The sequence below is a fragment of the Brassica napus genome, chromosome C7 (genome assembly GCF_020379485.1).
Source record: "Brassica napus cultivar Da-Ae chromosome C7, Da-Ae, whole genome shotgun sequence".
Taxonomy (NCBI): Eukaryota; Viridiplantae; Streptophyta; class Magnoliopsida; order Brassicales; family Brassicaceae; genus Brassica; species Brassica napus.
The window spans coordinates 17,203,387-17,491,744 of NC_063450.1; the positions used below are offsets into that span (position 1 = coordinate 17,203,387).

A 288,358-nucleotide genomic window follows, 5' to 3' on the forward strand; every position below is an offset into this window, starting at 1 on the left:
TTCATAAAAAATTGTTGTTCTTGTGATATATATAAACTGTACTTCATTTCAACAAAATAAACTAAACTGCATGTACGTTTGGATTAAAAAATTCCTAAAACTGAACCATAATACAAACAAATTAAACCTAAGGTATCCGCCATGTATAAAGGTGAAGTTAGAGACAAAAACTGGAAAACGATTCACAAATAAAGAAAAGCTATTAATCTTCGTGAAAGCGATTTGAGAAATTTTGTTTTTACTCATATAAATTTTATTTAAGATTAAATATAAATATAATATTTATTTTATTTATTATTATCTTTTAAAATAATTAATTTTAACATTTTTGGATTAACAAAGAAGTTTGGTCAATCACAAGGGATTGCTCTAGTGGTAGGCAGATTTTAGAAAACTAAGAACATGTGGTAGGCAGACATCTCAAACTCTATTCTAAAACCCACTCCAAACTCTATTTTGTAGTAAAATCATCTCAAACTCCATTCCAAAACTCATTCCAAAATGGAGTAGTAGATATGAATACTCCAAATATGGAGTAAACTAACTCATTACTCTAAAATGGAGTTGAAATTTTTTATTTATAAAATGGTCTTCCATATTTAAATATTTTCGTTTTAATCAAATATTATTATAAATAAATATATAAATATTATTTTACTATATATATTATAAAAATTACTGTTAATATTTTTTAATTATATAAATATCCATCTAATGAACTATTTTATGCTACAAAATATATATAATATAAAACATAAAAGACCATACATATAAAAAATAAAAGATAAGTACCATACAAAAGATATATGATATAAAACATAAAAGATCATACATATGAAAATGGACTATTTTGCAAATAGTATAAATAAAAGATGATATTACTAATTTTTTATTAACATAAAACATAATATTTTAAAAATATTCTATTTTGGAGTAGAAAATTGAGTAATACATTGGAGCAAAACTCAACTCTATTTTGGAGTTACTCTATTTTGGAGTAGAAAATGGAGTATTAGAGCATCTCAAACCCAACTGCATAATTTACCGCAAAAATGGAGTAAATTATGCAGTAAATTATGCAGTTGGGTTGAAGATGCTCTTACTTTGGAGATGCTCTTACCACAGTCTCTTAACTGAGTTTTTTAGCTTCGCATAAGAGACGGTTCTTAGCTTTTTTTAGACTTTAACTAAGAAAAGATAATAATCATCTTTTAAATAAGAGATATAAGAGTTGTCTCTTAGCCGAAAAGTGTAAAAAAAGTGTCAAATCATGAGTTAAGAACCCCGACTAAGAGACCGGGGTTAATCATGCCCTAGGTGAACCAGATTCAACATAATCTTACGACATTAAACCCATATGGCTTCGAAGATGCTCCATATATAATGTTTTGATTCGTTGCACAAAGATTAAAAAATCTATTTTTTTGAAAAATAACTTTACAAATATAATTTAAAAATCATTCAACTAATTAAAAAAATAACTGCAAAATCTAATTGGTTACACAGTTTTCAGTAAAATCAAAAATAATATAAATATATCAAAACTTCATCTATTTTGAAAAAACAAACATCTTCTATAACTTCAACTATTATGAAACGGAGGGAGTATAATATTATATTTTGAGCCTCATTTGAATGTTCAGAAAAAATTCATCTGTGGAATACACCCTATTGGAAAATTAGCCTGAATCCATCCATCAGCATAAGATACCTCTGGATTAATAATAAAAAAAACTCTGGATTAATAACAAAAAAAGTCTGATCCAATACTAATGTATCCCTTGGATATTTGATTTATTTTCGTTTTTTAGATATTTAGATTTTAAAAATGGATGTATTATTTTGGTATCTATGAACTCCGTTTTAATTTTTTTTGGTTTTTGGTTCAATTTGATAATAAAGACCAGATACTATAAAAATGGATTCAATTTAGTTTTGGTTTAGTTTTGTTGGAAATTTCAAATAATTTGGATTAAATATCAAATAATTCAGATAAAAGTATAAAATAATTTCTATATTTTAGTTTTTTTTTTGTTAAAAATATGTAATTATTTGGAAATATTCAATTTTTAAATATTGTTAAATATTTTCCAAAACGTATTTTATTTTAGATATTTTACTATTCAAAAAAATATAGCTAATATCTTCTTTTTGACAAAAATATATAGCTAATATCCTTACAAAATCTATAATATATTAATCCTATAAGACAAGCATATGGGTAACAGTAGATGTGGTCACTAGACCACTTAACTAAAGAAATATCCACGATACAAATTATTATATCATCCCTTATAACCGTATTATTTTATAACCTTATATGTGTGTTTCTTTCAATTTCCTGAACTTCATTTATTATATATCCTAAGTGACTTTGAACTTCATTTCTTGAACTCCATTTATTTATTATATAATTTGATATTGACCTTTCAGTTTTATAATTTCTAAATTTAAATTTATACTATGGAAAAATATACAATATACATATAGAACTACGTACATTATAGTTATATTTATGCGTGTTTAATCAAATTTTGTACTATAATGTAAGCTATTAAACGATATTTTCATCCGTTATTTAACTAGTAGCTTACATTCAGTTGAAAATTTGACACAAACCATATTCTCAACATATTAAGCTTGCATTCATTATAATTTTCTTCTAAAACTTGTTTGTATTAAAAAGAAAATCTTAAAATACGCTCATACAATTGTTTAACTATGGTTTAGAGAATTTTGTAAGTATCACATTTATATTTAGTATATTAAAATTAATCACTAAAATTATCACAAACGCTAGATTTATAATGCCTTGTAGCTGGGTATAGATTCATGACAGGAAATGTCAACTATGGGGTTCACTCATCAGATGATGCATCCCTACAAGATGTAGCTCATTTGTTTGCTTCTACTCAGAGGATCCTAAGAGATCGTCGGTAAATGAATCATCTTCTCTATTACCCCAAAATGCATTAGCGAGTTTATTTTTATCCGCTTGCACCAATTTTTAAAGTCATAACCTCAGTAGAGTTTTTTTTTTTGACATCAAACGACCATATTATTTTACTCAAATTTGAAGTGGTTTTGACAACCAGACCGGAATAGAATAACCAACAAAAAAATTATTATCTTGCAGTTCTACCTAGAGAATCTGAAATTTTAATTTGCCCTAGAAAAATGTAGAATACCTTAAATGTTTGGAAAAGTCTTTTAAGAGTTTTTATATTTTCGATTTCGTTGAAAAGTTTAGCTATACATTAGGTTCTTTAATCATGGCGATCATGTTCATGCAGACCATCCCAAAATTATGGCAAGTTGAATGACGTGATATACTCTCTATCGCCTAGGTCAAAGCTTCTATTATGAACGCAAAATTGACTCCCGTCGTCTTATGTTCCGTGTTCCAATTAATTGGATTTGTCCAGATATGTCTTTCCAAACTCATCTGCATCCACTGAATTGAAAGGTGGAAAACCATGATCCATCCACCAAAAATATGTTCTCCGAACATATTGCTAGTGAATTACTGTTACTTAATGGCTGTGATGATATAAAAACAGTCACATTCAATAAGAACCATGCTTGGCACTCATCTTTCGTGTGTCTGATCAGTTCTAAGGGAAATCTGTCTATTCCTCTGAATAATTTATCATTCCAAGTTTTCCAGAAATACCAAATTATCCAATGATATGGGTCCCTATCTAGATCTGGATCCTCAATATTGTTTTTTTTTTCCAACCAATAGTCCATATTGACATAAACATTCGATGTTAGGAATATGTCTAGACTCAACGGTATCCCTGATAAAGACCATGCATATAAGGCCGGTGGACACTCAAAAGTGGCATGAGTTACTGACTCATCATGGTCCCTATATCTAAGAAAATTATTATCACATTGCATGTCAGGTTCCATGTTACTACTATATGACCGGTTATCAGCTGCTAAATAAGGTGACAAATCTTCTTAGGAGCCTTTATTCTCCAAGCAAAGGCTTGAAGATTGGTGATACTGGTTCTGAGTAGACCTTCTCTTCTACATTTTTTAAGATATTCTGTACTACCCAATATCCAGATTTAACAGTATATTGACCACTTTTTGTGAAGCTCCAACAAAACGTATCTCGATAGGTACTTCGGTTTATGGCTAAACTATGAATCAACCGTATATCTTTTAGACAGCAAAATTTTCAAGTATCTCCATGTCCCATTCCTTTAAATCTCCTTTGATAAAATCAGTGACTTTCATTCTCGAAAATACCACTGGGACATTAAGACGTACTTGTAGAAACCATTTTAAAAAAAAATGGTCGAGTATCTTTTTGGTGGTCGAGTCGCGAGAGATCAGATCGATCGAGAGGTTTCGAAGTACGAGGTGGTCGAAGAATTCATCGTGAGTGAACTATGAGTCGAATAAGCTGCTCGACCATAGTTAAAAGATGTCTTAGATTGATCAGACATACGTTTTGGAAGCATAACATTTTTGGAAGCACGACGTTTTAGAAGCTCGACGTTTTAGAAGCACAACGTTTCTTAACCACGAAGTAATCCACGAAACTTCGTATCAGCGGAATATTAATTCAGAGGCGTCATAAGTCGGAAGCATGATGAAATCCAAGCAGGACGGGAAGTAAGAAGGACGGGATCGAAGCACGACGGGAAAACCCGAAGTTGGGCGAAAATCCTAATTTCGGTATTATGAATTTTTCGGAGAAGCCGGAGGAACGGAAAATATATTTTCCGTCAGGTCAGGATTAATTTGGAGTTTATTAAAAATAATCAGATCATCAGAACGGGCGTCGATATTGGGATTGGTCGCAAGACGAAAAATTCACCGGAAAGGCCGAAATCAGACGAATGGATCGAGAAGCTCGAGGTGGCTCGATCTATGAGATGAGGACGTGGTGGCAACTGCCTGGAATGGTATGTGGCAAGGGAAACATGAGGTGTTGCAGTAAAAATGATCACCACATGCGGAGTGACACATAGAAGCACGAGGTGGATGGGCCAAGCACGAGGTGTCGTGATGCATGCAACAAGGCCATGCGGCCAGACATGTAGAGGACGTGGTATCTCCTTGCATGGAGCCAGGCCATGAATCCAGGCAGGTAGAGGGCATGGTGTCATCCTGCATGAGACTGAGACATGCAGCCTGCCATGTGGAGCACGAGGTGTCGCCGCGCATGCGTCCGGAGCCATGGGAAGCGACACACGGGCTGACACACGGCTTGAATCTGATTGGCTGCTTATGTCTATAAATAGCCCACGACCCCCTCTCATTTCAACACATCCAGAACACTTCAAAGTCAGTTTAAAACGCGAGAGAGAAATCAAAGAAAAAAAGATCGAGTTTCGATAGTTTTCGAGCGATTTAGGCAGTTTTCGAGAAAATTACTCTACCGATTTTGAGTCAGCACCTAGAAAAGGTTCTGTTCAAGTGAAGAGAGATCAGATCTAGTGAAGACCAGTTCAAAACCAGTCTGGACGTGGGTCTGCTTGAGAAGGTCGAGAAAGGGTTCAGATCGCAGAAGTCGGGTTTGGGGTCAAGGCCACGGTCAACCAAAATCTATGAGTTATGATCAATTGATTGCTGAGTTATTTTCATGCAGGTTCCCGTTACTTGGAAGTTGGATCATGGCGGGAGGCCGGGTCTAACTGAGTAACGGTTTGATTAGTTAGTAGTTGAGGTTATGTTGATTGAGTTGATAGCATGCTTGTTATTGCTTGAGAACCGTAGTAGCATATAATGGTTAGGTTGATTGGTTAGTTAGTGAATGCTGAATGCTTAGATGATATCGCTAAGTTGTGGATAGTCAGGTATTCTGGAATTAGTCTTTATTCTAGATTCTGGAGTGTGGTTGATTGTGTTGTGATTATTACTTGAAACCTTGGTTATATTACCGGGTTTAGTATTGGTTATATTTTGGCCGACAGCATTTGTATAACCCACAATGCTAGGCATATTAGGGGTGAGTTAGTGTTCCTTCAGACCTCGTACCCAACGGGTTCAAGGAAACCCCTTATTCGCTCGATCGGGAAGACTCAGATGAACGGGGTCATGTCCTATGGCTGAGTATTACACGACGGTGTAATGTGGCAGTGACCCGAAGGACTGTGGGCTGTCGTGCGGTGACCCGAAAGACTTTGGCCCGTGGTCGGTTGAAAGTTCCTTCTTCCGGCCTTTGTGGTAGGGGGATAGGATATTGCCGATAGTGAAGGAGGAACCCAACGTCACCGGGGCCCGAGTTAATAATATATATTATATTGTGTTTTGGGTTGTTAAACCCTAATTTATTTCGAAGTTGAGTTTGGTGGTGAGCTAGCATAATGCTAGTTATCTTACTATCTTTTTTCCTGCTGCATATTTCTGATATTGCTTATTATTATTCGTTGAATTAGGTTGAATTGTTGTTAGGTGAACCTCTCGCTTTTGATTGTTTTGGGTGGGATAGCGAGGGGTTGTATTTGTTAGTTGGGGATTGTAACTCGCTGAGTAATGCTAGATTACTCACTCCTCACTCGTTGTTGTTTCAGGTGACCAGTAGCGAGCTTGTAGAGGTCGCGGGAGGCTAGGCTGGCCGGTGTAGATTTGCATCTTTTTGGTTAAAGCGTTTCAGACTATAAGTATGTACTTTCGCTTTCTTGGCATGCCACCGCTTGTATATTATGTTGTGTGTTTCGAACCACAAAATATATAAAATAAATAAAGTGAATGTTTTGTGCAAATGCCTTGTTGTTCTGATATTAGCTTGTCCGGGCTTACACAACGTCAGATTGGGGTACGGGTTGAGAAGCCTTAGGCTTTGGTCTGACGGGACGTGTTAGTGGGCAGACTGGCCTAGTTACAAATTGCACTTTTTGTGACTTTGACTGGATTGCCCGTTAACCCGTCTTGTAGCGCTCTCGAACCTTGGTAGACGGTCGGCCCGTCGGTCATGTTCTTGTTTGATTGTTGGCCGGTGGTTCGACCTATGTCTAGAACGGTTTGGGGGTGTTACAGTACTGGTCTAGCTTCTATCGTAGATGTCCAAAGATCCTCTCACACTTTAATCTTGTATCCAAAATAAATATTTTGCCTAATTCCTAACAATAGTAATTGTTTGGCCGCTGAAATAGCCTCTGTTGGTTTTTTTTTTTGATAATGAATGGCTATTCTATTACTCAAACTTGAGGTGGTCTGGGTAACCCAACCGGAATAAAACAACCAACAAAATGAAGCTCTCTATTGAACGATCTTGCCGTCCTAGCTAAAACATAATTAGTCCAATTTTGCTCTCGTGGGATATGAGTAATCTTCAAGTCCGGGAAGCATATATGCAGAGTCTTTATCCTCTCCAATTCTATCGCAAAACATGGCCAAGCTCGTGGCTCCTTAATCATGGCAATCAAATCCTTGCAGTCCGTTCCAAAGCTCTGGCATGTCGAGTATTGCAGCATGCTTTCCATCGCCCATCTTAGTGCTTCTAGTTCTGAATGCAGCGAAGATTCCCGTCAAATGTAGTTTTGTGTTCTCATAAGTTGAACCTCCTCCAAGCTGTCCATTCAAGCCCATCCACACCCGCTGAATTGTGATGTAGGAAGCAAATTGTCTCTTTTAACTTTTATATGAATAGTTTATAATCTTTTATTTTAATTAATTAATAAATTTTTATTATATTTATTAAATTTATATAAATATTTATCACTAAATAATTTTAGAAAATTTAATATTTTTTTAATATAAATATCAAACTATTAAATTTTTAAAAATAAGAAAAATAATGATTTTTTTTTTGTTAATTGACAGAAAATTGTATATTGCGATATTTGTAAAATTTTAACTTCTTCTCAAAATAATTCACAATGTATATTTTTCGAAATAACATATATAATTTTTCACTGCTAGTATGCATTAACTATTATGTAATACTATTATGTAATAAAAATTTATTTAAGTTTGTAATTTAGAATTTATACTCTTAATTAAAATGTGTCCATCAACTTTGTTTTAGCTGAACTTCATGTACAAAAACTTATAAGAATATCAATATGAGTTAGTTGCCTATATATATATATATATTTATATTTATGACTAATATCTTAATGAACAGTATCACCGACGTTTTCTTACTGTGCATCACATTTTCTTTTGCTTTAAAATGGCTGTGAAATTGTTCTAAAGAAAATGGATGTAGACAAAAGTATGTTGCCATTTTATTTTGTTTAATGTGAACTTTTCTGTGGCCTTTAATCTTGTTTTTCTTCGTTACCAAAAATATTTTGGATAATCAATGGATGAATAGTTACAAAAAATCAATGGGTGAATCAGTAATGACTATTACAAAAAATTCACGAAATAACATGTTTTAAATTGAGTCTTTAAATGTGACATTAACACACTTAAACGACAATTTTCTCCTTTAATGCGAATGAACATTTGATACTTTTTTTTACGACGACATTTGATACGCGCATGAATGAACTTTTTTCTTTTCTGTTTACTGAACTATATTATATAAAAAGTGTACAATAGTATATATCTAAAAACCAAAATCGAATTACACTTTTGGAAAAATTCTAAAATAATTTAGGAGATTTACTAAATATGACTCAAAACTTGATTTTGATTCTAAATTATACCCAAACTTGAATCAAATGCAAAAGTAACCTAAAAATCATGTGAAATTATAGCTAGCTCTTTGTGAACAAAAAAAAAAAACAGAACTTATTTTTACGAATATATCCCCGCTAAGTCTTTTGAGTCTTCTGAGATTCTGTTAAGTCTTCTGGACGACGTCGAAAGCTTAAATATTTTTTTGAAAAATTAAATTTTTATCTACGTGTGATTATTTATGTGTATAGTAAACACTTTTTAAGTTTAATTTGATTTTATGAAGTGTTTAATTAGTTAATTTAGTTTAGTGGTTATGTTTAGGGTCTAGACGACTAACATGTAAGTCGTCTGGGAAGTCTTCTAACTCCCGCTAAAAATATTTTAGTTTCCAACTAAAAATATTGAAGTCTTCTGGGCGACTTACAAGTAAGTCGTCTAGTTAGTCTTCTGATCGAAAATATTTACCCTTATTGGAATTTTTGTCTCCATATATAAAGAAAAATTTACACATTCTCTCTAAATGATATGTTCCTCATTCTAAAACTATTCAACCTCTCTCTAATCTATTTGAACTTATAAACACCAAACTTTATATCAATTTATTGTTTTTATCTCATGTCTTTCTCGCTAGTTTATCTTATTTTGCAGTTTTTTCATCACATGGTTCTCATCTTCCACTCATTTAAAGGTAGATTTATTAATTTTAGATATGTATTTTTGTGTGTTCTATAAAGGTAGATATATCTAATATTCCACACATTTTCTCTGTTTTTAAGCCATTTGAACATTTTTGGAGATGCAAGTTTTTCAGATCTGGATTTGGATATGTAGGTTTTTTCAGATCTGGAAGACTTCTGGGCTAGAAGACTTCCAGACGACTTCCAGGAAGTCTTCCAGGCGACTTCCATGAAGTCTTCTGACGGAGTCTTCTCCCATGTCTCCTTTTCATAATAGATCTGAGCGTTTTGGTAAGTCCTTATGTCTGATTTTTCTTCATTTGGTAACCTCCTGTTGCATAATATTCATACATTTTTCCCAAACTAAAACTCTCCAAACCCATTTTAATCTCTTTGACTTGAAAACACTAATCTTTATATGAATTTTTCATTTTTGTCTCATGTCTTTCTCACTAATCTATCTTTTTGTTGCAGGTTTTAATCAGATGATTCTCATCTTCCACTTGGATATGTACTTTGTGTGTTCTTTAAAAGTATATCTATCTAATTTTCCACTCATTTTCTCTGTTTTTAAGCCATTTGAACGTTTTTTAATATGATATGCAGGTTTTTCAGATTTGGGTTTGATATACATGTTTTTCAGATCTGGATCAGACTTTGGAAGAACTATGAGAAGTCTTCTCGGAAGTCTTCTAAAATATAATGCGCTAGAAGACTTCCAGGAAGTCTTCCAAACGACTTCAAAGAAGTCTTCTGACGGGTTTTTCTTCCATATCAAGTGGAGTCTAAGCTTGTCTTTGTAGAGGAATGATCTATAATAATTTTGTTTGTGGTCTGTTTTGTGATTTGCATGTGTACTCCTTTAGTTGTGACGGTTTTTGTAAATTTGAAGAGATATTAATGAAAATTTTTGGTAAATATGTTCATTTTCCACAACATTATCTTGCCGAAATTACTTGACATAATTGAAGTTATTGATACAACTTCAATAGCAAAACACAATAACAAAGAAAATTAATCAAATTTATTACAACTAAGGGAGAAGAATTCTCAAGAAAACTTAGTTAAATTCATAAAAGATAAAACATTGCATAAGTTCAAAGTTAGAACACTTTCATTAGATACATAAGTAAAAAGTATATCTTATGATCTGAGAAGACATATTAAACCATGATACTTGATATTCTTGAAGTAACTTAACACTTTTGAAAATTAAATAATCATATCTTAAAGCTACTTAACAAATTTACAAAAACTAACGTAGAGACATCCACGGAAGTCTTCTCAATTAGCTAGAAAATTCACTAAGCATGAATGTTGGTAACCTCGTAAATATCACCAATTAAGCTATAAATTTCATTCAGTAGCCCCAATATTGACTAATATACATGAATTAACAAAACAAAATTAAAAAGTCTTTATTGTTTTAGAGAAAATGAAAGTTTATTACACATTGACGCATACGACTTCCACGGAGGTCGTCTAGTAGACTGCTAGGAAGTCATCCATTTAGGTTAGTTTTGCAATTGATTTTTAAACTAGACGACTTACATGGAAGTCGTCCATCTTTGTTTGTTAAAAAAAAAAAAATTCTAGACGACTTCCATGTAAGTCGTCTAGGGAAAACGGGTTAGTTTTGCATTTGACCGGATTGTGTCAGAAATTTGACTTTTGCTGGACGACTTACATGTCCAGTAGAAAATTAAAAATCAATATTTTGTTATACCTAGTCGACTTCCATGTTAGTAGTCTCAGGTTAGTTTTGCAATTGAAAAATAAAATAAAAATTATTTTTTCTAGACGACTTACACGGAAGTCGTCCGTCCGACGACTTCCAAGATAAGCAAGGCTTGACCGGAATCTCGGAATAAAATCATGGACGACTTCCGTGTAAGTCGTCTAGACAAATTTTTTTTTTTTTTTTTTTAATTGCAAAACTAACCTAAAACGACTTACATGGAAGTCGTCTAGGTATAACAAAATATTGATTTTTTTAATTTTCTACTGGGCGATTTACATGTAAGTCGTCCAGGAAAAGTTAAATTTCTGACACAATCCGGTCAAATGTAAAACTAACCCGTTTTCCCTAGACGACTTACATGGAAGTCGTCTCGAAATTTTTTTTTTAACAAACAAAGATGGACGACTTCCATGTAAGTCGTCTAGAAAAACACATTTAAAAGTTAATTGCAAAATTAACCTCTGCATTGACGAGAAGACTTCCATGTAAGTCGTCTACGGCCAGACGACTTCCATGTAAGTCGTCTACGGCCGGAAGTCGTCTGAACGAACAGATCTGGAAAAAAAAACGAATTTCATAGTTTCAACCAGTAAGATAACTTGTTTAGCAGACAAAGTCTTCTCCAAGCACCCAGAATCTCAAACAAAAGTGACCCACCAAGAATAGTAAGCTTCAATGGCTCTATGAACCATAAAATTTTTAGAATCAAAATCTTGGGTTTTTTTTGGATGAATATGGAGAGAAAGTAAAGAGTTGTTGTTTTTTTGTTCATAAGAATTGAGAAAGAAAGAGTGTAAATCGATTTTTAGGTGCATTAAGAGCTTCAAATTGATTGTTCACGGTGGTTGGTGTATTGATGGCAATGACAATATTGTGAATGCTTTTGGAAGATGAGGATGATAGAGTAAAATATGCATTTTCAAAAAAAAAAGTGATGGTATTTTCGTGAATAATCTGAACTTTAGGGGTAAAAGAGACAAGTCAAAGTTCCAAAAAAGACAAGGGCTAGCTTTGTGTTTGATTTATATTTGCAAAATCCCAATAATTTACCCAAATTTAGACAAACGCATAACTACAACTCAATTACATAAAATTTGGATAAACATCTTTGTCAAAAAAATATGTGAAAACATTTAATTCCACTGGATAGAGATAAAGATTGTAAAGTTTCATTTATATTATATGTTCTCTAAATATAATAGAACACAGCAGAATAGTATTTCATTTAAAGATGAAAATATATTATATGAAACTGTAATATGGTATTTTTTTTGTCAGCAATTGTAATATGGTATTTAAAACCAACTTATGTAATATTATTACAGAATTTAAAAATATATTATTCAAAATTTTTTTAAAACATGTTATATGTAGATAAATATATTTTTTAATATTTAAATAACAAAACTGGAATTTGTTTTAAGAAAAACTAAAACCAATTAAAATTAGAGGAAGAAAACATTATAATAAAGAAAATAAGAAATAAGAAAACAAAAAGGGATACTGCACATACGTGTATATATAAGGTAGGATGACAATAGCTATATTGTATATATTATATTCTTACCATGAACTTTTTCTATACATTTGTTTAATCTTTTTTCTGGTCAAATATATTTGTTTAATTTTTTTTTTGTATTATAGGATCAAATTTCCCTTAATCTATCGCTATGTACTGCTTGTTTTTTTGTAATGATAAATAAGAATACACGAATCTATAGTTAATACATATGGTAATACCGACCTACGACTAATCGACGTCTGCTCGCTCAGCTTATAGACTTCATTTCTGCGACGGTTATTATGTTACTTTTGTAAGACCTAAATGTTTTATTTACTAACCTTGTATCATTGTTGATTTTAAACTCATCTTTAAAAAAAAAAAGGTATGGAGCACCGAGCACGTAATTTTAAGGATTCTTGGAGTCTAATTTTTCATTATCATTAATTTGTACTGTCCAAAATATAAGAAAAGTGTAAAAATGATAAGATCTATTAATAAAACTGAACACGGTTAAAATTTAAATGTCAATTTTCATTTAAATATGAAAATGAATAAAAATAACAGTTATTAATCAAATAATTATTACTTTGTAAGTTGAGTTATGCTTATTTTTCTAAAATTAATAGATTTTGTTAGTTTTTATATAATAGAAGTTGTATTGAAATTTCAAAAATTTAGCAATGTTTTAATATATAAATAAGGGCTTTAATTTTAAATTTTCTATGAAATCTTAAATATTACAGTACTGGCACTGCTTAGAATCACTGCATGATTTTTCATGTTCTTTACACTCATTCCCACGGTATTGAAACCCCTTTTTCGATCGATCACTAATATGTTTAGCTATAACAGTTCAAACACGTTTCAACATAAATTTTGTTTGACAAGTGACCAAAAATACCTGAAATTTAATGACATAACTAAACCAATTCTTTTAGTTTTTCTTTAAAACCATAAACATAAGTTAGGATGTTACAATAATCTCCACTCACACAGCACATTATCTTCATTGCACACCAGGTAGTTATTGAAATCGAACTCTTAGAACCAATATCAAAAACACACTTTTATCTCTTTAGGAACTAACTCAAAACTAAAACTCTATCAAAACTCATAAGTTATACCACATCATGGTATCTCCATATATAACAATCATAATCTCCTAAACTCATTAGAAAACACACAACTAAATAACTCTAAAACAAATCTTCCTAATCCTAAACTCATTAGGATAGCTTATGTTAACTTCAAGTTAAGTCAACATTCTCCTCCTTAAGCTTGACACCACCATTCTTCACATCTTGAACTCCAATAAAGTCTCTCATTTCTTTAAACTTGATTCTCCCAAGCGCCTTTCTTAAAATGTCAGCCTTCTGCTCCTTTCTAGCTACATGTTCCACGTCTACAAGGCCATCTTTAACGCACTCTCCTATGAAGTGAAACCGTTTATGCATGTGCTTGCTTCTTCCATGAAATATTGAGTTCTTGATTAAAGAAATCGCAGATTTGTTATCAATACTACCACCGCCTTCTTAGTATCATCCACGATCTCTCAAGAAGCTCTTGAAGCCATATTGCTTGTTTTGCTGTCTTTGTTGCTGCCATAAATTCAGCCTAGCATGAAGACAGAGCGAAGATCTCTTGCTTTGTTGGACAAACGTTAAGGTAAAAGGTATGCCATGTTGTGTTCCTACCATTAACAGGATCCACATTGTATCTACTATCACTATATCCTATGAGTCCTCTCTTATTTTCTCGTTTAAAAAATAAACTGAGTGAGAAGCTACCTCGTAGATACCTTTAAAAAATAAACTGAGTGAGAAGCTACCTCGTAGATACCTAAGTGCATGCTTCAAGGCTGCTGCATGAAACACCTTAGGCTCATGCATATATCGACTAAGTACCCAAACACAGTAAGAAAAATCAGACCGAGTATGAATCAGGTATCGTAGACACCCAATGTTTCTCCTAAACTCCTTCTCGTTGACTTTTTTTTCCTCCGATGCTTTTTATAGCTTTAGACCGGTTCCATTGGTATATGGACTGCATTGCAATCACTCATCCTTGCTTCTTCAAGTATATTAGAAGCATAGCTTTCTTGCTTTAATATTATACCATCTTCAAATTGAATTACTTCAATCCCAAGATAGTAAGTAAGTCTTCCAAGGTCACTCATCTCAAACTTAGTTACATCTCTGCTTTAAATTCTCGTATGATAGCCAAATTTGATCCCGTGACTAGTAGATCATCCATGTAAACTGCAACTAGAAGAAGATGCCCTTTCGTATTTTTTCCTGAACAATGACGGTTCTTTAGAGAATTTGGTAAAGTTCAGCTCCTTGAGAATCGTCTTTAGCTTGATGTTCCAAGCGCTTGGTGGTTGTCTTGATATCACTCAAATTACCCCAAGGAGTGACTTTACTCTCTTAAAAAAGAGGTTCAGTCGTAGTACTTAGGGATCGAATCCACAAAGAGCTAAGGCACACAATAGATCCTAACAAGTTTATGATTAAGCTAGGCAAATAATTAAACAGTAAATAACAGAGGTGAACAAAGCAGTTGTTTGATTGATTGATTGATTGAGGTTGTAAACAATTATGAGAAATAGCTAGATTTATGATTTCAGGTAATTGGGATTATAATGATATAGATGCTAAGGTTTCAATCCTAGAACATGAATTCTAATTGCAAAATATTCCAGTTTCCGGTTGCGAATAAATCCATTGATCTAAGTCTATATCTCAACCGTCGCTTGTTGATATAGTTCGAACGTCGATCGACGCTATGTGACTAGCGCCGCTCGATGTTTACCTACTCAAGCTTTACCGAACTGTTTGATAGGTTCACTAGTTTGACCAAATCAGCTGTTGCTTGTTTCTATTAATTTAGCTCAAGTGAATTAATCCATGTAAGAGATCTTGCTTTTGCTTGCGCCTAATTATCCTAAGTTCAAGGTTTTAGTTAGTTACTCTAGAACACAAGCATTAATAACCATTCCTATGAAGGAAATCTATCACCTTAGCGTATCTATATTTTAGGCTAATCCCTCATAACCTTACTTCTAACCCTAAATCTAACAAAGGTAACTACTCAGACATAGCAAATATCTGAAGAAATTGCATAGATAGAATAAGGTAGAAAAACTGGAGGTCCAATACAAGTCTGTGAAGTAATCTTGGATCTTCTCTCCAAACTACTAAAAATCCTAAATATGATTTGCTATGTAAAGTAGAAAGTATGAAAGCGTGTGTTGCCCAAATTAATGGCAGAACACATAAATATTAGGTTAAAGTCGACTATGGGTATTCTTGTAAATAATGTGGAACTTGGGCCATAAGTCGGTTGGGAACCAAGTCGGGTTTTGCGCGCTTCACTGTCAATCGACGACAAGAGTTGTCCGTCGATCGACGGTTGACTCTGAATGTCGACTCTAGATTGGTTTGATGGGCATATACGAGTTTCTACTAACTTTTGCTTCAAAATGCCCCCAAAATCACCATATATCTCCAAAACATTCATGAACCTGTAAATACTCTAAAAAATCCTCAAAATGTTACAAATAACTCCTAAAACACTTATATACCATGGTTAAAAACATGTAAAATTCATGGCATATCAACTCCCACAGACTTACTCTTTTGCTTGTTCTCAAGGAAAAACAAGAGCAGTCCTAATGAAAGAGATTTTTGAAAATAGCAGGGACTCACATAATTTAAAGTCACTATTCTCTCTTCTGCAGATATGAAAGGTGGAAGTTAATCATTACTAACCTTGGATCATTCAATGTACTACACTCTAGCTTAGTCACCATTACCATACATCACACAACTCTACTGATAGCGCTTGACATACCTCTGCTGACCTCATTGCTGCATAAAGTAAATGTCTAGGTTACATCTTGGGAGTATCGATCAAGGGACACATGGAATCAACTTAAGAAAGTATCAAGACCTACATGTAACATTTTCTGGTTTTCCCTCTCTTTTCTCTCTTCTCTGAATCCGATTTTTTTTACAGTATATATATAATATTACTGGGCAAAGTTATAGGCGAATAGTGGGGTCATCGATAATATATCTACCCCTCGCTTCCAAAAAATGTGTGATCATTCTATTAAAGAAGAATAATGGGGTCACAGGAAACATTCATACCTCTCTAAACCGAAAAAAAATATTTCAATCTTTTGTAAATATGGATGCCAAAGAGAGGTGGAAGGAGAACCAGGGACACTAAGTCTAATACCTTCCTGACTTGCAGGAAGACTCCGATCCAATGTATACCAAACCCCAAAACAAGCAAGTAGTAGATTAAGGTTGGAAGTTAGCTTTGGTTTCTCCAGACATTTTCAGTAAGTGTGGATGTGAGTAGCATGTGATACACTGCGGTGCTTCCATCTAATACATCTTGCAGTTAATAAATCTAAATGGTGCTAGAGAGTGGTTAGAGTAGTAACTAATTTGTAATAAGATCATAGTCCTTTTCTTGACTAGATAAAACATAAGAATTTTTTTTTAATAAGACTCAAAAATAAACTTATATCAGGAAACCTCTCCCCAGACTTAAACAACACTGTCCCAAGTGTTTAGTCGAAGTTTGGTGAGAACATAAATCAATATTACTTAATGTAACAAGGAAAATGATATACCTGCCGACTGATGTTAGTGTCGATCGACACATTTAAGTGACGCTCGATCGGCGGCGGTGGTGTACTGTCGATCGATATCGACTGTGTCTTATTGGTCGATACTTAGAGCAATCGTCTCCTTAGATCTCTTTTTTTTTTCTTTTTCTTAAATAAAGTAAACATGAAAATAAGTAAAGCTAATTAAAGAAAACTTAAATAAAACTTACTAATGGGTTGCCTCCAATTAAGCGCTTTGTCATAGTCATTTAGCTTGACTTTTTGGAGGTGGTTTGGCTAGTAAGGAGGTAGGTGACTACTTGTTGGGAAACAAGTGCCAACATCTTCTTTGGACATCTCGAACCAGGTACCAACAAAACTTTTGATTGCTTCTTCACCCTTGGTTATGTGGTCTTGCTGGCTCTGAATAATCCAATTTCTGCTGCAGCTCCTCCATTGTCTTGCTTATCCAAGAAATGCTGTTGTGGAGAGGGTAGAAGAGTCTGTCCATTGTTTGTTGCATCTTATCCTGGTCAGACATGGATTTCTACATGATTTCCATGATTTCATCTCTAGTGTATCTGTCATCTTCTAGTGTAGGTATGGTGTAGATTTCAGGCATCTGAAAACGTCCCTCATATTGTGGTAGACTCAGATACTTCCCTCTTGATTTATCAGCCATCCCCAATAATGCTTATATATCTTCCTTACAAACATTGATGATCTTTCCATCCAGTGTATGTGCGTTGCCATCTTCATCTCTGTATACTCCATACTCATCTGGCTGTATGACACGGATCTTCCTTTTTGAAGGGGTAGCAGTGTGAATCGCGAAGCTCGGTTGGTAGTAGTCATTCTCCCAACTTTTTGATAGATCCTTCTGGGAAGTCTTCTATCTCATTCGCAAGGTCACTGTCGATCGGTGCTTCCAAAGCTCTGTCGATCGTTGCTTCAAACCTACCATCGAACGATGGTTCAGGCTGAGTGTCAATCGATGCTCCATTGTCCGATTCAATTTCAGCTCCAGGATCGGAGTAACAGACTGCAATGAATCATGGATCATCTCCAATCTCCATGTAGGACGTCTGTGGCTTGACAACTCTCACTGGATCATAATAAACATTAGGGTCGATATAATTCGTTGATTTGCATATATATATATATATTGTAAAGCTTTTGTTATCCAATTACTTTACAATTTAAAACATTTGGTATAAAATTAAAAAAAAAAGTTTACACTCTTTAATGTTTCTAAGATTTTTCATTTTTGTTTTGGTAGAAGTTTTTTCATTGTGGTACTTGTAAAGAATGAAATATGATTTTGTAAATCTTTAGGCCTTGATTGGTAGAGCATTAGCATTAGCATTATGCTCTACATTATCCAATCAACAATTGTTAGAAAAGCATTTAGAGAAGCATTTACTAAATGCAAATGCTCTCCAAATGCTCTTTGACCAATGCTCTCACATGAAGCTTTTAGAAGAGCATTTGCATACATAATTTATAAAATTAAGGAAAATATATAATTAATTCTTTTATTTTATTTTATGATATCATAAAATTATTTTTATATCCCAAAAATAAAATTTTGATTTCTAAAATTAATTTATAATAAAAATATTTTTTAAATGGTTTTTCACATTTAAAATATATAATTTAATTTATATATTTAATTTATTTTAAAAGTAAAAATATTATTTTAAAATATAGATATTTTAATTAAAAATTTTATTTTTAAATATTATTTTCGATATAAACATAAATTTTAAATTTTTAAATAAAATAAATTAATTTTATATCTTTTTAATTTTATATGTTAATATATTTATATATATATATTCATTAAAAATAATATATTAATATATTAATATATTAATTAAAAATAAAATATATTATATATTAATTTTTATAATAATTTTAAATAGCATATTCATACTGCTCTACCAATCATCCTATTAAACAGTTTAGCAAAAGCATACAGCTCCTGCAGCATACTGCTTCTATAGCATACTGCTACTGCTAATGCTAATGCTAATGCTCTGCCAATCAGGGCCTTAGTGAGGAGACCTTCGGAACTTCTTGATTTGTATGATTCATTAACCAAAACGCAAACAAAATAAAGACTAATGAAATCAAACATAAAAAATAACATTTTTAGCAATCTTCTGGAGTAAGTGACTTTCGCTCTGCCCCACGGTTCCCGAGAGAGTCTTTCCAATCTAGCATTTTCTACCGCTGATTTTTTATCTACCTGGTTTTAATTCTAATTTTGGTAATTTACCAAAACACGACCCCTCTGATTAACCTCAAGCACATGTTTTACAGCTACTTTGGGTAAATATTAGAAACTTAAAATCGCCTGATATTCTATTATTGGCGGTTCACCCCTACAGGTGTTAGAGGTCCTCTCCACCATGCAGATCGTGCATCTCAAGCTGAGTTTTCTGATAGACTATGGATTTGACCCATTTTCAGTCATGGTTTATAGGTGTTTTTACTAATATTTATTATATTATAGAATCTATTTATTATATTTATAAGATCATGAGTGATTTGGAGATAAGTGATGATTTTGGAGCATTCTGGAGATATTTGAAGCAAACACCCGAGATGACCATCGAGCTCGACCATCGAGCTCGACCATCGGTCGATATTGGAGAGGAATAATCGATCGATGTTCATAACTTGACATCGATCGACAACGAAGCGCGCAGAAAGCCCGTTTGGTCACAGCCAACTTGAAGCCCAAGTCTTCACCAATTTACAAAATTACCCCTAACGAGTTTTAACCTAATTATATAAGCTTTGCTACCATGCTAGAGGCGGAGTGTGCTTTTCTTGTTTTATTATTTTCACATAAAGGTTTTCTAGGATTTTGATAGATTGGAGAGAAGATCCAAAGTTATCATTTGTAATTGGAACTCCAATAATATCTATTTACTATTCTAATGAAGTTTTTTTACCTAACTGTTGTTATGAATTGCTTAGCCATGTCTGAGTAGTTCCATTGTTAGATACTAGGGTTGAAATTGGTTAGGAGGGATTAGCCCCAACTATAGATTGCTGAGTTGTGGTAATTGTCATTAGGATTGTTCATTAATGCCTGTCTCTAGATTAGCTACCTAGAACTTGCCCTAGGATTGATAGATAAAAGCGAGAGCTTCATTCTCATCTTGAAAACATTCTAACTGAGCTAAGTTTCTTGCTATGAGTAAGGCGAGAGCTGATCTAGTGAACTTAGTAAACTATCATTCAACCCGCGCATAAAGCTTAACTAGAAGCGCGTCGATCGATATCATTATTGAATAATCGATCAACAGAGCAAAAGGTGTATGATCGATATCCCTATAGGATCATCTATCGACACTTTCTAATTGGTCAACATACGATAGTTGAGATCATTAGATCTAGTTAATAGATAAGTCTAAACATGCGAAAGCTGATAGACTTGTTGACTAAGTAGTTGAGCTTTACATTATCATGCATGCAACTCATTAGGCATCTGGTGGATTAAAATCCCAAGTTTCCTGAATAAAAACCCTAAGTCTAACTATTTCCTTTTTAAGCACCAAAACCTCAACCAATCAATTGAACAAACACTTGTTCAATATAAAACTGCAATTTACATTTAAATCTCTAAAACCATCTAGCTTAAGAAATCATATTAGATTTCTTAGGTTCCCTAGCTCCCTGTGAATTCGATCACTAAGTACTACAACTCGACCTCTTATTTGAGAGAGTATAAATCACTCCTTAGGGTAATTTGAGTGGTATCAAATTTGGCGCCGTTGCCGGGGAGCTTTGATCGCCTATTCAATCTAATTTTTGTTAAGCTTCTGACACATTTTTTTTTTTGATTTTCAGGTACATGTCCAACAGTACTAGAAGCAACAAGGAAACCCAACTACTATCCTCACCAGATCCTGCAAGTTTGGAGCGTTCAATCCGCAAAGAAGCGCGCTCCTCATCGATTGACAACAACACATGTTCGTCGCTCGATTTAGTTCAACCACCGTCAACCCAGACACTAGTCCCGTCGACCGATACTTGCTCACCACCGTCGACCGAAGACACTCATCTTCCATCGACCGACATTGTCCATCCGACATCGATCGATACTCCATCCTAGATATCAATCGATACTGAGCCGCGAGACATGGTTACGACTTTGGTACTTGTACGAGATAATAATGGTGACCTGCATGACCAGGAGGGTCATCTGCGTAATGCAGCAGGTCAGAGGATAGATGCTCAAGGGGCTGCAATCCCTGAGTCTGATGCTAATGCTACAAGTACTACTTTACCTTTAGATGAAGCTGCGCGACCTAACACGTTGGCTGACTACAACCGTCCATATCAGTTCTACACAAACAGATCAGCCATTCGTCCTCCCACCATTCAGAGGGATTTTTAGTTGAACGTGCAGTACTACACACTCGTGGGAGAGATACCCTACCATGGATTGTCTCACGAGCATCCTATGGACCATCTGGAGAGGTTCGAGGATCTGATATATGCTATTAAAGTCAAAGGAGTCCCTGAGGATTATCTCCTATGAAAGCTACTCAAGTTCTCTCTTGCTGGAGAAGCTTCGCATTGGCTTAAACAGCTACCACCAGGATCTCTCACATCCTGGAGCGACATCAGGAATGCATTCTTATGCAATTTCTTTGATGAAGCACGTGCTGAAGACTTGAGGAGCAAGATCACCACCTTCTCTCAGGGGCCTATAAAATCATTCAGAGGCTCTTGGATAAGATTCAAGTCCTATCAGAGAGACCGTCCACACCATGGGTTCAATGAAGTACAACTGCTTAGTACTTTTTACAGAGGCATCGGGGTGCAGTACCAGATGGCTCTTGATGCTTTCAGCAATGGGATCTTCAACACCAGGATTCCAGAAGAGGCAGTGAAGGTGATTGAAAACCTAGCATGTAGCAACAGCACCAAGAACACTTATTTTGAGAGGAAAAAGTCTACCACCATCCTTGGGAATGATCTGATGGATGAGGTGAAGGCAAAGCTGGATAGTGTTCACAAGCTTCTTAGGAAGCAGGTCTGTTTGGTTGAAGATGCAGAAGCTGTAGACACAGAGGGTAGAGCAAAGGAAGAAGAAGAAGTGAACTTCATTGGTGGGACTGGATTCCAAGGTTCTGGAAACAAGGGTGGAAACATAAATTCCTATGGAAATAGGTGTAATTTCAACCAAAGTTCGCAGTACCAGAAACCCCTACAACAGCAACTACATCAACAACATGAATTATGGAAGTTCCTACTACCAGAAGTGATATTCCGTGTTTTTAACGGTTTTAAACTCGTTTAGGAGCAATTAAATGGTCGGTTTTAATTAATGTTTTGGTCTGTTTGATGCGTTTTGGTGTTCTTAAGTGTAATATGCAGGTTACTAGATAGCTTGCAAGAAAAGAACGCATTCGGGATTTATTCAGAAGCAAAATGGACCGAACAATGGACCGAATGAGAAGTATTGATCGCACAGGACATAGATCGACCGATCCATTGTCTGTGGATCGACCGATCCAGAGCTAAGAAGAAAAGCCGTGAATTGTAGCGACATGCGTAGCGACCAGAACTTATCGCTACGGTTTCATGCACTAGATCGACTGATCCGACCACTGAGGATCGACCGATCCCACGCTCTACGGGCTCCACACGCACCAATGAGCTTTTCACTCCTTTTTACCCACTCCCCTCAAGAATGGACAAAGAGAACTCGACTTTTGGGACTCAGAAAAGATTAGAGACGACCAAGAAGGAGATTTACAAGTTCTTGAGAGAGATTTGAGAGTTTTGTAACTTGTTTTGTGTGATTTGTGAAGATTTGTAAAGGAGTTCATCTCAAAACCATTTGGAGAAGATCTTCTGAACCTTTACTCTGTTTTAATACAATCTTATCATGTTTTCTTCATCAAAATCGTGTTGTTCTTGCTTAGTTATGTGTGAGTAGTCATCTAGTTGGGTTTAGGGGTTCTCATAGGGGATTTCTTGATGTTTTGATTCATAAAACGTGTGTAGACTAAGGGATTACGTTTTGGTTCTTCATCTAATGGATTTCTTACTGCTTGAACTGAATTGATCACTTAGTTCATGATATTAGATTGTTTGATGCACCGAAAGTGATTGTTTGAACTTCCGAAAATACTTTAGATGAGCAAAGTGTCCTTAACCCTCGGAAGTTGATGTTATTGCGCTTTGTGAACATATTGAACCTGTTCTTAATGCTTGTTTAGAAATTGAAACTCAGCGGAAGTTAGTGTGGAGATTTCTATAACATAGAGAATTAGCGCTACGGAAGTAGGTTAATTCTAATATCGTGTTTGAGTTCTAGACGGTTCTTAATATATCCCTGTGTCTGCCATTAATTGTATCTTGATTAAAAAGAAATCCCTGAGAATTCCCAATGCCCAACGTTTGTTTTAAAATAGTTTTCAAATCGTTTAAATCATTTTTTTACAGCTTGTTTATGTTTTGTGACACTAAAGAAAATTAAATAAAAACCATCAAAAATATATCTTCGTTCGCTGTAGCTATTAACTTGTCTGCAACTCTACGTGTGATCATCGGTCCCTGTGGATTCGATCCCGCATTACTACTGCGTACTTTACTGTGCACTTGCAGTTAGATAATCGGGTTAAAACTCGACACATCAAGTTTTTGGCGCCGTTGCCGGGGACCATTTGGTCACCCTAGAGTTAATGATCAGTTTAAGACTATAGCATTTTTATTTTGTCTAATGTTTCTGTCTTTCTCTTTCTGTTTGTGTTTTCAGGTGAATGAGCGGATTTCATACTAGAAGCAAAGGATCATCGAATTTAATACCTTTGGAGTTAGAGCTCGGCCGCCTAGAGAGACAAGTGAAAAAGAAAAGACTTGAGTCCGCTGAAGAGGTTGAAATGGCTGAACACCAAGAAGACCAGTTTCAGGACAACCCGCAAAATCCAATTCCTGTAGATGAACGAGAAGGCAACAATGCTGGTGATAATCAGCAGGCTGGTGTAGCTGCAAGACAACAGGCTGGAGACTATGGCATGCCTAGGATGACGCTTGCACATTATGATACACCAGATGCATTCTATGCCGATCGTTCTGGGATTCGCCCACCTCCCATTGAGAGAAGAGACTTTGAGATCAAGACTGGTCTCATTAATTTGGTGGAGAAAAATCCGTTTCATGGAAACCCGTCTGAGGACCCGATGTATCACTTGGAGCATTTTGAGCGAGTCTGTGACACCAGCAGACATAATGGAGTTCCTCAAGGCGCTTTGAAATGCAGGTTGTTCCCGTTTTCCTTAGCTGATAAAGCTATCAGATGGTTAAAGTCCATCCCTCCAGGATCTCTTACTACATGGGAAGAGACAAGAGCTGCTTTTCTACAGCATTTCTTCACCAAGTCAAGGTCCACATATCTGAGAAGCAGAATTGGAAGCTTTCAGCAGCTTGATTCAGAAAGCTTTCATGAGGCTTGGGAGCGTTTCAAGGAGTACACACAGGACTGCCCTCACCATGGTTACACTGATGTGAGTTTGCTGAACATTTTCTATAATGGAGTTCATGAAGAGAGTCAAGATGCCATGGACACAGCAAGTAATGGTGATTTCATGACCAAGACTGTTGAAGAAGCTTACACCTTGCTGAACAACCTGTCATCCAGCAAAGCAAACCGCAAGTCAAGGTTTGACACCAGCCAGAAGGGTGTTGGTTATGAATCCAAGAAGATAGATGAGCTGAATGCCAAGATTGAGATGCTTCTCAAGAGAGATCAGAAATCTGTGAAATTTGTGGAGGAGCAAGGCTATCGTTCCTCACAAGAAACTGTTGGTGATGATTCAGATGATATGCAAGCTGATGTGAACTACATTGGTGGTCAAGGAAACTACAACAGAGGCTACAATCAGAACCTTGGATGGAGTCAAAATCAGCAAAATAATCTGTCTTACCGGAGCAACAATGTGGAGAATCCACAACATCAGTCCTACCCTCAGGCAGGAAACAGGCAGAACCAGAATCAGAACCAGAGTGTGTTCAACCAAGGATATCAGAACAGAAATCAATATCAGGGGAACAACTCGGGCAACTCAGGATTTCAGCAAAGGCAGCAGTACAACAACTACCAGAATCAAGGGAATGCCTCTTCGTCACAGTCTTCTCAGGATAACGAAATTAAGAAGATGCTGCAAATGGTGCTAGAAGGTCAGAAGAATAGCACTGCAGAGATAAACACCAAGGTGGATAACATGTATGGAGAGCTTAATGGGAAGTTTGAAGCTTTGAACACCCATTTGAAAGTTTTGGAAAAGCAAGTTGCTCAAACCGCCTCCAGCAGCAGAACAGCACCTGGATTTCTACCAGGGAAGTCAGAGACGAATCCCAAGGAGTTTGTGAATGCTGTAACACTTAGGAGTGGAAAAACGATTGAGGGATCGAATAAGAAAGAGATCGACCGATCTCAGGAACAGATCGACCGATCCAAGGGGACGGAGATCGACCGATCCGGTCCATGTGGATCGACCGATCCCGTGTCAACGAAGCCAAATTCCTCTGAACCTGAAGAGGTGTATGTGGCGCCTCCTGCTTATGTTCCTAAGGCTCCATACCCATCCAGACCAAGGCAGAAGATCAAAGAACGTGAGTACGAGAAGCTAAAGAACCTTGTTGGGGAGTTACATGTGAGATTGCCATTCGTTGAAGCGGTGAAGATGGTACCTTCTCTTAAAAGGTACATGAAGGAGATTCTTACCGATAAGATGAGCCTAGAGCGTGGTGTGTTGATGCTCAATGAGGAATGTAGCGCAGTTCTACAAAATGTCATGCCTAAAAAGCGTGAAGATCCCGGAGCATTTGTTCTACCATGCCGCATTGGATCACTTACCTTTGAGAAGAGTCTCTGCGATCTGGGTTCAGGAGTGAGCCTAATGCCTTTCTCTGTCTCTGAGAGGCTAGGCATGACGAACTACAAACCTACAAGGATCTCCTTGGTCCTTGCTGACCGATCAGTGCGAAGACCAGTCGGTGTACTAGAAAACATCCCTGTTGGTGTTGGAAAGGGATATGTGCTTACCGATTTTGTAGTTCTGGAGCTGGAAGAGGAACCTAAAGATCCTCTCATTTTGGGCAGACCGTTTTTAGCTACTGCTGGAGCCATGATTGATGTACAGAATGGGCATATAGACTTACGTCTAGGAGACATGGCGATGAGATACAATGTGGAGAAGGTGCTGAAAAATCCGACTATTGATGGACAGACTTTCTGGGTTGATACATTGACTGAACTGGTGGAGGAAATGGATGAAGAGTTGCACACTGATGATCCTCTACAAGTCGCATTGACCCAAAGGGAGAGTGAGTTCGGGTTCATGAACCAAGAAGTGGTTGGATTTTCTGAGATTTTGGATTCAGCCTCACCGATTGAGAAGCATGTCGCCTATGTCAGCCTTGAAGACTCAGGCACCGATAAAACCGTCAAACCGTCATCCTCCCAACCAGATTGGAGTGAGGAGAATGCTCCAAAGGTGGAACTTAAAGCCCTCCCAGCTGGGCTGAGGTATGCATTCTTGGGACCGAATTCCACATATCCTGTTATTATTTGTGCTAACCTGAATAATGTGGAGACCGCTTTGCTTCTTTCAAAATTGCGAAAGTATAGAAAAGCATTGGGGTACTCTTTGGATGATATTACAGGTATTTCTCCAGATCTTTGCATGCACAAGATTCACTTGGAGGATGAGTCAAAGACGTCCATAGAGCACCAGCGAAGACTGAATCCCAAACTGATGGAAGTTGTGAAAAAGGAGATTCTAAAGTTGTTGAGTGCAGGGGTGATCTACCCAATTTCAGACAGCACTTGGGTGAGCCCGGTTCATGTGGTTCCTAAGAAGGGTGGCATCACTGTCATCACAAATGACCAAGAGAAGACAACATTCACCTGTCCATACGGTACTTTTGCCTACAGGAGAATGCCCTTCGGATTGTGCAATGCTCCTGCCACTTTCCAGAGATGCATGATGTCGATCTTTACTGATCTTATTGAGGACATTATGGAGGTTTTTATGGACGATTTCTCAGTCTACGGTTCTTCATTTACCGACTGCCTTGCTAATCTGTGCAAGGTGCTGGAAAGATGTGAGGAGAAGAACTTGGTGCTAAATTGGGAGAAGTGCCATTTCATGGTGAAAGATGGCATTGTTTTGGGTCACAGGATATCAGAGCAGGGTATCGAGGTTGACAAAGCAAAGATTGAAGTTATGACCAGCCTACAGCCTCCTAGGACAGTGAGGGATATTCGGAGTTTTCTGGGACATGCCGGTTTCTACAGGAGGTTTATCAAAGACTTCTCTATGATAGCGAGGCCACTCACCCGTCTGCTGTGCAAAGAAGCGAAGTTTGTTTTTGATGCTGACTGCCTCGCTGCGTTTCAGATTCTCAAGAAGTCTCTAGTCAGTGCTCCCATTGTGCAGCCACCAGATTGGGACTTGCCATTTGAAATAATGTGTGACGCAAGTGATTACGCGATTGGAGCTGTTTTGGGGCAGAGAAAAGACAAGAAACTCCATGTGATCTATTATGCCAGCCGAACGCTTGATGATGCTCAAATCAAGTATGCTACCACTGAGAAGGAGTTGCTGGCAGTAGTTTATGCTTTCGAGAAGTTCAGGTCCTATTTGGTGGGCTCGAAAGTAATTGTGCACACAGATCATGCAGCCTTGAAGTACCTGATGACGAAAAAAGATGCTAAACCGAGACTCTTAAGGTGGATCTTACTGCTACAGGAGTTTGATATTGAGATCAGAGACAAGAGAGGAGCAGAAAATGGAGTGGCAGATCATCTTTCCCGAATGAGAGTGGAAGCTGAAACACCACTGGATGATACATTACCCGAGGAGAATGTCTATGTGATCACCTTGCTGGAGGATGAGTATTTGGATCAGGCTGATTGCTGTGTCATGAGACAAATTCAGGATGATCTCCCATGGTTTGCAGACTTTGCAAACTACCTATGTGCTGGAATTGAACCACCGAACCTGAAGGGGTATGAGAGGAAGAAGTTCATGAGAGATGTGAACCACTACTACTGGGATGATCCCTTCCTCTACAAGAGATGCTCAGATGGTTTATTCAGGAGATGTGTTCTGGAGAATGAGATGCAAGGGATTCTTTTCCACTGCCACAGTTCAGAATACGCAGGCCATTTTGCAACATTCAAGACGGTTTCTAAGGTCCTGCAGGCTGGTTACTGGTGGCCTACACTTTTCAGAGACGCCCATGAGTTTGTCTCAAAGTGTGATGCATGTCAGCGGAAGGGCAACATCAGTAAGAGAAATGAGATGCCCCAAAATTTCATCCTTGAAGTTGAAGTTTTTGATGTATGGGGAATTGATTTTATGGGCCCTTTCCCATCTTCTTATGGAAATGAGTACATCCTGGTTGCGGTTGATTATGTCTCCAAGTGGGTGGAAGCAGTAGCCAGCAAGACAAATGACTCTAGTGTTGTCAAGAAAATGTTCAAGACAGTCATTTTTCCAAGATTCGGGATCCCGAGAGTGGTTATTAGTGATGGAGGCTCTCACTTCATCAACAAGACGTTCGATAAACTGCTGAAGAAACATGGAGTAAAGCATAAGGTAGCTACACCTTATCATCCTCAGACAAGTGGGCAGGTTGAAATATCGAACCGAGAAATCAAGGGGATTTTGGAGAAGGCTGTAGGCAAAACAAGGAAAGACTGGGCTGTGAAGCTTGATGACGCCTTATGGGCGTATAGAACCGCCTACAAGACTCCCTTGGGCACCACTCCTTTTAATCTGGTCTATGGAAAGTCTTGTCACCTACCTGTGGAATTGGAGTACAGTGGTTTTTGGGCAACGAAGTTGATGAACTTCGACATTAAAACCGCTGCAGAAAGGAGGATGGTTCAGTTGAACGAGCTGGACGAGATTCGGTTGAACGCCTATGAGAACACCAAAATCTACAAGGAAAGAACTAAGGCGTGGCATGACAGAAAGATAATCCCGAGAGACTTCGCTGCTGGAGACAAAGTCCTTCTGTTCAACTCTAGACTCAAGCTATTTCCTGGAAAGCTTAAGTCTCGTTGGTCCGGACCTTTCACAATCACAGAGGTTAGACCTTATGGAGCTGTTGTCTTGGAAGAGAATGGGAGGAAGTTCACAGTCAATGGGCAGAGGCTAAAACCTTACTTCACAGATGCAAAACCCGAAGAAGGAACCAACATTCCTTTATCGGAACCTGATCTCGCCTAAGGACAACAAAATAGTCAGGCTCGCGACTTTAAACAAGCGCTGAGTGGGAGGCAACCCACATGGTTTGATTTTCTTTCTCTTTTGTGATTATGTTTTCTTGTGTGAATTGATTTTTGGTTGTGTTTTTAGATGATTTTCAGGCATGTATCACGATCAGGCAGAGATCGATCGATCCTAAAGAAACAGAACGGGCGATCCATGTAAGAGATCGGTCGATCCGGGTGAGGTAGAGCGGTCGATCTATATAAGAGATCGGTCGATCCGACGCTTATGGATCGGTCGATCTAAGGTAAGTATTGCACGGTTTGATTTCACTTAATTTAAACCGGGAAACACCCATAAAACACCCAACTCGCGAAAATATCGATCAAAACACATTTCATTTCATCTTCCTCTCCTCTCAAACTCTCTCAAACCTCTCAAGAACACCAAATTCGATTTCCATCATCTCTCATCCGATTTTTGTAATTCTTGGTGCTAAACTCATTAGTTTTTCAAGCTCTATCCGTTTCTACCATCAGTTTTCATCAAGACACAGGTATGACTCTCTAATTTTGGAATCTAAAATCGCCCTAGGGTTTGATGTTGGGGAATCTCCGAATTCTAAATGGAATGGCATCTAGGATGGTTTATTTGTGATGATTATACTCATGGGTTACCTTGATTGCCAATTTCGTGGGTTGAATTGAGATTTTAGAGAAATAATTTCCAATGGTCATAATGTTGATAAAAGTTCAAATTAAAACTGAAATTCTAATTGTTTGAATGAAATGCTTGAATATTCATGATGATTAACACTTTGCAGCATGATTTCTTTAAGCAATTATGAATTTGGAACTGAAAAATAAAAATTTTAATTTTGGAGTTTAATTGAAAAACGAAAATTGGAATGGAGTGTGATGTGTTATCTTGAGTTTTGAGAAGAGATGTGTGCTAAATTTTTACATGTTTAGGGGATTGATCAGAATTGATTTTATAAGAGTGTTTTTCTATTTGTCTCTTACTTGGGTTTTGATGAATTAATTTTGCAGATAATGCCTAAGAGACAGAAGAAGGGTGAGCGTGGGAGTTCCTCGGTACAGACTGCTAGGCTCAGCACAAAGGGCAATTTCCGAAAGACGGATAGGTCTCATCCTGCGAATCGAGAGATAACCCAGCAGTGGGATATACATGATGATGATTTCTACGAGCAGATGAGGGGAGTGGAAATATGTCCGTCGCGCTTCGCTCACAGAGACACTACAGATGCATTGGGGATAACCGAGGATATTGAAGCCTTGTTCGAGAAGATTGGCCTGGGGTACATCTTCGATCTCCACTGTGATTGCTATGCTGATTTGACCAGGCAGTTCCTCGCATCAGCCCGCCTCTACCATCCTGACGAGGACAACCCGGTAGCTGATAAGGCGATGTTCTCCTTCATTGTGAACAGGCAGTTCCACTCCATGACCATCTTTCAGCTGTGCGACGTCTTTGGGTTCGGGAAAGGACGTCAATCTTGTGTTCCTGACTTCCCGGAACACAATGATTTCTGGAAATTCATCGCTTCAGGAAACTTCATCTCTCGAGAGGCCAAGCAAGCTAGAATTCGTAGCCCTGTTCTGCGATATGCAGTGAGAGTGATCAGCAGTGTTATCTATGGGAAGACAGAACCCGCTGCAGTGACAAAAGATGAGCTAGCTCTTCTGTTCATCGGGGCTGGACACCTATGGCCTCAGGGCGCAGACATTACCTATGTTAGCGGGAAGGACATAAACATAGGAGCTGTGATCGCGGAGAAGCTTGCGTACTTCAAAGTTTCAGACACGAAGAGATGTGGGTTTGGAGCGGTTATCACACGGATCTTAAGGCAATGTGGAGTGTTTCTTCCACCTTTGACAGAGTGGTGGATAAGAAGGGGATGCATCAGAACTTTTTCGACATGAGAGCACTCATTAGCAGCCACTACCTCACCGGCCCTTGGCGAGGTAGCATCGACAAGTCAGCCCCTCATATCTACCAGTTCCATGACCCACAAGGGAGAGAGCAATTTGTCAAACTACCCTATACCGCCATCACCGAGCTGACTGATCCAGGTGCTCTCATATTTCTACCACCGCCTGCATTTCTCTGCGCCAGACCCGCGACACTGAAGAAGAAAGGAGTCGCATCATCATCGACACACCAGCAGGCACCACATGATGATATAGAGGAGGAGCCTGAAGATGAGGAAAGTCTTTTCCCCACGGATTTCACTCCGTATATGCTGCCACCAGCACCTCCCGCTACTGCATCCGCTGCTGAGATCAACGCTTGGTCCATCAAGAGCCATCAAACCAACAACTCCATACTGCTGAAGATGTGGAAGGGAATCTGCAACATTAAGAAGGGATGCGCATCACAGCCAGCTGTTTCTGGAGATAGCGATGACGACTCAGGCGCTCACGACACCGCTGCTGGACCTGAGGCAGCGGAGGACTCTGATGATGATGGAGCATTGGAGAGGCGCTCGAAGAGGCGCACTGACCGCAACGCCTGATCGGTAATCTCTCTTGGAATTATTTTCACACCGAGACGGTGTGAAGTAAGTCTGGGGGAGGATGCTACTTATGTACCATATTGCTATTATTTCTTTTATTTTCTTAGTTTATCGGATTTGCTTGTGTTTTAAAAACTCTCTACGTATTTTTATCAGACCCTGTGATGATTATTAGACTATTTCCTTGTGTGTTGTGCATTACATTTCATATTGGCCATTTTTCAGGACTGTTAGCGCAGACAAACCGAGGAACCACTTGACCAAACAACCTCTCCTTAAATCTTTTATCAAGTCTCGGTGAATTGTAATCGACTCAACTATTTTTGACCATTAATGAATTTAATTTCTTTTGACCAGGAATCAACATCAGGAAACGGTACACCATATACACATTCAGGATTTTCTTTACCACATTTTACCACTCTTTAATAATCCTGAATGGCCAGACTCATCAATAGTTTGGTACCACACCTACACCTTACCCTTTTATTTCATCTCCATGCATTCTTACACACTGATCATATGTGCATACATGTGCAAAAACAATGGAGAGATTAGGGTAGACATGGTTCATCCGACTGCTTAGGTAGGATCGGAACATTTAGGTGGTTAGACACGGACCTGTGTGTCTAGAGGTGTAAATAGAAAAATTGGGTGTTGTAAGTGTGTGATTGCATCGCAGTGTATATATTCGATTTCGGTTTGTATAAGTTTTCGTTCTGAAAAAAAAAAAAAAAAAAAAAAAAAAAAATGATATGAATCGATTGATTACCACAAAACATTTGCAAGTAATCGGTCGATTCTAAAAAAAAAAAAAAAAAAAAAAAAAAAAAAAAAAAAAGAGTTCATGTTTATATCTCATTCAGTAGATTTGATTTAGACATTTTATTTTTATTTTGTGTACCAGAGATGATGCGTTGTTTAAATTTGGGGTTAGAGTTTGAGATTTGTTGGGTTTTGATCATTTGAGACTTGAGCAGTTCGAAAACGTGGTTATCAATATACTCGGTTTCTCCAGCGATTTTGCATAATGTTTTGCATTTTTTTGTTATCGCTGATACCCACAAACACTTGAGCCTCACCTAATTAAACACTAAAACAGCCTCCCAAACACCGAGCCCGTTATACCTGATGGAGATATCTTTGGTGGAAAGGTCACGCCCTTTTTAATGAATGTAAAGAGTTGATTACTTGAAACTGAGACTTGCAGGTCTGAAATATGGAAAGGTTTGCGCGGTCTTGGTGGGGATTTGGAATGAATGCCTTGACAGTCTCTGATTTAAGTGGTTAGCGAAATCACAAGGTAAGGTCTACTGAGGGTTAGTGAGCTCCCAAATTTTAATCCTCTTTACTTGAGGACAAGCAAAGATTCAAGTCTGGGGGAGTTGATATTCCGTGTTTTTAACGGTTTTAAACTCGTTTTGGAGCAATTAAATGGTCGGTTTTAATTAATGTTTTGGTCTATTTGATGCGTTTTGGTGTTCTTAAGTGTAATATGCAGGTTACTAGATAGCTTGCAAGAAAAGAACGCATTCGGGATTTATTCAGAAGCAAGATGGACCGAACAATGGACCGAATGAGAAGTATTGATCGCACAGGACATAGATCGACCGATCCATTGTCTGTGGATCGACCGATCCAGAGCTAAGAAGAAAGCCGTGAATTGTAGCGACATGCGTAGCGACCACAACTTGTCGCTACGGTTTCATGCACTAGATCGACCGATCCGACCACTGTGGATCGACCGATCCCACGCTCTACGGGCTCCACACGCACCAATGAGCTTTTCACTCCTTTTTACCCACTCCCCTCAATAATGGACAAAGAAACTCGACTTTTGGGACTCAGAAAAGACCAGAGACGACCAAGAAGGAGATTTACAAGTTCTTGAGAGAGATTTGAGAGTTTTGTAACTTGTTTTGTGTGATTTGTGAAGATTTGTAAAGGAGTTCATCTCAAAACCATTTGGAGAAGATCTTCTGAACCTTTACTCTGTTTTAATACAATCTTATCATGTTTTCTTCATCAAAATCGTGTTGTTCTTGCTTAGTTATGTGTGAGTAGTCATCTAGTTGGGTTTAGGGGTTCTCATAGGGGATTTCTTGATGTTTTGATTCATAAAACGTGTGTAGACTAAGGGATTACGTTTTGGTTCTTCATCTAATGGATTTCTTACTGCTTGAACTGAATTGATCACTTAGTTCATGATATCAGATTGTTTGATGCACCGAAAGTGATTGTTTGAACTTCCGAAAATACTTTAGATGAGCAAAGTGTCCTTAACCCTCGGAAGTTGATGTTATTGCGCTTTGTGAACATATTGAACCTGTTCTTAATGCTTGTTTAGAAATTGAAACTCAGCGGAAGTTAGTGTGGAGATTTCTATAACATAGAGAATTAGCGCTACGGAAGTAGGTTAATTCTAATATCGTGTTTGAGTTCTAGACGGTTCTTAATATATCCATGTGTCTGCCATTAATTGTATCTTGATTAAAAAGAAATCCCTGAGAATTCCCAATGCCCAACGTTTGTTTTAAAATAGTTTTCAAATCGTTTAAATCATTTTTTTTACAGCTTGTTTATGTTTTGTGACACTAAAGAAAATTAAATAAAAACCATCAAAAATATATCTTCGTTCGCTGTAGCTATTAACTTGTCTGCAACTCTACGTGTGATCATCGATCCCTGTGGATTCGATCCCGCATTACTACTGCGTACTTTACTGTGCACTTGCAGTTAGATAATCGGGTTAAAACTCGACAAATCAAGAAGCCACTGCCGCCTACTCAAGAGAGCAAGATTGAAGAGATGCTTGATAGGGTTCTTGAGACACATCAGCGAATGACAGTTGACTTCAATGGAAAAATTGATTCTGTCTACACCAACCTGAACACAAAGTTTGAGACTTTGAGCACTCATGTGAAGAAGTTGGATATGTAGGTTATGTAGACATGAGAAACTGTTAAGAGGCAGGAAGCCTTGACAAGAGGGGTAGGAGATGATGTGATGAAACACCACGTGAATGCCATCATTGAGGATGATTTTTGGCAAGTGGTGAAGGAAGGGAAGCTGCAAGAAGGAGATTTCGAAGTAGAAAGTTTGATAAGTTTTGGCGGATCGCATTGGTGTCGATCGACGCCAGACTTCGAACATCGATCGACACACACCAGTCCAAATCGATCGACAGGATCTCCAGAGCATCGACCGATAACATCAGCGGATTCGATCGCATCTTGCAATGCCGTGAGGATTCTGACTCACGAGGAGTTCACAGCAAAACACCCACATCCGCCTAACCCTGATAACGTCAGAATCGCTCGACGCGATGACACCCCCGTCGATCGACAAACAGAGGCCGCCATCGCTCGACAACCTCCAGTGCCTGTCGATCGACGAGCACCTATTACCTACTGAGTGCAGATGCCAAAGATAGATGTTGCACGTCTTAATGCACTCAGGCCCAAACCCAAACCTTTAGAAAACCCACCAGAGACCGTCATGACACCTTCAGATGATGGAAAAGATCCTACGGAAGAGGATAGGGTTCCTACTGGAAGAACCCTAAGGAGAAGAAAGGAAAAAGTGGCGAAACATCTGAAGAGGAGGGCCAATGAAAAGGAAAAAGGAAAATTTCCGAAAGAGAGTCTTCAGGATTCCTCTAGATAAGCCATTCGAAGAGGCTTATTATACTCACAGAATGTGGATGTTCTTCAGAGAGACAAGGGAAAAAAGAAGAAGACATCAAGAGAATGTTCTGTGAAGTTAGAGAAAAGATGAGGATGAGGATTACATTGAAGAAGAAGAGTGATCTTGGGCAATTTGCAATACCATGCACGGTGAAGGGTATTGAATTTCCACATGACTTGTGCGACACAGGAGCATCAGTCAACATCCTACCTCGGGTTATGGCAGACCATCTGGGTCTGCAGGTAGAGCCTTCGCAGGAATTGTTCACTTTTGTGGATTGTTTCCAGAGGAACTCAGAAGGAATTGTGAGAGACCTAGAGGTGCAGATAGGTAATGCCTTAGTTCCAGTTGATTTCCATGTCCTGGACATCAAGCTAAACTGGAACTCTTCTCTACTACTTGGGAGAGCCTTCTTGTCAATAGTGGGAGCAGTGTGTAACTTGCAAACCAACCAGTTGTGTCTAACACTCATCGATCATAATGCCCACTACGCCCCTATTCCAGTCAAGAAGCCAAAGATGTCCTCCAGAAGAATCAATGATCCATGAATCATTGCAGCTTGCCACTTTGGAGCCAAGTACGAGACGGACCACTCAGCGTCGATCGAGACTCACACAACAACATCGATCGACAGTGGCAATCATAAATAGACCGATAATCCCAAAGACGAATCGGTCGATAGTTGTCCAGATGATTGGGAGAACGACTACTACAATCCCACTATTGCCGCATACAGCAGACAACACATGCATACAGAAGAGTATGATAAAGACTATGAGGTTGAACGAGCTACTGAGTACAAAGCCATCCTTGATGAGGAGGATACACTTCTACATCATTCCTCTTGGAAAAGGAATGTACCATCGATCGACATACCTGGCTCACCATCGATCAATACTCAACATCCTCAGAGAAACTGGAAATGAGCATCGACTGACATCGCCAACTACTCATCGATCGATGCGAAAGTGAACCGAGTGAGAGAGGGAGACTACTCGATTGGCAGTTGGGCAGATGATCACCATCACAAAAGCTATGCAGTAGAAACAGCAATATATGAGCCATGAGCAGATGAACTACTTGAAGGTTTCACATATGAGGAACTTCTCAACATGCAAAGAAGAGATGAAACAGATAAACATCGATCAGAAACTGCTTGGGGAAGAACACGATTCACGCATCCGATCGACAGAGCACACAGTCCATCGATCGAAATAAATCCTTCGACATCGATAGACAACCGCTCTAAACCAAAAACCACTGTAAGGGAAAGAGATAAATTTAATGACGAGTATCTAACTCCAGACGAATTTGGTATTTTCAGGGACCCAGATGGCCACGCAAGGGCAATAGACGGACGTATACTGAATGTATCTCGAAAAGATATCGCAAACATCCTTCAGACAGCCAATGGAGCAGAAAATTTGTTCGTACATCAACAAAAAATTCCAGAATACCAACAGAAGGATACAAAAGAGTTCTATGACGCAGCTAGTGGCATAAACAAAAACTTCAAACTAAGGTCTTGCCATCCCACTCGACCATCGATCGACATTGACGTCCCTACATCGGTCGACAGACAGCTAGAATTCTGCAGAAGAGCTTTTGATTCCCACGGTACCCGAAAATTTTACTGGGAAGAGAAAGATCAGTATGGAGTCTACAGAGATGAACATGGATACGCCAGAGATCGAAATGGAAACACCATTTGTCTTCACAACATGGATATCAGAAGAGTTCTGGAGAGAGCTTCGAGAGATGAGCCAAGCTACATATGTCTTCCTGAACATGCTAACTTATTCACACAGACCAAGCTGGTACCAGAAATCTACACCAAGGATGAGATCAATGAGATGTTCTATGGAGTCTGTGGAGAACAAGGGAAGAACAAAGAAGCTTTCCAGATGAAACTTGATGGTGTCTACTATCCATTGAATGACAGTATCAGTTGGCTAACTACTTGCATGGAGGAGATGAAGCAAGGCATATCCAGAATTCAACATGCTACTGACGTTGCTCGATCGTCATCGCTCGACAGATATCAACAGACATCAATCGACGATCGTCAATGCAAATCCATCGACAATCAGAAGCCAACATCGGTCGACGACAATCCACCACGCCCACATATGATGAAGTCTCAAGAAAATTTTCACACCAGGGAAGAAATAGACCAGTTAGTAGAAGGGATCTATAGAGCTCTGGAAACTACATAAGAGAGGCTTGATGGGAGATGTGATGACATATATTTCCCTATCGATCTAAACATTAGTGCTTTGACTTCCAAGATTGAAGCTATACAAGGGGAATTGGTGGAGATTCAGAGATACATTGCCTGTCGACCAGAAGCATCGTCATCGATCGACAGACACAACCACAAATCGATCGACATTCATCATAGAACATCGGTCAATGACGCTACAAACCGAGCCCGGCTAGTACCAAAGATGACATCAGACATGTCCGACACACAATTTTTATTGATACACTATTTATGTTGGTTTTTAATTATTGCAGGTCATAAAAATAAAAAACTCAAAAAGAGATCCGAGTAGACGATTGTCGTAAGTATCGACCGACGAGAAGATGTCGACATCGATCGACATTGCCTAACCTGCCGCGACCAATATCAACATCCCTACATCGGTCGACATCCATTCCGGTCTAGTATATCGTTCTAACTTGTTACATTGAGTCCTTATGATTTAGTTATCACCATAACTCCGACTGAATTTACACTGGGGACAGTGTAGTTTAAGTCTGGGGGGAAGTTTACTGATAGTAATTTATTTATGAGTCTTATTAAAACGTTTTTCAAAAATTCTTATTGAGTGAAGAAGGGGATAATGAACTTATAGATTTTTGCTTGTTATCTAACCACTCTTTAGCACCATTTTAGACTTACTGATTGCAGATAGTACTAAAGATACTAAAGTGGATCAATCTGTCAACTATTCACACTTGGTGAGATTGTTCGAAGGAACCAAAGCTGACCTCTAACACTAAACTTGACACAACTGTTTGTCTTGGGGATTGGTATGCATGGGATCGGATTCTTCAAACAAGTATGGAAGGTAAAGCCTTGTGTAGATAGATTAATCACCCTTTCTCTCTCTATTTTCGAAATATAGATAATAAAAAAATATATTATTTTTACTATTATATATATCTATTAGAGATTTATTAAGAAGAATTCAAACAGGACTTGGTACCTACAACCATTAAAGCTTGCTTCATAAGAATTCTATAGGTAAGGGATTAGAACATGACTTGGTTGCTACAACCACTAAGGCTTGCTTCACAAATAATAATAGGATATAGGTTAAAAAAAAGTGAACAGGACTTGGTGGCAACCACCATTACGGATTGATTCATGGAAGCCTGTCCAATCTTGGTCAATGATCTTGCTAAATAAGCAGATTTTGACTAAGAGAGAAAATTAGTAGAGAGAGAGAGGATATGAACTAATGTTTACCTGCAGGTCTAGATACTTCTTTGAAAGTCCTTGCATCCTGTGATAGATACCCCCAAGGTAAAGCCTACACTTTTATTTATGCTAAGAAATGAGGTTGGTAGTGGGGAATGTCAGACAAGATTTGCTAAGTTGTTGGCTAGATGAATTTGGTTGCTAAGCTAGAATATGGTATAATGTGCTTTTGTGATTAGGACTTCTTAGATGTGGATTGCAATAGTGCAGAGGTTATGATTCTAAGTTTTAAATCATGTGAGTCTCTGCTGTTTTAAAACCTCTTTCAGAGAGACTGCCTATTTGTTTTGCTTGAGGACAAGCAAAAGGGTAAGTCTGGGGGAGTTGATAGACCATGGATTTGACTCATTTTCATCCATGGTTTATAGGTGTTTTTACTAATAATTATTATATTATAGAGTCTATTTATTATAATTATAAGATCAGGAGTGATTTGGAGATAAGTGATGATTTTGGAGCATTCTGAAGATATTTGGAGCAAACACCCGAGATGACCATCGAGCTCGACCATCGGTCGATATTGGAGAGGAATTATCGATCGATGCTCATAACTTGACATCGATCGACAGCGAAACGCGCAGCAAGCCGTTTGGTCACAGCCGACTTGAAGCCCAAGTCTTCACCAATTTACAAGATTACACCTAATGAGTTTTAACCTAATTATATAAGCTTTGTCACCATGTTAGAGGCGGAGTGTGCTTTTTTTTGTTTTATTATTTTTCACAGCAATGTTTTCTAGGATTTTGATAGATTGGAGAGAAGATCCAAAGTTATAATTTGTGACTGGAACTCCATTAATATCTATTTTATTCTAATGAAGTTTTCTTACCTAACTGCTGTTATGAATTGCTTAGCCATGTCTGAGTAGTTCCATTGTTAGTTATTAGGGTTTAAATAGGTTAGGAGGGATTAGCCCCAACTATAGATTGCTGAGTTGTGGTAATTGTCATTAGGATTGTTCATTAATGCCTGTCTCTAGATTAGCTACCTAGAAATTGCCCTAGGATTGATAGATAAAAGCGAGAACTTCATTCTCATCCTGAAAACATTCTAACTGAGCTAAGTTTCTTGCTATGAGTAAGGCGAGAGCTGATCTAGTGAGCTTAGTAAGCTATCATTTAACCCGCGCATAAAGCTTAACTAGAAGCGCGTCGATCGATATCATTATTGAATAATCAATCGACGGAGCGAAAGGTGTATCGATCGATATCCCTATAGGATCATTGATCGACACTTTCTAATTGGTCGACATACGATAGTTGAGATCATTAGATCTAGTTAATAGACAAGTCTTAACATGCGAAAGCCGGTAGGCTTGTTGACTAAGTAGTTGAGCTTTACATTATCATGCATGCAACTAATTAGGCATCTGTAGGATTATAATCTCAAGTTTCCTGAATAAAAATCCTAAGTCTAACTATTTCCTTTTTAAGCACCAAAATCTCAACCAATCAATTGAACAAACACTTGTTCAACATAAAACTGAAATTTACATTTAAATCTCTAAAACCATCTAGCTTAACAAATCATATTAGATTTCTAAGGTTCCCTAGCTCCCTGTGAATTCGATCCCTAAGTACTACAACTCGACCTCTTATTTAAGAGAATATAAATCACTCCTTAGGGTAATTTGAGTGGTATCATTTTCCAAACCTCTTGTCGCACATCAGCTCTGTAGTGTAAGGAAATCCCTCTGCTCCATTCGGTAATCGAAGCTGTAACCTCTCCCGCCCAGATGAGCAAGTCTCATCTTTACCACCGAAAGTTTCAAAGTCGATGGGTTAATCCTTCGGCTTTTTATCTCTCCTCGACGTTACATGTTCTGAGAAGAAGGTTGAATGGATTCTAGTCAAAATCTTTGTCTTTTTAGTTATGTCATGTTTTTATAAAAAGGTTCCAAATCCTTGGTATCTATATCATCTGAAATTCCTTCAGTTTCTGTTCCTATCCACGTTGGCTAACATATCTGCTCCGGTTTGGTCGCTTCTTTCAACTATTAGTCTTGCCTTTTTACTAGAACACTCTCCCTATGTTTCTTCAGAAGACTCTTCCATTCACCACACTTCAGTTTTCAACTCCTCACTCCCAATGGCTCAATGTCTCAAAGCGGAGGAGAAAGGAAAATGATCCAATTCACGACCTACGAGTGTCGTCTGCAAGAAATCAGATCACCTAAGCTCGACACATCTGAGTTAATAAAATAAAATGCTCTCACTCTTATTGGTCAATTGACCAACCTAGAAGAACATAAACTTTGATCTCTTATCTCCACACTCCAAAACATCGGATTGTTGCATGAAGGGAGACGATATCTGATTTGGCTTTGATTGCTTCCAGTTTAGGTTTGAAAAGGAGGAATACATGCTTAAGGTCCTCTCTAACAAACCCTACCACTTGCATTGGATGATCATCCAAAAGCGTCGTGAACTAATCATTTCAAACACCTTACCATCTCAAATTCTTTTTTGGATCAGACTCAATTACTGCTTCACAACTGGTAAGGGAAGATGATAAAATATCTAGAATGAGCTTGTGACTATGGATGATTACTAAATATCTTTTACCCCAGCTCGTATCAGAGTATTCATTGATGGTCTGAAGTCTTTCATCATAGAGATTATAATTGAGTTCTCTTCTGGTGAGGAACGTCTTGCTACCCTGGAGTACGAAAAATTAGAAACCATTGTCTTCTTCTTTTAAGATCACCCACTTGGCATATGCGTGCCCTGAAATAGGTGTGAAAAGGGACTTGACAAGACTCATCATCCCTCGCATGGGCCTTTCTGATATCCGTGGACTGAAATCTCTATCCATCGCTACTCCAATGGTCTCCTCACAAATCCAACGTGGTCCACATCCTTAGATCAAAGAAAATGCTCTATTACATCAACCTTTTGGCGTTAGGATTTTATCCTCAGTGAACAAGACTCGACCCTAAGAAATAAAATCTCACCAGCACCTATTATTCTTGGAGTCCACAGCCAGTTTGAAAATCAAGAGACTACGCTACCCACTCATAGGTATCCACCTTACTACACATCTCGATATAGACGACTCTCTCGTTTATGAAAGGGGAGACGCCAAATTTTCCGCCTCTCTCCTTTCAATATATGAGATGGAGATAAGCACCATACCACCTCCAAATTCATGGTATTGGTGGGCTATTCAGAGGAGCCAACCATTTCATCATTCTCCTTCCCTCATATAGAACCTATGTATCCTAATCATGGGAAAGACTTAGCATTTGCTATTTCGTCAATGAAGGAGATTATGAAATAACTCTGTGAAGTTATTTTCCAATACAATAATTGTCCGCATCCGACATAAAGTGCATATAGGAAACATAGAGTTCTTCAGGGTGAAACACATGGTTTAAGGGATGAGACGACGACATGTATCATTGCAGCAGCAACTCTAGGTCAGCAAAGACCTTCTATGAGTTTTCCGGTAGTGTTTTCTCTCTGATTTTTGACAAATGTCACATCCAATTTGAATGTGTTTCAAGATTCTCAATCGGTGACTGGCTCCCTCCATACTATGGCACCATATACTTCTACAATCCCTCTGCCTAAGAAGATGGGTTGTCCAGCTAAACAGAAGAAACATGGTTCAAGCCCCGTAACCTCACAAGAGAAAATTCTGACAAATAGATCCTCTCTAGAACTCAATCTTCTCCGGGAACGAACACACCTCATCCACTACCGTATGTACCAAGTATTGATTAATAACGCATGGCATGATGTTTTGCCATGGGGTGGGCCACTACCTTTGCTTCAAAGGGTCTGATCATAGACCACTGCTTGGCTCCCCCCCCCCCCCACCTACCAGTTGACCAACGTTTCTTTCTTTATAAATAGTAATAACAATTTGTATCAAACTTCACCATCAAAATAGTCACAAGTTGATTCACTCCTTGAAAATAGAGATTGACGAAGCCATGTATGTGAAAGTAGTGGACGGATTACACATCTTGGCCCTCAACCCATCAGTCCTGACGGCTTATCGAGATGAGGAGGATTCTGGAAGAAAAGAAGTAGACTCCTTTGCTTGACCTTGAAGATAAAACTATTCCTTCTTGCACACTGTGTCTAAGGGAAAATGATCCCAAAATCGCATCTCGGTCACTAAAACGGATCAGGGGAATGTAATCTTTGAAGAAGAACATATTTCTAGGAAATATCCTGCTATTTTCAGAATTTTTTCATGTCTGAGAACCCTGAATTTAATCTTTGAAGAGGAACATATTTCTTGGAAATATCATGATAATGTCCCCTGCTACTCCTGATTAGATAAAAAAATCTATGTTTTCTATTCATCCCATCAAGGCCCCAGACGCTGATGGCTTCTCAGCTAGTTTCCTCCAATAAAATTGGAACGCCTTTGGACTCTTCATTGTAACCGAGATCCAATTCTTCTTCTTGTATGGCCTCACGTTGCACAACAAAAATGTTGCACATATTTGCCTCATCCCGAAGGTGCAAGGACCTAAGGTTGTCGGTAACTTCAGGCCAATTTCTCTCTGAAACATATGCGACAAGTTTATCTCGAAATTTATATCTTTGATTGCGTCCTTTTCTACATAATATCATCTAAGAATATCAATCAATGTTCATCCTAGGCAGAGTTATTTCTGATAATGTTCTGACTATTCATGGGGCCCTTCATTACCTTAAAGTATCAATAGCTAGGAAACATAGCTTTATGTCCATCATGACCGACATTAAGGAATATTACATCCTCAAATGGAACTTCATCAAACATGTCCTGGAACATCTTGGCTTAGATTGGACAACTGGATTATGAAGTGCATCTCCTCGGTCTCCTACTCTTTCTTAGTTAACGACTTAGCTTATGGCGAGGTGATCCCACAATGGGGAATCTATCAGAGAGACCCTCTCTCACCTTATATCTTTATCCTTTACTGTAAATCCCTCTCAAAAATATGTCACCGAACTCAATCTAACGGGACAATGACATGGATTAAATTACAAGATACTGCCCACGAGTGAATCATCTTTTCTTTGCTGACGATATGATGTTCTTCATCAAATAAAATAAACAAAGCCTATAATTTCTTAAGAAACTCCTCCAGAAATACGAAGCCATATCAATTCAGCTTATCAGTGCTTCGAAATCCTCCCCCTCTGACACTTTGAAAACTCCACAGGAGACAAGATCATGTGTCTAGCAACTCCAATAATTGAAAGGAGGGTGGTGTGGGAAATATCTTAGGCTTACTGGCCATTCTGGAAGACAAAGCCCAATTCTCCTCCATTGTTGACGCTATTTCTCTTTGGCTGGAAAGCTGACAATGTTAAAGCGTGTTCTCTACACCATCCAGACTTAAGCATTGTCTTGCTTCTAGTTGTCGGTGAGTCTTTGTAAGTGTCCAATCCGTTCTTACATGATTTTGGTAGGATTCTAACCTGACCAATAAACATATGTGTTGGCTTGCATGGGAAAAGCTCACGAAGGCGAAATCTGACGGTGGTCTAGGCATTCGAGACATACAAGCTTTCAATGTTGCTTTACTAGCAAAGTTAGCATGGAGGATCTTTATACACCTTGATTGTCTCTTATCATGCATCTTGTCGGGTAAGTATGGACAAAAGAAACACTTCATTTGGTTTCTTGCTCGCCTACGGTATGTTATGGTCGGAGAGGTATACTTCATTGGAGAGATATCCTAGTGCCAAAATTAGGCAAAATGATTGGTGATGGTGCCTCTACGAGAGTTTGTAAAGACACTTGAGTATCCAAGTCGTCTTTTCTCTTACCTCACGATCCACAAAGAGAGTGTGACCAGGATGTAGTCATTGCTCACATCCTTCTCCGCCGCTTAACCACCTGGAATCGACAAAAGTTGGACAATTTTCTAGATTTCGCTCAAAATATCTCATGTATCATTCCGAGCTCACTTGGAACAGCAGACGCCTACTGTTGGCTTGACACTAAACTTGGAACCTACATGGTCAAATTGGGTTATCCCTCTCTCTTGGAATTGTATAGCAAACCTTTACCATCTGTTACAAATTCAAATCCTCTTTTTTACTGAAACAAGTTGGTTTTGTCTATCTGTCTCACCAGCTCTTTTCCAGGAAGCTGTATCGAGGTGCTCCGCCCACCGGTACGAATATCTAGCTGTAAGGTCTTACGACAAATGTGTCATTCCCTCATTGTAGTGTGCTTGCAGATGATAATATATCTCCTTCACTGTCCATTTGCTCTGCAGCATTGGAGAATGGCTCCACTTCATGCTCCACTTCAGGTTCCCCTAGATGTGTCTGTAATCTTATCAATTGAAGGGTGCCTTACTTCATCGCGATCCTTGGGATGTCTACCTCTGATGGGTTTAACATGTGACTTCTTTTTAAGGGATCGCTAGGTCGCTTTTATCAACCCAAAATTATTTAGTCTTTGAAAATCGACAGATCTCTTCATCTTCTACTCTTCTCAAAGCCATCATTAATCCCATGAATGGCAATATATACAGCTCATGTTTTGGATCGTCTCAGATCTGCCCCCGATTTTCCCTCTAGGCTCTATACTTGTAGATCTAATGCAGATTGGTCTCGGGAGCGTAATATGACGGGTCTAGGTTGGGTTTCCAAACCTGCTTGTTCATAACCACTCAGTGTATGCTTACAAGAAGTGACTCAGGTTTTGTCGCCTCTCATGGCTTAAGCTCTTGCTCTTCGGGCAGCCCTATCAGCACAACAGTTTCACCTCTCTTAAGTATGGATGTGTTCCGACCTCTGTTCGAAACTACGCTAGACGCTAGTCGGGCGGGAACCCCGGGCCTAGCGAGTTACCAAGAAATCGGGGATTAAGCGGGGATTAATCGGGGCCTAGTTTTTATATTTTTATTATATTTATATGTGTATATATATTAATATATGTGTGAATGGACAAACAAGTTGACGTCTCCTGGTGGCTTGGACCTTGTGCTGACGCCAATCAACCTGTCTTCGAACCGCAGGAGTGTGTGTTTTATTTATTTTCGATTATTAATCAAGTTGTTTAACAAAAGTCCCACATCGGTGAGTGAGGGAAAAAGAAGGGAAATTGTAATCTATATATAGTCTTCTTCCTAGTAGAGACTTAGTCAAGTGTTTGGGCTTCTTAGTAGGCCTAAAAATACATTAGTTTGCAATTTTTTAGTCGGACCGACTAACCAAATAATGGGCCGACTAATCGCTAAATAGGCCGATTAATCGGTTTGTTGGGCCGATTTTTCAGTTGGCGATTTTTTTGTCCGAATTGAGCAAAGTCGCGGCGGCTTAAGTCCGATCAGCGATTAAACGGGCGCCTAGGCGGCTAGGCGCCCGAGTTTTTGAACAGAGGTTCCGACTCTTAAAAGCTTATCCGAGCCATAGTCTCGAAGTCATATCCGTTGGAGCTCTATAGAGTTTCTCTCAGATATCGAGATCCTATCTTCTTCTTTTACTTTTATTTTTAAAAAAAATCATCTTACGAAAACAGAACATGATCACGAATTTTGTGGCAAAGTTTACATTTTGTAATGCCTCTCCCATGTTGCACTGAACTTTGAATTTAAAATAGATTTCTGTTTAAAAAAAATATGTTCTTATGGAGTTACAAGATATATATACTCTTTTCACAAGTGTTCAATACTATTTTTTTATTTTTACAAGAAATAACTGATTAGAACTGGTATAAAACGTTTTACATTAACCAACATTTACAAATTATTTGATGGATATACGGTGAACCCTCAAAATGGTGATTGGAATATAAAATGCATGGTGAGATAGATCAATATCGTCTTCTAAAGACGTTACTTCAAAATAAATATAGTCTCTTTTCATATTAATTGTCACTTTGACATTTTTTATGGAGATTAAGAAAATTATGCGATAAACTAATATATCATTATTTAATGCATGATTAATTAAATGAAAATGATTCAAAATAAAAAAATTATTAGTTATTAAAAAGGGTAAAAAATAAATTTAATATACAAAATTACATTGGAATTATAAAATAACATTTATTTTGAAACAAAAAATAAATTTAAAGTGACACTAATGATACATGTAATTAGTTTTTGCGTAGATCGGTGAATAGGTACGACAACCGGAGACCATCTGGACTCGGCCAACCCTAAACAACCATTAAGTCCTCATGTATATTAGTATATATACTATTATGACGTGACCCAATTAACACATGTACATAACAAGACATTGAACCTGTGGATGAAAACAGTGTAGCACTGGGAAACGTCTAACTATTTGGTTCTTGAGTAAAAAAAAAACTGAAGAACCATTAGAAATGGTCTAAGTGGGCGACGGTAACAGTATGACATTCACGTCGCTACGACAATGTTTTCAAATGAGGCCAAAAGTTTGTTAGTACATAGAAAAACGTGATTAATGTTACCAACCAAACCAAATGGAATGTGAATAACTTAATGTCTGTCGTTGCTTAGTAGAAAATTCATCCCAAAAGGCGCCCATTTGGAAACGATCTACTATCAATATTATTTTGCGTCTACTTTTTTTGTTTGTTTTGGAACTGGATCAATGAAAAGTTTTTATTATATGATTTAAAGATCAATTATGCTTCGTCAATCTATGGTGATGATAAACTCATAACTGGATAAGTAGTTCTTGAATCTAGCGGATGGACCGATTAGTAAGAATTTTTGCCTTTACCTTCAGTTTTCTGGCTATACAGATTTTGACTGTACAAATATTTTTTTTTACGAACTTTGTTTGTTAATTTAAGTATTTATTAAAAATTTATTGATACTTTATTTCACATTGATTTGTGTTTTTTTGTATATAGTTCATTTACAAAATATAATTAAATGTTTAATTAAATTCTGTATAAAATTCATACATGAAGCTTTAAGTTTAGTTTTTGTTAACTTTCTTATTTTGTGAAATGTTTGATTATCTTTGGAGATGATAGTATTTTAATATTTTCCAAATTTTATTTCTATTTACTAATCCAACAAACAAAAAAAAATAAGAAATAAACACATGTGAAAATTTGAAACAATTTATTTGATGGAGAACGAGTATACTCTAATATTATTATGTTTGAACAACTTTAATATACTCGATAATATAAATCTATGAAGATAAAAGTTTAATTTTTTAATAAATTGTGAAAGTTTGAAACAACCAATCCAATAAAAAAATATACGGTAAAATTTTGTTTTAAAAAGTGATAGACACACTTCATATATATTATAACATATATCAATTTAGAATTGAAAACAAAATGCTTATATAAAAATAAATGAAAACAAACATCCGCGCAATTGCGCGGATCCAGATCTAGTACTATATTATTATGGGTGATACAAGAAAACCAAGATGAATCTGAGGAAAGGAACACAACTAGCAGTCTAAATATCAAGGATCCGTATGAGGTATTACACTCTTGCACTTGATACACCTATTGTCCTTGGAACAATGGGTTTTCTCTTTAATAAAAAAAATATTTCACAAAAATGTTTATTTCAACCTTTGTACCATGTAAGTTGGTTAATCACAAACTGTTATTTTTACACGTGATAGGTGAAAACAACATATCAACGAAACATGACGAGAGGAGAGGTATGAGGAGATTATGTCAAGCTCTTCAGCAAAAAAATAAGTTCCATGTTGGATCAAAATCGGTCACGACGGAATTAATGTCGGAAGTTTCTCAAGAAAAATGTCTTCTTTGAAAAAGAGAGATAAAATTCAAAAGAGAGATAAAATTCAAAAGAAAAGAGAAGTAGGAAAAACTAAATCGAGTTTCGTAACAACTCCGAAAAAGATTCACACGATAAGTCTTCGAGAAAGGTTACTCCAGGCCTCGGACAAACAGATCCCGAACAGCGAAACAACCATCGTCCAACTCGCCGAAGGGGCGAGTTGGACCGATCCCACCGTCCAACTCTCCGAACGGGCGAGTTGGATCGAGCAAGCCGTCCAACTCGCCCGTTCGGCGAGTTGGATCGAGCATGTCGTCCAACTCGCCCGTTCGGCGAGTTGGATCAACTAGCCTGCCTTCGTCCTGTCCTCGTAGCTCCCTCCTTCGTCCTTGGATTGAACCCGCTCTTGTTTCATCTCGATCAGAGTCACCATTGGAACTTTACGATTTAAAAGCCGCAAGAACTCTTGTCTCGTACGAAATTCGAATTGATCGTATAAAACGGCAGCAATTAACTAAACACCTCGAACTGCCTCCACTATACGAGAAATTTGAACTTTCTTCGGAATCGATGTCATTTCGAAAGCGCTCTTTCGATAAATCGTAAAAACGCTTAAGTCGGAAAACGGCCCGAAAGGGTCCAGATTGCGGCTAAAAGCCCACTCACGATTTCATACGAAATCGAGCTCAATCGTTATGACAGTTTATCTTTTATTCCGCAGGAAAAGATAAATGTCAAGTTCGGAAGATAATTGTGAAGTTTCCAAAGATAAACACGAAGATCGAAGGAAAATAGAATATTTCCGCGAAGCGATAAACTCGACCGAGGGCATAAAGGAAAAGAGCAAACCGCCTCTAAGAGGAGTATATAAGGACGTCGAGGTTGAAGAGGCAAAGAGACAATTCTTTTTACTCTTAGAAGTCTCTACACTTAGAAACCTTTAGTCATTATTCTCGACATGTTATGTTTCTATGACTGGCACTCGATTACTAGACGAACTCGCCCAGGAAATTTGATCTCTTGTTCTACTCTTTTAATCGAACTACGTTCGGCTTGATCCTCGAACGGGGTATGTAGGCAGCATTTCATAAGGTTCAGTCCGAAATCCAATCAAAACCTTTTTCGTGTCTTTTTTCGTCTTTTGTTATTGAGCTGCGACTCAACTAGGTTTATGGTTTTAGGTTGCTAGAACTATTTTACTCACTGACAGCTGTTGCGGCCAAAGCTTTTTAATCATCTTTTGTAATAATCGCAACGCTCTTACGCGGATTCGAAATAAAATCAACTTTTTCTAAACTCGTTTATTGTCTACATATTTTCCGCATTTATTTGGTCACTTGCCGTTGGCTCTCGAAGAGAATCCGTGACCTCTGGGAAAGTTAGGGTTTCTTGACTTTTCTTATTTTGACGGAAATCGACGGTGCGAATTTCGGTTCCCACAGTTTGGCGCTAGAAGGAGGGAGGTAAGGATTACTATAACTCATAGCCGCAAAACGCTTGATCAAAACAATGTCTGGAAATACGAAAGACAAAATCGTAGTTCGCAACAATGATGGTAAAATAACTCCAGCAACCACTGCGCCTATAGCCAACGCTTACGCAAACGCCACAGTTCTTAAGAACATCGAAAACCTAGTTGCGACTTTTCGCCACAGGAAGAGCAACGAAACGAGCTCGGGATTTCTCTGTCTAAACATAAAGTGGAACAATAAATTTTATCAAACCCCGTAAGATTTGGCTCATTACCGAACTAAAGAAGTCTCAACGCGTAAGGATTTTACCAAAAGACGTTTTCCGAAAAAAATTCGTAAAAATAAAACTTGCTCTCCCAAAAACCGCGGAAAAACCCAAGGTTAATCGCGGAAAGAGAAAGCACAGAAAATCGGGTACATAACTCACCGATGTACTTCTTCCGAATATCTTTCGGAAAAACCCTAGGTTAATCGCGGAAAAAGAAAGCACAGCGAATCGGGTACATAACTCACCATTGTACTTCTTACGAATATCTTTCGGAAAAACCCTAGATTACTCGTGGAAATAGAAGAATGGCAAATCGAGTTGCCAATTCCCCACTGTTGTATTTCTTTCGAATATTTTTTGAAGAAACGAAGTTGAACCTTACTGAAACACTCGAAACCTAAAACGGCTGACGAAGACTAAACTAAGCAAAACAGGAGATCTTATTCCTCATTGCTAAACGTCTTCTGAAACCTAAAGTTTTGTAAAAACTCAAGCTTTGATTCTATAGTAACATATTCAGCGAATTTTCGATACTTGCCTACCAAGCTTATTTCGGAAAAACTACTCAATACTCCCTCGGATTGATCCTAGGGAAATGAGGAAATTTCCAATGAAGTTTGACCGCAATAATAACTCATCACAGCCAAAGTTTATGATACTTGAAACTAAAGTTTCGGAAGAGCCGCAAAACATGACTTTTCCAAAAAGGACGCTTCTACAGCCGAACTCGAAAACATGTTTACGAAACAGCTTTCGTAATATTAAACTCATAACAGTTTGCGGACTAACTTTCGTTAAATTAAGCTTAACAACATTTTATGAAACAACTTTCGTAAAACTAAAACTCATGACATTTTGCATAATAACTTTCATAAAATTAAAGCTCGAAAACATTTTCCGAAACAGCTTTCGTAAAATTAAACTCGACAATGTTTTTTGGAACATCGTTCGCAAAGTGAAACAAGTCAATATTGTTACGATACGACTTTCATAGAATAAAATTGACAGCATTTACGAAACGACCGCATCAACGTACTATTATAACTCAAGTTGAACCGAATGAACCATCCAACTCACCCGTTCGGCGAGTTGGACAGAACGAGTCGTATAACTCGCATGTTGGGCGAGTTGGACAGTTGGACCAGCCCCCAAGGTGATAGACTATGGACTTGACCCATTTTTATCCATAGTTTATAAGTATTTTTACTAATATTTATATTATTATAGAGCCTATTTATTATATTTATAAGATCAGGAACGTTTTGGAGATAAGTGATGATCTTGGCGCATTTTGGAGATATTTAGAGCAAGCACCCGAGATGACCATCGAGATCGACAATCGGTCTATATTGGAGAGCTAGAATCGATCGATACACAAGTCATTGTGTAGATCGATAGCGAAGCGCGCAGAAAGCCCTTTTGGTCACAGCCGACTTGAAGCCCAAGATTTCACTATTTTACAAGATTTCCCCTGGCGAGTTTTACCCTAATTCTATAAGCTTTGCCGCCATGTTAGAGGCAGAGAGTGCTTGTGTTTTAGTTTTGTGTTTTATTATTTAATGATAGATAGGAGAGAAGATCCAAAGTTATAATTTGTGATTGGAACTCCATTGACATTTATCTTATTTATTCTATGCATTTTTTATATCTAACCATTGTTATGAATTGCTTAGTCATGTCTGAGTAGTTCTCTTGTTAGATTTTTGGGTTTAAATAGGTTAGGACGGATTAGCCCCAACTATGGATTGCTGAGTTGTAATAATCATCATTAGAATTGTTCATTAATGCTTGTCTCTAGATTAGCTAACTAGAATTTGTCCTAGGATTGATTGATAAAAGCCATAGCTAATTCTCATCCTGAAAACATTCTAATTGAACTTTGTTTCTTACTATGAGCAAGGCGAGAGCTGATCTAGTAAGCTTAGTAAGCATTCATTCAACCTGTGCATAAAGCTTAACTAGAGCGCGTCGATCGATATCATACTTGAATAATCGATCGACGGTGCAAAAGGTGTATCGATCGATACGCCCATTGGAATATCGATCGACACTTTCAATAGATCAATAACCGAGAGTTGAGATCATAGATCTAGTTAATAGTCAACAAGTCATGTGAAGATAAGAAGAAAGAAGAAGAGAGTGGAGAGTTTAGAGACTTGACTGAGGTATTATCTTGTACTTGTTATGTGATGTGTTTACTGCTCAATTATTGTGTGATTTTGTACTTTTGGATAAGATATTGAAATGTTCTAGCTATTGATCTGAAGATACATCATTTAGTTCAGTCTTGCAAGTAACTCGTTTGAGTTTGTATGGTGATGAATCTCGTTTCTAGATAAGCCTTTGTGATATGCTTTTGTCTTAAGCCTTTATGATATGCTCGTTTCTGGATAAGCCTTTATAAATCTCGTTAGAGATATTCAGGTTTCATGAGCTTCTTTTTTAACTTTTATTTACATACAAGTTATGAGGCTTGAGTTGAAGACTTGTAGGGGTCTAGTATGTTAATATCAGAGCTGTCTTCTTCTGTGGGAATCATTGAATAACTCTAAGTGTCGTATGCTTTCTTGTGTCTTCTTTTGTGGATTTATAAGAATGATGTGTTAAACATGTGTTGCTTTAGCAGCTTGAACCGTAAGTGTTCGAGTATGTCGTTGTGATATGACCGTACATTACTCATATTGTTTTGTTCACTGCAGTGCGTTGCTATCTTTTTTCCTTCTTACAGGCTGAAGACAAGTAAAGAAGCTGGAAGCTGGAGCAAAGTGAATCATGATATCAGAGAGTTATAATTTTGTTTTACATAAAACAGAGAGTTATGAAAAACTGAAGTCTATTGAATTTATTTTACATCACATTTGTATTCAGAAATTTTCAGTGACATTAAAATTGAGTTTAGATTGAGTTTATACAGATTTGCTTATAAATTGGCGGACTTGGGTTGTCCAGCTGGATGTTGGGTGAAGTTGGGTTTGGGTGTTATTGGGTGTGGGCTAAATATGTGTATGAGTGTTTTGAAATTTATGCCCAATTGGGTACACCCATTTGGGTGCAGTCCAACCCAACTGACAGACCTAGTTATACTTCGTACTGAGTTTTACTAGTTATACTACGTCATATTGAGTATTATTGAGGTAGCTATACTGAATTATATTGGTTGTAGTATGTTATATTGAATACTACTGAAATAGTTATACCAAGTTCAACTGATTTAGTCACAACGAGTTCGGCTAAATTAGTTATACCAGGTAGTACTCATTTCAGATCTGATGATGAATTAAATAAAAAAATCACGAAAACATACAAAAATTCTTCAAAGGAAGAACAAGAAGAACCCTAAAGCCAAAAAACCCATAATTCTATTGAACATTCCTAAATCGAGAAAGAAGCAGAACAAGAAAAACCTAAATCGAAGAAAAACTCTAAAATTGTAGATCCATAACCATAGATCGAGTCGCAGATAGAACAGTGGGAGAGCTTCTATTTCGTTTTTGTTATATTTTTCGTCATTGTTTCATCCACGTAGATCTAGGACATAGATTCATTGATATCGTACATGTTTATGTCATTTTCTCTATTTATCAAAGATTCATCTATACTGTTTTTGTTTTGATATGGAATAAGATAGAAAAGAAGAGAAAAATAGTTGTCGCGGAGAAAAGAGAAAAGAAAAACTGTCGCAGAGAAGAAAGAAAGAGAAGAGAAAAAATAAGAATTAAAAGAAATCTAGTCGATTAAAATGTATATATTAATGTTAAAGATATTAATGTAATTAACTTAATGTTTGCATAAAAATTAAGCAAAACTATAATAATTTTAACATGGGTCTTTTTAAGATTAGCTCTTGACATATGGGGGCAAGAAGAAAAAAAAGGTGACTCGTGCCAAGTTGAGCCGAATGACCGAAATCCACTACAGATAACATCTTTATGATCCAAGATTCTACTCCACTAGTGGTGAAAGTCTACAAATAGGATTTTTTATCCGCCAAGATAGAGATCCATTTTTTCTCACGCTCTTGAACATTTTACTTATACAATAGCTTTTAAAAGTTATCGATTTTCTTATGTGACACTCTGACCCACTATTCCGACAATTTTCTGGTCATTTCACCACCAAACTCTTGTTTTATTCATTTTCACCTATGGTTCCATCCCAAAAAGCCAAGCCTCAATGGATTCATCTTTCTTTTTTGGATTCATCTTTCTTTCGGACCGTTTAACCGTGCCCCTGTCCCTAATTAAGTTTCTTTTATTTTTATTTTCGGTATCCAATGCCGCTTTTGTTTTCTTCCCTCGTAAGAACCATATTTCTAATATTTCAGGCTTCTATGAGTCTTTTCTTTCCAGATGAGAGTTTCCACCCCAGAAAGTTAAAACTACTTTAAATATATATATATATATATATATATATATATATATATATATATATATGAAATAAAAGTATTTTAAATTATCAGCAAAATATTTTATAAGTACATGTTCCAAATCCTTACAATAACATTTTAATTAATTATTTATAAACTTTTATTATAATATTTTCCATCACTTAGAGCTATTATATTTAATGACTTAATTATTTACTTCAATATAATTTTAATTTATTAAATACTTTGGGTTTAAATAAAATTTTAAACTATGTATTTTTATAAATTATGTGTTACCAATTATAATTTTTTTTTTATTTTTTTTTTGTTAAATCCAATTATAAATGTTTCACAAACATACTTGTTTTAACCTATTTTATTAAAAAAATATACATCATATAAAAATAACTATATCCCTATATGTGATTTATAATTTTATCATTCAAATTTTAACAGAAATGTTTTTAAGAAACGAATTTAATCATTACTTACATATTATACTATTTTAATAGCATACATCATCATAAGATTATTTTACCATTATTGTTGTTAAAAAAAGATTATTTTACCATTACATCGATTTTTTTTAGTTTTGAATATTTTTCTTTTACTACAATAAATCTTTAAAAAAAATCTTTAATTTTTTATTATTTAAATAACTAATAAATTTATAATTACTATTAAAAATATACCTAAATATTAAATCATTTTTAACTTAAATAAAAAAAACTAAATAACTTGAATATTTTATTTTCATAAAATTAGTTTATATAAAAAATAGAATCTATTCATTGTAATTTAAACGGCATACACGTTTATTTATAACATCAGACGTTCACATATACATCATGTACAACCATAATGTACATATTTTATCGTGTTGTAGACATCTAAAATACTTTAAACACAATTAAGGATATACCCATGCAAATTATAACACCAATACCTACAGAGTTATATGATTTGACAATACAGTGACAAAATGCCTTCGAGATTCTCACGACAAAAATTGAGAAGACAGTGGCAAATATATTCCAAAATTTTCACTATTCTCAACAGAAATGACACAGAAAACTCCAAGATTCACAAGCTTCTCAATTATCATCTCTATAAATACCATAGAATTCTGTTACAAGAAAAAAAAATACCATAGAATTCCATGTTTTTGGTATTCCTACTAATGTTTTCTTTCTTTTTTTTGCTTTAATAATGTTTTCTTTTTTATATCATTAATTTTTGCTTTTGACAAAATCGTAATTCTAATAAACTGTTACTAAATTTTATCTCCTCCTATCTTTTGATGTTTCTTTTGATTTTCAGGTACATTTGGGCTGGCCTTCTATGATCTTGATTGTGAAAACTCTTGGATCTCTTAATGTATTTCATGATTTTATGTTTAGTCCATCTCTTCTTAGATGATTTCCACGAAGTACGTTTAAATCTTTGTTACAGATGAGATTTAGATATTCAAGGTGTTGGATACTCCTAGTTATATGGCTTTCTGCATGGTAAGCTATCTAGTCTCTAACAAAAGTTAGGACTTGGGGTAATTTGGTAGGATGAAGAATTTGTTTAAGAACTTTGGGCTTATGGTTACTGTATTCTTTCTCTTGATTGAATTTACTTATGGTTCTTGATAAGGTTTGTGAATTCTCTTGGTATGGGTTGGTGATTTGGGCACAATGCTGGGTCGAGAGTAATTAATGCATGCATGGTAATGAATAATTCTAAGAACATTATTCAACATTTCTTCGGACCTAAGTTAAGCATGGGTCTCCACATTTTTGTAACCTTGTTAAAACTTAGGGACCGTATTTCTAGAAAATATCCATCGGCTCTGTTGGTAGAAGCCTTCGAAACAGTTTATCAGGTTGTGACTCGACAGCTCCTTGCATATATTATGGAAATGGAACATCGTGCTGTTTGCCAATTAATTATTACTATGTTATATAAAACCCACGCTACAAATAATTATGTCCTTTATAGTAAATTTTGAGATAATTTCATTTTAACAAAGCAACTGTTATATAATTGTATAATCTAAATTTAATCATTTCATACTATTTTAATATTTATATTATAAGGAATAACATATATTCATCAATTAAATATTCTAATTAAGTTTGTTTGCCAAAAAGAATTTAGATATTGTTTCAAAAAAAATATTAAAGCTTTTAATATTTGAAAAGGCAATTTATAATTAATTTATATGTAACTACATTAACAAGAATTTAAATTGTTAACCAGTTTATTGATCCATTTGACAACATTTTAGTTTATTATAATAATTAATAGTCCAAAATGGCTAGACCGATCCTTTTAACCGATTTTTTAGCTGTCAGTATTCTTTTTTTTCTCTAACGACAAAAGGTCATTCTATTATTCATGATTGAAGTGGTCATTGTAACCATACCGAAATAGAACATCCAACAAAATAAAGAGCCATATGAAAAGATCAAGCACTTCTAACTAAGTGATATGCAATTCCATTTTATTCTCGACGAGTATCATATTCTGAAAATATATCTTCCATTCTTCTATCACCTTTAACTCTGTTGAAAACTTTAGCTATATATGCGGTTTCCCAAACATCTCTATCACGTCTTTGAACTCCATCCCAGAGTATTGACATGTCGAATAATGCAACATGCTTTCGTATACCATTGCTCATCTCTTCGTCTTTGATTCCGTATACCCATAAGATGTGTCCTCTCATTTCTATCTTTCCACATCTTTTCACATCCCCCAAAAATCGATGTAGGATCTAAGCATCTGCCAATATTCATTGTTAATATTTTCATGATTAAAAAATAGAATTATTTATCCACTTAACCCGGGAAATTTATGTACATTCAACGGAATAAAACCCGCAAACCATAAAACATCAACTTTATAATGTCACACCTTATACTCAAATAATATAAATAAGGTAATTCTCTCAAATAGCCATTTTTAAGTTTTATTTTCCCGAAAGAGCCTCTATAGAGAAAAATGACCAAAAAAAGTTTCACTAAAAAGATAAAAATCCTTCTTCCCTTGCTTTATAGATGTGTAAATATAAATAATTGTTTAAATAAATAATATACTTTTTGTATTTTTCGAATTATATGTTTTCAAATTTGAAATTTTCTAAAACAAATTCAAATATTTTTTTGAAACTCTTTCTTCTTTTTGAATATTTATTTATTTAATTTTAAAAAGTCTACACTCCACCCCAAAACCCCATTCTTCTAATTCCTAAGTCTATGTTAGTTAACCTTATGTATGTAAATGTCTATTTACACTTTAATGAAACCTCTTTGGGTCACTTTTCTTCTTAGAGTCTCTTTTGGTGAAAAAACCAAAAACTAATCATCCTAAAGAATTTCTCATATAAATATTCATAATATTATAACTTACATCATGTTAAATTATTTATTTAAATATTATATTGGTCTAGTTACTAGATTTTTCTAAAGAACCTTTCATTAGTTAAGTCATCCTTTGTATTCTTATGGATTTTCAGAATTTATATTCATTTTTAAATAAGTGGAAAAAATATAGACTTTTATTGTATATAATGTGATTATCTTTTTTTATAAAAGTAAGATTAGAAGATGATGAGAAAAAAATATAATATTTATAATAATATAAATGTATTTTAATTATTAATGTTTGAAACCATTTCCAAACGTTCCCTCATTTGTTTCTTCATTGTGTTTTACACCAATGATTCTTTTTATTTTTTTCTCTGTTATTATATATTTTTAATTTTAAAATTCTTGTATATTTAAATATCGTCCTTTATTTGATAAGATTTAAAATTATACTCATTTATTTAAAATTTTACCCAAACTTTAACTTTTTATTAAAATAAAACATTTATTTACAGTTAATAAATTTATATAACCACATTCAAAATAATAGTAGAAAATTTATTTAAACAGTATTATTAATATATTTCACACATATGATCAATCAACGCATTTGAAAGGATAAACATGTTTTTTTACCTTTGAATCGTCTAAACTGACTCAGAAAGTTTTGGAAATATGTAGTTTCTTCTTAAGCTATTCCAACGTCGAGAGGTGTAACTTCTCTTCCAACAATAACTAGTGCTTCGACATTATGCTCATCTTCAATTATTACGTTGTGTAGAAGAATACATGTAAACCTTATATCATGAATCATACATTTTTCCAAAAACAAATGAGACCTTTCACAATATCAAAACGTGATTGCGAAATTTCAGAAGCATATTCCATATTTTTTCTACATGCTTCTTGTTAAATAGCAAATTATGTTAAGTTTATTTTATGCCAAGAATTTTTCTATGTTGTATTAATTTTTTTTTGTGTTTCTTTTTAATTATTATGTATTTGTTAAGTATTTTAATGTTACTGTTTGTTTTTATTATATATGTATATCACTATTGAATTATAATTTTTATATTTAAGTATTTAATTAACTTGTACGTAATTTATAAATATGTTTTCAATTTAATCATTATATATGTACAAAATAAAAAAGTTTAAAATAATGTTTTGTATAAATTTTTTGTTATGAATGAAACAAAGTTTTGTCAAAACTTTAGGTATTATTGTGCAATAAAAAAAAGTTAAATCTCAAAATGAGTTTGTGGAGATGCCCTAAGTAGGCATATTGGATGAAATGTATAAATTCGGTGTCATCCACACTTTACAGTTGTATAGTCTAAATTATTAACTTTCGAGTAACAGTCTTAAATTAATAGAATAGAAATGTGTTATCATTTAGTTATTAATTAAGTGAAGTCAACTTAAAAAGTTAAAAGATTAATACACTGATCTATCTTTTTAACATTTTTCAAGTTCACAAATACACATAGCTTAAAGTTTACTTTGATATCCCATGAAACGCTTCAAGATAACTAACATTGAAATTGACTTGGTTTGTCCTTTTTAATTTAAATATTATTTAGACACTCATACGAAGTCAATAAGCAAATAATTTATTAATTTTATTTCTAAAAGTTAGTTGAGTATTGGAATTATGTTAATTTTGCATTCTTTCATTTTAACTATAGAGCAGATATTTTTTAAAATACGTTGAGTTTTCGAAAATGATATTGGTCTTGAAACAACAAAAAAAAAATCCTATTACGACACATGTTTTGGAATAATATTAATTATTTTTTATATTTGATCACATTATCTTTGAATTTTTTTTTTATTTTCCAGAACATTGCAACAACAACAAAACTAGGCTTCGCATTCTACTTGTTTGTTAAATAGTTTTGCATGTGTCCGCAAAAAAACCGGCAACATATTTAATGAATTCATAGTTCAGTCGATACTTTAAATAAATATAGAGCTTATATAAAAAAAGTTTATGATAAAAACATATCAGTATCAATATGTAAAACTCAACATTTTTTCTAGATCAATGTTTTTTTTTTGTATTAGCAGGAATAAGAAGGTGATTGGTTGTGGTGGTAGATGCTTTAGAAAGCTGAAATTTAGTTCAGAGTCATATATGTCAATCAATCAAGTTTTTTTTTTAAAAAAAACCTAAAGCAAAAAAAATCTTTAAAAATCAAAACTGGTTGCAGAAAGTTTTATTTCCAGAGAAAAAAAATTAGTGTTTTAAAAAGTTACGGTAATGAAAACTATATCAAATAAATCTACGGATTAAATTCTGTAGCAAAAAAATATAAAACTAGTGCACTTATCAATTATCCCCTGAGTCTCTAGTATAAAAGGTAACAATGTTAGAGCTCAAAAACATGACCAGCATGTACCTTTCAATAGGTCTTCGACGCCTAAATTGAAAGTTCAGGTTGATAGAAAGACCATAAAGCTAGTTCGACAATCGAAAAAACCCTACAAAATGTTAGTAATTTTGTTATAAGTGATTCATGTTTAATTCTACGAAATGATACAAAGAAGGAATAATTTGTTGTACTATTTTCCTTGGTTTGGTTGTTGATATGGGCTCAGAGATGAATCGTCGTGACATATGGCTGCCCATCTACTGTGACGACCGCATGACTTTTACTACTCTAGTAGATAATTCCTACCACCAAGGGCGTCAGGAGCCTTATCACCGTGTAAGGTGTTTAGATTTATGATTGCATTCTAGGCATAGCAAGGGTTTTAAGTACCAGAAACTATATATACGACAGCGTTTTGAAACAGGTTAATTTCTTCCCTTTTAACAGTTTGTAGTCTGTAGTTGATGTCAACAAAAAAAACAGTTTTAATTTCTTTTTTTTTTGCAACAATTTCTTTTTATTACGTGGAGTATTATATTAAATGAAGTGTCAAATAAAAACCTAATGATCCTTTATTCATTCTAACAATTTGATTTTTCATTCTTCTTAGTCGTTTAAAACAAAGTTATGTCCTTCACTTTTTATTGATTGTTGCATTTTTTAATTTTTTTATTGTAAGTTTTCTTATCCTTCTTCTCTATTTTTTGTAATTTTTATAATCTGTTTTTTAAAAATTGAAATATAAACAAACATAAAATTAATATAATTAAATTAATTTTATATAAAATTTTGAAAATTTAATAGTATTTTGCAAATTAAACTCAATGTTAACATGATTTAGATGAGTTTTCATCCTTTAAAAATTGCGAATGGATGGTAGGAAAAAAAAAGAATTTCATAAATAATATGTCGAAGTTTTTATTATTTTTGGAAAGAGATTAAGTTTTAGTATTAATTTATATTTTGATTAAATAAATAAAAATAAAAAATAAAATATTAATAACATGTATAAAAAATTTGTGCATTTTTGGCGCCAGTTACGTCCAAACCGGCACTGACTCTACCTGGGGATTGTCTATTTACTAGTGATTTTTTTTAATTAGATTTGACTTTTAGATCATATGGTGTAGATTTTACGGTGTCTATGTTGGGAAAAGCACATGGCGCAGTGGAATGTAATGGTTGTGTTCTTCTGGCCTTGTATGAACCCGTGAGAAAAATACTTCGACGATAGCAGGATATAATATACGCAGAAACTAAATGAAACAATCAGTTTTTACGTTGGAAAACTTCTTCGATGTAAGAAAGAAAAAACCAACAATACCCCAATCCACTCAAAAATCCACTATATAAATGAGCATGAATACAACCACATCCTCCCTGTTTAACACTCTGAACAGATAATAGATTCTAACTACAAAGAGCCATCTCAAACATAAAAACAACAATAACAAAAGAGCAACACCAAATCATCAAAACAGGAAGCCACAAGACGACCTCAGCTCACTAGGATTCCAGTAACCAGAGACTAATCCCACTGTACAAATTCAAGATGGACAAATCAAGAACACTTCTAACAAATTTCAACTTAATCAGAGAAGATCCAACCGTCGGATTTACCAAACAGTCAAAACATCACTGTTGAAGAACTGTGACGACCAGCTTCCCTAAAACCCAGACAATATAAGATACAACCGTTGAAATACAAATCTCTTCAGTAAACCTTTAACCCACTGACTGAAGAAGCTTCCCACAAAATATCAGCCTGATCAGGATCCGTTTGATCCTTCAGACCTACCTTTAAAAGCCCAAACGAAATATGTCTTCTTTTCTCCTTTTCTCTCTTTTGTCTAATGAATCTTCTTAAACAATCATCTTTTTTTTGTATCAACTCTTTTCTCTGCTAACCACAAAAATTAGGTTAAGAAACTTTATATAGAGTCTCACTAACCCTCAAGGCTCAATACTAATCTCATGGACTAATACCAATGGCCCAACTTTCAAGTTTGGTTATCACCAACCAAACCCAATGCATTTCCTCTATCTAGAAGGAACCAACAAACTCCCCCTCCGACTTGGTGGAGGAAACAACCATTCCGGCTATCCCTCGACATACTTCAAGCTTCTCCATTGGCAAATACTTTGTCATCATATAAGCTCGATTATCATCCGTATGAACTTTCTAAAGTTCCACTTCCTTCATAGCAACAACATCTCGTATCCAATGATACCTCCTTTGAATGTGTTTCGACTTCGAATGAAATGTAAAATTCTTCCCGAGACAAATGGCGCTTTGACTATCACAAAGCAACACATACTTTTCTTGCTTGAAACCGATCTCTTCACATAAGTTCTTCATCCACAACAACTCTTTACAAGCTTTAGTTGCAACAATGAACTCTGCCTCATTGGTAGATAGTGAAACACACTTTTGCAGCCTTGATTGCCATGCCACAGCTCCACCCGCAAACGTTACCAACTAACCTGAAGTAGACTTGCTAGAATCAACATTTCCAGACATGCCAGAATCAGTGTAACTGACAGGCAAACACTTTTTACCCCAAATGTAATCTTCAGATAAGAAGTCCTTCGAAGATATCTCAAAATCCACTTCACAGCATTTCAATGTTCTCTTCCCGGATTAGAGAGAAACTTGCTGATAACTCCAGAGGGCGTATGCTAAATCCAGTCTTGTACATACCATGACATTACATCAAACTACCCACTGCAGAAGCATATGGAACCTTTGCCATATCTTCATTCTCCACATATGTCTTCGGACTATGTTGACTGCTCAACCTTAAGTGTGAAGTAAGAGGAGTACTCAACACTTTCGACTTCTCCTTGTGAAACCATTTAAGTACTTTTCAACGTACTTCTCCTGAGAAGTGAATCAGCTTCTCACTTCTATCTCAAACAATTCTCATACCGAGAATCTGTTTCGCTGGACCCATATCTTTCATGGCAAAGGACTCACTTAGCTGACCTTTCAGCTCTTTAATTATGCTCATGTTCTTGCCCACAATCAACATATCATCGACATACAGAAACAAGATGATAAAAATCATCCTAACCAAACACCTTCATAAATACACAATGGTCTGAATCAGTGTCTGCATAACCATGCTCCCCCATAACAGACTTGAACTTCATGTACCACTGCCTCAGTGCTTGCTTCAATCTATTTAAAGGCTTTTCTTCAAGTGGCAAACCAAATTTTGTTTGCCTTTTTTCACATAGCCTTCTGGTTGTTTCATGTAGATCTCTTCTTCCAAATCAACATGAATGAAAGTAGTCTTCATATCCATTTGCTCAACCTCTAGATCAAGGCTTGCTGCCAATCCAAGCAAACCCAAATAGATGACATATTTACAACAGGAGAAAATATTTCATCATAATCAATCCCCTTCTTTTGGTTGTAGCCTTTCACAACCAATCTGGCCTTGAATTGACGTGGAAAACTGGCATCCTCATGCTTAATTCTGTACACCCACTTATTAAGCTGAGCCTTCTTGTCTTTAGGCAATTCCACCAACGCAGTATGATTTTTCTAAAAAAAATTCATCTCCTCATCCATGGCTCCTGATAAGTCATGGATTTGACCCACTTTCACCCATGGTTTATAGATGTTTTTATAACTAATTATTATATTATAGAGTATATATTATATTTATAAGATCAGGAGTGATTTGGTTATAAGTGATGATTTTGGAGCAAGCATCCGAGATGACCATCGAGTTGGGAGAAATATCGATTGATGTACACATAAGAACATCGATCGACAGTGAAGCGCGCAGAAAGCCTGTTTGGTCACAACCGACTTGAAGCCCAAGTCTTCACCAATTTACAAGATTACCCCTGACAAGTTTTAACCTAATTATATAAGTTTTGCCACCATGTTAGAGACAAAATGTGCTTTTCTTGTGTTTTCTTGTTTTACTATTTTCAGTAAAGGTTTTCAAGGATTTTGATAGATTGTAGAGAAGATCAAGTTATATTTGTGATTGGAACTCCATTGATATCTATTTACTATTCTAATGAAGTTTTCTTACCTTATTGCTGTTATGAATTGCTTGGCTATGTCTGAGTAGTTCCATTGTTAGATTTTAGGGTTTAAATAGGTTATGAGGGATTAGCCCCAACTATAGATTGCTGAGTTGTGATAATAATCATTAGGATTATCATTAATGCCTGATTCTAGATTGGCTACCTAGAATTTGTCCTAGGATTGTTAGATATAAGCGATAGCTTCAATCTCATCCTGAAACCATTCTAATTGAGCTAAAATTCTTGCTAGAGTAAGGCGAGAGCTGATCTAGTGAGATTAGTGAGCACATTCAACCCGCGCATTAACGCTTGACCAATAGCATCGATCAATATTCAAATAGAATAATCGATCGACGTTTCGAATAGTGTATCGATCGATACTCATATAGAATCATCGATCGACACTGGTCAATAGACGAACCTAGGAAGCGAGAGCCTAGTGGTTCGTTTATAAGTGTTGAGCTCTACATTATCATGCATGCAACTCATTAGGCGCCTGTAGGATTATAATTCCAAGTTTCCTGAATAAAAACCCTAATTCTAGTTATTTTCTTTTTAAACACCAAAACCTCAACCAATCAATCGAGCAATTACTTGCTCAACAAACTGCAATTTTACATTTAAATCATTAAACCACCTTATTTAACAAATCCAATTAGATTTATTAGGTTCTCTAGTTCCTTGTGGATTCGATTCCTAAGTACTACAATTGAACCTCTTATTTTAGAGAGTAAATTCACTCCTTAGGGTAATTTGAGTGATATAAAATTTGGCGCCGTTGCCGGGGAGCTTTGATCGTTTTGTTAAGTGTAAAACAGATTTCTGACATAAATGTTTTTCTTGGATTTTCAGGTACATGCCCAGCAGTACCAGAAGCAACAAGGAAAGTCAACTGTTATTCTCACCAGATCCTGCAAGCTTGGAGCATTCAATCCTCAAAGAAGCGCGCTCCTCATCGCTCGACAACAACACTTGTTCGTCGCTCGATTTTCGTCAAGCATCGTCAACCCAGGAACTAGTCCCGTCGACCGACACTCACTCACCACCGTCGACCGAAGACACTCATCTTCCATCGACCGACGTCTTCCATCCGACATCGATCGATACTTCAGTTCGAACATCTATCGATACTGAGCCGCGAGACATGTTTGCGACTTTGATTCTTGTACGTGATGAGAGAGGAGACCTGCATGACCAGGAGGGTCATCTGCGTAATCCAGCAGGTCAGAGGATAGATGCTCAACGGAATGCAATCCCTGAGTCCGATACTGATGCTACAGGCACTACTCTACCTGTAGATGAGGCTGCTCGACCCAAAACATTGGCTGACTACAACCGTTCAGATCAGTTCTACACCAACAGATCAGCCATTCGCCCTCCAACTATTCAGAGGGATTTCGAGTTGAAGCCACAATCCTACACACTCGTGGAACAGACACCTTTCTACGGGTTATCTCACGAGCATCCTATGGACCATCTGGAGAGGTTCGAGGATCTGATATCTGCTATTAAAGTCAAGGGAGTCCCTGAGGATTATCTCCAATGCAAGCTCTTCAAGTTCTCTCTTGCTGGAGAAGCTTCGCATTGGCTTAAGCAGCTACCACCAGGATCTCTCACATCCTGGAGCGACATCAAGAATGCATTCTTATGCAATTTATTTGATGAAGCACGCGCTGAAGACTTGAGGATCAAGATCGCTACCTTCTCTCAGGGGCCTGCAGAATCATTCAGAGGCTCTTGGATCAGATTCAAGTCTTATCAGAGAGACTGTCCACACCATGGGTTCAATGAAGTACAAGTGTTCAGTACTTTTTACAGAGGCATCGCGGTGTAGTACCAGATGGCTCTTGATGCTTCCAGCAATGGGAACTTCTGCACCAGGAATCCAGAGGAGACAGTGAAGGTCATTGAAAACCTAGCATCTAGCAGAAGCACCAAGAACACTGACTTTGAGAGGAAGCAATCTGCCACCATCCTTGGGAATGATCAGATGGATGAAGTGAAGGCAAAGCTGGACAGTGTTCACAAGCTTCCCAGGAAACAGGTCTGTTTGGTTGAAGATGCAGAGGTTGTAGACACAGACGGTAGAGCAGAGGAAGAAGATGTGAACTTCATCAGTTAAACTGGATTCCAAGGTTCTGGAAACCAAGGTGGAAACATAAACTCTTATGAAAATAGGGGCAATTTCAATCAGAGTTCGCAGCACCAGAAACCCTACAGCAACAACTACACCAACATGAACACAAAGTTTGAGACTTTGAGCACTCATGTGAAGAAGCTGGAGATGCAGGTTGTTCAGACAGACTCCAGCACCCATCAATCGATGAGCACTTCTTACATATCGAGTGCAAATGCCAAAAATAGATGTTGAACGCCTTAATGCACTAAGGCCCAAACCCAAACCTTCAGAAAACCCACCAGAGACCGTCAGGACACCTTCAGATGATGGAGCAGATCCTATGGAAGTTGATAGCATTCCTAAGGGAAGAACCCTAAGGAAAAGAAAGGAAAAGAAAGGAAAAAGTGGCAAAACATCTGAAGAGGGGGGGCTAACGAGAAGGAAAAGGAAAGTTTCCGAAAAAGAGTCTTCAGGATTCCTCTAGATAAGCCACTCGAGGAGGCTTATTTTACCCACTGACTGTGGTTGTTCTTCAGAGAAACTAGAGAGACAGAAGAAGACATTAGGAGAATGTTCTGTGAAGGTAGACAACAGATGAGGAAGAAGATTACATTGAAGAAGAAGAGTGATCCTGGGCAATTTGCAATACCATGCACAGTGAAGGGTATTGAGTTCCCACATGCCTTGTACGACATAGGAGCATCAGTCAGCATCCTACCTAGGGTTATGGCAGATCATCTGAGTCTGCAGGTGGAGCCTTCCAAGGAATTATTCACTTTTGTGGATTGTTCTCAGAGGAACTCAGGAGGGATTGTGAGAGACCTAGAGGTGCAGATTGGTAATGCCCTAGTTCCTGTTGATTTCCATGTCTTGGATATCAAGCTAAACTGGAACTCTTCTCTATTATTTGGGAGAGCCTTCTTGTCAACAGTGGGAGCAGTGTGCAACTTGCAAACTAACCAGTTGTGTGTAACACTCATAGATCCTCGTGTCCACTACAACCCTATTCCAGTCAAGAAGCCACAGACGTCCTCCAGAAGAATCAATGATCCAGGAATCATTGCAGCATGCCACTGTGGAGCCGAGTACGAGACTGAATACTCGGCATCGATCGAAACTCACACTGCAACATCGATTGACAATGCCCAGCAAAAATCGACCAATACAGCAAGGGAATAATCAATAGTAGTCAAGGAGAATGGGAAAATGATTACTCTAATCCCACTATGGCAGCACACACCATGCATACGTAGGAGTATGATGAAGATTATGAGGAAGAACGAGCTATATAGCAAAGAGCGATTCTTGACGAGGAAGATAGACTTCTCCATCATTCCTCTTGGAAAAAGAAGTCACCATCGATCGACAGAAACGTTTCAACATCGATCGACATTCAGCTTCATCAGCCAAGCCGCCTTCGAGCATCGACTTGCATCGCCTACTATCCATTGATCGACATTAATGTCGACTATGCCCGAGACGGAGATTACTCAATTGGTAGTTAGGCAGATGATCACTATCACGAGAGCTACGCAGTAGACACAGCATACCGTGATCAACGAGCTGATGAACTTCATGAGGGTTTCACATATGAGGAACTTCTCAACATGCAAAGAAGCGATGAAACAGATCAGAAACGAGCAGAAGCTGCTTGGGAAAGAACATGTTTAAGCCATCTGATCAACAGAGCGAGCCGTCCATCGATCGACATCTATCCTTCAACGTCGATCGACATCGACCATACAACATCAATCGACATCCGTCCAATACCAAAATTCACTGTAAGCGAAAAAGCTAAATTTGATAAACAATACCTAACACCAGACGAATTTGGTATTTTCAGGGACCTAAATGGCTACACAAGAGCAATCGATGGACGTACACTGCACATATCTCGAGAGGATATTGCAGACATCCTTCAGACAGCCAATGGAGAAGACAACCTCTTCATGCAACAACAAAACATTCCAGAGCACCATGAGAAGGTTACAAAGGAGTTCTATGACACAGCTGGTAGCATAGAGAATCGCTTCAAACAGAAGTCTCGACATCCTAACCGACCGTCGATCGACGTGGACGTCCCAACATCGGTCGACAGACGTCCAGAATTTGGCAGAAGAGCTTTTGATTTCTTTGGGACTAGGAGATTCTACTGGGAGGAGAAGGATGAGTATGGAATCTACAGAGATGATTAGGGATACGCCAGAGATATAGATGGACACACCATTCGTGTTCACAACAATGATATCAGAAGACTTCTGGAAAGAGCTTCAACAGATGAGACAAATTACATCTGTCTTCCTGAACATGCTAGCTCATTCACACAAACCAAGCTAGTACCGGAGATCTACACCAAGGACGAGATCAATGAGATGTTCTATGGAGTCTGCGGAGAACAAGAGAAGAATAAAGGAGATTTCTAGATGAAGCTTGATGGAGTCTACTATCCTTTGAACGATAGTATCAGCTGGCTAACTACTTGCATGGAAGAGATGAGGCAAGACATAGCCAAAATAAAGCATGTGGCCGACGTTTCTCGCCCTACATCGATCGATAAACATAGACAAGAATCGATCGACAGTCGCTTACCAGAATCGATCGACAACCGCTTACCAGCATCGGTCGACGGCAATCCACAACACTCCCACACGATGAAGTCTTAACCAGATTTTCATACCAGGGCAGAGATAGATCAGTTAGTATAAGAGATCTACAGAGCTCTGAAAACTACAGAAGAGAGACTTGATAGGAGATGTGATGACATCTATTTCCCAATGGAACTTTGCATTAGTGCTTTGACTCCAAAGATAGAAGCTATTCAAGGGAATTAGTGGAGATTCAGAGTTACATTTCCCGTCGACTAGAAGCATCAGCATCGATCGACAGACACAACAACAAATCGACCGACATTCATAGACGGACATTGGTCGACGACGCTACAATCCGAGGGAGGCTAGTACAAAAGGCGACATCAGTTATGTCTGATACACACAACCATGGAGCGGAGATCTCAGCTGACACATACGCCACACTTATGAGACATCAGTTCAATCTTGAGAGTCTTGGAGATAGACTGCAGAAGATGGAAGATACAACTACAATAATGAAGGACAAATGACGCATAGGAGATGAAGCAATGCGAGACTTCACTGGTACATGGTTCAACAAGCGCAAAGAAGAGATGGAGACTTGTTTCCCAACAAGTGCCAGCTTTCAACATCACTAGCCCAATCACCTCCAAAGTCAAACTAAATGACTATAACAAAGCGCTGAGTGGGAGGCAACCCAATATTAGGTCATTAAAAAAAAAGATCCGAGTAGACGGTTGTCGTGAGCATCGACTGACGAGACACTGCCGACATCGAATGAGAGAGCATCACCTGCCGCGACCGATATCAACATCCTCACATCGGTTGACATCCATTCCGGTCTGGTATATCATTCTAACTTGTTACATTGAGTCCTTATGATTTAATTATCACCATAACTTTGACTGAATTTACACTGAGGACAGTGTAGTTTAAGTCTGGGGGAAGGTTTAGTGATATTAGTTTATTTATGAGTCTTATATATTTTCAAAAATAAGTTTCTATTGAGTCAAGAAGGGGATGATGAACTTTTTCAATTTTTACTTACTATCTAACCACTCTCTAGCACCATTCTTTGAGGTTATTGACTGCAGGGTGTACAGAATGGAAACACCAAAGTGGATCACCTGCCAATAACATCCATGCTAGCTGAGAAAGTTTGAAAGAACCGAAGCTGACTTCCAACCTTAATCAATTCAACTTGCTTGTTTTGGGGCTTGGTATACATTGGATCGGATTCCTCTTTCAGGTCTGAAAGTTACAAGTCTGGAAATTTTTTGGTTTCCTTCTCTCCTCTCTTTGGCATCTCAAAGATAAAAAAATAAAAATAAAAATAAAAGATTGAAATGATTTCCTGGAAGAAGCAGAGGGGTAAGAGTGTCTCATGTGACCCCATTATTCTAAATCTGAAAGGAATGATCACACATTGTGGAAATAAGTGGTAGGAGTGTCTCCTGTAACCCCATTATTCGCTACACTTTGTCAAAAAAGAGCTACAAAAGTAGAAAAGTCAAAGAGATGAACAAGATGGCTATATCAGCATCAACATTCATTGAAATTGAAACTAATGAGATTCAGAGAAGAGAGATATAGGGAGAAAGAAAACTAGAATAAGACTACATGTTTACTCAGATACCTGCTAGAGTAAGAGTCCATGTGTCCCTTGATCGATACTCCCAAGATTTAGCCTACACATTTATATGCATAAATGAAGTCAGTGGAGGGTATGTCAGGCAGAATCAGCTAAGCTGTGGGCTGAAAGGTTTGGTTGCTAAGCTAAGGTCTAGTACTTGAAGTGTCTCTAAAGTTGGCACTGATCTGATGTGGCTTGCAACATTGCAGAGGTAAAAGTAGTAAGTTTAAAATTGTGTGAGTCCCTGCTGTTTTCAAACTTCTTTCAGAGAGACTGCCTGTTTGTTTTGCTTGAGGACAAGCAAAAGGGTAAGTTTGGGGGAGTTGATAAGCCATGGATTTGACCCACTATCACCCATGGTTTATAGGTGTTTTTATAACTAATTATTATATTATAGAGTCTATTTATTATATTTATAAGATCAGTAGTTATTTGGAGATAAGTGATGATTTTGGAGCATTTTGGAGATATTTAGAACAAGCACCCGAGATGACCATCGAGCTCGACCATCGGTCGGTACTGAGGGAGAAATATCAATCGATGTTCACATCAGAAATCGATCGACAGTGAAGCGCACAGAAAGCATGTTTGGTCATAACCGACTTGAAGCCCAAGTCGTCACCAATTTACAAGATTACCCCTGACGAGTTTTAACCTAATTATATATGCTTTGCAACCATGTTAGAGGCAAAGCGTGCTTTTCTTGTGTTTTCTTGTTTTACTATTTTCAGCAAAGGTTTTCTAGGATTTTGATAGATTGGAGAGAAGATCCAAGTTATATTTGTGATTGGAACTCCATTGATATCTATTTACTATTCTAATGAAGTTTTCTTACCTTATTGCTGTTATGAATTGCTTGGCCATGTCTGAGTAGTTTCATTGTTAGATTTTAGGGTTTAAATAGATTATGAGGGATTAGCTCCAACTATAGATTGCTGAGTTGTGATAATAATCATTAGGATTGTCATTAATGGCTAACCTAGAACTTGCCCTAGGATCGTTAGATATAAGCGATAGCTTCAATCTCATCCTGAAACCATTTTAATTGAGCTAAGATTCTTGCTAGAGTAAGACGAGATCTGATCTAGTGAGCTTAGTGAGAATATTCAACCCATGCATTAACGTTTAACCAATAGCATCGATCGATATTCAAATAGAATACTCGATCGACGTTTCGAATAGTGTATCGATCGATACTCATATAGAATCATCGATCGACACTAGTCAATAGATGATCCTAGAAAGCGACAGCCTAGTGGTTCGTTTATAAGTGTTGAGCTCTACATTATCATGCATGCAACTCATTAGGCATCTGTAGGATTATAATTCCAAATTTCCTAAATAAAAATCCTAAGTCTAGCTATTTCCTTTTTGAGCACCAAACCCTCAACCAATCAATCGAGCAATTACTTGCTCAACAAACTGCAAATTTACATTTAAATCATTAAACCACCTTACTTAACAAATCCAATTAGATTTATTAGGTTCCCTAGCTCCTTGTAGATTCGATCCCTAAGTAATACAATTGAACCTCTTATTTGAGAGAGCAAATTCTTAGGGTAATTTGAGTGATATCAGCTCCAACCCACATATCCTTGTGTTCATCCTCCAAAGCTTCATCATAGCTTTTAGTTTCTCCTCAATCAGTAAGTAATACGTACTCACTAGGATCATACCTTGTTGATGGTTTAAGACCCCTCTCTGATCTTCTAACAACTGTAGGTTGGTTCTCAGCAGCTGGTGTCTCACCATGATCGTCACCATGACCACCACCACCGTCTTCATGTGCAGGAGCATCTGCACTAGGTGTATCATCCTGAACCTCAACCTCGACCTCACCGTGGACCGATGTAGAAGGAGTAGTCTCTGAATCGATCAAACCCTCAAAAACCTGAGTTGGAATTCCGGACTTGTCAATGTCCTTTATCGTTTGATCTTCCATGAACACAACATCTCTGCTCCTTACAAGCTTCTTCTCAACGGGATCCTAAAATTTGTACCTGAACTTATCTTGACCATAATCGATGAACACACACTGTTGCGACTTCATCTCAAGCTTCGATCTTTCATCCTTGAGAATATGAACAAATGCCTTACACCCAAAGACCCTTAAGTGATTGTAAGAAACATCTTTACCAGTCCAAGCCTTCTCTGGAATATAACCATCCAATGGAGCACTCAGTGACAAATTCAGTACATGAACCACCGTGTTCAAAGCGTCTCTCCAGAAAGTCATCGATAAGCCTTACTGTGAGATCAAACATCTTACCCTCTCGACAATCGTCATCTTCATCCTTTCAGCCAACCATTCAACTGTGGAGTATTAGGTGGTGTGAACTGATGCCTTATTCCATGCTCTTTTCAATAAGCATCAAATTGTCTAAAATACTCTCCACCATTTTCATTGCGGATACACTTCAACTTCTTCCCCGTTTGTCTCTCAACCAATGCCACAAAATGCTTGAAATATCCCAACACCTGATCCTTCGTCCTCAAAGGAAATATACCCACAACTTCCTTGAATGATCATCAATGAAAGTCACAACATATGATGCGCCGCCAAGAGATCTTGTCTTCATTGGACCACACACATCTGAATGTACAAAATCCAGTACCTCGGGTTTCCTAGAAGGCGCAGAAGACTTGAAAGATATTATGTGTTGTTTCCCTCAAAGCAATGCGAACACTTCTGCAGGTGCAAACTAGATATTCCTGGAATCACCTCATTCTTAGACAGCACAAACATTCCCTTCTCACTCATGTGACCGAGTCTCTTATCTCATAACTCCATGGCACTATCATTCTCCACCGCATTAATAGCATCTTTGGAGACCTTAGCCTGCATCCAATAGAAAGATGAAGACTTTTCACCTTGAGCCCCAATAAAAAAACTGCGAGAGAGCTTCCATTTACCACCACCGTGTAACTGAAATAACCCTCATCAGCAAGTTTTTTCGTCGATATCAGATTCATCATAATATCAGGAACATGCTTAACATCCTTAAGCACCAACTTAGTCCCAATACTAGTCTCCAAGCATATATCGCTAATGCCAGTAACCTGAACCATCGCATCATTTCCCATCTTCACAGAACCATATTACCCGTAGTATAGGTGGAAAGCAAATCCCGATGTGATGTTGCATGAGTAGTAGCTCCACAATAAAGTAATGTATTCGAACAAGCCATCATATATTTGGTGTGGTGAAGACGTTTTGGGTTATCTCATGCAAGTAAATCAATGATAAATTGCGGGACGGACGCTCGGTCGCTATGTAGTGACCGAGCTTAACTCGAGCTCGGTCGCTACGTAGCGACCGAGCGGAACACGCGTTCAGTCGTTGCGTAGCGACCTTTTTCAAGCTCTTGTCCGATGTCATGTGAATGTGTTTTCAAGATTCTTCGTAAAAATAAATCTTTTTCGAAGATTTATTTTTCGTAAAAACGTTCATGCCGATTTTTTACGGAATTTCAGACATTGATTCCATCGTGACCGATTTTGACCCCAACAGTTAGCCCCCCAGCTCGTTAGAACCATGAGCTTATATCGTGAGGTTCTAGGGAGTGGCTTGGTAAGTTAGGCAAGTTAAGTGAGTTTGGCGGAATTAATGGTCGAAAAAGTTAGTGGTAAGTGGTCTTCTCGCTCTTCTAAAAGTAGAACGTGATAAGATTAGGGCTGCGCCTTACGACGGCTGCCTACGTACCCTTGTTGAAGGGATCAAGCCTTTCTTAGTTCGTCTTGGAGTTAAGGTTCTTATGACTTGTTTTCCAGTGAGACCTTTACGGTCTAGTTTTTATGTAGAGGTTATCAGGCGTGTTGCTGCCGATGGCATTTTATATGGGTGTAGAAGGAAGACTACGAGTTGTCATCTCGTATTCTAACTCTGTGTGAACTGCTATATCCGTGATCTGTTTCGAGAGTTTTCTGCAGTGTGTAAATCTTGCGGGATTTCTGAAGACGCTCGAATATTGGCAAATAGACAAATTTTGGGATCTCGTATCAAGGTTTTTGATACTATGCCTAGAGATGTTAGAGACCAGTGCGCTGGGTTTAGGGCAAGACCTAGGTTTACTCCTGGTTTTAGAGGGTGCAATGATTAATTCGACTTACGTATCCCGTTTCAGTTTCATCCTGATTCCATACCGATTTAAAGTCCGCGATAGGTTCTCGGCTTATACGACTTGTATGTTTGGAACCGAGCATCTCTCCAAGGACAATTTTTAAGCCTCCTGGAAGTGCTGACCAAAAATTTTGGGTTTCTTGTATAGGGCTATTATCCTTATGTCGGATGTACGAGAGTCATCTCCACGAGATGGCTAAGTCTGTTTAGGACGTTAAGAATTCGTTGTGATCAGCAACAAACTTAATGGTAAAAAATACCGTTCGAGTCTTCACGAAGGATATGTTTTGAGAAGATGTTAGTGCGTATGACTGTCTGGTCTTCCAAGAAAGTGTTTTTATCGAGGAAGGAAATTTCGTCGAAAAACAAATCTTCAGGCGTCTGCGACGTCTCGAGAGGCTGAAGATATGTTATTCTTTCGTATGCCGCATTTCGTGCTTGAAATGTTCGCGGGCTTGAAGATGTTTTGCGATGTTGCAAGGTTTTAGTCTTAGCCCTGCGTTTGAGAAATGTTCTTGTTTGACTACGGATGTTTGCAGCCAAAATTGTTGTTCCTGTTTGATGCTAATAATTTGATTTGCGATCGAGGAATTAGGACTGAGGTGTCGCGTAAATTTTTCCATGGGAAGAAGCGTTTTCCTTCATAGTGCTTTGTGAAGTGTTGGCTTTCCGAGATCTATTTTGTGCATTTTTGAGGATGTTTCGTATAGCTCTAGAAGTTTTGTTACGAATTTTTCCTTACATGCCGCGTATTATGGGTAAAACGTTGCGGGATTAAAGTGTTTTGTGGAGCGTATTGAACTCGGTCAATTTTCGAAAAGTTTAGATCTTCCTTTAACCATTGGTTGTTAGGACTGGGTTTCGTTACGAAGAATTTATCATATGACTTCCGACTGTCGGCTATACGATAATTATTCTCTTAATAGTGGCACGACGTTTTTAGACAAATCGTAGATTGTCGTTTAGCCGTTAAGTGATGGAGCTATGGTTTCTCAAATAGTTTGGCTTGGCGTGAGGGATGTGTTCACTCTGATAGCCAAGGATGTTGTAGGTCAAGGATTAGACCATGGTACTTTAACATTTAAGGTCATGTTAGTTTACGATAGTCCTTAAAGTTGATGGCAAATATTGGTTTGGACCTTTAGTGGAAGGCGTAATTGACCGAGGGCCAAAGAGCGCTTGTCGAGATTGATAGGCCAAATTTGCCGGGGTTATCCATGCTAATATGGCCGATAGTCTTAGAAAACGATTCTTCGCTCTAGGTTTCAATTATACGACGAATATTTCGTATAATGTGACCTATAGTCTTATGAAAATCGAATCTTTTTTGCCTGAGGAAGACGAAGCCCAAGAGGTTTGCTACATAACCAGTGTGGAGTCAGTGGCGGAACGACTGCCTTCTCGGATGTGACCGAGGGAAAAGAAAAGCAGAAGTCAGCGAGCCGCATGGTTCTTCATAAAGCCTGTTATGTTAACTTTAGAAAGTTTCTTCATAAGACTTGGTCTGATTGTACGAAGGTTTTTTCGCGTAAGTAAAGGAGACCGGTTTTACGAAGGTTGTAGATCGGTGATATATAAACATATGTTAAAGTAGCGTTGTTTCTGTGGGTTTCACGAGAAACGTTTATGCTGTGATTTTGATCCTAGGTGAAAGTTGCTTGGAGTTACTCATGGAGTGTTACCGAAGTTTATTTCATTACGATCTAGTCGCAGAACGTTTTTCATAGGTTTTATGAAAGGATTCTCATTACACATTCGTTTCTGGAACGAATTGGTCAACCAGAGGTGGATCTAGCCACCATCGGGAGGAAAGCGTCTCTTTGTGCAAGATGCTACATCTATTCTCGAGTTTTCTTCGTCACAAATGTTTTCGATGCTTTTCCGTGACTCACGGAAACTGAAAGAATTGCTTTGGTGATTGAAGATTTCTCGTAGAAATTTTTAAACCAAACTGGCTTTCTAAAACTGGAAAGGGCTTCAATACTTTGGCTAATCGTCGAGTTTCAGTTTGATATTGGTATATGTTTTCTGTACGCATGATTGCGACTAGAAATTATGTATAGTCTTTGAGATTATGTTCATGATCGTCTGGATATGTTGCTAGCCTTTAGACGAATTTTAGATTGTCATTTGCCTATTTGAGACGATTTGCTTTGACAAAATCGTTTTCTTAACGATTTGCAAAAAATTTTGAAGTTTGGGAGTATACATACCTACTCACCCTTTTTTTTTACGAAAGAAAACAGTTGAACCGATACTTTGAAGGGTTGTGTACGTTTCTTCTTCTAAGGTTTGGAATGATCAATAATCCTGGACGATTTAAAGACGACGCTTGGATTGTGATTTGGTTTGTTTCCATTTTGACGACTTGGAATATGTCGGTTCCGAGAAAATTGCTAGAAAATTGCTAGAAACGAATCTGGCTGAACAGCTATGGAACGATATATCGAGACAAGAAAAATCGCGTAAGATTTAGTTCGCTAGACTATCCACCTAGGTTTTACGTTCCCTAAAGTTCTATGGCAGTCTCAAAGGCGTTTTATTTCTTAGAAAATTCCAAGTCTGATTTCAAAAATTTCAAGTCAGAAATACCTTAGTTCTCTCGAAGACGCAGTTTTGTCTCTTCTCAGTTTTGCTTGCTTATTTCTCCTTCCTCTTCTCGTGTATGTTCACCATTTTCGATATTGGTCTTTATCCTTTAAACTTGACATTTATCTTCCGAACTTGGCTGTTATCTTCTCCTTAGATACGACGTCAATTTTTATAAAAAGATTCAACGTAATCGTATAGTTGAGGCGGCTAAGGTGTTAAGTTAACCGTTGCCGTCTTATACGATTAATCTGAATCCATGCGAGAAAACAAGTCTTTGCGGTTTTTTTTTTTTATCGTAAAGTTTCAATGGTAACTCCAATCAAGACGAAACAAGAGACGTTTCGATCGAGATTTGGAGGAGAACACAAAGATGGAGGTAAGGGCGAGTAGGAGCGTCTTACTTGTTTTCGTCGTAAAATCTCAACGAAAACTCTGATTGAGATGAAACGAAAAGCGTTTTGATGATGATTTAAAAGAGAACCCAAAGAAGGACATTTATGAGGCCTGACAGGTCGCTATGTAGCGAGTGAAGGTCTGACAGGTCGCTACGTAGCAAGTGGAAGAAAGCCAAGAAGAGTCCTACTTGTTTTCATCGTAAAATCTCAACGGAAACTCCGATTGAGACGAAACGAAAAGCGTTACGATGAGGATTCAAAAGAGAACGCAAAGGAGGACCCTTTTTACGCCTGAAATGTCGCTATGTGTGCGTGCTCGGTTGCTACGTAGCGACCGAGCTGTGTGTGTGCTCGGTCGCTACGTAGCGACCGAGCTGTGTGCGTGCTCGGTCGCTACGTAGCGATCGAGTTGTGTGCGTGCTCGTTCGCTACGTCACGACCAAGTTGTGTGCGTGCTCGGTCGCTACGTAGCGAACGAGCTGTGCTTGAGCTTGGTCGCTACGTAGCAACCAAGCCGTGTGCTTGCTCGGTCGCTACATAGCGACCGAGATGTGTAATCGAATTGTTACGCTTCCTTTTTCGCGATTAACCTAGGGGTTTTCTGCGGTTTTTGGGAGAACAAGTTTTACCCATCCGAAATGTTTTCGGAAAACGTGTTTTGGTAAAACCCTTACGCATTGAGATTTCTTTTGTTCGGTAATGAGCCAAACATACGGGGTTTGATAAGATTGATCGTTTCCCTTTATGTTTAAAAAAGAGAAATCGCGAGCAACGTTTTCTTTTGTTCGGTATTGAGCCAAACTTTCGGGGTTTGATAAGATTGATCATTTCCCTTTATGTTTAAAAAGATTGATCGTTTCCCTTTGCACTTCCTGTGGCGAAAAGTCGCAGCAAGGTTTTCGATTTTCTCAAGAACTGTGGCGTTTGCATAGGTGTTGGCCATAGGCGCAGTGGCGGCTGGAGTTTTCTTTCCAGCGTTGTTACGAACTACAATTTTCTCTTTCGTATTTCCGGACATTGTTTTGATCAATCGTTTTGCGGCTATGAGTTAGAGTAATCTGTACCTCCCCTCCTTCTAGCGCCAAACTGTGGGAACCGAAATTCGCACTGTCGATTTACGTTTAAATTAGGAAACTAGGAAAACCCTAATTTCCCAGAGGTCCCGGATCTCTTCGAGAGCCAACGGCAAGTGACCAAATATATGCGGAAATCATGAAAAGATAACAAACGAGTTTAGAGAATACAGTAGATCTTATTTTGTGTCTGCGTGAGAGCGTTGCGATCATTACAAGAGATCATAAAAGCTTTGGCCGCAAAGGCTGTCTAGCGACCTAAAAGCTCAAACCTAGTTGACTCGCAGCTCGATAACTAAAGACGAAGAAAATACCGAAAAGGTTTTTGATTGATTTCGGACTGAACCTTATGAAAGGCTGCCTACGTACCCCTTTCGAGGATCAAGTCGAACATAGTTCAAGAGTGAACCAAGAGATCGAACTGCTTGTGCACGTTCGTCTGGTAATCGGGTGCCAGTCATGGAAACAGAGCATGTCGAGAATAATGTCTCAGAGTTTCTAAGTGCCGAGAGTTCTGAGTCTAAAAAGTTGTCCCCCCATGCCTCTCGCCTAGGACTCCTTATATATTGGCTCCTAGGTCGGTTTACGCTTTTCCTCTTCTGCCCTTAAGCCGTCATTGCATAAAAATGGAGATATTCCATTTTTTCCGATCTTCGTAATTATCTTCAAAATTTCGTATTTATCCGCTGAAACTTGATATTTATCTTTCCTTGCGAACCAAGCGTAAACCGTCATGCGGCTTACGGGCTGTTGGTTAAGAAATCATAAGTTGGGCCTCGAGTCATGTCTTAGGTCCATTTTGGCCGTCTTCTGACTCGAAGCGTTTATTTCGGGTTCTTTCGATAAAGAACGAACTTTCTGCGGTTTTTACCGTAAAGTTTGACCGATGACTTAGAATGGCGGGAAACATGAAATGGGTTCGCTACGGTCTTCGGTAGATAGCATCGAAGGGTGGAAGAGAGTGCATGGACTAATGTCGTATCGACGTTTCGGAAGAGCTCGGTCGCCACGTAGCGACCAAGCGGAACGGACGCTTGGTCACTACGTAGCGACCGAGCGGGACGGACGCTCGGTCGCTACGTAGTGACCGAGCTTGGTTCGAGATTGGTCGCTACGTAGCGACCGAGCGGAACGGACGCTCGGTCACTACGTAGCGACCGAGCGGAATGGACGCTCGGTCGTTACGTAGGGACCGAGCTTGGCTCGAGCTCGGTCGCTACGTAGCGACCGAGCGGAACACGCGTTCAATCGTTGCGTAGCGGCCTTTTTCGAGCTCTTGTCCGATGTCTCGTGAATGTGTTTTCTCCGCAAGATTTTTCGTAAAATAAAATCTTTTTCGAAGATTTATTTTTCGTAAAAATGTTCATGCCGATTTTTATGGACTTTCAGACATTGATTCCGTCGTGACCGATTTTGACCCCAACATAAATGTAGAAGTGTTTTACATGTGGAGATCAGCAGCGACATGGATGATACATATGGTGGTATGTCACTTTCAGGAGATGATGATGAAACTGATGATAGCTATGTTGGTCTTTCTGATGGAGATGATGATGAAACTGATGATAGTTATGTTAGTCTTTCTGATGGGACAGAGGAAGATGGAATTGATCAGGATCATGAGATGGATGGCGTGGTCGCGCTTTACACAGCCGAACAACGTGAAGACATTGAGATGCATGAGAATTTAGAGCATGGGTATGAAGGAACAGAAGTAAGAGTGGAAGTTGAAGCTACAAGAGCGGAAGTTGAAGCTGCAAGAGTAGGAGTTGAAGCTACAAGAGCAGTAGTTGAAGCCACGACAGCAGTAGAAGAAGAATGGGTTGATGGTCTCGATTTGGTTAAGGGTCAAGAATTATGAATTAAGGTAGCAATTCAAGTTCTAGTTCAGAGGGGTGCACATAAGAATGGTTTTTAGTATGAAACAACTAAGTCTGATAGTGTGAGATTTGTGGCAAAATGTCGAGGAGCCAAAGAAGGTTGCAAGTGGTATTTGCGTGTAGCAAAGCTTAAGAATTCAGATCTTTAGACGGTTAGAACTTACAACAAGTCTCATACATGCTCAGTAGTAACTACAAGTACCTTTATAAATGGAAGGAGAGGCACACCATAGGTTGTCGCATCTGTCGAGTGAAGAATATCCCGGTAGATATGACACACCAACACCAAATGATCTGATCAATATGGTTACACAAGGTTGGTGTTGATGTGTCATTTGCAACAGTAGAGAGAGGGAAAAGGATGGCTGCTAATGAAGTCTGAGGTACTCCGGAAGAGAGTTTTTCTATGATACACTCCTATATGTACATGCTTAAGTTGAAGAATCATGACTCAGTAAGTTATGTTGAAGTGGATGCGGCGAAAAGATTTAAGTATCTATTTTTCGCATTTGGGGCTTCCATATAAGGGTTCACAGCGATGATGAAAGTTATCATTGTGGATGGAACACATCTTAAGCAGGTTTATGGTGGAGTTCTGCTTGTTGTGACGGCTCAAGATCCTGATCGTCACCACTACCCTATCGCATTTGGTGTTTATGAATAAGTTGAGGTCAGTGATATCAGATGAAGGCGAATTGGTGTTTCTTTCCGATAGAAATGGAAGCTTGATCAAGTCAATACGTGAGGTGTTCCCAACGGCCGCACATGGGTATTGTATCTGGCATTTGTCTCAAAATGTCAAAGGACATGTTTTCAACAACAGAGACGCTTATGCAAGCAAGTTTACATAGTGTGCACATGCTTATACAGTGGTTGAGTTCGATGATATCTATGATGCCTTTTCCAGAAGGTATCCTTCTGCTGCGGCGTATCTGGAGAAAAGGGTTGAAGTGAGAAAATGGGCAAGATGTTACTTTGAAGGAGACAAATACAATGTTAACACAACCAATGGAGCAGAATCCATTAATGGTGTTCTTAGGGAAGCGAGGAAATTCTTCTTGCTACTGATGATTGATGTTATCATCAAGAAAATGACTGAATGGTTTAACAAACATAGGAAGAAGGCAGCTGAATCACCAGTCACAAAGAAGCTTGTGCCAAAAGTGGAAAAGGAGTTGCCAAAAAGATGTTTGGAAGCGAGGTGTTTAGATGCTGTTGAGATAAACAACTTCCACTTTGAGTACAATGTCAATGGTAGTGACGGAAAGATTTATACGGTTGATTTGGCAAGAAAAATGTGCACCTGCAGGTGTTTTGATATAGACAAAATCCCATGTGTTCATGCTGCAGCTGCTGCCAAGTTCTTGAGCGTAGGAAGAGATCTTCATCTATAAGAGTTTTGTTCGAAATACTATTTGGTGGAGTTGTGGGTATTGGCATACTGTAGGACGATTTATCATGTTCCTCATATGTCTGAATGGGTCATACCATATGAGATTCAAGCACTTAAAGTTCTTCCCCCGGTATATGAAAAAACGAAAGGACCCACTCAAAAGCAAAGGTTTCCATCAGCCGGAGAATCTCATGGACGAAGAAGAGGACGAGGAAGGGGAAGAGGCAGGGGCAGGGGAAGGAGAGGCGGATGTTTGTATGAGTATTTTGAATGTGGAAGTACTCCTGCCACCACCGAGTAACATGGGACTCTTGTGCTTTGAATTAGTAGGTAACGCTGAACTACTACGTATTTCTATGAACTACTATGTATAATATGTACTACTAGGTACTACTACGGACTACTATGTGTAATATAGACTACTATGTACTAGTGTGGATTATTATGTGTAATATGGACTACTAGGTATTACTTTGTACTACCTCGGAACTATCTTAAATACCTTGAATTACTATGTATTATGCATGTTTGTAAGAACCTTAATTTTCGTCTTATTATTTATTTTTAGAAAACGTATCTCATATATTACGTGATTATATATCCATATATGTGTTTATTTGTCAAATTAGGCATAAAATACGCTCAAATTCTCAAGTTGGTAGAAAACTTCTCATTTCCATAGAAAACATCCTTATACTTCCATACTAATGTCTTGATGGGAATGCCATAATGAGAAGAACTTTAGAAAATACATACTTTCTGATTATTTTTTCTGGCAATGTGTTATATACATTCTAAACCTATCTAAATAGATTGGTAGAAAACTTCTCATTTCCATAGAAAACATCTTTATACTTCCATACTAATGTTTGGATGGGAATGTCATAATGAGAAGAACTTTAGAAAATACATACTTTCTGATTATTTTTAGTAACACTTTATCAAAAAACAAATTTATTAGTAACACTTTATCAAAAAACAAATTTATTAGTAATACAAATTTATCAAGTTGGTAGAAAACTCCTCATTTCCATAGAAACCATCCTTATACTTCCATACTAATATCTTGATGGGAATGCCATAATGAGAAGAACTTTAGAAAATACATACTTTCTGATTATTTTTTCTGGCAATGTGTTATATACATTCTAAAACTATCTAAATAGATTGGTATTACTAATAAATTTGTTTTTTGATAAAGTGTTACTAAAAATTATTGTAATTTGCAAAAGTATTACTAAGAAGAAGAAAATATTACTACTACCTTGAATACTACTAAGTGTAAGTATTCAAACATGTGTTCTCTTCTTTTTCAACAAATTTTAGTCATGTTTTTTTTTTGTATAAAATTTTAAACACGTTTTAGACAAGTTTTAGAGAAGTTTTTTTTTAACTTCTCAGTAATACCTATCAACCCTAGTAGTTCTAATTTTGGGTTTTAGCACACAGTAATACCCTATATTCTAGTAGTCCAAACCTGCAATAACACAAGAAATTGTCTTACATATCATCCATCATACATAGGTTCAACAGAATCAAGTTTTACATATCATCCTAAATAAGTCCAAAAGAAAAGCCGAGATACATAATAAACATCCAGAAAATGTTAACGCACAAGTCAAATGTTAACGCACAAGCCTTTGTTTTAGGTTTCTTCTTTGGCTCCTCGATCTCATCGGTCTTTCCTTCAGTGAAAGGAGTTTGCACCCACTGCGATCATGCACGTGTGTGTCCTCTTTGCTGGCGGCGTTGTGAACTTCTTTGGATCAGCAGACTTTCTCAGTCTACCCTCTTCTTAGGACCATGTTTATTCACCGCCATTACCTTAGGCATATGCTTCACCGAACTGTGAGCATGAGATCTCTCAGTTCCATCCATCTTATCCACATCAGGAATTCCATCATTGCTCTTGTAAATGCTAAGAATCCACCCTTGTTTCTCTTCCTCTGTGTATTTCTTATGTTCTTCCTTCTCTGGAACATCTTCTTCACCCTCTTTTCCAACATCTTCTCCAGCCTCAGCTGAGCTTCGATTTCCAGCTCTGCCTCAACCTGAGCCTCAGTTCCAACCTCTTCTTCAGCATCTTCAGCTTGAGTCTCGGCCTCAGTTCCAACCTTTTCTTCAGCATCTTCAGCTTCGACTCCTTGTTCTTTTTCTTCCTCAGGTTCTTTGTCTTCTTCAGCTTTAGCCTCAGGTTCATGTTTTTTCTCTTCCTCAGAACCTTCATCTTCCTTCTGAGCCTCTTCTTCACTCTCTTTCTCGTTCTCAGCCTCCTTGTTTTCTTCCTCTTTATTAGTTTCCTCGGCTCTCTGACCTTCTGGTTCTTCTACCACCTCTGTGTCCTCAACCATTTTTGTATCTACAGGTTTTTTTCGTTCTGTTCCATACGTCATATCCCAGTCAAAATCCATGCCTTGGTAGTCGAAACCCTCATTGTTCTCCTTCTCAGTCTCTTTCAGTTTCTTCATTTCTTTTTCAATGCCATCAATCCTCTCGTCCATCGTCTCCACCTTCTTGGCCTTCTTTTTTAAATAATATTGACAATCTTCAATCTTCTCAAGCTTCTTCTCAAGACCCTTTATCCTCTTACACCTTCTTTTTAAAACTTCTTGGCTCTTTTCAATGACACCAAGCCTCTTGTCCATTGTCTCCACCTTCACATTCACTTCACTCAAACATGTCATCAACCGGTCTTCTAACCCTTTCAAAACGTCCTCCAAACCATGATTAGAGGAGGATGCTTCTTCTCTCACTTTCTCTTTGTCTTTCTTCTTAGTGAACTCCCTCAAAATATAATATAATTATATATTTTTAAATTATACAATTTTATTACTAAAATTTTCAAAAATGTATACAATTTTTTTAGAAAATTATAAAAATTTAATCGTAAAATTATTATTTTCTTATATATCTACAAATTTTATAAATATTGTTTAATTTTAATTTTTGGTAATTATGCAAATTTTACAAATTTATTTAATATATTTAATTAAAATAAATAGATAGAAAAATCTATCTAAGATTATAATTTCAAATATATACATGCATATTCTTAAATATAATTTTTATGCTTAATTAAATCAAATTTATATTAAAATATTGATAAGAAAAAGAAAATTTACAATATTGATAAAATTTTATTTTAAAATATAATTTATATTTATCTGTTAAAAAATATTTTAAATTTTTTTACCGCACATGGTGCAGGAAGACACCTAGTATAACATTAAACCACTAAACAACATATCTTAGATTTAACCATCATTCCCTATACATTTTTAAATATTAAACCGTATACAAAAATTTTATAAAATAAAATATCAATATATGAAAAAATGATACACTGTTAAAAAAAAAAATATATATATATATACTTTTTTTAAAAAATTGTACACCATAAACTATATTTGTTTAAACGAGTAAAAGCCAACAGTTCATATTTATTTTCCTCTCTATCTCACTTCCTTTTACGTTACTCTTTTCTTTTTCAGTAGCTATCATCGTGATTATTTTCTATTGGTTAATACAAAAAAGTGAGGATAGCCTCTTTTCTAATCTTAACCGTTGATGAATATAATCTAAGGGACATAAACATTTTGCTTTCTTTTAATGGTTTTCTCGCTCGATCTCTACTCCTCTCCTATTCTACCGCCGTAAACCTGGAAAAAAAAACAAAGCTCCATCTTCTCTTCTCCTTTCGATTGTGGAATAAACCCTATGCAACCCAGAAAAATTCTCCATCTTCTATGAACCGTGTCGACTCCACTTCTCACCTTCGTTCACGTCTCGAGCCCAAGAGAATCTCCAATTGTAACCGAATCTGACATCGACTAAGCCATCGAGTAAGTTCCTCACCGGGGCTCCAATTAGGGTTTAGATTCGGAATGAATATTCATTCCTTTTGATCCATTAATGGTTAATACGGATCTTATACAAATGTAGATGTTACGGATCTTTGATTCGTAATCTCTAGTCTCTTTATGTCATCTACTCTATTAAAAGTGAAGTACAAATTAGAATTAACCCTTATTTTATCTTAAATATTACAAGATTATGCCACTGCCTTATTTTCTTTTAACAACATTGAATAACTAGCCTAAATCAATTGAATTTTTGAAACAAAAATCTCGAGTCTCCTTAACTAACCATATCTTGATTATATCTCCTACTGCCGATAGAAACTCCCATCTATCAATTATTCTTTTTTTGGCAGCTATCAATTATTCATATTACATCTATAATAATAATAATCCAATTTTGTAAAACCGAGAAAATAAAAGTGACGTAAATTGTCCATGTTTGAAAGTTAAGACTTAAGAGCATCACTAAATATTGTTTTCATGTCTAACCGTAAATCAAACCCAAACCATGGAATATGTGTTTAAATTTAGTACATCCAATTGTGAACGTGCGTTTCCGATTTATTGTATAGTATTTCTAAAGCAAACTGCCCAATCCCATGGTTTGTTATACTGAACATACATTTTTGAAGCACACACTAAATTATCTCCACAAAATAATATTAAAATCATTGTCATTCCATAACGGCTTCTATTTTTAAGTTATCACATTGACCAAAACGATATCAAATTTTCAAACACAATCTGTATTTAAAATAAACATGAAATATTCATTTCCTATATATTAACACATAATTTGGAAATATGTCAATTTTTTTCATTAATTTACATTACCTTTGTTTCCACATGCCAATTTATACGGAACTAATCAATTACATAATTCTAACTATAAAAAAATTCCAAGAAATAAATTTATATCGCTAATCTTAACAAACTAAATATGATAAACTATTAAAATAAAAAGGAACAGCTTTTAATTGCTTGAAGATTCTTATATTCCTTTTCAAAACGTGTAAATGTCTGACTGGTGTAAACGCATCAGTTGTGGTTACTATTGCAGGAGTTTGTGGATATGGATAGTTGCGGTTTTAAGTGTTATTAAATGCTTTGTACGATTAGTACATCGATTAGAAATTGGGGACGTTCCTGATAATTATATATGAATGGTTGACAGTCAAATAAAGCATCAATTTAATAATAAATGAAGAATTTTAGTAACACTTTATATAATTATATATATATCAAAAATCATATTATTATAACTAATATAAAAATTATAGTATTAAAGTTTTATAAATAACTTTTGGGTCTAAAATATTATGGCATATATTTTTGTTTTGAAGTTTTATAATATAAAAAATATAATATAAATACTTTCATACTATAAATTTTATATTATCTCTATTTAAATTTAAATTATATATATATATTTATGCCATTTTCAAAAAAAATATTTTTATTGTCTTTCCAGTATTGTTAAAACAAGTTTTTGATTTTAAGAAATTTGGAGCGATGCAAAGCGGTTCATAGTATTTTCTGTGATTATTGTAAAACGCCAAAAACCACTAATAACCACAAATACATCATTTGAGGGTGGTAGCAACAATATATTTAGTTAATTTCTTCTTAACCTAATAGACATATATATATAGCTTCTTATAGCTTCAAAGCATATTAGATTTACTGAACAACCTAAACATGTCTATGAAAACAACTATTACTCTTCTTAAAATGTTAAACTTTTTAAAACTGAATAACAAATTCAAGTAAAAATGCTTCATTCGTGGAAATGGTTACTCTATCCTTTCAATGTTAAACCAACAAGATAAATTAATAAAATATATATATATATATATATCACTAAAACAATTAATATTCTTAAAACAGTTAATAAAATGCTGCATATAACTATAAACTATAAAATCATATTAAACATCAAAAAATATTGGTAAGAGTAAAAAATATATACCAAAATTATGTATGAATTTTTTGAACAATATAAATTTAAAAGGAAATATCCGTGCGGACGCACGGGTCAGTATCTAGTTCTAATATTATTTATGTATATGCTAATAATTTTATTCCTACCACAGGAAGGTGGAATCTTGAGGAAGGTGGAAGAGACAGATGAAACTTGATGAAGGTGGAGAAGTCACGGAGCATGAGGAAGGCGGAGAAGGTTCGGAATGCGCGACCAGAGCTTGAGAAAGGCGGCGGGTGCGAAGGTTCAGAATGCTACCGAAGAGACACACGGAGGTTGAGGAAGTTTAGGTTTAGGCAGAGCTAGGGATATTAAAGTGGGTAAACCCACCCCATTTAGAATCCAAACCCTTTTAGACTAGGGATGTTAAAATGGGTAAACCCACCCCTATTTAGACCCACCCCATTTAGAACCATCCCATTTAGAATTCAAACCCGTTTAGACCCATTTAGTTTTAAAGTCTATTAAGGCTCTCCATTTTAACCCACAAATTTTACTTTGACCCATTTAACTCTTTTTTTTAATTTGTCTTATACCTTTCTTGTTTTAATTATACTGTAAAACGATTTTTATAGTACAAAATTTTATATTCTTAAATAATACTGTAATTTTTAATGGTCACTACTTAATTTAATTTAAATAAAATAAAATGATAAAAACAATTTGAAAACCTGTATAAAAATAAGAAAATCTTCAATTCCAAATGCTTAAGAAATTATTTTAACTGTCACTTTTATTTCAATATCTACGTTAGCAACATTCAACGATTCCAAAGTTTAACAGTTGCATAATCTCAAAGTGGCATTACAATAACAAACTTAATAACTTAAACAAGTTCAATAACTGCCAAAACAAAGGCACCAAAATTTGTTCTCGTTATGTTTCCAAACATAATAAAAGAAAGTCTCAAACATGTTTATGGTGGTACACTTGAGCCTTCTGATCTTGAACTTCCAACTCTAGAAGCACTTGTAGTTTTCCCAGCATCATCTTCCTTGCACATATCATCAACATCTTCTATAGTACCTACAAGTCAACACATGAATTAGCATAAAACACATTATACAATAGTTTTAATAAATTGTGAAATTTATCTTCATATTTTGCAAATCCATGCAGCCAGTTACGGGTACAAAGCAAAGGTTGAACATTCTTCGGAAGCAAACGGTTTCTATAGGGAGTCAACACTCGACCACCATGTTGAGAAGAGGTGATAAAGAGTGGATACATTGATAGAAGAAGAGTAATGGGGCAGTCAGTAACTTTGGGGATTTACCACAGTAACTTTAGTTTTACTGTGGTAACTAAATTAAAACTTTGGGAAGTTACCTTTCACCCATTTGGAGAGTGGAGCACGCCTAAGGAGAATCTGGATAAGGAAGGAGCAATCTGGATAAGGTCTGGTCATAGCTGGAAAGGTAAAACACCTTTACAGCCTGTCCAAGCATGTGAGAACACCCATTGGCTGTTTTTGGATGGCTCTCCTTGACTCCACACGTTCTGGATCTCCTCTGACCTTATGATTTCGAATTGTATCATGTATCACTCATATAAAGCCTTGTAAACCTCATTGCTAATAATTAATGGAGTTTTGAGCCTCTCTTTCTATTCCCTAAAATCTCTTAATCTCTTTGGTATGTTGATCTGATTATCTCTGATTGTTCGAATCATACTCTTAAAACACAAAAGTCTATATGGTATCAGAGCCAGGTTGCTCAAAAGGGGAGAGTGTGATTTCTTTTTCATAAAAATCTAGGTGTTCTTGAGTGTTCTTGGTGTTCTTGAGTTCTGGTCTTTATTATCTGAGTGGTGTGAGATATTCTGATGGATTCAAACTATCTCAACATGGAAATGAAGCACAGATCTAGTACAGCCATGGAGGTTGAAGAAGAGAGGGATGGCGATTGGTCAAAATGGGCTAAGAGAGCTTTGTAAAGCTGTGGGCTATGGTGTGGTCATGTAAAGGGGAAGCCTTTAGTGGAAATGGCTACTGAAGAAGGTCAGATAAGGAATCTGAAAGGTGAAGATGAAGCTGATCAAGAAACCACTTTAGAGAGTGGGATTGAAGAAGCTTATGAAGAAAGTTACAAACTTGTGAAGGTCAGTGGAGACAAGAGAGTGATCCGTGGCTTGAGACAAGGAAACGATGAGTTGTATCAGCTTGTGGGAAGGCTGAAAGAAGGATGGATGGAGCTGGATGTGTTGAGACCAAGCAAATCTGATCCGAGAGTTATTAAAGAAAGGAGGAAACAAGATGTGTTCTTTAGCTTTCTTGTGAAGGAGATATATGTTCTTATTCTTCATGTGTGTGATGTGTGGGAAGAGAACAAGAGATCAAACCAGTGGAAAGATGGTACAAGCTGTAAGAAGGGAAGGCTGAGAAAGCTTTCTAGAGTGTGGCTTAAGATGGGAAAGGCTTGGAAGAAGGACAGGGAGCCTGGGTATCTAAGTGATAAGATGAGCTTGAAGATGATCAAGGAGGCGGCTCAACAAGTGGTAAGAGGAGAGTACTCTTACTCTGCCTATATGAGTAACTCAGTGGAGGGTAGTATGGTTATGAAGGAGCAAGAGATCAAAGGAGCAGATGAGAGTGTCACAAAGAAGGAATGGGATGAGTTTGTCAAGCATGTGTATGCTTTGGCTACGACTCGGAGACTAGGTGCTCCTGCCAAAGCATCCACATCCAAACCCATCATCATTGATTCTGGAGCAACTCATCATATGATCAGTGATAAGAGTCTGATAAGTGAAGTCAAGGCTGCAACAGGGAGTGTCATGATAGCCAATGGTACTATGATTCCAATAGAAGGTGTGGGAAACCTCAAGCTGTTTGAAAAGAACTCAACTGCCTTCTACCTGCCTCAGTTCACTTCAAATCTTATATCAGTGAAGAAAGCTACAATTGATCTGGATTGTCAAGTAGTATTCAGGCCAAATGAAGTTGAGTTTCAAGATTTGAAGACTGGAAGAATTATTGGCAGAGGGGACAGCAAGCAGCAATTATATCATCTACAAACAGTCACGACATCTAATCCCATTGAGCATGAGTGTTTGAGCAGTACAGCTGAGAAGTGTGATAGTCTCACATGGCATGCAAGGTTGGGACATCCACATGCTAGGGCAATTGAATTGATCATGCCTAGTATGGCCTTCAATCACTTGGAGTGTGAAGCATGCATACTAGGGAAGCACTGCAGAACTGTCTTCCCAACTTCAGAGACCCTATATAAAAATTGCTTTGATATGGTTCACTCAGATGTGTGGACATCTCCGTATGTGTCTAGGGACAGCCACAAGTACTTTGTGACGTTCATTGATGAGAAGTCAAAGTACACTTGGGTTACTATGATTCCCTCCAAAGATAGAGTCCTAGAAGCTTTTATGAACTTCCAAGCATATGTTACTAATCATTACAATGCTACTGTGAAGATTCTAAGGTCTGATAATGGAGGAGAATACACTAGCAATGCCTTCAAGAGTCATCTAGCAAAGCATGGGATTGTGCAGCAAACAAGCTGTCCCTACACACCACAGCATAATGGGGTTGCAGATAGGAAGAACATACATTTGATGGAGGTGGCGAGATCAATGATGTTCCATATGAATGTGCCTAAGAGGTTTTGGAGTGATGCTGTTCAAACCTCTTACTATCTCATCAATAGAACCAGAGTCTTGAAGAATCTGTCTCCATTTGAAGACCAAGCCACACATTGATCACTTGAGAGTTTTTGGGTGTGTGTGCTATGTCTTGGTTCCTGGAGAGCAGAGGAACAACCTAGATGCAAAGAGCACCAAAGCTATGTTCATTGGGTACTCAATTACTCAAAAATGGTACAAGTGCTATGATCCAATTACCAGGAGGGTTATGGTATCCAGAGATGTGAAGTTTATTGAGTCTAAAGGATATTATGAGGAGAAAAAGTGGGAAGACCTTGAGGATCTGTCCCAAGCACCATCAGAGAGAGGAGCTACTCTGAGGATTGTGTTGGAAAGGCTGGGGATAGACTTATCCCAGGATCAGGAAACCAGAAGGAGAGAACCTCTTGATCAAACTCAAGAAGCAGCAAGAACAGTCCCTCTTGATCATGAGAAGGGGAGTGAATCAGAATCAGGTGAGCAAGAGCAAAACCAAGAGGATTCAGGTCTTCATGATCAAGATACATCACAAGAAGTTGAGAACAATGTTCAGTCTAGTGTAGAAGTGGATGAGGTTCAGTCTAGTGGAGAAGTGGATGAGGTTCAGTCTAGTGGAGAAGAACAAGTCGGACCGGCCAGTTCAGAAGAAGAGAAAGTAGAGCCGGCTAGTGTGCAAACTGAAGATCAGGTTCAAGCTTTAAGGAGGAGCACAAGGATAAATAGGGATCCTTCCAACTGGGTAAACACGAGAGTGTACTACAATGCCCAGGCTGTGGAGCATCCTTCTCAAGTCATGTGTTCCTTTGCTGAGTTTCCAGAGGAGCATTATGCCTTTATGATTAGTCTGGATGAGAGTTATGTACCAAGGACTTATGAAGAAGCTATGTTAGACAAGGAATGGAAAGAATCAGTGGGAGCTGAAGCATGTGTTATGATAAAAAATGATACATGGTATGAGAGTGAGCTGCCTAAGGGAAAGAAGGCTATATCTAGTAGATGGATCGTCACAATCAAGTATCTAGCAAATGGACAGATTGATAGGAAGAAGACCAGATTGGTTACAAGAGAATTTACACAGACCTATGGAGAGGATTACATTGATACCTTTGCACCAGTAGCTAACTTGCACACAGTTCGGATTGTGTTGTCTATTGCAACAAACTTGGAGTGGGATTTGTGGCATATGGATGTGAAGAATGCTATCTTACAAGGTGAGCTAGAAGATGAGGTATACATGCTTCCTCCTCCTTGTCTTGAGCATCTAGTAAAACCAGGAAATGTTTTGAGATTGAAGAAGGCAATATATGGGCTTAAGCAGTCTCCTAGAGCTTGGTACAGGAAGCTGAGTACAACTCTCAATGGGAGAGGATTCAGGAAGTCTGAACTGGATCATACACTTTTCACTTTGGTTACTCCATGAGGGATCATTGTGATACTGGTATATGTGGATGATTTTATTATCACAGGGAGTGACAAGGCTGGGATTAAAGCCACTAAAGAGTTCCTCAAGTATGTGTTTGATATCAAAGACTTGGGAGAGATGAAGTATTTCTTGGGGATTGAGATATGCAGATCCAATGAGGGTTTGTTTATGTCTCAAAGGAAGTATACAATGGATATGCTGAAGGAGACTGGTGTACTTGGAGGAAAGGTAGCCAAGACACCTCTTGAAGAGGGGTATAAGGTCTTGCGTGAGGGGGAGGTTGAAGAGAACTAGTTGTTTGAGGATGCTAAGCTGTATAGGAAGATGGTTGGCAAGCTGATCTACTTGACTATTACCAGGCCAGATATATGCTTTGCTGTGAATCAAGTGAGTCAACATATATAGGCGCCAAAGGTCCATCACTGGGAAATGGTTGATAGGATAGTGAGGTATCTGAGTGGGACGGCTGGACAAGAAGTTTGGATGGGCTGTAATGGCAGTACAGAAGTGGTTGGGTATTGTGATGCTGATTGGACAGGAGATAGAGTGGACAGGAGATCAACTACTGCGTATTGTACATTCATTGGAGGGAACTTGGTTACTTGGAAGAGTAAGAAACAGAAGGTTATCTCTTGTTCAAGTGCTGAAGCTGAGTATAGAGCCATGTTGAAGCTGACAAACGAGTTGGTGTGGATCAAGGGGATATTGAAGCATCTAGACATTGAGCAGAGTACTCCTATGACTATGCATTGTAACAATCAAGCAGCTATCCACATTGCCTCCAACTCAGTGTTTCATGAGAAAAAAAAGCACATAGAGGTGGATTGTCATAAGGTGAGGCATATGATTATCTTAGGAGTGATTCTGTCATGTTAAACAAGGAGTGAGGATCAACTGGCTGATGTGTTTACTAAGGCAGCGAGATTAAAGACAATGGAGTCCATACTTTTCAGGCTTGGGCTCATTGATCTTACTCCCAGGAGCTGATCCCCTTAACCATGGAGTCTCCACTCTTTTTCCCTCATCAAGGTTTTATCCCAATGAGTTTTCCTTGGTGAGGTTTTTAATGAGGGAGGTCTTCATGGTTTCCAAGCTTGACTTATTCTACATGGTCAAGCTTGAGGGAGAGTTTTGAGAAGAGGTGATAAAGAGTTGATACATTGATAGAGGAAGAGTAATGGGGCAGTCAGTAACTTTGAGGATTTACCACAGTAACTTTAGTTTTACTGTGGTAACTAAGTTAAAATTTTGGAAAGTTACCTTTCACCCATTTGGAGAGTGCAGCACGCCTAAGGAGAGTCTGGATAAGGAAGGAGCAGTCTGGATAAGGTCTGGTCATAGCTGGAAAGGTAAAACACCTTTACATCCTGTCCAAGCATGTGAGAACACCCATTGGCTGCTTTTGGATGGCTCTCCTTGACTCCACATGTTCTGGATCTCCTCTGACCTTATGATTTCGAATTGTATCATGTATCACTCATATAAAGCCTTGTAAACCTCATTGTTAATAATTAGTGGAGTTTTGAGCCTTTCTCTCTATTCTCTCTCTATTCTCTAAAATCTCTTAATCTCTTTGGTATGTTGATCTGATTATCTCTGATTGTTTGAATCATACTCTTAAAACAAAAAAGTGTATATAATGCTAAACGCTGATTCTGAAGCAACTGTGGTGATTGGGATACTAAGTATATCACGTGCCATAGTAGCTAAATCACCAAATCTAAATTGGTTCTCTCTCCAATAGCTTAAAACACCCAAATCAGGGAATGGCTTTCTATCTAGCCTTTTCTCCTCCGAATGCACATCTAAATGTGTTTTTGTGTTTACCATATTACTTCAAAGGCTTCTTTCTAGTTCAAAGAGATCCTAATATTAAATTGAAAGTTAGAAGCAAGCAACCAAAGACAGCCGTGTAAATGAAAAATATGAGTGACGATGCTAAGAATTTACACTGTCTAAATCATCTTCAAGAGGAGATTCAGTAACTAGATCATGTGGATTTGGAGCAGATGAAGCACCTGAAGAACTGCCCCAGGTCCTATCTTGATACTCCTTATAAATATCAGTCAAGTTAGTCCAAAGTACTTCAGTTTTTAAGCTAGAAGTAGCAGGATCCACTCTCTCAAGCACATCCAACTTCATTCTTGGATCTAAGATTGCTCACATAGCCAAAATGATGTTGTATTCCTCCCAGTACTTAGTAAACTTAAATTGCATATCTTTAGCCATTTGCCTCAGATCATAATCATCACAACTCGCAAAATTTTTCAGCAGTAGCTCAATCCTGCAAACTTTAGTGAAGTACACACATGATGTGGGATACTTAGATCCTGAAAAATGAGTAGTAATAATACTGAAAGGTTTCAGCAACTCACTTATTTGTTCTCCACAATTCCACTCATTTTCAGAAGGTAATGAATGGTAGTTTATGTCATCAACCTCCAAGTTTTTAAATGCTTTCCTGAACTTCAATGCCTTAACTAGCATTTCATACGTCGAATTCCATCTAGTAGGAACATCTAGTGATAAACCAGCTCCACTTCCAATCCTCACTCGCTCTACACATGCTGCAAATACTTGAATTCTTTTCTGAGATGCTTTCATGTATCTAACACTTTCCCTGATGTTATGCCGGAGACCCTTTGCTAATTCTAAGCCTTCTTTTACTATCAAATCACAACATCTTATATGCAAAAACTTGTCATCACGTAACAAGCCAGAACCACTAATCATCTGAAGCTTTTCCTTGAGGTTTCTCTGCATACTATCATTGTTGGTAGCATTGTCCAAGGTAATAGAGAACACCTTCTTCTCTAAACCACATTCCATCATACACTCGAAAATCTTATTAGCGATTTCTTCTCCTGTGTGTGGCGGCTTAAAATCACAAAAAGCCAGAATCTTACTATGCAAGTTTCAACCATCATCAATGAAGTGCGCAATAAGACAAATATATCCTAAGTTATGAGGACGAGATGTCCAGAGATCAGAAGTGAAGCAAACCCGACCAAGGTGGCTAACAAACACTTTTTCAGCTTTTCTTTTTCTATTTCATACTTTCTAAAAACATCAGTAGCAGCGGTCTGTCTACAAATAGGCTGAAAATCTGGATTTAAATACTTGTCTCGTTCTCGGACCTTCTCATATTCTACATATCTAAAAGGGAGATCATGATATATGATTACCTCGCTAATCAGACCACGATCTATCTTTTGATCATATGCAGGTTTAGCTTTCAAAGGCTTCCTTGAACAAGTATCCAAGTGGCATTGAAGACGATGAGTCCCAAAGCTGTGATTCTTTTCATTACGTGTCACTAACTTCCTACCGCAATGCAAACACTTTGGCCCTTTCTTTGCCATCTTCTTCTACTCCCACTGACACAAAGTCTTCCCAAACGAGTGATGTTTTACGTCTCTTGCGTGAAGCTTGATTCCCCTACTTGAGTTTCACTTTTCTGTGCTTGTAGTTGCGTATCTTCCAAATTTATCTCAGCTAGAGTATCTTCTTCATTCATGTCTATTAACTGATCCATATTGTAACTAAAAGAACAAAAACAGATTGTCTGAATCAATCTAGATTCTAGCACAATCACAAACACAAAACATAAGGAAATCACAATCACAATCACGTCACAAATATATAATCAAATAATATCAATGGAACAAAGGAAATCAGACCATAATCACAAAAAATTCATGTATCACCTGGAACTCGCAGTGACCGGGTGATGAAGAAGTGAAGCGACACAACAAGGGCGTTAACGTTTACTGATCCTAACCACAAACACAAACACAAGTAGATGAGAGATGATTACACCAATAAACCACTAAAATAAACGATACCCAGAAGATATAAACATGGAAGTTGATAGGAAGAGAGATCAAACCTTCGATGCTTGTAGAAGAGATTGAGATTTTTTTTATTTAACACTGAGGAAATTCAATAGCAGAGCCAGTAAATGGCAACGTATAGGAGTACACAAGCAACAAATGTAAAAAAAAAAAAAAAACTAGGTACCAGTAGGTACTAAGACAGCAAAATGCAAAAACAGGGAAGAGATCCACCAAAAAAGTGATTTCTTGAGACACAAGAATCCCCTAGCAGCCGCACTTATAGCTAAATCACATAGCTTGTGCTTCGGAGAGAATGGTATGTGAGAGCCAACTAGGACCTCCAGTAGCAACGTACGATTGTGTGCGTAAGTCAGCAGTGACACTTACCGCAATAGCAGTAGACACTATGTTCCTTGACTCATGAACATGCATGAGAGACCAAGAGTCTAGTCTGGAAAAGAGGAGCAAGGTGTTCTCTAGTAGGGGTTGTAACTCTGGAAAGCGGTGAGGCTCAAGGAGTGATTCTCTTAACTCAATGGAAGAGGCTTCAAGGATCACATTGTTAAGCCTCATGTTAACCATGCTTTCTACTGCCCAGTGTAGAGACCTTAAGTCCGCCTCCCTCCTCGACGTAGAGCCTACAAAGGCACGTCTACTGTGGTTCCTAGCAATGCCTTGATGATCTCTTACCAGCCACCCTACTCCACTCAAACCAGACATATGGTCCCAAGCCGAGCCAATATTGCATTTCAGGAAGTCCTGAGGCGGTCTTTCCCAATGATGGCGCGCCGGTGGGGGCTGAGCAGGAATTTGGACAGGATCGCCTGAATCACCGTTCACTTGGAACCATATGTTAGCCTCTTCCACTGACTTAGCACACATGATAATGGCGAGGACCTACTATTCTCAAACACGAGTTCATTCCTTGATTTCCACAAATTCCAGAGAATCCAAGGAAAGGTCTTGAAGTTACCTAACTCAGAGTTCCTCTTCTTTGTGCAACCAACCAGGTAGTGCAAGTTCAAGAACGTAGAGTCAGGCGAAAAACCACCTCTTGGCGGTGGTATTTGAGCTAACTTCCAAGCCTCAACCGCAGCAGGGCAGGTAAAGAGGAGATGGGAAATAGTTTCAGGTCCCTGTCCACAGGTTTTACAGGTCGTGTCAGAACATAAGTTCCTCGACCTTAACCTTTCCTTCACTGCAATAGCTCCGGACAAAACTCTCCACAGAAAATGACGGATTTTTGGCATAGTCTTAAGCTTTCACAGATTTTTCCACTGTTGTTGTTCCACCGGAGGGAGCGATCTATGTGTGGGGTTGTTCTGATCATGGACCACAGACAGAAGTTGATAGGCACTCTGCGTAGTATAACCCATATGCTTTGTAAGACCCCAAACATCAGAATCAAGTCTGCTTAGTGATGGTTTGAGCCTGAGAACACGCTCAGCATCTTCAGGTGTAAGAGTTTCTCTAACTTTTTTTTTGTCCCATATATCTGTGTTAGGAATAAAGAGATCACAAACCTTCAGCGTGATGTCAACTAGGCTATCTTGCTGGTACATAGGAGGGAGTGCGCTGGTATCCAGTAACCAGTTTGTTGACCAGACATTCGAATCCTTCCCATCTCCTATTTGCTTAACCAGACCCAAGTTCATAGCTTCCCTTCCATGGAGGATGCTTCTCCACGCATAAGAAGGGCGAGTGCTAGTACTTGCTTCTTCGAATGATCCATTCCTAAAATACTTGCTCTTTAGGACTCAAGACACCAGAGAATCTGGGTTTGTATGGATCCGCCATGCTTGCTTCCCAAGCAACGCTTGATTAAAGCGTTCTATATCATGAAATCCCATGCCACCATTCTCTTTGCTTTGACAGAGTTTCTCCCAAGCTACCCATGGTAGTTTACGTCTAGAGCTTCCATCACCCCACCAGAAGTCCCAAAACGCAGACGGAAGCTTCGTACAGAGGTCTTTCGGAAGCTTAAAGACTGACATCGCATATACAGGAAGGGCCAGGCCGATAGATTTGATAAGAATTTCCTTGCCCCCTGGCGAGAGAGATTTCGCAAACCACCCTTGGATTCTGTTCTGAAGTTTTTCCCTGATAAAGTTCAAAATATTTTTCTTTGAACCTTTGAAAACCTCAGGGAGCCAAGGTAGCACTCCAAGAAAACAGCGGTATTCTGACGGACATTCCGACGGAAAATGAAATCCTTGGAATATCCCGAGGAATTTCCAAGGATATTCCGACGAAACACAAAATTTGGTTTCCTCGGAATATACCGACGGAATTCCGAGGAAATATCAATCCGTCGGAATATTCTTATGGAATACCGAGGAAAAATGTATTCCTCGGAAAAAACCGATGAATTCCGAGGATATATTATAGCCGTTGGAGAGCCGTTGAGGGATTTTAAAAATTTTGAGGAAATTCCGACGAACTAGCCGTTGGCGTCGGAATTCCGTCGGAATTTCCTCGGTCTGTCGGCAGGATTTCAACTATAAATACAAGCACCCCTCTTCCTCTTCATTCACTCCATATCTTCATCCTCCTTCTTACTCTCTTTACACACGAATTTGATTCATAAAAAACATGTCTTCTTCAAATTATTTTCGTTCTTGGATCGATCGACCTCATTTGTATCCGAACACGAGATTGCTTACGGAAGATTACCAACGAGGTATAACTGAATTCATGAGGTTAGTTCACCGAAAACCGGAAGCAAAAACAGGTATGTTAAGATGTCCTTGCTCTAATTGTAAAAATAAAAAGGTTATTAAAGAGTGGGATGTTTGGACTCATCTATATTTGAGTGGGTTTACACGAAGTTACAAAATTTGGTATCATCATGGGGAAACTGATTATGAACATTGTAGTACTAGCGAATCTCAGCCAGCGGTTAGATTAGAAGAACCAATTAGAACGGATGTAGATTATGGTGTAGGTACTGAGCGATGGTAAATGATCATTTTAGAGGGGAAGATTTACCCAGTGCACAAGCTAGGAGATTTTATGATATGTTGGATGCTGGAAAGCAACCATTGTACGAAGGTTGCAGAGATGGTCATTCAGCTTTATCATCTGCTACAAGATGGATGGGCATTAAAACATATTATAATTTGGCTGAAGACTGTGTGGATGCGATTACTGATTTTGTAAAAGGTATTCTACCCGAGGATAATGTAGCTCCTGGTTCAAACTAAGAGGTTCAGAAACTCGTAGCTGGTCTTGGTTTATCGTATCAGGTAATAGATGTATGCAGCAACAACTGCATGATTTATTAGAGGGCGGATGAACATCGGGTTACATGCAAATTTTATGGGAAGCCTCGTTATAAAGATACGAGTGGAAGAGTTCCAATGCCATATAAAAGGATGTGGTATTTGCCTTTGACGGAAAGGTTGCAGAGGTTGTATATGTCTGAACGCACAGCGCAACCAATGAGATGGCATGCGGAGCACTCAACAGATGGTGAGATCAGACATCCTTCAGATGCAAAAGCGTGGAAGCATTTCCAATCAAAGTATCCCGACTTTGCGTATGAGAGAATAAAATGTCAACCTTGGATTATGTACTGATGGTTTCAGCCCGTTTGGCAAGAGTGGAAGACAGTATTCTCTATGGCCAGTCATTCTTACACCATACAACCTACCCCCAAACTTGTGCTTGCGACGAGAGTTTTTGTTTCTCTCGATTCTCTTTTCTCGGACCTGAGCATCCTAAGAGATCACTTGATGTGTTTCTTCAGCCACTAATATATGAGTTGCAACAACTATGGGCTCAAGGTGCTGAAACATACGATGTTTCGTGTAAAGAAAACTTTCAAATGCGGGTAGTACTAATGTGGACAATAAGTGATTTTCCAGTATATGGTATGTTATCTGGATGGACAACGCATGGAAGGCTATCATGTCCATATTTTCAAGATAACACTGATGCTTTCCAACTAAAACACGGAAGGAAAACGTGTTGGTTTGACTGTCACAGGAGATTCCTACCACCTAATAATCCATATCGTAGGAGTAGGAATTTGTTTACGAAGAACAAGAGGGTGTTTGACAGTCCACCTCCGGAAATTTGTGGGAAAGATTTGAAGACACAACTAAGAGATTTTGGTGCAGAAAGGACGTCAAACGTCAGTGGACATGAGCGTTTTCCGGTAGATGCTGTTGGAGACCTACATAACTGGCAGAAAAAAGTATTTTCTGGGATCTGTCATGCTGGGAGGATCATCTGCTAAGGCATAATTTAGATGTCATGCATATTGAGAAGAACTTTTTTGACAATCTCATGAACACGATCCTAAATGTTCAAGGTAAAACAAAGGATAATTTGAAGTCAAGACTGGATTTAGTCGATATATGTGCTCTTTCAGAACTTCATGTTGATGAGAATGGTAGGGCTCCTTTTCCCATATACCGACTTGATGCAGAGGGAAAAGATGCGTTCTTTGATTGGATTTCAAATGATGTGGAATATCCAGACGGTTACGCATCTAATTTGCGTAACTGTATCGACAGAAAGGAAGAAAAGTTTACTGGCTTGAAAAGCCACGATTGCCATGTAATGATGCAGCGCCTCCTTCTGTTTGCCTTCAAGGAACTATTACCACGAAATGTTCATGAAGCAATTGCAGGGATAAGTGGTTTCTTCCGCGATTTATGCACGAGATCAGTGACTCTTGAAGGTATTGAAAATTTGAAGACTAACATAGCCGTGATTCAGTGCAACCTTGTGAAGATATTTCCTCCCTCATTTTTTGATGTTATGGAGCATCTTGTTATTCACCTGGCAAGAGAATTAGAACTTGGTGGTCCTGTGCAGTATAGATGGATGTATCTGTATGAGCGGTATATGTTCCATTTGAAGAAGATGGTGAAAATTTTAAGTAGGGTGGAAGGATCTATAGTCGCACAGATGATCAATGAAGAAACTTTAAACTTTGCCGAGTACTACTTTCCAGCAGAAGTTCAGACCAAAAACAGAAGACCTGCTCGGCACGATGATAGAGGAGAACGGGCAACATATCATGCTACGGTTCCAGACATTTTCACAGACGTTGGCCAAAGGACCGTCGACTTACTGAGCAGGAGCGCAGTAATTTGCAAACATATTTGCTCACCAACTGCGAAGATGTTCTTCAATATGAGAGGTAAATAAATTAGCTTACAAATTTTTATTTTAACAAGTTGAAATTTAAATCTTAATTAATTACATTATTGTCATCATATGTACAGGATTTTCATGGCAGAAAAGCGGTTCGAATGAAGATACGCCACAGAGGACGAACTAGAAGAAATGAAGCAGAGAGAATTTGCTGGCTGGATGTTTACTTATGTGAGTGCTTTAAACAAATTAAAATATCATTTATCACATATTTATACTAATTCACATTTATTGATATAACATATATATGTGCTATTAATAGGTGCCTGCTGGTTTGGCCAGAGGTGAAACATTTGACGATTGGATACGCGAGATGGTCGTTGGACCAAACTTTGTTGTGAAGTCATATCCGAGATTTTGTACTCGAGGATATGCATTCACAACTCAGAAGAGGAGACATTCGAGTATGACTTATGATGCTGGCGTTTGTTCTGCATCAGGAGATGATGTATACTATGGACACATACATGAGATTTTGGAAATCAAGTATTTGGGCATGGTTGGAATGCGCTGTACTGTTTTCTATTGTGATTGGCACGACAACACTCTAGATCGAGGTGTGAGAACAGATGCATTTGGTGTTACATCAGTAAATTCGAGGCGAAAGCTGCAATATTATGATCCTTTCATTCTTGCTTCTCAGGCCGATCAGGTAATTAAATGTTAATTATTCAGAATGATTAATCATCATATGTATTAATTTATAATTTTACTAATAATTTTTTTAATGTTATAGGTTTGTTATATTAAGTACCCCGGGTAAGGAACATAGATGATCCATGGGTTACTGTTACAAGACTCAACCCGAGAGGCCGAGTTCAGGGAAGTTCTGAGCTGGAAGACCCACTACAACCAAGCACATCCGGCAACTTAAGTGCAGCAGAAGATTTAGGTGGAGTTGGCCTTGTAGTCGATTTAACCGACTTCGGAGAGGAAGCCGTCGTTCACGTAGAGGATAAACCAGTGATTGGAGAGTTTCACCAAGATCCAGATTCAGATTCATATGGTGATGATGACTCGGAAACAGACTAGCATCGACTTTTTTTTTAATAGAAATACCGAGGAAATTCCGAGGGAAGATAGGTTTTCCTCGGAATTTCCTCGGAATATACCTTGTCAACTTAGAGATTTGATTATAGAGTCTTTTTCCTCGGAATATTCCGACGGAATTCCAAGGAAGATAAGGGTTTCCTCGGAATTCCGAGGAAGATAAGGGTTTCCTCGGAATTCCGAGGAAGATAAGGGTTTTCTCGGAATTCCCTCGGAATATTCCGAGGAAATTCCGAGGAACTAGGGGTTTTTAACCGAAAATAATGTTTTGCGGATTGAATAACACGTATATAACCTTCATTACGTGTCTTAACCAGATTATGAAGTCAAACTCTGGTGTTTTACCCAATTACAAACACTTTTACGATTGCATGAACGAAAACCACACAACATAAGAGAAACACTTATACACTTTAATAAACGGTAAAAGGAATACTTAAATTTTTTTGTTATTTTATTATTTCATGGTTTATGATCATCTATACAAAGAATCTTCAATGGTATGCATTACAATTGTATAAGAAATGAATACGGAAAAAAAAATCGATGTTTTGAAACCCCAAACCCTAGTTCCTCGGTATTTCCTCGGAATATTCCGACGGAATTCCGAGGAAGATAAGCATTTCCTCGGAATTCCCTCGGAATATTTCAAGGAAATTCCGAGGAACTAGGGGTTTTTCACCGGGTAAACCAAGCCGCCAAATATTTTGCGAAAATTGAATTAATGATTTCCGAGGAAATTCTGACGGAACTATTTAATTGGTCCGAGGAAATTCCGACGGACATTTTCTGTCGGACGCCTCATAACATTAGGTCGAACCAGATCTTCTTCCCCATTTCTCTCTTCTTCTCTCCGCCGAACGCCTCCTTATTCTCTCTCGCGATTTCTCTCTTCCTTTCTCCGCCGAACGCCAAACGCCCTAATCCTCCTCAATTTCAGTCACTGATCATGTATGAACCCTATCCCACTCTCTTAGGTTAGATTTGTTTGGTTTTTGAAGTAGATTTGATGATTTTGGAATGATATATATAGATTTTTGTTAGGGTGAATGGTAGGATTGTGTAAAATCGAGTTTGATTATGGTATTCACTTGATTTGGAATTTTTTTTTTAGTTTTTATTAGTTTTGTGATTCAAAACTATTATTTGGGATTTTTTTCAAAAAATATATATATATATATATATATATAATATAAATTTCTATATTTATTAAACATTTTTAATATTATTAAAACTATTTTTTGTAATTATTAAACTATTTTTTATTTATTAAAACTATTTTTTGTTTATTAGAACTATTTTTATATATTTATTAAACATTTTTAATATCTATAAAACTTTTTTGTGATTAAAAACTATTATTTGGGATTTTTTTTTTAAAAAGATTTATATATTTCTATATTTATTAAATATTTTTGTAATTATTAAACTATTTTTTATTTATTAAAACTATTTTTTTGTTTATTAGAACTATTTTTATATATTTATTAAACATTTTTAATATCTATAAAACTTTTTTTGTGATTAAAAACTATTATTTGGGATTTTTTTTAATTTATATATTTCTATATTTATTAAATATTTTTGTAATTATTAAACTATTTTTTATTTATTAAAACTATTTTTTGTTTATTAGAACTATTTTTATATATTTATTAAACATTTTTAATATCTATAAAACTTTTTTTGTGATTAAAAACTATTACTTGGGATTTTTTTTTTTTAAAAAAAATTATATATTTCTATATTTATTAAATATTTTTTTTTTAAATTTACAGGTCTAATGATGATCTGACCCGGCCTCGACAGCGTCGTGGTCGTGGTGGTACAGGGAGCCAGTCTCGGGATTCCCGCCATTTTCAGGATTCCACTTCGCCCCAAAGCTCCTACCATACATCTCCCTCTGCTGCACCCGCTCCTGCTCCTCTCGCTCCAGCTGCTGCACCCGCTCCTGCTCCAGCTGCTGCATCCGCTCCTGCTCCTCCGGGTCCTCCGGGAGTGATGAGTGTTGCGGAGTTGGTTTGACAGCCCGGTCGTGACCATCTTCCCTATCTCACTCCAATCCACATGGACGGGGTCAAACATGGTTATTAAACGTATTTTGTTTTTCATTTAAATTTGATTCATTATTAATAATTTGTTCTTTTTATTAGGTTCAACCAATCCGGGAACGGGATCAGCGCATGGATCAACCGTATGATGTACTCGGCCCTCGACAAGGGACATCCGGCTTTCACTTACTTCCCTACCGACAAGTAGCATCTGTGGTTTCGTCAGTTTGCGGTAAGTATTCTAATTTTTTACTTATATTTTAAATTTTTAATATAAATTTTCTACTAATTGTGTTTTTTTTTCAGCAAGAATTCAACTGGAATTCCGATGAGACGCTCTTTATCTATCACCACTTCGTCCATAAAGTTATGGACAACTATGGGAAGCAGATCCACGAGTGGAAGAAGAAGTGGGAAATCAACAAGGTTGTTTTTAATTTATTAAACAATTTTTTAATTTATTAAACTATTTTTTAATTTATCAAACTATTTTCTTTTTTTTTTATTAAAAGGTCCCAAAGTCGATAAACAACACGGTCTGGACGGAGTTGTGTACGCATTGGGATAAGGAAGAGACGAAAGAAACTTCTTCCACCAACTCCACCAACCGCAGGAGCGACCGTAAAGGGAAGAGCGTCTTCAAGCATAACTTGGGTGCTCATTCTATTGCCTCTCTGGGGATCGCATGGTAAGTTCAGCCGCTTTTTCTTCAATTATTTAAGTTTTGAAATTTTATTTTTTGTGCATTTCTTCTAATTTCTAATGTTTGTTTAATTTATGTTTTTTTCAAGGCGGAAGAATATGATGGCGAGCCGGTTGATGATCTCGCCCTAATGAAGAGGGCGTATACCAACAAGAAGACCGGCCAGATTGATGACGGTCTTGTGAGGGAAGTGGTCACCCTGGTCCAAACTCAGGTGCAAGACGAAGTGTCTCAGCTTCAAACCGAGGATGACGATTCGACGGCTTCGACCAACTTGTCCCGGTTTCGAATCAGCGAAATCGTTGAATCCGTAAGTTCTTTTTTTAAAGTTCAATTCAATTATTTCTTGATTTAAATTTGGCTATTTTCTATTTCAGTCGGTTCCAAAGAAGAAGGGACGTTTGGTCGGTTTGGGTCGTCGCACCCGGTCGGTTCCTCCTCCTTCTGCACCACCGCCCTTTGTTGATCCAGAAGTACTTACGGCTCAGTTGAATGACAAGGATGATCGCATATCTTTGTTGGAGACCCAGATGGCGGCTCAACAGGCGGGCTATGAGGCACAGAGGAGGCTGAACCAGCAAATGATGGAGATGATGCAGAGGATGTACCCGAACAAGGTGTTTCCGAACATGCAATACCCGTAGTTTTTTTTTTTTCAAAAACTCGGAATGTTTTATTTTTATTTGTACAACATTGAATATTATCTAATATGTTTTCAATTTTAATTTTAATTTTATATTTTCGAATTTAAATTTCAAAAATTTTATTTTTAAAAAAAAATTAATTTTTTTTGAAATTCCGAGGAAATGAACCCTCGGAATATACCGAGGGACTTCTTCCTCGGAATATACCGAGGGACTCATTCCTCGGAATTTTTCGAGGACTCCGTTCCTCGGAAATTCCCGATGAAAATTCCGAGGAACATTTCGTCGGAACTTCCGAGGATTGGACCATCAAAAAGTCCATCGAAATATCCCAAGGAAGTTCTCCCTCTGTATATTCCGAGGAGCTTTCCGACGAACTGGTGGTCCTTGGAGTTTCCTCGGAAATTCGTTTTCTCGGAATTCCGTCGGAAATTTCTGAGGGATTTCCGAGGAAAAATGAATTTCCGAGGAGTTATTTCCGAGGACTTGTTTCGTCGGTATGTCGTCGGAATAACGTTATTCCGACGACATACCGACGATTTTTTCCCTCGGTATGTCGCTGTTTTCTTGTAGTGTAGGTACCCTCACCACCTTTGATGCCCTCCTCAACTCCATCACCAAAGATGATTGACGATTTCGATGGGTTAATCTGTTGCCCAGACGCCTCACCATAGAGCTTAAGACAACGGAGAACTTCAACACTCTCCATCAGATTAGCTTGGCATAGCAGCAAGCTGTCATCAGCAAACAAAAGGTGATGAACCGAAGCTCCTCCAGCTGCAAGTTGAATACCATGTAGACGGCCTGTATGCTCAGCGTTGTTCAACACACTCACAAGTACTTCGGCACACATGATGAACAAGAATGGAGACATTGGATCACCTTGACGAATCCCACATTCAGGCCTGATAAAACCATGTTCCCGACTGTTAAGGAGGATTGTGTATGACACAATGCTCACACAAGCCATTACCCAGCACACACACTTCATAGCAAAACCCATCTTCTCCATCAGCGTCTCTAAGAAGTTCCACTCAACTCGATCACAAGCTTTTGACATATCAGTTTTAATAGCCATAAACTTCTCATTCACCGAGTTGTTAGTGCGTAGACCATGAACCATCTCATGCGCCACAATGATGTTGTCAGAGATAAGCCTATCAGATACAAAAGCTCCTTGGTGTCAGAGATTAGAACCAGCATAACTGGTTTCATACGCTCAGACAACAGTTTGGATATAATCTTGTACTGAACCGAGCACAAGCTTATTGGCCTCAAATCTTTCATAGTATCTGGTTTAGACACTTTAGGCAGTAGACATAGTTGCGTATGGTTCCACCCAGCCGGGAGTGAAGACGTTCGAAAGAAGCTCTGAATTTCCTCAACAATATGACTACCGACAATATGCCAATATTGTTGATAAAAAACCCCAGTGATCCCATCTTCTCCAGGTGCACTGCTACCCTTGATCGAAAATGCTGCTCTCTTTATCTCTTCTGGTGTAAACTCCTTAGTGAGCGTTACGTTCATATCCTCAGTTACCTTGCCCTGGAAACCTTTAAACAGAGACTCAAGGTCCAACGAGTTTGAGCTCATGAATAAATCTCGGAAATACCCAACAGCTATGTCGCCTTTAGCTCCTTTGGAGAAGAATCATGTTCCCTGATGATCCTTGAGCATCAAGATATTGTTCCTGATCTTTCTTCCCTTCACTACATTGTGAAAATATGCTGTATTCATATCACCTTCTCTCAACCATTGTTCCCTACTCCTCTTTCTCCAGTATCTCTCTTCGTCTCGGTGAGCTTGAGCAAGTTGTACTCGTAGCCGACGCATAGAGCGAGCACTTGGTCTTATCTTTGCAATCTCCTTCTCAAGCTCTTGGTTCAGCCTTTGAATGAGAGTTTTAAAATTAAGCTCTGAGGATCTCTTCCACCATGAGAGCTCTTTTCTACAACTCGATAAGTGGTCCATGATAGACGAATTGTCACCAGTGCCTCCATCCCAACCTCGTCGAACTGCATCCTCAAAACCAGCATTCCCCACCATCCTCTTATCGAAGTAGAAACGACCCCGACCACGATCATGAGGTTCCAATACAAACTTCAAAAGCAGAGGCATGTGGTATGATGGCCACATCTCCATATAGTCTACGTTGGATCGAGGAAACAACTGAAACCATTCATCATTCCCATAACTGCGGTCCAGTCTGCACTCAACCCAAACATTATCTCGCCAGTCAACCCAAGAGAGAGAGTTCCCAGTTGACCTCACTTCCTTGATCTTGCATTTTTCAACCATATTCCTAAAATCCCAAAACGTAGAGTCATTTCTAAACGCTCTACCTAACTTCTCTGAATTATCTAGTAATTCATTGAAGTCACCGATCAGTGCCCACGCACGATCTCTTGTTAAGCCAATATTCACTAGCTTATCCCACACCAGCTGCCTCCTGTCTCTAACTGGGTCTCCATAGATACAAGACAAGAAGAAGAACAATGATCTCATCTCCACACTCATATCAATGAGCCTTTTATCTGAAGACAAGATCTCTACCTTGTAACAATCTTTCCACAACACTGCTAAGCCTCCACTCAAACCTTCAGGCGAAACAGTAAACATCCTATCGTAACCAAGAGTTTTTTGTAAACCGATCATGTAACTATCTTTTTGTTTAGTCTCCATGAGAAACAAGAAATCCGGAAAATGGTCTTTACGCATCTCCGTTAAACGACGAATTGTCTCGGTATTTCCCGCCCCTCGACAGTTCCAGCTCAGTATGCTCATTGGGATGTCAGCGGCTTCAAACCGGAAGCCACCGAAAATTCTTGCTTCTTGGTCGATCTTTCTAGCGAGGAAGGCATAGACGTGTCTGACTTCCTTTTAGTACCATTCTCCCTGTAAATAACCCCCTTCTGAGCCGAGTTACTTGCAGTAGCAGCAACTCTCCCTTGCGTCTTTCGCTTCCAAGAGGGAGGGCGACGACGAGCTTTCTTACCACCCTTAAAATCACAGGCAGTAGGATCCATAGAGGATGTCCCTAACGGAAAACCCGTAGTGATATCAAAGGGAGGTAATACAACAGGAAGAGAAGCAGAAGATGACTCCGTTTCACCTTCACTCTCTAGGGGGACCAGTGGCGCAGAGGACGTGCTCTGCAACTTCTTAGTCGTGGGCCGTTAAAGACACGAGCTGATATCCGGGTAGCTAAACAGATGTCCTTTTCCTTTATCATGGTCGTGGGAGATCTTTGTTGTTATAACCGGTGGAGTCTTAGCAGAATCTTCAATAGCGTGACGGACACGTTGGATCCTCGCATTACGCTCTGTCTCATCAGCATGAGAGACATACACCATTGCACTGCGCCTATCCTGATCCGACAATTCAGGGAACATGATTGGAAAGCCAGGGGTCCCACCTCTGGGGTAATAGAAGACACACCAGTGGTCTTAACAATTTGCAAGGATGTTTGAGGTCCCTCCTGAACAGTAGGCAACACCTTAGGGGCTCGATAATCCTTTCTCAACAACGGGCATCGGATCTTCTCATGAGTCAGCCTCAGACAATGAAAACACCTCTTATGAATTTTCTCGTACTCAAACTCAATCACAACAGAACCCTCACCCTTAGGCAGGTTGAGCCTACGAGACGCCTTAACCAGATTCTCAGTATTCAAAAGTGATCAGAGAAGAGATTGAGAATAGGCGGAGAGATTCAGATACGGTACCAAAACAGTCGACACAAAATATTTGTTTTTGGATATTATTAGAAAACCCTACATAAAAGATAATTTTGATTAAAGAAAAAAACTTAAATGATTTAATAGGGTCCCCATTTATTTTAGCTGGGCCCCATATAATAAATGGGTCTTAACCAGGCAACCCATTTAAAATCCAGTAAACTAAATGGGTCTAAATGAACATTTATTTATTTTCAATACCCATCAAAAACCTGCGAAAGAAACCCGTTATAACATCCTAGGTTTTGGTTAATTAGGTTCTTGGTTAAATGTGGTTTGGTCTACTTATTTTTTTTTTTTTTTTTTGGTTTGTAAATCTGATTTTATTTGTAAACTGGTTTTTAATTTTAATAAAATTTATTTTTGATTGTAAATTAATTTCGATTTAATTTTTAATTATTTAATTAAAAAAAAAACAGTTATAATCGAATATTTAAAATCAAAAATAGCAAAAAAAAAAAAGTTATAGTATAATATCATAGCATTTAAAATTACATGCGAATTAGACAATCATAACATATTCCGAAGCTATAACCAAATTTAATATATGAATTATCAACAACTATTGTAGAAGGACATATCATAGCTCGAACTATGAATCATAAACAATTTGTGTCAAAAAATAGTCATGTTATAGTTACGTTAATAACTGCATTCATTTATTGCTATCGTATCTACACATTGTAGCGTATAAAATGCCATCATAGAGAGGGTACCTATGATGGCTGCCGATGACATAGCATATGAGAAAACGCTATGAAAACCCTACTATAGCGTTTTCCGTAAGCTAATAATGTACATATTTCTTGTAGTGCAGCCTCCGTGATAAATCGCAGAGCCTCTCTGTTGCTTCTTCCGGGGCCTTTATACCAATAGGCATGCCAACAGTTATTTATTTCAGGGACTCTTAAAAACATGTCCACCTCATCATTACCTCCGTAATACAAAGGATAGACCGAACTCAAGTTGATTGGAGCGGGAGCAGTGCTAGTTTTCTAGCCAATGGCTTTTGCTGCATCTGCATGGATTCATGAAGAAACGGGTAACCGCGAGGAGGAGGATCAGCTAGGCGACTGTTGCTATTGTCATGAACATCCACTGGGATTGCAGCTTGAGCGGAATTAAATGAACTTGCTGATGATATTCACAACTGTATTGCGGCTCATTAACGGATGCAGAAACCAGCAAGTTAGGACATCCAATGGTTTATCTCATTTTTCTTTCAACATGAAGTAAAATCGAAATGAGTTTGTATTTATTTCAATGGTTTTTTCATTTCCCTCCCCCCTCAAAAATATCTTTTCAAGTATATTATATTCACTACAAGAAAACATACCTTTTACGAAGGAAGTATTCTTTGTTAATTTGTCGTAATCGGGCTGTTACGACGAATTAATGAAGAAACACGTTTTGTTGTTAAACGTCCGTCGCAACAGAAGTTTCATCGTAACAGCCTCGTAACATTTACGAGGAAGAACATTCTCCTTAACACGGAAGGAACGATTTTGTCGTAATAGCGCCATTACATTTAGTTGTAACCTCCATGTAATATTTACGAGGACTTAATATGTCATGCGATGTAGAGAACTCGTAAACTTTATAAGGAGTTTACGAGTCATTCCTTGTAAATTCGATGTAAAGTTTACAAAGAATTTACATCGTTTCCTATACATAAATATATAATTATTATTTAAAATATTTATGAAATATTCAAAACTTAAAATATTTTAAGTATTAAAACTAAATATGAAAAACGAAACAATTTTTTAAAAACTAGATAAATGTAATAAAATAATATTTAAATTTATAATAGAAAACAAAAGAATATTTTTTTTAAACTACGGGAGCACATTCTCGAAGTAGTTGGCGGTCACGCTCGGTTCTGGAGACTCTCGATCGGTCGATTCGGGATTCCGATGTTGCATCCCGAGAGTCGCTCGTCTGGCCTCCAACGCTCTCTGCAAAGTCGGATACCCCACCGCCATCATGTCTAGCAGATCCTCCTGGGAGTCCAAACGACATGTTAGGAATCCATTGGAGCTTGCATCCGAAAAGTCTCCTGGTCCCGTCTCGAAGAGTATGACGAAGTTTTCGTCAGCCCTTGCAACTTTGTTAACAGAACCTATTCCCACCGTCCGTCTCTTCTTCCTAGGAGCCACCTTTAAAACAAAACATATTAATATAGTTAATAGTAGTCAAATTAATTTAAATAAAATTTTAAAATTTTACCTCTTCGAAGATCATGTCGATCTCTTCTGTTGTCAATTTGATAAGTAATCCATCGAAAGAATGCTGGCTTAGTTGGGTCTCCCGCTCTTCAACTCGAGCAGCCACATCGTTGAAGAGTCTCTCGGACGCAGGATCGACAAAATTCTCGTCTGATGTGGCGTGAGTAATCTTGAATAGATCAGACAGAGATGGAAAGACTCCAGTCTTCTCAGGCTACAAACATAAAGAATAGATAAAATTAAATATTAAATCTTAAAATTAAAATTAATTAATAAATATAAATTTAAAAGAATAAATGTAAAAATTACAATTAAAACTTACAGCTTCTAGACGGATCCTAGCATGGGTTTTTGTCCGGTTCTATAAACCATGGGAAAATGACCATCTTTATCCTTCGTTCTTCGGGAAGCAGAGTACGAGTTAGCCTTACGGATCGAGGAGGGTAGCTTCCAATAGGCGATGAGGCCATCCCATGTGTCCTTCGTGATCTCGATGGGCTTTCCCTCATAAACGTAGTACTCCCACTTGTCCTTCCAATCTGAGACGTGTTGCAAAGGCGGATCTTTTCTTTTGCAAAAAAATCTCTCTTCACGCTCTCGTTGATTCCTAAGGACCAGTTCCACCGTTTCTGAAAGAAACAAAATTTTGAAAGAAATTAAAATAAATAATCAATTATTAAAAATAAAAATTTATAGTTTAAAAAATTACCGTAAAACATTTAAACCACGCCGTCTTAACGTGATCTGGAGTCATGGTCCAGTTCGGATAAGGCCCGTTGAAATATCCCTCGATCGTCTCCGAAACGCTCCGGCGGTTGTTGGCCCCAAATCTGAAAATAGAGCTAATTTGTTAGAAAATTAAAAATATTATTCAATTTTAAAATAAAAAAATAAAAAAAAAATTAGTAACAAACCAGTAAGTACCCGACGGTTTATCGGGGTCCAGAATATCCAAACCCTCTCGTCCAAGCTGGGCAAGAAGATCCTCCACCGTATATCTCGAGTATGGTGCAGATGGAGGCATATGCAAATCTGGAGGAATTGCATCTGGTGGGGCAGGCTGAGGTGCAGCAGGTGGAGCTGCTGGAGAAGGAGGCATCAGAGGTGGAGGAGGAGGAGGGCTCCAATGAATTCTCTGAGATGTCTGGGAGTCAGGAACTACCTCGGAGGATGAAGGGCCGGAAGAAGATGGCCCGACACTATCGCCAAACATCTGAGAACAAGTGGCCGGTGCTTCCTAGGAGTCATCTAAATAATAAAAAAAAATATTAGGATCAATTTAATTGAAAACCGAAACCTAATCTTTGAATATTGTTCTGGTACCTAACTAACCACCTAAACTAATTACCTATAAACTAACCACCTAACTAAACTAATTTAAAAAAAAATAAAAAATTAGAGAGAGAGACAGTATCTTAGTAAGGAGGGAGAGGAGATTGTGAGAAGTGAAACGAGGCTCGGCCTCGTTCTGGTATATATATAAGAATGACGGTTCCTCGTAAATTTGTCGTAATTTTACGACGAAGTTACCACGACCGCACTTTTAAAGTTACGACAAATTTACCAGCGTTTTTAACGTTACGACGAAGTTACGACCCCCGCATTTTTAATGTTACGACGAAGTTACGAGCTCGCATGTTTTGATAGATTACGACGAAGTTACGTGGAACTATGTTTTATGACGAAGTTACGTGGATCTATGTTTTACGACGAAGTTACCATGCCCGTGTTTTTTTACGAAGACTTTACTATGAAATATATGAAACCCCGAAATCAAATCCCGAAACCCCAAAGTTACATATCTATAACACCATCATCTCCTTTACACGTTCATCATCTTTATCAAATATCTTAAACCCAAAATTCCAAATTTATTTTTTAAAACCAAAAAGAATAAGTATTATATAAAACAACATTTTTCACACATACATTAAGTCTATTAGCTAACTGGTATAAACAACATTTGTTACATATATTGCATCATTCTTAATCGTTTGAATTCTCATCAATATCAATACAATGATCATTGTCGCTTCCATCGAACTCGTCTTCACGTGCTTCATCTGTCAAATCGAATGGGAGTAGTCATTGCATAAACACATGACAACCATTACTCTTCATTCTTGAGAACTTTTGAACTCGTTCAATACATCTTGACAGATTTGAAATATAACCATCGGGGGAACTTAACTTCTGATGCAACCCAGTCAAACAAAGTCGTCGTCGCCTATGGTGGCAACCGGAAGATGGGAACATGAACGTTTCCATTGCTCTTAATATGTATAACTCACTTCTTGAGAAAATATTAGGTAAGTACATCCTTGACTTTTTGTTATCTTTTGTCTTTCCTGAAATGTTCAGTATTGTATTCATGATGTTGTCAAAAAAATTCTTCTCTATATGCATCATATTCAGGTTGTGGTGTAAATGAAGATCCTTCCAGTAAGGCAGCTCCCTATACTCTTCTTATACCAATTGTGAATGACTCCATACCCATCATGCATATTTCCAGGAACATGCTAATTTCCTACATGCTTGACAGTTTCCTGAGCTCCGTAATAATCAATTTCCGCTTCAATCTGTTGGCTAGTGAGATATGGGGGAGGACGGTCTCTGACAACTTTTTGTACCTAAACAATGGCTTATTTCTTTTGTACGAATGGGAGAGGGGAAGAAATCGACAATGACAATCAAACCAACAACTCTTCCTACCATTCTTCAGTTGAAAAGCATCCGTCAATCCAAGACAATATGGACAAGATACTCTTCCATGTATTGTCCAGCCAGACATCATCCCATAAGCAAGAAAGTCACTAATCTTCCACAGCAGAACTGCTCGCATCATAAAATTATTTTTCATGGAACAATCATACGTCCTCACCCCTTCTGACCACAAATCCTTTAGCTCTTGTATCAATGGTTTAACAAAAACATCTAGCGACCATTTTGGATGCTTCCCCCCATGGATTAATATGGTCAAGAATTGAAATTATTGTTCCATGCACATTTCCGGCGGCAACTTGTACGGCGTAAGAATGACAGGCCACAAAGAATATTGTCTCTCATACATACCAAATGGACTAAATTCATATGTGCATAACCCAGGATAGACATTCCGAATATTTATAGCTAAATCTAGGTGTACTGTGTTGAATTGTTTCCACACTCTTGCATCTGATGGATGAGCGACCTCACCATCCCTCTGGACATGTTCAGCATGCCGCCTCATCGCTGCAGCAGTCCTCTCAGATTGATATAATCTTTTCAACATGTCTGTAATCGGTAAATACCACATCCTTTGGTACGGTACCTTATTCCTCCCACGTCCTTGCGGTTTGAATCGTGGTTTCTTACAGAATCGACACTCTTCTAGCTTCTCATCGTCCTTCCACTAAATCATGCAGTTGTCGATGCAAACATCTATCATCTCCGAAGGCAACCCAAGACTATAAACCAATTTCTGAATCTCATAATAAGATTCAGCTGACACGTTGTCTTCTAGCAAATACTCTTTAAACAACTCTGTCCATGCATCCATGCAATTCTCAGGTAAATTATGATCCGTTTTAATATTCATCATCCTAGCTGCTAGTAAAAATTTACAGAGACCTTCTCCACAACCAGTGTAGATTGGTTGATTTGCAGCATCTAGCATTTCATAAAACTTTTTTTCATCTAAATTAGATTCTTCAACATTTCTAGTTTCATCAGTTATTGTTGTAGTTGTTTCTGAAAATGCATCAGTGATCATGTCGTGAACCCTATCATGATCTACCATCTTGCTCCTCTTGATGGTAACTATATTCATTGTGCAAATGATTCGGTTCTTCATTATTACCAACATCCTCAAAATTATTATTACTACAACTAGCTTCATTTCCACCATAGCCCTCTCCATGTTGATACCAAATATAGTATTGTGGTGTAAATCCTCTGTTTACTAAGTGCTTCCATACAGTTTCACTATGTCCAAATTTTGAATTTTTGCATTTCTGACAAGGGTATAACATCTTACCGCTTTCTTGTGTGATCGGTGTACAACCCACCTGGTACATGAATGTCTCTAGCCCGCTCAAAAATGCATCTGTCACTCTACCAGTGGAATCTTTATGCGAATACATCCAACTCCGCTCGGCTTAGTTTCTCCAATCTCTGTAAATACAAATGGTGACTAATGAATAAAATGGAATAATGGATTCCTTATTATTCATAAACTCTTTTACCATTTATAAGGAATAGTTTTCATTCCTTCTTATTTTTTTTTATTCTAGAGGAATATAGAACAAATATTTTCCTCACTAAAATTGATAAAAAATAATCTTCATTTTCATTTATCTAATTTTATTCTTCTGCATTTTTTCCCTAATCTTTCCTAATATTCCTATAATGATCACCGGTTAGACCCGATATTCATTAATAACTAATGACAAAATAAATAACATATAAAAATATAAACCATTATATACTAATGATATCAAACAAAGTGCAAAACAACAATGATATATAATTACACGATATATAATATGAAATTGCAAACAATATATAATTTCTAGTTTTTTTAAACAGTATATATAATTGTTTTACCATATAATCAAATACAAACAACTTTACAATAAAAAGAAGGATACGTGAAGGAGTATTAAGTAAATTCCAACCTAAACGTCAAACTTCACCACGCGTTCAAGTTTTAAAGAAACACACCAAATAGCTCTTTCCCTCGAAACCCTCGTGACCTGAAGAAACCCTAACGCGGCGGCTCCTCCCCCGGCATCCGCGACACTAGCGGCGTCGGAGGCTACTCCTTCAACTCTCCCTCTCCTTTTCCTTTTATCTTTCTGGTACCATTCCATCCCTCGGCGACATACTTGCTGTCTCTGGTGAGTTTAACGGTGGCTAGTGGCTGTTCTGACAACGGCGGAGAAAGAACTGGACATATCGAAAGCGGATCTGGAGCGGCAGTGAGTCGAGTGAAGAGGTGGTCACTGGTTGGGTCGGCTTTTAGGGTTCTACTGTCGAAGTCAGTTCGAGCTGTTTTACTTTGGTCTCGTCGGCTCCCAGTGAAGAGGCGGTGGCGTGTGACTGTTTGCTTGACACTTTGGATGCGGATTTGGAGGTTGGTCTCACCTTGCCGACCATTGTGTCAGATCTGCAACGAATGGGTGGATATGGTGACGATAGGAGCTGCCTCGGCGTGTGAGATGCTTTATGTCTTCTACCGCTCAAGAGAACTCCATAGTCTCTCTCTGGAGGCACACTGAGGTTCGTACGGAGGACGTGTGTTCACCAAACTTTCTCTCGCGATGTGTGTATTGTTTCTTTCCGGAGACCGTAAAGAATCGTCTATGGTTTGGTCGGAGAAAGAAAGGGAAGTGCTTCTTCTCTGTTCAAGCAGTGTTGCGACATTGGCGTGAAGTCGTCTGATTAGGAGAAGTTGTTTCTTCGGTTCTCGGAGACGAGTCATGACGGTCCTTATGCTTTTTCGAGTGGTCTGCGGGAGAGCTCGAAGGACCAATGGTGATCATGATTAGAGGCATGGTATGCGCAGTACCGATTATTGTCTTATCCGGTAGTTGTGCCTCTTCTTCTGCTGTTCAGGTTCAAAGCTGTCCGTTAATGGAGCCATGACCTAAACCCGTTTTTTCCCCAGCTACGAAACCGCTGTCCCGAAGTCCTCAGATACATGGAGAGGAGTAAGCGCTGGTTTGGCGTTGAAGTAACTGGTCGGCCAAATTCTTTCGATCTCTAATCCAGTTGCTAAGAGCTCTAATTGAAGACCTCTCTCAATCGTGAGAAGAAGCACCTTTCCGGTGATGAGCAATGGCCAAGCTCAAAATTCCAATCAATAGCTCCATTCGCTACGTGCGTTTCTTAGAATTCTCATTATTGGTTTCTGCAGGCTAAGGATATGTTTTGTATTCTGGTTTTTAGTGGTAGAATTTAGTGGTTTAAGAGACGGTTCATTCCGAGTAGTGGAATGAACTTGTTCTCAGAGTGGTGAAAAATGTGATATCGGATTGATTCGGGTAGCGTAGGATCCTTCTAAGTGTTCCTAGGTGATACTAGATCCCGATATTGTATATGAGGTGAAAATCTTGTGAGGTTGTAATCTCGTTACCACGAATTGGTTAATGCAAAGTTGAAGTTGAGCCCAAAAAAAAAAAAAAAGAAAAAGAAGGATAAGTGCGTCAAATTCAAGTTAACTATTGGAAACTATTGTGATAGACAACAATGTACATAAAGAAGTAGGTTCGAAAGCTCATACACGATATTTTTTCCTGTTACTTTTTCCCCTAGATTTCTAATCAGTGCATTTACTAATTGTAGGATCAACCGCGAGATAACCATATAGCTTTGAGTCTGACCCAAATACATCATTGGGAATCTTCCAGACTATGCAAGTAATCATGGCAGTCATTAGTATAGTGAAACATAGAGTAAGTAGCCACCGTATATGGAGAAACTAAGCCGAGCGGGCAAGGCAATGTGTTTACAGAGATTGCACTAACAAAGGCCGAAGTGGTGAAAAATACTTTTCATCTGCATTGACTATTGATGTTAACAGAGCAAACTCGGTTTCTTTTTGGTTCGATGCAGAGAAGATTTAATAATCGATCTTGCTAGACTAGTAGAGTCAAAAATATTAACCAATAAACCTAAGGCTTTTACAAGATTTGAGTAACACTAAGCAAATCCTGGAGGGAGTCTCCACAAGATTGACTATGTGTGTAACATAAGTCTTAATTTGAAAACCAATCAAACATATCATCTTTCTTCTTCACCTCAGAGAATAAACATAACTCTTGTTGGTGCCTTCCTTGGTAAGCTCGACTAGACCCGGCATCTATTCTTGTAGAGGGTGGTTGTTCTGAAGACATACCAAGCCTCAGTGATAAATCGCAGAGCCTCTCTGTTGTTTCTTCCGGGGCCTTTATACCAATAGGCATGCCAATGATTATGGGGGTTTCAGGGACTCTTAAAGACATGTCCACTTGATCATTACCTCCGTAATACAAAGGATAGACTGAACCCAAGTTGACGGGAGCTGGAGATGGAGATGGAGCAGTGGTAGTCCCTAGTTTTCTAGCCAATGGCTTTTGCTGCATCGGCATGGATTCATGTAGAAACGGGTAACCGCGAGGAGGTGGAGGAGCAACACGGCTGTTGCTGTTATCAGAAACATCCACAGGGATTGCCGCTTGAACAGTATGGCTTGGTTTGGTCGATCTTTGAGCATGATGATGATAATCATGATGGTATTGCGGGTCATTAGCGGAAGCAGAAACCGGTTGTTGGATCTTTGGAGCGAGGTAAGTCCTTATATTACTATGTCGTTGGCTTCTAGAAGCTTTTACAGCAATGCACCCAAGGTTAAGAGCAGCTGACAGCAGCCAAAAAAAAAAAAACACCACAATGAAACACACAATAAAACAGTACAAACCAAAACCTCATTTTGACAAGTTTACATAACAATAAAAATGCAGAGTTTATGAAAAAAGCAAGGTTACCTTCAACACAAGGAGGCAAAAGAGGGCCAGTTTCAGTGGTTTCATCTCGTCTAATAATGGTGTCGATAGCATCATTGACTCTATTCCACAGAGTATCAGCATCTGTATACTCTTCCTAATGGGAATCAAAAATCCAAACTCAGCGTGAAGCACATATAAAAGAGAGGAAAGTTGGTGAGAAGGACCTCGGAGTTGGCTTTAGAGTACATGATTTCCTCGGCTTTCAAGACGACAACAGGCAACTTCTCCTGCCACTCTTTGTTCTTCCTCGTGCCCGCACTGTGAGCTTCCATGGCGAGTCTGAATTATCCAAAACCCCAAATTTCAAAAACCCTAAAAAGAGTTTAGTAATCGAGAAAGGTGAGTGAGAAAAACCTGAAGATCTGGCGGATGATGGAACCTCGAATTGGTTGGTGACGATCGCTATGCCAAGCTCGTTTCACGCACTCGTAAGGTCTAGCACCTGGCCGAGGCATCTTCTTTCTCAGAGTCAGAGCCTAGTCGCTATGGCTAGGAAAATGGAGAAGATTTAGAATCTTTTTAACCGATCCACGGTATTATAAAGGGGGAGAAGCTCAAATAGATCTGAAATATGAGTTCATAGCGTTAGGTCTCAGTCATCGCGGAATCTCCGTTGTCACTGCGTCTCCATCGTTCGTCGCCGTCACAGCTGCTCCTTCTGGATATGACTTTGGGACCAATTCTCTAAACACGAAACGAACCGGCTTTGTGAGTTTACAGTTATGCCCCTCGTATGGATTTTAACGGCTTGTGTGGATTTTTAGTCAGAATGCTAGTTCAACCGGTAGCCCATATTCCGGATTTTAACGGCTTGTATGGATTTTATCAGATTTTTACCAGTTCCGTCGATTCGGATTTGATTTCAAAATGCTGGTTTACGATATTGCATATCCACTGAAGATATGTTTTACTTATATGATTGCTTCTTATACGGTTCGATATAGAAAGGAATGATTTATATATTATCTAAAGATACAAATAAACTAATTACAAGAGAGAAATCAATGTAACAAAATCTGAAAAGATGAGCTCTACAATATTTTATATCCACTAAAGATATGTTTTACTTATCTGCTTGATTCTTTTACAGTTCAATATGGAAAGGAATGATTTATAGCTTATCTAAAGATAGAGATAACTACACGTCCAAATATGTCAGTCTCAAAAAAATTTAAATTATCAAATACCAAGTTATGTCTAAAGCAAAAGATTTTAAAAAAGTTTTCAAAAAGATGGATCAGTACAATAATGGTGATATCTCATGGGAAGAATTAAATTTCCATGGCATAAGCAAATGTTTCTTCCTATGACAATGTCTCAAGTGGATAATATGTTTGGAGTGCTTGAAACTGTAGGCGAAGACCGAGTATTTGGAGCTTCTAAATATTTAGTTAATCAACTTCATCATTCATCTCTTTTCCGGTTAAACATGAAGACGTGATTAATAAGGAGCTAAATAAAGAGGTTAGTAAACTAAAAGTCGATCATAATGCCAAGAACATATAGAATCAACTTGAACACGGCTATCGGTTGAACCGATATATAACTTTTACTTATTTTCCTTAAAAATTTTAATTCCGTTATTAAAATCTGTTTTGTATTCTAAACAAAAATTTAGGTTTTCAATTTTTACTATCATCTTTCTTTGCTGCCGACTGTATATGTGTTTCGACTTTTTATGTTTTTTTTTAATTTTTTATTTATTGTAATTTACTTGACATTTGTTGTTTTGTTTTATTATTCTACTAGTGGTTTTCCGGCGCTATGTACCGGTTTTTCTAATATTAATATTACTTCGTTGGTTTTATAATTTAGAACATTTTAAATATTATTTAGAAAAAAATGTATCAATGATATAGAGATCTATTAATTTGATAGTAATCTGGTGCAGCCATGAGTAGAGACATTGGAGAGCTAAGTGAGTCTGACGAGGAAGAGCCAGACTTGAGCCGAGAAGAGCCAGACTTGAGAAGAGAAGAGCCAGACTTGAGCAGAGAAGAATCTAATGAGCTAGTCAGCTTGTGGGGTGGACCAGTAACCAGATCAAGACTGAGAGGACAAAAGAAAAGCCTCCAACACTTAGCCAAATCCGTGGGGCTTAAATCAGAAGAGGAGAACCAAGATTAACCAGCTTGTTGGTTTAATTTTATTTCAGTGTAATTTGATTTCATTTAAATTAAACCAATTTCGGGTAGGATTAGGATTTATTAAAAATCAATTTCGATTGGGTTTAGTTTAGGAATTAGATTAAACCATCTTGGTTTATGATTAGGGTTGCTGGGGGTTTTCTATTTATCTTTCTACGCGCATAACATTTTAAGTTTAAATATATGCATGACAATATAAGTTTAAACATATGCATAACAATTTGAAAGTGTAATAGCCAAATTGTTTATTATTTGATTGGCAATTATTAATTTTAATTACGATATAAGATTAATTTTAAAATGTGGACTTCATACAATAATTATGGAAAACTTAGTGTTTATACGTTTATTTATTATGTTGTGAATATATATATACTTATTTATTTATTTATTATGTTGTGAAATTATTACCTTTTGCACATAGTATATATGAACAATTGGATATGAAAATACTACCTTTTGCACATAGTTTATAATCTTATTAAAATTGTTAATTTAGTTATTAAGATAATATTACACATTTAAATTGAATAGTTTAGTAATCTTGTCTCACTTATAGTGCAGTTTTTAATATATAGTCTTACTATAAATTATTTTCCCAAACTTTCTATAAAAATAAAGAGATAAATAAATATTCATTGTTTGGTTTTCCTCGTGATTTTGGTCACCTCGACTTGTATTAGTAACAAACGTCACATGCCCAATTTCAGCTATGGTCTTTGTCTTAAAGACTGAGACTTTATATTGTCCTATTTAGTACTTCACATAAAAGGAATTACGATAAAACAAGCATCACATTTAAATTGTGTAAGTAGATACCCTGCTCAACAAAATCAAATAAATAACACCATAAGAAAATTTAAGCACAGCCAAATACTTGTCGCACTTTCCTCAAAGATTACCAAAAAATGGAGGAGTAAGTATCTCTCGTGAAGACTAAACAACCAACAAACATTTTGTGCAAGTTATTTTTCATAAATGGAAGAACCATAGAGAAACAGAAATGAGTGATTGAGTACTGTGCGAGTTGTGTCATATCAAAAGGGGTTAAAAGAAGCGTTTCTCCTTTCAGTTGTGTCCAGTGTCCACATCAGATTCATAAGAAATTGCATATGATACTTCCTTCTTTGCCATGCTCTCTAAGACACCGGGATAGATTTTGGAACCAAAGATCAAAATCATGAAAGAAGACCGTAAATACAAATTAAGAGAGTCGATAGCACTATGGTACCATGCTATATCTGTAGAAGGGAGGCTGGTAGCGAGAAGTGAAGATGCATTTGAAGGCTTGTTGTTGTTGTTGTTTAGTGGTATGGTCATAGGAGAGCAGCGGCGCGTAAATAAGACATCAATGAAGGAGGTCGCTTATGGGAGGTTGAGGAGGGGACGGAGGATTTTTTTTTTTTGCTAGCATATTTATAATTGAACAATCCTGAAGAAAGACAGACAAATACAACTTTAGTGTTGGTTGTGTTCAACTAATCTAATCATGTTTAAGAAGAAAAACAAATTGATATCAGAATACGCTTCGAACGTAGAGAATCAAAAGAGCTAATATAACGACAAAAAAAATTATACAAAAGCACAAAAGCAAACTTTTGGAAGATAAGGCTTATCTTCATCATCAAAGGTATTGCATAGCACCCATTTCTCTATCCTCCCGAGATAAGGCCTGGTCATCTTCCACTCTGGATTAAGTTGATGGTCCCGTGGATGAGTGTAGACTGCAACACATCAAGAACGAACCAAACATTTAGACATCGAGGTTTGTGAAATATGTAATTGACAGAAATAAGAAATAGAAAGTTGTCGAAGTTACATGTTCATCGAGAAGAAGCATGTCAACACTCATAAGCTCTCCACCTTTCCTGACATTGCGAGCTTCCCAGAACCTCAGAAGACGCAACTCCGCTGTGTTTGAGCAACAGACTGCTATCAAGTTGGCGAGAAGAACATAGGAAGACGACATATTTGAAGGGGATGTGTCGGATTGTTTAAGCTATAAGATATCTCAATGGTGTAGATCTATCGCTCCAAAAACACTTATTTATAGGTCGACCTTGGATCTGTTACATACACCACTCGTTAATGGTAATAAATGAGACGAACTGGGAAGGGAGGTGGGGTGGAGATTAATGATTGTATTAAAGCTTGAGTTTAAGGAAAATAAAAGATGCTACAGGAAACAGGCACGATGGAAGGACACATCATCGAACTGGAGAAGAGGGCACACCAAACCGTAAACATAAAGCGGGCCAAAAATATCAAAGTAGTGATGGCCCAATGAATTAACAGAAAGCCCAACGATTACTCCGCGAATTAGAAGAAAGAAAAAAGAAGCTCTCTCTTTACTCGACACGTGGCGCAATATGGGGATATGAGAGATGAGGTGGCGGCGTCTGGAGAGTTTCTCTTCAACTTTATTAGTATATATATATATAGATAGAAGTTCTAACTTCTACCACATAAACTGTGTTTTCTATTATTTGTCGTGAATCACATGACTTTATTTATCTTTTTGTTTTACAATTTTTTAAATAACTAATGTTTTGTGATGAATGAATGTCACTTAAACTTGCATTGTTATTTTTAAATTATTTTGATATATATTTATGAATGTTTAGATGAATGGTGGAGATATTGTGGATGTGATGCTTCAATTTTGTAAAAGTTAGCAATATGAATTCTTAGTCGAACTGTTTCTTCATCTCGATGTGAGCGTAATTGATTATAATGAATTAGAGAATGTTCTTGATGAAAAATATCCCAAAACTGATGAAGTGACAAACCCATAAAATTTTTATGACAATTTTAAAATATTTGATTGAACTTTCTGATTTTTTATCATATATAATATTGACTAAACTATTTTATTTGTCATTCTTAGATTTTGTTGAAAATTTCACTATGTCACCTGAAAAAAATGAAGTGGACGATGATAGAGAGAACCAAAATTAGTTGATGTGATATGGTGATAAACAACGAAAGAGAATATCATAAATGTAAATTATAAAATTACTTAAAAATTATAAACAACGAAAGCGGATATTTAACAATTGTGACGATTTGATTATTATGTAAATATTTATCTCCGCGCATGAGCATAGGAAAATCATATACCAGTTTATGCTTGGTATAAAATTAAAACTAAATTATCAATCAATTATTATAGTATATCCGAGTAAAGGTACATTTCATGCCCCTGAAAAACTTGAACTCGATTGAACCAAACTTGAGTAGGCACCCAAATGTCCAAGCTTAATCATCATTCTAACTAATTCACTATATTAATTATGTATATAAAATTAGATTTTGTACTATTTTAATAAAGTAAACATGTTGATAAAATTTTACGATGAAAATAAATTGCAATAGTTTATTATATTGCAATTACTTATTTATTTTGTAGTTTTATGTTTTATATTATTTTAGTTAAGACTATTATTTATGAGTTATTGAGTTGTGATTTTTTAACGTATTTAATTTTGCAAACTATTCAACTTTGATACGGTGTTTGTTTATAAAATTCTAATTTGATTTTAACTTGGTGCAGTTAGTATCTTATCATTTGTATGGTTATTTCGATTATAATATCGTATTTTGATTTATTATTAGGATTCATGAATTTTAAAAAAAATGCACAAATCACTTATATAATTTATAAACTAATAAAATTCCAAAATTGAAAAAAACATATTTAGAAGACCAGTCTGAAATTGCCTTATTTAAATATAACATTACATACCAAAGTTATCAACTGAATTGAAGATTTATCATTTCGATCAAAGTTTTTAATCTAAAACACTCAAATGTTTAGAAAACTTTCTTATAAACAACATATTAGGTTTAATTTTTTGAAGGTAACACTAAGTGAAAATTGTATGCGCCGCATTCTAAATAGAAATTTTGTTTTTTTGTTGGAGTAACAAATAATATAGGTATTAAAACCTTTTAACCATCTCTATTACATGTTATAATTGTGGCATCAATAACATGTATAGCAAACTGAGTTATTTGAATTTTATTTAAATAGTCATTTTATAATATTCATTTTGATATTTCATCTATTCAAAGATGAACGATTTTTTTCTAACAAAATCAATGGGTTTGGTCTTTTTACAGAGAGTAGATAAGTTTTTTTAATGAATAATGTAAAATCTTAGATATTAATTTAGTAGTGTTTATAATTCAGAAATGAAAGAATTATTATTTTTATTTATATAGAGCATACAAACATACATATTATTAGGACTGAGAATTTCTTAATTTAGAAGGAAAATATTGATTAAGAGATTAAAAATTAATCAAATAAAAATAAACAGTAGTTAAGAAGTTTCTACTAAAGAGACAAATTTGTGAATAAAATTTAATTAAAAAAATAAAAATGTTTTAATGTCCTAAAAAGGTAATTTCTGAATAATTTGATGTATTTATTTTATTATTAAGATATTACATATTTTAATGTCATAAGAAAATTTGGTTTTTTACTGAACCACATGTTTCAAATATAAGAGAACTGCTATATTTTTATTTTAGTATATTTGCTCTTTGATATTAGGTTCCTTTTTATATATATAAAATAATTTTTTTTTTAATTATTGTATAAAATTCATAATTTTTGTATATTTTTATACTAAACCTATTTTATTATATTTTTTATTTATATAATAAATTTATTTTTATAAAATTACATGCTTAAATATGAAAATTGATATATATATATATATATATATATATATATATATATATATATATTAAAAGATATTTTCTTTTTATATTAAATTCCTTTTTGATTTGTAACCAAAAAAAAAATTATGTTTTCATTATTTTCTAAATATGAAAATGCTATATATTTATATTAAAGATATTTCTTTTTGATAATAAGGTGATTTGGAAAAAATTAAAAAAAGGTAAACCAAAGATATATATAATGCATGTTAATAATAAACCCAATTCATTAAAGTTATCATTGTAATTAATCATTCTAATAATTAATATGAGAATGACACATAAGAAATTAACTTTTCAAATAATATTATAGTGATCTCGAAAAGAACATTGATCGGAGGAAATTAAGTTTCTCCATAGACAAGCTCCTAAGAACATCATTAACCCACAAACCCATTTGGGTCTCTTAATAAATATTTTAGTATTTAAATGTAATTAAAAACTCTAGTTAAGAGACACCTTGATTTTTCACTCCAATGCTAGTTTCTTATTTAGGGGTTCCTAAAAACAAAAGTTTTAACATTACAAAAGTTTTAACATTGCAAATCAAATCAGAACTCTAGTTAAGAAACAAAAATTTCTCGTTTTAGAGATAATAACATCTATCACCTATTCCCAAATTCTAACAAGTGTATATTCTGATCAGACCAATGGATACTTTTAAACTCAGTATATCAATTTTGCAAGAAAAGAAACTAGTAAGTGGAAACTGAAATTCACCTTCCAATGATAGACCGAGTATATTTCTGACCTGTAAGCATGTACTCAACTGACCAGCCTTGCCTTCCCAGACTCGTATTCTTGGATCACTTGTGGCTTCTCATTGATCAGCTACACAACCAACACATCTTCATATTAGCATCATTACAAGAGAAAAAAAAGAGACAGAGTGAAGAGAGAAGTAGTGTACTTGAGCAAGTTGGGAATGGGTGAGCTTCTTCTCCCCTCGGGCTTGCATGATTGATTTCTTCAACTCAGTAGGCACACGTTCATCTGATTTAAAATAAAGCTGAGTGATTTTCAACCATCCCTTGCTGCATAATGAAGAGCAGTGCGACCACCATTGTTTTTGACATTCACATCAGCAACTGAACACACAAAAAAAAAAACAAATCCATCATCATACGTCTCCGAGCATCTTCCCTTCATCAGGATTTACAAAGACGCTCGCGTCGAGCGTCTCACCGGCACCGAAATCATTCCAACATCACTAGACAAAACAAACGGCATCGTTACAAAAGACGTAATATACTCACCGGAGCATAACCTCTCCGTCCGTCTCTTCCTCCCTCACAAAGCCACCGCTGGTAAGAATCTACCTCTTCTCATCTACATCCACGGCGGAGCTTGGATCATCGAGTCACCTTTCTCTCCCATTTACCACAACTACGTCACCGAGATCGTCAAATCTGCTAATTGCCTCGCCGTATCGATCCAGTACCGCCGCGCGCCGGAGCATCCGGTTCCGGCGTCGTATGACGATTCATGGTCAGCGATTGAGTGGAATTTCTCACATCCCCAAATCCCCAAACAGAGAGAAACAGAGAGCAACATCATCAACATCTGGAAAAAAAAATCGAATTAAGTTAGGCATTATTACGAAGAAAGATTGGCATCAACATCCCCAAATCCTTGGGCTGCAAATTGGAAAGAAGCTCTAAGGAATTCGGAAAATTGGAGAGAAATCAATTAAACCCGAAAAGATGAGAAAATGATAACCTGTGAGGATTTACAGAGGAAAGGAGATGAAGAGAATACACCGGAAAAGTCCTACTCCTACCATGGCTTCTTCTTCTTTCTTCTTTCTTCCTTCTTCACGGTAGAGAGAGCCAGAAGAGACGTCTCTTCTTTTGCTTGATTAAGAGACGTAGTTTCAGATAATTGCTATTATTTTTTTTTAATTCTAAAAACACTAAGAGACGGGACTAAAAGACCCCGTTAATGATGCTCTAAATTAAAGACACAAAGATATTACATACTAGAACTGGAGAAAGGTCAAAATATCTACGTGGCCAACACAAAAATGATAAGAAAAAATAATAACATCAAGAATCGGAGAGAAAAAGCCCATGCATAATTTTTTTTGAAATCCATGCAACCTTCGAAACCACTGCATCACCAGAAAATCAGCGGACTTCTCAAAAATCGACAAAAGAATTTTACCACCAAAAATTCTAAAGCTTGATCTACAAAATTAAAAGATTTTTTGGACTAATCACACCATCAATCAAACAGATTTAGATCTTTCGATCACAGAGCAAGGTAGATCTTGAACATATCAAAAATTTAAGCCGTTCTTGAATCAACAACCATTTCGCCATCATAAGCACTGATTTCAAATGCCGGCTTCCTGGGATGACGTCGCTCACTCTCTCCTGTCTCAATCGGGAAGTAGACACCGTAACTACCTGTCCATAGTCACTTGGCACAAGCCACGATCTACGATCTCTGGTGGGAACGGAATGATCGTCTACACAGAGGTAATCACCGATCTCCTGATCTGACCATTAAGAAAATCTCCTCCACAATCAAGAACAGAATATCAGCTCTCAGACCTGAGAATAACCTGTGAAGATGAAGCAATAAGAAACAAGATGGTTGGTTAAGGTCTCAAGACAATGGAGATACCACTACAAGAGACAAGCATGCATGGTTGGTTAAGGTCTCAAGACAATGGAGATGCCACTACAAGGGACAAACATGCATGGTGGGTTAAGGTCTCAAGACAATGGAGATGCCACTACAAGGGACAAGCATGTATGGTGGGTTAAAATCTCAAGACAATGGATTATTAGTTTATCATATCTCATCTTCCATTTGCCATACTTATAACCCCTATATGTTCCCATAAGCAAATCAATCAAGCAAATAAGATTCTCCTTATTTACTCTATCTCTCTCTCTACTTTCTAGATTAAACATCTCTCTCTCTCTTGTTCTTCACTATGTTCTTCAATTTTTAACATGGTATCAGAGCATCCAAGCTCTTGAACACCAAACTGCTTCCGCAAATTTACTCTATTCACCTTACTCTTTCACTTGTTTGGTTTACTTTCTTCATTTCTAGAGAACATATCTTGGCTTCCCTTGTTTTCTCTCTTGCCTAGCCTCAGAAATTCAAATTTCTTCTTGGCGAATTTTTTATTTTTTACCCGCTGGACAATAGCAAGCAAAGATGGAGCAGCACAAGCTAGTTAGGATTCCAGTCATCCTGAAAGGTCCTAACTACATTACCTGGTCGAGATTGACCAGGACAGCTCTTGGAGGAAGAGGTCTATGGGAGCACATCACCACAAGTGAGGCCCCAAGACAAATCACCCAAGGAGAAGATGGCAAGGAGGTTGTAGTGGTAGATGAAGGCAAATGGGGTCAGGAGGATCTCATGGTGCTGTCTATCTTGCAAGGCTCACTTGATACTCCTATCATGGAGTCTTACTCACATTGTGAGACTGCAAAGAAGCTATGGGATACCTTACACAAGGTATATGGCAACACTTCAAACCTCACCAGAATTTTTGAGGTTAAGAGGGCAATCAACAACTTACAGCAAGAGGAGATGGACTTCACCAAGCACCTTGGGAAGTACAGCCAGCTGTGGTCTGAACTTGAGATGCTGAGACCAAGTACCACTGATCCTAGTACACTAGAAGAGAGGCGTGAGCAAGACAAGGTCTTTGGATTGCTTCTCACACTCAACCCAAGCTTCAATGATGTACTTAAACACATATTGAGAGCTAAAGAGCTTCCAAGCTATGATGATGTGTGTGCTCAACTTCGGAAGGAGCTAGGCTCAGATGGTCTCTTTGGTGGAAAAGGGGAACTGTCTATGGCAAACAAAGCTGAGAAGATGGAGAGTGCTTCAGTCAACAAAGCACACTTCAAACCAAGAAGAGGAGGAGACAAGTCTGTGACTTGTGAGCACTGCAAGAATCTAGGCCACTCCAAAACCAATTGTTGGATCCTCCATCCTCACCTCAGACCTGCTTCAACCAACAGATACAACCAGGCCAAAGCACATGAAGCAAGAGCTCATGAAACCACAGTACCAGGCTCCATGCGCATAGGAGAAGATGGAAGAGCTATGATCTCAACCACCCACACTGGTGGATCCACATCCCATGCCATGTCCCAGCCATCCCCTGATGATGCCTTCATCCGCAAGTCAGACATTGAAGCCCTTATCAAGGCTATCAATGCAAACTCTGGTAACATCAGTGTCAATGCTTTAAATTCTATTCACAGTGCTTCACATACTACTAGACCTTTGATCATCGATTCGGGAGCTTCTCATCATATGATTAGGGATGCTAGACTGATTAGTGATGTTAAACCTGCTCTAGGGAGTGTAGTGATTGCTAATGGTGATAGAATTCCAATTGAAGGAGTAGGAAACTTGAAACTGTTTGATAAGGAGTCTCAAGCTTTTTATATGCCTACTTTCACATCCAACTTATTATCTGTTAAGAGAGCAACCAATGATCTAAATTGCAATGTTATTTTCAGTCCTAATGATGTGTGCTTTCAGGATATTAAGACCAGGAAGATGCTGGGAAAGGGTGTGAGCAAGGGAGAGCTTTACTTGCTTGAAAACACCAAGCTTTCAAATTTATCTTGTGCTTTCAATTCTGCTTCTGTGTTAGCTAGTGATGTTTTATGGCATGCTAGATTAGGTCATCCTCATTATCGTGCCTTAGGACTGATGTTACCTAATCTATCTTTAAAGAGTGGAAGTTGTGAGGCTTGTATTCTTGGTAAACATCAGAGATCTGTTTTCCCTAATTCTAAGACTATTTATGAAAATTGCTTTGATCTTGTGCACTCTGATGTTTGGACAGCACCTTGTATGTCTAGGGAGAACCATAAATATTTTGTTACATTCATAGATGAAAAATCAAAATATACATGGCTCACCTTGATTCAAACTAAAGATAGAGTTTTAGAAGCTTTTATTAACTTCCAAAACTATGTATCTAACCATTTCAATTCCAAGATCAAAATTTTTAGGTCTGATAATGGCGGAGAATATACAAGCACTGCTTTCAAACATCACTTAGCAAAACATGGCATAATCCATCAAACAAGTTGCCCATACACACCACAACAAAATGGAGTTGCTGAAAGGAAGAATCGCCATCTTATGGAGGTTGCAAGGAGCATGATGTTCCATACCAATGTTCCAAAGAGGTTCTGGGGAGATGCTGTGGTCTCAGCATGTTATTTGATCAACAGGATCCCCACCAAAGTCCTCCAAGATATCTCTCCCTTTCAGGTATTAAACAAAATAAAACCTCCAATTGATCACTTGCGTGTTTTTGGGTGTGTGTGCTATGTCTTGATACCAGGGGAACAGAGAAACAAGCTTGAAGCCAAGAGTGTCAAAGGCATGTTCATAGGATATACTCATGCGCAGAAGGGGTACAAGTGCTACATACCTGAATCAAGAAGAGTTATGGTCTCAAGGGATGTTAAGTTTGTGGAATCAAAGGGATACTATGATGAGAAGAGTTGGGAAAGCCTTCAGGATCTCTCACAAGGATCTTCAGATAGGGCAAACAACTTGAGAATCATTCTGGAAAACCTAGGCATCAGCCAGCCTCAAACAAGTGGCGTACCGAGCACTTCACATATACCTCCAGTTGTGGATGAAGCTACATCAATTGAAGAAGCAGTCCATCCTGATCATGAGGGGGGAAACCAACCTAATTTGCAAGTTATCCATGAGGAAGCTATCCCTGAAGAAGATATCCATGACGAAGCTATCCACGAGGAAGCTATCCAAGAAGAAGCTATCCAAGAAGAAGTTGTTAATGATCAAGATGGAATGCAACAAGAAGTTCAACCATTAAGGAGGAGTACAAGGGTGAAGAAACCATCTCAGTGGATGGACACCAAAGTATACTTCAACAACAATGCAGTAGCTCATCCTATCCAAGCAACATGTTCTTTTGCGAGACTATCTGAAGAGCATGTAGTCTTCATCAGCAACCTAGATCAAGAGTATGTACCAAAGACTTATGAAGAAGCCATGAAGCATGAAGAGTGGAGAGCGTCAGTTGGGGATGAAGTTGGTGCCATGATCAAGAATGATACTTGGTATGAAACTGAGCTCCCCAAAGGAAAGAAAGCTGTTACAAGCCGTCTACTCTTCACCATCAAGTACCTTGCCAATGGGAAACCAGAAAGAAAGAAAACAAGGCTAGTTGCAAGAGGATACACCCAAGTCTATGGAGAAGACTATCTGGATACATTTGCACCAGTAGCTAAACTCCACACCATAAGAATTCTACTCTCATTGGCAGTGAACTTGGAATGGGATTTATGGCAGATGGATGTCAAGAATGCTTTTCTTCAAGGAGAGCTGGAGGATGAGGTTTACATGAGGCCACCTCCGGGTATGGAAGACATGGTCAAGCCAGGGAATGTCCTAAGGTTGAAGAAAGCAATATATGGGTTAAAACAGTCACCAAGGGCTTGGTACCACAAACTGAGTACAACTCTCAATGGAAGAGGGTTTGTAAAGTCAGAAGCTGATCATACACTCTTCACACTCACAAGCAAGCAAGGAATTGTGGTGATTCTTATTTATGTAGATGATATTATCATCACAAGAAGTGACAAGGAAGGTATTATCTCAACCAAAGTCTTTCTTAAGTCTACTTTTGATATTAAAGATTTGGGTGAGCTAAAGTACTTTCTAGGGATAGAAATATGCCGGGGCTTTTCTTATCTCAAAGGAAGTACACACTTGATCTTTTGAATGAGGCAGGAAATCTTGGAGCGAAAGTAGCCAAGACTCCACTAGAAGATGGGTATAAGGTACTGCGTGAGGGGGAGATTGAAGACAAGCCCTATACTGACGTTAAACACCATAGAAGAATTGTAGGAAAGCTGATATACCTCACCATCACCAGGCCTGATGTATGCTTTGCAGTTAACCAAGTAAGCCAGAATATGCAAGCTCCCAAGATACACCATTGGAACATGGTTGAAAGGATCCTAAGATACCTAAGAGAGGCGCCAGGGCAAGGAGTGTGGATGGGATGCAACAAAAATACAGAGATAGTTGGGTATTGTGATGCTGATTGGGCAGGAGACAGAGTGGATAGGAGATCCACTACCGGCTATTGTACATTTATTGGAGGCAATCTTGTCACTTGGAAGAGCAAGAAACAGAAGATAGTGTCATGCTCAAGTGCTGAAGCTGAATATAGGGCAATGAGGAAGCTCACTAGTGAGTTGATTTGGATCAGAAACCTACTTCGAGACTTGGGTATAGAGACATCAACTCCAATCACCATGCATTGTGATAATCAAGCAGCAATACACATAGCTTCCAACAGTGTGTTCCATGAGAGGACTAAACACATTGAGGTGGATTGTCATAAAGTTAGGCAAGCAGTGGAACAAAGGATCATCTTACCCTGCTACACAAGAAGTGAGGATCAACTAGCTGACATCTTTACCAAGGCTGCAAGCACCAAGGTTTGCGAGTTCATACATTCCAAGTTAGGACTCGTAGATTTTTCATCACACTAATCCTCTTAGCCATGAAGTGTTCTACTCTTTTTCCTTGGCTTGGTTTTTATCCCATGAGGTTTTTCCAAGCTAAAGGTTTTAATGAGGGAATGCTTCATGGTTTCCAAGTTTGACCAGTCCCTATGGTCAAGCTTGAGGGGGAGTTTGAAGATGAAGCAATAAGAAACAAGATGGTTGGTTAAGGTCTCAAGACAATGGAGATACCACTACAAGGGACAAGCATGCATGGTTGGTTAAGGTCTCAAGACAATGGAGATGCCACTACAAGGGACAAACATGCATGGTGGGTTAAGGTCTCAAGACAATGGAGATGCCACTACAAGGGACAAGCATGTATGGTGGGTTAAAATCTCAAGACAATGGATTATTAGTTTATCATATCTCATCTACCATTTGCCATACTTGTAACCCCTATATATATGGGATGTTCCCATAAGCAAATCAATCAAGCAAATAAGATTCTCCTTATTTATTCTATCTCTCTCTCTCTACTTTCTATATTAAACATCCCTCTCTCTTGTTCTTCACTATGTTCTTCAATTTCTAACATAACCCCCTGGCCAGCGAATTAATACAGCTCTGGTTCTCTCTGTTTCTCTCTGTTTCCTGCGTGATCGCTGTCTATTACCCCGTCATCTTTCTCGTCTTGTCTGATTCTAACTAGGGTCCTAATCGTTTTTTTTATCTTGTTAATCTTCTTCTAGTTAGAAGGGATGGGTCTTTTATTATAAAGTGGGATGTTAGTTTGGGCTTTCTCCTTAAAAGTGTACTAGGTTCTAATTGGTTTTTGTTTAGGTTTGTATTAAAGTGGGCTGAGAGCCACTTTTTCTACTCATCATATTTTTAATTTAATGCAAGAATCAGTTCAAAAAAAAAAAAAAAAAAATAATGAAAGTTAAGAGAAACGTCAGACTCCGGTACTCAGAAGGCCACATAAACCGACCACCTGAAAAGAAGCCACATAAACCGACCACCTGAAAAGAAGCTTGAAGGTTTAGAGAGAGGTTACATGTGATACATTTACACAATTCATTTTTTATAATATATGTAATCAATAATAATAACGTAAGCTTTGGTCCATTCTCCTCTTCATTAAGCATCTAAGGCCATGATTATCCCTAAGAAACCAAATGGATATCTTAGTTTAAAAAAAAAAAAAAAAAAAAAAAATTAAAAAGCAAACCAATCGCGGACCGTCACGTGTCAGTGGGGCCCGCGAACAGTGTAAGAAATTCACTAAGATCGGTTCTTAATTAGTAGTTTTTGTAACCGATCCTTAAGGGTTTTGTGGGGGTCCACGCACTAAGAAATCCACTAAGGACCCCGGATAATCATGCTCTAAAATTGTTGTTTCGTTGTGTAATGATGAATAATAATAGGCCATATAAACAATCATTTATAACAATCATTTATAGTTTAGCACAAGTTGAGACTTTCTCTTCACGTGTGAGAGGTTACATGTGATACATGTTTAGAGAGAGGTTACATGTGATACATTTACACTATTCTTTTTTTATAATATATGTAATCAATAATAATAACGTAAGCTTTGGTCCATTCTCCTTCATTAAGCATCTAAAATTGTTGTTTCGAAGTGTTATGATGAATAATAATAAAATTGAAGGTTTAGAGAGAGGTTACATGTGATACATTTACACAATTCATTTTTATAATATATGTAATCAATAATAATAACGTAAGCTTTGGTCCATTCTCCTCTTCATTAAGCATCTAAAATTGTTGTTTCGCTGTGTTATGATGAATAATAATAGGCCATATAAACAATCATTTATAGTTTAGCACAAGTTGAGACCTTCTCTTCACGACCCGATAACGCCTTCCCCATCTATCACGGTCGTCCTATCAAATGCCTAGGTCTCATCACCATTTGTGAAACCCTTGGTTGAAACGCTTTCTTTGAGCATTCAAACCATATAATTATTCTTCTCAATTATGGTCCTGAATCAATGTGTCTCACTATTTGATAATTAATTTTGCTTCCCTATCTCATGTGCATTTCCGTTTCTTTGGTCCCATAAATAGAGATGCAAACGTAAACATTTCTCATCGCTGTTATCCACTCCTTTCCGTAATTAACCTTCCAACCAGGGGCTACACAATGGCGAATTCCCATATACTTTTTCTGAGCTAGAATCCGGTTGTTGTAAGCAAACATCACTTCAAGCAACCATACGCTTCACCGAGCTTACCAAGTTTGTCCAGCTGCTGGAGTCCGTTAATTCCTGAGGAGGTGTTTAGGTCCTGAAGTTATGAGCAACTCTTGGCACTGGCGAACACAAACACCAAGTTTCCAGCTCTGTGTCTTCAATTAAGCGATTGATCTCTATTTTCTAAATCGATTATAATTTCATTTTACCAACGTTGCTACTTTTCCATTGCAGACATCGTTAATGAAGTTAACCACATAACAACCATTTTCAACGAACATATAGGGTACTCAAGGAGTAATGACAAACATTTTAATTGACTGGTTCATTACTCTTGTTGAACCACATACATGTTTACACGTCCTTCTACATTCGTTATAGTATTTTCCAGTTTAAAATTGTCACCTCTCCATTTGTAGTCAGTGTGTTTGTCTGGCAAGCCAAGCCAGCATACACCACCATAAATTGGAACAGGCGGGTGTCAATCCTATGGTCATCGCTCCGACGAAAATTTGTCCAAAATCGTCGGAGGTTTTCCCTATCACTGCAAAATGTGTGTTTCGATATTGTGCATCTGAACATTTTTGGGAGTTACCTAAGCTGTGATTGCAGGTCACATGTTCATTAGTATCACATCTGGGACTCACCTCTACTTTGATAATGACAACACTGCAGCACAGAGTTTCCTGAATGAATCAGAACCTCACACGATAGCCTGCCAGTTTAACTATCCTCTTACACGCTTTCTCATACATTTAACATCGCCTCCTCATGTCCATACATTAACTTATCAACTCTGATTTAGCTTAAAAATCATGCACTTTTCACGGTCCTTACCTCATTGTACAACAGACTGCAGATCTATGTACACCGTCAAAGTTGCAGCATATAAATGTCGGATGGGTGGTGCTACATCTCTTGTTAAAGGTTCTCCGAAAAACTACAGCACGTGATCTCTTCCTTTACTTGTACCGCATGTCATGACTCAAGTGTTGTTGGTGTTGTTAAGTTTTATGTAGCTGTTGGATCAAAGAATCATGCAGGTCCACACAAAGTCACAAATTACACACAAAAAAAGATCCTCTTGCGTACGACTTCTTTTGAATATCCAACAGGTTTTTGGATTAAAAAAAGAATCTTCCATCCCCGGTTTTTTTTTTGACAAAGAAGCTTTCATCCCTAGTTGCTAAGAGTATCTCCAAAAGAAACTCTATAACTTCAAATATAGAGTTTTTTGTTCTCCAAAAAGATACTTCAAAACTTAAAATTTACAGTTTTAAGGAGTGAAACTACATATTTGAAGTTTTACTACTCAAAACTCCAAATTTGACGTTTCATCTTTTTATTTGCATTCTGGTCCTTATAATTAGTTACACATGATACTTAAGTATTTTTTTCATTTATCGTTTTAATATTTAGAAATTTTGTATATTATAAATATTTCAAATTTATTTTTATAAATTCAAATTTTACACATAAAATTAAATAAAAATTTTAAAATAAGATTTATAATATTTAAAACTATAATTAGACAATAAGAATATTACAAAAGAAACTTGATAAAAAGAATTTAAAGAAAATACATGAAGACTTAATTATTGCACAAAATTAAATTTTACAGCAATACTAATAGTCTATTAAATTTGCTCCGGAACCTCTAAAATATTTTCCAAACAAATTTTGTGAAACCGAGGATGGAGCATTATTCCATAAATAATGTGATATTTTGCTTGTACTTTAATATTTAATTATGTATTTCTATTTATAGTTTTATATTTTAGTGTAAGATTTTATTAATTAATATTACTATAATATTTTAATATATGTATTAGTTATCTATAAAATTTTTATGAATTTATATTAATTATGACAAATATAAGGACTATTGTGTAAATTACAAATAATTTTAAAATTAAATTTGAAATTTTGTTTTTAGAGGAAAACACCTTGAAATTTCAAATATATAGTTTTGCAAACTCAAAAATAGAGAGTCTTTTCGGAGATGCTCTAAGCGACGAACATCTTTTATAAAACTCACTAGTATTAAATAAAAGGGAAAATTGCCAAATATGACTTACAACTTGAATTCAAATGCAAAAGTAAACTCAAACTTGAATCAAATGCAAAAGTAGTCTAAAAGACTATTGAAATTACAACCAGCCCCTTGTGAATAAACAAAACAATCGAAATTTTTTTACGTTTCTAACCCCCGTAAGTCGTCTGTCCAGACGACTTTACAGTAAGTCATCTGGACTAGTTCTACTTAGAAATAATTTAAAAATTTTATAAAAAATATTTTGATAAGTGGAAAATTGAAATCATGTAATTAACATATGTTTTAAGAGATATAAATTAAGATATAACAAAAATTAATTGTTTTCAACATAGATGAGTGAAAGTAGTGAGTCATGATATTCTTTGGTTTAGGTTTTGCCAACATATGTTGTAGTATTGTATGTATTTTTAGGGTTAGATTTTGGAATGCATAAATGTTTTTTTGAAAACTAACATTTATGAAAACTTTAAAATTTACCTAAGTGTGTTTATTTCTGTGTATAGTAAACACTATTTAAGTATAACTACGGCTTTATAACGTGGTTATTTAGTTAATTTAGTCAATTTAGTTTAGGGGTTAAATTTAGGGTCTGGGACGACTTACTAGTAAGTCGTCTGATGTACAGTATTCAACAGACGACTTACTAGGAAGTCGTCCAAACCGGACCGAACCTTTAATTTTTCAATGTACTTTTAAACCAAACCGGATTATTTACCAGACATATATAAGGTGTTTTTTTTATTCACTGTTTTGCGAAATTCAGAAAACCTAACGCCGTTTCTCTCAAAGGCGATTTCGAAGGCGATTTCCGTCGATTCTCTCTAATCCATCGTTCTCACCGCCGGTTATCTCTCCGCCGTTATCACCGTCATTCTCACCACCGTTCTCACAGCCGCTTCCTCTATATAAGATCTGAGAGGAAACCCTAGCGCGCATTCTCTCAGAGGCGTCTCGTTGAACTCCGTCGCCGGTAAGTTATATCTCTTACTGTCGAGTGATTGATTGAGGAAAAGATGAACATAAAACATTGTCTCTATCAATTTATGCACTCGTTCTTTTTTTCACGTCTATTTTTGCAGATATATAACCACTATGTCGAAGGCGACTATATCTTCTCCGAATTTTTAGGTCTGCTTTAAAATGTTCTACTGGAAGTCTTGGAAGACTTATAATTAAGTCGTCTGCAAAGTCTTCCAGCTGGAAGACTTTCCAGACGACTTAATTATAAGTCTTTCAGCTGGAAAACTTGCCAGACGACTTAATTATAAGTCTTTGATTGTTTTGAGATGGTTGACTTAATTATAAGTCTTCGATTGTTTTGAGATGGTTGTCTTTGATTGTTTTGCAGGCAAAAAAAAGTGGATATACCAGAACTCCCCCGTAGGATACATACATTAGGGGAAGAGCCCCCCGCAGTGCATAGCATTTCGTATCATACTTGTTGGACGTTGCATACTGCTTTAAAGAAAGCTCTTCATGATGACGAATATGAAGAGCTGAAGGAGTCGAAGTTGGGAGTTTTCATCAAGTTCCAATAGCTGAGATTAGACTTCAAGGCTGGTTCACTACATGCTCGGTTTCCAGCTGGACATAAAGAAGAAGTATGAGCTGTGGAGTCTCGTTGGTCCAGAACCTGTGAGGTTTTCACTGTTACAGTTCGAAAACCTCACTGGTCTAAACTGCGAGTACATCGAGGACCTTGAGAGACCTCACTGTGCCGTTACAAAGGAGTTGACTTCTTTTTGGGAGATGTTGGGAGTTCATGTCGAAGCTGGGCCATCTACTCATGAGATAATAGCAGCATTTGAGAGATGCGAAAGGTGGTCTCGGGATGATCGCAAGCGGTTCGCGTACCTTGCCATCTTCACTGGATACATTGAAGGGAGAAAATATTCAACCCTACACGGGTTAGTCTGGCAAGGCTAGTGATGGAGCTAGAACGGTTTGAGAATTATCCATGGGGGAGAATCGCGTTTAAGGTGCTGATGGACTCTATGAAGGGCAGAGATATTTCGGGTTGCTACACTATTAATGGGTTTGCGCAAGCTCTCCAGGTCTAGGTGTACACAGCTCTGCTGGAATTGGGTGCTAATTATGGTAATCCTCTCCCAAACAATCCGTCTCCACAGATACTGGCTTACTAGGGCCACAAAGGACGCAGACAGTTTAAAGAGGCTATTCTCAGTCAGGTATTTACTGCAATCTGGACGACTTCGCAGAAAACTTATAATTAAGTCGTCTGATAAGTCTTCTAACTGGACGATTTAGTAGAAGACTTATAATTAAGTCGTCTAGAAAGTCTTCCAGCTGGATGACTTAGTAGAAGACTTATAATTAAGTCGTCTGGGAAGACTATCCAGACTACTTAATTATAAGTCTTCTACTAAGTCTTCCAGCTGGAAAACTTTCCAGACGACTTAATTATAAGTCGTCTACTAAGTCATCCAGTTGGAAGACTTTCCAGACGACTTAATTATAAGTCGTCTGCGAAGTCTTTTCTTTCCATCTTTCTTAATCCGTCAAATATCTAAGTTCATATCTTCTATATACTGCAGACTAGGGTGATCAACTTTGTTCAGAAGGACATTGGTGAAATGTTTCCAAAATGGAGTTTGATGTTGAGGACACGCCCACGGAGAACATAATTAAACTCATGTTTGTGAAGAAACCGTGGAAGTGGACCATGGATTGCTGGGAAGTCACCGGTACTTGGGTCAATATAGAGCCGGCGGTTGTGAGTCCAGCGAAGAAAAAGGTAGTGAAGGAAGACAGTCCAAGACCTCGGAAGAAAGCTCGTAAATAGGCTAGTGAAGAGGTAGCTGCAGTGGCTAGTGAAGAGGTAGCTGCAGTGGCTAGTGAAGAGGCAGCTGCAGAGGCTAGTGAAGAGGTTCATACGACTGTTGGTGGGTTGACCAAAGAGGATATTAAAACCATGTTCAAGGACATAGTTGATGCCATGAGGGAAGGGTTTGGGACGTGCCTTAAGGAGATCAAGTATCTGTCGGAAAGGGTGGAAGTTGTGGAGAAGAAGGTTGGTATCACCACAAAACGGAAAGGGACATCAGCTCAAAACACTACCCCTCCACCTAAACCGACACTCGAACCCGGGGTTAGTAACGAATCCTCTCCCAACAAGAGATTGACTAGACAAAGTCTTAAGAATAAGAACTGAAAAGTTGCATTTGCTTTGTTTCTTGTATGTCAGAACATGTGTGCTTTGTTTATAGTGTATGAAATGGATCTTTGGACAAAGTCATTGGTTATTATTGTTTGAAACGGATATTTGGTTATTATTGTAAAAACCCATCTTGTATATTGCAGAGTGAAAGTGTTAATGGGACGAACGCGGAAGGAAGAGCTTACCGGAGGATAAAGGTCCAGATGTGCCCGCAGATGCTAGTTCCTCGAAAGATAAAGCTCCAGAACCGAGCCTTGTTCTATTGGACAAAAATCAATCCACTGTCTCGGATTTACAGAAGGAGGATGCTAGATATCTGGAAAAGAGGGATGTTGCTTTGGCACTTTGCCGTGCAAAGAGTGATCGAACAAGGAAACTTGCTGCCTCACAGTAATCTCCTTATACGACAAACAGCATGGCCAAAGTGATCATTCCAAACAAAAAGCTTTATCCAGGCTATAATCCTTTTGCACCAATTGACAAGAAGAAGTTGAAGCAGCTCGCTGATTGGTTGAAAACTTGTCCGTAAGTGTTTGCTTTTCCCATAATATCTTGCTTTAGTTTACAAAAACTGATTGCTTTTCAACATTTTGTGTTTGCAGTCATTATAGAACACCTCTCGATAAAAAACCACGTACAAGTAGAACTTGGTGGTATCAAATCCTCCGGACCTCCTTAGAGTGGCTGGAGGACTGTGTAAGTCTTCTGCTATGACTTAGATGACTTACTGATAAGTTTTCTTTGTAGACAACTTACCAATAAGTCGTCTACGTAGAAGACTTGTACCATATTTTATATGCAACATATTGATGTTTGGATTAATGTGTTGAGGAAGAGGTACGAAGCTAACCCACAACATTTCAGGAGCGAGAGAAAGTGCTTCCTTGATCATCTCTTTTCTCAGCAATGGAGATTCAACTACAAGGATTTTAAGGGATCGGAGCCCGATCAGAACGGTTTAGGAAGAAGACTCCCTAGTGGGCGTGGAATTATTATGCAGGCACTATACCATCATTTTGCCAATTGAACAAGGTTTGGGGGACAGATATTGATGATGTCTATGCGCCAGTGAACTACAACAACACTCATTAGATTGCTATGTGGATATCGATCCCTAAGAGGCACATAGTCGTCTGGGACAGCATTTGTTCCAGTATCTCCCCAGAAGAACTCGATGTGGTAATGGAGCATTTTCTCTACATGGTCTTTTATCTGCTTGTTGAGTGCGCTTCCTCAGACGAGCAACATGCCCAATACAGCCTGGAGCCATTCACATATGAGAGACCGACCAATATACCTCCGGCCCGAGCTGGTGATTGTGGCGTGTACACTCTAAAGTACATTGAATGTCATGCTCTTGGGATAGAGTTTAGTAAAAAAGACATTGCTAAGGCCAGCGGGAAGACTATGAGGGATAAGATGGCGGTGGATATATTTCAAGAGCTTCCTGACGCGCATGAGTTCGAAAATAAGGACAATGATGCCAACCTGGGTGCGTATGAGGGGTGATAAATAGGCTTCGTTAGATTATTTTGTACGATAGATTAGGCTGATGTGTGTATTTGAACTTTATCCCTATTTTGTAACTATATTCTGCTCATAAGACTTACAGTTAAGTCGTCTGGAATGTTGGACGAATTAACTATAAGTAGTCTGGAAAGTCTTCTGTGCAGTGACCTTTTGTAACTATATTTCGGATAATATAAAGGGCAAGACCATCTCAAATTTGTTTGGTAGTGCAATTTGACAAAGAAGTTGACACAGATAAGTTCATAACACAAATTTTTAATACATAGACTAAACACTAGACGACTAACTGGACGACCTTCAGGACGACTTAATTGAAGGTCTTCTGGACGACTAAACACTGGACGACTAACTTGAAGGTCTTCTGGAAGAAAAAACCTTGGACGACTAACTTGACGACCTTCTGGACGACTTAATTGAAGGTCTTCTGGAAGACTAAACACTGGACGACTAACTTGAAGGTCTTCTGGAAGAAAAAATCCTGGACGACTAACTGGACGACCTTCTGGACGACTTACTTGAAGGTTGTTCACGTCATTTCTTACATTGTGGTTTCGTATGGCCAGTATCCTTGCATTTTGAGCATCAATAAACCCTGTGTTGCTTTCGGGGTTTGCGTCCTCTCATCCTGGATAACTCCAACCAAGATTGCCATCTTGATTTCTTATGTGTTCCCGGACCACGCTTTTCATCCGGAGGAAAGCATGTGCGTTCCTCAACTTGTTGTCCAACACAAGGATATATATTCTCTAAGTATCCTGCAAACAGAAAATCCTTTGAGTACACTGGACATACAAGTGTGGAGATATGCAAACCAGCAGAAGTTCCAGCAGCTATAGTATGAGAGCAAGGTATTTTCTCCACTGCATAGACACCACAATCACACTTTCCATGTTCCAAATCAACCACACAGTCCATTTTGCCACCTTTCACAAAGAATCGCCATCCATCAATTGGTTGTACCGTCATCATATATGCTATCTCCGATCGAACATCAAGCAAGTATTCAACACCTCGACTATGTCTGGAGCCTGCATCATTTCTGCTGGTAATGAGTAGGTTATCTCCACAGATTTTGTGCTCATGTCCGGGTTATAATATTCTTGAGCCATTGCAAGAAGTTCAGCATGTGTCGAACCTTCCCCCAAAAAAAAATGATTCTCGCTCCTTTGACATTATCAACCACAAAATCCCAACGGCAATCTTTCAACAACCATTCTCCATACACTGCATGTAACTGGAGCATCATCTACAAAAATTCAAAATAAAACACATAAATAAACATGGAGAAAATGAAAGTTTACTAAACATTGACGCAGACGACATACCAGTAAGTCGTCCAAACAGGTCATTTTTGCAATTGAATTCTAAATAGGACGACTTACAAGTAAGTCGTCCAGCTTTGTTTGTTAAAAAAAAAACCCTAGACGACTTACCAGTAAGTCGTCTAGGATAAACGAGTTAGTTTTGCATTTGACCGAATTGTGTCAGATATTTGACTTTTCCTGGACGACTTACCAATAAGTCGTCTCCGGAAAAACAAGAATTTCAATATTTTATTAAAGCTAGACGACTTATTTGTAAGTCTTCTCAGGTTAGTTTGCAATTCGAAAAAGAAACTTAAATATTTAACTTTACCCAGACAACTTACTTGAAAGTCGTCCAGGTAGACGACGTACGAGTACGACGTACGAGAAAGTCGTCTGAGATAAGCAAGGTGTGACCAGAATCTAGGAAATAAATCTGGACGACTTTGTTTATCCTGGACGACTTTCAAGTAAGTTGTCTTACTTGACAACTTCCGCGTAAGTCGTCTGGGAAAAGTTAAATATTTAAGTTTTATTTTCTAATTGTAAAAGTAACCTGAGACGACTTATAGATAAGTCGTCCAGCTTTAATAAAATATTAAAATTTTTGTTTTCCCGGAGACGACTTATTGGTAAGTCGTCCAGGAAAAGTCAAAAAGCTGACACAATTCGGTCAAATGCAAAACTAGCTTGTTTATCCTAGACGACTTCTCTAGGGTATTCTCTAGATTTTTTTTTAACAAACAAAAATGACGACTTACAAGTAAGTCGTCTGTTTGACCAGAAGACTTACCCGTAAGTCTTCTACAGCCAGACTATTTACGGGTAAGTCTTCTACACGAACTCTGGAAAAAATTTCAATTTCATACCTTAAACTAGTGAGATGACTTCCTTAGCACACATAATCTTTTCCTACCACCCAGAATCTCAAACGAAAGTAACCCACTAAGAATAGTATGCTTGAATGGCTCTATCAACCATAAAAAAAATTTTGAATCAAAAGCTTGAGTTTTTTGGATGAATATGGAGACAAAGTGAAGAGATGTTGTTTTTAGTTCATAACAAGTGAGAAAGAGAGAATGTAAATCGATTTTAGGTGCATTAAGAGCTTCAAATTGGTTGTTCATGGTGGTTGGGGTATTGATGACAATGACAATCTTGTAATTACCTGAAGATGATGAGGGTGAGAGAGTAAAAATGTCATTTTCGGAAAAAAAAAAATAAAAAAAATTTGTTGGTATTTTCGTGAATTATATGAACTTGTGGGATAAATAGAACAAAAAAAAATTCAAGAAAAGTATGGATTAGTTTTAAATTTGACTTTGAATTTTGATTCAATATTGCAAAAAACACTAAATAAAAAGGTGAATCACAAAAGTTGTAAACCAAATGAAATAAAAATACCAAAAACCAAACATTAACCGAACTTAATACCGCGTTGGACCGATATTTGATTGACACCATATAGGTGTGTCTACCACTTGGATCACGAAATCTGACTTGTCTCCTCCATTAACCATCCTCGCCAGATTAACTTCCCATCTTTCTCTCTTTGTTTTAAAGATGCAAGCTTTATACATATTCGTCGTCTCTCTTCTTCTCACCCTCAGTTACAGGGTTCGTTCTTCTATTCTCTGCTCCCACGGAATACAAAATCTATGTCTTACGGATCTGACTTTGAGTTTTGATAAATTGGATCGGTTTTTATGATAGGGAGAAGCCACTGGTTCTGTTTTCTTCGTTGATGGATCCAACAACCAATACCTTCGTCCACCTTCAGACCAGGTAATCATTCTCCCTTGCCTCATTTTGAGTTCCAATCTCAAATCTTTCCTGGTTTCTTCGACATTGGTCTTTGTTAGAAATTACGTTCTTCTTTTCATCATACAATTTACTTTTGAGTGTTTGGGTTAGCATCAAGTGGTGGGTAATCACGTTACGTATAGTTTACTTTCTTCCTTTGATATGAAAATCCACAGGCGCTTCCCATGTCTCTCTCTGAAGTATCTGCAGCAGTATCTGCCTTGTTGGGTTTTTCTCCTCCAGCTACTTTGACACCTGATGGCTCCTTCAAGGTTTTTAAAATGCTCTTACAAATTTTGCTAGTTTATATTCTTGGTTAAAGCCCTCTACTTACTTGATCATCCTTTTTTTTTTTTTTTTCCGTTGTAGCTGAACAAGATTCTAAAACCTAATCCATTTGAGAGGCCTCGTGCTGCTTTTGTGCTAGAAATCGCTGGAGCTGATGGTATGCTACTAAATACACTGGAAACCTTTCGTGTTCTGTTCTGACATGAACCAAAAATCTTTTATGTCGGAATTTTGAAGTGTTTGTTTTGACGTGCAGATGCGCTTGTGGAAACCTTACCTAGTCATTCTTTCTTGGGCAATGCTGTGAGAGGCAGTATCAGTTCTGATTCTGACAACGCTGCTATTGAACTTCCAGGTGCCGTGATAGCTTGAGTAGCAGAACTATCTGATAAAGCATGAATAATAGTTTGCAGTGTCCTCATTTGGGTTCAAGTCTTCCTTTAAATACATTACGTTAAACTTTTTCCAAAATTCTCCAGAAAGTGGAGTGGCTGTTATGTCTGCCAATGGACCCTCATCTGATGTGACTGACAAAGACATGAATGAGTTTGTAAGTTGACAGTTCCTTTCATTCAAAGTAAATAACACTTTTTATGCCTTTTTTCATTTTAATAGTTAATGGTTTGTTTATGTTATCCGTAGGCATCTTGGTTGGGTGGATCATATGTGGCTGGCTCTGCTGAACCGTTGACTGGATTGCTTAGTATCCCTCTGTCTGGTGGGGCAAACGTGGACTTCCATTTGGAAAAGGTGATTTTTTTAAGTTCTATGAAGTTGTATGGTTTCCAAGGATGAGGTTCCGGAATTGCTTGTAGATATTGTGAGTTCCGTTCCGTTTGAAGAAAGCTTTTGACTTTTGTTACCTATGTGCAGGAAGCAGCGAGGAAATTTGCATCGAACCTTTTGGCTCTATATAAGAATATAAGAGGGGTAGTCAATCTACGTGAGGATTTATCTCATGCTGAGTTAACGGTTGGACGGTTTGGCGGTATCGATGTAAGAATTGTCCTTGGTTCTGTTTCTTTTTCTTGCAAAGCTTGTCCTGCAGAGTTTGTCATTATTGTGCCTAATATCATTTACTCTCGCTTGAAATTACAGGCTTTAGCACAGGAGTATGGACAAGGTATGGCTAAGCAAGGGATGGATGTACTGCTTGCCACACTGTCAAAGCTATTCAATCTGTTGGAGACATCTCACAAAGGTGAAATGTCCCTGTGATTTGATAAAACTCATTTTCAATAGATGTGCCTTAGAAAGTAGCTCAAGATGGTGGATGCTTTGAATGAACAATGGAAATACTACATACTTAATCATCTTTACTGTTTTGTATGTAAGCTGAGAAATGTTTGTGCTGTTGCAGGCCAAATTGTTGGAGTGATCGTCCTTGATGAGAGAGTGAATCAAGAATCAGCCTATTTGCTGACCGTTGGGTCTTCTTCTGGTTCATCTGCAAGGTCGATGGCTGAGGTAGAGGGAGTTCCAAGTGGAGCCATTATCGCTCAAGTTATACTTGTTAGGCTGACGCTTGCATGGTTAACTGGAATAATCCTTCTCATTGCAACTATCCTTGGGGTAAGTTCACTTATCCTCTCTTAAATAAATGAATTATCGAGCAGGTTATTCTGCCAGTGTAGAGCTGAGTCTTACCACTGAACTGTCCTGCTAAAGAATCATATCGTAGTTTGTATTAATTTGTAGCTTAGTATTGAACGTATATGTCGTTGGAATTGACAGTTGTACTCTCATGGTCGTTGCAGGTGTATTTCCTTATGTACATGCCTTTGACGAAGGACACGCTCCTATATTCAAACGTCAAGCTTGATTAAGACACAAATTAGAGCTTCAAAACGTCAACTGGACACCGATGAATCTTCAGGTTGATCGGTTACATCTTTTTGTGTGTATCAAGCAAGTATTATTTGAATGTTTTAAGAGAAGGATGATACTTGTGGCCAGACCAATGGATGTGTTTATGTGTATATTGACATAAGGTTGCATTCTCGATTTATAATTTATTTTCTTCTTACATATATGCGAGTCTCGAGTCCTAATAACAATAAAGAAAGATTTGAACACTTCATCTAATCTTCTGTTTGTTTCATGGAATATGAATTGATTATTGCAACTTGTGAACTCGTTCATCAATAACTGGAAAAAAAATCACCAGTTTCGTGTGGTTTTTTTATTTCATTTTGATCTCGTTTTGGAAACAAAATATATAAAACGTCGTGCAGACATGTTTTTTTTTGGTCATGCAGACATGTTTTCGTTTAGTTTTGATTCAGGTTAGTTTGATTCGCTGTATCACTATTGAGACAAACTTTACCAATTGAAGACGTACATCATATGACCAAAAGATGTAGTTTTTTATTCAAAAATGATTGCATATATTCAAACTCATTCACCGAACTTTTTTCCAACTTATTACAAAATAAGAAGCTTTGAATTGAAAAAAAAAACAATTGTTGGAAAAAAAAAATTGAACTTAAAATACATATATATGTGACAGTACAGTTTACTGGTTTTATTGGAAACATGATATGTTGTAAGCAATCAATATCATATTTTGAACTTAGCTACATTGCTTTTACTTTAAAAAAAACCAAGAATTTTTCTTGATTTACCACTGTAATCATATCTGGCTTTGGCATTATTTAGTATAAAAGCTCCCAGTGCCCAATCTAGTGGTGTGTTTTTGGCTCCAGCTTTATCCGCAAACCTGATTCTGCAGACAAAACAAACAAAGTTTTGTTTTTTTTTAAAACAAAGTTTTGTTTTTCTAAAAACAAACAAAGTTATTGATCAAAACCACATTAATTGATCTTAACTGTTCTTGAATCTGCACAGAGTAACACAAATTTTAACCTTTCATCATCAAGAGCAAAACCAAGACTGTCATGAAGCATGGAGACAATGTATGCTGATGAGAAGCAATACCCATGCAGATATCTATCTTTAGTTGTTGGATACTTCTCTTTAAGTTTCGACCATTCTTCTCAACAGAAACTCTTTGCGGCTGGAATCATTTTAGACAACCAAACCTTTTCTTCTAACTCAAAGAACTGAATTCAAACAGAAACAATAAGATCATTATTGTTCAAACAAATCAGAATTCGTGGGATTATTATACCTTGGAGGTGTGGTAGAATTGTTCTTTAGCCAAAAACTTTCCTTGAAGATTAGGAGTGAATGTTGATCCAATAGAACAATGCTTATAAGGACAATTCTCTACAAGAAAAAAAAATTCAAGAGGGTGAAGACAATTTTTTTTTTTTTTTGGTAAAATGGGTGAAGACAATTGACACGCGGAATGATATACTGGTAATGATTCTTACCTTTTCCTTTCTGCAACATTGCGAATGTAAGAGATCGACATTGTGAGAAATTGGCTGCAGCTTGAACTATAGCTGTAAATCTGCTTTCTTCAGCTGAGTTTCCGAATGAATCATTCAGTGATTTTTCCCCGGCCATGTATCCTTTAGGAGTACAAGGTCATTAACCATTCCTTTTCTTGTAGAGTTGTATGCCTTCAAACATTTTGGGTGACCATTAAAATAGGAATACAAATGAGTAGGAAATGAATGAATAGAAACAAAATAAAAAGAGTGAAAATGTATATTTATTCCTTTATTCCATATAAATTTTGATAAGAAATGTTTTTTTTATAGTTCCTTAAAATTTAAGGAATGACAAAGAATCAAACGTAACGAAAATTCTCCAAAATTATGTAATTTTGAAGGAATAAGTAAGAATTGACTATTCTTCTTAATTTCGGATGTCACCATATATGGCGAAAATAAGAGATTATTTCAAATGGCCGGTACCGGCCCTGAGGCTAAGCAAAGGAAGCTACAGCTTGCAGCCCTAATATTTTTATAGATAATACCCGGCAAAAAATTGACAAAACTCTAGTTAGTGGTAGAATGTTCTTTTAATAGTTGTCAGCTTAGGTGTTCGATGCAAGTGGCTAAACTCAAAAGTGCACTTTACAAGCTCACTAAACAAAAGTGAATAATCTAAGAATTTGTCAACATCTAACCTGAGTTCTGGAGTGATTCATATAAATCTTCCTGTGCTGTGTCCTGCGAAGCAGCTACAAAAAGTTAAATTTTAACTTGTTGAAAACTAACAAAGGATAAAAAAAATTCCTTTTTTTCTTGAGTTACACTCAACAGACAAATGCTCTCTCTCTGCTCCTCAAAAAATTTAACCTGTCCATAGTGGAGGAAGCTGTGACTGTAGATTTTGTATGCAACACCTACATAGGATATGGTACGCGAGAACTCAGGAGGCACAACCTCACTTGACACAAATGCCACCTAAAAACGAAATCACACATGAGCATTTTCCGATGAAGACGAACAAAAAGGGACGAGAGAAAGTTAAACCTGTGCAGAGTGCAGAAGCCCCTCCGAGTTCAACAATCCCTGTTGTTTGTAACGGATCACCGCCAAGCGAACCAAGTGCATAATTGGCAATAACCCAAGCATATATACCTTCATCAGATCCTACACAAAACAATTTTAACAACACTGATAAGTAGTAGTACTAACAACAACAAGAAGAGTCACAAAACCACCAACTAACCAGAAATAACAGAAGCCCATTCGTCTAGAAACGTAAAGCCAGAGGATCTAAGAACCTTTCTTGAAACTTGAAGAATATGTTCCTGAACAGTCTCATACCAGCAGTAGCCATCAGCCTGACTGATATCAGTCACCTTCAACACTCCAACCGGAATAAATGCTTTGGCGAAATACACGAGATCCGCCGCAGGATTATCAGAGTAGGCCGATAATCCAGGAGTGAGCTTTTAGCTAAGGTAATTCACCTCACCAAAATCGAAAATGGGCTTACCGGACTCAATCCAGTACCTAAAAAGATGAACTCGGGTCCCCGAACGAACTTGTCACATTCCATCTTGAAGAGGACAACTCAATGTTTGAATAGCAAACAAACAGTAACCCCAACGTGATAGTGATGATTAGCAGGAGAATTGATTTCGACTTGGGTTTAGTGAATGTGTACCACCGCGATCGTCGGTGGTGGTCTGGTAAAATCTGAACCATGAGAGGATCCTCCATCATCTCCGATTTCTTTTTTTTTTTTTTTTTTACAGATTCTAAGGTTCTTCCTTTTACGTTTAGAACCTGACTTAAGAAATAGGAGTTCCGAAAAAAATGGACAGCCTCCCGCCGATGAAGCTTCTGACACTGGTTCTTTGCTTTCGTAGTGGAGAAGAAGTTGGTCACTGGACGCGCGTATTATACAAAACTTTACATCTAATATTCCAACTAACTCGGTTTTGGTTCGGGTCATAGATGCCTTAATCTTTTAATCAGAAGTGCTAAACTAGTGGTGCATATGTTAAAGAAATGCTTTTATTAAAATGTCGAAATCACAAAGCTTACTACCGTAGATATATATATTAACAAACAACAATGGATATAGTTTTTTTTAGCAACTTACTTATTTCACAAGCAAGAAAAGGCAAGCAAATATTTGGTATTATTGTGGTTACATTTTTAAAGTATAGTAAAACTTTTAATTATGCTTAACGGGCCGCATTTTTGTCGTCTGGTTTAGACGCCACACGAGTCCGGACCGGCACTGGTAGTCCCAGTGTCGAGCCTATATAAGCTCAGGTCATAGTTCAATATAAATTACCCTTTATCATTGAAAGTAATAAAAAACTGTTTTTTTTTTAAACAAAGTTGTGAATACTTTGTTTTTAGTTCTCTAGCTCTTTGTGTATGATTCACTAAGACCTATTCAGCCCACGTCCAGGGAGCCTTGTGTGATTCAAGACTATCTGTTCGTCCATTGATTGAGAGAATCAATCCATATCCATCTATCGGCCAAGGCTTGAGAGTGTTATACAACCATCACGCTTAGCTCCATTGCATCAATCAATCCAACCATTCTTCTCATCACCTTATTATCTGTTTTGTTATCAGTATCATTCGCATCCCATTCATCTTTCAATTCTTTCAGGTTATCAAGTTGGATATTGGCCATATCGACCATTAGACCTCATCTAGGGTCAATCTGATTTGAACCTCAGAAACCAATTTGGTCGACCCAAAATTTGGGCTGTATCATTTGGTATCAGAGCTCAAGCTCCTGAATCTGGTGATATCAATCCATTCATCATCTCTTTTGCATTTGTTTCATTTATAAAATCATAAAAACCCATAAGAATCGCATTGTTTGCATTTTTTCTGTCCATTTTTTCATTTGCTTGTTCTTGGTGTTTAAAACCAGGGAGAGTCACGACAAAGATGACCATTTACTTGTTTTGATTCGTATAAATATGAAAAGCCAAAAGAAATCGTGTTTGCATTAAGTTGTTTGCTTAGTTCCCATTTCGGTTTATTCACTTACTATAAAAAAAAAAAATCTCAAGAAGTCTTCTCGGATTAGTTAAAAACATTAGTAAACATAAATATTTGAAATCTCATAATTCTCACCAAATAAGTTACGAATTTCATCCAGAAGACCCAATATTGACTAATACACATGAATTAATAAAAAAACAAGGTTAAGACATGCGCCTTGCGCGGAACGAACGTTATATATACTATTTTTATGTATTATATGTTCCTTTACATATTTATAAAATAATAAATATATATTGAATAATTAAAAAGTTAGTAACTATTACATATATAATTAAATTGATGTGAACACATAAATAAATTTCATTAATCCAAACAATCAATTTTTCTATTTTATATGGTATATAATTAAATTTAAATGACGTTAACATATATTGTGTATTTTCAGTATTGATATATATTAAATGATGCTTTCTTCTCATATGATTTTTTTAATCATTTGTATATTTGTATAACAAATACATTAAATCACTATTAACAAAAATTTTATTGTGTGATTAATAGTTTTAGTAATTCATAAATTTCTAAAAAGTTCAAGGAAAAGTTTAAAATTTAAATATTAAGTTGTCAATATTTGTTCAATAGGTTTTACCAAAAATACGTTTACAAAGAAAATTTCGAAATTAAAATATTTATATATTTTATATGGTATATAGTTTAATTTAATATATATATATATATGTATATATATATAAACCTTATACACTTATTATTTACTAAATGAAATTTCTTAATTATATGATTTTGTAATCATTTGTATTTTATCATAACAAAAACAATTAAACCATGAATCACAAAAGTTTGAAGGTGAGACTTTTAACAGTTTTAGTAATTTATATTCATTTTTAAAAAATATAAATATAACATATACAGAAAAATCTAAATTTTTATTATATGGTTAATGTAGTTGTTTAATTTATTTTATTAATTAAAATTAAAAAAATGTGATAGAGAATATACTAATTTTTATCAAATATTTATTATTCAAAATCATTAATTTTCATATATATGCTTTAGCGATATGAGGCAATTATGTAATTTTTATTTAAGGAAATAATGAAAAACATTAATAATGAATTTATGGTTAGTTTAATAAAAAGCTTATTATTATTTAAATTGACCAACCTAATTCTCTAAAGATTCTAAAACTCATTGCGGTGATGACACATGGCTACCTCAAATGTTGTAATGCTTCTCTTTTAATATATAGGGGATATTAAAAAAAATCATTTTAATTGTAGAGAACGTTAATGTTTAAAACTTCCTAACAATTCTTCTATTTAGGTCATTTTTACAATTGCAAATTTACGAAGGAAAACTTTTTAGGAAGTCTACTCTATATAAAACATCTTGAAAAGTCTTCATTTGTAAATATTGGCTTACTTTTGAATTTAAAAAATTCTCGAAAATGCGAGAGAAGACTTTTCAAGAAGTCTTCTCTGGCATTTTCAAGAAGTCTACCTCGGATACTTCTCAATATCGCAAGAAGCCTACCTCAGATACTTTTGCAATTAACTATATTTGATTTTTACAGAGAAGACTTTTTTAGAAGTCTTCCGCCGGAAGAATTCTAGAGAAGTTTTCTCTCGTAACCAAAGGTTTGACTAAAACCCGGAATAAAATTTTAGAAGTCTTCTAAAATTTGAGAAGACTTCTTTAAAAAGTTAAATTTCTGAAAATTTTCGGTCAATTGCAAAACTAACCTGTTTATTCGAGTTTTTTTGGGTTTTTTGCTTAATAAAGTTAGAAGACTTCCCTAGAAGTCTTATGAAAGTCTTCCCGAAGTCTTCTGAAAGTCTTCGCGAACAGATCTGAGAAAAAAAACGATATCATACCTTGAACCTGTGAGATGACTTGCTTAGCTTCTCCAAGCATCCAGAACTTCACTACAAAAGCTACCAAGTCGTTAATGACCATGAATCATGAGTGTCAATGTCTCTATAAACCTTACGAAGCTTGGAATCAAAACCTTGGGTTTTTAGATGATGAAGAGAGAGTGAAAGAGGTGATTTGTGTGCATAAGTAAAGATATATGAAGAGTAAAAATCGAAACTTTGGTGGATTAAAAGCTTCAAATTGGTTGTTCATGGTGGCTAGTGTATTGATGGCAATTGAAATATTGTAAAAACTTGGTGAAAATGAGGATGATAATGTAAAAGACTCATTTTCAAAAAAAAAAAAAAAAAAGTAATGGCATTTTCGTGAATAATTTGAACTTTTAGGGTGAATAGAAAAAAAAAAGTTTCAAAAAGAAACATATGTTATTTTTGTGTTTGACTTGAAATTTTAGATCATATTTGGAAAAAGTCCAAGTAATTATATATTCATAATGTAAAAGTATATAAAATGTAATGTATTATAATTTTGGACATATAATTTGGATTTAAAGAACAATAGATATTTGGTAAGTATAATAACTTTTGTTTTCTAGTTCTTTTCATCACAATGGATTTTGAAAATCACATAGATACATATGATATTCTGAAAGTTAAGTTTAATGATTAAAAATGAATAAAATTTATCTTTCAATAACACTAGATTTAATTAGAATTAAAGCCTTAAAAAAAAACTAAACTTTTTAAATGAGGATTTGAAAGGAATATCTGTCCATTAATCATGCTCTTTACGCACGTTCTAAGTCCAAATAACATGATCCAAGTTATATGTAGATTGAACTTAGTCTTATATCTCTTAATCTAAATAACCTTGTCCAATTAAATACACCACTGAAACAAAACTTGCCAAACAAATTGAAGTACACTATATGACCAAAAGGTAGAGAATTTTATCCAAAGATAATGCATGTTTGGTGATAAACAAACAAACAAAAACTTATACAAAACATTTATTTGAACATGAGTATGACGAAACAAATGTTTCGGTCTGACCCTCCGACCAAACTAACGTGTTCAATGCAAATAGTCTATTTAATTTTGGCGGTTCATAGACTCGTTTGAGGTTTGGCTTTGTAGGCAATGCATCTGGTCACAGTGCGCATTGTCACGAATTCCTCTGCAGAAGATGGATGTATCCCAACCTGTGTGTTTTTGTTCACAATGTTAATTTTTATTTTCATGTAGAGAAACTTCGAACTGTTGAAATGAAAACGCAAGTGTTTTGATTCATTTTACTAACCGTGCTGTCAAACTGTGCTTTGGTTGCTCCACACTTGAGCGCAATTGCAATCCCCTGCATTTAGTAATAAAAGACGCTAAAAGCATGAGACACCACCAAATCAATCTCTAGTCCATTTACAAGATTGAGTTTTGGTCTATAAACTTAAGGGTCAACACTTATCAAACTCAAATCAGGTTCTCTTCTATCAATGAATCTCCTATGTAGGTTACAAGAAATATTTCCTTGCTGTCGTCTCACTTGTCCAAATAATTTCAATATAACATAAGTGATTTTTGTCCTTTACGTTATTAGGTGCCTAGGTGGCATTAAACCCATGCACTACTCACTGCATTATAGCAACTAGCTGAGAAGTAAATAAAGAGTAGAAGCTATCATTTAAGAAAACTTGCCTGCATGATCTCAGCTGCATCTGGACCGCACATGGATGCTCCAATAACCTTATCAGTCTTCTCATCAACTATAAGCTTCATTAATGTCTTTTCCTGCCGTCTATCCGCAAAAGAAAGATGTGATTAGATCAAAGATTTATGTTACATTCCTCAAACAGTGATCAGGTGCAAAAGGCATGTTGAAGAAGAACCATGAAGTTTCATACAAAACAACATCAAGAATTGTGTGTGTTGTTATAAATATTATGCAGTAAAAATAGAATTTGAACGCTAGCATACCCAGAAATGGTGTTCTTCATAGGGTTGAAGCCAGAGGTGAAAACCAAAATATCCCCGGCCGCTTTTTCTACTGCCTCTTCTTCGCTGAGACCCACCACAGCTAGTGGTGGTATGCTGCCAAACAGAGAAGATAAAGATACAATCATACAAACCTCTAAGACAAATTCAGAGTATATCCTATAAGAAAGACTGCTTACCAAAATACAGCACAAGCTACATTGGTGTAGTCTGCTTTAGTAGGCTTCCCACCAAAGACAGTGTTCTGCAAACATCAAATGACAATCCCATTTAACAAATGGATTACATCATTAGACATTCACAGACACAAAAGTTGAAAGATTTATAAGTGCAAGAATAGAGGCACAAACCGCAAAGCAGGTGGCCTCCATTAACGCAACAGGTGTAAGGTTAATTCGGTTTGTAGCATCTCCCACAGCCCATATGCTAGGTATGTTAGTGCGTGAGTACTCATCAACCTGCGGATAATGTATTGAATTAGCAGCTGCAAGAGCACAAGTTACAAAATCTGTAATAGTGGGAAAGTTGTGTCGACCTTTACAGCTCCAGCCTGATCAAGTTCAACACCAACAGCTTCTAAATTCAATCTCTTGGTATTAGGAATCCTTCCTGTAGTAGATATAAACAGAAGATCCTCTCAGACAGCTCCATGAAAATATGAAATAACAAGTATATTCCTTAATGGTAAAGTTCAAGAGAAGAGAGGAAGCAAAAAAAAAAACGCACAAACATATACTGTTTTGTAAACAATAAAGCCAAACACCGAGGTACATGTATTAAAGTAGAATAGAACGGGTTAGAGAAGTTACCAGTAGCAAATAGTACAACATCTGCCACGAATTCTTCCCCATGAGAGGAGATTACTTTTATCCCGTCGTCTGTTTTTATCAACTAAATTAAAAATATGTTCAGTGAAGGATGAACGAACTGATGAAACGAGTCACAAGATATGTAAAGAGTAATGAGACATGAAAATTAGCAATCATATTCAGATACCTCAGCCAAACTTGTTTGTGGGTGCAGATTGATACCCCTTCCTTCAAGATTCCTAGCCACAAGTGCCCTCATCTCGTCATCAAAGCCCCTGAATAAGTAAAACTTTAGAAACAATTAAGAAAGTTGGCTGCATTGGACCCAGGAACAAAAAAAGAAAGAAGACAAGATTGGGGTGTGCACCTTAGTGGAAGTTCCTTTCTGAAGAATAAGTCTACAGTAGCACCCATTCCACGCCAAATTGATGCAAACTCCACAGCAATGTACCTGATTAGAAAGTAAATACAAACCATTAATAGGAGTGACATGGTAGGTAGGTACATGAGGAGGAAAACATTACCCTCCTCCAAGCACTATAGCACGCTTAGGAAAATCTTCCAAACTTAAAGCTTCGTCAGATGTAATAGCCAGCTCCTGAAAGAGACCATTTTATGTAAGAAAAACACAGTGGACTATCCATAATACCAGCTGGTGTATTCACAGAGACACTTACATGTCCAGGGATGTTGGGCTTCTGTGCCCGACTGCCAGTGGCAATCAAAATGTGCTTGGCGGTGTAACTAATTTTGGTGCCATCGATTTGTCTGACCTCCACTTCGTTGGGACCAACTATTCTTCCTTCACCTTCATACAACTTCACAGCAGCATTCGCCAACAACCGCTTGTAAATATTGTTCAGTCTTAATATCTCATCAGTCTGCACATCAAGGAAAAATTAAACAGAGTCAATACTGCTGTTTAACACCAAAACGTTACCATCACTCGACTCAAGTTGTAAGGATAAACTAGGGCAAGTGTATCCCGTGTACACTATTTTACTCATTCAAGAAAATCATATAAAATATACAAGGAAGGCACTGTAGCATACCTTCTTTTGAAGAAGCTTCTTCCAATTGAAGTCGACATTCCCATTGATTTCCCACCCATAGTTTCTAGCATCCTGCCACAAACATAACACTCAAAGCATTTATAGCCTAAAACAGCAATACGATTGTGGGCAAACACGACTAACAAAAACGTTTCTCTAACAGCTAAACATTCAATGGATAAAAGGAAGGAAAAAGGATGGATTTTTTACACACCTCAAGTTCACCACCATAAGTCGCACCATAGACGAGAATCTTTTTGGGAACACAACCACGAATAACACACCTGAAAAGCCCGCCCCAACCAAAGTGGAAACAAAGACTCAAAAGATGTGGTCTTTATGCACAAGGAAGCATATAGGCAGGGATAACTTACGTGCCCCCAACACCTCCAATCTCCTCGGAGCTAATAGGGTGAAAGGGAAGCTCACAAATACCAACCTATATTCAGAACAACAACAACACCATATCCATAACTTAGCCAATCAAACACACATACAACATAAGAATGTAATCACAACACTGTTCCTGTAAATGTTACCTTGGCACCATTGTTAGCAGAAAACCTAGCCGCACGAACACCGCCGCTCCCGGCACCGATGACAAACAAATCAAAATCATAGTGAGTCTCGGTGGCTTCTTCCGCCGCTGCGGCGTTGTTAAGCTCTCCATCAGAAAGCATCTTCCTCGCCATGACTGATGATGAATCACAACTCACGCACGGGAAAAAGGGAAATCAAACCAATAAGAAAAAGCGAATCTCTAATCAGTTAAACAAAAAAAAAAAAGAAAAGGCCCGATCGAAAGGGAGGGTGATGAGATCTTCTCGAAGAGTCGGAAACGAAATCAGACAAAGGAGAAGGAGTGAGCGTACCTCTCTAAGATGGTGTGTGTGTGTAATACGAGAACACTACTTAAGATCTATACACAAAGGACGGTCCAAATAAAACTAATGAAGTAATGATTGTGTGTGTGAAATGGGGATCTCTCAAGGGGGTTTTGATGATCGCGAACAAAATCCTTTTATATTTGTTTCAAATTTTTTTATTTTTTTGGTTAAGAGTGGTCGTACGTTCTGATGACTGTGTACTTAATTTCGGAAATATAAATGATTGTTTTTGGACTTGTCCAAGATTATTTAAGTAACTTGGATTTATTTTCCTTTTAATACCATTATACTCTTCAATTAATCTAATTAATTTTAATTTTTCTTATATTTAAGTTTTTATAAAGAAAGGAAAAAAAGAGAAAGTGAAAAAAAAATCGTGAAAAATCTCATGTTTCTAAACACTAGGTTTGCGATTACTTCTTCTGATTCTCTTAATCCTAAATTTGTTAAACCCGATTTGTCTTATTTCTTAAACTAAAACTAGATTCTGATCCGCGTGCTCGCGCGGGTGTTTTTTCCGATAATTACATAAAAATTTCAAAACACAACAATTTAATGGTTTCATTTAATGGTTTCATTTGGATTGGATCGGTTCGGATAATGTCGGGTTTAGATCAGATTTCTATTTTTATAAAATATGAAATGGAACTGAATTATAAATAGTTTGGGTTTGGTTTAAATTTAAAACCAAAATATAGTTTGGATATAGGAACCGTTTAGATATTTGTGAACATTGATTTGGTTTTAGTTTTTATTTTTTTTTATTTGTGTTTCGGTTTGGTTGTCGGTTCTCGACTTCCATTTAAAAAATATATCTTGTATTTGATAAATAGCTGAATTAAAATTTTTTTCAGGATATATTTTTTAAATTCCCGATATTAAGACCGTTATCATATTAAAACTGTTGCAAATACCAACTTAATAATTATAGAGTATTTTAAGTATTTCGATGTATAACTATAAATCAATATATTACTATGTAAAATATATTTTTTATTTGAAATATTTAGTAAATAATAAGGACTGGAAATATATTCTTAAAATTTGTACATATTTGTTAATTTTAATAATCTCTCTTAAAATCTATTCAAATTTTAATATTAATGATCTCAATCTAGATATGCTCCCATTTATTTTCAAAATATTAGATTCACTCCTCTTTTTTTAATATAAATAAACTTTTGGTTTATTTATGTATACTTATGGTTATATATATATAAAGTACATTTCTTTATAGTGTATACAATACTCTATAATAATTATATTATTGATTTATATAGTAAGGATAATGTTCATAATGGAGCATTGACTATTTTGAAAATTTTCCAAAATGTATATATTAAAATATAGTAGTATGTAAAATTATTTTAATATAGTCATATGTAAAAAAAAAAGTAACTTTGTATTTGAGATATTTTCGTCAAATGCAAAAACCTTACCTATACTCTTCAATACATAAAATAATAAATCTAAACTAATACTCTTCAGTATCATAAATCCATATGTAGGATATTTTTCTAATTTCTTGTTCAGTATTTTAATGACATACTTTAAATGAATATGCTAGAATAAAAGGATTTAAATTCGTTAAATAATGTTTTGTTGGGACTAATTTAGATAATATTTTATATGACCCGCATTTGTTAGTCTAATTGTAAATGACTAAAGATTTCGTAATGAAATCATAAATATCTAACAAAACTCCTTATAATACGAATGTACTGTATTTCGATTTAAAAATAATTAAATGATTTTATAATTAATATAGGAGTGGCTGACCAATATTTAACCAAGGAACTTTGTTTTTATTTATGCAGACGCAATTAAACTGAAGCATTATTGTTATCAAATCACGCGATTTTAGCTCCACTCAGTTTTGTTATTTAAGTTTAAGTACACGTAAATTTATTAGGTAGGGTTAGCAAAGTTATAAAAGGATAGTGTTTAAAGTTTAAACCCAATGGCATTCCATAGTAAATATTAGGAAAAAGTAAGGGTAAAGTACCAATTGTACTTCACTTTTAATAGAGTAGATTAGTTGTATGAGTTGATTCACTTGTGCTTTCATCATATCAATATTGTTTTGGATCACTTTAAAGGTTTAAAACTTTGGAGTCTTAGGTATCTCTACTCTGTGATCTCTGTTTAGTTTATTTTTTAAAAAATGTTTCTCACATTGCAGAATTTATTCATTTCATCTAGAAGAGGATTTGTGCGCATAGCCATGGAACATGGGACACCTCTGGTTCCAGTTTTCTGCTTTGGTCAGGTAAGTAAAGTACAACAATGATGTACTCTATCTTCCAGTTTCTTTTTGTTTCATCATGTCTTTGTTTCTTCTGCAGTCGCGAGTGTATAAGTGGTGGAAGCCGAATTGGAACCTCTACCTTAAACTATCAAGAGCGATCAAGTTTACTCCCATCTGTTTCTGGGGTGTTTTTGGGTAAGTGTATGTCTTTGTTTGGGGTTACATTTTACATATAAAATCTTTAACTGAAAGAGGTATTCACATTTCGTTTTGTAAATCCCCAATACCATATCGACACCCTCTGCATGTGGTGATTGGGAAACCAATAGAAGTTAGTAAAACTCTGCAGCCAACTGATGAAGAGGTTAGTTCCCTCTTGTTCTTGGATATTTGTTTTTGTAGCTTCATATAAAGATTTTACCGTGTAGAATGCTTATCATTAACTTATGGTGTTTCTGTGCATCTCAGATTGCTAAGGTACATGGACAGTTTGTGGAAGCGCTTAAGGATCTGTTTTAGAGGCACAAAACCAGATCAGGCTTCTCTGATCCGCAGTTGAACATTCTTTGAATCAATTTGTCAAAATGTTTTTATGTATTATCCTCAAATCTTTTGTTAACTATGTATGTCTTGTCTTATACGTCTCTGTACCAACTTTGGATTATAAAGACCCATCGACACTTTACTTATTATTGGTACAGCAGATGGTGGTGTTATACACGTAAGAACTGCTACGTTATACAAAAAAGCTAACAATTAGATCATAACTAATTTCTTCGTGTTTTTGCCGATCCCGTTTTTCCGTATTTTCTTTTTTCTCAAAGGAGCACGTGAATATATTCCCATACATTTGTTAATCATGAAACTTCACTAGTCACTGCAACTTGAGAATCCATACGCCTGATTTAACATAGATTAGAATGACAGAGAGAATAAATGTTTATGTCTATGAAGAAGAGAGAGACAAAGAAGGGATCTCGACAAAAAACGAAGGAGAAAAGATTGTGGGAGAAGAAAATCGTGGGAGAGAAGATACTAGGAGAGATTTAGGGTAGATTTAATGTAGATATTAACCAAAATATAGAAATTTTCACATTTTCGTAATTTGGTTATAATATGTATCATACGTAGAATAGAACACTGTAGAGAGGGCGAGAAGTTTATTCTTCCGTACGCATAACATAAGGTAAAAGGTAGAACATGTTATGACACATAAAAAAAAGAAAATGTAATTCATAGAGTCGTGGTTATAAATTGTAATAGAGCTAAAATTAGACTAAAGACAACTTGTTAGAATATATATATAAGAAATTTTTGTTTGTGTTATATATCGAGGATAGACCTATGTATAACAATTAGAATCCGATTTCTAGATTAAATAGATGACCAGAATAAATATTTTATCCGTAGCTAGGACATAAAATAAAATATGATTCTACTATTTTAAAAACAAAATTTAAACATATAAATAGTTATACTTATGTTTCCAGTGGTTTTCATAATTTTTTATATTTTTAAATTTTAGTTTACTATTTTTTCCAGAAGGGTAAAACCTGTCCAAAATGATCAAAAATATCAAAAATCCTATTGAGACAAATAAAAGTTAAAAGCGTCTATTTTTTTTCCAATTTCTCCCTTTTTTCTGATGTATATACCAACTTATTGGTTAACTCTAAAATATATGCGTATTGGTGAAACCTACCAACGAAAGATATGAGAATTTCCAAAACTCATGATCTACATTGAACGCCATAAAGCGTAGGTTAGGTGGTGTTGTTGTAAGGTTCTCTGACGTGGCGACAAACACAATTTGTTTTTCTCAACTTTTATTATATAGGAGTATTTGCTAAAATCAATTTAAAAAATAAATATTTGTTACCAAAATGCTTTCTTATAATCTTCCATGACATGAGAGCATGTCTGATGATAGAAAATCTCACGTTTTAAGAAGGAAAAGAAGAATTCTTATGACATTAATCAAAAAATCTAAGACATTATAAAAAAAATTATGAGGGTCAGAATGATCTCTGCGGTGAATCTTTCATAGGCCGTTTTATTAGTGTCAAGTCACCAAAATATAGTTTTGGTTTCAAATCCGTGAATCTTTGGTGTCACTTTTACTAAATCACCGTTGATCTTGTGTTTCTTGTGTATCTAAAAGCAACTGAACTTTTTTTTCAACTGAACTTTTATCATATAATAATGGGAAATTTGAAATAAAAGAATAACTAAACTATGCTATTGTCCCTTAGTACAAAATCAAATTTTGTCATTTTTGGATTTTCACTACCCTTCAAAGTTATAAAAATTCATATCAATTAATTTACAATACAAAAAAATTAGAAAAAATATAAAACATGAATTAGTCAAACATGTGCATATATGAAAAATATTTTTGGATTCAAAAAATATTTGGAATGGTAAATTGAAAAATAGGCTAAAAGTGTTAGTATATAAGATCTACCATCTACAGCAATTCAGAATATGCAGTCTAACTGAAACACACTGGTCTACAGACGGAAGAATGCGCATTACACTGGAAACATTAAGACCTACGATGGCAGAATACAAAATCAACATTTTCTTCTATGTTCTGCTTTTTTGGTAGATCATAAGAAATAATAAACGTTCTTATATCTTCTGTGGAAGAATATACATTCTTCTCACTTCTCATCTATCTATAATATCAGTATTCTATATCTACCACCTCATCTTTATTCTACCTTTCGTAGAATGTAATTTCTACTAGATTTTAAACATAATCCTAAAATCTAGGAAAAAACGGTTAGAAAATATTCCCTAAATCTATTAAATATTTTTTATTTCTTTTTTTAAATCTCCTTCCCTAAATTTTAGTTTCTCCGTTCCCAGCCACGATTTGGATCAACAAATCGTGGAGCTTCATCTCTTTTTCATAGTTTCTCCAAACTTTTGTCAATCTAACGTGAGAATATGCACATCTATGCCTATTCTGGTTTTTGGAGATCGTCCAAAACAAAAGGATGGAAGTTTCTTGTTGATGAAGAAAAAGGAGGCAAATTACTTACTTTGAACACAAGCAAAACCTTTGACAACCTAAGAGTTATGGTTTGTGAGGACTTTGGAACCGATGTAAACTTGGTCAATATCGAGATGAGTTATTTACCTTCCGATTTGGTGATTGGCCTCGACTCACCCCCTGTTTTCATCACCAATGATCGGCAACTCAAAAATTTTCTTACATACGTGAAGACCAAAGCTTCAACGCGGTTATGTGTGTGTATTCGATCTAAGGCTGGATTTAACTTGAATGAAGAGCCTGCTGAGTCGCCTAACAGAGAGGAAGTGGGTATGTCGTGTGAAGTTTCAGATGATATTGATGGTGAAGCCGAGCTTGAAGCAGAAGATGCGAAGATAGATGAAAGTGATGATGAAAGCAAGTGTGAGAAAGATATGATCAATGGAAGGTCTGTCTGTTTTTCTCTGGTTGATGTTGTAAAGAAGGGTCAACATTTTACTAGCAAAACAGCTTTGCAGGTAACAATGGAAATATGCGCAATGAAACATAATTTCGACTACAAGGTTGGCAAAACGGATAAAAGAGTTTGGTACGTTTGTTGCGCGGATGATGATTGCCGCTGGCGTGTTCGCACAGAGGGATTAACAAGTTCTTCATATTTTATCATCAAAAAGTATGTGGCTGATCATTCATGTGCTCCATCATCAAGGAACCACTCTGTTCGGACAGCTTCCTCAAAAACAGTTGGTAGTCTTATCATGCATAAGTACGAAAGTGTCAAGGAAGGGCCGAAACCTAATGATATCATCCAGTTTATGCATAATGATCATGGAGTTGAGATATCCTACTCTTTAGCTTGGGAGGCACGTGAGTATGCAATAAAGGTTGTGAGAGGCATTCTGGAGAAGGGTTATGAAAAAGTTCTCAAATACTTGCACATGATGAAGGAAGCTAATCCAAGATCACACACATTTTATGAAACTGATAGCACTGGGAGATTCAGATTCCTCTTCATCTCATATGGTCAGTCTATTCGCGGTTTTTATGCTGGTCTTCGGAAAGTTATTGTTGTGGATGAAACTTTTTTGAAGAGCAAATACAAAGGAGTATTACTGGTTGCTACTGCTTTGGATGAAAACTCGAACTTATATCCTATTGCATTTGGAGTTGGACTCAGAGAATGACCGCTCGTGGGAATGGTTTATGAGATAACTTAATGTTGTCATTGCTGATGATCAGAGTTTAGCTTTTGTGTTTGACATGAATACTTCACTTGCTAAAGCTCTTGCAAAAGTGTATCCGCATTCTCATCATGGAATTTGTATTCACCACTTGCTGAACAATGTTGTTACATATTTCAAGGATAAATGTATCGCTGGTTTGGTTGCAAAGGCTTCTAAAGCTTACCGAGTTGCTGATTTTAAGAAGTAATTCACTGTAATTTTCTCAATTAGTCCTGCAATTGGAAACTATCTAATACAAGCTGATGTGAGAAAGTGGGCTCGTTGTCAATTTCCGGGTTACAGGTAGAATCAATAAATTATGCTTTGCGTTCGCCAAGAGAGTTTCCAGTTATACCTTTGTTGGACAGCATAAGGGAAATTATGACTCGATGGTTTTTCAAACGTAGAACTTTAAGTTCTAAGCATAAACAGCCACTGACCGTTGCTGCAGAGAAGAAGATTGATCGAAGGATTGAGAAGGGTAAGAAGTTTCAGGTTTTCCCAGTTAGCGATGACATGTTTTTGGTTCGAGGTGACACTTTTGAATGTATGGTCGACTTGGTCAGACGCACATGTTCATGTGGGAAATTCGATCTGATGAAAATCCCATGCAGACACGCCATAAAAGCAGCTTTCAGCGCAGGCATACAAGCACACACTCTCACATACGACATGTACACCACTGCTTCATGGAGATCGATTTATGAGGAAAGCATAAATCCTATTAGTGTCCCGGAAGATGTATGGATTGTCCCATCTCACGTACAACAAGCGAAAGTCCTTCCTCCAGAAACTAGAAGAGCTGCAGGTCGCAGAAAGAAACGTAGGTACGAGAAAGTTGAAGACAAGATCTGTTCGTCACAAGGAACTCAAAGCTCTAAACATCGTAAATGCAGTCGATGTGGTATTGAAGGTCACAACCGGTCAACATGTGATAGAGCAATATAGGATTCAAGCCATTCGGTCTATGCAAGCTACTTTTCTGAGTTTTTTTTTAATATTATCTTTGTTTTATGTCAAACTTTGTTTTTTCAAGACCAATTATGTTTTATGTTTTGTGCATGTTTCCAGTATTTGCTTCGTTTTATGCAAGTTTTTAGTTTAACGTTAAGATTTGATCCATTGATCCATAAATTGACAACACAACTGAATACCAAATTGATTCGATCTTTGACAAAGTAGCTAGATCCAGAAAACAATTACAAGATCAATCGAATTTAGAACAGAGACATAAAATAATGGGAATGGATCCAATTAGTCATACATCTTCTGACTTCTTATGCTTGATAACCACTTTCTCTACTGTCTTTTCCAAGGAACTTCTCAAATCTTCAATTTCTTCGGCCATTATCGACTGTTGCTCATGCATCCTTTCTATTTCATCAAGCAGAGCCTCGTCAACCCACTTAAAAAGATGTTGTTCTTTCTTTCTCTGAATCGAAACACAAAAACGTCAATTGGAACATAGAAGAATTAAAAGTCATAATTTATCAGAATTACCTGTAAACCAATCTCACATCGGAAGAATCTTCTGTATGGGTTCTCCTCTGTTTTTGAAACATAAGTGACAATCCCCTTCCCACCCCAGCATCTGGAAGGAATCCCTCCATTGTTAGTCATGATCGGTTTTTGAGAAGGATAGAAAGACGGAGAGGAGAAATAAACGATGAAATAAGTAGGGTTTCTGGTCATTGGTGTTATATAAGTTTATGTTTAGGGCAAACCACTACTGTTAATCGGGTTTTAGGGTCTACTTGTATGTGTTTTGATAGTCATAAGATTTGTATTGACTATTAAGATTTGTAGCCTAGTTAGGTTAGATCGTGTATGGCTCCAGTTTAGTTTCACTTAGGGTATAGTTAGGGATTGATATGTTGTATGGCTTAGTTTAGATTCATTTAGGGTATCGTTAGGGGTTGATATGTTGTATGGCTTAGTTTAGATTCATTTAGGGTATGGTTAGGGGTTGATATGTTGTATAGCTTAGTTTAGATTCACTTTATTTAATTTTATAATCAGCCGCTTATGTCAATAGTTTCAAGTAGTGCAGTGGTTTATGTTGTAGGTATAATTACCGAGGTGAAGTCTTCGATGCCCCCCATCTTCATTTTTAGTAAAACCACTTTTTCCTACAATATAGCATTTTTTCCTACAATATAGCCTTCAAGAGTACACTATTTAGATTCATTTCTTGCCGCTAATCTCAATTTTTCAAGTAGTGCAGTGGTTTATGTTGGAGTTATAAATACCCAGGTGACGTGTTCGATGCCCCCCATCTCCATTTTTATTTTAAAAAATTTTGTTTCCTACAACAGCCTTTAATAAGAGAGTCAAATAAGACCATTTTGATTTATATCATGTATGCCTTTGTTTGTTATCGTGCATGAAATCCAATGCTAAATAAGAGACTCAAATCCAATGCTAAATAAGAGATGCAAACCAATGCTAGTTACGAGTCATATAAGAGTAACTAAAAGAGTCAAGTCAACAACAACCTACTTGCTAAACAAGTCATAGTGAAAATAACATTATAAAATCTCAACCGTAGGAGAAGTTGTAGCCTTTCGAGGAATAAATTTTCCCATTCTCGAAATAAGCTCAGGATCATTAGCAGCTTCCCATAGGTCATAAGCAATCTTCTGGCGAGCTTCACGAATGTTGTCGTCATTCACCAACGTTAAGTCCATGCCTAGAAGATGTGCTTCAAGGTGCTTCAACGCATATACTCCATAATATCTGCTAGTCTTGTTTAGGAATAAGGGCATTGGAGCGTAAGTGACATCATAGGGCTTGACGATAAATCCTCTCTTCTCTGAAGACTGCACAGCTTTGACAATTCTAGGGATGAGATGGGCAAATGGCTCCAAGTCCTTGTTGTGTTTCAGTCCCCCCACAGTCAAAAACCTCTATTGAACGAGTAACAAAGTTGACACATAAAGAGATCCAGTGGTTACCATTCACAAGAAGAGGCACATACATACGATTGACATCAAGATCTCACACTAGTCTTGTTCGTCCGTGTGCAGGAAGTTCACCAATTCCGTACTGGTGGAGCAGTCCTTCAACCCTAAATTTTTTTCTGTCTTTCTTGAACTCTATGTAAGAGTTCTTCAATTGATTACTGAATATGCAGCTCATGAAGGCTACTTTCGATGGATTCCATCGTCGCAAAGAAGTCCTCTCGCGAAATAAGAAGAGCATAGCATCAATTTCCTATAAATTATGATACAAACAGAGTGAGTTGGCGTGTTGCTAAAGAAGAAAAACAGTAAGTAGGCGTGCAAAGTAATGTAAAACTTACATGATTGTTCAGCCACACTGCAGGTCCCATAACACGTTCTGCTAACTCAGTTGTGTACATAGAAGGTCCAATTTTAAGGTGCCTGAGATGCAACATATAATTAAAAATTTGTTCAATTTAGAACATAAAGGTACTCCATAAACTTACTGTTTAGTAGTTGAGCACCAATGAATCAGTTTGGCCCATGAATCCTCAGGGACAAACACTAATGAGTAATCCTCGTCGTTCACCCGGTCCTCAGGTAATTCCATATCTTTGAGAGTGGGTGTTCTCCAATCTCCAGGCTTAAAGGATGATAATGGAGTAACCCATTTAGGTGCTTCTTCATCACTCGTTTTTTGTGAGGGATCGAAACCTTTAACATGTGATACTTGAGAAAGGTTCCCCAAAGTGTCTTGTAAATACTCTTGGGTGCCCATTTCTTTTTTTTTTTTTATGAAGGTTCCCCATGGGTAGATGATTGTGACAAATTCTTCAAAAAATCTATCATATCATCAGTTTCAGTTTCAATCTCATGTTAATAAAACCAAACATAACATATTAGCGAAAACAGTGATCAAGGACAGAACGAAAGAGTCGAGAGACAATACATTACAGAGAAAACATGTCATAGTCATAAGTTCACTTCATACCAAAATACATTACAAGCCGATTTCCAACAAGCCGATATTACAAGCAAACAACAATGACATTACAAAAGAGTCAAGAGAAAATTACAACAAAAGAAAGTCCGACATATTACAAAGCTTCATTTTATGGTTACCTTTCTTCCTTGCCGAGGGCTACGACGAACCGTAGGAGGAACCACACTCTCATCAACCTTGCCTTTGCCTTTTTCCTTTGTTGCTGCAGGACACAGACTCTGTGATGATTTGTCTTGGTCTTTCCCCATTGTTGCTGAAGGACAAGGAATCTCAGATGCGCTGTTTTTCCCCATTGTATCAGAAGGACCCGGAATCTGTGACATCGCTTGCTTGAACTCAGCCATCTCTTTCTGGACCTTCTCAAAACGCTCTTAGATGTCATTCTGCACCACCTCCTTGAAAGAGTTGAAAGACGAGGTGAACAAACCTTCAATGAAAGTTTTCATTCCACTGGAGATACCACTGTTATGTTCAGCCGCCCGTTGACAAAGCAGTTTTCATTACGCTTGCCCCTTCTTGCAACAACAGCCGGTTCCTCTACATGTGTATCTGTGACATCTTCGACTTCAACATTCTCTCCATCCTCTTCTGAATCAGAAAGCTCCACAGTTGGAGGCAAAGCCTCGACTTCTCATACGAATTCCGTCCAATCTTGTTTGGCATTGAGCAGAGTAACAATACGACCAATTCGTTCATCTTTCTTCTCATCTTCCCTATAGAACTCATTGCTATTAACCACATCTTTGTTCCCAGTAGCAGATATAAATGGGAACAACTCTCCCTGACAAGAACAAACCCAAACAATAAAGTTCAATTGTTTGTTAATTGAACCGAATATAATTTTTAAAAAATTATTACCTTATTAAAGTGGGACTCTAGGCTGCTGATATCTGTGTAGGAAACTTTCCCACTTCCTTTCCAATTCCTACATCTCACTTTGGTCATGTTCTTTTTGATCTTTTTACCCACCATACTACCAATGTCTGGGATTGCCTCCATAACCCATATCTGAAACGCATAGGAGAATCCATCCAACACGTAACTGTTCTCCAGATGCAAATCTCTCCTTTCTTTGAGTATTGATGCAATCAGCTCGTCATACGCGTGAAGACCACACGGATACATCCTCATCTTCTCAAAATCCATCACCAAACGGATGTATTCATGAGGGATAAACACTCTTGAATCCTTAGCTATGAGGAATCCATGTATGATACACAAATACATTAGCCTAACCCTGTCCACATACGTCCACTGGTTGCATTCGTTAAGAAGCTTCGTTCGTATCATGAATAAGTTGACCTTTCTACTTTTCCTCAGCACATTGCTCCAGAACCCCTTATCATCCTTCCAATCATTGAAGTCAATGTCCGGTTCATCTTTGAACTTCAATCCGGTCACAGCATGAAATTCTTGCGCAGAAAACCTAAGAGGCCTCTTTGCAAATAGAAACCACAATTCGTGAAGCTTGGAAACCTTGAGCTGCTTGCATATGAAGCTGTGAATGATCTTCCCTGAGTAGATGAGCTTGTTGTCTATGATTTCCAGAATCGGACCGAAGACGGGGTCTTTCAAAACTTCCTCATACTCATCCTTGAGAACACCCTTCACTTCCTCCAGAATTGTACGTCTACACGTGTTGTTAATCTTATCAATCTGCGTCTCAAATCCTTCTTCAAGTATGCGTTTTGGAAACGCGTATGCCACTCCTATAAAACATAAAAGGAATAACTTCAACTCGTTAGTAATGCCTTAATGAAATCAAACTATAACTCAATCTCGCAATCAAACTAGTAAACATTTTATATCGCACATGTAACTCACAATCAACTCAACCGCAAACTACAATGAAAACCATCAACATGAATTAATTTGTTTTTAAACAATTCAATCTCTTCCTAGTACATAAGGAACATATAACTCCATCTCATCTTTGATAAACTATAAAACAGTCAAGTATAACCAAACCCGCTCACAAACATAATGCATAATCGTTCTCTTAAAATGTCAACAAAAAATAAATTCCAAACAATAAACTTGAATCATTTTGATTTTTACTCCATTCAATCTTTTACTAAGACATGCACATCAAAAAAATAAAAGAAAAATCGAAAAGGGGATCTCAAAACCTTACCTTCAATTTTAGGGAAAGAGAAACCAAGATGAAAATCGAACAACTTCAATCTCTTCGTCCGTAGAAAAACTTAAATCTTCTCCTAGTACATGCAAATAAAGAAATTAAGATCAACACAAAAAAAAACATAAAGGGGATTTCGAAACCCTAACCTCAACGATTTTGGGAACTGAGATGAAGTAAGAGGAATAGAAGAATAACGTGAAGGTAATCGTCCTTTATCAGCGACAAGAAGCTTCTCCCGAGCTTGAACAACTCCAATTGTAGCCGGCGGAGATTACAAAGTGATTCTACTCTGTCGTGTTTAGAGAGGGGAGAAAAAAGAAGGAGGACGAAGGAGAGATGTGACGATGAGTTCAAGGTCTCCGACGAACTAAGACGGCCAGAGAAGATGGTGTTGATAACGAAACCTAATCGCCGCCTCTTCGTTGGAGAGAAAGCAGAGTTGGAGTCTACGACATGTTATGATTTTTTACTCTCACCTCTTTTTTTACTTCTTAGTTAAATCAGAGTAAATTACATTACTTTTTTAATATACGTATTTCGAAATTAATAGAGAGGACAAAATAGGATTAGCATTATTGTTTATATTATAGGGACAAAGATTTTGATTTTAATTCTAAGGGGACAAGATACTAGTTGTTTTGTTCTCTTTTCCCAAATTTTTGTATAATTAATGAGCTAATCAACATTATGTCTTCTTTTGTTAATATATTTTTAACACTGACAGTAACTGCACTATCTCCATTAATTGAATCTAATATTTATAGCTTAGAGAAACTTTTTTGAGCTAATGCAACTGTCGAAAATATGGTTAATATCAACATTTGGATAACAACACATATCTTTTACTAACTCAAAAACTTAAATCGGTGTTATTATTTCACCGAATAAACTTACATGCAACATTTTTAATTCAGAGAAAAAAATCATCCAAAGAAATTCATAAGAGAAAGTTTTACAAAAATTAGTGTAATTTTCTCTTAGTATCAACTATCAAGTGACTTTAACTTCACCAAATATATTTGAAAAAGAAATAAAAACATTTTCAAATTTTCTCATTTGCTCAAATCTATTAGTAAATGAAGTAATTGTCATATCCACAACAATAATTAAATTTAAAAGTATCTTCAGATGTTTAAATTGCCTCACTAATATCAATCTCATCGAACTATTTTTTCTAAACATCAATGTTTTTTGGAAATACATCATTAATATCCATCTCATGAGCAAACTTTTTAGCCATATTCATAATAGAGCTACATCCATCATTCCTATATTTTGTAAAAAGACATCACACCTTATACTTGTTTCGTAGCATTATCAATACATATGGATTTATCTTGTAATTTCTTACTTACTATGTTAATACCAAAAAAATGTTATGCTAATTAATAATAGTAAGGAAAAACTCAAAATTCTCAAGTGCATCAACCAAACTGCCAGTTTTGGTTTCGAAATAACATCATCACACAAATCATATAGTTCAAGTAAATCTCATCTTATTTGAGAAGCTTGATATCTTATACCTTTTTATTCGACTCTCCCATCTAATATTAGACAAACTTTTTACTGTAAAATATGCTTAACTAAAATACTCAATATTTTTGTAGAGCTCTAAAAAAAAGTGTACATGTGTTGCACAATTCATATTTATTTTTTATTTAAATGGTTGAAACCGACCCAGATCCAAACCGTCTAATTCAGATATGTTTGATTTAAACGAGTAAAAATTTAAGAAGAAATAGTTTGAGAACCAAATCAAATTAAATTGACAATCTGAAAAAGATTTTTCCGAATGAAGAACATGGATAAAAAATCAGATTTCTTTTCCTCGGCATTGTCTCCTTTCTCAACTCGAACATGATCTATTTCTTCAAAATCCCCAATAACTAGCAATATGATTAAATTTAGCAATATTAAATTATGAAGTTTAGTAGTTGACATAAAATTCATATTCTGATTGCAAACGAATTCTTCGGCTGCGAGAATAAGCTAATCAACTTAGGACGAACAAATCAGAACATGAAAAGCACACAATCACCACAAAATAAACAAAGCAAATCAAACAGAGTATCCGGATCGAAGCTTAAGCATAGAGATTGTGTGTTTAGGGTTTAGGGTTTGCAAACAAGTTAGCGATAGGGTTTCCGATTGCAAACAAATTCTCTGCTAGCTAGAGACTTTCATCCGAGAATCAGGAAATAAGCTTACCGGCGACGGCGACGAACAGAGGATTACGTTCTAAATATGGGCTCTACATTGTAAGCTAGATCACTAATAAGTATATTAAATTACGTTCATCGAAGTCATTGGAAGATTTGCTATACAGCTGATGGGATTCTTCTTCATGACGGTCTTTATGTTTGCTCTAGCTATTCCTTACGACCACTGGACTCACTAGGAGAACCGAATCGGATTCGTTGTCATGTACTCGTTAACCTTCTTTTTCGCCAACTTTGGACCTAATGTTACAACCTTTGTTGTACCGGCTCAGATCTTTCCGGCCCGGTTCAGATCCAATTTTATTTGAGCTATATTTAGTGTGTATATATATATTATGAGGAGATTTTGTGGTGATGAAAACCTGGTTATGGTCGCGAAAGTGTATAATCGAAGCACAAACGCCCAATATCAAAGAAGGGTGAATCTCACAATGTGTGTAAGTTTCAGAATATGCCTCATCGGGACGGAGTATAGCTTGAACCAGAGTTGGTCCGTTTAATATACTTAATCCCACTAGCTCTGTAATATTGAATGTATCTACATAATGAAATATGTATACAAATAATAAAATAGTACGTTTATGTGATGCAAATAAAAATTTTAGGATAGATAATATTAATTTTTTTTAAAAAAGTTAAGATAATATAATATGTATACAAACAGTTACTATCTTACCATCTAAAGGCATATTCTTTGTGTACTCTGAAAAAAAAATGTGGAGAAGAATCATCAAAAACCTAGCAACAGACGCCTCTGATGTGTGTCATCAAAAGAAAATAAGTATAACCGTATGATGTGAATATATCAAGCTTCTCAAATAAGATGAGATTTACTTGAACTATATGATTTGTGTGATGATGCTATTTCAAAAAGTGAAACTGGAAGTTTGGTTGATGCACTTATCTTGAGTTTTGCCTTAGTATTATTATCTGGGATGACATTTTATTTGGTATTAACATGGTAAGTAAGAATTACAAGATAAATCCATATGTGTTGATAATACTATGAAACAAGTAGAAGGTGTGATGTCTTTAAATTTTACATACATATCTACCACCTCATCTTTATTCTACCTTTCGTAGAATGTAATTTCTACTAGATTTTAAACATAATCCTAAAATCTAGGAAAAAACGGTTAGAAAATATTCCCTAAATCTATTAAATATTTTTTATTTCTTTTTTTAAATCTCCTTCCCTAAATTTTAGTTTCTCCGTTCCCAGCCACGATTTGGATCAACAAATCGTGGAGCTTCATCTCTTTTTCATAGTTTCTCCAAACTTTTGTCAATCTAACGTGAGAATATGCACATCTATGCCTATTCTGGTTTTTGGAGATCGTCCAAAACAAAAGGATGGAAGTTTCTTGTTGATGAAGAAAAAGGAGGCAAATTACTTACTTTGAACACAAGCAAAACCTTTGACAACCTAAGAGTTATGGTTTGTGAGGACTTTGGAACCGATGTAAACTTGGTCAATATCGAGATGAGTTATTTACCTTCCGATTTGGTGATTGGCCTCGACTCACCCCCTGTTTTCATCACCAATGATCGGCAACTCAAAAATTTTCTTACATACGTGAAGACCAAAGCTTCAACGCGGTTATGTGTGTGTATTCGATCTAAGGCTGGATTTAACTTGAATGAAGAGCCTGCTGAGTCGCCTAACAGAGAGGAAGTGGGTATGTCGTGTGAAGTTTCAGATGATATTGATGGTGAAGCCGAGCTTGAAGCAGAAGATGCGAAGATAGATGAAAGTGATGATGAAAGCAAGTGTGAGAAAGATATGATCAATGGAAGGTCTGTCTGTTTTTCTCTGGTTGATGTTGTAAAGAAGGGTCAACATTTTACTAGCAAAACAGCTTTGCAGGTAACAATGGAAATATGCGCAATGAAACATAATTTCGACTACAAGGTTGGCAAAACGGATAAAAGAGTTTGGTACGTTTGTTGCGCGGATGATGATTGCCGCTGGCGTGTTCGCACAGAGGGATTAACAAGTTCTTCATATTTTATCATCAAAAAGTATGTGGCTGATCATTCATGTGCTCCATCATCAAGGAACCACTCTGTTCGGACAGCTTCCTCAAAAACAGTTGGTAGTCTTATCATGCATAAGTACGAAAGTGTCAAGGAAGGGCCGAAACCTAATGATATCATCCAGTTTATGCATAATGATCATGGAGTTGAGATATCCTACTCTTTAGCTTGGGAGGCACGTGAGTATGCAATAAAGGTTGTGAGAGGCATTCTGGAGAAGGGTTATGAAAAAGTTCTCAAATACTTGCACATGATGAAGGAAGCTAATCCAAGATCACACACATTTTATGAAACTGATAGCACTGGGAGATTCAGATTCCTCTTCATCTCATATGGTCAGTCTATTCGCGGTTTTTATGCTGGTCTTCGGAAAGTTATTGTTGTGGATGAAACTTTTTTGAAGAGCAAATACAAAGGAGTATTACTGGTTGCTACTGCTTTGGATGAAAACTCGAACTTATATCCTATTGCATTTGGAGTTGGACTCAGAGAATGACCGCTCGTGGGAATGGTTTATGAGATAACTTAATGTTGTCATTGCTGATGATCAGAGTTTAGCTTTTGTGTTTGACATGAATACTTCACTTGCTAAAGCTCTTGCAAAAGTGTATCCGCATTCTCATCATGGAATTTGTATTCACCACTTGCTGAACAATGTTGTTACATATTTCAAGGATAAATGTATCGCTGGTTTGGTTGCAAAGGCTTCTAAAGCTTACCGAGTTGCTGATTTTAAGAAGTAATTCACTGTAATTTTCTCAATTAGTCCTGCAATTGGAAACTATCTAATACAAGCTGATGTGAGAAAGTGGGCTCGTTGTCAATTTCCGGGTTACAGGTAGAATCAATAAATTATGCTTTGCGTTCGCCAAGAGAGTTTCCAGTTATACCTTTGTTGGACAGCATAAGGGAAATTATGACTCGATGGTTTTTCAAACGTAGAACTTTAAGTTCTAAGCATAAACAGCCACTGACCGTTGCTGCAGAGAAGAAGATTGATCGAAGGATTGAGAAGGGTAAGAAGTTTCAGGTTTTCCCAGTTAGCGATGACATGTTTTTGGTTCGAGGTGACACTTTTGAATGTATGGTCGACTTGGTCAGACGCACATGTTCATGTGGGAAATTCGATCTGATGAAAATCCCATGCAGACACGCCATAAAAGCAGCTTTCAGCGCAGGCATACAAGCACACACTCTCACATACGACATGTACACCACTGCTTCATGGAGATCGATTTATGAGGAAAGCATAAATCCTATTAGTGTCCCGGAAGATGTATGGATTGTCCCATCTCACGTACAACAAGCGAAAGTCCTTCCTCCAGAAACTAGAAGAGCTGCAGGTCGCAGAAAGAAACGTAGGTACGAGAAAGTTGAAGACAAGATCTGTTCGTCACAAGGAACTCAAAGCTCTAAACATCGTAAATGCAGTCGATGTGGTATTGAAGGTCACAACCGGTCAACATGTGATAGAGCAATATAGGATTCAAGCCATTCGGTCTATGCAAGCTACTTTTCTGAGTTTTTTTTTAATATTATCTTTGTTTTATGTCAAACTTTGTTTTTTCAAGACCAATTATGTTTTATGTTTTGTGCATGTTTCCAGTATTTGCTTCGTTTTATGCAAGTTTTTAGTTTAACGTTAAGATTTGATCCATTGATCCATAAATTGACAACACAACTGAATACCAAATTGATTCGATCTTTGACAAAGTAGCTAGATCCAGAAAACAATTACAAGATCAATCGAATTTAGAACAGAGACATAAAATAATGGGAATGGATCCAATTAGTCATACATCTTCTGACTTCTTATGCTTGATAACCACTTTCTCTACTGTCTTTTCCAAGGAACTTCTCAAATCTTCAATTTCTTCGGCCATTATCGACTGTTGCTCATGCATCCTTTCTATTTCATCAAGCAGAGCCTCGTCAACCCACTTAAAAAGATGTTTTTCTTTCTTTCTCTGAATCGAAACACAAAAACGTCAATTGGAACATAGAAGAATTAAAAGTCATAATTTATCAGAATTACCTGTAAACCAATCTCACATCGGAAGAATCTTCTGTATGGGTTCTCCTCTGTTTTTGAAACATAAGTGACAATCCCCTTCCCACCCCAGCATCTGGAAGGAATCCCTCCATTGTTAGTCATGATCGGTTTTTGAGAAGGATAGAAAGACGGAGAGGAGAAATAAACGATGAAATAAGTAGGGTTTCTGGTCATTGGTGTTATATAAGTTTATGTTTAGGGCAAACCACTACTGTTAATCGGGTTTTAGGGTCTACTTGTATGTGTTTTGATAGTCATAAGATTTGTATTGACTATTAAGATTTGTAGCCTAGTTAGGTTAGATCGTGTATGGCTCCAGTTTAGTTTCACTTAGGGTATAGTTAGGGATTGATATGTTGTATGGCTTAGTTTAGATTCATTTAGGGTATCGTTAGGGGTTGATATGTTGTATGGCTTAGTTTAGATTCATTTAGGGTATGGTTAGGGGTTGATATGTTGTATAGCTTAGTTTAGATTCACTTTATTTAATTTTATAATCAGCCGCTTATGTCAATAGTTTCAAGTAGTGCAGTGGTTTATGTTGTAGGTATAATTACCGAGGTGAAGTCTTCGATGCCCCCCATCTTCATTTTTAGTAAAACCACTTTTTCCTACAATATAGCATTTTTTCCTACAATATAGCCTTCAAGAGTACACTATTTAGATTCATTTCTTGCCGCTAATCTCAATTTTTCAAGTAGTGCAGTGGTTTATGTTGGAGTTATAAATACCCAGGTGACGTGTTCGATGCCCCCAATCTCCATTTTTATTTTAAAAAATTTTGTTTCCTACAACAGCCTTTAATAAGAGAGTCAAATAAGACCATTTTGATTTATATCATGTATGCCTTTGTTTGTTATCGTGCATGAAATCCAATGCTAAATAAGAGACTCAAATCCAATGCTAAATAAGAGATGCAAACCAATGCTAGTTACGAGTCATATAAGAGTAACTAAAAGAGTCAAGTCAACAACAACCTACTTGCTAAACAAGTCATAGTGAAAATAACATTATAAAATCTCAACCGTAGGAGAAGTTGTAGCCTTTCGAGGAATAAATTTTCCCATTCTCGAAATAAGCTCAGGATCATTAGCAGCTTCCCATAGGTCATAAGCAATCTTCTGGCGAGCTTCACGAATGTTGTCGTCATTCACCAACGTTAAGTCCATGCCTAGAAGATGTGCTTCAAGGTGCTTCAACGCATATACTCCACAATATCTGCTAGTCTTGTTTAGGAATAAGGGCATTGGAGCGTAAGTGACATCATAGGGCTTGACGATAAATCCTCTCTTCTCTGAAGACTGCACAGCTTTGACAATTCTAGGGATGAGATGGGCAAATGGCTCCAAGTCCTTGTTGTGTTTCAGTCCCCCCACAGTCAAAAACCTCTATTGAACGAGTAACAAAGTTGACACATAAAGAGATCCAGTGGTTACCATTCACAAGAAGAGGCACATACATACGATTGACATCAAGATCTCACACTAGTCTTGTTCGTCCGTGTGCAGGAAGTTCACCAATTCCGTACTGGTGGAGCAGTCCTTCAACCCTAAATTTTTTTCTGTCTTTCTTGAACTCTATGTAAGAGTTCTTCAATTGATTACTGAATATGCAGCTCATGAAGGCTACTTTCGATGGATTCCATCGTCGCAAAGAAGTCCTCTCGCGAAATAAGAAGAGCATAGCATCAATTTCCTATAAATTATGATACAAACAGAGTGAGTTGGCGTGTTGCTAAAGAAGAAAAACAGTAAGTAGGCGTGCAAAGTAATGTAAAACTTACATGATTGTTCAGCCGCACTGCAGGTCCCATAACACGTTCTGCTAACTCAGTTGTGTACATAGAAGGTCCAATTTTAAGGTGCCTGAGATGCAACATATAATTAAAAATTTGTTCAATTTAGAACATAAAGGTACTCCATAAACTTACTGTTTAGTAGTTGAGCACCAATGAATCAGTTTGGCCCATGAATCCTCAGGGACAAACACTAATGAGTAATCCTCGTCGTTCACCCGGTCCTCAGGTAATTCCATATCTTTGAGAGTGGGTGTTCTCCAATCTCCAGGCTTAAAGGATGATAATGGAGTAACCCATTTAGGTGCTTCTTCATCACTCGTTTTTTGTGAGGGATCGAAACCTTTAACATGTGATACTTGAGAAAGGTTCCCCAAAGTGTCTTGTAAATACTCTTGGGTGCCCATTTCTTTTTTTTTTTTATGAAGGTTCCCCATGGGTAGATGATTGTGACAAATTCTTCAAAAAATCTATCATATCATCAGTTTCAGTTTCAATCTCATGTTAATAAAACCAAACATAACATATTAGCGAAAACAGTGATCAAGGACAGAACGAAAGAGTCGAGAGACAATACATTACAGAGAAAACATGTCATAGTCATAAGTTCACTTCATACCAAAATACATTACAAGCCGATTTCCAACAAGCCGATATTACAAGCAAACAACAATGACATTACAAAAGAGTCAAGAGAAAATTACAACAAAAGAAAGTCCGACATATTACAAAGCTTCATTTTATGGTTACCTTTCTTCCTTGCCGAGGGCTACGACGAACCGTAGGAGGAACCACACTCTCATCAACCTTGCCTTTGCCTTTTTCCTTTGTTGCTGCAGGACACAGACTCTGTGATGATTTGTCTTGGTCTTTCCCCATTGTTGCTGAAGGACAAGGAATCTCAGATGCGCTGTTTTTCCCCATTGTATCAGAAGGACCCGGAATCTGTGACATCGCTTGCTTGAACTCAGCCATCTCTTTCTGGACCTTCTCAAAACGCTCTTAGATGTCATTCTGCACCACCTCCTTGAAAGAGTTGAAAGACGAGGTGAACAAACCTTCAATGAAAGTTTTCATTCCACTGGAGATACCACTGTTATGTTCAGCCGCCCGTTGACAAAGCAGTTTTCATTACGCTTGCCCCTTCTTGCAACAACAGCCGGTTCCTCTACATGTGTATCTGTGACATCTTCGACTTCAACATTCTCTCCATCCTCTTCTGAATCAGAAAGCTCCACAGTTGGAGGCAAAGCCTCGACTTCTCATACGAATTCCGTCCAATCTTGTTTGGCATTGAGCAGAGTAACAATACGACCAATTCGTTCATCTTTCTTCTCATCTTCCCTATAGAACTCATTGCTATTAACCACATCTTTGTTCCCAGTAGCAGATATAAATGGGAACAACTCTCCCTGACAAGAACAAACCCAAACAATAAAGTTCAATTGTTTGTTAATTGAACCGAATATAATTTTTAAAAAATTATTACCTTATTAAAGTGGGACTCTAGGCTGCTGATATCTGTGTAGGAAACTTTCCCACTTCCTTTCCAATTCCTACATCTCACTTTGGTCATGTTCTTTTTGATCTTTTTACCCACCATACTACCAATGTCTGGGATTGCCTCCATAACCCATATCTGAAACGCATAGGAGAATCCATCCAACACGTAACTGTTCTCCAGATGCAAATCTCTCCTTTCTTTGAGTATTGATGCAATCAGCTCGTCATACGCGTGAAGACCACACGGATACATCCTCATCTTCTCAAAATCCATCACCAAACGGATGTATTCATGAGGGATAAACACTCTTGAATCCTTAGCTATGAGGAATCCATGTATGATACACAGATACATTAGCCTAACCCTGTCCACATACGTCCACTGGTTGCATTCGTTAAGAAGCTTCGTTCGTATCATGAATAAGTTGACCTTTCTACTTTTCCTCAGCACATTGCTCCAGAACCCCTTATCATCCTTCCAATCATTGAAGTCAATGTCCGGTTCATCTTTGAACTTCAATCCGGTCACAGCATGAAATTCTTGCGCAGAAAACCTAAGAGGCCTCTTTGCAAATAGAAACCACAATTCGTGAAGCTTGGAAACCTTAAGCTGCTTGCATATGAAGCTGTGAATGATCTTCCCTGAGTAGATGAGCTTGTTGTCTATGATTTCCAGAATCGGACCGAAGACGGGGTCTTTCAAAACTTCCTCATACTCATCCTTGAGAACACCCTTCACTTCCTCCAGAATTGTACGTCTACACGTGTTGTTAATCTTATCAATCTGCGTCTCAAATCCTTCTTCAAGTATGCGTTTTGGAAACGCGTATGCCACTCCTATAAAACATAAAAGCAATAACTTCAACTCGTTAGTAATGCCTTAATGAAATCAAACTATAACTCAATCTCGCAATCAAACTAGTAAACATTTTATATCGCGCATGTAACTCACAATCAACTCAACCGCAAACTACAATGAAAACCATCAACATGAATTAATTTGTTTTTAAACAATTCAATCTCTTCCTAGTACATAAGGAACATATAACTCCATCTCATCTTTGATAAACTATAAAACAGTCAAGTATAACCAAACCCGCTCACAAACATAATGCATAATCGTTCTCTTAAAATGTCAACAAAAAATAAATTCCAAACAATAAACTTGAATCATTTTGATTTTTACTCCATTCAATCTTTTACTAAGACATGCACATCAAAAAAATAAAAGAAAAATCGAAAAGGGGATCTCAAAACCTTACCTTCAATTTTAGGGAAAGAGAAACCAAGATGAAAATCGAACAACTTCAATCTCTTCGTCCGTAGAAAAACTTAAATCTTCTCCTAGTACATGCAAATAAAGAAATTAAGATCAACACAAAAAAAAAACATAAAGGGGATTTCGAAACCCTAACCTCAACGATTTTGGGAACTGAGATGAAGTAAGAGGAATAGAAGAATAACGTGAAGGTAATCGTCCTTTATCAGCGACAAGAAGCTTCTCCCGAGCTTGAACAACTCCAATTGTAGCCGGCGGAGATTACAAAGTGATTCTACTCTGTCGTGTTTAGAGAGGGGAGAAAAAAGAAGGAGGACGAAGGAGAGATGTGACGATGAGTTCAAGGTCTCCGACGAACTAAGACGGCCAGAGAAGATGGTGTTGATAACGAAACCTAATCGCCGCCTCTTCGTTGGAGAGAAAGCAGAGTTGGAGTCTACGACATGTTATGATTTTTTACTCTCACCTCTTTTTTTACTTCTTAGTTAAATCAGAGTAAATTACATTACTTTTTTAATATACGTATTTCGAAATTAATAGAAAGGACAAAATAGGATTAGCATTATTGTTTATATTATAGGGACAAAGATTTTGATTTTAATTCTAAGGGGACAAGATACTAGTTGTTTTGTTCTCTTTTCCAAATTTTTGTATAATTAATGAGCTAATCAACATTATGTCTTCTTTTGTTAATATATTTTTAACACTGACAGTAACTGCACTATCTCCATTAATTGAATCTAATATTTATAGCTTAGAGAAACTTTTTTGAGCTAATGCAACTGTCGAAAATATGGTTAATATCAACATTTGGATAACAACACATATCTTTTACTAACTCAAAAACTTAAATCGGTGTTATTATTTCACCGAATAAACTTACATGCAACATTTTTAATTCAGAGAAAAAAATCATCCAAAGAAATTCATAAGAGAAAGTTTTACAAAAATTAGTGTAATTTTCTCTTAGTATCAACTATCAAGTGACTTTAACTTCACCAAATATATTTGAAAAAGAAATAAAAACATTTTCAAATTTTCTCATTTGCTCAAATCTATTAGTAAATGAAGTAATTGTCATATCCACAACAATAATTAAATTTAAAAGTATCTTCAGATGTTTAAATTGCCTCACTAATATCAATCTCATCGAACTATTTTTTTCTAAACATCAATGTTTTTTGGAAATACATCATTAATATCCATCTCATGAGCAAACTTTTTAGCCATATTCATAATAGAGCTACATCCATCATTCCTATATTTTGTAAAAAGACATCACACCTTATACTTGTTTCGTAGCATTATCAATACATATGGATTTATCTTGTAATTTCTTACTTACTATGTTAATACCAAAAAAATGTTATGCTAATTAATAATAGTAAGGAAAAACTCAAAATTCTCAAGTGCATCAACCAAACTGCCAGTTTTGGTTTCGAAATAACATCATCACACAAATCATATAGTTCAAGTAAATCTCATCTTATTTGAGAAGCTTGATATCTTATACCTTTTTATTCGACTCTCCCATCTAATATTAGACAAACTTTTTACTGTAAAATATGCTTAACTAAAATACTCAATCTTTTTGTAGAGCTCTAAAAAAAAGTGTACATGTGTTGCACAATTCATATTTATTTTTTATTTAAATGGTTGAAACCGACCCAGATCCAAACCGTCTAATTCAGATATGTTTGATTTAAACGAGTAAAAATTTAAGAAGAAATAGTTTGAGAACCAAATCAAATTAAATTGACAATCTGAAAAAGATTTTTCCGAATGAAGAACATGGATAAAAAATCAGATTTCTTTTCCTCGGCATTGTCTCCTTTCTCAACTCGAACATGATCTATTTCTTCAAAATCCCCAATAACTAGCAATATGATTAAATTTAGCAATATTAAATTATGAAGTTTAGTAGTTGACATAAAATTCATATTCTGATTGCAAACGAATTCTTCGGCTGCGAGAATAAGCTAATCAACTTAGGACGAACAAATCAGAACATGAAAAGCACACAATCACCACAAAATAAACAAAGCAAATCAAACAGAGTATCCGGATCGAAGCTTAAGCATAGAGATTGTGTGTTTAGGGTTTAGGGTTTGCAAACAAGTTAGCGATAGGGTTTCCGATTGCAAACAAATTCTCTGCTAGCTAGAGACTTTCATCCGAGAATCAGGAAATAAGCTTACCGGCGACGGCGACGAACAGAGGATTACGTTCTAAATATGGGCTCTACATTGTAAGCTAGATCACTAATAAGTATATTAAATTACGTTCATCGAAGTCATTGGAAGATTTGCTATACAGCTGATGGGATTCTTCTTCATGACGGTCTTTATGTTTGCTCTAGCTATTCCTTACGACCACTGGACTCACTAGGAGAACCGAATCGGATTCGTTGTCATGTACTCGTTAACCTTCTTTTTCGCCAACTTTGGACCTAATGTTACAACCTTTGTTGTACCGGCTCAGATCTTTCCGGCCCGGTTCAGATCCAATTTTATTTGAGCTATATTTAGTGTGTATATATATATTATGAGGAGATTTTGTGGTGATGAAAACCTGGTTATGGTCGCGAAAGTGTATAATCGAAGCACAAACGCCCAATATCAAAGAAGGGTGAATCTCACAATGTGTGTAAGTTTCAGAATATGCCTCATCGGGACGGAGTATAGCTTGAACCAGAGTTGGTCCGTTTAATATACTTAATCCCACTAGCTCTGTAATATTGAATGTATCTACATAATGAAATATGTATACAAATAATAAAATAGTACGTTTATGTGATGCAAATAAAAATTTTAGGATAGATAATATCAATTTTTTTAAAAAAAGTTAAGATAATATAATATGTATACAAACAGTTACTATCTTACCATCTAAAGGCATATTCTTTGTGTACTCTGAGAAAAAAATGTGGAGAAGAATCATCAAAAACCTAGCAACATACGCCTCTGATGTGTGTCATCAAAAGAAAATAAGTATAACCGTATGATGTGAATATATCAAGCTTCTCAAATAAGATGAGATTTACTTGAACTATATGATTTGTGTGATGATGCTATTTCAAAAAGTGAAACTGGAAGTTTGGTTGATGCACTTATCTTGAGTTTTGCCTTAGTATTATTATTTGGGATGACATTTTATTTGGTATTAACATGGTAAGTAAGAATTACAAGATAAATCCATATGTGTTGATAATACTATGAAACAAGTAGAAGGTGTGATGTCTTTTAATTTTTTTTTAGAAATGATGGATGTAGCTCTAGTAAAGTGCATATTTGTAGAGAAAAATTGTACCGAAAGGATGAGACGGCTGATCTTATGCTGACAAGGTGTTATATAAACATAGGCTCCCTAATATTTTTAAACTGAAGCATGTGTATGCTATGTCTCTCCTTGTAATTTCCTAATTACCATGTTAATACCAAATAAAATGTTATGCTAAATAATAATACTAAGGCAAAACTCAAAATTCTCAAGTGCATCAACCAAACTTTCAGTTTCGGTTTCGAAATAACATCATCACACAAATCATATAGTTCAAGTAAATCTCATCTTATTTGAGAAGCTTCATATCTTATAGCTTTTTGTTCGACTCTCTCATCCAATATTAGACAAAAAAATTTACTGTAAAATATGCTTAACTAAAATACTCAATCTTTTTATAGAGCTCTAAAACAAAGTATACATGTGTTGCACAATTTATATTTCTTTTTGCTTTAATGGTTGAAACCGACCCAGATCCAAACCGTCCAATTCAGATATGTTTGATTTAAACGAGTAAAAATTTAAGAAGAAATAGTTTGAGAACCAAATCAAATTAAATTGAGAATCTGAAAAATATTTTTCCGAATGAAGAACATGGGTCAAAAAATCAGATTTCTTTTCCTCGGCATTGTCTCCTTTCTCAACTTGAACATTATCTATTTCTTCAAAATCCCCAATAACTAGCAATATGACATCGGCATACACATGCTTCAGTTTTAAAATATTATGGAGGCTATGTTTATATAACACCTTGTCAGCATAAGATCAGCCGTCTCATCCTTTCGATACAATTTTTCTCTACAAATACGCACTTTACTAGAGATACATCCATCATTTCTATTTTTTTTAAAGACATCACACCTTCTACTTGTTTCATAGCATTATCAATACATATGGATTTATTTTGTAATTTCTTACTTACCATATTAATACCAAATAAAATGTCATGCCAAATAATAATACTAAGGAAAAACTTAAGATAAGTGCATCAACCAAACTTCCAATTTCACTTTTTAAAATAGCATCATCACACAAATCATATAGTTCAAGTAAATCCCATCTTATTTGAGAAGCTTGACATTCACATCATACAATTATAATTATTTTCTTTTGATGACACACATCAGAGGCGTATGTTGCTAGGTTTTTGATGATTCTTCTCCACATTTTTTTCTCAGAGTAAACAAAGAATATGTCTTTAGATGGTAACATAGTAACTGTTTGTATACATATTGATATTATATTATCTTAACTTTTTTAAAAAAACTTCAATATTATCTAACCTAAAATTTTTATTTTCATCACATAAACATACTATTTTATGATTTGTGTACATATTTCATTATGTAGATACATTCAATATTACAGATTTTACTCTTATAATAACTCACACAAATATGTTTTTATTTGACTAATATAAATCATATCACGAACAATAATACGACACATGTTTACCAAAATAGTAATACGACACTCATAACTGAATTGTTGAATTTTGATGAGAATATCACATCTCAAGCAGGGGCGAATCCAGAATAAATATCTTGTGGGTGCAAAAGTTAATAATGTCCTACAGGGGAATCGAAGTTGGGGCATGAGAGGGTGCACAACTCTACTAAACCAACTCAGCTAGCTGATTTCTTTCATATTTTACATACAAAATGCATAATATTTATAAAACTACGGGTGCACATGCCACCACAGTCTAAGTGCTGGCTTCGCCCCTGATCTCAAGTCACATTTTATCATATTAGTTACATGTGATACTTTCTTCTGCTATGACATTTTCTCTAACTCTATTATTTTTAGTTGGGTTCTATTAGCTAAAACTGAATAATGTTGTAACTAGTAGGCCTTAATATCTTATATTTTCTATCATAGCTTTTCTTAAGCTTGTTGTTTTCTTTCTGGCCAGAGAATTATCTGTACAATTTTTTATGTTTGATTCGTTTTCTTTAACTGGATTCATTGGATAATTTCCAAAAAAAAATCATTTAAGAAGATGTTATGGAGGAATGAGGTTGTGTAAATCTATAAAATGTTTAGGTTCTCAGCAAGAATCATGACGTGTGGCAATGAAATTGCATATCAGGTTAATAGATCTTGTCGATGATGCAGCGATCTTCCTTCACGTTGTCACTAAATTGAGTATTATTACTACTCATTTTCCAGAGTCTAAGTATCCCACGTCATGTTTGTACTTCACACAAGTTTGGAGGATTGAACTGTTGAAATTTTTTGCTGAGTTGTGATGATTATGATGTTAAGCAAATGACTAAGGATATGAAAGTTAAGTTTACTAAGTACTAGGGTCGGTCCGCGATACGCGTGGGATTAACTTTCCGTGTGTTGTATATAACTATATAATTGTATCTTATTTTTGAATGTGTTCTAAAACTTTTTCAAGTGAAATGTATTATAATATTTAAAGATTTTAAGAATGTTGGTGCATAGAAGGATTATGTATATATGTTAGTTAAAATTAATCATGTATGATTTCTATGTTTATATCTATATTAGTTGGTTGCGGCGTATAATATATTATATTGTGTGGATAGGTGTAGGTGGTATTTTTATAGTTTTTGTGATAATTCTGAATCCATGATTGGTTGGTTAATTGTTTTTTTTTTTTGCTATTACTATTGTAGGTTGGTATTTTTGGAAATTATTTAAGACTTTTGTAAGTTAGCTATATTTGTTTACTATTACTATTATGTAAACAGATTGGTTTTATTATTTATATTTTCATAAATTCTTTATTCAATTAAAATATTATGTTATCGTATTTAAATATGTAGTATATATTGGAAACTATAAAAAATATAAATTAATTAAATGAATTTTAACTTATCAGAATGCAAAACATAAATAATGCTAAAATTACATTATTTAAAAAATGTTATTACAGTAAAAAAATAGGTTCAAATTCCAATCATTTAAAATTTTTATTTCCTAACTCCTATGTGCATCCTATTCGCTAATTTTTATTTTATAATTAGTGGCTAAGAGTTTAAATTCTCACCAAAATCTCTAGAAGTATACATGAAAGATAAAATGGGATTGTTAAAAATTTTCTTCTTATTTCAAAAATGTTGGATCTAATAATTTTTTTTTTGTAAATACCTTGATAAAAGGTAAACAGTTAATTTTTTATTGAATATTTTCTGAAATTTCATAAACGTCGAGAAACATACAATAGGTTTCAAAGGTGATTGGTAATTACTCTGAATGCTTTCTATACTTTTCTTTTTCACAAACACATAAATTTATCAATCATGTTCTAAGAAAATTAATTTAAAACTACAGCCCAAAAATTAAAATTGAAAAAAATATTGGTTTTGGAAATCATTTTTTCTAGAGTTTTATATTTAGTGGGTTGAAAATTATTAATATATATCTACATCAATAAAATCTGTAGCTACAACAAAAACTTTTATAGCTTATATTCTAAAGCAAAATAATTAAATCCACATCTTCTACCAATCAAACACTCATGAGATTCTTATGTTATGAAAACTAAATTTCTCTATAAATATCATTTTTACATATTATTAGTTTTTATGAGATTCTTGGTTTTCATCATCCATATTCCAAGAATGAAGATATGAGACATTATAGATATTAGATACTAAGCGCTGGTTATATATTTGTGTATTGCTGGTCCATGAATTCTCCTATTGACCCCCATTAAAAGGAAAAATACATGTTAATCAACATCTTATATCGTTGAATCAAAATAGATTATTAAAAATAAATCAAATAGTGTTTTGTTAAAAATAATAATTAAGATTTGGGTGTGGTATCTAAAATACGGTATTTTAAGCAATTTCTCATTAAATTATGATATCTTTTCTAATGTATTTTCATTTTTATTAAAATTCTTAGAATAGTCTGTATATATATTTTTTTAAAAAAATTGTCAGAATATTTACAAAAACTTCCTATGGTTGTTTGCTGTAAGTTCGGAACATAAAATTCTTTTTTTTTTGGAACACAAAATTCTTTTTACCTTCGCATACAATATGTATTATTATAAAATATTTATAATTTTGAAATAAAAAAAATGAGTAAAGCACTAAAAATGGGAATGTAGTTTGGTCTTCTTCTTTATCGTATTTAGCTTGACCTCTTATCTATTTTGGTAAAGAACCTCTTATATATGTTTATTTTTAGTAACCTTTTTTATATTACAATTTTACTTTTAAATTTTTAATATTATCACTGGAATAAGTGTTATTAGCACACCAATTTTCCTGCATTGTTTTGAATAAGTTTTTCAGTGGATATGTTATATAATTCGAATGAGTTTTAGATTTCTATATAACATGAGACTGATGATTGTGATTACCATTTTTCTTTTATCGGATGTAAGTACTCAATAATTGTCTGAACACACTTCTTTATTCATCTTGTATAGAAAGACAGACAAATATGGTAGTAATATAAATATTATTCATCAAAGCTTCATTATCAATAAAACTTAGATCACCTCTGTTTCTTAAATTATACGAATGACACACAAATGATGGGAACAAATTGTCTTCTTCCTTTATCCTTGTCACTCTTGTTTCATCTGGTGTTTCTCTATGACCTCCAAACTTCGCATCTGTCATAGAAGAACACGTGTATTCATTAACAAATGATGAATCTAAGAAATAGGCCAATGGCTCACCATGATATATCAGTCAACATGAATGCATGCAACTATTAATCCAAGGAGCGGGTCTGTGATAGACACCACAAAATTTGCAACAGAAAATGCTATTACTTCTCTGGAATCATAATCTAAAATGTATGACATCAACTTTAATTTCTCCCTCACTGCAAGTGTGCTCACTTGAATCTTTGTAAATCCCTCCAGCAAACTTCTATGATGTTGCTGCACCCTCACACAATCTATTTAAAATACCATTAGCTGATGTAGATTTTTAATAAAAGAAGCTTTCATGATTATGGAAGAAGAAACTAAACTCGGATGGGGAAAATATGACCTTAAAAATTGAGAAATTCATGATTTCCAGATGTGAAAGTAGAATAGTAGCTCACCAAAATTGTGACATAAAGTAGACATCATGCTGAAACCTTTTCAAATATATAATTGTACGCAAATTAGTTATCAGGTGCTAAGTGACTGAGAGAACGAAGAGCAACAAACAAAAAAAAATGATTCCATGTAACTTATTTTCCGAGGCCAACTGTTTGGTATTTTCATTCACATTCATAATCTCATATGCATTCGCTTGGTGAAGGAGGTGATCACACAAAATGTTTGTGTTGCTTTAACCATGCCTCTGTCTCAGGATCTAAATTGTATGACAAACATATTACTGTACAAAAAGTTACTAAAAGGAAAAGATTTGAGGAATAAACATAGTATACCTCTAGGATATCCAGAACCAAAATTTATGTTTATGTTTTCTCCAGTTTTCTCTACCAACCATTCTCTCAAAGCTCTATCTCTTGTTTTCATCAAAATGGTAAGCAACCACCTCCTTTAGAAGAGTAACCTCTACGATTTATTGTGGCAGTGATTTGAGCAACAAAAGCTCCCAAATCCAAAGTAACTGCACTGTCTGTCCCTATGTGTCGCTCCAGAGCAGCCACATAAAGAGGTGGCATTCCTCCATCTGATGCTCTGTTTATCACCTAGTGAAGAACACTGCACACATTTAAAAGACGTCTTCAGTTAATCATGTCAACTGAAGCCATAAGCTTTATCTCTTTCAAAACACTGTTAAACTTTTTCGATCAATTTAAAAAAATAAGTTTACTGCATTGTTTTGACTGAGAAGATGGTTTCAAGGGAATGAAGACTAACCTTTTTATACTTTAAGATACACCGCCTTGCCTAAGAGAAACTCGAATTGAATGATAGATCGTGGTTGATGGATTTAAAAAGGGGTTAACACGATGAATCTGTAACCGGAGGCATTTTGGATTGTTAAAACGAAGATCAAACGACGCGATCAAAACCCTACGAATAGATTCTTCATGTCGACTTCCACAGCTCAAACTCTGGAACGGCGGAGAAGAAAGAGTGGCATGAACCGTAAAATCCGAAAGAGGCCTAGGGTTGAGAGGCTTACGATTGATTTACTTTGGGCTGGAAGAGAGGGTTGAGAGGCTTAAAGTTCATAAAGCCCATATACAAAACAAACCCACGTACATATTTCGTTTAATGAAACAGTGAGTTTCAATTACATGGACACGTGTCACGCCTAGGGCCTTCGATTTTCTGACGTGGATGCTGACGTGGCACGCCCAGGAGAGATAAAACTCTCTTATATATAAATAGATTGGGACGATTACATCATCATATTTGGCTATGGGAGCTTTTTTAGATCCACAAATGAAGTTGGATGTGCTTGAGAAAGTGGATCCTTCTACTCCTAGCTTAAAAACTGAAGAACTTAGTAGTAATTTGACTGCACTTTATAAAGAATATCATGATATGACTCGGGGCTGTTGTTCAAGTGCTTCATCTGCACCAACTCCACATGATCGAGTTAATGAATCTCCTCATGATTTAGACAATGTAAGTTCCAGTTTGATTCTTCTAACGTGCATAATAATATATTAGGATCTATTTGAATTGGAAAGAAGCCTTGGATATAATATGTGAATCACAAAACACATTTAGATGTGTATTTGGATGGATGGTTAAAGCTATATAGAAAGTCTCTCCCTGATTTGGATGTTTTAAGCTACTAGAGGAAGAACCAACTTAGATTTGAGGATTTAGCGACTATGGTGTGTGATAAACTTAGCATTCTAATCACTACAAGTTGCATCCAAATCAGCTTTTAGCATTTGAATTTGGGTGTTGACTCCATACAGAAATTGTCTGCTTCCCAAGAACATTCAAGATTTGATTTGTACTCGTAATTGGTTGCGTGGATTTGTAGAATATGAAGGTTAAATTTCATAATTTACAAAAATATTATATAGTCAAGTTTTTAAAAAAATAATCCATACGTTGAATTTTAAATACTGTAAAATATATTGATGATATGTGCGATGAAGATACTAGAATGAAGATACTATGAAGACTGCAAGTACTTCAGGAGTTAGATCTTCAAGATCAGAAGATTCAAGTATGTCATGAAACATGTTTCAGACTCTCTTTGATTATTTTTGGAAAACATAATGAGAACAAATTTGTTGTTTTTGTTTTTGTTGTTATTGAACTTGTCTGAGTTACTAACTTTGATATTGTAGTGGTCACTTTGACTGGTTATGCGACTATTGAGTGTAGTAGGTGTAAATATTGTAATTAAACATTGAAATTGAAGATATCACAATTTTTCTATTAATTTTTGTTTATATTTTTTTTAATTAAGTCATATAGTGTTTAAAATAAGATTTTTTGAAAAATAAAAATTTGTGTTAGAAAATCGACTATTATATAATAAAAACAAGAAAATTATAAAAAGTTGAAAAATACTTAAATGAGACTAATTGGATCAGTGAAAATTTACGTGTCTAAATGAATGGTCCTACTACATCTTATTTTATATGGTTTTACATAGGCATGTGTTCTAAATAGAATAGGTTTTAAATAAGTCGGTTTTACCCATTTTAACATCTCTAGTCACGAATCATGACTGCATGCATAGCATGTATAATAGATGATATTTATTTGATATTTCGATATGAAATTTTGATTGATATCCTAAACAATTAATTAATCCTTTCAAGCTAATGCCACCACCATATTAACGAACAAAATCGTTGCCTAAGGCTTGTAAAACAGTATAGACAAGTCAAAGGAAAGGGGCGGTGGCGCAGTTGGCTAGCGCGTAGGTCTCATAGCTATTCTGAGTAATAATCCCGAGGTCGAGAGTTGGAGCCCCTCTCGCCCCATTCTTTTTTATTTTTTTACGGAAACATATGATGTCACAATCCCCTCACCGGCTGTGTAAACAACCTCCTCAATAAATGAAAATGGAAACAAATAATAAAAAATTATAGGAACCGAGTAATTTCATATGCGCTAGGTTGTGCCACGTGGTCCCTCCATTGCCGTTAAACTTCCCGTGAAATACAAAACACTCTCTAAAGAAGAAGAGCCACTGCTTCTTCTTCACTTGATCATCAACACCACCACAAATTAGTCTCAAAAATCTCTCTTTTTCCATGGAAGCAGGCGTGCCAAGGCTCGTCTACTCAGGACCCCAACCAACTCGATTCTCCTTCTCCTTCTCCTCCCGCCGCTCCTTCGTCTCCAGCATTCCTCGCCGTAACCGCTCTCGACGGATTCTAGCCGTCGCTACTGATCCCAAACCTACCACAGCCGTAAACGGATCTTCTTCTTCTTCGTCTTCTGCGTCAAAACCAGTCAACAACAATGTCTCCACGGTTATTAAGATTCTACTTCTCCTCCCGATTTTATGCAATTTCAGATTAGGGATTTATTTGTGGAAATTCTAACACCCAAATTTGATTTTTTTTTTGGGCAATTCATCAAACAGAGAATAAACGATGTGTCGAAAGAGATTAAGAGAGTGAGAGCTCAGATGGAAGAAGACGAGCAGTTATCTGTGCTGATGAGAGGCCTTCGTGGCCAGAACTTGAAGGATTCGACTTTCGCCGATGATAGTATTCAGCTAAGGCTTGTAGAGGTAACCGATTAATAATCTTTCAGCTCAAAGTTTTAGTCTTTGACTTAACAGCATTTTTGTGAATGTTTCATTTCTTCTTCGTTTTGCAGACTGGTGAGAGCAGTGAGTTCTTACCGTTGGTTTATGATCCGGCTACCATTTCTGCTTATTGGGGTAAACGGCCTCGTGCTGTTGCTAGTCGAGTTATCCAGTTGCTCTCAGTCGCTGGCGGGTTTCTCTCGCGTCTTGCAGGGGATGTGATAAACAAGAAAGTCCAAGAGGTAGTAAATATATGTTCTGTTTACTGCTTTTATCATAGATGGAAAGCTAGAGCAGAAAGTATAGTCCTGGGCCTCGTGACTTGTATATTCTAGTGATCTATGTACTGCTTTAGCCTTTAGGTAGGACTCAGCGAAAGAACAATAAACCGAAAGATAAATGTAGGTCTTGTGGCTTGCATAACTTTGTTTAGTTCCTTATGCATTTCTAATGATAGATAGTGCCTTAAATGTCAAAACCATCTAGTACACACAGTTGCAGTACCATATTTTTGTTCAGGTTTGAGTATTGTTCTGCTTGCAAGTATTTTTTATGTAGTTTGATTCTCATTTTTTCATTTGTCATTTATTTTCAGAATGAGGTTGCTAGAGCAATTGAATTGAGGGAAATTGTTACTTCTTTGGGTCCAGCTTACATTAAACTTGGGCAAGCTTTGAGTATTCGACCAGATATACTGTCCCCTGCTGCAATGACAGAACTACAGAAGCTCTGTGACAAGGTATATTGTTCTTCCCTTCATTCCTTGTCATATAGTCTTGATTTCTCCCATTAGAGTTTTCTGTCTTAAGCATGGCTAAATGTTGGTTTTTCTGTTTCATTTTTTTTTTGTTTGTTTGTTTATGTGAAGGTCCCTTCATTTCCTGATGATGTAGCAATGGCTCTTATCGAGGAGGAGCTTGGGAAGCCGTGGCATGAAGTTTACTCAGAGCTCTCTCCTTCCCCAATCGCTGCGGGTATGTTTTGAACATGTTAATCTTATACCCAACTTGTCATTAGTAGACTTAGTTCCAATGATTTACAGTTAATTTTTTTTTTTTAGCATCTCTGGGACAAGTGTACAAGGGAAGATTAAAGGAAAACGGGGATTTGGTGGCAGTGAAAGTACAGAGGCCTTTTGTTCTTGAGACCGTGACTGTTGACTTGTTTGTTATACGGAATTTGGGTCTTTTTCTACGGAAGTTCCCTCAGGCAAGTTTTCGTCTGATGGCTCAGTGTATTGTTCTCATTCACCATTTATCTTGCTGACTTTCGGGAATTTTCATGCAGGTGTCAGTAGATGTTGTTGGACTGGTTGATGAATGGGCTGCTCGTTTCTTTGAGGAGCTGGATTATGTTAACGAGGGAGAAAATGGTACATATTTTGCAGAGATGATGAAGAAAGATCTCCCACAAGTACGCTTCATAAGTTTTTATTTGACCAGTACTTATGTGGGTTAACATTTGTGGAATGGTTTCTAATCGTGCAATCATTGATGGGTTCAGGTTGTTGTACCAAAAACCTACCAAAATTACACGTCAAGGAAGGTTCTTACAACACAATGGATTGATGGCGAGAAACTGTCACAAAGTATTGAGAGTGACGTTGGAGAGCTTGTGAATGTTGGTGTTATTTGTTATCTAAAGCAGGTAACACTTCCTGCATACTTGTTGCACATCATTATAAATTTTTCCTTAGGCTACACACTTATTAGCTTACGCATGATAAATGTCTTACATTTATATTCTTCCTCTAAACCGTGATATTGTTTTGTGCTTCAGTTGCTTGATACTGGGTTTTTCCATGCTGACCCTCATCCTGGAAATATGATTCGTACCCCAGATGGGAAGCTTGCCATCCTTGATTTTGGTAATGGTTCTAGTTCTAATTAGTATAATCATGTATCCAAAAGATGCATTTGGCTCCGCGGTTACAGTTAATGTGGGGTGAGAACAGTCTTTTGTTGACATTTATATGTTTGTCCATTCATTGACAGGTCTTGTCACGAAACTGACCGATGATCAGAAGTACGGAATGATTGAAGCTATTGCACACTTGATTCACAGAGACTATGATGCCATTGTCAAAGATTTTGTCAAACTTGGTTTCATCCCTGATGGGGTCAATCTGGCACCTATATTACCTGTCCTGGCCAAGGTTTTTGATCAGGCCCTTGAAGGTGGTGGAGCTAAAAACATCAACTTTCAGGAGTTGGCAGCAGATTTAGCGCAGATAACTTTTGACTATCCTTTCAGAATTCCACCTTATTTCGCCCTTATAATTAGAGCAATTGGTGTGCTCGAAGGGATAGCTCTAGTGGGGAATCCTGAATTTGCTATTGTGGACGAGGCCTATCCTTATATCGCTCAGGTATTTCTTTTATGAACTCTGTAACTGTGAGCAGACCAGACCACTCATTCACCGTCTTTCATTAGACCTTACAAAATACTGATGGTCAATGTCTTCTTCATATGATTGCCTCAATATTTAGAGGCTCCTCACCGATGAATCACCTCGCCTGAGGGAGGCTTTACGCTACACAATATATGGGAAGACTGGCGTGTTTGATGCTGAGAGATTCATCGATGTGATGCAAGCCTTTGAGACTTTCATTACAGCAGCCAAAAGTGGAGGAGGGGAAGATATGAATGGAGGCATGGCTGAGCTAGCTCTTATGCAAAACCAGACAACTAGTCTGGTTCCTTCGTTTCCAGCAAGTGCATCACAACCGAACCAGCCAGCTCAAACGAGAGTCGCCTTGTCTTTTCTGCTTTCCGAGAAAGGAAACTTCTTCCGCGAGTTTCTACTAGATGAGGTATTTACCAATCACAAATCTAACCACCTAAACCTATGCAGCATGAATGACAATTGGACGATTATTATGTAGGTAAGCTTAGAGTTACTTAATTTCTTGGCATCCTGAGTTCTGACAAATGTTTTGGTTACTCAAAACAGATAGTAAAAGGCATCGATGCAATCACGAGAGAACAGCTGGTGCAAGCAATGGCGGTCTTTGGATTCAGAAACGCACCACCAGTCTTCGGTATGGTACCAACACTAGGACCCTTCAGGCCTGCAGCACTTCTTCCATCTGTAACAGAGGAAGACAAAGTCATCTTGAACAATGTGCAGAAAGTAATCGAGTTCCTTACCGCAAGAAGCTCCATGTCGAATAACCCTGATCAGGTTAGATTCATAAATCTCTCTGAACCTTGTCAAGAATCAATATCTGTTGTACAAAACTTTGAACGTGTGTGTGTGTTCAATATCATAAAACAGGTAGTAGATGTATCTCAAGTGGTTCGGGAACTGCTTCCTGTGTTGCCTGGAATCTCTGCGACAGTATTGCCCGAGATTATGAGTAGGCTTGGGTCAAGAGTCATGGCGAGAATAGTTCGGGATACCTTTTTGTAAACATTGGGTTGAGCTTTGTACAATTGTGCATATAAAAGTTTCAATTTATAGTACCGATAAAACATACAGACAACAGCTGATTAAGATTGTCTGTTCATCATTAACACATATACTTGCTGTAATAATAACAGATGAAATGAAAGTGTATTTTCCTTTCCACTGTGGCCTACATCTTATATATCTAATATAATGCAAAATGTTCTTATTGGAACATGTTTTAATTTAGGGTTAATTTGCTGATAGCCAAATTCTCAATGAAAATTAAGAATATATCAATGATTTTGACATAATTAACTCCCTAACATTTAATACTTATCTCATCTGGTTATACTTTTATCTTTTGTAAGTACTTCGTAACAAAAAAAGAGAGAATGACATTGTATGGACAATCAAACACAACTATTTGCTATCACATGTAATGCAAGACACATCGTATGCTTATTTACCACATACAGGCTTTGACGGGTAAACAAATAACGTAATCCATAGTAAATGTAGGAAAGAAAAAGGAGAAAATGATTTATTATCTTTTGTGTTATGGTGAGTTATGCTCATTATCCAGAGAGAGACAAAAGTAGAAAGGCAAAAGAAAAATTCTACTTTTCAGAGTAAATCAGAGTGAAAGTTTTTCATCTCTTTTCTTTTTAATTGGCTGAATTTAAGCTTAAATGAGAGTAAATCTTTTTACTCTACATTTTGTTGTGCTGATTGTACCTTTTACAGGTAGACAATAAAATGGATTGTTAAAAGTAAATGGTGCCATCTCATGAATTCGTGCTATATGAAATCAGATTGATTGTGCTTTAAACAACCTGGAATGTACAATAGCATGGTTTGAAAGTTTATGAATGTTCTATTTCATATTACCGAAATAGTATAGAATTTCAACTCTGCCCCAACCCCTAAATATTAATTCCTAATTCCTAATTACTAAATCTAAACTCTAATAACTAAATTCTAAATATATTCTATATAATATTTTGAAATATGTTATTTTTATGTATAATCTATTCCATTTACATTAGTTGAGCTCCAATATAAAATAGTACGAGATTAAGAAGAGGTCGCACGTCAAATTCTGTTAGATCATGTTTCAGATATGAAAAAATTTATCAACAATCTTATTGATTAAGAAATTTTGGAGTTAAAAAAAAACAGAGAACAAAGGTCGAAGAAGTTGAACTAGTAGATGTTAATGGTGTTTTGGTATATAAAACACAAAATTCGTTGAATATCACAATCAAATTTTTTTGAGTTGTCTAGTGAATTATTAAATGTTCGAAGGTTATGCAAGGCAATTTCCCTTTAATTTTATCACATCATGCAAGATTTTATTCTGAAATATAAAATTCAAAGATACAGGTCACATTACACTAGAGAAGCTGTTTTGCAATAACCATTAAGTATCTATAAGGTAAAGGAAGAGAAGATTCAGAGTATGAGACGACCAATATCTCTGATAAGAGAGAGGCTTTCTCAAGAAAAGAGTGGCAAAGACTGCTCTCCGGAAGCATATGATATGATACGCTTTTTAAGAGGGGAAATGTAGTGAGCCCCGTGAAATGCAGCCGCTCTGAATGCATTCAAAGGTCCGAAATTCACTGCATACATCTTCTGGATCCCATCTAATACCGCCATCATTGCTATATTTGCAGGCTTTCTCTCTGCTTCATATCGTTTCAGCAGATTCGCCTACAAGACAAAATGTTCAATCAATCAATAACTGAGGGAAGAAGGTCATCAATATTTGGTTTAAAGAGTTAGAATCCAAGCGAGCATACGTACCTCGCCTATATCGGTACCAAGAGCGATGCCTTCTGCTATAGCTCTGGAGAGGGCACTCGCATCTGCAAATCCTAGATTAACTCCTTGGCCGGCCAAGGGGTGAACAGTATGAGCTGAGTCACCCACGAGAGCCACACGGTTTGAAACATAGTCTTTTGCATGCCTTAAAGACAAAGGAAACATCATTCTTTCTGATGAAAGCTTCACAACCTTTGGTGGAGTTTCAAACCTCTCCTTGGCAGATATGTTCACATCTCCTGTAAGCCAAGAGAGACTACTACCTCCTGAACTTGTTGTCTCTGGATGTGGGCCGTATCCATAATCCAGAGCGTCGTTTACAGCTTTGATGAAGTCATCCTCGCTCATGGATCTGCGATCTGAGGCCTCTGTTGGATCCATAGTCCATACTATGTTGCTAAACTTGTCGCCAACAGGAAGAAGTGCGATGGGTCCATTGGGTAAAAACCGTTGCCATGCAGTGAAGTTTTCGACAGTGTGCTCAACTGTACAGATTATAGCGTTCTGAGAGTAGTTCCATCCTGTTGTTTTGATCCCTGCCAACTCCCTCACTCGCGACTTGGACCCGTCGGCACCTACCACCAGTTTTGCATAGACGTTGTTTCCATCGCTTAGCTCCAGTTTCGCAAGGCGCCCTCGCATAAATAAATCTGCTGTGGATGGTACTTCACCAAGACCAGTCAAAGAAGAACTAGGTAACATATCCATTGAGTTTAACCTCGCTGGATAAATAGTCTTCTGAAGATCTGATTCCTGCAAATCCCAAGCTCTCTCGTGTTAGAAAAACAAAAATATGATTTATGAACTCTCTAAAATTCAGATAATCTGACTAAGAAGTTGAAGAAAGTACTAGCTGGTTTAGCAATTTATAAGAAATTACCACAAACTCTCTTTCTAAACTTGCGTTCAGGGGAAACCAGACTAGCTATATACATAAGCTTTTTGGAAGTTTGATATTTAGCTATGCTTCATTTATCGAAAGAAACGAATGAAAAGGTAGATGGAAATTTTGAAACGGGCAAAACTACTGCAATGACATGAGAAAGGACATGCAAGGTGCGAGTTACAAGGATGGGGGCATATAACGTATCCTTCTTAGGTAAACTGGGATGGAGCCAAGAAAGAAAAATACCTGAACACAAGATAGCTGAGAACTCTGAAGAACTTTATTCTCCACAACGCACCTGGATCATGTCAAGAATGAGTACATGGCTATAAACATCATCAAGGATGCAGATGTACTGTATATACCAATATGCTTACCCCAAGATATCTTGATCGACATCTTTAGCATTGTATCTTGTATATCCAAGGCCCGTGTAGTCCCAGACCTAAAACAACAACAACAAAAAATGACATAGGAGGACTTTGTTAACGTCTAGCAGATCATTATCAGTATATGCAGATCCTACACAGAGTAGATCATCACACCTAGATCTGATAACAGTTTTGGTTTTAAGATCAACTTCAAAATAAAGAGATAAGCGCCAAACGGCAGTACATCAAACCAATGTCGAGCCATGATCAAGAAATATGTTCCACCAAAATCATAGCCACAAACCAAAGTGAGCTATATGCATTTCAGAAGTTCTAAAATTTCAGCAGCCATAATATAACAACTTCGGGAGTATTAAGAAGTTAATAATCATTACCTGCATTTTGTCAAAATAGGCATGTCGCTGTTCTTCAATGTATTTCCAGGCACCAATATCTGCATGATAAAATGACACCAAAGTTATAACTATAAAGGAAATAAATGAACTTTATCAGGACACAGACTAGATCAAAATTTGGGTTCGAAGTGGCAAAAGCAGAGGATTTCAAACTCCTTACGCAACAATTTTTAAGCTCTTCTGGTAGCAAATTCTAGAAAATACAAACTGTGGGAAGAAATGAGAAAAGTTGAGAAACCTTTGAGGAAGGATATTGTTGCAGGTGTGACGGTACTGACTCTAGGATCAGGTAGGTGCCCTTTCTCAATGATGTTTTTTCTCCCCAAAAGAGGATTGTTGTCAATAATAGCAACATTCAAGTGCTTTGTCAATGGCTTGCTAGCTGAAAGAACAACATCAATGTCGTCAAAAATCAACAAAAACTAATTAACGGCTAATCTAATCGAGAGAAGAACAAGACTAGGAAGCAAACATGGGCTTACCTAACGAAGCAGCTAAAGCAATTCCAACCATTCCACCACCGACAATAGCAATGTCATGTTGTGGACTATCTCCCGTGGAATTTGCATTGCTCTCCTACAAATCATTTATCAAAAGTGACTATCAACTTGTACAAAATCATATTCAATGTCCCACTCTAGCAAACAAACAAGGTTCTTGTTGTCCCAAACATGATGAACTACACACTACATGGACCAAAGAAGACTTTGGGGATGTCAATATACACAACAAGAATATCTAAAGTGTCCTTCCAAGACAAGACAGCGAATTCACAAGGACATAAAAGCAGATCATCTTACATTGGAACCCGCAGTAGAAGAGACTTTGCGTGTCACATGAGTAGACCAAGCCCTCTGAAAGATATGTTTTGATCCACAGACATTAGTCCTAAGTTGCCTTGCAAGCACCCTGTCCCAGGGGACAATTACATCAGACATCACATGGTATATATATATATAGCTCTGGCCTTAAAAACTGAACAACAACACACACAAAGTAATCTAACAAGAAACCCAAATTTCTATACAGATTGCTGAATCTGTCCATACACCAGAAACATGATCACCGACACAAAAGCAAAAAAAAAAAAAAAAAAAAAATGGAGAAAGGGAGAACTCGTGAGAACCTGTTCATGGTGTTGCCAGCTTTGATACAGAATTGATAACGTATATGGACAAATTCAAATAAACCGGTTCGACCCGTGAACCCTATTTCACTCTGGATATCAGCAACAACAGTGAATCATGTAAGCAAGCGTCTTGGATTGGAGGTTAGAAGGAGAGTTTCGCCGGCAATTTTAATTAAGGGGTTATTCGGGTCGGGTTTACTTTCTTGGTCTGGGTCACGTATTATAATTTTGGTTATTAGGTTTTCAATCGAAACCCCGGTTCACTGCTGGACCGGTATCAAATGGTTTATTCAAATCATCCGGATTTACCCACTATGGGAGAAGAAGAAAAAAAAATGCAAAAGAAGCAGAATGATGATGATTGATTATCGTCACTCACCGCCCTGTGTGGCTGCAACCTCCGATGGTGATTTACGAACAGTCAAAAAAAAAAAAAAAAAATAGGCCTCCAACGTATTAAAACATGCTACTTATAAAACTGTTACTATGATTAAAATAATAAACAATAATATCTAGGAAAAACATCTCACATGGAATAAAGAGTTTGCATCTTATGTCTTATAAACGTAGTCATCAAGACCATAAAAATCAAAATTTGTTTTGTTATGTTTCTCCTTTTCTTCATAGCTTTCTCGCAGTATCAATGATTTCATATTTGCACATGTTTCTCGAATCTGAAAAGCAAAGAAAAACAGTAGTCATCTAAAACATACAAAAAATCATAAGAAACGGTTCTTTCGAGCTTTACTCGATGCAAAATCATGAATAATAGTTTTAAAATCAATGTCTTATAACATGTTTTTTTCAATGCATAAAATAGCTAAACCATTCAATCTTTCTTGAGACATTGAAGATCGTAAATAACTTTTCAGTAATTTTAATTTTGAAAAACTTATTTCCGCTGAAGCTACAGTCACAGGTATGGTCAAAAGAATGCGATAAGCAATTGAAACATTTTGATAACAACCCACACTTTCAACAAACTCAAGAACTTCACTAGGTTCCATAGGCACATCAGGTAAAGTAGTTTGCAAGATTCTCAATTCACAATAAAAATCATTTAAATCAACATCTGAAGAATTACCATAAGAAAAAACTTTGTGAAAGTTAGTACAATGTTCTCTTATTTCACTTTCACCTAATACCTTTATTTTTTTCAAATCAAATAGAAATCCAAAAACATTTTTAAAATTCACCATTTGATCAAATCTGTTCCAGACTGAAGTTATTGCCATGTCTACCACAACTAGAAAGTAATTAACTCTGAAATCATCCTCACCAATTAGTACTTCTTCACCTAACTGGGTTTCATCAAATTGTTTTTTCCTAAAGATACGACGCTTACTTGGAAAGACAGGATCAACATCCATATCATGAGCAATATTTTGAGCTATACCCAAACTAGAGGCAAACCTTCATGTCTAAACTTCTCCAAAAATAAAACTACACCTTCTAGTTGTTTCAAAGCATTATCAATACAGACAGATTTAGCTTGTAGTTTTTACTCACCGAATTAATAGAAAACAAAATTTCATACCAAATGACCATGCCAAGTAAGAATTCAAAATTTTCAATGACAAGATTAAGCTTTCATCATCACTTTTTGTCATAGCATCATCACATGATTCATATAATTCCAATAAAGCTGGCCTTACTTGTGGAGCTTGAAATCTGATTGCTTTGACACTCTTGATTCGACTCTCCCAACGAGTATTGCATAAGGATTTCACTGTAAAAAAGGAACATGGTCAAGTAAAATCTTCCATCTCTTTGTAGAACCAGAAAACAAGGCATATATACGCTGCAAAATTCCAAAGAATGAAATAGCCTTAACACATGAATGAGCCATATCGCTAACCACAAGATTAAGACTATGACAAGCACATGGCATATACAATGCGTTTGGATTTATATCAAGAAATCGTTTCTGAACACCTTGATGTTTTCCTTTCATATTGGAACCATTATCATAACCTTGACCTCTCACATTACCAACATCAAGAGTAAGAGACTTTAGAGAATCTAACAATTTTTCAAAAAGTCCTAATCCGGATGTGTCATCTACCTTAACAAACTCTAAGAAGTACTCTTGTACTCTTACTTTTTTTTTTGACAGATTCACACATCGTATTATTAGAGTCATTTGCTCTTGATGGCTCACATCTGGTGTACAATCAAGAATGACAAAAATATTTTGCCTCTTTAATGACTTCTACTATAGAAAGTTGAACATTATGAGCTAAAAAAGAGATAAACTCATTCTGAATATTATGACCAAGATAATGATGATGACCAAACCCCGGCACGAAAAGTGTCAAGAAGGGTGCGATCATACCAGCACTAATGCACCGGATCCCAACAGAACTCCGCAGTTAAGCGTGCTTGGACGAGAGTAGTACTAGGATGGGTGACCTCCCGGGAAGTCCTCGTGTTGCACCCCTTTTTATTCGTAACCTGGAAGTGAAGGTAACACTAAGTGAAAATTGTATGCGCCGCATTCTAAATAGAAATTTTTTTTTTGTTGGAGTAACAAATAATATAGGTATTAAAACCTTTTAACCATCTCTATTACATGTTATAATTGTGGCATCAATAACATGTATAGGAAACTGAGTTATTTGAATTTTATTTAAATAGTCATTTTATAATATTCATTTTGATATTTCATATATTCAAAGAAAAGATCAATTAGTTAAACGCTCCGTTTTGGTGAGAGGGGGATTTCTGGGCGATAGCGAGCTAGGGTTACGGGCTATGGTTTCTGATGCGCCGCCTGAACCGCCAGGTTCTCCGGCGAGGGTTTTGGACGAGAAAGAGATGGGAGATGAAGGTTCGTCGGTGGGTAACTCGGATCCGGTAGTTGGGGCAAAACCCATTGCTCCGTCTTGGGTGTCTGTGGCGCAAGACAAGAGAGTTCTAAAGAAGTATGAGGTAGAGATTTCGAACAAGGATGGGTTGAATTCGGTGGAGATTCCAGATGATGTTCTTGCCAGTTCCACGCCGCTGTGGGAGGATTTCATAGTGGGAAAGTTCCTGGATATCTCCCCCCACGTCGCAAAGGTTCACATGGTGCTGAATAAGATCTGGAAATATGGTGAGGTCTCTGCAAAGGTTGAGGTATTTGAGGTCAATGCTACGACAATGAGGTTCCGGGTCGCAAACCCAAAGGCTAGGGAAAAAATTCTGAAAAGGGGGATGTGGAACATAGTTGGGGTTCCAATGGTGGTATCAAAGTGGTCGCCAAGGTCAGAGGAAGAAAAACAGGAGGAGGAGGCAACTCCAATGTGGGTACATCTTCGCGGTGTCCCGTTGCACATGTACTCCTGGGAAGGGCTTGGCTTTATCACAAGTGTTGTTGGATTCCCGGCAAAACTACATCCAGAGACAGTCGCGTGTACTAATTTTGAAGTTGCAAAAGTGTTTGCAAAGGTGGATGTCTCCAAACCTTTACCTAAAGAGATCAAATTCAAGTGGAATGGAAAGGAGTTCGTAGTGGGGTTTCACTTTCCTTGGCTCCCAACTAAGTGTAGAATCTGTGACAAATGGGGTCACGCGGAAGAAGTATGTAGCTCGAAAGGAAAAGAAACAGAGGGAAGGGATGAAATAAGGTCTGTAGCAGAGGATGTAAGGGATGTGTCTCTGGAAATTTTGGAGTCTGGAAAAGCACATCAAGAAGTAGTAGTGACAGGGAGTAAACGAGAGGACGAGGAAACACATCAGGCAGTTGCTGTGGTAGAGAAGAATTTGGAGATAGAGATGATACATAAGGAGCCGGAAAAGCCTAGGGATGAGGTCATTGAGGTAAATGGAGAAATACAAAAGGAGGGGACAAATCTAATGGAGAGGTCAACAAGTGACAACTGGTACAGCGTCTCTCCTACTAAGGTCGGAAGATCTCCGGTAAATCCCTTTGTCACTCAAAGGGAGGACAGTCATATCTCGGCTTCTAAGGTTTCTGTTCTCAGTGTGGGGGATGAGGAGGAAGGAGAAATCTTGCAAGACAGGGAGTTGGTTGAGTGTGATGCTACTGACATGGGTAATGATGAGGCAGGGCAGCTTGAGGAAGACTTCATTAATCAGCAGTGTGCAAATCGAAAGTTGAAAGGGAAGAAAGCTAAGTCTCAGGATGCAAATCCGAGGGCAATGAGCACAAGGTCTTCTCGTCGTCATCATTAATATGTCAAGTTTCTTTTGGAATGTGCGCGGTTTCAACAAAACTTTGAAGCATTCCGTGTTAAAAGATTGGCTGAGTAATAAAGACTTGAAATTTGGGTGTATTTTGGAGACTAGAGTAAAAGAAAAGAAGGCTGGGAGAATTTTGGGGTCTGTGTTCAGAGATTGGTCAGCGATGACAAATTATGAGCATAGTCAAGGAGGAAGAATCTGGTTGCTTTGGAGAGATACAGTGCGTATATCTCCGGTATATAAGACGGATCAGCTAATCACTGTATCCGTTGCTTTACAAGATGAAGAAGAATTTTTTTGCTCGTTTGTTTATGCAAGCAATCAAGTGGAAGAAAGAAAGGTGCTATGGGAAGATTTGATCCATCACAACGCTTCTCCATTGTTTCAACAAAAGGCGTGGATCATAATGGGGGACTTTAACGAGATATTGGATGGGAGTGAACACTCTGAATTTGAAAACTTTGGGAGGTTAGCAGTGGGTATGCGAGATTTTCAAAGAATGGCTCTTCGGTGTCAACTTTCCGATCTCGGCTATCAAGGACCTCTCTTCACTTGGTGCAATAAGAGAGACGAGGGACTGATTTGCAAGAAGCTAGACAGAGTCTTGGTGAACCATGTGGCACTGCACAGATTTGGGAATGCTTATGCTGTTTTTGAGTCAGGGGGCTGTTCTGATCACATGAGGTGCAAAATTCATTTGTTGCAAGACTCTGAGAAGATTCGAAGACCTTTCAAATATGTCAACGCCACTGGTAGGCTCCCTACATTCCTGCCTATGGTAAAAGAGTATTGGGACTCAACAGAAAAATTATTCCATTCCACTTCAGCCATGTTTCGGTTCTCAAAGAAGTTAAAGGACCTTAAGCCGCTGATTAGGAACCTTGGTAGAGATCAGTTGGGCAATCTATCCTTAAGAACCAAAGAGGCACATGCGGTACTTTGTGATAAGCAGAAGAGTACTCTAGCTAACCCAAGTGGGGAGGCAGTTCAGGAAGAGGCAGAGGCATATGGTAATTGGCTTCACCTTGCGGGGTTAGAAGAAGATTTTCTCAAACAGCGGTCTAAGTTGCATTGGTTGGATGTGGGAGACCAAAACAATACGACGTTCCACAACTCAATAAAAACTAGACAAGCTCAAAACACTATGCGGGAAGTCAGATGCCCAAATGGTTCTATGGTTAAGCAACACTCGGGGATAAAGGCCGAGGCAGGGAGATAATTTGCGGAGATTCTCAATCAGACACCGGAGAGCTATCATGGAGTATCTGTGGAGGAGTTAAGGAGTCTGTTGGATTTTGAATGCTCAGGGAATGATTGTAGAAACTTGGAGGCTGTTGTAACTTCTGAAGAGATCAAGAATGTCCTTTTCTCTATGCCATCAAATAAGTCGCCAGGACCTGACGGGTTTTCATGCGAATTCTTTAAAACAGCTTGGTCGGTTGTCTCTCATGACTTCATAGTAGCAGTACAATCAGTCTTTCAACTGGGGTTCCTCCCAAAGGGTATCAACTCAACAATCTTGGCGCTCATACCAAAGAAGTCAGCTGCGATGGAGATGAGAGACTTTAGACCCATTGCTTGCTGCAATGTGATTTATAAAGTCGTCTCAAAAATCCTTGCAAACCGATTAAAACAGATGCTCCCGAGGATCATTGTTGCAAATCAGTCTGCGTTTGTGAAAGGCAGGTTACTGATGGAAAATGTGATGCTGGCATCAAAATTGGTAGCTGATTACCATAAGGACTCAATCACGCCGCGCTGTGCTATGAAAATCGACATCTCCAAGGCTTTTGACTCTGTCCAATAGACCTTCCTGCTGAACAGTTTAGAGGCTTTGGGATTCCCTGCAAGATTCATACATTGGATAAATTTATGTGTTACCACTCCCTCCTTCTCGGTTCAGGTTAATGGAGATTTAGCAGGCTACTTTCAGAGCTCAAGGGGTCTTAGACAGGGGTGTTCCCTTTCTCCCTATCTTTTTGTCCTTTGCATGAATGTTATGTCGTATAAAATCGACAAAGATTTCCAGGAGAGGAGATTTGGTCTTCACCCGCGATGTCAATCGGTTTCTCTTACCCATCTTTGTTTCGCCGATGACCTGATGGTGTTTGTGGAAGGCAGTAAGGCGTCGGTGGAAGGAGTCCTATCAGTTTTTGAGGAATTTGAAGGTTGGTCTGGTCTCTCTATTAGTTTGGAGAAATCTACTATTTTCATGGATGGGGTTTCTGAAGTGGAGAGAAGTAGAATCCTCACTAACTTTCCGTTTGCTGAGGGTAAACTGCCAGTTCGCTACCTGGGGTTGCCCCTGATGACAAAAGGAATGGTTAGACAATACTATCTGCCATTGATAGAAAAGATCCGTGGTCGGATTTGTTCTTGGACATCTCGGTTTTTATCCTACGCAGGGAGACTGCAATTAATTAAGTCTGTCTTGATGAGTACTGTAAACTTTTGGGCCACGGCATTTCGTCTTCCAAGTCAGTGCTCAAAAGAGATTGAGCAACTCTGCTCAGGGTTCCTATGGTCAGGGCCAGAACTCAAGTCCACTGGAGTTAAAGTTGGGTGGAAGGACATATGTAAGACAAAAGAGGAGGGTGGATTGGGGATCAGAACGCTGAAGGAAATGAACTACATGTATGGTCTAAAACTCATATGGATCAATGGATCAGAAGGAATTTGCTTAAAAAGAAGAGTTTTTGGGAAGTAAAAGAGAGCACGCAGACAGGCTCTTGGGTTTGGAGGAAAATGCTCAAGTTGAGAGATGTCGCTAGAACGTTCCATATGAAGGCAGTAGGGAATGGGAGACATATTTCCTTCTGGTTTGATCGCTGGTCGGAGATTGGGGTGATGATTGAGGTACTTGGTGACAGAGGTTTAATTGAAATGGGAATTCGTCGGGAAGCCACTTTGGAGGAGGCGATTTGGAACCATCGGAGGAGGAAGAGACATAGACGGCCTCTGTTAAATGAAGTCGAAAAGGAGCTGAGTATAGTCAAAGAGAAGCTGATTCTGGATATGGACGATGTGGATTTGTGGAGATGGAAGTCATGTTTCAAACCCAGCTTCTCAACTGCTGAGACTTGGTCGATGACCAGAGAAATAGCGACGCCATGCATCTGGGGGCAGAGTATCTGGTTCGCACAGGCCACACCAAAATTTGCCTTCATGACCTGGATTGCCATACGAGACCGACTAGCCACAATGGATCGAATCGCTGTTTGGAATCCAGGTGTAGACACTACTTGTGTGTTATGTAAAAGAGCCCCTGAGACAAGAAATCACCTCTTTTTTGAGTGCTCCTTCTCATCCTGGATTTGGGAACATCTTGTCAAAGGGCTGTTGGGAAGAGCCTACTCGAATAAGTGGAATATAATGGTGGAGCTAATATCTGTTTCGACAATGGAGAAAAGGAAAAGGTTCTGTCTCAGATATGCATTGCAGATCACTGTGTATACACTGTGGTGGGAGCGTAACAAGCGACGACATGGTGACCCTCCAAGGCCGATGCAAGTTTTGGCTAAATTCATAGATAAGTCAATCAGGAACAAGCTGAGCGTAGTGCAAATGAAGGATATGAAAGGTATGAGGGATAGTCTGCAATATTGGTTTGGCACAAGAATGTAAATAAGTTTTGGTAGCTAGGAGGTAGAATGCTAGAGGGGTTGTAGCTGTAAAAATTTCGAAGGCTTTACCTATCAAAGATCCACTTGATGTAAAAAGGTTTTTGGTGAATAAAATTTAACATTCATTCAAAAAAAAAAAAAATGATGATGAATTTCTTGACTTTGAATGCGTTTAATATGATCTTGAATTACCAAGTCAAATTCTGCAATCATCTCAATAGAGCCTAAGAAATTACCATTGTTATCTTGATAAAGTTTCTCATTTATTCCTCTAAATGCCAAATTCCGCTTAGCAAGAAATTTCACTTCAGCAATTATTCTAGTTAAAACAAGTCTCCAACGCTCTTTTTCTTTTGCTATTTCCTTTTGTAATTCTTTATCAATCGTCAGATTTTTTTCCAATCTAACTTTCAATTCATTCCAAGTTTTCATGTTAGTCATATGATCTGCACTTATTTCATGGTGTTTAAGCCTATCACTAAGATGCTTCCAATCTCTTAATCCATCATTAGCTAACGAACTTAAGGAAACACTAGATTTAAACAACTTGCAACAAAAATAGTAACATTTGTCCTCATGTTTCGAATAAACCAGCCAATTTCTATCCCTAATTTCCCCATTACTCAATTTCCTAGAATAATAAACATTTGAAAAATGTCTAGAGCTCTTATCTAAGGGACACACAAGATTCATTTCTCTTTCAAACCCTTTTTCAACCAAAAAATCTTTCATTCTATTATCAAAGTTATTCCAATACCTAGGATCATATATATCGATGAATGAGCTTTTTGGTTCATGAACATTCATACTTTCAACATTAGATTCATCTAACCCATTATCATGCTCACTCAGTGACTAATACTATCATCAAAATGATCTTTTGATTCAGTACTATTATCTTCAGTAGCAGGTTCAAGATTTTCATTAACATTTTTTTATCACAAATCTATCCATCGAACTTTTCTAAGATTTTAAAAATAATTCTGCTACCTTTCTTTTTTTTTCTTTTTTGACATCCTGAATCACCGGTCATGATTTAAGCAAAAATATCAAATAAACAGAAAAATATCAGAATTCCCAAAGAAAGAGTGAACCTGAAATTAGAAAAATACTTGAAAATTCAGTTAGACCATTCACACTCTAAGTTTTTGATTGAAACACCATATATAAGAACTTCGGATGGGGAAAAAGTGATTTTTTTCTTATATATTTTTCAGACTAAAATTGTGTGAACACAAAAAATATATGACAGATCTAGAAACGAAATCTTACCAGAGAGACTAGAGTGATCAAATCGAAGTTTCTGATGTAAAAATGAATTTTCTGAGATTTAGAGTCTAGAAAAAAAAGATGAAAGGATTTTGTAAGAACAAGTTAACCAAAAAGAAAAGAAAACAGAAAACCCTAAATAATCTAGAGATCGACACTTTACAACGTTAACTATTTTTTTTTTTAAATGGGCCCATACCTTGTGGACTCCACTGCTATGTCTATATTTTTTCTTAAACCCATCGCCCAAGGCTAATAATACTTCTCAAAAGAATCTGTCAAAACTTTGAATAATTACAAGATCAACTAAAAAAAATTTTTTTAATGGACCCCTTGTTTCGCGGGCCCAGGGCGGTGCACCGATTGTACTTGCCTTTGAGCCGGCCCTGCTTGAATTACTCGAATTCCGGGAGAACGATTGTAATGATAATATGATATGGCGTTCATAGAAAAATATCATCTTGTGTTAAAAACGAGTAAACGACAATACGCAACGCAACTGTATAAAGAAACAAATCAATAAGCTATATACGGAATAATTAACACTATAAAACCACATGATAAAATTTTCTTAACTTGCGGAGAAAATGTCATTTTGATATAGTAAATACCGTTGTACGTTATAGGACAGCTTAATTATATAGTATAAAAAATAAGTTAAGTTGTTATTTAAAATTGTTTTCTTTATATTGTCTTCAATTTTCTTATATCAAAACCAAAACAGAGGAATAGATTAAAACAAAGTCTCCTATAAATCGCACACTCTACATCTCATTCGTCAACATGGCAAATGGCACATGCACGACGGTAGCACTTTTCAACGTATCCACCAAGAAACAAAACATTGACCAATATTCATCAATGAAACACATGATTAACTGATTTGTCGAACAAAAACATGGATGATTTTACTCCTGGATTTCTAATATGTATAACCATTCCAGATTGAAATACCACTTTTCTACGTGGTTAATATGATTCTCAGGTTTGATTATGCTATTCGATACTAAATATTTTATCAAATAGCTCCCAACCTTTTTTGGAAGAGAAATTGGAATCGTAAAATAAAAATAGAAATGAGTGTATTTTCTTATGTGCACGTAAGTTGACATTATCTGTCATCCATGCAGTTAATCATTAGTGGCGCCCTAATATGATGGCATATGTAGAGGTAAGTCACTACAAGAAAACATCGCCATACTGAAGGAAAAAATCGTCGGTATGTCGTCGGAATAAGGCTATTCCGACGACATACCGACGAAAAAAGTCGTCGGAAATAACTCCTCGGAAATTCATTTTTCCTCGGAAATCCCTCGGAAATTTCAAACGGAATTCCGAGGACTGAATTTCCGAGGAAACTCCGAGGACCACTAGATCGTCGGAAAGTTCCTCGGAATATACCGAGAGGGAGGACTTCCTCGGTATATTCCGAGGAAATTTCCGATGGTCCAATCCTCGGAAGTTCCGACGAAATCTTCCTCGGAATTTGCATCGGGAATTTCCGAGGAACGTGGCCTTCGGAAATTTCCGAGGAACGTAGTCCCTCGGAAAATTCCGAGGAACGTAGTCCCTCGGAAAATTCCGAGGAACATTCCCTCGGATTTTTTTTAAAATTCCGACGACTTATTCTGAGGAAAAGATCGTCGGAAATTTCCGAGGGTGCTTTTCCTCGGAATTTCGAAAAAATTAATTTTTTAAAAAAAAATTATTATTTTTTTTAAATTAAAATTTGTGAAATTTAAATTCGAAAATATAAAATTAAAATTAAAACTGAAAACATATTAGATAATTCAAAGTTCTACAAATAAAAATAAAACATTCCGAGTTTTTGGTAAAAAAAAAAAAAACTACGGGTCTTGAATGTTCGGGAACTCCTCGTTCGGGTACATCCTCTTCATCATCTCCATCATCTGCTCGTTCAGCCTCTTCAGTGTCTCATAGCCCGCCTGTTGAGCTGCCATCTGGGTCTCCAACGCAGATATCCGATCATCCTTGTCCTTCAGCTGAGCCGTAAGAACTTCTGGATCAACATATGGCGGTGGTGCAGAAGAAGGAGCAGCCGACCGGGAGCGACGACCCAAACCGACCAAACGTCCCTTCTTCTTTGGAACCGACTGAAAAATAAATAGCCAAATTTAAATAATATAAATTGATGATAAAATTAAAATCAAGAAATAAATAAATTGAACTTTAAAAAAAAAAACTTACCGATTCAACGATTTCGTTGATTCGAAACCGGGACAAGTTGGTCGAAGCCGTCGAAGTGTCATCCTCGGTTTGAAGCTGAGACACTTCGTCTACCACCTGAGTTTGGACCAGGTCGACCACGTCCCTCACAAGACCGTCATCAATCTGACCGGTCTTCTTGTTGGTATACGCCCTCCTCATTAGGGCGAGATCATCAACCGGCTCGCCATCATTTTCTTCCGCCTTGAAAAAAAACATAAATTAAAGAAACATTAGAAATTAGAAGAAATGCACAATAAATTAAAATTCTGAAACTCAAATAATTGAAAAAAAAGCGGTTGAACTTACCATGCGATCTCCTAGAGTGGCAATAGATTGAGCACCCAAGTTATGCTTGTAGATGCCCTTCCCTTTACGGTCGTTCCTGCGGTTGGTGGAGTTGGTGGAAGAAGTTTCTTTCGTCTCTTCCTTATCCCAATGCGCACACAACTCCTTCCAGACCGTGTCGTTCATCGACTTTGGGAGCTTTTAATAAAAAAAAAAAAAATTTAATAAATTAAAAAATAGTTTAATAAATTAAAAAATTGTTTAATAAATTAAATCGAACCTTATTGATTTCCCACTTCTTCTTCCACTCGTGGATCTACTTCCCATAGTTGTCCATAACTTTATGGACAAAATGGTGATAGATAAAGAGCGTCTCATCGGAATTCCAGTTGAACTCTTGCTGAAAAAAAAACAAAATTAGTAGAAAATTTATATTAAAGATTAAAAATATAAGTAAAAAATTAGAATACTTACCGCAAACTGACGAAACCACAGATGCTGCTTGTCGGTAGGGAAGTGAGTGAAAGTCGGATGTCCCCTGTCGAGGGCCGAGTACATCATACGGTTGATCCATGCGCTGATCCCGTTCCCGGATCGGTTGAACTTAATAAAAAGAATAAACGGTTAATAATGAATCCAAATTTAAAGAAAAAAAATATGTTTAATTACCATGTTCGACCCCGTCCATGTGGATACAGAGTGAGATAGGGAAGATGGTCACGACCGGACTGTTGAACCAACTCCGCAACACTCATCACTCCCGGAGGACCCGGAGGAGCAGGAGCGGATGCAGCAGCGGGAGCGAGAGGAGCAGGAGCGGGTGCAGCAGAGGGAGATGTATGGTAGGAGCTGTGGGGCGAAGGAGAATCCTGAAAATGGCTGGAATCCGGAGACTGGCTCCCCGTACCACCACGACCACGACGCTGTCGAGGCCGGGTCTGATAATCATGAGACCTGTAAATTAAAAAAAATTTATATTTAATAAATATAGAAATATATAAATTAATTTTTTTTTTTTAAAAAAAATCCCAAATAATAGTTTTTAAACACAAAAAAAAAGATTTATAGATATTAAAAATGTTTAATAAATATATAAAAATAGTTCTAATAAACAAAAAATAGTTTTAATAAACAAAAATAGTTTAATAATTACAAAAAATAGTTTTAATAATAATATATATATATATTTTAAATCCCAAATAATAGTTTTTAATCACAAAAAAAGTTTTATAGATATTAAAAATGTTTTATAAAATCCAAAAAATCGAATTTATATACAAAAAACATTTTGTAAAATCCAAAAAATCGAATTTATACACAAAAATCGTTTTGTAAAATACAAAAATCGATTTTATATACAAAAATCGATTTTATAAATAAAATAATAATAAAAAAATTATAAAAAAAAATTCTAAATCAATTCAACAAAACAAATTATTCAACCAAATCACAATTCTAAACCTATTATACAATCAAATCACAATCTTAACCAATCACCCTAACAAAAATCTATCAAAACTACACAAAAACCTAACAAATAGAACCTAAGAGAGTGGGATAGGGTCCTTACATGATTTGTGTAAGAGAAGGGGGAGATCGCCGGAGATATCGTCGGATTTCAGTGGGAAATCGCCGGAGGAGTCGCGCAGAGGAAGAAGAGAGAAATGGGGAACAAGAAGCGGCTCGTGGTTATAAAACCTAGGGTCCGACGGATACTATCCGTCGGAATTCCATCGGAATTCTAATTTCAATTTTCGCGAAATATTTGCCCGGTTAAATGAAAATATTCCGAGGAAATTCCGACGGATAGTAAAATATCCGTCGGAATTCCGTCGGAATATTCCGAGGAAATACCGAAGAACTAGTGTTTGGGGTTTCAAAACATCAATTTTTTGCCGTATTTCATTTCTTATACAATTGTAATGCATACCATTGAGGATTCTTTGTATAGATGAGCATAAACCATGAAATAACAAATTTCAAAACGAATTGAAAGTATTCCCTTTACCGTTCATTAAAGTGTATAAGTGTTTCTCTTATGTTGTGGGGATTTCGTTCATACAATCGGAAAAGTGTTTATTATAGGGTAAGGAACAAATTTTTGACTTCATAATCAGTCTAAGACACTTAATAAGGGTTATATAAGTGTTATTCAAACCGCAAAACGTTGTTTTCGGTTTAAAACCCTATTTCCTCGGAATTTCCTCGGAATATTCCGAGGGAATTCCGAGGAAACCCTTATCTTCCTCGGAATTCTGTCGGAATATTCCGAGGAAATACCGAGGAACTAGTGTTTGAGGTTTCAAAACATCAATTTTTTTTGCCGTATTTCATTTCTTATACAATTGTAATGCATACCATTGAGGATTCTTTGTATAGATGAGAATAAACCATGAAATAACAAATTTCAAAACTAATTGAAAGTATTCACTTTACCGTTCATTAAAGTGTATAAGTGTTTCTCTTATGTTGTCGGGATTTCGTTCATACAATCGGAAAAGTGTTTATTATAGGGTAAGGAACAAATTTTTGACTTCATAATCAGTCTAAGACACTTAATAAAGGTTATATAAGTGTTATTCAAACCGCAAAACGTTGTTTTCGATTTAAAACCCCTATTTCCTTGGAATTTCCTCGGAATGTTCCGAGGGAATTCCGAGGAAACCCTTATCTTCCTCGGAATTCCGTCGGAATATTCCGAGGAAATACCGAGGAACTAGTGTTTGGGGTTTCAAAACATCAATTTTTTTTTGCCGTATTTCATTTCTTATACAATTGTAATGCATACCATTGAGGATTCTTTGTATAGATGAGCATAAACCATGAAATAACAAATTTCAAAACGAATTGAAAGTATTCCCTTTACCGTTCATTAAAGTGTATAAGTGTTTCTCTTATGTTGTGGGGATTTCGTTCATACAATCGGAAAAGTGTTTATTATAGGGTAAGGAACAAATTTTTGACTTCATAATCAGTCTAAGACACTTAATAAGGGTTATATAAGTGTTATTCAAACCGTAAAACGTTGTTTTTGGTTTAAAACCCCTATTTCCTCGGAATTTCCTCGGAATATTCCGAGGGAATTCCGAGGAAACCCTTATCTTCCTCGGAATTCCGTCCGAATATTCCGAGGAAATACCGAGGAACTAGTGTTTGGGGTTTCAAAACATCAATTTTTTTTGCCGTATTTCATTTCTTATACAATTGTAATGCATACCAATGAGGATTCTTTGTATAGATGAGCATAAACCATGAAATAACAAATTTCAAAATGAATTGAAAGTATTCACTTTACCGTTCATTAAAGTGTATAAGTGTTTCTCTTATGTTGTCGGGATTTCGTTCATACAATCGGAAAAGTGTTTATTATAGGGTAAGGAACAAATTTTTGACTTCATAATCAGTCTAAAACACTTAATAAGAGTTATATAAGTGTTATTCAAACCGCAAAACGTTGTTTTCGGTTTAAAACCCCTATTTCCTTGGAATTTCCTTCGAATTTCCTCGGAATGTTCCGAGGGAATTCCGAGGAAACCCTTATCTTCCTCGGAATTCCGTCGGAATATTCCGAGGAAATACCGAGGAATTAGTGTTTGGGGTTTCAAAACATCAATTTTTTTTTGCCGTATTTCTTTTCTTATACAATTGTAATGCATACCATTGAGGATTCTTTGTATAGATGAGCATAAACCATGAAATAACAAATTTCAAAACGAATTGAAAGTATTCCCTTTACCGTTCATTAAAGTGTATAAGTGTTTCTCTTATGTTGTGGGGATTTCGTTCATACAATCGGAAAGGTGTTTATTATAGGGTAAGAAACAAATTTTTGACTTCATAATCAGTCTAAGACACTTAATAAGGGTTATATAAGTGTTATTCAAACCGCAAAACGTTGTTTTCGGTTTAAAACCCCTATTTCCTCGGAATTTCCTCGGAATATTCCGAGGGAATTCCGAGGAAACCCTTATCTTCCTCGGAATTCCGTCGGAATATTCCGAGGAAATACCGAGGAACTAGTGTTTGGGGTTTCAAAACATCAATTTTTTTTGCCGTATTTCATTTCTTATACAATTGCAATGCATACCATTAAGGATTCTTTGTATAGATGAGCATAAACCATGAAATAACAAATTTCAAAACGAATTGAAAGTATTCCCTTTACCGTTCATTAAAGTGTATAAGTGTTTCTCTTATGTTGTGGGGATTTCGTTCATACAATCGGAAAAGTGTGTATTATAGGGTAAGAAACAAATTTTTGACTACATAATAAGTCTAAGACATTTAATAAGGGTTATATAAGTGTTATTCAAACTGAAAAACGTTGTTTTAGATTTAAAAACCTTGTTTCCTCGGAAAAGCCTCGGAATATTCCGAGGAAATTCTGAGGAAAAACAAATTCCTCGGTATTTCTTTAAAAAAAAAATCAATGGTAGTCTATTTCCGAGTCGTCATCACCAGATGAATCTGAATCTTGGTGAAACTCTCCAATCACTGGTTCATCCTCTACGTGAACGACGGCTTCCTCTCCGAAGTCGGTTAAATCGACTACAAGGCCAACTCCAGCTAAATCTTCTGCTGCACTTAAGTTGCCGGATGTGCTTGGTTGTAGTGGGTCTTCCAGTTCAGAACTTCTCTGAACTCGGCCTCTCGGGTTGAGTCTTGTAACAGTAACCCATGGATCATCTCTGTTCCTTACCCGGGGGTACTTGATATAACAAACCTGTAACATTTAGAAAATTATTAGTAAAATTATAAATTAATACACATGATGATGAATCATTCTGAATAATTAACATTTAATTACCTGATCGGCCTGAGAAGCAAAAATGAAAGGATCATAATATTGCAGCTTTCGCCTCGAATTATTGATGTAACACCAAATGCATCTGTTCTCACACCTCGATCTGGAGTGTTGTCGTGCCAATCACAATAGAAAACAATACAGCGCAATCCAACCATGCCCAAATACTTGATTTCCAAAATCTCATGTATGTGTCCGTAGTATACATCATCTCCTGATGCAGAACAAACACCAGCATCATAAGTCATACTCGAACGTCTCCTCTTCTGAGTTGTGAATGCATATCCTCGAGTACAAAATCTCGGATATGACTTCACAACAAAGTTTGGTCCAACGACCATCTCACGTATCCAATCGTCAAATGTTTCACATCTGGCCAAACCAGCAGACACCTATTAATAGCACATATATATATATATATTATATCAATAAATGTGAATTAGTATAAATATGTGATAAAATATATTTTAATTTGTTTAAAGCACTCACATAAGTAAACATCCATCCAGTAAATTCTCTCTGCTTCATTTCTTCTAGTTCGTCCTCTGTGGCATATCTATACTTGAACCGCTTTTCTGCCATGAAAATCCTGTATATGATGACAATAATGTAATTAATTAAGATTTAAATTTTAACTTGTTAAAATAAAAATTTGTAAGCTAATTTATTTACCTTTCAAATTGAAGAACGTCTTCGCAGTTGGTGAGCAAATATGTTTGCAAATGACTGCGCTCCTGCTCAGTAAGTCGACGGTTCTTTGGTTTTCCGCTAAGTCGTCCAACGTCTGTGAAAATGTCTGGAACCGTAACATGATATGTTGCCCGTTCGCCTCTATCATCATGCCGAGCAGGTCTTCTGTTTTTGGTCTGAACTTCTGTTGGAAAGTAGTACTCGGCAAAGTTTGAAGTTTCTTGATTGATCATCTGTGCGACTATAGAACCTTCCACCCTACTTAAATTTTTCACCATCTTCTTCAAATGGAACATATACCGCTCATACAGATACATCCATCTATACTGCACAGGACCACCAAGTTCCAATTCTCTTGCCATGTGAATAACAAGATGCTCCATAACATCAAAAAATGAGGGAGGAAATATCTTCTCAAGGTTGCACTGAATCACGGCTATGTTAGTCTTCAAATTTTCAATACCTTCAAGAGTCACTGATCTCGTGCATAAATCTCGGAAGAAACCACTTATCCCTGCAATTGCTTCATGAACATTTCGTGGTGATAATTCCTTGAAGGCGAACGGAAGGAGGCGCTGCATCATTACATGGCAATCGTGGCTTTTCAAGCCATTAAACTTTCCTTCCTTTCTGTCGATACAGTTACGCAAATTTGATGCGTAACCGTCTGGAAATTCCACATCGTTTGAAATCCAATCAAAGAACGCATCTTTTCCCTCTGCATCAAGTCGATATATGGGAAAAGGAGCCCTACCATTCTCATCAACATGAAGTTCTGAACGAGCACATATATCGACTAAATCCAGTCTTGACTTCAAATTATCCTTTGTTTTACCTTGAACATTAAGGATCGTGTTCATGAGATTGTCAAAAAAGTTCTTCTCAATATGCATGACATCTAAATTATGCCTTAGCAAATGATCCTCCCAGTATGGCAGATCCCAGAAAATACTTTTTTTGTGCCAGTTATGTAGTTCTCCAACAGCATCTACCGGAAAACGCTCATGTCCACCGACGTCTGGCGTCCTTCTGCACCAAAATATCTTAGTTGTATCTTCAAATCTTTCCCACAAATTTCCGGAGGTGGACTGTCAAACATCCTCTTGTTCTTTGTAAACAAATTTCTACTCCTACGATATGGATGATCAGGTGGTAGGAATCTCCTGTGACAGTCAAACCAACATGTTTTCCTTCCGTGCTTTAGTTGGAAAGCATCAGTGTTATCTTGACAATATGGACATGATAGCCTTCCATGCGTTGTCCATCCAGACAACATACCATATGCTGGAAAATCACTTATTGTGCACATTAGTACTGCCCGCATTTGAAAGTTTTCTTTACACGAAACATCGTATGTTTCAGCACCTTGAGCCCATAGTTGTTGTAACTCATATATTAGTGGCTGAAGAAACACATCAAGTGATCTCTTAGGATGCTCTGGTCCGGGAACGAGAATCGAGAGAAACAAAAACTCTCGTCGCAAGCACAAGTTTGGGGGTAGGTTGTATGGTGTAAGAATGACGGGCCATAGAGAATATTGTCTTCCACTCTTGCCAAACGGACTGAAACCATCAGTACATAATCCAAGGTAGACATTTCTTCTCTCATATGCAAAGTCGGGATACTTTGATTGGAAATGCTTCCACGCTTTTGCATCTGAAGGATGTCTGATCTCACCATCTGTTGAGTGCTCCGCATGCCATCTCATTGGTTGCGCTGTGCGTTCAGACAGATACAACCTCTGCAACCTTTCCGTCAAAGGCAAATACCACATCCTTTTATATGGCACTGGAACTCTTCCACTCGTATCTTTATAACGAGGCTTTCCACAAAATTTGCATGTAACCCGCTGTTCATCCGCCCTCCAATAAATCATGCAGTTGTCGCTGCATACATCTATTACCTGATACGATAAACCAAGACCAGCTACGAGTTTCTAAACCTCGTAGTATGAACCAGGAGCTACATTATCCTCGGGTAGAATACCTTTTACAAAATCAGCAATCGCGTCCACACAGTCTTCAGCCAAATTATAATATGTTTTAATGCCCATCAATCTTGTAGCAGATGATAAAGCGGAATGACCATCTCTGCAACCTTCGTACAATGGTTGCTTTCCAGCATCCAACATATCATAAAATCTCCTAGCTTGTGCATTGGGTAAATCTTCCCCTCTAAAATGATCATTTATCATCTGCTCAGTACCTATACCATAATCTACATCCGTTCTAATTGGTTCTTCTAATCTAACCGCTGGCTGAGGTTCGCTAGTACTACCATGTTCATAATCAGTTTCCCCATGATGATACCAAATTTTGTAACTTCGTGTAAACCCACTCAAATATAGATGAGTCCAAACATCCCACTCTTTAATGACCTTTCTATTTTTACAATTAGAGCAAGGACATCTTAACATACCTGTTTTTGCTTCCGGTTGTCGGTGAACTAACCCCATGAATTCGGTTATACCTCGTTGGTATTCTTCCGTAAGCAATCTCGTGTTCGGATCCAAATGAGGTCGATCGATTCAAGAACGAAAATAATTTGAAGAAGACATGTTTTTTATGAATCAAATTCGTGTGTAAAGAGAGTAAGAGGGAAGATGAAGATATGGAGTGAATGAAGAGGAAGAGGGGTGCTTGTATTTATAGTTGAAATCCTGCCGACAGACCGAGGAAATTCCGACGGAATTCCGACGGAAACAGCTAGTTCGCCGGAATTTCCTCGGAATTTTTAAAATCCCCCAACGGCTCTCTAACGGCTATAATATATCCTCGGAATTCATCGGTTTTTTTCGAGGAATACGTTTTTTATCGGTATTCCATAAGAATATTCTGACGGATTTGTATTTCCTCGGAATTCCGTCGGTATATTCCGAGGAAATTCCGAGGAAACACAAATTTTATGTTTCTTCGGAATATTCCGAGGATTTCATTTTCCGTCGGAATGTCCGTCAGAATACCGTTGTTTTCTTGTAGTGCGTCCTCGTTCTTATGTCACATGGTTCCAATTTTTTTTGGTAATCAACATGGTCCATTTTATCAAAGTCACACATGAACCCAACCCCACAATAACTAATATATTAAAGTTTTAACACTATATATATATAAGATAAATAAATAAACAGAATGATACCTTATATAGAATGGAAAGTTGAGTAGATTAAGATGAAATTTCCGTTGCAGATTGAAGATTATAATTCCATTTCATCAATCTGAAAAAAATTGCTGTGACAATCTATCTTAAGTCAAGTTGGTAACTTCAGACGAGTTAGCAAGTATAATCAATAAGTCTTTACTGATAGAGAAGAGAGTTCGGGAAATCTTCAGTCTCCTGGTTTCAGCTTTAGAGGAAATATGCAGTGATATTTTCTACGAGGGTGCATGAACCGTTGGATCTTGTACTGGTGGAATTTTATTGGAACTTACGACCAACTGAAGGAGGTTTTTATGCAACAAGTTCCTAATACTACTGGGAGCAATCTAGTAAACTGAGAGCAACCTCCTCAAGTATCCACACATGCATTGTGCAGAATGAAAACAGTATAAATTAATATGTAAACATGTAAAACTGAACAAAAACAAAAGCTAAAAGGGTATATTTTGTAGTTAATATACTTTTGTTTGGGTTTATTGAAGTCTTTTGATTCTTTTCATTGGAAACAGGAAGCAAATTACATATATTACAGAGAGTGTCGAGACAGCGACACGTCTTTTGTTTTCTGATTTTTAGTTTTAAAATGAGGAAACTAGAACATCATCTGATGTATTAATACCATTAAAGACGTTCCTGTCTGAAGGCAAACCGGCTACAACACCGTGTTCGATTCCACATTCGTTCGTTCCTCTCTTGATCTTGAAGTAACCATCCTGAAATATAATTGCAGATTAGACGTCAGGTTTGGTGTGTTCCCTCTGGATTCTTGAATGTAATGCAAGGACCTTGAAAAGATCACAAGTAAAAAGAAAGTTTGATTGGAGAGAAGAGTGTTACTTACATCACCCCAGCTTCGGTTCCATTGATTTGCAAGCAACTGGTGTAACAATTCAAAAAGAATGCCATCAACTCTCCAGCCAATAGAAAACTGATAAGAGAGTGTGTTTGAAAAGTGGATATCATACCCAATAATCTTCGCCATCATCAGAAGTTCCCCAGCCAATAAGCTTGACAGCATGACCTCCAATGTTTGCACCTGTTATGTGCTTGTACACTCCAGATTTGTAATGCGCAAAGTCCTAGTGGAAACAAAAAGAGATTCATGAGAATATGGAGTTCCATATAACAATCACCATGTTTGATCAAATCTTAAAAAACTTTTTGTAACTAACCTCATAAACGGTAAAGGCAACCTCAACAGGTCCGTTTTTGTAAACTTCAGCCATGATGTCTTGAGGGTCATGTCTGACTTTGTAGGCGCTAACACCATAGTGTTTTGATTCACGCCAAAGCTGGTTTCCACTAACACATTTCCTCACACATTTTGGTGTAGGGTAAGCGGGTTCACATCCCGGGTGAGAGCATCCAGTATTGTCAAAGTATGGATCACACTTGAGGAGGAAACCAAACAACATTGCAAACATTCGATAAATATATCAACCATTTCAATATATATCATTTGCAGATGAAACAGAGAACTTTTGTACCTCTTCGGTGACTACACCGTGGTGCTTAAAGTATCGCCACGCGGAAATAGGGTAGCCACCATTACAGCCTTGACCGCAAAGGAATCCACAACATGCTAAGAGATCATTGACTGATAAAGATATATTCTGCACTGGGACCGAACACAAGAATCTTTTTGAAGAGAAAGATGGAATACAATCATCAGTGTTTTTGGCTAGGCATTGGTGTTACCATGTTATATTTGATGCAGAACCTGTCAGACAGTGACTCTACAGCCCCAAATGCCCAGCAAGAACCGCAGTGACCCTAAACAAAACCAAAAACGCCTCAAAAGAATGGTTTTTTTTAATGAATCTCAAAACGCGCATAGTTTAGTATAAATTCCACTAAAATTTTGAGTGTGTTTTTTACCTGATCTATAACCGAGGAGGGAGAGAATTTGATAGAAAGCATAAGAAGATTCAAGTCAGTATAATATCATGTTTTAAAAGAAAGAAATAAAGAGAGAGAGATAATTGACCGACCTAGGATCCTTCCAATGCTGGAGCACTGAGACCAAGCAGTTCTAGCGTCAAATTCTTTAGGAAGCTTGAGAGAGATGTCATGGCTTACAACAGGTACGCCTAAGAATTCGTTCTTAGGTGTTGGTTTAACACCGAGGAGGCGCTTAAACTCTGCAACCTGATAATACATATACAAAAAAAAAAAGGAAAACAAAAGAGAGAAGTCAAGTTTGAGGAACAATGTATCTATAAATGAGAAAGATGTAAGAAACTGACGGTGGAGTTAGCAAAGCGATCATTGAAAGCAGCTGTCCATCCAGCGTTTGGATTCTCATTGACTTCCTTCACAATCTCATTCTACAAAAGTAAGTAGATCAACGCATCAAACAAATCTAAACAATGGATGAGGCAGAGTAGTGAAAATGGGGGCTTTTGGATTAAGATTAAAAAAAAAAAAAAAAAAACCTGAAGAATTCGTGAAGTTAGCTTCTGCTCGGAAAGATTTTCTGCTGCAATTCCCTGAATAAAAAAAAAAGTGCTGCTAAAATGTGAGACGCGATCCACAAAAGTTTGAATCTTTTTGAACAAAGAGTCAAAACCCAAAACAAAAGGCAGATCAAATTCAATAACCGAAGGATCACTCCCAGACGGAAAAAGGCATCCACCCACAAAAGTCTGGATCTTCGTAAGAAAAACAGGACGATGATGATACAGAGATTAAGAAGATATACCGTATTAATAACCGCTAAAAGTAAGATAGCAGAGGCTAAGTAGACTCTGATGCGATGATGATGTTCAGCCATGAATCTCCCCTCCCCTCCTCCTCTGCTAACTCAGTTGCAATGATTTGCCCAGAGACTTTTTGGATAAAAGGTATTCAATTCAAAGATGATCTCTTTTCTAAAAAAAAAAGAAAGAAGGATCTTGAAAATGACACATCATTTAATTTATTTTATTCCAAGGAAAGAGATCTTGGCCGTTGAGTTTATTCCACCAAGTCTACGCCTCGGCATTTCGGGTATCGGTTCGGTATTTCGGGTTTCGGGTAGTTTGGATATGGGCTAGAGGATCCATTTAGACTTGACCTATTTTCGGTTTGGTTCGGTTCGAATAGCTTCGGGTTCGGTTCGGTTCGGATAGTAAATGTAGGAACAGGAAAATATCCGGAAAAAGTTCGGTTCTCATTTGGATCCGGTTCGGGTTCGGATAGTTCGGATAATTTGGATAAAATATCGGTTATTTAGGGTAAAATATCAAATAATTAGGATGATTTAGATAAAATTTTTGGATATTTTGGATTACTTTGGATATTTCGGATAAAACTATCTGGATAGTTTCATATACTTTCGGGTATGTTGGATACTTTATAATAATTTAGTTATCCTCAACTATTTTCAGATACTTTTAATAGAATTTTAAATTAAAAATATATATTTAGTGATTATATGTATACATAATTAATATTTTTATATATTCTGATACTCGTTCGGTTCTCGGTTCGGTTCCGGTTCGGTTCGATTATTTCGGATATAAAAATATAGGAACCGTTCGGATATTTGAGGGTATTGGTCCGGTTCCGGTTTCGGGTATTTCGGTTCGGTTCCAGTTCGGTTTTTCGGTTCCAGTTATTTCGCCCAAGCCTACCACCAACCATTATAATAGGCCCTTGATCAAGCTATATATATGACTTGTTAACCTATATGGGCCCTATCACGGGCCTACTTTTTGTTAAGTCTTTGTTCATTTCAACTTGTGGACTTGTAAACGTATTTCTCAAATTCTAGGTCACATCACTATAAATAACCGGAACCGAACTTATATATAATTAATATTTTTATATATTTTGATAATCGTTCGGTTCTCGGTTCGGTTCGATTATTTCGGATATAAAAATATAGGAACCGTTCGGGTATTTGAGGGTATTGGTCCGGTTCCGGTTTCGGATATTTCGGTTCGGTTCCAGTTCGGTTCCGGTTATTTCGCCCAGGCCTACCACCAACCATTATAATAGGCCCTTGATCAAGCTATATGTATGACTTGTCAACCTATATGGGCCCTATCACGGGCCTACTTTTTGTTAAGTCTTTGTTCATTTCAACTTGTGGACTTGTAAACGTATTTCTAAAATTCTAGGTCACATCACTATAAACCTATTTAACGTTACATTCTCAAGTTAATGTATAGTTTACACATCAATGTGGTTGTGACAAAATAAACATATAACATTTGATCGTGGTTGCAGGTCTCAGCAACATCAACATACATCACACTTTTAACCACATAAAAGTAATAAAAGGAATAAAGCCAATCGAAAAGAAACCAAAATCATAGCAAAGTTTATGACAAGTTATGTTACAAAAGAATCAAAAGTTGAATCAAATCGCATCACCATCAGTGTTTTGTTATTGCCTTTCTCTTTGCAGACTGCAACTGAGAGTCGCTTCAAAACCCTAAAAGCATAACTCTTTCTTCAATGTCTTTTCATGACCAATCTGTGTAGTAGTAGGTTAGTATTAAAGTGATTTAGCTGACTTGCTCTGTCTTTTTACCCTTTTTGACTTTCTGTGTATCTGGTTTCTTTTTCTTTGATTCAGCACTGACCCACGTATAGCCTGCCGGGATAGCAAATGGGTCTTGCATAGTTTGAGACTTTTTGCTAGAACCATCTTTGTTTGACCTAGCTCGACGAAACCAAGAAGACGATGATGCGTTGGTGAAGTCAGCTGGACTCTCATAGCCAGAAGTAGCAGTAGGACTTGAGGGAGGCGTCTTAAACTCATCTGCAGGATCAACTTCTTCAAACTTTGTGAACGTAACAAGCACTTTTATCGTTGGTACCACTGGAATAGCAACCTACATTTCACAAGCAATCTCAATATAAAACTCATCTTTAAGGAACATTATTAGATCATAAGCTCTTAAACGTTACCTTTACTGGAAACGTTCCTGCGGGAAGCTTTGTGGTAAGAAGCTCCCTGAGACGCCGAATAGCCTTGACTTTGTTTGCGAGTATGTCAAGCAAAGGAAGCAGCTCTTCTGTCTGTAACGGAAAGTTTGTAGATAGCCAAAGAACAGGACGTAAACCTTTCTTGTATTCGCTCTCTTGGTGACTCTTACTAGACACTCTTGGCTTCCTGATATGATCATTATCTACCGAATGTCTTCCTGGTTTTATCTGATTAGTGTCTCCTAGAAGATTGCTTACCTTCTCATTCACACAAAGAGAGCTTCTCGGAGGCGCGTACTTAATCTCCTTCTCCTGCTTAATCATTGTCGCCTCTTTCTTTCTCCAACCACCTAACCACCCTTTCTTCTCCTGTTTCTTGTGAGACGGACTAGAATCCACACAAGGAGTCTCTACAAAACCATTCTCACTATCCACATTTGGGAACTCTGGTAAGTCCAGCTTAAGAGCAGCCTCTAGTTGCTTCTGCTCTTCATCCGTTAGCACATCGCAGAGCTCATCATCACCACCACCGTTCTCTTTATCACTCGATGAACCAGGAACTTTTCTAGACTTGATACTAACAACCACATTGTTCATCTCATAGACCTTAGCTTTCCAAGGACCAACCATCTCACTCTTCTCCTGCCTCCTCCAATTCGTCTGCGGGTTTAAAACGGCTTGCGTCACATCGATCCCTGGTCTAAAGATATTGCTCCTACACATCGCAGCCACTTCTTTCTTCACATCTTCATCCGAGGCAACGCTAGACGCACCGTCCAACGCATTCATCACTTCTTTATCCTTATGATTCACCATGTAAAGCGAACCACGAGGAACTTTCCCATCTTCAGACCCATCGCCAAGAAACAGTATACTCTGATCAGACCTCTGGATCTTGAAACCGTCAAAGCCAGCCATAGTCATATCCGCTCTCAGATTAGATCCCACTTTCCACACCTTATAAGTATCAGAAGGAGCGACCTTTGAGACAAAAGGCACAACAGAGCTCTCAAAGTGAAAACTCATCTCCAAGTAAAAGTCTTTCATCTTCCTCATCGTCGCTACCAAACGAGGCAGCCTCCTGCACCATTTAGCCCACGCTAGAGGCTGATAATGACGCACGATGATCATGGCGATAGACTCTTGTCTGCTGCAGACAGCTTCTTGCAACGCGTTCCAGCCATCTTCGTTCTGCAGAGTCCAGTCAGCTCCGGCCACCATCAGCATCTCGGCTGATGTTGCATCGCAGAGCTTCACCGCTAAATGCAGCGGCGTGTCGCGGCGTGGCACGTCTCTTCGGTCGATAACGGCGGAGATGGCGTCGGATGTAGCTTCCTCGGATAAGGAGTCTGATTCTGATTGGATCTCGGAAGGGTCTCGTGGCTTTGGGAGGGAAGAGAGGATTGATCTGAGAGCCGCGTGGTCTCTTGAAGCAACGGCTCTGTGCACGGGGCTGTGTGTGTACTTGGAAACATCAATGCCCTCCATTTTCAGATCAAAAGCCTCAGCGTTGGAGTCCAACGAGCCAGAAGAGTCGGATCAATCAGAAACTGGATCAAAAACTCAACCTAATTTTCTTGATCTGAAGTCAAACTAGAACGGGGTTCAACCTAATCCCCTTCTTGAGAAAGTTTAAACCCTAATTGGAATCAACGGAGAGAAATGGAAATTTCTAACCTTTTAACTTGCTTCGCAAGAAAGAGAATGACGTCTTACTCCGTAGCTTGAAGCATTGTCCACTCTAAAGCTTCGTGTCTTCTGTATTGTTTTTTTTGTTCATAGGAGAGAAGGAGAAGGAGAGAGAGATTCTTGTGATCTAAATCCAGATCAGACACGAGAAAGACGCATGTGGGCGCGTGGACCAAAATAAAACACCGAGAGAAAGAAATCAATCTCGAGATTGTGTCTTCGGGAAATGATTAAACAAAAGATCGATTGGATCAAGTAAGGAAATACAATTTTTTTAGAGAGAGGGAAGAAGGAATCAGTCGTGAAGTTGCAATTTTGCTTAGTGGGAGGGAAGCAACCAAATCCCAAGGAGAATTGAGCCAAAAAAAAAAAACACAAAACTTTCATTGACTTGCCAATTTAACACGTCGTCAGCAAATTTAAGTGAAACAACATCGTTTTACATGATTTGAAAATAATAAGAAGTAGACCCTTAGATTCGAATTTAGGTTAGTTGGGACAAATTGCAAGGTATTTTACCACTGGGCTAGTGGCACTTTCAATGGAGTTACAAACACATTTAATTTTATTTGGTACTGATTGAATATAAAAAAATTCTCTAAAAACTTTAAAAGATCTTTAAAATTCCAAAAAAATGAAAAAATAAAAATATTATAAAATTAATTTTCAAATTAAAATTAAAAATAATTTTTATTTTTTTAAAAAAAAATCAAAAATCTTCCAAAATTTTCAATTTTTTTAAAACAATTGCTATTGAAATTAATTATACACACATAAAAAGATACCCACATATTAAAATTAAATTAAAATGCTTAAAATAAATATTGTACCCATTATGAGTGCGATTTTAATTTTTAGCTTATAATTGTAATTTTGATTTTTTGCATTTTCTTTGAATTTTTAATTTTTTTGGAATTTAAAAAAAAATAAAAATTTTGGAATATTTTTGATTTTTTAAAGAATTTTTAATTTTAAAATTAATTTTATAAAAAAAATTTTAGTTTTTCAATTTTTTGGAATTTTAAAGATCTTTTAAAGTTTTTAGAGAATTTTTTTATATTCAATCAGTACCAAATATTATTAAATGTGTTAGTAACTCAATTGAAAGTGCCACTAGCCCAGTGGTAAAATACCTTGTCATTTGTCCTAATCAACCCGAGTTCGAATCCAGGGGTGTATTTCTTTTTATTTTCAAATCATGTAAAACGACGTCGTTTCATCTCATTTGAAAACGACGTCGTTTCGCTTAACGCCAACATTTAATGTTTACTTAACATTGTCTTAACTGTGGATTCACGGTGTGCTAAAATGGCCAGTCAATCTTAAGTTGCTTAATAAACTAAAAAAGTCAATAAAAATACAATATTATTTTGGCCACACTCGAGTACAGATTTTTTTTGGCGATTCGTGTAAAGTTCGTGCTTTTTTGGCCGAATTCTCAAATCCTAACACATAGTGAATTTTATATTTCAAAAAAATAAAATATATATATATATATATATATTTTTTTTTTTATATTCATATGATTCAGAAAATATCAAGTAAAATAAGAAAAAATATTTATATAAATAAATAATAGGCAAATCTCCAAAATAGCACATTTCTAAGTTTATGTCACAAAAATAGCTCTCAAAAACTAAAATGACCAAAATAGCATTTTATTTTTTGAAAAATTTAAATTTTTCTTATTTTTCAAAATTTGAAATCTTATCCCAAAACCCCACTCCCCAACTCTAAACCCTAAAGCTTAAACTCTAAACCCTAAACCCTAAACTCTAAACCCTAAATCCTAAACCCTAAATCCTAAACCCCACCCCTTAACTCTAAACCCCACCCCTAAACCCCACTGCTAAACTCTAAACCCTAAACCTTAAATCTTAAACCCTAAACCCTAAATCCTAAACCCCACTCCTTAACTCTAAACCCTAAACCCTAAACCCTAAACCCTAAATCCTAAATCCTAAACTCCACCCCTTAACTCTAAACCCTAATATCTAAATTAATTTACCATTGGGGTATAAATGTATATTTATCTCTTTTGATAAAACATTAAGTGTTATTTTGGTCTTTTTTATTCTTAGAGACTTTGTTTGTGACAAAAACTTTTTTAGTGCTATCCTAGTTATTTTCTCATAAATAATCTTACTATACTAAAAGCCCAATATACAGAGCAGAGAGCACGCCACGTAGGATAGTTAATTCAGACCAATCAGGAACATGCATTTTGACACGTCACAATCGCTGGACATTTTGTGTGGGCTATGTAAATTTTTTTTTCGGCCCATCTCCAACCCCAAAACCTTTTTCGTGCCAAGTTTTGCAATTCTCTTCTTTCAGACTCTTCCAGTTAGTCTTCTCCAAATCTCTGAGTTCATGCCCTAACGTCCTTAGATCTCATGTTCTTGAAGTCTCATCTGGAGCCGACATAGTTGAGAGCGTCAACACTTACGGCCAGAGAGGGAGAGGTGTCTCCGTGCTCAGTGGTAACGGAACGGTCGCTAACGTCGTTCTCCGTCAGCCGGTGACGATTCATGGGAATAATTGCGGAACTGGAGCCGGAGTTGGAGGGGTTGTGACTTTACATGGAAAGTTTGACATAATTCCATCACTGGTACGGTGCTTCCGCCGGGATCAGGTGGGTTGTCAATCATTGTTGTCAATCATTTAAGATCATCATTCATTGATGAGCAAGCACGTAGTACCTTCGTTAGGTTAGAATCTCAAAACACTATATTGGTTTGTATGTTTCAGCTAAGTTGAAACCAAACTCGAGGTTTACACTCTTGCAGACTGTTTTGGTACTATCTTCTGTTCGAGGTTTACACTCTTGCAGGAATGGTGATCCCACCAAACTCGAGAGGTATCACGATCGGAGACCTTGGTTCTATCGTGGTATTAATAATTCTGGGCTTGAATTTTAGGTTTATGTGCTTTCCGGAGGCGTTTTATGTTTACCGCAACATGATCGACACTAATACTTTCATCAACTTGATTTCTCTGATTGGGCTGCTTGAATGTTTCCTGCACGATTGGGATTTCAAGTTACCGGGTGGATCCAGTGTCAAGGATGAAGAGGACAGTCTAAAGGTTTGTTTTTTTTTTTTTTTTTGATAACCCAGGTTTCCTGTCACTCATCGACAGGGCGACGGCCAACAGGGCGATATAACCCGTACATTGGCACCCGTACATCGAGAGCACAGACTAGCCACGTGGGTGTCCAAACGGAGCTCCACGTGTTGGGTCCTGGACGCTGCAGCCCGCATGTGAAATCCGCAGTGGCCGGGAATCGAACCCAGGTGGCGGTACTCACAGCTGTGAGCCCTTTACCACCAGAGCTAGATGTCCCGGTTAAGGTTTGTTTTCTTTGGGTTGAAGTAACTTAATAACAAGGTTTCTCAGTGTTGTTTTTTTTTAAAATGTGTGATGCAGAGGACGGTAAAGGAGACTATGGAGAAAGCTTTCTGGGATAGTGTGATGGAATCAATGAAACTAGAGGAGCCTGACTATAGCTGCATCTCTAACCTTATGAGAGAAGTGAGGGACGAGCTTTGCCAGATGGTGCCTGATAGCTGGAAAGTGGAAATAACTGAAACTATTGATCTTGACCTTCTCTCACAGGTTTGCCTCATCTCTTCTGATCTTTAGTGACTGATCTGTTTATATATATATTCAACTGATGTGGTTCTCATTTCTTCTTTTGTTGGTAGTTGCTTAACTCTGGCACCTTGGATATTGATTACCTTGGAAAGATGCTTGAGTTTGCATTAGCTACTCTTCGGAAACTCTCGGCTCCAGCCAATGACCGTGAGAATGAAAGCACCCACCATAGTTTACTGGAGGAACTTCACTGGTTGTGTCAAGCTAAAGATGAGTCTGGTAGCCTCCATGCTGTTGCAATTGTCAAGGGGATCCGCTTCATTCTTGAGAAGATTCACGTCTGTATCCACTATAGCTTTATTTCTCTCTCTCTTCATCAACATTTGCTCTGGAAAGAAAAATAATATTTTCGTTTCCTTTGTCAACTTGACAGGACCTTAAGCGAGAGATAGGCATTGGGCGCATTTTATAGGAGTTCTCCTGGTGATGCTGAAGCGTGAGTTTGCTGTCAGTGTCTTTAATCTTAACATCCTCTTGGAGGGTTTATGGAAGAATCTGGAATACGGCAAGAATGTTACTTTGCTACCCAATAGAGTGAGCGTTGCTATGTAAATGCAAGCTGAAGCTAAACGTAAAAAGAGTACCCAAACTCTTGAGTCTTAAGGTAAATTTGCGTTGCCTATCTTTGCAAAACTTATGTTTTGTGATTGAATAGTGTGCTTGGTACAGCTTAATAATATAGTATAAAGCCTCCTTACTTTGTTTCTCATAATCTGTTTAACTAACTTGAATAGGGGAACACCAAGCCCATATCAACATCACTGATAGTAAGAAAAGTTCTGCAATCTTCGTATCAGAAGCTGCAAAGAAATAGTAAGCCAATCGAGCATCATGTTTGTATTAACTATTTAGTTAGAATGAGCACATTATAATAAGATGTCAAGTCATTCTTCGTTGTTATATCACAACATTTCTTTTCTTTAAAAATAATTAAATTAAAACAGCCACCACTGCTATTAGTCTTTATACGTGTGACCAAGTAGATTTCACTAAAATGTTTTTATTTTCTTTTTCTATTACTAGCTTAATTGGGTTTCTTTGTTGTGTATAAGAGGCATTTGCTCTTGATTGCAAAAACAATTCTTGAGAGATTCCAAGTTGGGATCTGGACCTTTGCTTAGGGTTTAGTCTCATGATTTTTCATCTTTATAAGTACATATTAGTTTTGAAAAATTAATTTTCAAAGCTTATAGTACGTTGATTGATTTTTTTCATGGTTCTAAGTTCTGACTGGTATATATATGATATATGTATGCATATACATACTCTCTCTTATACTCTTTGTTATAGGGTCAAAACAGTGTTCCTACATTGGATTCAATACACTAGAGCACATTGGTAGACTTCTACTCTTCAATGTTCTCTTAAATTTTTCAGAGGTTCAAAGAGTTCTCTGCTTCAAACAATATATCCACTGATGATGAACCTTACAGTGGTCTTCCTAATCCAGTAAAGTAATTCAATCTCTTTAACATTGTCGTTTATATGTTTATTTGTTCCTCCTAACTTCAATTGATCTTGCCGGGCAATGCATGCATGACAATACATAGTGCTTCCAGTGACTTACAGTCCTACACACAAATGACAATTTTCTTGGCAAGAAATGAATTTTTAACATTTGATGTCTATCTTTTATCTTATGCTAAGTTTTTTGTTGCTGTGAGTTGACTGATTTGATTTGGTTAGCCCCCGCAGGAGAACTATGTTCTTACTTGGATGATCTTGCGAAATCATTTGTTATTCATGCTTACATAAGAGAGTGTTCTTTTGGACAGCCGAAGATTGATTCATCTCATCCCGACTGGTCTTTCTACTAAGAAAACTGAACAAACCCGTGAATCTTTTAGATTAATTTTGTTAGCAACAACAGACGTACATTTTATCAAGAAGATCATTAAACAGTAAATATCATCTAGCTAGCATCAATGGAGTATGACACTGTTTTTCAAGATTGCCATTGGAGAAACAGATCCACAAAATTGTTTCGTCTCCTCACCACTTCAGTTTTCTCCTAATGAATTAGAATTTTCTCTCGTATATTCAAACTTTTATCGTTTTGTGGTTTTCTTTTTCGACAACAATGTTTTGTGTTTGATTAATAAGAAGAATTTCATTTCATCAAATTTCAAATAAAATGTCATTTATGGTTTTATATCAAGATATCTACTCATACTGTGTTTTTAAAACATATGTATAGTAAAAAAAACCATTAAATACATTACACAAAACCTTTATTTAAATTTGATACGAGTAACTCGATAGATTATTTCTTTATAATTCTAATAAAAATTAACCAAGTTCAAAATATAGTATAACCCTTATAAATTAATACTCGATAAATTGATAATCTTTATAAATTAACAAATTTTGCCTGTCCCAACTTGGATTGGTTCAAAATTGGACACAAATCGATAATATAATAAGATAATATTTTTTTAGAAAATTCTATGTAAATACATGGCCCAATTAAAATTATAAACTAATAATTTATATGTATACATGTTTTATATAAATAAGAACTTATTATTATATTGTTTGTTTTTTATTCACAATGAATTTATCTTTATATTTTTTTAACACTTAATATATTTTTGATGCGATTTAGTAATATTATATCTAAAACCACATTTAAGTTCTATGCAATATATATATTATATACACCAAATGATATGATAAAATTAATATAAATGTCAAATTTCAAAAACTAACAATTAATGTCTATACACTAAAATAAAATATTTTTTTAATCTTACAATAAATATATATCTTAAAATAAGAATTTTAAATAAGAAAACTTTTTAAATTAATATCTCTATAAAATAATAAAATTTCAAAATCCCAACATTATTAATTTATAGAAGTTCTACTGTATTATTTAGTTTAATCTAATGTAATAAATTATAAATTAGTTAAACAATCATTTTAAATATATGTCTCAAAACGTAATACTTATGTGAATTATTTTAGATAAATAGTTTTTAATACTAAACAAGTCATGCTCTTAACTAAAATAAATTAACTTAATATTTATATTTATTTGACGAAAATCAAATTTATTTGATTTACAAGAACATAAACATTACATAATATCATTTCACAAAGTAAATTAACGAATAATCTATAAACACATATGCAAAATTATAAAAATATATAGGAAAAATATAAGGAAATATGAAAAGAAATAATAAATAAATAACAAAACGATAAATAACAAATACTACCTTTGTTCCATATAGATAAAGTTTTGGAAAAAACTATTTCAAATAGATATATTTTTGTATTCTCTATATGTTTCATCTGATTTAATAATAGTAAATTATAAATTTCAAGAAAATCAAATGATCTTTTTTAAATTATTTCTCTTTACTTTTATTATAAATTGGTAATTATAAAAGTGATACATTATACAAAATTGATGTATTTTTAAATATCTGTGAACAAACGAAAAATAATATTGACAGATTGGAGGGAATAATAAAAACTCATGTAATATAAATATATCAAATTAATTAAATGATTAATATAGTTGGAAAATACCCTAGGATAGAACTAAAATTTTTTTTGTCACAAATATAGATTCTATTGATCAAAATGATCAAAATGTTTCATTAAAAAGGTAAATATACATTTATACCCATAGGGTTAACTACTCCAAACTTTAGGGTTTAGAGTTAAGGGGTGAAGATTTGAGATTGAGGTTTAAAATTTTATAAAATAAAAAATAAATATTAAAAATTAAAATTAAAAATTAGTTTTAAAAAGTATTTTACGAATTACAAAAAGAAAATTTAGAAAATAAAATAAAAAAATTCAAAAAACAAAATTATATAAAAGTTCGAATTTGAAAACATATAATCTAAAACTATAAATTTTTCTTTTTTTATAAAAATATATCTAGGGTATTAGAGTCTTTTTACCTATTAAATAAAATATTTTGGTCATTTACCTCCTTGTGATCTATTTTTGTGACAAAAACTTGAAAATTGTCTATTTAGAAGAATTACCCAATATAATTTCATAATTATTTAAAATTTTCTTTCTTTTACCATTAACTCAAAAATAAGTGTTATAATAATCAAATAAAATGATTTTATTTTCATATTTGGTGATTTCAAAATGGAGATGGTTGATTTGTTTTTGAACAAGTGCAAATGACACATAAAATAATAAATATTATTTTCACACAAAAACATTAATGTTGATAATGGTGATCAACAATGGTCTAACTTTCTACGTGAATTGATGTTCTTATAAATTCATCATAAGAAACAGAAAATATGAGGTCATAATAGTAACAAGAGTTGCAAAAGCGGAACCGTGTATAAGCGGAAAAATAACTTTTAAAAAAAATTAGGAATTATATATATGTTGGAAGCGTATATCTATATATATACATATATAAGAAAAAATTATAAAAATAATGACTAAAATTATATGATTCAAATTCAAAATAAAACATTTATTTATTTACAATAACATTGAATGATTTCATATTAAAATTGTGACAGTACAAATAAATTAAATTTATAAGAAACTATTATCTAATTAATTACTTTTAATATTTCATAAATAATTGGCACAATATATTTGAATCTAGATTCCGTAAGGTTCACAAGGTTCCGATCTGATTCTGGTTTTGAAGGGGGAAATGGACTCCCGATGAAGCTTCCGTGCAATCTAGAAACTTATTAAATTAAATCCAGTTTAGTTATTTGTTTCAAAACTACAAAGAAATTAAGAATTTTCCATCTCATCATCAAGAAGGCTTTTTTACTTTGAGAACACCATTAATATCATACAAATCTTCATAAAGAGGAATACAAAATTCTTATACATAAAGGCAACAGTTAACTTGGCATCCTATGACAAGTAAAGCTTTCCGCAACACAATATTTAAACGACCAAACATCTCATATCCCCATGTTATACTAAATATGGCAAACGATAAACGGTTTGTGTTAACTAAAACTCATTTTATAATATGTGGTACTGAAAAAATAATTTAAATTCTAAGTTTTTATATAGCAATAATCCGCGCGTAGCGCAGAAAACGACCTAGTAGTATTTAGAATTTAAAAATAAGATGATTTGAACAAATGAGTGAATGATAAAAGTAGTGGCAAAATAAGGAAGGTAATATGCAAGCATAAGAATGAAACATATCAAGATTGTGTAACAACTATTAACTTAATATGTTTATCAAAATTATGTAACAACTATTAACTTAATATGTTTTTTATTAAGATATTTTATAAAATATTTGTTAATAAACATATTTTTCTTTAAAATATTTTTAATGATAACAAAAGATATTTAAAATAGTTTTAATGATTTGATCAAGTTAAAAATGTCATTTCATGTATGATACATATTTCTAAATTTTTAAAATTATAATGTTATGGATTTTATATGGTATATAATTTTGAAGTAATTTGGTTAAAATCAAAGAAGATAAGAAAATTAGAAAAGTGTCAATAACAGTAAAACATAAGGTTACATGTAATAGATTGTTGATGTTTACAAATGATAATGGCCTTTGTAATTAAATACAACACATTTGACACAATAGATCTTATAGAAATTAGGGCCAGTGCACTTGAACTAACCTTTAATTTACAGTATACCCCCAATTAGAAGCCACATTTCTTGACCGTTTTATCTCTATTCTTTTAGATGTACCTAGTGAGAAAGAGTCTACATATCTCTCATCCTCTCGTCTACTTTTCTCCTAGCTTTCTCGTAGCTGTCTCCCATCCTCATTCCTACTACAAGTGATTTTTTTTTTCCAGCTTTCTTGCTTCTGATTTGTACTTCTTGGTGATTATGTCTTTTTACTCAATTCTAGAGAAAGAGCTTAGGCTTTATTCACTTTCTGAAAAATTTTGTTGAAAATTTTCCCTTTGTTATGTCTAGGCTGTAAATTTGTGGAAAGCATTTTAGTCTATAGAATTATCAATTATGCAAAATCTAGTTTTTTTTTGAAGATTCCTAAGTGTTTGTTGTTATCTTGTGTTTGAGTTTTGTTTGCTTATTGTTTCTTAAAATGAAGTTTAATCTTCTGTGTTCTTTATTTAAATTTTTGAATTTAGTGTTATTAAGTCAAATTTCATTTTTATGATGTGGTGTATTTCTGATTCCTTGAAGTTTTTAATTGCTAATGTGTGATTCAGTTTAGTTTGTTTGTGTTTCGGAACATAAAATTTTGTTCTTGCGTGTCTTAGATCTCAAGTTTTGCATTTTTATTTCTGGTTTTTGTTGTCTGTTTCCGGTGTTTGTGAGGCTGAGGACAAGGGATCAAAATGAAACTTCTACAATTTGATAGATAAAAAGTACCGAAACGGTGCTAGAAAAAACTGAAAAACTAATAAAGGTAACTAGAAAGCTGCTAGTAAATACAGAGAAATCCGTCGTGATATTCAGTTGCTTGGTATGAAAAAGATACTAGTTTTCCAGAGTGTTTGTGCCCCCAGATAGGCTCTGGGCCAATTGGATCATGTACGAGTATCGCTTTGTTGAATATGAATAGAAAAAAATACGAAGCATAGATATGTATAGATTTAAGAACTATTGACATATGTATATGTTATTGGTATAGGTTAACCTATACCTTAAAATATCCAAAGACAGTGTATATATCCAAAAATTGTATAGTTTATCTTCTAAACTCTAGATTAACTGCTAACGTTTACTTTTTCATGTATGGAAGAGACAAAACACTAACTTAGAATCTTCTAGTTAACTTCTAACAAATATTGCTAAATTTATCAGTTATCAAATTATTTATCATCTCATAATCCATACAAAAAATAAATACACATATATATATATAGGCTTAGCTGATATTAACATATCGTCTATGTTAACTTATATCCAAAAAAATGTCTCATCTACCTGTGAAATCCTAGATTAACTGCTAACAAAATTTGAAGTCATGTAAATCTATAGACTTAGCATATTGACTTATATTACCGTTAAAGTTAACGTATATCCAAAGATGTATTTCTCTACCTGTTGAATTCTAAGTTAACTGCTAATAGTTAAGTTTTACAAGTAGATAATATATGAGTTCTTTATGTTGTCAGTAGTTAACAAACTATGTATATTGCTACTTGAATATGTTAACCGCTACTTGAATATGTTAACGTGTATCTGTAATTTTTTTGTCAACATGCACTTTCATTAATAAAGTCCACAAAGATAAATGGACCAGATTTGGTGCAAATTGGTTTACAAACCACAAACATACACCATAAGGATAAGATTGCAAAAGAAAACGGAATACACATGTATTAAAATTGTGGTCTGCGTACTCTTGAAGCTATCTCGCCACTGTTCATTCCGTCTCTAAAACGCTTCATTAAATTCTTTAACAAGAATTGTATCAAACTAACGTCCTTGCTATTTTTGACCGTGAACCCAAAGAGTTCATTGGTGGTTTAAGCCTCTGTTGATTGGTGCACAATACTATTCAGCAACTTCATCTAACACGACTGAAGCACTGAATCACCGTACCCTGCTCCACAAAATAGCATCATCTTGAACCTTCACCGAAGGAAAACATGTATTCTAAAGACCATCATTATGATTGAGTAAGGAATTACAAACAATTGAGAGATGGAACAAGCAGTTAATGAAAATACCATCATCACAAAATCTTTATAATTTAGCTTTAATACCGAGCAAAGGAGATAAAGAAAACAAACAAAGAGAAAGTCCGATAAACGAATTAACTGACACAAGTTCCTTCTATTGAGACAAACTGACACTAGTTACTATAAAATTGACACACGCACATTGTTGTCTCTGTAGCATTCTTGAGGGCAATTTTGTCTCATTAAGCTTAAATTTATATTGTATCATGATTTTTTGGGCGAGTGTGGATAGATTCTTAATTTATATCTCACTTGTGGGTAGTTTCCTAATTTATTTCTCACTTGTAGGTAATGAACCAAATCTATCTAGGTCTTATTAATTTGTTTAAGATTTTATTAGATTTGATAATCTTTTAAAGATTTTTTTATTTTAAACATACAACAAAAGAAAACAAATCATTTTGAAAGCATCTCTCTCTCTCTCTCTCTCTCTCATCAATTTTTTTTATCTTCCTAATGAATACACAAACCCAAAGAAACTATGTTTCACCATCATAATCTTGTCCCAACAAACAAAGTCGAGAAATTGAAACCTTACAAATATCAGATCACGAAACTAGAGCTATCAATAAAAACCTTGGAATGTAAAATGATGTGGGGGCGGGGGTAATTAACGATAAAGACAAGAAGGTAATCTTTTTCGTTAGTTTGAAATAGTTAGTTAGATCTGTAAATATAATAGTAGCCAAATAACAATTTTGTTATCCCTGCTACAATATATATATTACTTGGAAAATAGTTTTCGCAATTTACCTATGTATATTTATTGGTGACTGGGGTTACATTATATACATGGCGAAAGATAATTAATAGTGACTTTGGTTGCATTTATAGAGAATGAGTTCTCGTAGGTTTTCCTATGTAATATACGTTCTTACGCATAGTAGTTTGAAATGTATATAGCCTTTTAGTTTGTTCAAAATTTGAGAAATATGATAACACTATAAGATATTCATCACTTATATTTGTATTAGTTTTTTTTATCTCAGGAGATGGGTGGACTGGTACGTCTATGGTGGTATTATTGGTACGCATTGTCTAAGTAATACTATTGGACAGTTAATAAAAAAGATATCCATGTAAATATAAAATAAGAAGGAAAAATATTGTATTAGTTCTTTTCCGAAATAAGCGTACATATTGTAAGTTATGTTCATTGCATTTTTATTTCTTATTCTCTGTAGGGATTGTGCTCCAGAACTATCCAAACTACGGCCGTCTACTATTGCCAAGCCACCAATGTTTATCACCTATGTTTTCGGATCACTTATGTTTTCGGATTAAGACGGTTATTGTAAAATTTAACTCGGGTTCAGCTAAGTTTTGGGAGGCTAAACTTTTTTTTAACAGTTGATGGTGTTTGGACATCGGTTAGCGTTGCTTTATTGGGTTTGGAAGATGGCTATCTGATATTTCAGCTTTGTTTGGGATTTTTTACATGGTTAAACTTTCTTGTAATAGTGTATGTAACAAATTAACTTAATATGTACAAGTTTGGCTGTATATATATATATATATACACATGTGACAATACAACCAGTCATGATAAATGATATTTACACAATACAACAAGTCAAGAAGATTGAAAAAACACGTGCGCAAAAGGATAAGCTAACCGATTCTTGATTAATATAATATTTGATTTCTCACATTGTGGCACAAATTGTTCCTTCTCCACTGATCTGTACTCAACCAACATATGCTTTTGAAAGTATTTAGCTATCCGACTAGCATTATAGTTAACTGTATAATTCAATTACGGTTATATATTTTCGGTAATCCAACTTACATCACGGTTAGCTGTATGATAACAACACGGTTATGGGTTTTAGTTATCCAACTTACATGATGGTTAACGGTGTAATAACAACAAGAACCATCAGTCAAACTACAAACATTCCAACATATTTGAAAACAGACGGAAGGTCGAAGAATCACAGAAACCGAACGAAAACAAATCAAAACAACATTGAGTTCATGAAAAAGGGCGTAGAAAATACAGATCCATAATCATATTAAATGGGAAAGCCGATAACATAAGAAAAAGTGCAATAAAAAGATTCAAAGGATGCCCACATTTTCTTCATAGATCATCACTGCTACTCTTTGAACATTGCTAGCAAGGATAACTTGTTCAACATATGCATTTGCAGAAGTCAACACCAGCAAACTGTGCGTCTAAAAAAAACCAGTGACGATGGAAAAATCACGGAGAGAGAATCGTACTGGTTTACCAGCGAAGAGGAACCACGCCTTGTGCTTCTTCAAGAATTTCAGCTGTCGAGATATGATAAATCTACCAAATCATCTGGAGAAAGAAGGTTTATCGGCTTTCTCCAACAATTTGCCAAATAGAAAAATAAGAATAAGCTCAATTTTGTCGGCTTTGAGAGCGTTGAGAATTTGTCTTATATATAAGGGTTTGTGATACAATGTCACTCCGACCGCAACTGGTTCTTCTCCCACTGCAAAAAAACCTCTCGGGAACAGAAGCGGGCCCATGTGCATAGAAAGGGTGTCAGCTGACACACCTTAAATATAAGAAATAGGTTTGTTATGCTTAAACAATAGAAATTCACCAGCTTTGATGGTTCTTTTCCCTATGGCTGACACCCCTTAACATGGGTTATATTCCTCTTGACACCATATTTTTACTTCCTTTTATCTCCTCTTTTACTTACACAATTAAAGCCCATTATTTTTGACCCAGGTTTAACTAATTCATGGGTCTACCACTGCTCGGGAACAAGGCATGAAATTCATTTTGGATTTTCGTTATGCATTTTCTGGAATTGTCTACTGAAATTCTTAGGGTTCTTTTTCCAGTGAGTTAATCTAAAAGAAAGAATATTTAGGGTGAGAGAGGAAGAAAGATTAATATTTAAGATTTCGAAAAACTTTGGTTCGAAAACATCAAAATAATTAAATTTAGCACATGACATAAAGCAAATTTGAGTAAAGAATGCATATTATGACAGTATATGATATCCTAGTGAATATACCTAAAATATTTTGCCTACTATTTGTCGTTTGTCAACTGCTTAGGATGTAGGGGGTATCAGAGTCATATTTGATTTGTTATAGTGTTCAAATAGTTGAATTTGGTATTTTGCTAATTTGTCGAAACTGTGTTGGTATTCTCTTATTTTTTTAGTTTGGATATCTACTTATGAGAATTTTTACTCATATGATTTTATGATAATTTATATCTTTTTATAATAAAAGTTTTAAACCATTGATCACACAGTTTTTAAAGTGAGACTTTTAATAGTTTTGGTAACTTATATTCGTTTATAAAAATTCAAAATATAACATAAACAAAAAATTAAAATTTATTATAGAATTAATGTGATTGTTTAATTTATTTTTATAAAATGAAACAAAATGATAGATAATATACAAATTGTTATGAAATATGTATTATTCAATATCATTAGTTGTCATATACATTTTAAATCACATTAGGTAATTTTGTAACTTTTATTTAAGGAAATAAAAAGAAAGATTTTTTGTAGATTGTTAATTAATTTTATGGTTATTTTAATAAGAAACAAAATATATGTTTAGGTGAACAGAATAATGAATTACAAGTATTGTAATATTTTAGTAATTTAAATCTATTTCTAAAATGAGTCAATGATTGTAAGTATCATTCTAGTGATGAAATATTAACATGATGACATATTAACATGGCTTACAAGTTAAAATACTTTTCAAATAATATATATATATATATATATAAGAGAATGTTTTACTCAAATTCATGATAATTTTTCGTCCTATAGAGATACGATGTGATTATCCAAGAATATCCAGTTGAATTATGGGTTTGGGAAAGGGATATCATGCACATATACAATAATCTCAAATCAGGCATCATCCATTGAGAATGATGTATCAGAATCAAGACTTTATTTGTTATATGTATATTTACCTTATACGGTTGCGGATCTAGAACTATTATTAATCAAAGGCACAAAATCCCCTAATAACTAACTCAATTAGATAAAAGAAAAGTTTCATAACTAAAAAAAACTTTCTAAATTTATCCTACAAGGTTTCATATGTTTGATTCTTTTCACTACTACTTCATTTGTTATTTTCTCAACCAAATCTTTTTCAACAAAACAAACAACGCAATCATTAAATAACTGATCAATTATCCAATTCCGCAAGCTAGTCTATATAATTTGCATCGCTGAAAAACATTTTCAACTGTAACGTTGGCAATAGGTAAAGTCAAAACTAGCTTCAAAAGCCGATACACCTAAGGATGAAAAGGTGTTTCTTTGTCTTCACCTTCATGCATGCAAGAGCTCGAAGATCTTTCAAATTAGAAAAAAATTCATCTTGCCGAAATATAGAGACCTAGTTGATGCTGAAGAGTACTCCGCTCGATAAGACCAAAACTTTCAGGATAAAACTCAGACAATCTCATAACTTTTCACTGATCAAACTCTTGAAATGAATTAGTGGGGCTCGAGGAAGCAATGCATCCAAGTAGTTATGAGTTTGCCTCATAAAATCGGTCATTAAACTCTTGAATCTGCATATCCAATACAGTGTAAAAACACTTAACCTTGTAATGATGGAAGTTGGTTATATTGCTTCTTTTTCTTGAATTCTTTGAATCAAATTCATCATCCAAAACCAGGAACTAAATCTTATAGTTCTCACAAAAGAAAGAAACTTTATTGATTAGAGATTCTCATCTGTCATCTCTGATATTGTACAATTGTTGCTTGGTGGATTTCACAAGTGACATAGCATTCAGAATGTCATGATTTTTCCTTTGAAGAGCCTTTGACAAGTTATTTGGATCCCAAAAAGAAACAACATTAACTGTAAGTATAACACAAAATCAAAGGTGTGGAAGTATTTGAGAAGATCATTAGCTTGGCGTCTTTTGATACCATCAATTCCATCGATTTCAACATACTCAAGCATTTTAATGATAGAAGTGAACAGATCAACCAATCGCATCAATGTTTTCTAGTGAGAAACTCAACGAGTTTTACCGGATCTTTGAAACAAAACCTCTTGGTTCAGTCTCATTCCAGTCTTAATTTCTCATTTCTTAATTTTTTTCTAAACTTTGTTCCAGTAGTCTTCTCGAACCATATATTTCCTCTTACAAGAAGCTCCAACCACAATTAACAAGTCATCAATCTTATCAAAGAAATCTTCAACTTTAAAATTCTTATGAGCAACTCCAACGACAACTAACTGAACTAGATGAGCAAAACAATGGACATAATATGCAGAACCGCATTCTCTCAAAATTAGAGCTCTCAACCCATTGAATTCATCTTTCATATTACTCGCTCCATCGTAACCTTGTCCTCCTAAACTTTGTTTTTTTCTATTACTCGCTCCATCGTAACCTTGTCCTCTTCATCATAAACTTTGTCCTCTTAATTCTTTTCTAAACTTTGTTCCAGTAGTCTTCTCGAACCATATATTTCCTCTTACAAGAAGCTCCAACCACAATTAACAAGACATCAATCGTATCAAAGAAATCTTCAACTTTAAAATTCTTCTGAGCAACTCCAACGACAACTAACTGAACTAGATGAGCAAAACAATGGACATAATATGCAGAACTACATTCTCTAAAAAATAGAGCTCCCAACCCATTGAATTCATCATTCATATTACTCGCTCCATCGTAACCTTGTCCTCTTAACTTTTTCATCCTCAATCCATGTTTAGCAAACAATGAATCAACAACACTTTTGAAAAATAAAGAAGATGTTTCTTTCACATGAATTAGGCCAACAAACATTTCTTTAACTATCCTTTGTGTATCAACAAAGCGAAAAACCACTGTCATTGGCTCTTTATTTAAAACATGTGAAGATTCATCCACCAACAAGCAAAATACATCATGACCAACTCCTTCAATATATTCACTAAATTCTTCCGCAAATCAATGAACTATATATGTCTGATTTTTATGGGACGCCATCTAGTTTTCTTGGGAGGCATTCTCTAAAACAACTTTACTTACAATCTCATTTTGCTGTGTAATATATTTCACAAGCTCCAAAAAATTTCCCTCGGTAACTGAATCCCTCGATTCATCATGACATTAAAACGGGAGTCCTTGTCTTAAAAATACCTACAAGCATCAATTGAAGCATTCAATATGGTCTTGTATTCATTTTTAACTGTATTATTTTGCTTATAAAAAGAATAAACAATTGATTGTCCTGGTTTCATTAGATAATCAGTCATTTTCAATGCACTATTGTGAAAACTATTCACTATTCCTACATGATCACGTAATTTCTATGTCTTGTTCTATCTAGTCATCATAGTCATTGATCACAAATGCATCACTTCCACATTTGTTTTTAGTGTAATTCTCTAAACAAGTAGCAGAACAAACAAAACACTTTGTCTTTTTTACACTATATTGTAACCAATCGCCATAGAGATCAAACCAAGAAGGATTGAACAGTCTCAGATTACTTTGAAACAATGTTTTGGGAAATTCATGACAATGTGGTTGACAAGGACCACTCATAAGATATTTGCATTTTACATCGTCTCTTTGATTTGAAGGATATTCATTTATCCTTTACCTATCTCTAGGATCACTAGGTAAATTCTCTAAATCATCTTCAAAGTTTTTTTTGGAGAAGACAAATCATCTTCAGAGTTTTCAGAAGTAGATCCAAATTTTCTTAGGTTTGAAATATTTTTTAATTAAATTTTTTTATGTGAGAATAAAATTAGCACAATATTATAGTTTCTATGTTCTCACGCTTTTCATTACTTAAATAACATAAATCAAAATTTTCATTTAGTTTTACCTTTTTTAACTTTTGTGTTAAACTTGTTATGCACAATCTTTTTGTATACCTGCATTTAGATTTTCGTGATTAGGAGAAAATTTAATCGGTAAAAACTGAAAGAAAGAAGACAAGTGCCGGTCTTAAGTTTTGCCGGGAACCATTCAAAACTAACATATATATCTATTTTTCAAAAGTAATATTATATCTTGTAGTTTAGGTTTTGGAGAGATTATGCACTTCGGCCAAAACTGTCAAATATTCAAAAAAAACATGGAATATGGTAAACCTTTGTCGTGCCCATATTTATGGCATTCACAGCAGCCATGCGTTGTTGGATGTCTTGTATCAACTCTTGTGTGTGTCGTTTCTTTAAAGGGAGATATATTTTACTTTTTGTCATTGGAGAGAAACTAAATAAGTAAGTGTTTTAACCATTATTATTCAATTCAATGCCAACATGAAAATATATCGTGAGTGATTTAACTTCAATCCCGGCAATGTCATATAATATTTCTGATTACAACTACAAAGTTTTAAATTGTTCTATAGACTGCGTAGATCTACCATGCACTGCTTGTCGATGATATTTTTCAACCCAATAGTTTTTATATGGATGCAAAATTAGATTTCATATTGTATATATAAAATATCGCTAAATGCATTATTCATAAATCATCTTCAACATACAAAGTTTTAAATTGCTCTATAGACTGCGTAGATCATACCATGCACTGCTTGTCGATGATTTTTTTCAACCCAAATGTTATTATATGGATGCAAAATTAGATTTCATATTGTACATATAAAATATCGATAAATAAATTATTCATAAATTATCTTCAACATATGGTACATATATTTGCTTTATGTAATAATTTGTTTCCCAAAAGTTTGTCTTTTTTCTGTATTTTTTGGTTATTATGTATTTGTATTTCGACTTTGTGTTTTCAAATTAATTAAAATTCTAATTTTGTCAAAAAAATAATATCATTCATAAATATTTTTTGAATTTGAATATTTAAAATTTGAAAAAGAGTATACAGAAACTATTTAGAAATTATTTTAATTTTTATTCTTGGTATATTGATGTTTTAGTTACTATTTGTTTCTGTGCAAATGAAGAAGAAGTTTTATACATTTTCTTATAAAAATCAGAAATTGAGTGTATTTAGTAAAACAACTTGGGTTCGGAAATTCTACAAAATTATAGAAACACCTTCCATTGTCTCAATACTTTCTAAATAGTTTTAAAAATCTAAGTAGTATTGTAACTGTTAAAGTACATTGGATTTGATTAATTTTTCACATTGTTTTTCTTTTTGGGTGTAAATGTTAAGTCGGATTGATTTTTGTCTGCTTAATTTAGTTAATTGTACAATATTTATTTAGTTTTGGTTTATATGTATATATATACATTATATGAAAATGATAAAATATATTTTAATCCAACAAACTTATTTTTTTGTTCTTTAGTTTTTCTTTTTCGTAATAGTAACTCTATGTTTCTTGATCTCTGAAGACCATTGAAGGTTTTCTCAAAAAAAAAAATTGATTCAAGGCTAGTTATTAAAAAAAAAATAGTTTATAACTTATAAGTCTATTGTTAAGACTAAGAATCCTAAAGCCAAAGATTCAGATATAGCTGAGTTATTTGTTGCAGCTAAGTTTCGTCATGATTTTTTTCCTTTTTAGATAACGCGCTTGCATTTTTACATTAGTAAAAAGATATTTTTTCGTCAAACTATGATCAAATTTAAGTAAACTTAATCTTTGAGAAAATTCAAGTAAACTTGGCGAATATATGTATATCAAGTTAGCATAAGAGTATTCCATTAATTACATCTTTACTAGGATTGCATATGATAATCACTCGACAACTTGTGTTGTTCAAAATGTTTGTTATTAACAAACTGTGAAAATACTTTAGAATTTGGATTTGAAATATTTTGTATACTGTTGACAAAAGGGAAAATAGTTAGTATACTATCATTGTTATGAGTTATCTCGCCTATATAATACGAATTCTAAACTATATTATACGAGTTGAGAACTTAAGAAAGTATAACGTTGGAGATATATAGTAGACAAATGACTAGACAACATGCCCAAGTAACATTACTATGCATGTTGGAGACCATATATTTGCTAGTACATTTAGTTATGGTGTGGCACACCAAATTATGCAGCAATAATCGCCACCTCTACATCAGCAATTCATTGCATTTGTTTCTTTTTTTTCAACCACTAAATCTGTTAAAACATGGAAACTTGACAAATTTAGACTATCTGCTAAAATAAATATATACTGTAAAATAAAACCTATTAAGTTCCAAATATAATTTATCTCTCTCCATATATATGTTTATAATAATTGAATATAAATTTAATCAATCAAAAAATTGTTTGCATTAAATGCTACAAATGAGTGAATAACAAATAAAATTTTGTTTTATCGTGATCTCCAAATAATCAGGATAACTGATTGATCTTTTGCAATACTGGAATTGAAATCCCTCTTCAGATCGGCCATCTCCCATTTTCATAATTAAGAACGACTTATTTCATATTTTTATTAATCATTTTGACAAATTGCAATTTTCCCATGTGGACGAGAGATTTTCTTTCTCAAAACACTATATATGTAAGAACAACTTATTTTCATGTTTTTATCAAACATTTTGACCAATTGCAATTTTCCCATGTGGACGAGAGATTTTCTTTTTCGGAACACTATATATGTACAATTGATTGAAACACATACTTCACAATAAATACTGGCGTCTCCTGGACCATATAATCGGGTTACATGAAATGCGTTAATTTAAAACCTCACAATCACTAATCAATATATCTAAAGGAGAATTATTGGTTTTCCGTCGGTAATAATAATTAAAAATTGTATTTACTCCGTAGGCTCAGAAACAAGTGTATTGAATTCATTCTAACTGGTCGTATATTTATTTTGACTTATTCCCCTTATATTTGTGTAAAAGTTCGCATTAAAAATAAATCTCTGATTTTCAATAGTATTTTAGATAGAATATATGAATAATTTACTTGTGTTTTCTACTGTTGCATAGGATCACTTGTAGAATGCTAAATGATAATCTATTGTTGCAGAGGATCACTTGTGGAATGTTGATTGTATTCACTGCATTGCAATCTAAGCAGAAATGAAAATGTTGGAACCATACATTTTCTGGTGACAACTGCCCCCTCGCTCAGATAAGTTTCAAGTTTCTTTAAATAGAATTTTTGTCTTCAAACTATTTTCCTATATCATATTAGGGAGAGGGAATAAAGTTTGTCCACGGGTAAGCATAATGAATTTGATAACTTGTTAAAGAAACACCGTATACAATCAAATTATCCATTCTCAAAAAGATACAATTAAGTAAAAACATCATTGACACATGAACAAGTTTAATCATACATGTTTAAATATAATGAATAGTATTTAGTTTCCATAATTTTATGTTTACCTTTATACCATTCACTCATTTTGAAATATATTTTGGAGATTTTATACATATTGATAAAACATATTACATTTTGATTATAAATAAATTATTTTTTATCAATTATTTTCACAATTTTCAATCAATAAATTTAATAAAATAATATTTTTTTTAAAAATATTACAGTTTACCACTATTACTAAAAGGTACATTAAACTATAAAAATATTTTTCTAAAACATGAATCATTTTAAAACGGAATGAGTATAATATAAAAATATATAGAACAATAAAATTTGAAAACTTATAGTTTAAAGTTTATTTCATGTTTTAGTTTTACAGCTAAATATACGTTTATTTATTCCGCTGTTTTATAGTTATGTTATATATATATATATTAGGTTAAATATTTTATTTTCCTTTAAAACTTAAGTAGTGAATGGTGACAACTTAAGTGCGGATTCAAGTGCGGAATTACTAAAAACGGATTTGTTACATCAATCACATATTTGTTATTCTCCTGTAGCGATTTTATAAGAGGTCATACAAAATCGCGCACGAGTTTCTATAACACAAACAATTACACATATTTGAAAGGATAAAATTTAGGTTCACCCCATGCGCTGAAACTTTAAATTCACCACCCCTCTTACTACCAATCAAAGTGCCATCTAGATAATTAATAAAAAGATATTAAATTTTATTTAAAAATTTTAAAATAGTTGAAAAAGAATGATGCTAACAAAATCATAAATCCTAAATTCTAAACCCAAAATCTAACCCCTAAATACTAAACCTAAATCATATACCCTAAACCCAAATAGTAAACCTTAAACCCAAACCTCATACTATAAACCCAAATCTTAAACTCTAAACTCAAACTGTAAACCCAAATCCTAGACCCTAAACCAAAACCGTAAACTCTAAACCTAAACTCAAATCTTAGACCATAAACAAAACTGTAAACTTTAAACCCAAATTCAAACCTTTTGGGTTTAGGGTTTACGGTTTGAGTTTAGGGTTTAGGATTCAGGTTTAGGATATAGAGTTTGGTTTAGGGTTTATTGTTTAGGATTTGGGTTTAGGGTATGGGGTTTGGATTTAAGATTTAGGGTTTAGAATTTGGGTTTAAGATTTAGGGTTTAGAGTTTGGGTTCAGGATTTAGGCTTTAGAGTTTGGGTTCAGGATTTAGGGTTTATAATTTAAGATTTAGAGTTTTGTTAGTGGCTCATTTTTTTTTTCATATTTTTAATTTTTTTACAAAAATTAATATTTTTATTAATAATCTAGGTGGGATTTTGATTGGTTATAACAAGATGGTGAATTTAAAGGTTTACCCCGGAACCTAATTTCTGTCCTATTTGAAAACCGCGTACGCATACAAAAAGGTGTGGTTTTCTCAGAAACGCACGTAGTTATATAGTTTGTAAATGTAAATGATACCGTATTTACAAAATATTTGTAAAAAGGTACATATTGTTGTAATTTAGAAGATTGAAGACTGAATAGTTCTGTATATTATTAATCATAACATGGATTCCTTTATATAAGGATTACAAGCATAGAAAAAGGAAAGTATCCATAAACCTAAACCAACTAAGATTAGGAAAACTACTAATACATAATAATGGAAATATAACAATTACAAGGAAAAGGAAATAGAGTTTCCTTTTCTCCAAAGCATAAGCCGTCTCTCTCTCTCTCCTAAGGTCACGGCCGCCTCTCTCTCTCTCTCTCTAGGGTTGGGCCGTCTCTCTCTCTAAGTGTATGGTTATGGACCGGGCCGGTTATGGACATCCATCAATTGATTTATAACACTCCCCCTTGGATGCCATAACCATTTAGGGATCGTAATACGCTTAATGTTGCCTCATTAAAACCTTATCATGAAAAACCCAGTGGGACAAAAACATGATGAAAGAAAAAAAGTACAACACGTACTATTCCCTCTGATACGAACCTCAGTGGAGGTCTTTCAGCCTACGCATCCCAATCTGATGCGTGAGCTTCCTGAACGTACAGGTAGGAAGTGCCTCAGTGAACAAATCGGCCGAGTTATCAGTGGACTATACTTGGATCACTTTGAACTCTCCGGTCTTTTTCTCATGTTTTCTGGAAACTCGTGTGCATGGACAAGACGTGAGTCTTTGCTGTCGACCACTCTAAACTTTGGTCGGACAGATCTCGACTAAACATATTCATAGATAATATAGACTGAGCATGGTACCATGAACTTGTAATTTCAGGTCGTAAGCCTATGTTCTGGTGCATCTTCTCCACATGGATGTATATTGACCATATGCACCAATGTCTTGTCCATCACAATTTGATCTTTCTTTATTATCATCAGCCATACTCTAATTTGATCGATCCATGTTGAGTCATAGACCTCGTCTATACATGTCCATAACTTGTCTCATGAGTGTCTAAGATCATGACGTGATCAATGATCATTGCTGCAATGAGTTTCTCAATCTCATCAAACTATGGCTTTGCGGCCAAATACACTCATGGACCTCATACATGACTATCGATTCTTCTTGCCTTCGGCAATGCCACATACATTAGATATTGCAGTCCTATATTTATATCTTGATGGCGTCCCATGACCTTTCTTGCTGTGGATCATACCATGCACTTGAATATATATTAGGTCATGGACCTCGACCAGACGTGCTTATGGACTGTCATATGATAGCTGATCTTTCTTTAGGTTGGTTTAGTATAATCACAAGGAATTCGAATTTCTTTATTAGTTTACATATGGACTGAATTTGATCGTTCTTATAGAACTCCTTTACTAGTATTACATACTATATGCAGCTGCTTTGTTTCAGTCCATGAACAACTTAGGAACAATGTTGTCCTTTATCCAGTGATCCATATGCTGCTTACTACATATTTATATGTCAATCTAATTTCTTTCTTATGACCAGACCTTTGTCTATTTCGAAATTGTGTAGCAGCATCCACCACCTAGGAGTTTATCTCCTTATAATCTATTACATGGTCTCTGTGAGTATCCTTGTGTAACAAGCTATGATCGTATGCTGTTAGTAGGAAACATGAACACCTTTAGACCTCGTGATCATGTACCATATCTCACGGTTTCTTTTCCGTCACAAGACCCATCTATTTCATTGGTTTATATCAGATGGCGTTTCTGTATATGTATGTATGGCCAATACGCCAATCTCTTCTTTATAGATACTTTAAACCCACGTTTATCTTTTCAATCTAATCTTTAATCTTTATGAGTACTCTTCCGTGGGTTCTGATCCTCGTTTATATCTTTATGTTCAAGTGCTACTCTCTTATGTACAAATATATCTTTATGTGTCGACACTTATATATGGTTTCATTGTGTTCCAAACATGATCTAATCGATTTGAGATTTCATTATCCAGGACCTTTGTTACCTAGTAGCTTGGCGTCCCAAACTACATGGTTTGGTACCTTAGATGTTTAGATGCGCAGCCTTTTCTCAATGTCTGGTATGGTTTCCTTATGACCTCGGATTTGTATTCTATGCACCTTTCTCTTTTTTTTTCTGATGTTCCTTATCTTATGGAACACTTTGGTCTATCTTGTATAGACTCTGTAGCAACTTGACTGTGTCTCTTTCTAGGACATCAGATTTCGTTTGGTGCTAAGCTGGTTATGACTTAGTCATTCTTTTCTTTTCTTTTCGGGTCAGTGTCTGGCATCTCGATTAGCTAGCTATGTATAATATTTTCTTTCTTTGGACGTCTATAATTCTAATCCGAGGATCTTTGCCAAGAAAATGATGGTTGATACCATTCTGTTTCTTATCATTCTTTACTCTTTACCAGCTTATAGCTTTCTCTTTTTAATGTTGGATAGTCGGATTCATTGATCATAAAATCCGTGTACCTGGCCACTTTCTGATCGCCCATATATGGCTCAAGGTCTCTTAGAAGTCATGGGAGAAAGTCATACTCTTATCCAACATATATTCTCAATCCTCTTCTGAGGTTCCATCTTAGACGGCACATATGTCTGTGGTGGTTTATTCAAAGTCTCTTAAGATGGTGTATGTCTGGTTTATGACCCGTATTCAATCTGAGATGGGAATATCTATGCTCACTTATATGGTCTGATATATTTTTACTTTATATACATGTAAATCCATGATGTCCCTAAGCTTTAGGATGGATGTCCAATTCTTATAGGTAATGGACTGCACGGCCAAGCCGTTTATATCATGGTCATAGACCATGGTTCACGAATTTGTAGTATTGATCATGTATCACGGGTTTATCCTCTCTCCCCTTCATGAACATACTATAATTTCGTGATGTAGGACAATAAAGCCTAATGAGTTTCCCTTTGTGTACATGTTTCACAACGTGAGATCTTATGGGATAACTCTTTGTGCCTTCTCAATATCAATCTTTGCATCAAGTTTAGACTAGGATGGCTAATCCGGTCTTGCCATAAAGTGTATAATTTTCATGGGATATATCAGTATGATCACCACGGCTCTTGCCTCTTATCATACTGATCTGTAGCATAGTTTTGATCAGTAGATTACATAGGTATAGTCTTGACCACTTTCTTAAAGGGTCTTAGGTGTTTTCTTTCTTTCTTAAATCTGAAGGAACTTGTTTCCTTTTACCCATTGTTTCTATTTGGAAACCATATTAACCCAATGGGTCATATATTTTTGGGTGTATATAATGCCCTTTAGGAAATGCCTTGGCCATTGATTTCTTACTAAGCTACTATACCCGTACTATAATGCCCTTTAGGCAATTTCTTTATCAATCATTCACATTATCAAGGAAGATCAGGCAAGATATAATAGTAATGAACTCAAATCAATTATATTATTATATATAAAATCGTGAATGACAGTTAGGTTTAAAGCAAAACACAAATCAAAGAATTAAAACACAATTAGCATGTCGAGATCTTTCTTTAGTCAATAGACATGCCGGCCACACCATCAGTTACATTGGACACGGCTGCCTTGGATTCATCCTGATCCATATCAGTCTTATTTGCTTCAGGATATCTCATCTCACTATTTATTTTTAGCAACTGATTACTCTGCTCAGTTAGGCATGAGAGCAGATCATTATAGGTGGTGAAACCTTTTTCTCTATAGATATGTTGTAACAATAGATCTCTTGGATCGGTTGTGAGGAAGGTCTTTTCCAGTAAATCCTACTCTGTTACCACTTCTCTACATAGTCTTAGTTTGTAAACGATTTTGGACAAAGCAAAATGATATTCATCCACAGACTCAAAGTCCTGGAATCTGAGACTCATCCATTCATGCCTGACCTTTGGTAATAACACCATTGTGTATCTGGATTTTAATTTTGTCCAAAGGTCACGAGGATTCTCAATATTTAGGTACTGATTTCTTAGATCCTCAGTGAGATGATGGCGCATAATTGTTATGGCTCTTAACTTTTCACTTCTAGTTGCATAATCACCCTGAATGATACTCCTTCCGAGTCCTCTTGATTTCAGGACAACTGAAGTGTCCATTGCCCATTCTAGATAATTTTCTCCAGATGGATTTAGAATGGCATAATCCAAAGGCTCAAATCTCGGCATCTGAAACCATATTATCAATCAATTCATGATTTAGGATGCAACCAATTCAAAATAATCAGTGCATATGATTTCATAAGTCTCTCGACCAAAACACTTTACTACTCGATCATGGTGAGAAACAAGTCGAGAATGCTAGGTCTATGTGTGATGCTTAGGCCACACGGCCATGTAATGTGATACAACGATCCTAGAGATCGGTTCATGAGATATGCAAGCAAGGTCACACGACCATTCAGATATGGTGTCTCTCTAGGCCACACGGCCAAGCTATGATGCATTAAGCCACACGGCTTTCAATCACATGATGCAAACAATGTGATCTATCAAGGGCACAAGGCCGCGAGTATGAACAATGCATCGGAATGGTTAGGCCACACGGCCGTTCGGTATGGTTCATAGCAAAATCACACGGCCACAACAGAATATAATGCAAACAAGGATAATCAATTTAGATGCATTCAATCTTATCATTCTGTTGCATATCAATTAGGGTTTACCAATTTCAAGGTTGATAATATGCGGCTAGATTTTAGGGTTTTAGAATCAGAGTAATCTAGCAACCTAACTCTCATGCAATATGTAATCAATCCTAAACCTCAAATCAATCATTCAATTTTTTAGGTAATATGGGATTTAAGGTTTCAAGGCCTTTAGGGATACAAAACGAGATTTAGGGTTTTAAACATTTAAACATTCAAACAATGCCTCACGGCCAAGTTTTATGCCTCATGGCCAAGGTATATGCCTCACGGCCAAGATGAGCCACACGGCTATGGATACAATAGGTTTAACTCTTATGCATTTAGTTTAACATGTAATTGCAATCCTAAGACGGTTTGTTTCTATCAGTTCATGATGCAATCAAACAAACAAATTAATTGGCCAAGCAATAAAACAAGCCACACGGCTATTTGGTTCAATTCAATACCACCCCTAGAATAAGATCTAAGTTCAATTGCAATCAATCAATATGATCAGATTGTGGTATGAATGCAACAAGGCCACAGATATGATCAAGTCTAGAACAGTTAAACCTAATATGTAGTTTCAGATTCAATTTCAAAGTAATATAAACTAGGTCATTAGGGTTTTAGTTCAAACAATCCTAATCAATAGTTCTAGGTGATCAATCAATCAAATACCATTCAATTTCAAATAATCAAAATCGATTTTCAATTAAGGGTTTTTAGTTTCGATTTTATTAATCAAGCAATGTCGGTTTCAAGGTGATCAATTTCAATCTCAATCAATCAATAAGTTTTAACAGTTTTCGAATTAGGTTTTTAGGGATTTCGAAACTTTGATCTTTGATCAAAGGGATTTGATTTGAGATTCAAAACCTTTAAGGTTCTGATTTTAATTGATCAATGGATCAATCTCGTTTTAGGGTTTAGATCGAACTTATTGAGCTTCGATTTACTCATAGGGGATTGATCTATTATCCTATGGCTTTAGTTTTAGAGATTATATTTTAGGGTTTCAATCTTTACAAACAATCAGAATTCAATTCTCATGTTCTTAGAATCAGGGTTACCTTTTGTTTGCAGATTGTAGAAACCGGACCACCAAGAGAAACTCGAATGGACGCGAGCTGGAACGAGCTGGGACGGATGCGTGCTGAGGCGTGAGCTGGAACGGGACGCGTCTGATCGGGAACGCGAGCAGGTTGCTTCCTATCGGGTCGCGAGCTGGCTGATCGGGGAACGCGAGCTGGCTGGACGTCGGATGCGAGCTGTTCTGATGCGAACGGGAAGCTGAGGACGTCTAGGATCAGGAACGTCTTAGGGCTGGAGCTGATCGGATGGATGCAAGCTGGAACGCGAGCTGGAGCAGATTAGGGTTCGTCGGGTTTAGGTTCAAAGTCGCCGGCTAGGTTAACATGTTGATAACATGTTGTAATTTAGAAGATTGAAGACTGAATAGTTCTGTATATTATTAATCATAACATGGGTTCCTTTATATAAGGATTACAAGTCATAGAAAAAGGAAAGTATCCATAAACCTAAACCAACTAAGATTAGGAAAACTACTAATAAATAATAATGGAAAGATAACAATTACAAGGAAAAAGAAATAGAGTTTCATTTTCTCCAAAGCATAAGTTGTCTCTCTCTTTTTCCTAAGGTCACGGCCACCTCTCTTTCTCTCTCTAGGGTTGGACCGTCTCTCTCTAAGTGCATGGTTATGGAACGGGCCGGTTATGGAACGGGCCGGTTATGAACATCCAACAATTGATTTATAACGCATATTTGTATTTTAACAATAAAGTAGAAAATAAAAAGATAGTGGGATTTCGAATATGTTAAGACTTTCAAAAAAACATAAGAACTTTTAAAGACATGTGTACGATATTTTGTAAACATATTGTATAATTTAACTGTTTGTAACAAAATAGAAAGCACACAATACTATTTGTGTTCTTTTCAACGGTAGTTATTATTGACAAGGTTTTTGTAATCTTTTATAAATGCGTTACATATTAAATATTTACTAACTAAAATATTTAATTGACACAGTTAATTATAATTTTAAATATTTGTTATACCACATTCATAATTATTAAATTTTTAAGTTGGAATCAAAGAAGAACAAAAAATAATAATAATAAATATATATATATATATATATATATATACATGAATTTGTATTTCAAATGAACTTTAATATTTAAAAATTATAAAAATATTATACATTATTGCTGAACAAAAAGTTTTAATTTTAGTTGCATTATATTTATTTTACGTTACATTTTCGGTCAAAACCGCATTGCTTTCAATTAAAACTGATTTACATTTTGGATCAAAAACTGATTGGTCGACCCGTGACTTGTTTATCTATCCGGTTACGGTTTTTTTCTAAACGTATTATGATATTATTACTAAGCAAACCAATTCAACTTCTAACTGTTTTAATATATTTATTTTACAATTTTTTTTATCAAAAACACATTTGTTAATATATTTATTTTATCTTTTATCTATCAAAATCATACTATTTTTCCTATCAAAAGCATACTACTTTTTTTTATCAAAAACACATTATTTTTTTATCAAAACCGCACTATTTATTTTATGAAATCCACATTTGTTCCGTAAACCGCCTGAACCGCACTTACACCGCACCGCAATCTAATGTTGCACCGTTTATACTATCAAAACCACGGTTATCATTCGGATCATTAATTTTTCGTCTAGCCATTTCATTAGTTTACTATTTAATTATATACCAGTCAAATAAAACAAACTAATTCAAAATATCCTAGATATAGGTATTTAATTGACTATCATATTCTTTAAAATACAGTTGGACGCCGTGAGATTGTTTCCCTAAGAAACTATATATTGACACGTGAAATAGAATTACTCCTTTCAGGATATCTCATAACGCCAAGTGTTGGTCGTTCTTAAGCGGTCGGAGCGACTATAATCCTACACGTACAATCGTACCACGTGAAGCAAGATCAATTTCGCGTGATACAACGTTATAAAATCCGAAAGAGACGATGTCATCAAATGTAAATTAAGGATTCTGTCATCATCTTTATTTTGTCTGGCTACCAAGTTATGAGGTCGTCTTATGTGAGCATGTTGCATTATACAAAGCTTAATGACTATATTTCGAAGCTAGACTCCAAACGGGCGATCAAGATTCTCCTTAATATATAACTTCAGAGTAAGACATGTAGCAAAGTTGGTGTTGGTATTGATCACTGACGTCCTTATATTGGTTTTAAAATCGATCTTTTATTGAAAATTTTGCATTCTTTTTCTTATTTATTTACATGGATGGACATGCTAATTTCGCACGTCTCATGTTTATTAGTTATTACAACCAGTCACTTTAACTAAGACATAATCAATGTTAAAGGTAGTATATATATTCTTGATTCTCTGTCGACAAATAGTTTTTGAGACTTTAACAGTTCAACTTCACTAATTTTAACGGAACTCAAACAAATTCAATTCGTTTAAAAAACTACGGAAAACGCCCAGTCAAGGATCTCTCTTGATTAATGCATTGATCTCAACAGTAAACAGGAATGAATACATGATGAATCTCTAAGCAATTGCCAATCTGCTATGCGGGTATCGTATTCCCTAAGGTTGCTTTCAATTTTTCAAGTTAACTCGTCTTTTAATTTATACAGGGTCACTTCATCAGGCATAATCCTTGTGGCAATTAAATAGGCCCTTTTAATCAATTGATTCAACCTCTCTTCTTATCCATGTTAGAATAAGTTCACTTCGATCTGCGCTAACATATAACATAAACAAGTATGTCTTTTAACTCTTTCTACAAGGCAGAAAATGTGGACCAGGTTAGTTTTTCACATTTTCGACTTATGAGCCCACATGAGGTTTGTGTTCACTTTTTTTTTTTTGTCGTCAGTTTGTGTTCACTTACATGACGTGGACTTTACTTTCACCGAGTGTGGTCTAGTGATAAAACTATTTCCAACTGGCCTGATCCGGCACCATGTATTAAAACGACGACGTGTAATTCTTTTTTTTTTAATAAATATGATCTCTTTAACCAAAATTAATAACTATGCATGGACTAATTAGCTCATTTCCTCCAATAGTCTGATTTGAATCACATGTATATGCACAATATTATTTGGGGGTAACTACTCAAAGCCATAACATGCAGATTGAACTCATCACATTGTCCACTATTTCGGTATTTCAATTTTCTCCTCGTCCGATTAATTTGTTAATCAAGCATGAACTTATAATGTGAACACTTTGGAAATTAGAAATGACTAGTGAGCCATGTTTAACCAAAAATTTGCAACTTGTTACACTGAACACAAACAAGCAACAACTCAAATTAAGAGACTGGCTACCCATAATCTTTCAAAAGAAAATTGAATAAACAAAATATAATAAATACAGTTTTTACTAATATATTTTGAAAAAATATATATTATAAATTTATCCAATAATATGCAATCAATTACAAACATGTTATTAATTATCATATCTAATAAGAAAATAGAAATGTGGTTGTTTTAGATACAAATAAAATAAAACAGCATTGTCTAGAATGATATATATATCTATTTATTTTTGAAACTAGAATGATATATCTTCCTTGAAGTCTTCTCTTTTTGCCTTGAAACCTAACCCAGGTGGTGGAGTTGGCGGTGCTTCCATGAGCTCATCCTTGTTTATTACGAGATCATGACATAACTGTAAACAAGAAAATATCAATAAAGACAAGACTATAAAATGCCCATTTAGCTAACCATTTAGAATAGTGGCTTGATGCAAATATTCTTTTAGAACACAACAATATTCGAATCGGCAGCTGGACAATCGAACCGTTCATTCTTCTGCGGTGTGCTTCTGGAGGGTTAGCTACTTGGCGGTCTGCTTTCTCTATATGGGTTCTCGGTTCAATGGGTGTATACGGTCATCGGCGGGATGAGATGGAGACGGCAAACTTCAGATTGTCCCTCCGAACGACGGCATCGTCGCTAGGTGGTTCTCTCTAGTGCCGTCGGAGGTATCTCTGTCGGGTGGTTTGGATGTGTTTTCGTGCTTGGAATCTCTGTCCGTTTCATGTTTGGGTAGTGTTTTCGGAAGTTGCAGGAGCCGTTGCATCAAGGTTTGAAGGCGCCTTTCTCTCGGTAGCTCGTGGTGCCCGGTACTCGGCTTCGACCTGGCTCAGTTTCTTTGGTCTTAGCTCGTCTCGTTGTTTAGCTAGTCAATAGGCTTTGTTCTTCTATCGTTTTTTGGCTTTGTCTTTACTCTTATAGTTGTGCTGTTTAGTTTATTTTCAGTTTTCTGCTACTAGTTCTTTTCTTTGTAACTTTGGTCAAAATTTTGAAAATTAGTATAATATTTAATATTTTACCAAAAAAAAAAAAAAACATTATTCGAATCTCCGCATTGTTGCAGTTTGTTAATACTGCAAAACAAAAGATAGATGTAGTGCATTTACTGATCAAGATTAATTTCTTTGGTCAAGATTAATAGGCTATGATTTGTACTTAATATCATCGTTGCACCCAAATACAAACTCCTATAGTGTAAATATTGTGTTATTCACGTTTGGAAAAAGTCAAATTAGTTCATACCAAAAATTTCCGGCCGAACCAGTTCAATAAAAGGAGAATTGGTACTAAAAAACTTAAATTTAAGAAACTAACAATGAGTTAGAGGGGATATAGGAAGAAAAAGAAAGAGAGAAATTAAAAGGGAAGGATGGTTAGTTTTTTTAATGGTTATGAGCCAAAATTCTCTTCAATATATAAACCAGGAGCCTGACCGACTCTCACGGACCGTCTTCTCTTCAAAAGAAAAAATAGAAAGCATATTCCTCATTTGTCATCTTACTCATCATTCATCAAGCTTCCACTACCATCTCTCCCAAATGTATTCCAACAGCAACTCCACATTATCCATGGCACATAAGAATAATTGATTTTAACTTTTGAGCGTGCAGTTAGATATACCATCCACTCCATATTAGCAATAAACGTTGAAGTTTTGTTACACACCACATGAAGTTTACGTTAGTGTTAAAACACACAGACCTCGACACCTACCAAGTCATACTATACCAGTTATAGTCCCTTCGGAGGTTTACCGCGGTAAATATGTCCAAATCAGTGTAATCCGGTGTTGATCCACGTAATACCGTCTAATTTCCGCGTTGACCATCTAAATTTTTATTTTATATTTTGTCTGTGTAAAGTTGAAATACGGTTGATTGTTTTTTTGCTTATTATTGACAGATTTTGTGTAATTATTCATTACTAAATAATTACAATTAGCTATTAAACCCAAAACAAACACATAATTAATGTATTTAAAGATTTTTTCGTACCAAACACACCATAATCTAAATGTTTCTCCTACCAAACACACCATAATCTAAATGTTCAACGAATCAAAAAGATGCTGTTTAAAATTATATATAAAAAATTATATAATTATGTCTAAAACATGTGTCATCATATTTAAAATTAGTTAAATATATTATAAATGTATTAAATTATATTTAAAATTAGGCTCTGCATAATCTCCGAGTATTCCTCGATTTTTCGGTAACTCGTTAGGTCCGGAGTTGCCGCCCGACTAGCGCCTAGCATAGTTTCGAACATGGGTTATAGTATATATACTTTCTTTCATTTAATAGATTATTTTTCCCCAAAATCTTCTTAAACATGAGACAATACATTTATTTGTAAAGCACATTATTTATTCCTATAAGCTCCCACCTCTTTGAAAAGATTCACTAACTTTGTTTTGGATTTAAATACACAAAAATCTAGAGTAATTATGATATATGCATAGACGTATGGTTTTATCAATAGTTATCTATATTGTAAAATTTTAATAATATAATAGAGATAATTATTTGCTAGATGTCAATACTCTACTAAATTTTTTTCATTTTTAAATTCAACCGCTAGTAGGTTGAGAAAACAAAAACAAACAAAAAAATATTTTAGAAAAAAATAACTTATAAAACGCGACCCTCCTTCATGTTTACAATGCAAAATATCATTCACTCCACTCTGACCTCGCCACCATGCAACACTCTCTCGGCTCCAATCTTCTTCCGCCGGAAACATCCTCACGTTTTCATTTACGCCCACAAATCAAGCATGCAAATATTACTAAGTCCCAACTTCTCATTAATAACCCTTTCAAGAAAACAACAAAACCTCCAGACTTCCCTCCTCTTCTCACTTCACCGGCGACGTCACCTCCGTCTCCGGTTAAGCTCAAGCTGACCCATCATCACTTAAACCCTCTCCAGAAGCTAGCAGCTTCCATGCTCGACAAAATCGAGTCCTCCCTCGTTGTACCAATGGAACAAAACCACCCGCTACCTAAACCGACCGATCCATCTATTCAATTATCTGGAAATTTCGCTCCCGTTAATGAATGTCCGGTTCAAAACGGTTTAGAAGTCATCGGTAATATTCCTCCTTGTCTACATGGAGTCTACATCCGCAACGGCGCTAATCCTATGTTTCCGCCGTTAGGTGGACACCATTTGTTTGACGGTGACGGAATGATTCACGCAGTTAGCATCGGTTCTGATAACCGGGTTAGTTACAGCTGCCGGTACACTAAAACAAACCGGCTTGTTCAGGAAGCCAAGCTTGGCCGGTCGGTTTTCCCTAAATCCATCGGCGAGCTTCACGGTCACTCGGGTTTGGCTCGACTCGCTTTATTCGCCGCTCGAGCTGAGATTGGTCTTGTGGACGCGACACGTGGCATGGGTGTAGCTAACGCCGGCGTCGTTTACTTTAACGGAAGATTATTAGCCATGTCAGAGGATGATCTCCCTTACCACGTGAAGATCAACGGCCATGGAGATCTCGAGACGATTGGACGGTTCCAATTCGATGAACAGATCGATTGTCCAGTAATAGCGCATCCTAAAGTGGACCCTACCACAGGAGATCTTCACACGCTGAGTTACAATGTTTTGAAGAAACCTCATCTCAAATATCTTAAATTCGACACGTGCGGGAAAAAGACACGTGACCATGACATCACACTCGAGCAACCCACGATGATTCACGATTTTGCAATAACCGAAAATTTTGTCGTGATCCCAGATCAGCAAATGGTATTCAAATTATCCGAAATGATTCGGGGCGGGTCACCGGTTATCTACGACAGAGAGAAGATGTCTAGATTCGGGGTTTTGTCAAACCAGGATCCGACCGGGTCGAGTGTAAATTGGGTCGATGTACCCGACTGCTTCTGTTTCCATCTATGGAACGCGTGGGAAGAGATAACCGAGGACGGCGACCCGGTTATCGTCGTCATTGGGTCGTGCATGAACCCGCCCGATACGATTTTCAGCGAATCTGGAGAACCGACTCGAATTGAATTAACTGAAATACGGTTAAACCTGCGGACAAAAGAAACGAACCGGAAGGTCATTGTAACCGGGATGAATTTAGAAGCGGGTCAAGTAAACCGGAATTTCCTGGGCCGAAAAACCCGGTTCGTTTATTTAGCGGTAGCGGATCCTTGGCCGAGATGCAGTGGCATCGCAAAAGTTGATTTAGAGAACGGAACCGTTATCCAATTCAAATACGGACCGGACCGGTTCGGTGGCGAACCGTATTTCGTACCGGAGGGAGAAGGAGAAGACGAAGGGTATGTAATGGGGTTTGTGAGGGACGAAGAGAGAGATGAGTCGGAGTTTGTGGTGGTTGACGCATCGGAGATGAAGCAAGTCGCGGCGGTGCGGCTACCGGAGAGAGTACCGTACGGTTTCCACGGAACGTTCGTGAGCGAGAATCAGTTGAAGGAACAAGTTTAATTTCTGACGTAGGTGTATTTTCATAATTGTGCAAACCCTCCTTTTAATAGTTTGTGTTTAATTGCTTTGTTAGTATATCATTTGTGTATAAGAATTAAGAAGGGAAACGTCGTTGGCTTTGTTAACTTAATTACTGTTTATAGAAAGATTCTCTAGTTATTTATAGATGCTGAATTATCAAAAAAAGAAAGTTCAGTCTCTTACCGTATTCGGTTTAACCTAGCGTGTACAAAAAGTTTGGAATATAGGTATACTATCACTTTCATGTATTTTCATTTCAAACTTTATGAGTTATATTCAAAATGTTGATTTCTAAACTGTCCTCAAGCCCGAAATGTCAAAAACGGTGACAACCTATTTTGGTATTATCTGGTTTATTGCCTTTTAACACGCTAATGGCTCTTTAGCAAGTTTAGCATTAATATAACTGGTTAGCACTTTTTCTGAACTTTACTGGTAAGCACTTTAAAGTGAGAGACAAATCAATGTCTCACACGTGATCCAAAAACAAATCCCCATATTAATGTGTATATTTGAAGTTCCGATAACCATTAGCACTAAGATAGAAATGGAAGCGTTCTTCAGCCATCCGCATGATTTCACTCCAAATATATCCATAATTGGATCATTGGAACTATGCCAAAAACTTTGTACAATAAACAAATTGTTTGTTTGGAGGAGCTACATGTACACATATTCTAGAGAATATATATTTCATAAAAGTGATTGATGCAACAAATCTATTTCATTGTTAATATTATACCTTTTTAACACTTGTTAATATTATACTTAAAACAAACGTTGTGGGAGGAAAAGTCTTAAAACAATTTGATTATATGTTTTATGACATATTTATTAGAAAATTATTTACTAAGGACTATCTTAATAAGTATAAATTTGGATTCAGATGTATTGGAAATTAGGATAATGAGATGAAGTTATATTAAAGATACTTCAACCATGTGTTTTAGAAATTTTCCACTGATACTTAATAGTTTATATATACTCACACAACAACTTGTTATGTGTTTTTAATTTGTTCTCGTCTATAACGTGTCACTTGTTTTTTTTGTAGAACACTTGTTATGTGTATTCTAAAATATCTGCTAAAAAGCATAAAAATACGTAAAAAGTCAAGAGCGCATAGGAAAAAAAAAAACAACTCAAGAAAAAGTCCAATGATTTTATATATCAACCAATACGTTCGAACTTCTAACAAAACATGAAATATCCCCGGAACGACATCGACTGTGCCCTTGACACTACACATTGAATTGTGCCCACAAAACAAAATCACCAACTCTCCATTTCAAATAAATAATGGACCAGTATGTTTTCAGGAATTATATGTAGTTAAATGTTTAGTGAAGGATTACCTTTCTCGTTTACCAGAAAAAGGGATTACCTTTAACAATAAACACGTTCTTTAGGGAATTATTTTGTAGAAACTAAGGGTTTCATGTTTACCACAAAAAGGGTTTCATAAACATGCATGCACAGTATTTAATTAGAATGCCACATGCTAGCAAAAAGAACAAGCAAGCGGATATTTTTATTCCAAAGTTCAAAGGTAGTGGACAAAAAAAGCATTTTATCACATACATGCAAAGAAGTAACGTGATATAACAAACTAAGTCCCACATTGGAGAATTATACAAAGAGAGTCTAATATATAAAGAAATGTCCAATTCTAATAGTACGAGGCCTTTTGGGAAGGAAACCAAGAGTAAATTCATGTGGGCTTGCCTCTAAGGCCCAAAGTGGACAATATCGTACTAATCAGATAATATAGAGTTGGACATAGAGTTGGACATGGGTTTAACAATCCCAACAATTGGTATCAGAGCGGTTGACGAGAAATCTGCAAGAAGACCAAAATACCCTTCGAATAGGAACAGGACCCATCGAGTTAGGATTGGGAGGTGTGTGTGGCAGAGATCAAGTCAAAAGATCCTGGAAGTCAGTTGTGGGACACGAGATGAATGTGATCCTTAGTTTGAAGGGGAGAATGTGATATAACAAACTAAGTCCCACATTGGAGAATTAGACAAAGAGAGTCTAATATATAAAGAGTTGTCCAACTCTAATAGTACGAGGCCTTTTGGGAAGTAAACCAAAAGTAAATCCATGCGGGCTTGCCAATTAGGCCTAAAGTGGACAATATCGTACTAATCGGATAATTTAGAGTTGGACATGGGCTTTAATAATTCCCAACAATTGTCGTACTATTAGAGTTGGACAACTCTTTATATATTAGACTCTCTTTGTCTAATTCTCCAATGAGAGATGTCAATCCATGTCCCACATTGGAGAATTAGACAAAGAGAGTCTAATATATAAAGAGTTGTCCAACTCTAATAGTACGAGGCCTTTTGGAAAGGAAACCAAAAGTAAATCCATGCGGGCTTGCCAATTAGGCCCAAAGTGGACAATATCGTACTAATCGGATAATATAGAGTTGGACATGGGCTTTAATAAATCCCAACAATTGGTATCAGAGCGGTTGACGAGAAATCTGCAAGAAGACCAAAATACCTTTCGAGTAGGAACGAGACCCATCGAGTTAGGATTGGGAGGTGTGTGTGGTAGAGATCAAGTCAAAAGATCCTAGAAGTCAGTTGTGAGACACGAGATGAATGTGATCCTTAGTTTGAGGGGGAGAATGTGATATAACAAACTAAGTAATGTGATATAACAAACTAAGTCTCACATTGGAGAATTAGACAAAGAGAGTCTAATATATAAAGAGATGTCCAACTCTAATAGTACGAGGCCTTTTGGGAAGGAAACCAAAAGTAAATCCATGCGGACTTGCCTCTAAGACCCAAAGTGAACAATATCGTATTAATTAGATAATATAGAGTTGGACATGGGTTTAACAATCCCAACAAGTAACCTACTCTAAACACTTGTAAGTAAATACTGCTTTACATTTTAAAAACTTACTTAACAAACTTTGTTCTTCATATCGTATCTTGAGAGCACGCTAATCTTAGCCAATTAATGTGTTTTCAAAAACATTGCCATATACTTTCCGTGGTTCGACAGATTCAGATTTTAAGAACAATAAATTAACTAACGTTTTATTGAAAACATCAGCGGAATTTTCATTAATATATGCCATATTTAGCCAAGGTGTATGATTTAGCCTGTAGATAACGATGAACCATTGGCGAATTTTTGTAGATTCCAAACTGTATCGTCATTTCTTATAAAGAAAAAATGCAATAGAATGTATAAATAAAAATTAATTAGTAACAACAACTGTAGAATATCTAATAAATAGTTTTGTTTTTGTGAAAACATTGACTAACGTCTTCAGTTTAACTAGCTAGTGACCATTAACTTCTCAATTCGCTAAGTTTTGGGTCTACTTTAGAAAGCTTTGGAACACTCAGCTTTCATTTTCATCTGGATAATAAGAAAATATCGAATTCCTAAAATATCAAAACGTTTTAGGAAAATTAAAACTTTTCAAATCTTTAGTGTTACCAAAAGTTCTCTACTGTATAAGTTTATTGAATGGAGGAGCGTGCCCGAGTTCCACTTTAATAAGTCAACTCTTTAGATAACTTTATTTATTTATTGAGTTGCTCCTTTTTAATTACCTTTAATTTCAACTGTTAAAGTCATGTTAATTATGTTAATTAGCTTTTCGGTGTTTATGTTGCATATAGTTGATTGCCAAAAACACGAAATGATTATTTATAATATCTGAACTTATCGAAAGTTTTTTTTGTATAAATCAAAATTTTAACAGATTTTTAGATAATTTGGTCAACCTTAACCGATTTTGAGTTTTGATTGTGTGATCATATCATCAAGTTTCAAGGTTTCAAACTCATATGGTTTAATCCGTTAAACTACTTAAACTAGTATAGAAAAAGTTCAAATACCTTTACAGTTAGCTATAAATTATATTAAATAACTAATATTAAGATTAGTTGTTCTTATAAAGTTTTATCTGGCTAACAACATTTCAATTGCACGTTGAAGAACTAATATTATGTTTAACCGAATTCTTATCTCCACATTATAACTGTAAGCTTTAAACGCTAAATCCAAAGAAGAAACATAAATCGTAAAATCCAAACTCTTAAATTTAAACTCAGAGGATTAACCCTAAACTCTAACCTTAAATCTTAAACCTAAAGGATAAATATTAAGCCTAAAAGTACATTCTAAACCCAAATTCATAGGATTTACCCTAAAAACAAAACCTCAAACCTAAAACATAACCCTATCCTCTCTCTCTCTCTCTTGCTCCCGTCCTCGTCTCTCTTGCGTTTCCTCAGATTTTTTCGTCGTTTTAGTCACCGCCAAAGCTTTCGTCGACAGATCTCTCTGGAGAAGGCTTTCCGTCGAGAGTCAAAGCGGTTGGCCTTTCATTTACGGACCGGGCTTCACCGGATCCGAATCTTCTTGGGGGGCTCCCCATTCCACTTCATCCGCCGTGTTTTTCACCAACTGCAAACGCCGTGCTTCATCATTGCCGCTCCTCACCATCGCTGACTCTCAGATCTGCGAGTTTCTACCTCTAGCTGGGGTGAGCAGCGTTTGTTCCTACGGATATGGGCTTCTCAAGTCAGATCCGCCGCCGTACTCGCCGCTTGAAACCTCTGGTCTCTCGTCGTAGCTCCGCTTTTCTCACCGAGAAAGCCTTAGCGTCAGACGACCTCCTCAACATCGCTTTAGCTCGTATCCACCGAACTGGAGGATGGTATCAGCTTTGCTCCCCTCACTGGACTCAACCGTCTTTCCGCCGGCCGTCGTGCTCATTCTGCTGCGTATCTTCTTCACTGGCGATGCCACTACTGTTGTCACTCTCGCGGAGTTGGGCCAAAAAAAATTGCTAGTGGGCTTGATAAGCCCATCTGCCATTAACTTCAGCCCAGTTTCACAGCCTAATAATCAATGGGGGATCTTGGTCTTTTTGGCTATTTTCCTGAAATTTTTTGATGGATTCATCAAGAGTTTTACAGAAACTGAATTGCTTTTACGTGATTATCTCTCTTTGTCGAAGAGTCTATCTTTTGTTCATTTACCGGTGGATTCATCGGGCTCATCACCATCATCATTTGCCTCCTCTTTGAGGAGTGCTTTCCCTCCAATCTTTGAATGGAGGAGTCTTTCCATATCTATAGCCGTTTTGTTATCTTGTGTAGCGGTTCGTTCGAGACCTGAAGATACAACGGATTTCGTCTCGACGATATTCCGAGGTGCGGATTGGATGTTAACGTCACGATATACGGTGACTATTTCTCAAGGTTTCGGCAATGTCGTAAACTTTGTATTGACGCATCCGATCGTTGCTCTGGATTCGCTGTCCTACTATCTTAGAGCATTTGCTATCTTTTATGTTGTATTGTCTTTTGTTTGGAGAGTTCTACACAACTTTCCTTTTAATTGTAATTTGGATTTGGATGTTTAAGTATGAATGAAAGTGGTGTTTCGAAAAAAAAAAAAAGAACAATGTGATAAATGAAATGTATGTGTTATATCATTCAAATTTAAGCAGTATTGGCCGTCTAATATATATGTTAACTGGATATTATTATTTTTATCAATATTATTGTTTAGGATTTACATTACTCTAAGATTAGATTTTAAAAATATAACACTTATTTAGTAAAGATAAAAGTGTAACACATGAAATAATCGACTATGAGATGTTTTAACCTTGAAAGATATATAATAATTTCGCTTCAGTTAGAATTTTGTATTAGAATCATTTATTTTTCTTCTTTAAATTATAACTTAAAAACATTTGAAACTTATATTTGAGTAAAAGAAAGAGACAAAGAAGATTGTAAATGAAGGTAAGAAACATGGAGAGAGAGAGAGAGAGAGAGAGAGAGAGAGAGAGAGAGAGAGAGAGAGAGAGAGAGAGAGAGAGAGAGAGAAGTAATATTTTTAATAGATTTTGTGTTTGGGCCTAAACCTTATATATATAGACGCCAAATATATATTATTTTAAAAAATATTGAGCAAAATGCTAAAATTAGAAAACGCACTGTTTTTCTAAGAGAGAAAAAATGCGATCACAAAGGCGATTTACGGTTACCACTCTCGACGGTCAAATCTGGCGGCTGGGATGGAGTCGGCGGAGGTTCAGGGAGACTCTACGGCTGGGGTTCCTTCTCTGACGATGCAAAAGTCTTGGGTCACGGTAGCGAAGCAAAAACAAGTTCTGAAGAAATACGATATGGAAATCTTGATCTCGGAAGGGAGGCAAACTGTGATGGTTCCATCAGCGATTGTTGAAGAAGCTAATCCTCTATGGGAAGACTTTCTGATAGCGTGATTCATGGAAAAAGCTCCACACGTTGCTAAGGTGCATATGATATTGAATAAGATCTGGAAGTTTGGAGATAATACGAGGAAGATTGATGTGTATGAGATGGATTCAGTGACGATGAGAATCAGGATTACAAGTGAGGGGATAAGGGAAAGAATAATAAAGAGGGGTATGTGGTACATCGCAGGGATTCCAATGGTGGTTTCTAAATGGTCTCCGGTGGAAGATGAAGCCGGGAAGCTCACACCATTGTGGATGCACTTGGAGAAGGTTCCGATGTGTATTTATTCGTGGGAAGGATTGAGTTTCATTTCGAGCGCAGCTTGCATTCCTGATAAGCTACACTCGGAGACGATAGCGTGTCCAAACTTTGAGGTTGCTAAAGTGTATGTGAAAGCTGATCTATTGAAGCAATTGCCAACAAAGATGAATTTCACAACATGGGGGAAAGATATTTTGGTTGAGTTCACATACCCATGGTTACCTACGAAGTGCAGCAAGTGTGGTAAATGGGGTCACTCGGAAATAATATGTTTCAATGATAAGAAGGAGGAGGATAAACAGCAGGAAGTTGAGAAATCTTTGGAGTTGAAAGTTCAGGAAGGGATACAGAAAAAAGTGGAATCAAGTTTGGGAAATGATGATGAAATAGAAGGGTAGTATACAAAGGAGAATGAGAAGGCTGATACAGAGGTGTTCGAAGTTAGGAAAAATAAAAGTAATGAGGGGGATTTGGAGGGTGTCTTAGTAACAAATGGAGAAGAAAACTCAACGGAGGCAGCGGACAAGGGAGAGCAATTAGAACAATGGAAGACAGTTTCTTTGGAAAAGTCTAGTAGAAGTCCGAGGAAATCTGTTCAAGAGTTAAAGCATGGCAAGGAAACAATAATTACTTCTTCAAGATTTGCTGCTTTGAGTAATCTGGAGGAAAATAAGGAGGAAGAGATTAAACAACTAACGGAGGATAATGAAGAGAAGGAGCTTAGTGGAGAGAATCAAGAAAAGGAGATAGAAGCAGGGGAAGTTCAAACTGAGAAGCTGAAGGTAGTAGAATCTGAAATTAGACAGATACTGCCAAGGAACTCTAAAACGTATCACCAGGTGCTTTATGAGGGTTTAAACAAGAATGAGACTGGAATTATGACAAGGAGTTCCCGCAAAAATCACTGATGGTTGGGTTCTTCTGGAACATTAGGGGCTTCAATAAGAAAATTAAGCAGAAGGCAGTTAGTAATTGGGTAAGAAGCAGCAATATGGAGTTTGGGTGTGTTATTGAAACAAGGGTGAAGGAAAGAAAAGCTAAGAAAATTATTACAGAGACGTTTGAAGGATGGGATAGTATAACGAACTATGAATTTAAAAACTTGGGGAGGATTTGGGTAGTCTGGAGACAGGATGTGAGAATGACTCCAATCTATAAGAGCAGTCAGGTTATTACTTGTTCGGTATTGAGGAAAGGTGAAGAGAAAGAATTTTTATGTTCTTTTATTTATGCTGCGAATGGAGTGGAGGAGAGAAAGCAATTATGGGACGATCTGAGGAATCATTATGATTCCCCAATTTTCAAGGATAAGAAGTGGATTCTAATGGGGGATTTTAATGAGATTTTAGAGGGGGAAGAACACTCTAATTATGATGTTGATCGGAGGATTCCACAAAGTATGAGAGACTTTCAAGAAGTAGCAGGGTATTGTGGATTGACAGATATGGGATATCAAGGACCGAAATTTACATGGTGCAATAAAAGGGAAGAAAGGTTGATTTGTAAAAAACTGGACAGAGTGCTAGTCAATGAGAAGTGGCTGCATTCTTCAAGAGCTTACTGTGTCTTTGAGTAGGGACGATGTTCAGACCATTTGCGGTGTAGAATTCAATTGGATGTGGAGGAGCAAAGGAAGAGGAAGCCATTTAAATTCACAAACTCTATTGCGAAGATACCTGAATTCATAGCCCTAATAGAAGATCAATGAAAAGGAAATCATGCATTGTTTCATTCTACAGCAGCGATGTTCAAGCTAACAAAGCAGCTTAAGATCTTAAAGCAGCCACTAAGAGCTTTGAGTAAAGCAAAGTTGGGGGATCTTCCAAAGAAAACCAGAGAAGCTTATAAAGACTTATGTGAGAAGCAAAAAGCAACTTTGGAGATGCCGGTACAAGCAGCTATTAGGGAAGAAGCAAGGGCATATGTAAGATGGCAGAAACTTGAGTATCTAGAGGAAGAATTCTACAAGCAGAGATCACAAATTCACTGGCTTGAATTAGGAGATGGAAATATCAGATACTATCGCAATGCGATCAAGATAAGAGAAGTGAGGAATGGGATCAGGGAAATTCTTCGAGGTGATGGTAGTATTGCGAAGACAGATGAGGAAAATAAGAAAGAGGCTGAGAATTTTTTCACACATCCTCAGCCTGAGGATTTTGAAGGAGTTACAGAGGCAAGATTGAGGGAGTTGTTGGGTTTTCAGTGTAGTGATGGGGATTGTGCGAGGTTGAGAAAGAGGTATCTAAAGAAGAGATCCAGGATATTCTATTTAAAATGCCGAAGAACAAGTCTCCAGGCCCTGATGGATACACAGTAGAGTTTTTCAAAGAAGCATAGAGAGTAATTGGGGATGATGTAACAGTGGCTCCACAATCTTTCTTTCTAAAAGGATTTCTACCTAAGGGTCTTAACTCAACCATTTTGGCGCTGATACCTAAGAAAGATGAAGCAAAGGTAATGAAAGACTACATGCCAATCTCTTGTTGCAATGTTTTATATAAGATAATCTTGAAGTTGATTGTAAACAGATTGAAAGGGGTGTTGCCTAAGTGTATTTCGCTAAACCAATCTGCATTCATCAAAGAGAGGCTATTAATGGAGAATGTGCTATTGTTTACATAAATTATTAAGGACAATCACAAGGATGAAATCTCCCCGAGGTGTGCTATGATGATTGACATCTCCAAAGCCTTTGATTTTGTACAATGACATTTTCTATTCAACACTCTTAAAGCTCTTGGATTGTCGGAGAAGTTCATTAAATGGATCTCTTTCTATGTCACTACTGCATCCTTTTCTGTCCAAGTAAATGGAGAGTTGGCAGGGTATTTCCAAAGAAAAAGAGGGCTAAGACAAGGTTGCTCCGTATCTCCATACTTATTTGTGATTTGTATGAATGTCCTCTCAAAAATGTTGGATGAAGCAGCATCAAAAGGTCTGATTGGGTTTCATCTGAAATGCAAGAACTTAAATCTCACACACCTGTGCTTTGCGGATGACCTAATGGTGTTTGCTGAAGGGACCACAAGATCGGTAGAGGGGATTCTGAAGGTATTTGAGGAGTTTGACAAAATGTCGGGTCTGGAAATCAGTTTGGAGAAGTCAACTTTGTTTATGGCTGGTCTCAGAACAAAAAAGAGATGAGATCTTGAACCATTTTTCATTTGCAGCAGGGAAGTTACCGGTTCAATACCTAGGGTTGCCGTTATTAACCAAGAGTATGATTGTGGTGGATTTCTTACCGCTAGTGGAAAAAATAAGGAAAAGAATTGGCACCTGGACTGGAAGATTCCTCTCCTATGCACGTAGACTTCAGCTGATAAATTCAGTTATTATGAGTCTGGTTAATTTATGGATGGAAGCATTTCGCTTGCCGAGTGGATGCATACCTGAAATAGAAAAACTGTGCTCAGCCTTTCTGTGGTCTGGTGTTGAGTTGAATAGTCGAAAGGCAAAAGTTTCTTGGAAGGAAGTTTGTAGAACTAAACAAGAAGGTGGGTTGGGTATTAGATCTTTGAAGGAGATGAATGTAGTGAGTATCCTGAAGCTTTTATGGAGAATTATGTCTACAAACTCACTTTGTGTCAGATGGATCGAGGTTTATCTCATTCGCAAAGGTTCAATATGGTCTATAAAATATACTTCACAGCTGGAGTCTTGGATTTGGAAAAAGATTTTGAAGTCTCGAGAGATGGCAAAGCTTTTCTATAAGGTTGAAGTTAGAAATGGCAAGAAAGCATCCTTTTGGTATGATAAATGGTCCCCTCTTGGTTGTTTACTAGAGTTGCTGGGAACGGGTGGGTATATTAAGATGGGAATATTGGCAAATGCTAAGGTTGAAGAATGCATAAATCATAGAAGGCGGAATCACAAATATCCGATTTTTAACAGAGTAGAGGACGAGATTGAGAAGTTTAAAGAGAAGAAGAATGTTGATGAGGAAGATATCTATCTTTGGAGGGATGGGAATGATAGATATAAGGAGAAGTTTTCGACAAGTGAAACTTGGCAAGCTGTACGAGAGAAGCATCAGGTGAATAACTGGTATAAGGCAGTGTGGTTCAAGCATGCAACTCCTAAATTTTCATTTCTAGTCTGGATCACCATGAGAGACAGACTTACAACAGGAAGTCATATGGTGCATTGGAGAATGAATAATGACACTTCTTGTATCTTCTGCCAAGAACCTATGGAATCCATTGGTCATCTTTTCTTTGAGTGTCATTTCTCTGAGCAAGTCTGGACAAACTTGGCAAAAGGAGTGCTTAAGGATCAGTATACAACGAGCTGGATAGGTATCAGAGTCGGCTTAGATAGGGGGCTAGCGGTGCGACCGCCCCGGGCCCAATCCGTTGTCCCCCTATTTCTTAATAGATAAGGGTCCGACTTTTAAAAAAAATACATGTATTTTTATATTAAAAATAAGAAAATGGGCCCAAATTTTTTTATTATATGAAAGTATTTTTTTATTTCCATAGATTTATTTTAAAAAATACTTCTGATATTTTGAAAAAAAACATATATCTATCAGATTTTCTAAAGAAAAATAATAGTTTGGTATTAAATTTTTTTTGCCACAGGGCCCACGACACATTGAGCCGGCCCTGATAGATATGCAAAGGATCATCACCGATGAAAAACAAGATAAGACTACTCTCTTCACGATCAGATATCTGTTCCAAGCAACTATCCATCAAATTTGGGGAGAAAAAAATAGAAGAAGGGATAAAGAAGCAGCCTCACCACTTGCTTTTCTTGCGAAACAGAGAAATAAATTCTCTATATTACAGAAGAAGGACAGGAGGCTAGAAGGCGGTTTGACGTTCTGGTTTTCAACAAGATGAGGCTGGATTGAAGGAGTGCTTTGATGGAAGTCTGAAGTTCATTTTGAATCTTTTCTCAGTTTTGTATAAAGAATTATAAAAAAGGACACACGTACTTGTAACAAGGTTTTTTTTTTTGAATTAAATTTAACATTCAATTCAAAAGAATATATATATATATATTGAGGAAATTGGGTGATTGGTTGGGTTGTAAGAAGTGACTTTAGTTTTTATCTACAACTTTAAAAATCACCAATCATGCTTTATGTTAGTTTCTAAAACTATAACCAAAAAATAAAACTACATCCAAAAAAACGAAAAAAATAGATATAAAAGTCTTATGTTTTAAAGCCTCATCTTTTGGATGTAGGAAATATTTTGTCGTAGAAATAAATTTTAAAGCTACATCCTTTAAAGATAAATCAAAAAATCCTAGAGACTAAATTTTAAAGTAAATTTTCTATACTTACAGTCCAAACAATCACCCCTATAATATAATAGATTTCATAAGCTAAGCATAGTCTCTAGTCCTATTTTATCTATTCAGAGTAAATTAGTTTAACAAATGGTTATCTAAGTCATTTTACACATACTTTTCCCACTTTTCAATGTAACGTTTTATCCTTATAAATATATAACTTATTTGTGTATACTGAACTAATTAACTCTAAAACAAATATAATTTAATAAAACACCACTTGAAGGAATTGGGTTGTAACTAGAAAAACCCAATTCGAAATGGAACTGAACAAGAACTCAAATTAGCTTCATGGGCTACATACATACATCTCCTTTATGATATCGAAGGTCTCGCTGAAAAGCCATATCTTGAAAATAGTGAAGTCCCTAGACATATTTAAAAATTAGATACGCGCCTTAAACATATTATATACATCAATTATTTTATATATTATATTTTAACATATTATGAAATAAAAAATATATATTAATTAAAAAACAATAACTATTACATATATAATTGAATTTGTGCGAACATAAAAATAAATTTTATTAATCCAAACAATATATTTTTTATTTGATAGGATATATAATTAAATTTAAATTAAATTAACATATATAGTACATTTTTAATACTAATATCTATTAAATAATGATTTCAACTCATATGCCTTTTTTGATCATTTGCATCTTTTAAAGAAAAAACTTTAAATTACTGATAACAAAATTTTCATTGTGAGATTAATAATTTTATTAATTTCTAATTTTCTTAAAAATTATGTTGTCAATGTTTATTAAAATATTTAATCAAAAAAAATTGTTCAAAGTAAATTTCAAAATTAAAATATTTATGTATTTTATATATTATATAGTTTAATTTAAAACTATATATATATATATATATATTTTAATCTTAATAATTATTAAATGAGACTTTATACTTATTTAATTTTGTAACCATTTACATCTTGTCATAACAAAAATTTTAAACAATGGATCAAAAAATTTGAATGTGGGATATTTAACCGGTTTAGTAATTTATAGTATTTAAAAAAATTCAAAATATAACATGTACAGAAAATCTAAATTTTTATTATATAGTTAATATTGTTGATTAATTTATTTTAATAGTTTAAAATTAAAAAAAATATGTTGGACAATAATTATCATATATAATTTAGTCACAATAGTTAATTTGGTAATTGTTATTTAAAGAAATAATAAAAACTATTAATAATGAATTTATGTTTAGTTTAATAAAAAAGTATTATATATTTGGTGATTAACCTATTTTCTAAAGAAAAATCATTTTTGTGATGACACGTGACTAAAAAAAATGTTGCAATGCTTCTGGAATAATATATAAGTGTTATAAAAGTAGTGGAAAAGTCTATCTTTATTCGTAACATAGAAGTTCCTTATATATTAGATTACACCATCATAGATAAATAGAAAGATTAAAAATCATAATCTCTTGGTTATGAGCTATCCACAATCTGGTTCATAACACTCTCCCTTGGACGCCATAACCATTTAGAGCTTGTAATGTGATTTAATGTTGCCTCATTAAAACCTTACCAGGAAAACCCAATTGGGACAAAACCATGGTGAAGGAAAAAGAGTACAACACACATTACTCCCCTGATTTGGACATTACTGAAGGTCCATTGGACCTCTCCAATTTTCTGCAATCCGTGGGTGATGAAGATCTTGGGCAGAATATGCTTCGTCCTCGAACATGATAGTTGGTTCTTCTTTACCATCAGCCATGCCACAATCTGATCGAACATATTGAGTCATCGACCTCAAATACACACACACGAAATCTTGGATGATGTTGCTGTGATATGCGTGTACTACCATGTGTAAAACATAACATGTATGAAAACAAATCAACAAAACCAAATAACCTCTATTTGGACTGGTTAGTATAAAATAAACCAAAATCAAAGGCTTCTTCATCGTCCTTCTTATGGACCAATCAGATCAGTGTCTAAAACAAGACTTCTGCATCGTCCATCTCAGGACTAAATGGACTTCTTTATCGTCCACCTTTGGACTGAATGGATCAGTGTCCAAAACAAGTGATCTCACGCCCATGTACTAGATAATGGGTGAGACTGGTCCATATTAAATCTCTTGAGTACCATTTTCTGTATATACTATTTGATGCACAAATATTTCATTGTTAATGTACTCAAGCTGTAATCCCAAACAAAACTTTGTTTTCCAAGATAACTCTTTCTTGAGATATTCAACTGTTTGAAAAATTGTATCCAGAGGTTCATAAGATATTCAGATCATACACTTTGATGATTATCAATATTGTTCTCCAGAACTTGTTGTACTTTCAGCTCAATACCCTCTAGTACTTTCATTATCCAGTGGACCATCTAAATATGCAGTCACTACATCAACTTGCTGCAAGTCTAATTTTCTCTCTTATATAGCCAGACTTATGAGAAATCTAAAAGTAGTTGCATCCACCACATGGGAGTATGTCTCCTCATAATCTATTACTGGTCTTTGTGAGAATCCTTGTGCAACATCAGCTTTATATCTCACGATTTATATTCCTCACAAGACCCATTTATATCCACTGGTTTTAACATCATATGGCGTCTTAATCATATGGTCAAATACGCATTTCTTCCTTAAACTATTTAACCCCACGTTTCCATTCAATCCAATATGTTCTACGAATGTGCACTCTTATATTGACGTGGATTCATGATCCTCGCTTATATTCATAAATTCAAGTGCTACCTTGTATGCAAATAAATCATCTTATGTCGACATTCCTTATTGGTTTCATTATGTTCCAGACATGATATAATCGATTGAGATTCATAATTATCAGGACCTTTAATACTTTGCAGCTTGGCGTCCCAAGCTACATTGTTTGGTACCTGTACCTTAGAGCCGACCGGCCTTATCTCCATGTCTGGGATGGTTTCCTTAGTAACCTCGGATTTGGATTTTGATTATCATTCTCTGCACCTTTCTTTTGTTTCCGAGGATTCTTATCTTTTGGAACCTATTTGGTCTACCACGTTTCATACGTTGTCTAGACTCTGTAGCAACTTGACTGTGTCTCTTCTTGGACATCAAATTCGTTGGTGCTTTACAAGCTGGTTTATATATGACTTAGTCATTCTTTTTTGGGTCAGCAAATGTGTCTGGCATTTGATTAGCTAGCTTTGTAAATGTATAATCTTTGGACGTCTATTTCACATTCTTTAGTCCGAGGATCTTGCCAAGACATTGATGGTTGATTCCATTCTATTTCTTTTACCATTCTTTTACCAGCTTTATTATTTTTCTCCTCCTGGTCTTAAAATAATCTGTGTACCTGGCCTCAAATATAATCACCCATAGTTGGCTCAAGGTACTTTATTATTGTGGGAGAATCATATCCAACATATATCCCCATCCTCCTTTTGAGGTCCCATCTTAGTTCTCTGTGGTGGAGCAATTAGTACATAGACATCACATCCAAATGTCTTATGATGGGGTATGTCTGGCTCTTGACCCGTTAATAATTGTGATAGGGGATATCTATGCTCACTAAATGACCTGATGCGTATTAACTTAAGTGCATGTAAATTTTGTGTGGCCCAAGCTATGAATGGTAGTTTTTGACCTCATAAGTTATGGTCTATCAATCAGCTATTTGCGTTTTAAAAGATTTCGGCCAAACCGTTCTTGGTATGGACATGTATCACATAATTGTCCACACTTACCCCCATGGACATACCATAATCATTTAAACGTTTGAGACATGTATTCACCAGTATTATCTAGACTGATAGTTTTTACTATGAAAAAGGGGCTCGTAGCCGTTTTACTGGTGATGGCCTAATGAGTTTCCCTTGTGTACATGCTACACACGTGAGATTCTTTGGGAAAACTCTTCTTATCTTTTAATGTGTGCCTTTTGGATATCAATTTTCGCATCATGTTTGGACCAGGATGGCCAATCCGGCTGTGCCATAAAGTGTATATTTTAGCAGGCTTTTCGCATCTATCATACTGATCTATGCATAGTCTAGGTCAGTAGAGAATGCATGTATAGTCTTTAGGACTTATTATGGCCTTGGGCGATTTTATACATATATAGAGAATGCAGGTATAGTCTTTGTGAATATAAGGCATCACTGATTTCTAGATGCATACCCTTAGGCAATAATATATTAGCCTAGCCATAGTCTTCTTTCGGACTATCGATACCTGTTTTAGTACTTATATTGGCGTTTTTCAGTGTACTTATATAGAAAAATCATTCATTCATTTAATCTAAGCAAACAATGTAATAGAAATAAATTCAAGGACTCCCAAACATCTTTGTGACATACAAGTAAAGCAATCACACAAGTTTGATGTCGAAATTAAATTATCAACTTGATTCTTTTAGGCAATCATAAGTTTCATATTCCGTAGGATCATCTCCTTCATGATAAAAAATCATCTTTACCATCTTTATATACCAAGTGGACTTCAAGATTCTTCCCTTTAAGACTCTCTTGATAGAGGTCACAAAGATGTTTGGGAGTCCTTCATATCTTAGCCCAATGGTTCTCCATTCCACATCTATGGCACACTGGTTTGGTCGAGCTTTGTGGTTTAAAGGATATACCACGGCCACTGCCTTGACCATGGCTCAAATTGGGTTGATACTCACGGCCTCTGCCATAGTGATTCCCACGGCCAAATGTGTTATAGTGGCCATGGCCACGTCCTTTCCACCCTCCACGGCCATGACCGTGTGGTCTATCATTCTGGACGTGGTTACCTTTTTTTCTTCTGCGGCCTTATTGGTATCAGGTAATGAGGTTAATCCAGGAGGTCTCAATTCACTGTTTCTCATCAGTAATCCATTATTTTGCCCAGTTAGCAATAGACGCATACACAGACTTATAGTCCTGGAATATGTGATTCCTCCAATTCAATAGGACCTTTGGTAATAACACTGTTCTTTGGTGATCATATCTCGATTTTTAACTATGTCCAAAGGTCTAGAGGATTCTCTATAGTCAGATACTGATCTTTGAGACTCTTAATAAGATGATGGCTAATAATTAATATTACCATGTATCAATCTTTCTCATTGGCATTATTGTCTTCTATGATACATTCACCGAGTCTTTGACTTTAAGATAATCTTTGTATCCAATGCCCACCGTAAATAATTATCTCCAGAGAGATTTAGGACAGCAAAATCCAAGTTGATTTTCGACATCTCAAATCATATATTACTCAATATTTAGGTATAATTTTGAAGCGGCCTTACTCTTAAAAACAATCAATTCGGATTTCAATCTTGTGAGGACAATGAAACTATCAATCTTAAAGGCATTTAATCAATCAGTCAATTTCTAGCAAGTCTCAGCAATACTATTTCTATGTGCTCATAATATTATGATTTATCAAGACTAGCAAAAACGGATTCAATTAATCATGCAATTAGGGTTTAACAATCAATGGATTTTAGCAAGACTAGTAAAAAAATTTATTAATCACTCAATAAGTTTCAAGGCTGATTTTAGCAATACTAGAATATAGATTAAGCATGAATTTCAATGAATCAGTTTCAAAGCTGATTTTAGTAATACTAGAATATAGATTTCAAGCATGAATTTCAATGAATCAGTTTCAAGGCTGATTGGTATTTAGCATAAACCGTGTGTAAATAATTTATCTAGTATCCGAATTTATCAAACTTCAAAAATATATAATCAGATCAATCAATTTAATCGAACTTAGCACACAATCTTAAATCTCAAGACATTAGATTTTATCATGAATCTATCAACCTAGCATACGGATTCTCAATTCTCAAAGACATCCAAATCAGATCAATATAACCTATCATACGGATTATTTAGGGTTTCTATTTAAAACAGATCAAAATACAAAACTATCAATCCTAGCAGATGATATTAAACCTCAAGAATCATGCAATCAGATCATTCGGATTTTAAACAAGTAAACCTCAATCAATCTATCAACCTATCGGATTATATAAGCAAAGCAAGCTAGCAACCCATCGGATTCAATCAATGTTTTAACAGGCTGGTCGGTTAAAACAATTTTAAATCAGATGAACAATTAACCAAGCAGGATGAGAAAATAAATCTATCAATTTAACGGTCAAACAATTCTAGCAACATAGCATCAGATTCAATCAGATTTAAAACCTCAATGATCAAAACCGAAAACAGTTTTGATTTCAAAATATTTGATTAGGGTTTTAATATGTGATTTGATAATTATAGTATAATTAATTCTGATACTTATATTATTTAGGGTTTATAGATATAGGGTTAGGGTTTATCGGGTTTTAACTTGTAAAAATCGATTTGGGGTTTTAATCATATAGGAACATGATTTAGAGTTTGGGGTATCGAACTTTTAGAGCTTCGATTTACTCAATTAGGATTTTTGATCTATTACCCTATGGTTTTGATTCATAAAGATTAGGGTTTTAGGATTTCATTCTTTATCAATCAATCCATGTTCGATTATGGGTTCTTAGGTTTTGAATTACCTTTTAACTTTAGATGATTGTTGAATCGGACCACCAAATGAGTTGAGCCGCGAGCTGCACACGAACGGGACACGAGCTGGAATGGATCGAGTTGCTTCTATCGGGTCGCGGACGTCTTTTGTTGCTTGATCGGGAACGCCTTGATCGTCGGACGCGAGCTGTCTGATGCTGTCGCGAACGAGGAAGAAGTCGCGTGCTGGAGCTGTTGCGAACGTCTGAGCTAGGATCAGAAACGCCTTGGGCTGAAGCTGATCGGGGACGCGAGCTCGAACAGATGTAGGAACAAGAGACGCGATCGGGGATTAGGATTCGTCGGATCGCCGGCTAGGATTAGGGTTTTAGAGTTTTTCGATTTGGGTATTAGCTTAGGGATTTAGTGTTTCGTGCTGATAACGTGTTATAAAAGTAATGGAAAAGTCTATCTTTATTCATAACATAGAAGTTTCTTATATGTGAGATTACACCGTCATAGATAAATGGAAAGATTACAAATCATGATCTCTTGGTTATTAGTCATTCTTAATCCGGTTCATGACAATAAGCTAGTGCGAGAACTAATGTCCAAAAGGTCTTGTGCCAACTGACTAACGACGTCGTATTATTCGTCCTGTTAAAAATCATCAACTTCAGTTGTCGTTTTACTCCATCAACAATAAATTAAAGAACTTCGAAATATCTGGATTCATCGATTTATCCCATAAAATTAACAGCTTAAGAAAACTCTGATTGAATCTGCTTCTGCTTCTGCTTCTGCTTCACCTTTCTGAACCATTTTCAGATTCCGACCAATCTTTCCACTCGCGTTCGAGGCATGCTCGGGTGTCTTGTTCTTGAGGAATTCAAAAACTGCCGAACGAACATCGTCTGTTTAATCCAGTTTCTCTTCTCCTTCTGAGCTCATCATTGTCTTCGGATTTTAAGGTTTCATAGTTTTTATGTTTCCTCTTCGTTTCTTTTATTTGTCTTACTTGCACACACACACACACACACACACACACACACACACACACACCACATGTTCGACGAAATGACTAAACCAATGTACTCGTTTTCACTTACTTCCTTTCACATTTTTCCTTAAATCTTACAGGGCTCGGCCAAAGTTATCGTTTTTGGCTTAGTTTCTGATTTGGGTTCTTACGTCAAGCCACCATGCTTCTGGTTTCGCCTCCCTGTAGAGGTAAGCTGCTTTGTTTCTGTCTTATCTTTTCTGATCATCCATAATTGTACACAGTGTCTCATTGTGGCTAATCCTCACCTATAGGTGTTTATCCTCAGTCCATTGCTTCCAACCCGATTGATTTTTCTGCTAGAGGCTCTTATGCACTTGCCTTTCAGGTTTTACATTTTCATCTCTTACAACTTTGATCTTGCTGAGGTTGGCTTTTCACCTACTTAAATTATGAATTTTCTTATATATGCAGATTCCTCGTCCGATTCTTAAAAAAGAGTGTTCAATGAGGTTCGTTTGTTTCAATCAGAAGCCTAAACAGCACCCGAATTTCAAGAAACGGCATGTGTCTACACAGAATGTGGATCTTCCTCCTGTGTTACCCAAGAACAAGAAAAAACCTTATCCTATTCCTTTTAAGCAAATTCAGGAAGCAGCTAAGAAAGACAAGAAACTTGCACAGATGGGCATAGAGAAGCACTTGGACCCTCCCAAGAACGGGTTGCTTGTCCCCACTCTTGTTCCTGTCGCCTACGAAGTCATAGATAACTGGAAGTTGCTCATCAAGGGTTTAGCACAGCTTCTCCATATTGTTCCCGTCTTTGCTTGCAGGTAATATCAGCTCTATCTCAGTTTTTGACCCAAAATCATTTGCTTTTGCAAGTTTCCACTTACTTTGTTTTCGTATTGTTGCAGTGAATGCGCGGCGGTTCATGTGGCTAGTGCTGGTCACAATATTAGGGATTGCAGTGGTCCAACAAGTTCACAGCGACGTGGTTCTCATTTATGGGTCAAAGGCACCATCAATGATGTTCTGGTTCCTGTTGAGTCGTACCACATGTATGACCCTTTCGGGCGGCGTATAAAGCACGAATCCCGGTTTGACTACGAAAGAATCCCAGCGGTTGTTGAGCTATGCGTCCAGGCTGGTGTTGAGATTCCAGAGTATCCTTCTCGCAGAAGAACACAACCAGTTCGAATGATAGGAAAGAGAGTGATCGATCGAGGTGGATATGTAAAAGAGCCTGATAAGCCTTGCAGCTCGACATTGTCATCATCTCCACTAGCTGATCTTGACACACTTGGTGCTTGTGAGAGGTATCCACCTCCCACACCAGAGAAGGTACCTAAGATAGCACAGGAAACAATGAATGCTTACGAGAAAGTGAGATGGGGTGTGACCAAACTGATGAGGGAGTACACGGTGAAAGCATGCGGATACTGCTCTGAAGTGCATGTAGGACCATGGGGACATAGTGTGAAGCTGTGTGGAGAGTTCAAACACCAATGGAGAGACGGGAAACACGGATGGCAAGATGCTCTTGTGGAGGAGGTCCTTCCTCCTAACTATGTATGGCATGTGAGAGACCTTAAGGGAACTCCGCTTACCGGAAATCTCAAGAGGTTTTATGGTAAAGCCCCTGCTTTGGTTGAGGTTTGTATGCACAGCGGAGCTCGGGTTCCTCAATGCTACAAGGCCATGATGAGGCTTGACATCATCGTTCCTGATTCACAGGAAGCCGACATGGTCGCGTAGGTCCTTTGACATGTTCATAGTAGAACACAATTGTTAGGGTAAAGAAGCTTCAAAACATGGCTGATGATGGAATGGGCTCACAAAGCTAGAATCTTTCTACAGTGGTGTTTGACACGTCTACCTATGTACAAAAATGATTTTATTTCAATGTAATTTACGCTAAAATTTATAATTTACATATTATAAAATACAAATATGATGATGATTCGTTGGGAAACTCTAAAGGATATGGATCCGCCATTCAACCTAGTTTGATAATTGTCTAGGGCTTCTTTATTTTACCAATGTTTACATATCACTTTTAGTTAAAAGTTAAAACACTCTTCAATATTGAAATGTTTATTTTTTCTAAAATATTATTTAATATAAATCAACTAATTATAAAAATGTAAATTAAAATTGTTAAATATATAATAAATATAAAATTGCATAAAACTTGTAACATTTTTTTAATATAGGAGTAATTATTCTTAAGGGGAAGAGTTGCAAAACCACAATTGAACATTTTTTGGATTTTCAAATAAGGCTTGAAACTAGTTCTGTTTATATGGTCACACAAATGTAATTAGATTGAGAGATAA

General features: G+C 36.3%; 18 protein-coding genes, 2 long non-coding RNA genes, 2 other non-coding genes and 1 pseudogene across 26 annotated transcripts; 16 read left to right on the top strand and 7 right to left on the bottom strand.

Annotated features, from left to right (window-relative positions):
* Positions 1 to 24,556: 24,556 nt before the first annotated feature.
* Positions 24,557 to 24,663, bottom strand: LOC125590872. Its single transcript, XR_007326874.1, has one exon. It is a non-coding gene; the product is annotated as a small nucleolar RNA R71 (small nucleolar RNA).
* Positions 24,664 to 27,094: 2,431 nt separating this feature from the next.
* Positions 27,095 to 31,925, top strand: LOC125590453 (the record flags this gene model as incomplete). Its single annotated transcript, XM_048764027.1, has 5 exons — positions 27,095 to 27,340; positions 27,455 to 28,195; positions 28,514 to 29,200; positions 30,439 to 31,193; positions 31,289 to 31,925. Coding segments are annotated over 5 exons (3,066 nt in total), but the record flags the coding sequence as incomplete, so codon positions are not given.
* A 21,731-nt stretch (positions 31,926 to 53,656) lies between these two features.
* Positions 53,657 to 57,374, top strand: LOC125589858. Its single transcript, XR_007326055.1, has 2 exons — positions 53,657 to 56,386; positions 56,520 to 57,374. It is a non-coding gene; the product is annotated as an uncharacterized LOC125589858 (long non-coding RNA).
* Positions 57,375 to 85,583: 28,209 nt separating this feature from the next.
* LOC125589859 lies at positions 85,584 to 88,911 on the top strand. The gene is made up of 2 exons (XR_007326056.1): positions 85,584 to 86,291; positions 88,403 to 88,911. It is a non-coding gene; the product is annotated as an uncharacterized LOC125589859 (long non-coding RNA).
* A 30,481-nt stretch (positions 88,912 to 119,392) lies between these two features.
* On the bottom strand, positions 119,393 to 121,000 carry BNAC07G07420D. The gene is made up of 4 exons (XM_013852297.3): positions 120,647 to 121,000; positions 120,457 to 120,571; positions 120,272 to 120,386; positions 119,393 to 120,144 (listed from the first exon to the last, which is right to left on the bottom strand). Exons 1-4 carry the CDS (start codon positions 120,745 to 120,747, stop codon positions 119,504 to 119,506), a joined length of 972 nt encoding a protein of 323 aa, XP_013707751.1. The 5' UTR covers positions 120,748 to 121,000; the 3' UTR covers positions 119,393 to 119,503.
* A 6,926-nt stretch (positions 121,001 to 127,926) lies between these two features.
* On the top strand, positions 127,927 to 128,752 carry LOC125590454 (probable carboxylesterase 5). Its single transcript, XM_048764028.1, has 2 exons — positions 127,927 to 128,096; positions 128,320 to 128,752. Exons 1-2 carry the CDS (start codon positions 127,927 to 127,929, stop codon positions 128,750 to 128,752), a joined length of 603 nt encoding a protein of 200 aa, XP_048619985.1.
* A 17,634-nt stretch (positions 128,753 to 146,386) lies between these two features.
* BNAC07G07460D lies at positions 146,387 to 149,059 on the top strand. The gene is made up of 11 exons (XM_048762242.1): positions 146,387 to 146,555; positions 146,652 to 146,723; positions 146,918 to 147,013; positions 147,111 to 147,186; positions 147,286 to 147,384; positions 147,509 to 147,579; positions 147,672 to 147,779; positions 147,903 to 148,025; positions 148,128 to 148,230; positions 148,390 to 148,601; positions 148,787 to 149,059. Exons 1-11 carry the CDS (start codon positions 146,502 to 146,504, stop codon positions 148,853 to 148,855), a joined length of 1,083 nt encoding a protein of 360 aa, XP_048618199.1. The 5' UTR covers positions 146,387 to 146,501; the 3' UTR covers positions 148,856 to 149,059.
* LOC125589799 lies at positions 148,914 to 153,661 on the bottom strand (annotated as a pseudogene).
* A 2,504-nt stretch (positions 153,662 to 156,165) lies between these two features.
* LOC106445452 (glutathione reductase, cytosolic) lies at positions 156,166 to 160,198 on the bottom strand. 2 transcript variants are annotated; one of them, XM_013887016.3, is made up of 17 exons: positions 159,985 to 160,198; positions 159,652 to 159,806; positions 159,487 to 159,551; positions 159,327 to 159,396; positions 159,113 to 159,184; positions 158,738 to 158,941; positions 158,585 to 158,658; positions 158,428 to 158,511; positions 158,248 to 158,335; positions 158,061 to 158,142; positions 157,787 to 157,860; positions 157,602 to 157,709; positions 157,431 to 157,495; positions 157,234 to 157,347; positions 156,955 to 157,054; positions 156,563 to 156,616; positions 156,166 to 156,464 (listed from the first exon to the last, which is right to left on the bottom strand). In XM_013887016.3, exons 2-17 carry the CDS (start codon positions 159,802 to 159,804, stop codon positions 156,369 to 156,371), a joined length of 1,503 nt encoding a protein of 500 aa, XP_013742470.2. In that variant the 5' UTR covers positions 159,805 to 159,806; positions 159,985 to 160,198; the 3' UTR covers positions 156,166 to 156,368. The 2 variants fall into 2 exon arrangements, with proteins under 2 accessions (XP_013742470.2, XP_013742471.2); XM_013887017.3 differs by having other exon boundaries at positions 159,652 to 160,135.
* Positions 160,199 to 161,573: 1,375 nt separating this feature from the next.
* On the top strand, positions 161,574 to 172,647 carry LOC106409987. The gene is made up of 3 exons (XM_048762241.1): positions 161,574 to 162,268; positions 162,345 to 162,611; positions 162,716 to 172,647. Exon 3 carries the CDS (start codon positions 165,200 to 165,202, stop codon positions 166,427 to 166,429), a length of 1,230 nt encoding a protein of 409 aa, XP_048618198.1. The 5' UTR covers positions 161,574 to 162,268; positions 162,345 to 162,611; positions 162,716 to 165,199; the 3' UTR covers positions 166,430 to 172,647.
* LOC106447973 lies at positions 166,850 to 167,416 on the top strand. Its single transcript, XM_013889913.1, has one exon. The coding sequence runs from the start codon at positions 166,850 to 166,852 to the stop codon at positions 167,414 to 167,416; it is 567 nt and encodes a 188-aa protein (XP_013745367.1).
* Positions 172,648 to 176,075: 3,428 nt separating the features above from the next.
* On the top strand, positions 176,076 to 177,305 carry LOC106408161. Its single transcript, XM_013848981.1, has one exon. The coding sequence runs from the start codon at positions 176,076 to 176,078 to the stop codon at positions 177,303 to 177,305; it is 1,230 nt and encodes a 409-aa protein (XP_013704435.1).
* A 420-nt stretch (positions 177,306 to 177,725) lies between these two features.
* LOC106408162 lies at positions 177,726 to 178,292 on the top strand. Its single transcript, XM_013848982.1, has one exon. The coding sequence runs from the start codon at positions 177,726 to 177,728 to the stop codon at positions 178,290 to 178,292; it is 567 nt and encodes a 188-aa protein (XP_013704436.1).
* A 16,465-nt stretch (positions 178,293 to 194,757) lies between these two features.
* Positions 194,758 to 198,928, top strand: LOC106445453 (uncharacterized protein sll0005). Its single transcript, XM_048763518.1, has 13 exons — positions 194,758 to 195,076; positions 195,190 to 195,339; positions 195,429 to 195,599; positions 195,953 to 196,096; positions 196,226 to 196,331; positions 196,418 to 196,566; positions 196,645 to 196,770; positions 196,861 to 197,004; positions 197,137 to 197,224; positions 197,352 to 197,725; positions 197,847 to 198,170; positions 198,311 to 198,541; positions 198,635 to 198,928. The coding sequence occupies exons 1-13, from the start codon at positions 194,855 to 194,857 to the stop codon at positions 198,767 to 198,769; spliced, it is 2,364 nt and encodes a 787-aa protein (XP_048619475.1). The 5' UTR covers positions 194,758 to 194,854; the 3' UTR covers positions 198,770 to 198,928.
* A 1,160-nt stretch (positions 198,929 to 200,088) lies between these two features.
* LOC125575143 (ubiquinone biosynthesis monooxygenase COQ6, mitochondrial-like) lies at positions 200,089 to 203,575 on the bottom strand. 2 transcript variants are annotated; one of them, XM_048763520.1, is made up of 10 exons: positions 203,419 to 203,529; positions 203,372 to 203,386; positions 203,046 to 203,154; positions 202,728 to 202,821; positions 202,484 to 202,627; positions 202,225 to 202,283; positions 201,836 to 201,903; positions 201,705 to 201,756; positions 200,555 to 201,325; positions 200,089 to 200,461 (listed from the first exon to the last, which is right to left on the bottom strand). In XM_048763520.1, the coding sequence occupies exons 2-10, from the start codon at positions 203,377 to 203,379 to the stop codon at positions 200,246 to 200,248; spliced, it is 1,521 nt and encodes a 506-aa protein (XP_048619477.1). In that variant the 5' UTR covers positions 203,380 to 203,386; positions 203,419 to 203,529; the 3' UTR covers positions 200,089 to 200,245. The 2 variants fall into 2 exon arrangements, with proteins under 2 accessions (XP_048619477.1, XP_048619476.1); XM_048763519.1 differs by having other exon boundaries at positions 203,372 to 203,575.
* A 2,120-nt stretch (positions 203,576 to 205,695) lies between these two features.
* On the top strand, positions 205,696 to 205,814 carry LOC125590840. Its single transcript, XR_007326842.1, has one exon. It is a non-coding gene; the product is annotated as a 5S ribosomal RNA (ribosomal RNA).
* Positions 205,815 to 207,722: 1,908 nt separating this feature from the next.
* Positions 207,723 to 209,366, top strand: LOC125590455. The gene is made up of 2 exons (XM_048764029.1): positions 207,723 to 208,728; positions 208,867 to 209,366. Exons 1-2 carry the CDS (start codon positions 207,723 to 207,725, stop codon positions 209,364 to 209,366), a joined length of 1,506 nt encoding a protein of 501 aa, XP_048619986.1.
* A 938-nt stretch (positions 209,367 to 210,304) lies between these two features.
* On the top strand, positions 210,305 to 211,183 carry LOC106447974. Its single transcript, XM_013889915.2, has one exon. The coding sequence runs from the start codon at positions 210,305 to 210,307 to the stop codon at positions 211,181 to 211,183; it is 879 nt and encodes a 292-aa protein (XP_013745369.2).
* A 12,847-nt stretch (positions 211,184 to 224,030) lies between these two features.
* On the bottom strand, positions 224,031 to 226,536 carry LOC106445455 (cathepsin B-like protease 2). The gene is made up of 11 exons (XM_013887020.2): positions 226,317 to 226,536; positions 226,051 to 226,104; positions 225,862 to 225,942; positions 225,607 to 225,763; positions 225,494 to 225,498; positions 225,314 to 225,388; positions 225,103 to 225,228; positions 224,788 to 225,006; positions 224,581 to 224,694; positions 224,457 to 224,492; positions 224,031 to 224,328 (listed from the first exon to the last, which is right to left on the bottom strand). Exons 1-11 carry the CDS (start codon positions 226,386 to 226,388, stop codon positions 224,194 to 224,196), a joined length of 1,074 nt encoding a protein of 357 aa, XP_013742474.1. The 5' UTR covers positions 226,389 to 226,536; the 3' UTR covers positions 224,031 to 224,193.
* A 1,247-nt stretch (positions 226,537 to 227,783) lies between these two features.
* LOC111213320 (ankyrin repeat domain-containing protein 13C) lies at positions 227,784 to 230,680 on the bottom strand. 2 transcript variants are annotated; one of them, XM_022715045.2, is made up of 3 exons: positions 230,210 to 230,680; positions 228,515 to 230,082; positions 227,784 to 228,438 (listed from the first exon to the last, which is right to left on the bottom strand). In XM_022715045.2, the coding sequence occupies exons 2-3, from the start codon at positions 230,018 to 230,020 to the stop codon at positions 228,109 to 228,111; spliced, it is 1,836 nt and encodes a 611-aa protein (XP_022570766.1). In that variant the 5' UTR covers positions 230,021 to 230,082; positions 230,210 to 230,680; the 3' UTR covers positions 227,784 to 228,108. The 2 variants fall into 2 exon arrangements, with proteins under 2 accessions (XP_022570766.1, XP_048619478.1); XM_048763521.1 differs by having other exon boundaries at positions 228,515 to 230,679.
* A 1,920-nt stretch (positions 230,681 to 232,600) lies between these two features.
* Positions 232,601 to 236,001, top strand: LOC111210825. 2 transcript variants are annotated; one of them, XM_022711477.2, is made up of 7 exons: positions 232,601 to 233,308; positions 233,651 to 233,839; positions 233,929 to 234,156; positions 234,252 to 234,482; positions 234,613 to 234,691; positions 235,169 to 235,332; positions 235,565 to 236,001. In XM_022711477.2, exons 1-4 carry the CDS (start codon positions 233,057 to 233,059, stop codon positions 234,288 to 234,290), a joined length of 708 nt encoding a protein of 235 aa, XP_022567198.1. In that variant the 5' UTR covers positions 232,601 to 233,056; the 3' UTR covers positions 234,291 to 234,482; positions 234,613 to 234,691; positions 235,169 to 235,332; positions 235,565 to 236,001. The 2 variants fall into 2 exon arrangements, with proteins under 2 accessions (XP_022567198.1, XP_048619479.1); XM_048763522.1 differs by having other exon boundaries at positions 235,256 to 235,332.
* Positions 236,002 to 264,125: 28,124 nt separating this feature from the next.
* On the top strand, positions 264,126 to 266,875 carry LOC106449275 (9-cis-epoxycarotenoid dioxygenase NCED6, chloroplastic-like). Its single transcript, XM_013891056.3, has one exon. It carries the CDS (start codon positions 264,920 to 264,922, stop codon positions 266,675 to 266,677), a length of 1,758 nt encoding a protein of 585 aa, XP_013746510.2. The 5' UTR covers positions 264,126 to 264,919; the 3' UTR covers positions 266,678 to 266,875.
* Positions 266,876 to 285,707: 18,832 nt separating this feature from the next.
* LOC111212757 (APO protein 1, chloroplastic-like) lies at positions 285,708 to 287,994 on the top strand. The gene is made up of 5 exons (XM_022714343.2): positions 285,708 to 285,990; positions 286,160 to 286,249; positions 286,334 to 286,407; positions 286,494 to 286,852; positions 286,937 to 287,994. The coding sequence occupies exons 2-5, from the start codon at positions 286,222 to 286,224 to the stop codon at positions 287,775 to 287,777; spliced, it is 1,302 nt and encodes a 433-aa protein (XP_022570064.1). The 5' UTR covers positions 285,708 to 285,990; positions 286,160 to 286,221; the 3' UTR covers positions 287,778 to 287,994.
* Positions 287,995 to 288,358: the final 364 nt, after the last annotated feature.

What these genes read in the sequence shown, in the direction of transcription:
- LOC106445452 (XM_013887016.3), bottom strand. Translation starts at nt 159,804, where the DNA reads ATGGCGAGGAAGATGCTTTCTGATGGAGAGCTTAACAACGCCGCAGCG. An exon ending in AGAAAGGAACTTCCACTAAG is followed by an intron (nt 158,336 to 158,427) that starts GTGCACACCCCA and finishes TTACTTATTCAG; the next exon opens with GGGCTTTGATGACGAGATGA. An exon ending in ATGCAGCTGAGATCATGCAG is followed by an intron (nt 156,617 to 156,954) that starts GCAAGTTTTCTT and finishes TACTAAATGCAG; the next exon opens with GGGATTGCAATTGCGCTCAA.
- LOC106408162 (XM_013848982.1), top strand. Translation starts at nt 177,726, where the DNA reads ATGACTCGATGGTTTTTCAAACGTAGAACTTTAAGTTCTAAGCATAAA.
- BNAC07G07420D (XM_013852297.3), bottom strand. Translation starts at nt 120,747, where the DNA reads ATGCCTCGGCCAGGTGCTAGACCTTACGAGTGCGTGAAACGAGCTTGG. An exon ending in ACTCTAAAGCCAACTCCGAG is followed by an intron (nt 120,387 to 120,456) that starts GTCCTTCTCACC and finishes GATTCCCATTAG; the next exon opens with GAAGAGTATACAGATGCTGA. An exon ending in TTTGCCTCCTTGTGTTGAAG is followed by an intron (nt 120,145 to 120,271) that starts GTAACCTTGCTT and finishes GGCTGCTGTCAG; the next exon opens with CTGCTCTTAACCTTGGGTGC.
- LOC125590455 (XM_048764029.1), top strand. Translation starts at nt 207,723, where the DNA reads ATGACAAATTATGAGCATAGTCAAGGAGGAAGAATCTGGTTGCTTTGG. An exon ending in GGAAGTCAGATGCCCAAATG is followed by an intron (nt 208,729 to 208,866) that starts GTTCTATGGTTA and finishes TTGAATGCTCAG; the next exon opens with GGAATGATTGTAGAAACTTG.
- LOC111210825 (XM_022711477.2), top strand. Translation starts at nt 233,057, where the DNA reads ATGGTGATCCCACCAAACTCGAGAGGTATCACGATCGGAGACCTTGGT. An exon ending in ATGAAGAGGACAGTCTAAAG is followed by an intron (nt 233,309 to 233,650) that starts GTTTGTTTTTTT and finishes TGTGTGATGCAG; the next exon opens with AGGACGGTAAAGGAGACTAT. An exon ending in ATCTTGACCTTCTCTCACAG is followed by an intron (nt 233,840 to 233,928) that starts GTTTGCCTCATC and finishes TTTTGTTGGTAG; the next exon opens with TTGCTTAACTCTGGCACCTT.
- LOC106445453 (XM_048763518.1), top strand. Translation starts at nt 194,855, where the DNA reads ATGGAAGCAGGCGTGCCAAGGCTCGTCTACTCAGGACCCCAACCAACT. An exon ending in TCCTTCCCCAATCGCTGCGG is followed by an intron (nt 196,332 to 196,417) that starts GTATGTTTTGAA and finishes TTTTTTTTTTAG; the next exon opens with CATCTCTGGGACAAGTGTAC. An exon ending in GCGAGTTTCTACTAGATGAG is followed by an intron (nt 198,171 to 198,310) that starts GTATTTACCAAT and finishes TACTCAAAACAG; the next exon opens with ATAGTAAAAGGCATCGATGC.
- LOC106447973 (XM_013889913.1), top strand. Translation starts at nt 166,850, where the DNA reads ATGACTCGATGGTTTTTCAAACGTAGAACTTTAAGTTCTAAGCATAAA.
- LOC111213320 (XM_022715045.2), bottom strand. Translation starts at nt 230,020, where the DNA reads ATGGAGGGCATTGATGTTTCCAAGTACACACACAGCCCCGTGCACAGA. An exon ending in CAGGAACGTTTCCAGTAAAG is followed by an intron (nt 228,439 to 228,514) that starts GTAACGTTTAAG and finishes TGTGAAATGTAG; the next exon opens with GTTGCTATTCCAGTGGTACC.
- LOC106445455 (XM_013887020.2), bottom strand. Translation starts at nt 226,388, where the DNA reads ATGGCTGAACATCATCATCGCATCAGAGTCTACTTAGCCTCTGCTATC. An exon ending in ATCGCTTTGCTAACTCCACC is followed by an intron (nt 225,764 to 225,861) that starts GTCAGTTTCTTA and finishes ATGTATTATCAG; the next exon opens with GTTGCAGAGTTTAAGCGCCT. An exon ending in GGAACCGAAGCTGGGGTGAT is followed by an intron (nt 224,329 to 224,456) that starts GTAAGTAACACT and finishes ATTATATTTCAG; the next exon opens with GATGGTTACTTCAAGATCAA.
- LOC111212757 (XM_022714343.2), top strand. Translation starts at nt 286,222, where the DNA reads ATGCTTCTGGTTTCGCCTCCCTGTAGAG. An exon ending in GGTTTCGCCTCCCTGTAGAG is followed by an intron (nt 286,250 to 286,333) that starts GTAAGCTGCTTT and finishes CCTCACCTATAG; the next exon opens with GTGTTTATCCTCAGTCCATT. An exon ending in GTTCCCGTCTTTGCTTGCAG is followed by an intron (nt 286,853 to 286,936) that starts GTAATATCAGCT and finishes GTATTGTTGCAG; the next exon opens with TGAATGCGCGGCGGTTCATG.
- BNAC07G07460D (XM_048762242.1), top strand. Translation starts at nt 146,502, where the DNA reads ATGCAAGCTTTATACATATTCGTCGTCTCTCTTCTTCTCACCCTCAGT. An exon ending in CACCTGATGGCTCCTTCAAG is followed by an intron (nt 147,014 to 147,110) that starts GTTTTTAAAATG and finishes TTTCCGTTGTAG; the next exon opens with CTGAACAAGATTCTAAAACC. An exon ending in TCATTGCAACTATCCTTGGG is followed by an intron (nt 148,602 to 148,786) that starts GTAAGTTCACTT and finishes TGGTCGTTGCAG; the next exon opens with GTGTATTTCCTTATGTACAT.
- LOC106449275 (XM_013891056.3), top strand. Translation starts at nt 264,920, where the DNA reads ATGCAACACTCTCTCGGCTCCAATCTTCTTCCGCCGGAAACATCCTCA.
- LOC106409987 (XM_048762241.1), top strand. Translation starts at nt 165,200, where the DNA reads ATGCACATCTATGCCTATTCTGGTTTTTGGAGATCGTCCAAAACAAAA.
- LOC106447974 (XM_013889915.2), top strand. Translation starts at nt 210,305, where the DNA reads ATGCTCAAGTTGAGAGATGTCGCTAGAACGTTCCATATGAAGGCAGTA.
- LOC125590454 (XM_048764028.1), top strand. Translation starts at nt 127,927, where the DNA reads ATGTACTCAACTGACCAGCCTTGCCTTCCCAGACTCGTATTCTTGGAT. An exon ending in CTTGAGCAAGTTGGGAATGG is followed by an intron (nt 128,097 to 128,319) that starts GTGAGCTTCTTC and finishes TCCCTTCATCAG; the next exon opens with GATTTACAAAGACGCTCGCG.
- LOC125575143 (XM_048763519.1), bottom strand. An exon ending in CCTATTTTGACAAAATGCAG is followed by an intron (nt 201,904 to 202,224) that starts GTAATGATTATT and finishes TTGTTGTTTTAG; the next exon opens with GTCTGGGACTACACGGGCCT. An exon ending in CTCAGCTATCTTGTGTTCAG is followed by an intron (nt 201,326 to 201,704) that starts GTATTTTTCTTT and finishes TGGGATTTGCAG; the next exon opens with GAATCAGATCTTCAGAAGAC.
- LOC106408161 (XM_013848981.1), top strand. Translation starts at nt 176,076, where the DNA reads ATGCACATCTATGCCTATTCTGGTTTTTGGAGATCGTCCAAAACAAAA.